The 288,358-nt window shown below is 37.0% G+C and overlaps 2 protein-coding genes and 2 pseudogenes across 4 annotated transcripts; 2 read left to right on the forward strand and 2 right to left on the reverse strand.

Moving 5' to 3' along the window:
* Positions 1-10,320: 10,320 nt before the first annotated feature.
* Positions 10,321-11,405, forward strand: PRPS1L1 (phosphoribosyl pyrophosphate synthetase 1 like 1). Its single transcript, XM_032865838.1, has one exon. The coding sequence runs from the start codon at positions 10,422-10,424 to the stop codon at positions 11,376-11,378; it is 957 nt and encodes a 318-aa protein (XP_032721729.1). The 5' UTR covers positions 10,321-10,421; the 3' UTR covers positions 11,379-11,405.
* A 62,772-nt stretch (positions 11,406-74,177) lies between these two features.
* On the forward strand, positions 74,178-206,843 carry SNX13 (sorting nexin 13). Of its 3 annotated transcripts, none has more exons than XM_032873792.1 (26): positions 74,179-74,416; positions 123,398-123,510; positions 127,252-127,354; positions 128,678-128,767; positions 129,603-129,724; positions 142,553-142,674; positions 142,762-142,863; positions 144,100-144,188; positions 149,085-149,168; positions 152,605-152,743; positions 153,112-153,200; positions 157,401-157,500; positions 158,906-159,099; positions 169,115-169,219; positions 169,840-169,972; positions 174,510-174,547; positions 178,712-178,781; positions 183,226-183,398; positions 188,266-188,373; positions 190,049-190,159; positions 194,332-194,493; positions 196,005-196,076; positions 198,477-198,622; positions 198,866-198,934; positions 200,609-200,721; positions 203,310-206,843. In XM_032873792.1, exons 1-26 carry the CDS (start codon positions 74,405-74,407, stop codon positions 203,555-203,557), a joined length of 2,907 nt encoding a protein of 968 aa, XP_032729683.1. In that variant the 5' UTR covers positions 74,179-74,404; the 3' UTR covers positions 203,558-206,843. The 3 variants fall into 3 exon arrangements, with proteins under 3 accessions (XP_032729702.1, XP_032729683.1, XP_032729692.1); XM_032873801.1 differs by having other exon boundaries at positions 183,259-183,398; XM_032873811.1 differs by lacking the exon at positions 194,332-194,493 and having other exon boundaries at positions 74,178-74,416.
* Positions 159,491-160,866, reverse strand: LOC116877218 (annotated as a pseudogene).
* Positions 206,844-257,154: 50,311 nt separating the features above from the next.
* LOC116878716 lies at positions 257,155-257,825 on the reverse strand (annotated as a pseudogene).
* Between the last annotated feature and the right edge of the window lie 30,533 nt (positions 257,826-288,358).

Genomic DNA, 288,358 nt, shown 5'->3' on the forward strand with positions numbered 1-288,358 from the left:
GTTAAGGCCCAGGGTCTGCCCAAGGAGAGGAGTCTCATAGGAGACCTTATACTCATTAAATTGAGACCCAAAAGTTTTCTATCTTCAGAATAATGGTGAACCAGAAGTAAACCTGCCACCACAGTTCACAGCCGAGAGGATGACTTGTTGTGAGCAGAACAGACAGCAGAGAATACTGTTAGAAAGATGGGGAAAAGGATTCAGAGGAGGGGATCCCTGAGAAGTTGTTATATCCCCTGGCTAGTCCAGGGAAACCTGAGTGCTGCATGTGGTTTCAGGTGGTCCCAGACTAATAGCAGCTCCGTGCAGGAGTCAAAAACAAATTCTTTCTGGAAGAAGAAACTTTCATTCCAGACTCAAGGAATTTCCTCATATAAAATTTCACATGTCAAGAGGGTACATAGTTAAACATAAGCAAGCACCAAATAAAAAAGCCAACATGAGCAAGAAAAATAGACAGCAGATCTAGATTCCAAAAACCTCATGCACTGGAGTTACCAGATACATCTATGACACATCCATTTTACTAGGTTTAAAAAATTAGATTGATACAAGAACAAGTGTGAAGATAGTTTCAAGAACAAAACTCTAAAAACCGCCCCTTTAGAATTGAAAACAAAACTAAACAAATGTTTTCAAAGGAGAAATACAATAACTAAAATTAAACTCAACAGATATACATACCCTTTAGAGTGGCCAAAATTTAGAACACTGGCAATACCAGATGCTGGTGAGGTGGAGCAACAGGAACTTTGATGCATTGATGGTGGGAATGCAAAATGGTACAGCCACTTTCAAAGACAGTTTGGCAGTTTCTTATAAAACTCAACCCACTCGTACCATATGACCCAGAAATCACACTCCCTGGTATTTACTCTAAGGAGTTGAAACTTTATGCCTACACGAAAACCTCCACATGGATGTTTATAGCAGATTTATTCATAATTGCCAAAGCATGGAAGGAACCAAAATGTCCTTCAGTAGATGAATGGATACATAGACTGTGATCTATCCCAGCAATGGAATATTGTTTAACACCAAAAAGAAATGAATTATTTGTGAAGAATTGAGCTATATGTGAAGAAAATCTAAATGCATATTATTAAGTGAAAAAAGTCAATCTAAAAAATCTGTGTACTGTATGATTCGAACAATATGACAATCTGGAAAAGGCGAAACCGTGGAGACACTAAAAAGATCACTGGTCGTCTGTTGCGAGGGAGGAGAAGAGAGACAAATGGGCAAAATACTGAAGATTTGGGGGTAGTGAAAATATTCTTTATGATATTATCATGATGGATATGTGTCATTATGTGTTAGTCCAAGCCTATGGTATGTACAACACCAAGAGTGAATCCTAAGGTAAATTACGAAGTTTGAGTGATGATGTGTCGATATAGGTTCAACCTTCATTTAAAAAAAAAGTGCCATTCTGGTGAGTGGTGTGGATGATCAGGGAGATTAGGCCCACACATCCTCACAATCTCTACCTTCTTCTCATTTTTCTAAATTTAAAACTGCTCTAAAAGAATGTTTTTAAAAATGACTTCCATCTACTGTTTTTATAGCACAATAAACCCAGATTAAAAAAAAAAAAAAGATTAAGTAAGCTGGAAGATAGATCAGAAGAAGGGATTCAGAATCCAGCATAGGAAAACAAAACAAAGCACTTTAAAAAAAAAAAGCAATAAAAGAGAGGTTCATGGAAAATTGAATGAGAGATACATTTTAAATTTCATTAGAGTTTTAGCAGTAAGAGAGAGAATTAGACAGGGTTAATATTTAAAGAAAAGTAAGAAGAATTTTTTTCTACCACCCAGGAAAAACACCAATCCACAGATTCGAGAAAACAAATGGATCTCAAACATGCAACTACTTTAAAAATTTGCATACCTCAACTCATAACAGTGCATCTGCATCAGAAAGGGAAAAAAAAGAAAGAGAGAGAAAAAAAAAAAGAAAAAAGAGAAGGAGAAAAGAAGGAAGGAAGGAAAATCTTAAAAAGTGGCTAGAAGGAAAAAAGGTATTACCTTCAAAGGAGTAACTTCAAAGTAGGCTGAGTTTTAAACACAACAAAATCCAGAAAGGGAAAATGATGGCCTCAATGCACTGAAAGAAAATACCTGACAACATGGAACTGTACACCCAGCAAAAATATCTTTCAAGAATGAGGGTGAATTGAAGATATCACACCAAAGAATAATGAGAATTTTTCACCAGCAGTACCCTGAAAATTTGTAAGGATGTATTTTAGGCAGAAGGCAAGTGATTCCAAATGGAAGCTTAAGATGCAAGAATGAAAGAGGGGCAAAGAGAATAATACGTAGGTAGATATACCTAAATGAACACTGATTATATAAACAACAATAATAATGTGATTGTGGAAGTAAAAAAAAAGGAAGGAAGGAAAATGATAATACCTGGCCATTCTGTGTCAGGAAGTGATAAATCAAATTAAAGGACATGAAGTTCAATGGTATTTATTAGCAACACAACTAATACATGAACATATAGTAAGTCTAAAACTAAAAGGAAAATAAACCAAATACTATTCAAAAGATAGCTAATATAATTATATTACCACAGGACAAAATAGAATTTAAGGCAAAGGTATTACTAAAAAAACAGTTTTACTTTAAAATGGCATCTCAATTCATCAAAAAGTTACAGCAAATTTTTAAGATAACCAATACGCCCCAAAATACAGAAAAATAAAAGATTTATAAAAGACACAGATATATATCAACAATAATTGTTGGAATTTTAAAATATTTCTCTTAGTATTTGATGAAATAGATAAAAAAAAATCAGTAGAGATATAGAAGACATAAATAACATTACAAACAAAACACATCTAGTGTGTGTGTACCTAACCACCCCACAGTACACATGAGCACACATGGAATATTTATGAAAAGTCACCGCTTAGGATCACAAAAATATTTCAGCAAATTGCAAAAGACTTAAATCAACTTAGAGCATGTTTTCTGAGTATAGTGCAATTAAGTGAATTAAGTGAAATGACAATTAAGTGGAAAGCAATAAATAAGATATCAAAATTTCCTATACATTGGTAAGTAAACCCTGCCTAAAGAAGAAATTGCCATTAAAATTGAAAAATTTTTTCCCTGAACATCCATAGGAATACTATGAAAAATTACACACAGAGGCACCTGGCATCAGGACTTCGGGTCATGAGATCCAGCACCCCATTGGGTTCCACACTCAGTGCAGAGTCTGCTTGCCCTTCTCCTTCCCCTACCACTTGTTCTCAAGCATACTCTTTCTCTCTCTTGCAAATGAATATATATATATATATACATATATATATGTATATATATATATATGTATATGTATATATAAAGTTTTGTAAAAAAAATTACACACACATCTTCAGTCAAAATACTGAGAAAAAAATATAACTTTAAATATTAATAATAAGCTAAGCATTCATCTTGTGAAGTTTAAAAAAAGAACAAAATAAACACAAAGAAGGGATGAAATGAAATAATAAAAATAATCCTAAAGTCAACAAAGTTTAAAACAGACAGACAGTGGGGAGTGCATCAACTATTTCAAACATCAGTTTTTTGGAAAGACTGATAAAATTAAAAGCCTTCTGATAGAATTGATCAAAAAGGAAGAGAATAAGTACAAAAACTTGATACTAGAAATGACAAAGGGAATCATATTAAAGCTGCTACAGGTACTAAAAATACAATAAGAGTATATTATGGAAAACATCAAGTCAGTAAATTTGAAAATTAAGATGAAATAGGAAATTTTGTTTAAAAAAACTTAATAAAACTGACAAAAAAAGTAGAAATGCTGACAATAACCAATAACCTATAACCTGAATATAACAGATAACCATTAGAGAAATTGAATAGGTAATCAAAAATATTTTGGCCCAGTTCCACATGTCATAACTTATACAAATCTTCCATATGACAGAAAAAGAAGAAATGCTTTCCAACTCATACATAGCTAGCATAATCTTGTTTTCTCAAGTTAATAAGCAAAGACAAGAAAATTATGGGTCAAATTCTCTCATAAAGATATATGAAAAATTTGAATTAAACTATTAGCTAACTAAATCAAGCAATATATGAAAAAGCTAATATATCATGATTAAATTGGATTTATCCCATGAATGTAAGGTTGGCTTAACATTAGTAAAGAAATCACTGTAATTTATCATATTAAGAAGTTAAACACAAGAAAATCATATTATAATCTCAAAAGATACAGGAAAAGCATTTGGCATAGTTCAGGTCCTTTTCTTGATTAAAGGGAAAAAAAAGAAACTTTCAGCGAACTAATAATAGAAAAGACTTTCTTAATCTAGTATTTTCTGGTAAAATACAACACACAAACATCATTCATAATGGTAAAACATTAAAGATCTTTTCTTTTAAGATTTGGAACAAGGCAAGAATGACCACTGTTACCACTTATAGTCAATCTGACTTCAGAGGATTCTAGCCACCAACAAAAAGCCAGATGAGGGAAAAGTACAAGGAACAGAAAGAAGAACCATATTGCCATTTATTTCCAGGTGATATAATGGCTTATAGAGAAACTGTTAAAATTCACGAATAAATTTTAATAATGGACACAATATTTAGATAATCAAGTATATTCCTATATAACAGGAAAAAACAATTTCAATAAATACCATTCAAATCTTATAAAAATTAAGTATCTGGAAATATCTAAAAAACATATAGAAAAATATTTATAAGGAAAGACTTCTACAAAAATTTATAAAAATTCTGTTTCAGGGGCGCCTGGGTGGCTCAGTGGGTTAAGCCTCTGCCTTCAGCTCGGGTCATGATCCCAGGGTCCTGGGATCGAGTCTGGCATCGGGCTCTCTGCTCAGCAGGGAGCCTGCCTCCCCCTCTCTCTCTGCCTGCCTCTCTGCCTACTTGTGATCTCTGTCTGTCAAATAAATAAATAAAGTCTTTAAAAAAACAAAAACAAAAACGACTGTTTCATTTTAAAGAGTAATTAAATGGAAAGAAATAGTTTGTTCATGGATTGGAAAACTCAGTATTAAAAAGTCAATTTCACCCTTAAATTGATTCATAGATTTAATGCAATTCCAATAAAAATCTAACAAAAATTTTGGTGGAACTTGAAAGCTAATTCTAAAATTTGAGTGCAAGTCCGAAGGGCTGAGAATAGCCAAGATATCCTTGAGGAAAAACAATGTGGAGGCCTTAAGGTTTTGCTCATTCTAACATATATTTGATGGAGATATTATTTTGGTTTTGCTTAAATTTTTAATAAACTGATACACAATGACTTCCTCCCAAAGAGCAACATCAAATCAAACTGGAAAATATTTACCCTATACAATGCTTAGTATCTAATGACAACCAAGTGGTCTTCAGAGTATGACAAAAAGATCTTTCTCAATGGCAAATACTGTAAAAAACTCAAGGAGGGGAATTGTATAATAAATTGGAGAGCCTCTTAGTTTTTGCCCTATTTTTACTAGATAGGTAGAAATTGGTTTTTAGATATTCAAATGCCCAGTGGATTTTTTAATTTCCCAAAATAATAAGAGTTCATATTCTACATGTACTTGTCAAAATATTTCTGGAACATAATACAGGTATTTTAAGTTGAAGTGTGTATGTTTGTAGTTCTTAAAGAATTATGTGATATTTGAAAACCAAATCATACACAGAAAAAAAGGATAAGAAGAGAGAAAAGCTCGAAGCAAAATAAATATGCCACATCACAAGGGCTAGAGAAATGAGTCAAAGAGAAATAAGTCAACTATACCTTTGATTTTCCCAAATGACAAAATAAATGTCAATGAAATAAACCAGTGGCTTTCAAAAGCGGGTCACCAGAAGGGCAGGATTAGCATTATGTGGTATCTTAGTAGAAACACAAAGCCTGTGGCTCTACCCCAGACCTAATGGTCAAGAACTGTGGGAACGTGGCTCAGGAATGTATATTCTGATAATCCCTCCTAGAGATCCTGATGTCCTTCAAGTCTGAGAACCCCTGAACCATTCCAAACCATACCTCACTCATTTTTTTATTTCTGTGAATGGATAATTGGTCTTAATTTTTATTATGAGGATTAAATAACTGAATTAAATAACTGAAAAGAAAAAAATACAATGTCTTTAAAATAGGTTTGAATAGAATATATGGACCTTGTGTTTTGTCAAAATAAAATTAACATGAGTATCTTTTCACTAATTTCATGAAACTGATATTCTACCCAAGAAGAGAAAGATCTATCATCAAAACCTGCTTTAGAAGACTTGAAAATATTTCACATAAATATTAGGGAGATATTTCTCATTTGCAATTACTAATTATGGAACCTCTCCATATACTGCTTCATCTATCATTGCAATTATATATTACTTAACATAAGTAACATCACTTTTATTCCAAGATTATTATTTCATGCTAGGATTTTCAAACTTTCCAGAATTTTTTTAAAATTTGAAAACGTTTCAAAAATATCCTTATGCATCTACAATAATACACTCAGAATTAAAGTGACATTTCTGAATCACAAAATTTTCTCTTTTTCTCCTATTTGTTTCACTCAGCTTTACCTAATCACTATCTTCACATCTATTGTATAAAATGACAGATTTCCAACTAAAAGCTCAGTAAACGCACATAGTAGTCAACTCTAATTGTAAAAAATTACAAAACAAACTTTAAAGCATTTCTACCAATGTAAAGCTCAGTGGGAAATTTTCTCAAAGTATTGCGGATGATTATTATGAGCAAAATAAATGAGGTAAGGTAATGTTACAATAACGATCTGGAACTGTGAGTCAAATGAGTAAGATTAAAGGCACAAAGAAACTCTTCCTAATAAACAAGCAGATAACTGCTGGAAAGAAAAATATGTTCCTTGTTTGAAATTAACTGCCAAACATTCTCAACCTACACAAAGCTGTCATAAAGGACATCTAAATCTGTCCTTGTTTGTAACATGTGTTGTGACAAGATTTGACAGTTTATCAAAGAACTATAATTGCCACCTAAACATCTAGCATTTTGTCAACTGCAAGTATGTTTAGTGAAAGCATTTATTTTACTTAAAATACAACAACTGTTTTTCTCTACTTTCTAAAAGAATTGACTGAATTTCTTTTCTTCTTAGCTGATCAAGCTGCATCAGGGCTCTCTCTTTGAATTATTTATGTCAGAATTGGGAAGGGTAAAAGAATAATCAGTAAAGCAAGAAACTATTTCCAAGGGTATATATATATATATATTTTTTTTTTTTTTTTTCTGGCTATTGACTCAAAACACCTTCAAAATGTAGCCATTCTCACAGATCTGTAGAGATGACATTTAAATACACTTGCCTTGGGATAGGCATTTTCTCTATCCACAATTTATTTATCCAGAGTAATTTATTAAGAGATGAAGTCTTAAATATAGAGAATGTGTTCTTCAATAGGCATTATTCCTACCCATAACTTCTGTTCGAAACAGCCAGTGATAAGATAGATGTCTTTATCAACCTACAGAGACCAAGGTAAACAGGAGCTAAATCCCTTCGCAACAGATTCACATAACAGAAATGTCAGAGTAATAAAGATATTTCCATGACACTGCCAATTGTTCATTTCTTTTCAGAGATAATTTTTTGGAAAATTTTCTAGTCTCAGGTTTGGGGCTTTGTTCTTTTTGTAGTTGTTTAATAATACAAAGTAACGTTTTTAGCAAAAGTTTCTGCCTGACTTTTGAATTTTTCCTTCATTCTCATAAACCTCGAAGAAAAATGATAGATTGAGAAAAACCCTACTTGGAAATTCAGGAATCCCATATTTTAGTGCACACTCTGCCTCTAATTAGCTATTTGATCCCAGACAAGTTGCTTCATTTCTCTGGGTCTCAGCTCTCTGTCTGTGAGTCAGGATGCTGGACTGGAAGGTCTCGAAGGCCATTTCCATCTTTAACATTTTATGATTTCAGACAAATCCCTGGAACTACGAGGTGTTGCAACAGCCAGAACTTGGAGCAAAAATAGCAGCAAGACAAAAATTTCTCCTACTTAACACCTCAAGGAAAATGCAACCAGCTATGTGTTTTTAATGTTTACATTAGCATTCAGTTCTATTTAGGTAATAATAGGTCTATTTAAAAATCTGTTTTGTTTTTCTTTAAAAACTGAAAAATGTGTGACACGTTGAGAACACTAAGAGAAAAATCATTTTAATTGAAGCTGCAAGTACTTTTTAGTGCTGCTAAATTAAGCCACAGAATTTTCTTTAGAAATCACTGTATGTAGTCAGGCTGAGGAAGAGAATTATATAGTATAGATGGCTCTGCTGATTTTATGATAGGAAGGAACATGAATGGAGGGTTGTGGACAGAAATGACCTGGCAGGGGCTCCTGGGTGGCTCAGTGGGTTAAAGCCTCTGCCTTCAGCTCGGGTCATGATCCCGGGGTCCTGGGATTGAGCCCCACATCAGGCTCTCTGCTCTGCAGGGAGCCTGCTTCTTCCTCTCTCTCTGCCTGCCTCTCTGCCTACTTGGGATCTCTGTCTGTCAAATGAATAAATAAAATCTTAAAAAAAAAAAAAAAAAAGAAATGACCTGGCAATGGACTGTCAACCATAAAGTGTCTGAATTAAAAACTGGGCAGATGCTGATCTTGGAGAAAGAGGTGACTAGATCAGCAGCAGGACATTTTAATTTAGTCTTTTTGACATAGCTGTTTACATGGCTTTATAATAATAGCACATTTAATATAAATACACTTTTTTCCCTAGCAAAATATTGTGTTTCACAGACATTGTCAAATCTTCCCATTTCTGTTGCCTACTTCAATTCCTGAGCTTATCCTATTAGCGAAACCAAAACCAGTGGGGGAGCTCAAAAGTAGGGTGTGAAAATATATTCAACAAATTATTTAGGAATTTCAAAATACAAAAAAATGGTTACTTGACTTTAGGCTAAATCAAAATGTTTCAGAAACAAATGTCAGTCACACAACTGGCTGGATAAAAATGTATGATCTATATCTGATGCCTCCATTATTTTTATGACACAGTTTGCTATTGAAATTCCTGGTATCTGTGTCCCTTCCACTTTCCCCATTACTCTAAACCCCAATGCACTTTAGCTAAGTACTTAAGCTATGTACTTAAAATTTGCTAACACTTAATCATCTTATATGTTTTATTAGTGCTTTTTTAATTATAGAAAGTAATGGAAGTTCAAATAGTACATTGATAGATGGCAATAAAATGTGACAGCCCTCTTTTACCCCAAACTCCCACCCACTTACTCCCTCCTTCATCCTAAACTCCCACCCATCTACTCCCCTCTCCAAAGATAATCATAATAAAAAGAACCTCCACAATGATTTGATATTTTTACTATTACTTATTTCTTACTACTTGTTAAATACATAAATTTCATATTATATATATCTTTTTGACTGGGTTTTTTACAGTTAGAAATATCTTAGGGAATATTTCCATATGACTACACATAAATCAGCTTCTTTAATGGCTGCTTATGTGATAATTTACATTATATGATTATACATTATATGTAACTTACCTACTGATGGACATTTATTAGTTTCCACCTATTATAAGTAATTCTAGAGAGACTACTACTTGTCAATCACCATCTTTTATTCTGTAAATGGTACAACACTTGACACACAGAATACTTGAGGAAGTATTGACAGAATGAATTAATACAGCAACAAATAACATTATCAATGTATTTGGGGGATGCCTGTGAATATTCCCATTGAGTAGATTCCTAGAAATAGATACATCCAGTCAAAGGTTATACAAAATTTCCATTGCAAAATTTATATACTTAACACATTCTCTAACAACACAGATGTTATCTAATAGTTTGGGCCCACCTGATGTGTGAAAATGATTGGCATTTTCCTGATTACTACCATTTTTTTCATGTGTTTATAACTTCCTCCCCTACCCATCCCCTAAGCTGTTTATACTACTTCCAAACTATTTTGCTCATCTTTTTCCTTACTCGATCAGAAAGAATACTGCCTAAACTATATTTTAGACTTTTTCTCCAGTCTGTAACTATCCTTTTAAACGTATACATCTTTTACGCTGCAGAAGTTCTACATTTTTATGTGTTTGAATTTGTTTCGCAGCCGCAGGAAACTACTATAGACACCAATAGAAGAAAAAAATCCATGAACTGAAGAAAGACTTGATTTTTTCAGTTTAAAAGTGTGAAGTAGGTGCCAAACAGGAATTTTTTTTCTGAAGACCCAAGGTGCACGTAGAGCGGTTCGTGGCCGGAAGTGGGACTGTAACCGCCCAGTAACAACCGGAAGTCCTTATTTAGCCGGTGGTCGGACTTCGGTTGGGATCCTGGCAGCCGGGGTGATCGCTGGACGGAGAGTGCCTGGAGTGATTGACCGAATGCCAAATATCAAAATCTTCGGTGGCAGCTCCCACCAGGACTTATCCCAGAAAATTGCTGACCGCCTGGGCCTGGAGCTAGGCAAGGTGGTGACCAAGAAATTCAGTAACCAGGAGACGTGTGTGGAAATTGGCGAGAGCGTGAGGGGAGAGGATGTCTACATCGTGCAGAGTGGTTGTGGCGAAATCAACGACAGCCTAATGGAGCTTTTGATCATGATTAATGCCTGCAAGATCGCTTCAGCCAGCCGGGTTACCGCCGTCATCCCATGCTTCCCTTATGCCCGGCAGGATAAGAAGGATAAGAGCCGGGCCCCAATATCCGCCAAGCTTGTTGCGAATATGCTGTCTATAGCAGGTGCAGACCATATCATCACCATGGATTTACATGCTTCTCAAATTCAGGGCTTTTTTGATATCCCAGTAGACAATTTGTATGCGGAGCCAGCTGTCCTGAAGTGGATAAGGGAGAATATCTCTGAGTGGAGGAACTGCATTGTTGTCTCACCGGACGCGGGTGGAGCTAAGCGAGTGACCTCCATCGCAGACAGGTTGAACGTGGACTTCGCCTTGATTCACAAAGAGCGGAAGAAGGCCAATGAAGTGGACCGCATGGTGCTAGTGGGAGACGTGAGGGATCGTGTGGCTATCCTTGTGGATGACATGGCTGATACCTGTGGCACAATCTGTCACGCAGCTGACAAACTCCTCTCAGAGGGAGCCATCAAAGTTTATGCGATCTTGACTCACGGAATCTTTTCCGGGCCGGCCATTGCTCGCATCAACAGTGCATGCTTTGAAGCAGTGGTAGTCACCAATACCATACCTCAGGAGGATAAGATGAAGCAGTGCCCCAGAATACAGGTGATCGACATCTCCATGATCCTTGCAGAAGCCATCAGGAGAACTCACAACGGGGAATCTGTTTCCTACCTATTCAGCCATGTCCCTTTATAACAGAACTCTGTTTTTAAATAAAATAAGATAAAAATCAAAATATACCTTGCTGCTTGTTTGTTTATTTTTTTCCCATTGGAATTTGATGGAAAGTTCAGTAGAAGACCCAGCTTGCCCAGGTGTGACTTTCTACCTCACACATCGGGTATATTAGGGTTTATCTTAAATTGAGGAGAGACAGATTGAGGATAATTGCTGGGATTTTCTCTCTGGGTTGTCTCATTCTGGCTTCTTTGATTATTTTGTGAACCTTGCAACTTTAACTACAGTTCAGCTACTGATTTCAGACTTTGAGGGTGTTGTGTGGAGGTGTTTGAAAGTGATTAGGGAAGTTTAGACTACATGTGAATGCTTCAGGATAAATAGCAACTACAGCCAACCTCAACCACCAACCTCACCACTACCCTTTCCTACCATCCTCTACTCCCTTTTCTCCCCCCTCTTCTGAACTGTTCCTCCTCTCATTTGTCACAAGTTCTTCAAGATGCATGCTAAACCCCTGCAAGACAAGAGTAGCAGCTTTCAGTTTGAAAGCCACTGGGTAGGATCATGAGAGGAAGCTGGAAAGTGCAGCCAATGCTTCTGAAAAGGAAGAAGAGGAATCTGTCACCATGTGTTTGGAGACTATATATCTCAGATTCTCAGGGGAGAGAGTGGAGAGAGAATCTCAAGCAGACTCTCTGCTGAGTGCAGAGCCCCCTGTGGGGCTTGATCTCAGGACACTGAGACCATGACCTGAGCTGAAACCAAGAGTTCAATGTTCAACTGATCTACCCAGGCACCACTGTACCTATAACTTCTAGTTTTACCTCCAACCACCTTGACCTTTTCCAGGACAAATATCCTGTTGGGTCCAAATGATCCAGTCTTCTGGAAAGCAAATCTACTTCCTGCTATGCAATCTCTTAATATTGACATTAGATATTTTTGCTGTAGCTTAATTTGAGCCTACTAACACCATGATTGTAGATTTTAGGTGATGTTATAGTGCCTTTTGATGAAACATTTATCCTTGTATTCAGTTGACATCTCAGGTGACCTCAGATTTATGTTTAAAAATTGGTATTGTCCTCCTTTTGGGGAAACTAATAGAATATCTGGATGTAGGTTAAAAATATATATATATACATCTAGACATATCATGAAATTTCTAATTTCCAAGAAAATGCAGACAGGCCCTAAAAGCTGCTAAAAGATATAATATAAGGTGATTTTAAAGGAACAGTATTCAGAATGCTATTAGATTTTTTCATTTGATCTCTCAGGCAATAAGCAAAATGGAAAAAACTTTTGCATTCTGAAGGACATTATTTTCAACCTAGATTTCTTGCCCAACCAAACTATCATTTAATTTTGAAGGCAGAATTATGGCATTTTAATATATTAAAGGACTCTGAAAATTTGTCCCCGTAAATGCTTTCTGAAAATATCACTTGAGGATACTGAAAATAAAAAAAAATACATATACAACTAAGAGGAACACATGAATTAAAAGAGATAATGGTGAAACTTATATAAAAATAAGTTTTCATGAAGTTATTGTGAAGATTATCATAGTTAAGATAAAATTCATATAAAAATTGAGCCACAATATAAAGCAAATTATTTTAAAATCTATAAATAAAATTCTAGATGATATCCAAAAAGCATGGGAGATTAGGAGATGTTAGGATTGGTCTAAGTTAAAAATTTTATCTAGTTTGGGAAGGAGGTTACTGACACAATTGACATTATAGAAAAAAACTATGTTTATGTTTTCTAAAATTCAAGGACAAGTAAGATAAAAATGGAAAGAATTACTTGAAAATTCCTAGACAGAAAAAAAAATGTGTAATGGCCACTATAATGGCAAAATGAACAAAGTAAAAAAATCCAGTTGAAGATAGGAAATAAATAAGGAAGAAAACATAGCAAATAGAAAATACCAAATATACTTTAAAGTCAACATATTAACTAAAGTCAATACGTTAAATTAACTTTATGAAAGAAATTATTAGATAGGGTGGCAAAATTTTCTAATGATAAGCTGTTTACAGAAGATACACCTAAACAAAAATTTTAATAAAAAGGGATGATGAAAAATATATCAAGTAAATGCTCACAGAGAGAAACTAGAAGGGATTTTTCAGTCAAAGTAAATGTGGAGTATGTTTTGCTGATTAACCCCTCCAATAAGTTACAATCATCAAGAGTCTTTATGCACCTAACAGCTCAACATTGAAATATAAAAAGAAAAACAAGTGAGGGTGTGAGGAGAAATGTATGAACTACATTAATAGAAGGAAATTTCAACAGAACTCTCATAAATAACATATCATTTTAATAACTACATATGGAAACTGAACAGATAATTCACAAATTCCAACATGAGTGAAAACATTTATAATATTAAAAATATTCATAGGTCACCAAAAAGTCTTCATACATTTTTTTAAAGAAATTTACATAGACCATATACAGTGAAGAGGATTTACTACAATTGTCTTGACAATCTTGTGAAAAAATACAACTATCAGTGAAATAGGAATAGAATGAAGTTTGCTTGACCTGATAAAGAAAATCCACCAGAGACTTACAAAGATATAATTAACGATTCCCACTACAATCAGTCAAATATCTAAGCCAGTGAAATAAGGCAAGAAAAAGAAGAGAGCAATATTAGAAAAAAAGGAGTCAAAACCGCCCTTAGTTAAAGATGTCATGATTGTCAACAAGAAATCCAACAACCAAAGAAAATTTATTTGTTCCTACAGAAGGTCAGGAGACTGATTACACCTAAGATAAAGTAATTGCCTCTCCTAAATACCAACAAAACAAAATTTTAAAATATAATTGAAAAAAAAAATTCCACAACCTAGAGCAATAAAATCTGCAAAATAACCAGTAAGAAACTCTAACATTTTAGGACTGGTATGAAAAAAGTTTGCTACAGGATATAGAATGTATGAACCTGGAGAGGAAGAACAATATGAGAGTTTCCTCAAAATCACCTAGTCAGTATAACCCCAATCAAAATCCCAAGAGGATGAAAAAAAAAAAAAAACTTGACAAGTTTTTCTTGAAGTTCATTTGGAAAATAAATAACAAAAATATTCAAGATATTTTTCAAAATGTTTTTGTATTATATTAAGATATTATAAAGCTACAGTAATTAAGACTGTTTTGATGCAGGAATGAACACATAAATCGATATTACAGAATTTAGATTCCTGAAACAGACCTATGTACACTTACAGGAATTTACTATACCCATACCCTTTTTAATGGAGGGGTTGTATTACTGGAAAAAGAAGCATAACTGAATCAATTCTCTAGGAGATTCACTATCGTGAAGTCTCTATGGAGATGCTTTCCTGATATCCTGCCTTGGCAACCACTCCCGCAATCTACTCAGATTCTCTGAAATGGGGATGACACTCCTGCCACAATTTTTTTCCTTAGGTATCTTCATATAATTATCGGTCAATCCAAATGATAGTGATGCTTATAATGGGCTCCTTAATGTAAGTTGACACTGGCCAATATCTAACTTCTTGATGATCTTAACTTTCTGCTTACTTGATTCTATTCTAGAAAGCGCCTCCAGCCTCTTCAAGACTTCTACTTCTTCCATTATAACACTGTTACCTTGTATATATGAAGTGTACCCAATGTTATTTCCACACATTTAACCAGTCATTTTGGACGAACTGTTCTCAGAATACAAAATAAACAGAAGAGAGGCCATAGGATAGTAAATAACTCAGATAGGGGAACATTTTCATCCCATGGTGGGCAAAGTAGCAGATAATATAGCTGAAAGCTATAGTGTGCTTATTATGCTTATTGGTCAAGAACTGTATAATACAGCCCATCACACTGGGTACCAGCTTCTATTAGATGAGAGTTCACAACAGTACCTAAAAGTTGAAGGGGTGAAAATGTATAATGTGTGTATGTGTGTGTGTGTGTGTGTGTGTATACATATACACACAGTTGGCCCTTTAATAAGTTGAGCGGGGTGCTGAACCCCCAACACAATTGAAAACCCTCTTACAACTTTTGACTCCCCCCAAACTTAACCACTAATAGCCTACTGTTGACTGGATGCCTTATCAATAACATAAACACTAAATTAATGCATATTTTGTATATTACACATATTACATACTATATCTGATAATAAAGTAGACTAGAGAAAAGAAAATGTTATTAAGAAAATCATAAGGGGGCACCTGGATGACTCAGTCGTTAAGCACCTGCCTCTGGCTCAGGTCATGTTCCCAGGCTCCTGGGATCAAACCCTGAATCAGGTTCCCCTCCCGGCTGGAAGCCTTCTTCTCCCTCTCCCAGTCCCCTGCTTGTGTTCCCTCTCTGTCTCTCTCTTTCTTTGTTAAATAAATAAATAAAATCTTAAAAAAAAAAAAAGGAAGTCATAAGAAAGCAAAAACACATTTACCATACTGTACTATTTTTATTTAGAAAAATCTACATGTAAGTGGACAAGGAGTTCAAATCTGTGTTGTTCAAGGGTCAACTGTGTATCTATGGGAGTGTGTGTAGTCATATATTTATTTATTTATTTATTTGTATGTATATTACAACTAATTTTGCCAAAGTGGCATTCAGACAAGTACATGACAAAGTTGGCATATCATGTCATTAGATAAATAATGTACTGATCAATCAATAATGATAGATACCTAGTAGTTGGGAAATCTTAAAATATTATTTTTATTACCTTAATGTCATAATAAAATTTTCAATAGTTCCTTTTTATTGTTTACAGCAAACCCCCTCCTTTATATTCAGGCATGACCATCAAAATCTGGCCCACTACTCCCAACTTTCTGCTCTGTTCTTATTGGTTTACTTATTGCTCCAGAAAATACTTGCAAATCTCTGCCATCATTCCTTTACACACATTCTCCTAACTTTCAATTATCTTCATTACCCTCCACTTGACTGAATCTTACTTCAAGGCCCACTTATTTTACAAATATCACAATATCTGATCTCTTTGTGTCTCTCTCCTGCAAACTCCTTTTTCCTGCATCATTTTTTACAATGTTGCCTATTCTTTTTTTAATTTAATTTGTGTGTGTGTGTGTGTGTGTTCCAAAATTCATTGTTTATGCACCGCACCCAGTGCTCCATGCCATACGTGCCCTCCTTAATACCCACCACCAGGCTCACCCAACCTCCCACTCCCCTCCCCTCCAAAACCCTTAGTTTGTTTCTCAGAGTCCACAGTCTCTCATGGTTTGTCTCCCCCTCTGATTTATGAGATGAATTTCGGTAGTCATTAAGGACTGGGAATATTTCATACAGTCGTTGTATCTTCAAGACACCTTATTTAATGTTTATCATGTATCAAGCAGTTAGTTATTATGGTTTGGTGGATATTTTTACATTGATATAAACTTTACCTAATGATGGGTAAACCTAATAGTAGCTAAGTAGATGTCTTAAATAACAACCTAAAGATTCTGTATTCATTTAAAAAGTAAAAGAGAGCCATTGTAGCCTTTAAATGAAAATAGTACTTTTTTAAAAAAATAGTACTTTCTGAAAGACAATACAGCAGCACTGTGCAAAATGAACTGGACTGGAAAGACTCTGCAACTGGAAGATCCAATGTGTCTGGGTGATTTCCATTTTGAGAAATTAGGCCTAAATAATATTTTTTTAAATTTATAGTAAACAAAGAAGTCCTCATTTTCCTAAACCCTAATGTACACAAGGGATGTTCACTGGAATTCAGTCTGAGTATACATTTCTAAATGCAACACTGACAGTATCTCTTATCAAATGACATGATTAATGATGTTTTCTTCAGAGTGGCTTCAGTTCATGTTTATTAAGATGCTTCCCAAATCCTAATGCTCATTCAAAGATACAGTCAGATGATTCTACTCATGAGCATCTTGCAAGAATCAAAAAAGATAAGACTGTGATTGAATGGTTTTAAAGAATACATTTTACCCAGATTTAATTGTTATTCAACTAGTGACTTCTTGTTTTTATATTCACCCTTCTTTATTTTCTAGAAAAAAGCAATTTCTTCACATCTTTGTAGATGCTATGTGATGACTGGCATAACTCATTGCTTAGAGCTATGCCCTCCCTTTTAGAATATTAAAAAGAGTTCAATTGTCATATAAGCAATGAGTCTACTTCACAGACTTAAAATCTTCCTCCTTGTTTACCATTTAGTTTTTACTTAATTGCCCTACCAGTTAAAAGAGGATTAGGGACACTAGTCCTGTGAAAGTCTCCAAGAATGATAGACCATGCAGGGGAACATAAAGGACAAAAACTTTGAGGTGGGAATGTGCACATGTTAGAGAAACAGAAAGATCAGTGTTGCCCAGAGTGGAGTGAACAAGAGGAAAAGCAGAATGAGAATAATCAGTAAATTGGGCAGAGCCAGATTCAGTGGGTAAGCCATCATGTGGGCTGAAAATTCTCTGATCACCAGTCACCATCAAATTGATCTGTTGTTTACCCATGGCTGGTAAGTGCCCAAATCTCTACCAGGAAGATTGGGTCTTAAATTATCACTGCTCAATAACTTCATGTTTGTCCTTCACAGGAGCTTTCTGAATACAAAGGCAACTCTAATAATCCCAAACTTGCCAAAACTTAAAATTCCAGGCCTCCTACTCTTAACTTCCTGTATTTTCCAGATAAGAGGCCTGGGAGACAGTAGTTTTAAACAATTAATCTAGATGATTCCTATGATCAGACCAGCTTAGGAAACACTAAGCCCCAAAAGTGAGAATAATTTTGAGAGAATTAAAGTGAGAGGATTTTGAATGTGGGAGGCAGTTTGGAGCAGTAGCATACCAAATTATATATTACTTTACTAATATTTGTGGCATCTGTAGCCAACACATGGCACATGGCTGCCATTTTCCTCAACCATGACCATGCGCTTCACCTCTTATGGACCCCAAGGCTCCTTCCTGTTGACTTAGACATGACCTCAGATTTCTTCTCCATGCAGAGATCCAGGCAGCAACTACCAATTACTAAGATCTGACAACATATGGAACTTGTATGCCATCCCTCTTGCAGGGTTATCCCTAGACCAGGAGGTCTTCTCAGCGGATTTTTACTTTGAGCAATATTGTATTAGTTTATAGAAAAACGTATTTGTATTTGGGGAGTGAGCTGTAGGGTTAACTTGCTTTATTAACTCAGAAAATATATTGATATAGATTTCATAGCTGCAGCATCTAAAATCAGATTTAGACATTTCTTTTGTAAAAGTTTATGTATACAAACATATTTGTGAAATATTGGGTACTGAAAACAAGAATGAGCTTAAGAATTAAATAGACCTTAATTTTAATTCTGGAATGTATTGTTTACCAGCTATACAACTACCCAGTTAATACATGTCTTTGAATCCCCGGTTCCTCATCTCCATAATGAAGACAAAATATCTCACACGATTACTGTGATTCAATATGAACATGTGTGAAACAGCTAGAACAGTTTTGGTCACATGGTGTGTACATGAAATAAAGCCTAGATTTCCTCTTTTCCTTTGCTTGAAACAGAAATCTTCCTCTATTAATAGACTTGCTCATAGACTTTTTCCTGTGTTCCTCTATTTGGTAACAGAATTTGGATAGTGTAATGTGGAAATCTGAAGAAAAACTCTAAAACATTATTTATTCAAAGCTTGATAACTAATATGTATTCAAACAAGAAAAATCCTCAATTAACCTTGTTTCTGTGTATGGGTATATGTCTAACCTCATAAGGAAACCATGGAACCATAGTTCCTTAGAACTAAATGGGATCCTCCACGTCATTAGTACAAAACCTTGAATTCCTACAGGCAAGTGATAAGAAAATAAGCTCAAATTGGGGTCTCATTTATAAAAATGTTTGTCCTAGAGTTATTAAGGAATTGTCCAAAAGTACACTTTGTGCTTCTTCAGTAAAGAATAATGTCTTTGAATATGGGCAATCTTCAAATTATGTGACTTAAACTACCATGAAAAGTCTGGAAATGTAAGTTAACCTAAGAGAAGTAAATATAGGAAGAATTTATACCCCCCAAAGTTGTCTACATAGCTCAAATAATCAGAAATCTAAATGAATCAGAACACACAATCCTTGTACATGGTATTTCACATTTTACTGAAGTTGTATGTAAATGTCTCTCAAATTCTCCCAACTTCTTTGTTTCCTCTGCCCCTTAGGCATGTAGACTTCTTCAGAACGTACATCAATAGGCTAAAATATCAAAAAAAATAGACTATAGGGTCTTATTACCTATATTATTACATCACTTCCAAGTTCCTCATTTTATATTACCTTCTTTTGCTTCTTCAGCTACTCTCATGGGGAATTGATAGTTTCTGAAACAATTCTAACAAGATCAGAGGTCAAAAGCTTTGAATGTGTAACCTGGTGTAGGTTTAGAATTAATCACCGCAAGGCAACTGCTAATGGTTGGGCTCCCACATGTCCTCTGTTTCTTCTTTACCATCAACATAGCTCAGCCCAGGGCTCCTGGGTGGCTCAGTGGGTTAAAGCCTCTGCCTTCAGTTCAGGTCATGATCTCAGGGTCCTGGGATTGAGCCCCACATCGGGCTTTCTTCTCATCGGGGAGCCTGCTTCCCTTCTTCTCTCTCTCTGCCTGCCTCTCTGCCTTTCTGCTCAGCGGGGAGCCTGCTTCCCTTCTTCTCTCTCTCTCTCTTCCTGCCTCTCTGCCTACTTGTGATCTCTGTCTGTCAAATAAATAAATAAAATCTTAAAAAAAAAAACAAAAACACCACAACATAGCTCAGCCCAAGGCATGCTCTATGGGGACCAAGCTTCAGGTCCCTAGGCATTCCTTGGGTTGGCATATTCTGACACTCCTCTTGTATTAGCTATTAAGCCAGGATTTTCCTTTGATTATCTCTTTTCTCCATAGTCTATCTGCATTGTGTTCTAGTTCCTGTTTGTACTGGGGCCCTACATTGAGCCCCAAGTGATGTCAAGCCTCAAGAAGCTTGCTGGCTCTAGTGTGTACATCCTTTCCTGAGGAGAAGCCTGGAATAGCCTGTCCCACACCTGCTACATTGTCACCTCTGGTCAGCCCTCCTACACCATCACTTCGATTTCCTCTCGCTGTGTTCTGTGCATCAAATCAACTCTTCTGATTCTGGCATTGCCGGTATCATGCCCAAGCATGCCTTGGATGCTGTGCTTTGGAGCTTGCTTCTGACCTCACTGGGGCTACTCTTTCACTTCCTATACCCTTACCTCTGCTAAGCGGGTAAGTAGCTCTCTACCTGGTTTTTGGCTGTGACCCACTCCCTGCTGTGGTCCCTATGTGCTTTTTAACAAGGCCAACCTAACTTACTTCTAGTACTTCTAGTTACTAGTTACTTCTAGTTACTTCTAGTACTGGCTAGAAGTACTAGTACTAGCTAGAAGTACTAGAAGTACTACTTCTAGTACTTCTATCTCCCATGCCACTAATCTTAGCCTACACTCTCTCTTTCATAATGCTGACAGATTCTTCTTCAAAGACATCCCTTTAATGTCATCATTCTGATGTTCGACAGCTCTATAATAGTTTCTTTTTTAAAAAAGATTTTATTTATTTATTTGACAGAGAGAGACACAGCAAGAGAGGGAACACAAGCAGGGGGAGTGGGAGAGGAAGCAGGCTTCCCACCAAGCAGGGAGTCTGATGAAGGGCTCAGTCCCGGGACCCTGAGATCATGACCTGAGCTGAAGGCAGCTGCTTAACAACTGAGCCACCCAGGCACCTCCTATAATAGCTTCTTATTGCCTATTGTGTTTAACAAATTTTTCTTTTGGCTTTTAGAAATCTCCCAGGATCCATCCAAATTCCCCAATCATTCCCATGAGTCAGATATTACTTGCTCATGAGTCAAGTTCTTCACTCACACTGTTGGTCCCACATAAAGTGCCTCCTTCCTCCTTCCTTCATGGCCCAGTGCTAGTCATCACTCAGAGACAAACTCAAGTAGAAATCCCCACACTAAGTCTTCCCTGACCCCTCCAGCTCTTTGGAACATTGACTAGTATTTAACAATTTAGTTCTTAATTCTTTCCAGTTGCTTTATATGTTTCATCGGTACTGACTTTCCCAAAGAAGTCTGGAAGGATTCTGTAAGAGATGACCATTTTCTCTGCTCTTGTATCCCTCCCAGTGCATAGGACAGTAATAGATGGCAGGTGATAGATAAAACACGTTCATTTGGTTTTAAAAAGTGCCCAATAGAGGCACCTGGCTGGCTCCATCCCTAAAGCATGTGACTCTTCATCTTGGGACTCTGAGTGTAAGCCCCACACCGGGTGTAAAGATTACTTAAAAATAAAATCTATAAAATTATAAAAAATAAAAAGTGCCCAATAGACAAATTATTTATTTCCATTAAAACACACTGCTCACTAAGCAGCAGTTTAGTTGTGTTTGATACAGTGGTTCAATTACATGGTGCTTTCCTCTATCAAAGCTATCTACCTGTCAGAGAAGACATAAGGTGACTCCACCTGGGTAAAATAGGAACAGATGTTAAACAATTGTGGAAACCTGTCTAGAGCAGTAACTGGGATGGTACTTGACTCAGCTGAGTTATAAAGCCTAGGAATAACTGTTTCCTGTTTGTTTTACTCAGAGTTTCTGGGATATTTATTTCAAACAGGGCAGAGTGCTAGGAACTATGCTCCCAAGATAAAAAGAGAAAGAAAGAGAGAAGAGGGTGGGGGGATGGAGAGTAGGGGGAGAATGAGTATACATATAAAGACTTCTTCTCTATGAACCAACAAAGAATTAAATCAGAAAAAGCTCTAGAGGGGAGCCATGCCTAGCTACACTTACCTTGCATATAAATAGTGGGGTGCTGGGAAATGTTTAACCACCAGCTCTCTGGAAAACAAAAGTCCTGCTTTGTACTGTTTGCATAGTTCCTTGGAATAAATACTCCCAATTGCCAAATTCAAGCTACCAATGTGCCCTTATTGAATGAGGAATTGGAAATGGGCATAACTGTGTCAAATGAGGAGAGGCTCTAGAAAACCCTGGCGTAAAAGTAGCCAGCCACTACGAGAACTTTCTGAAAATAACGTGAGGGCTTTTAAATTCTTTCATATTATTCAGTTTCCTGAAGTTGCAGGCAGTGAACCCCTTATTGGAAAGTGCCTAACTGCTTTTATCAAAATAAGACTGATGACATAGTGTTCTGGGAAGGCTAAGTTCTATTCTTCAAACAGTCTTTGGAGGCAAACAACCCAATATTGCAGAATATACAGAAACATTTCCCATCACTTTTTCTGTTCTTGAGGCAACCGGTTTTATAGCACATAATATTCTTGTGTAATCCGCAGTTCTTACCGAGAAGAATTTGGCTTTTCACAATAGTAACCTGTCTTAGTCATTTTGGGCTGCTATAACAAGATACCACAGTTTGGGAGGCTTAAACAACAAACATTTATTTCTCACAGTCTGGAGGCTGGCAACTCCGAGATCAGGGTGCTGGCAGATTGGCAGTCTGTTGAGAGCAGCATTTCCACCTTGCGAACTCGGCTGCATCCTCAGTGTGTAGGGAGTATGTGTCTCTTCTTTTTCTAAGGACATCAATCCCATCATGAGGCTCCCACCCTCTGACCCAATCTAAGCCTTATTACCTTCCAAAGACCCCACCTCCTGGTACCTTCACTCCTGGGATTAGTGCTTCAAACAACACGTGAATCTGGGGGGAGGCCCAAACATTCGCTCCCAGCATAACCGTTTTTACATAAGGAATAGGAACAGAACACGGGGTTGTGGCCAGCAGTGGAGGCAGGCAGGAGCCAAAAAAGGGTAAGGTAAAGCAGAAAGCCTGGTGGAGAGCCCTTGTTCAGCTTTGCTGAAAATATCTTTCTTCCTCTTGGGCCAACAGGGACAATAATGTGCTATAGCTGTTTGAGAGAATGAAGGTAGGAAAATGTTTAAGAATTAGTTGACCAAAAAGTAAGTAAACTGATCTAAGCAAAAAGGTTACCAAAAAATAAATTGATATTAGAGTGATCTATACAAAATAAGTTTGGACAAGTTTGATTTATTTAAATGAATAAAAACAAAATGTTAATTTATGGACATAATTCGGGAGGCTAATTAGTCATGCAGTACAGCATTGCCCTTCGACAGTTTATTTCCATCAGCAGAATTAATCACAGCAGAGCAGATGTAGTAGGGACAATCCAAGGTTAAAACAAATGATACAAAATAATGAACTAGAGCACAGGATGATAACCTGGAGAAAGTAATGATTTATTATTCTGCCAGAGCCTTCTGTGGATTGTGCAGCCACTTTATGCAAGCCTGTCTCCCTTTTAACCAGATATCTCTGATTGTAGTGATCTTTTACTTTGCATTAATTTTATCTGCCTTTGAAGGTAATGTAACTGTGATAAGAGCCAATTAGTTTTGCACCATCGAGAAGCACAATGAAATGTGACTTAAGAAAACAAAGATAAAATTAACTGTCTAAATGAGACTACAAGGCAATCTCATCTTCGCTATTTTCTTATAGGGCTAAAGCACCATACGTTCAGCATCATAAACTGAAGGACAACTATAAGGATATTTAAGTTGGTTCAAAGACATGCTGTAACGAACACAATTCTTCCAGAGTAACATTAACCAGTAATTTAATGCTATCTTTCCACAGGACTTCAGATCTATATCTACAGATTACGTTACAGACAAACAGAAATGACAGGGTAGCACTCTGGGGGAACCAAATCCCTTTAAACTTCATGTTTGGGATTTTGATTATGAAATAAAATGAGCAAGAGGGTCTTCCGTTGAACATCATCTGGCTTTATTATGCCATCATCCTTGTTTCCCTGTTGCTTCATTATGCCCAGGACAATTCCAGTGTTTAAGTCACAGACGTATTGTACAAAGGATAAACTTTTGGGGGAGTTAACATTTTGCACATCTTTTACGTTTTTAGCTTCTGGCAAGAAATGGATGCAAATACTCATTTAAATCATATAAACCCATTATATTGTTCTAGGTCTCCTTTATTTATCCAAAAATAAACAGTTTTAGGGTTCATAAAGAGTTTTCTGAGGGTTCAACAAATGGATAATAAATGGTTGTAGTGTTTTTTTAAAAAGTCAAGAAATTGACACATAGATCATTGGAATAGATGAGAGAACCCAGAAATAAACCCACGTATAAATGATCAATTAATTTAATACAAAGGAGGCAAGAATATACAATGGGGAAAGGACAGTCTCTTCAATAAATAGTTTAGGGAAATCTGGAGAGTCTCATGCAAAAGGATGAAACTAAGACTACTGTCCAATCCCATACACAAACATTAACTCAAAGTGGATTAATGATTTGACTATAAGACCTGAAACTACAAAACTCCTAGAAGAAAACATAGGCAGCAAACTCTTTGACATTGGTCTTGGTAATAATTTTTTTTTAATTTGACTCCAAAAGCACAGGGAACAAAATAAAAAATGAAAAGTGGGACTACATCAAACTAAAAAGCTTCTGCATAGCAAAGGCAAAAATGAAAGGGAACCTATTGAATAGGAGAAAATATTTTCAGATCATTTATCTGATAAGGGCTTACCATCCAAAATATATAAAGAAATATATAAAGAACTCAATACCAAAACAAACAAACAAACTGATCTAAAAATGGGCAAAAGATCTGCATAGACATTTTCTAAAGCAGACACACAGGTGAGCAACAGACACATGAAAAGATGCTCAACATTGCTATTCACTATTCATTTGAAATGCAAATCAAAACCACCAAGAGACAGCACCTTAAACCTGTTAAAACAGCGAATATAAAAAAGACAAGAAATAACAAGTGTTGGTGAGAATGTAGAGAAAGGGAAACTCTAGTGGGCTGTTAATGGGACCGTAGTTGGTGCCAACACTGTGGAAAACAGTATGGAGGTTTTTCAAAAGATTAAAAATTGAACTACCACACAATCCAGCAATTCCACATCTGGGTATTCATCAGAGAAAATGAAAACACTAATTCAAAAAGGGATATGCACCCCCCATATTAATTGTACCATTATTTACAATAGCCAAGATATAGAAACAACTTAGGTGTCCTTTGATGGATAAATAGATAAAGATGTGATAGATATGATACACACACACACACACACACACACACACATACACACATGCTGAATACCATGTAACCCTTAAAAAGAATAGAATTTCGCCATTTGCTACAACATGGATGGACCTTGAGGGCATTATGCTAAGTAGAATAAGTCAGGCAGAGAAAGACAAACCCTGCATGATCTCACTTATACAGAATCTAATAACCAAAACCAAACAAGCAAATGAACAAAAAAACCCAAGCTCATAGATATAGAGAACAGATTGGGGGTTGCCAGAGGGATTGAGGTGAGGGATGGGCACAGTGGGTGGAGCTGTCAAAAGGTACAAACTTCCAGTTTTAAATAAGTCAGTCATGGAGATGCCATGTACAGCATGGTGACTATAGTTAATAATACTGTATTGCATATTTGAAAGTTGCTGAGAGAGTAAATCTTAGAAGTCCTCATCACATGAAAAGAAAAAAGAATTCTGTAACTTTGTATGATGACAGATGGTAACTAGACTTATTGTAAGGACCATTTGCAATGTGTACAAATATTAATTCATGTTGTATAGCTTAAACTAATATAATGTTACATATTAATTATGTCTCAATTAAAAAATGTTTAAGAAGAGTGGTATAAAAAATGGAAACAATAAGGGGTTGCTTGGGTGGCTCAGTGGGTTAAAGCCTCTGCCTTCAGCTCAGGTCATGATCTTAGGGTCCTGGGATCAAGCCCCACATTGGGCTCTCTGCTCAGCAGGAAGCCTGCTTCCCCCCGTCCCCCGCCTGGCTCTCTGCCTACTTGTGATTGCTGTCAAATAAATAAATAAAATCTTTTAAAAAATGGAAACAATAAAAAGGATAGAATTATTTGACCTTATGAAAAAAAAGAAACCCTGTATGGCAAGGTAATAAAGAAGGCAGAAAAACCATCTTGAGTATAGGCCCAACATATATGACAAAGATATAGCTATAGCAGGTAAGGACAAAAAAAGAAATCAGAGAAAAGATGATCACCTCGGAGGAACAAAAAAACAAAACAGGTGAACAAAAAAATAGGTAAGAATAATTCTCGGAAGAAATAAAAGGCAAACTAAAATGAGGAGAGAGTAGAAATCAGCATTTCTCAGGTGCCTGAGTGGCTCAGTGGGTTAAAGCCTCTGCCTTCAGCTCAGGTCTGATCTCAGGGTCCTGGGATCAAGCCCCGCTTCAGGCTCTCTGCTCAGCAGGGAGCCTGCTTCCTCCTCTCTCTCTGCCTGCATCTCTGCCTACTTGTGATCTTTCTCTGTCAAATAAATAAATAAATAAATAATCTTAAAAGAAATCAGCATTTCTCATAATGCAAGAAATTAAAATTAAATGTACTATTTTTTACTTCCAAATAAAAAAATCATTCTTAATTAAATAATTAATATTAGCTAGGAATAGGAAAGGACATTCATGTCACACATCATTTGTAAAAGTATAAATTAGTGAATCTTTTTTGTGGGCAGTTTGGAAATGTTCATGCTTTTTGATCCAATGATTCTAGAAGTAGGAATTTGTCCTAAGAAAGTAATCACAGCTGTGCTCAAAACAGCTAACAGGATGCTCTTGTTATTATTGTTTACAGTGATGAAAACAACAACCTTAAAATATATCCAATGACAAAATATTATAAATTACAATGCATCCATTCAAGAACACTGTGCAACCATTAAAGCCTTGGTTCCCAAACTTCCGTGTGTTTCAGAATCATCTGGAGATCTTTAAAAAGTTCCAAAGTCCAGGTCCCTTTCCTGGGTCACCAATTAGACCATAATCTCTGGGAATGAGGCATAGGCTTCATTATTCTTTTAAGCTCCTCACCTGCAATGTGCAATATCCTTAACAAACTATTCCATTAAGGTGACATAAAAAGTATTCATTATCATGAAAAAGTGTTCATGATATATTGCTTTGTCAAAAAAAGTCAAGATGCAAAACAATATTACTGCAGAGAAAGCAGGGTTCTGTAAAACATTAACTTTTGTTCTACCTTGTGGATCATCTTATGAAGGGTTCTCAAGCCCCTCGCCTTAAATGCCTCGCTTTTACCAAATCTGATTGGACCAAAAGTAAGCTCCTGACTTAGAGGCAGTCAGTCTATGAGCTAGCCAGAAGCTCGGGGTAGTTTGGCATCAAAATCTCTGACCGAGTAGAAATTAGCTGGGTCAGTCAGAATTTTGTGATAAGGAAAGTACAATTGTGAATTTTGGGGGGGGGTTGTTTTGTTTTTGAAGATTTATTTATTTATTTGAGTGTGAGAGAGAGACAGAGTCACAAGCAGGGGGAAAGGCAGTGGGAGGGAGAAGCAGACTCCCCGCTGAGCAGGGAGCCCGATGTGGCCCTCGATCCCAGGACCCTGGGATCATGACCTGAGCCGAAGGCAGACGCTTAACTAACTGAGCCACCCAGGCACCCCTAGTTGTGAATTTTGAAGGAATCAGGCAATGAGACTGAAGCTAAAGGGGTGTACAAAGGAAGGATCTTGAGGCAGAGAAGACTCTTGAGGTAGAGAAGGGGTCAAAAGAAAATTACAGTAATGAAGAAGCTGAGAGCATTAGAAAACAAAGGATACGAAGTGGCCAGAAAGACTAATGGGTGAGCAAGCAGCTGGTGATGGGGACAGTTTAAAAAGACATGCAAAATGAGGAGACACCAAGAGAGGACCCAAAATGTGGCATTTATAAAGCTCTGCAAATACTTGTTTAGGCTTTTCTGAGCTTCCTTAGATTCAAAAGACCCACTTGGGTCCAGTTTTCCATGAGGCCCAGTAGAATCCCCAAGAGAATTGTCAAGGTAAGTATTGCACATGGTGAGGGAAATCTGGCCAGTTTCTAGGAGAACAGAAGCTAGCGACTCCAAAGACTGAGAAGGCCAACACCAAAGCAGAAACCAAACAAACAGACCTAAGTAAAAACCGTGAAAAACAAATGGATATGGTGATGACACTAGATTCAGGTTTTGTGAGATCCAGATTAATTTCCTGGCAAAGACTATATTAAGGCTGGACTTTAAAGAACAAATGGGGGGCACCTGGGGGATCAGTCGGTGGAGCATCTGCCTTGGGTTCAGATCATAACCCCAAGTCCTGGGATCAAGCCCCGCATCTGGCTCCCTGCTCAGTGGGGAGTCTGTTTCTCCCTCTCCCTCTGCCTGCTGCTCATGTACTCTCTCTCTTTCTTTCAAATAAATAAATAAAACTTTTAAAAAAAATGGAAGAGAATTTCTTTCCTAAGCACTATGAAAGAAGGCATTTGGTTTCTAATCCTGGTTACACTGCTACCACTAACTATGTAGGCGACATGGGAAGAATCGTCTTCTGTGCATCTCAGCCTTCCATTTTGAACCAGGGACAGGATTCAGCTAGTCTCTGTCAACCGCCAGCTGTTACCATTTGATTATTATATAATGAAATCTAGGACTGTTGGAATTTCCTCTCTCTGAGTATTTTAAAAACAAGGATGTTTTAATATGAATCACTTAATTGGTATATTTAAGCCAAATGTTTTACAGTTGGACACATAGTACACCAATAACATTCAAGACACAGTTCAGTATCTTTGGGGATATTTGGAAGGAATTCCGTATGGAACACATGCAGTGACAGTTTTAAGAAAATCAATTTCCAGATCTTCATTTTTTCAATGACTTTTTTCTTAAACCTGAGTATGTGCCTATGGTCAAAGTGTCATGTCTTTTTTCCTCTTCCACCTTCACTTTTCCTAATGCCCTTGTCCACTTTACCAAAAAAGGCATAAACTCACCCACTCTGAATTGACAAGGTTGCATTTCCCCATGTTGTATAAACACTATGGGATTGCCGAACAAAGGGTAATCCGGAATGTGAGGGTCTGTGAAGACTCCTCCCTTAATTAAGAGTGTGTTTGGGTTTTGTTTCTTTCTTTCTCTCTCTTTTTTTTTCTTTTTTAAGATTTTATTTATTTATTTGACAGAGAGAGATCACAAGCAGGCAGAGAGGCAGGCAGAGAGAGAGGAGGAAGCAGGCTCCCTGCTGAGCAGAGAGCCTGATGCGGGGCTCAATCCCAGGACTCTGAGATCATGACCTGAGCTGAAGGCAGCGGCTTAACCCACTGAGCCACCCAGGCACCCTCTCTCTCTCTTTCTTTCTTTCTTTTTTTTTTTTTTTTTAGCATATGCTCAGACTCATAGCAGATATATTTCCATCAACATTTGCTAAAATATTACCGATGCTATAAATTCACGTTTGTCTTTTCTTTGGGTAGGTCTTCTGCTCACCGTCACATGCCAACTGCTTCTCTATTTTTTCATTCCTATCACATTCTTATTCGATTTAGGCCAACATAAAGATGATGTGCTGTGGATTTTTCTGTAAATAATGCACTTAGAAACACTCCTGAAAAACTTCAGGTAAGCCATACACTTATTTAGTGTCCTCCCAGTAAAACTTGTCTCACTTTGGAAATAAAGTATATTTATCCATGGATACACCCTTTATTGAAAAATGAAAAAACTGCATTCATCATATAAGAATTGCATTTCTGGTAAAATCTTACTTTAATGTTTAATAATAAAAAGCATAATATATTTATGTTTCTTTGACCAATCACTTAATATTAAATACAATCATAACTCAACCCAAAAGAAAAAAACATTTTAAACACTTAGAGCTTTATGGTAACAGACAATAAATGAGTTTTCAAATGTTGTTTTATGTGTATATTTTGCTTCAGAGAGGTATAAAGGAATAATCAATAAATCCTTTCAAAACATAAATATTTCAGGGGCACCTGGGTGGCTCAGTCGGTTAAACTTCTGACTCTTGATTTCGGCGCAGGTCATGGTCTCAGGGTCATGAGATTGAGCCCTGTGTCAGGCTTTGCCCTGGGTGTGGAGCCTGCTGAAAATTCTCTCTCATTCCCTCTGCCCACACTCCCATGTGCTTTCTCTCTCTCTTGCTCTCTCTCTCTCTCTCTCTCTCTCTCACACACACACACACTAAATACTTCAAACAAAAGAGTAGATCATATTAGGACAAAAAAGATCATTGGGGTGAGTGTAATGAAAAGAGGAACATAAGTAGGAAAAAGAACAATGTATACTTTCTGACAAGAAGGGCTTGATACATCTTTTAAATGTATCCTGGTGGTCATCAAATCACTATGATATTAGATTCCATTAGCTACATTTAAGAGTACTATAACAGTTTTAGGGGTGCCTGGGTGGCTCAGTGGGTTAAAGCCTCTGCTTCAGCTCAGGTCATGATCTCAGAGTCCTAGAATCGAGCCCCACATCGGGCTCTCTGCTCAGCGGGGAGCCTGCTTCCCCCTCTCTCTCTGCCTGCCTCTCTGCCTACTTATGATCTCTCTCTCTGTCAAATAAATAAATAAAATCTTTTTTTAAAAAAAGAGCATTTTAACAGTTTTAATTTAAAATGTTAATATTTTAGGGGTGCATGGGTGGCTCAGTCGGTTAAGTATCTGCCTTCAGCTCAGGTCATGATCCCAGGGTCCCGGGATCCAGCCCTGCATCAGGCTCCTTGCTCAGTGGGTAGCCTGCTTCTCCCTCTCCCTCTGAGGCTCCCCCTATTTGTGCTCTCTCCCCCTCTCTCTCTTAAGTAAATAAATAAAATCTTAAAAGAATAAAATAAAATGTTAATATTTAATAATGTGGAAAAGGCATGTTAGTAACTATGAATCCCATGATAAAAATTTAAATATTCACTTAAAATGAGTAATTAAGCTTCTAAATTTTTCAAAACATTTTTAAGAATAAACAAAAAATTTAACATTCATAAATGAGAAACTTTATATTTAGTATTTATGTTTTCTTGCCATTATAAATGGCCTTATTAAGGACATGGAAAATCATTCAAAACATACTGCATTCAAAACATACTGTATGTTCAAAACATACTGCTTACTAAATGACGATCATAATATGGTACATTACAACTTTAAAAATCTAGAAGATGCTAAGATTTTAACACTGTCATATTATGTCTTTTATTTGAAAAACACTTATTAGGTTATAATATTAATATTAAAATCTAAAATAGTAACAATGGCCAGGGTGGTTAAAATAAGAAGAAATTTTTATTTTCCTTTTAGCTTATATTTTTTTTCCTAATTTTTATACCCTAAGCACATCTTACTTACATTGTAAGAAAAAAATAATTAAAACAGTAAAATGTATATTTTGATCTGAACATCAACAGCTCTCCAAGAGAAAACAACAAAAATCCCTGCAGAATGAGGTTTCTTTATTGTAATTCTCAAGCATTAGCCAGGACAAATGCTGAAATAAAACCTTCCCTTTTGATCCTAAATTCTGCTGTTTTTATCCAGGATCTCAGGACATTTATTCTGAACAAGGAGGGCAGAATCAGGCCTCGTAATAGCAACAGTATTATATCACTAAAAATATACTGCCTAACTCTTTGTTAAAAAAAAAAAAAAAAAGCCAATCAGCAGAAAACAACATATTCTATAAAGGCACCTCCTGCATGGTCCTGAATTACAACTTACCTTAACTGAAAAATATAGAAACCAAAGAACACAGAAATAGTAGACAACTTACATTCCACATTAAGTTTGAATTATTATTCTTTAAGGAGTTCTGAGGCCGTTCGGTGTGTATTAAATCTCGAACAAGTTACAGGTTTTTGGAACCAAACAGTAATTGGTTTGTAAAACTGGCTTAAGCATTTCCATCTGCACACACAAAATTTTGATTAATTTTCTTTCTAGCTATGTGGTGAGGCATAGCAATGTATTTTGACATTGAGCTCTTATCCGCATTTGGGGGACTGAAAGGTCATTATGCTTGCACTCTCGGTGAAGACCCGTCTTGAGGGTAATAGACTATCCCCAGACAGTACCAGGTGATACTGGGCTGGCAGTCAGCTGGGTCTCTATGCTATTACAATTTTCACAGGACTCAATTCTACCAACACTGGACTGAACACTTTCAGTGTGTCTATTTCATCTTGTATATTTTGGAAATATTGATCCTGATAACCCTAGGTCAACACACATCTCTTTCCTTATCCTTACCTTTGTCTGCAAAATTTCCCTTTAACTTAAAATAGAGAAAACAGAGTTTTATAGAAAATATAAATAACATGGGGTACCTGGGTGGCTCGGTGGGTTAAAGCCTCTGCCTTCGGCTCAGGTCATGATCAGGGTTCTGGGATGGAGCCCCGTATCCAGCTCTCTCTGCTCAGCAGGGAGTCTGCTTCCTCCTCTCTCTCTCTGCCTGCCTCTCTGCCTACTTGTGATCTCTCTCTGTCAAATAAATAAATAAAATCTTAAAAAAAAAAGAAAATATAAATAACAACAGTCTCATAAGCAAAGATGAAATTGTGCTTAATCCAGCTCCGTGGATTAATGAAATAGAATTTTGGATGCCAAATGGGATAGTAAGGTGAGACCAAATCTTGAATCTACACTTATTTCAAATGTACAGGTCTGGCACTCTAGGGCATGCATCTAAATAGCTAAGGAAGAGAATATATTAAGTTTCAGCTCGAGATAGTGGGACTTGTAAATAAAAGCAGCTTAAGATAAATAGTGATGAGCAATTCCCATGCACTGTTGTTTGACATGAGGGCTCATGGAGACAAGGAGACATACTAAACTCTGAACTGTTCACCAAACCACTCCTCATCTACTAAAATTGATTTTCCATTTTCATGTGATTTATTTTCCAAGATACTGTTGTAAGTTGCTTGTTAATATATAAAATTCCTCTTAAAAGCAGATTTTTGTGCTAGATTTTGCTATTCGTTCTGTTTGTTTCACCCTATAACAGTCCACAGAGCACCCCCTCCAAATTCTTTCTAGTTTGTTTAAATACCAACGGTGACTACCATAATTCCATAATCACTTCTGATGAGATGTGAGAAACAACAGTCCTAAATCTGAACACCAATTCTGATACCGATTGCCTTTTTGACACTTGAGAAGTTACTTGAACATCCGAAATGTTTGTTTCATCGTCATTTAACTGGACACAGTAATATCCACCTCACGTTGCCACAAAAAATAGACAAGGAAAAAATCCTACCATTTTTCCTAACACATAATGGTTGCCCAACAAGTGTTCTGTTACATTTTCTCCTACTGTACCATCTACTGGGTTACATTTATTGAAAATTAACCATGGGACAATTTCTATAGCAAAAACACTAATATATTAATAACTATGTGAAAACAGTATTCTTCTGATCATCAAGGTAGATGGATCAGATTAGAGATAAATCTATGTTAAACTGAATTCCGTGCCATAATTGGTTTGATCACGGTCCATATTAACCATCACAGGCTCTGATGTACTTACCTTATTGGTGCATTTGTTTAATGAATGCCCTTAATAATTCTGTCAATGTCAACACTGTTTACTCTAAGCTTTTTAATTGTCTTTGGACTTCAGTTAGCACAGTGTTGTTACATTAAAATAAGAATATAATTTAAGAACTTAAGTGTTAAACAAATGTGGTTTGATTTGGCTGAAGGTCCAAAAGCAAATGATGAAAAAAGAATTTGCTGCCATGGATAGATTTACTTTTAATGAAGATCAAATTATTGAAGGCTTACTGCAAGGGGAAAGGTATTAATAAAAAATCATCCTGCAAATGTAGGATTAAACACAAAGCAATTAAGGAAAAACGAATGTCACTCATTCGCATATGGAGAAAGTATTAAATAGTCATTTCAATGCTGTTGTGACCTTTGTTTCCCCAGGCAATGACAACTTTGGAAGCAATCAAAGCTTAGGCAAGTAATCGCAGTAGTAATTGGGTCCAGTTACCATTCAGAATTTTTCCATGGGACTCCAAACTCTTTTTTTCCTGGTGGGGCTATTAAAAAAGTTAATAGTGCTAGTCAATTACTTTATGTAATGCTACTCTGGAAATTTCTATAGATGTGTTAAAAGGGCAAGTTAATTAAGATAAACAGAAATACCTACTGGTTTTCTTCATCAATTCCCATCTGTTATTAAGAACTCATCATCACAACATACTTTCACTCATAAGAAGCACAGATATAAATAAGAGGAAAGAGAAGGGAAATACACAATCCCTTTTTCTACTGAAAGGTTCTAGCTCAATTCCCATCTAACTGGTACACTGAGTAGATAAAAGCTCAGTGTAGTAAAATCTCTACTTATGCAGTGCCTCATCTCCATGGAAACGTCTCCCCCTCGGCGAAATAATGAGATGGTAATGAAAACAGCTGCCACAGAATGAACCTAGGCACAAGCAGAGGCCAAGTTACTCATGCCAAAAAGTGAGTGACAGGAGGGTCAAATAGATAGGGGTGGGATGCAAGGTGTAAGAAGAAAGCCCATCAGTGTGTATTATGCGAAGGGGTGGGAAGAACTGCATAGTACACTAATGTTGAGACTCAGAATTTGATTATTGCAAATTTTGGTACCAAATTTGTGGCATTCCCATTTTAGAGATAATTGGGTACAGAATTGAGTTTGAGTATCTGAATGCAACCTAATGTTTCATGTATTCAACACTTCAAATTCAAAACATGTAGCTTGACGATTTAGGGTTCTATATTCTGCTGGGTTCTAAGGAGCATGTGTAAAAAGGGGAATAACACCAGGATTCCAGGGGGACCGTTCCATTTGGGGGGATAAAAGGATATGATGCCTTCCCTTAAAATGTTCCCAGGTTAATAGAAACTATACCTTCCTCTTCAAAGGTGATCTGGGCCTACTCATTTCAAGATTAAGAGTAGAAATAGGTTGGAACTGCTCAGTAGACTTGGATACACAGAGCAAAGAGAGACAAGTGTGGAGCATTCACAATAAAAGCCATGAGTCCAAAAGGCCTGGGCCAAAAGTGAGAAACAAGACATATAACAACATGAAACACACAGACACACAAAGACACATACACACATTTGTATATAATTTACATATAATTAATATTTAACTTAAGTATCATAGTTTATCACTCATATACTTATATTCACATACATTAGCAATTGATGTGAAAATCCCCCTTAAGGAGTGAGCCACTTTTGTTTGATCAGCCACTGGGAGACTGGGTTTTTAAGGTTGTGGCATAGCTGGGCCAAAAAGGGACCAGAACTTTATGAATCCTGTCCTAGCTTTAATCCAGAGATAAAGTGAAAGCCAGACCCAGAGAAACCACTTCAAAAGATGTTTTTATTACTAGACTACATAAGCTACACTGGTTTGATATAAGAGTTTTTCCTGGTAACATGCTGCATATACAGGATAAAGGAAGGGAAGGTATTAGAAAAGGAAAAACAGGTGTGAAGAGGGAAAATAATGAGTTTGATTTCAGATGAAGCAGGACTACCAGAGGTTTTAAAAGCTCGTTGAAGATGGAAATCCTTTTTATCTCTTCCGCACATCCATGTGTCCATTCCTTAATTCTATAAAACATTAACAAATGCCTATTAGTGCTGCACTGTGCTAAGCATGGAGGGTGAGTGGATAGAGCAGTGAACAAGATAGATGTGGTCTCTGTCCTCCTGGGTCTCACAATCTCAGGAGTTGACACTAGAGGTGGAGATTACTTTCGTGAAGCTTGACTTACAGCCAAGGAAAGGAAAAATGAAGTGCCTAGAGGGAATGGCCAAGTTAATGATTTTTTCTTAAGGTGAGAAAGATTGGCAAGATTTCATTCTTTTTGATTGTTAAGTACTATTCTATTATGTATATATACCACATTTTTATTAACCATCTTGCTATTTGCAATGACGTGGATAGAACTAGAGGGTATTATGCTAAGCAAAATAAGTCAGAGAAAGACAAGTATCACATGATTTCACTCATATGTGGAAGTTAAGAAACAAAACTGTTAAACATAGGGGAAGGGAAGGAAAAATAAAATAAGACAAAATCAGAGAGAAAGACAAGCCATAAGAGACTCTTAACGCTAGGAAACAAACCAAGGGTTGCTGGAGGGAAGGTGAGTGGGGGGATGGGGTAACTGGATGATGGGCATTGAGGAGGGCATGTGATGTGATTAGCACTGGGTGTTGTATGGAACTGATGAATCACTAAATTCTAACCCTGAAGCTATATAATACACTCTGTTAATTGAATTTAATTTAAAGAAAAAATTTTTTTAAAAGGTGAGAAAGATTGGACCATGTTCATATCCTGGAACAAAAAGTTAGTATAGAGAGATTAAAATACAGAGAGTGAATAAATGATAAAGTAGACCTAGAAGAAGAAAGGAGGAGCTGGACTAGACCATTCTCGGATGTGGTGGGGGGAAGACGGTGGGAAGTACAGATGGCCCAGGAAGCAGTTTTGGTTGCTCCAGTCAGCCAAAGTCTATGCAGTGAGATAGGAAGAAAAAACAACTGCTAAAAAGAACCAGAAGGCAGAAGTCATAGGGGATTTTAGGAGGAAGTTTAGAATAGCCTGTTGAGAACTATGTGGAGTGACCTAGTGGTTAAAGTGTGCTGTTCTGACACCAGAGAAGAACTAGTTTGAAATCCTGTGACTAGGAGCAATGACTTCATGTGGCCAATCCTAAATTTCTTCAGCTGTAAGACGAGGTCAAGAGTAATACCCGTCAGGGCACCTGGGTGGCTCAGTGAGTTAAAGCCTCTGCCTTTGGCTCAGGTCATAATTCCAGGGTCCTCAGATCGAGCCCCACATCGGGCTCTCTGCTCAACAGGGAGCTTGCTTCCCCATCTCTTTCTGCCTGCCTTTCTGCCTACTTGTGATCTCTGTCTGTCAAATAAATAAATAAAATCTTAAAAAAAAAAAAAAAAGAGTAACACCTGTCATGGAGTGATCGTGAGACTTAAATGAGATCATGCTTACAAAACACCTATCACAGGGAGTGTTCAATAAATATTAGCTATTATTTATATTAACACAGGTTAAAGGGCTGACAAATTACTAGAGCTTTGGAGAGAGTATATATAAATACATGATTTTTTTGGTAAAGATTTTATTTATTTATTTAAGAGAGACAGAGAGAGAGCACAAGTGGCATGAGGGGCAGAAGGAGAAGGAGGCTCTTTGCTGAGCAGGGAGCCTGTTGCAGGACTCAATCCTGGGACTCCAGGATCATAACTGAGCTGAAGGCAGATGCTTAACTGACAGCCACCCAGGTGCCCCAACACATAATATTTTTTAAAAGATTTTATTTATTTATTTGACAGACAGAGATCACAAGAAGGTAGAGAGGCAGGAAGAGAGAGGGGGAAGCAGGCTCCTCGCTGAGCAGAGAGCCCGATGAAGGGCTTGATCCCAGACCCTGAGATCGTGACCTGAGCCGAAGACGGAGGCTTAACCCACTGAACCACCCAGGCACCCCAACACATGATATTTTAAAAAGTATTTTCACATGGCATTAAAGGACCAACTGAGATTGAGTAGTCTATATTTGGAATGGCCCCATTCTTTCCAGTTAGACAGTATTTTATAGCTGCCCTTTGTAGCCTGGATTTAACAGGGAAAAAAATAAATAAATTGTACAATTGTGTTGAGAATTTGCAGGCAGTGTTGACCAAAGAAACTTTAAAGGTTTGTCAGTGATAGATTTGCCATCCCCTGTGAGGTACATTGTCTGTAGAGAAGCAAGCAAAGTGAGAAGAAGCTGAATTAAAGTGAAGATGTTAGGGCATCCAGGTGGCTCAGTCAGCTAAGCGCCCACCTCTTGGTTTTGGCTCAGGTCATGATCTAATGTGTCGTGAGATCAGGCCCTATGGAGGACTCTGCACTCAGCGAGGAATCTTCTTGAAAATTCTCTCCCTCTGCTCCTCACCCTACTTGCATGCACGTGCTCTATCTCTCTCTCATAAACGAATAAATCTTAAGGAAAAAAAAAGTGAAGATGTTACAATAAGACAGATAACCTTGAGTCAAAGAGAAGTAGAGTGAAGCTAGAAAGAGCCATCTAAGAGTTGAAGAAAGTGTTGAGAATAGAGAGTAGCAACTTGAGAGTTCCATGAGAGTTCTGTCCATTGACAACATGCCTTTGCAAGCAGGTAAGGCTGATTGGGAGTTCAGAAGGTGGTCAGCAAAACTCACATCATGAGGACAAGTTCCTGACTGCTCCTGACCAGGTTAGCTTATGTAAACTCCTGTCTCCTGTTCCACTGGAACTCAACTGGCTTCCTCAGATGGTTCCGGGGTCCTTCTCATTGGCCACCTCAAATTAGACCCTGGTGTCTCCCCATTGTGCAGTCCCCTACCATCAGGACTGCTGTGTTTTCTCTCGGGGGACTGCTCTAGTCATTGCTGCGTCAACAAGGTGTGGTCAAACCCTTCATTTCAGACCTTCCTCTGTACCCCTGGCTTGTTCTTGATTAACAGCACCCCACCGATGAGCCTTCCTGCTCTTCCCTGCCTCAGTCAAAGTGCTGACGTGCCCCCAGCTGCTTCAGAAGATCACCTTCAGTGGCTGCTGCAATACCTCCTCCTTCTGACCAGCGTTAGGTCAGGTAGACAGGAAGAATGCCAAGATTTTCATCCTTATGTGTATCAGTCAGTAAACTCCTGCTGATGACAGAAGAGATGATGGAAGACACTAGCCATTAGCAAATTAACCAATTTGGCTGTTGTATTTAGGAGGTTTAAAATGTGCAATCATTACCCAAACATGCAGAAATGATGATGGAAATCTCACACTTCTGCCATTTCAATATCTTTAACTCTCCCTTAAAATGTAATGCCTTTCAGGCAGGTAGTATATAAAAAAAAAAAAAGGGGGCGCCTGGGTGGCTCAGTGGTTAAGCCTCTGCCTTTGGCTCAGGTCATGATCCCAAAATCCTGGGATTGAGCCCCGCATCGGGCTCTCTGCTCAGCGGGGAGTCTGCTTCCCTCTCTCTCTGCCTGCCTCTCTGCCTACTTGTCATCTCTGTCTGTCAAATAAATAAATAAATAAATCTTTAAAAAAAAAAAGTAATTTTCCTTCTTCTCCTCCTCTTCAGTCTTCTGTTCTCTCCCCGAAGTGAACTAAGTTTTCTGAGAATAGGGACTATCTGGTCCAAAAACTGTGCTCTGTCAGCTATGTCCTGTCTCCACCCCGGTCCTCTCCCCTCACCCACTCTGCATCTTCAGGTGTGCTAACTTGGCATTTGCTGTGGTTTAGCTGCCCTCACTAGGCCTTTGGGTATTATGGGTTGCCATCAGCTGCTGATATCCCTGCTGCCTGCGATTGTGCCTGGTCCCAAGATCCCATGCATGTGGACGTTTCTCATCCTAATTTCAGGCCTTTTTCACCTGCCTGCCCAACCCCATCCCCCACTACTTCTCAGCTCTTCTATATAGCTCTGGGGAGCTCAAGGACACTCAGCTGTTTCCCCTTCCTATGATGGAATGTTCTGGGCCTCTGCAAGAGTACCAACAATTTCTGCTGTCCAGATACCTCCTCCAGTCGTGGACATCCAAATACTCTAGCACCAGGCTTCTTGCAGAATTTCTTGAAGGCACCCGTATTCTTTGCTATTTTTCTTGTATTCCTCCTCAACTTGTCTGGGTTTTCTAGCTAAGGCAGGATCTAAATCTTAGTCATCTTCCTCTCGTCTTCTTCTTGACAGCTAGCTAAAATGTTACCTCTTTTCAGAGCGGTGACAAAGATGCCCTGATGTTAAAGAGTAAATTCTTCCTATTTTATGATTTGTAGTATCAACCACAGATTTTCCAGCTATAAACTACAATTAATTAATAAGTTATAAAATCTATTTCTCTTAAACTTAAATAGAACCAGAGTGGAAAACGCTACTCTATCATGTCAGAAGTATAAGTATCGTTTTGTAACACTTCTGTTTGATTTGTGTGTGTGTGTGTGTGTGTGTGTGTCTCCGTGTGTGTTATATACCGGATCAAGATGTAAAAATATTTATTTCTGTGAGTCACTATCAAGAAATGTTTTAAAGATTCTGGTGTGAATTTTGCTCAGTTCTCCAAGCTCTGACTTTTGGGGACCCAGAATATTTTTCTCTTAGGAATTATTTGGCTCTTGCAAATCAAAGCAAGAGCCAAATGGTTTTTGACAGAAATTTTCAGAAATCAGTATTAGCTTTTCATTTCAAATTCTATCATATCTTCCTGTGAGGTAATGGGCAGCACTGGATGATTGGTAAAGATGCTTATGACAAGGAAAAAGGGAAGAAAAAAGAAACCTGGGACTGAAGTCTTCATTTTCTTATTAAATGGGTGAGAATAGAAGGATTCACACAGTTCCGTGCAAATGAAGCCATGGTCATTTTATGCAATAACTATATCGAACATTTATTGAACATCTAATGGGCACACAGAGATGAATAAGCGATGACTGCTCACATCCCAACTGGGTAGACAGATAAAAACAATTAAGAATGTAGTAACTAGGGGCGCCTGGGTGGCTCAGTGGGTTAAACCACTGCCTTCGGCTCAGGTCATGATCTCAGGGTCCTGGGATCGAGTCCCACATCGGGCTCTCTGGTCAGTGGAGAGTCTGCTTCCTCCTCTCTCTCTCTCTGCCTGTCTCTCTGCCTACTTGTGATCTTTCTCTGTCAAATAAATAAATTTAAAAAATTAAAAAAAAAAAAGAATATAGTAACTACCGGTGACATAATTCAATGTAAAGTGCTAAAGATCCGTAGAGGACGAATTTTAGGATGGTTACTTCATCTAACTCTCAAGAACAATAGGTGTTTCCCAGGCCCAAAATGGGAGGAAACGTCCTCTAGGCAGAATGGACAGCAAAAGTGGGAAAAGTACTTGACACACAGTGCATGTTCGGATTTATTGGGGGGAAGGTACAAGGCAGAAGTGTAATGAGATGAGGCTGAAAACAAAGACGGAGGACAGACTGAAGAATGGGAGGTTCTTAACACAGTCCTGGCAATAGCATATATTATTAATTTTATTGTTATGTGCCATGCTTAGAAGTTTGTACTTCCTTTGGTAAAGCAGATGGGAGTCACAAAGTTTTAGGCAAACGTGTGATGTTTCGATGTGTTTTAGAAAGATAAATGCAGTGTAGAAATGTAACAAAGTGAGGAAAGTTGGTAGCAAGCAAAAGAACATGCCAATCTGTTGGAGGTAGGGAACAAGGGCAGCAAGGGCATTTCAAATGTTCCTAGCTGAGCTTAAATGCGTGGATGGTGTTTGTGGTTTGTAAGAGAAAGCGCAGACTTGAGAAGCACAGGAACTTACAGTAGTTTTGCATAAAACTACAACTAGGGGAAGAAATTCTAAAGGTCATCAACAATATTAAGGGAATTTATTCTAGTGTGGGTTTCCAGGGAGGGAGAACTGAAAATAAAATGTGTGTGAATCATAAAGATATTATTTCTCATGGGGTTTGATGAGATCTTCTGGCTGCATCAGAATGGGGCCGAGTAGGAGAATAGGTAGTTGGAATATAATACTGGGGTGGGGTCTGTGCTGAGGTGACAAACCCAGTGGAAGGATGAGAATGTCTGTGTCACCTGGAATTGGATAGAGATAGGCAATATGTGGTAGTAGGGTCCATTACTTTGGTAAGGAAAAAATGTATTATGACATGCTTATCCAATGGGCAACCAAGCATAATGGTTTATAATTCACGAAAGGTAATATCTGGGACTCCCGGTGGGCAGACAACTAGTGCAGGGGAAGTCTGCCAGTGGGTGACCCTTTCACTGGGTGGAACCTTATGAGAGAATTCTAGTGCCTCACAGGGAGATGGACAAGACAAGGTACTATGGATCTATGAAAAATGGAACTCTATGTGGGTGTTAAGTAGGGACCTAGATAGGAAAACAAAAACAGGGATCCAAGTATAAGGCTCTGGGTACAGTTTGGGGAGAGGATCTTGGAAACAAGATGGAAGCCTGTTATCAGCTGATCAGGAAGAACATGAAGAAGAGAGCTGATAGAGAACTGAATTCCAAAGTGTTAGTCAATGCTTCTTCAGCTGGCTAGCACATTACAATCATTGGGGGAAATTGAAACAAATATCTTTGCCTAGTAACCAATCTAAACCAATTAGAGTCAGAATCTGTGAGGATAGAGACTGGACATTGCTATTTAAAACAAAACCTATGCAAGTGTCCTAAACCAAAGTTGAGAAACACAAGTCTAGTGTGTTCTTAACTTTGCTGCCTATTGTAATCACCTGGGTAACAAAAAATCTTGAGGCTGTGTTCTATCCCAGTAGATTCTACTTTAACGAGTCTGGGGTTTGGCTTAGACATCAGGGGTTTTAAAAACGTCCCTAGATGATTCTAGTGTACAGCCAACATGGAGATTTGGGGTCTAGAACTACACCCTCCAATATGGTAGCCACTAGCTACATGTGACTATAAAGCCCATGAAATATCACTAGTCTGAGTTGAAATGTGAAGTATAAAATACACATTGGGTTTCAAAGACTTACTATGAAAATAATAATGTAAAATATTCATCAATAATATTTATATTGATTACATGTCAGAATGCTAATATTTAAGGTATGTTGGGTTAAATAATATATTAGTAAATTTAATTTTGCTTTTTGTTTTACTTTTTACAATGTAGCTACTAGAACATTTAAAATTACATATGTGAGTCATGTTATATTTCTATTGGACAAATGACAGTCTAGCACTTCTTACATGTTTCCAGCCTAAAGTCCAAATTGGTCCTAAGGAACACAACTGAGCTAAGCCTGGGATAGACTAGCTGTGGGAGGAAAAAGGCCTGTGGCCAAAAAGGCCTTTTCTTTATACATTCCTTATTTACTCATAAAATTTAAGTACATCAGGGATAGGGGGAACATTAGAAGTCATCCAATTTAACTCCTTCATTTTATAGTAGGAACTATGTATTTCATTTTACTGTGTTGTCCTAAATGAAATTTTTCCAATTAGCTATTCTAATTAGGTAACAAACATTTTCCGTTAATAATGTAAATAACTTGAGACTAGGGAAACTTACTCATTGACACAAGAGTCAAACAAATTCTTTCCTTATAATACCTAAGGGAAAGCTGTGGAGAGACAAATAGATTGCTTTACTCATAATACCTAAAGAAGGCTGTGGGGGAAGAAATTTGGTTTTGGACTTGGCGAGGGGAGCAAGGTAAGGAAATGGTGAGTACCCTGGAGAATAGAATGGGTCTCAGAGGAGTCCTATAAGGGACACTTAGGACAGGAAGAAGATACCATGAATTTGAGTGGACCAGAAGAAGATAGTGGGGGAAAAAAAAAAAAAAAGATACCAAAGAGAATTGGGAAGCTTTTTATTTCAAAATTTTGCCTGTTTCCAAGGAAACAAGAAAAAGAAAACTAGATTTCCTTTTTTGTAATTCCCATAAGTCTGACTAATATGACAGTATTAAAGTTTAGTGATACTGAAAGTTAAATAGGCTTTTAAAAATTAAGAGTTGCCCATGTAGAACACTGACTATTAAGTGGAAAATTCCTCACAAAACTTAGCTATATACAGTACCTGGATTTTCTAAATGGTAGCACATGGCATAAATCTGGACAATAAGCATATAACACAAACCAGAGGTGTTGCTTTAAAGCTAGACGTTTTTGTCTATTTGATGGCTAACATCCCTGAATTGAATGCTTTGGACAAGAGGGAAGGTGTTCATTTCCTCTTCGTACACCAGAGTCTACTGTGATACAATTTAGAGAATCAAGAATGTTAAAATGGGCCTGGGAATCCAAACTTGATTTGGTAACTTTTTGATAGTCAACGATTATTTTTTTAAATAAATTCCATTTCTTTTGCTTTGAGAAAGAGGTTTCTGTTTCTCCTATCACTTCCTCATGAGAAGGTGATCATTTAAATCCAGTTCTGTCTGTGCAACCTGTAGCAAATGCAAGATTCTTCTTTAAGGTGAGGCATTCTGCTTTTGGGTACAAAACCAGAACCTCAGTAGAGTGGTAAAAAGAAACTCTATCCAAGCGAAGAGGGCATGTGAAGAAAATATTGAGACCAGCCTAAATAATTTTGAATAGATATTCTGCTCTAACTGTGTGATGTTGGCTAACTTACACAAAGAAAACAAAACAAAACCCCTTCCATAATCTTTGTGGGAAAAAATTGACTGAAAATTTTAATGAGGAAAAGAAATTCAAAGATTACAAGATTACAATGTGTTCAGTCAGCATTTTGCGGGTGCTTAGATATTCACTATGTCTTGGAGTCTTTACTCTTCCCAGCTTTGTAAACAAAGGTCCACCTCCCCAAACTTTGAATACCAGGCTGCTGTCTGAGTTCTAGAAATGTCTCCGCATGTAATGCCGTTCATTTAAAACCTGAAGTCCTAAATCTATCTACTTGTCACCGCTCTGCAACAGCGGACGTGTCTGATTCAACTGAATATAGAATCAATTGCCTTTTTTAAAGAAGAAACACTTTATTGCTCCCAAATTATGAGTCTGTGCCTAACCCATTTTTCTTCTCAAATGGAAACTGATTTCTTTCTTGACTCAAAAACAAGTTTATGATTCTCAATGTTTATGAGGGACTAAAGGTGAGGCATAGAGAAGCAGTGGCAAGAGCTAAAGGGGATCTTGTAAACGAGCTTCAGGAAACCCCACAAACGCCTTAGGAAAATGTGGCAGTTACAGAATTGGTTGTGTGCTGAATTCCCAGCAGAGCTTCTGCAGTACCAACCTCAGAGTTTATTACTTTTTTATTTGTATAATGCGTACCAGCCTAACTTATTAGAATAACATTGGACCAAATTGGCCAAACATGATATAATAATCCATAACATTTCTGGTAATTTTTTCGTAAAATAATATTTTACTTTTACTTGTGATTTTTAATGGACTGCCTGTTTTTGAACTGAGTACATGGTCACTCTGAGTAAGGACTACATTCCTCAGCTATCCAGGTAGCTCAGCAAAGATACTAATAAGTTCTATTCAATGGGATAAAAGGGGAAGTGATAAACACAAGTTTAAGGAAGAATATCATTCAATAAAATGAGAGTGCAGATGGTGATGACATTACAATGCATACCTCTCTCTCCATCCACACATATTATAAATATATATGCATATATATACATATATATGTGTGTATATATATGTGTGTATATATATATCTATCCATATACACACTCGCACATACATATATATATATCTCTCAAGAAGAAATGCAGAAACCATTCCAAGTCTTGCCAAATATAATTTTATATTCATTTTTATAAACAATTAGACACATTTTGGAAATTGTTCATTTTCTCACTTCAGTGACTAATATCCTCACCCCCTACACCCATGCCATATGGCTTTTTTTTTTTTTTAATGTTCCTTTTACATATAGAAGAGTGTAGAGATAGGGCTAGACCTGGGACAACCAAAGACCTACATAAAATTTTGTTATGCGCGTTTGTGTCTTTGACATTCTAGTTGATACCATTTAACAAGAAAAAAAAAAAAAGAAGGATCATACAAGGGTGTCTGGCTGACTCAGTGAGATGAGCATGGGCTTCATCTCAAGGTTGTGAGTTCAAGCCCCACACTGGGTGGAGAGATTACAAAAAATTAATAAACTTTAAAAAATAAAATAAAATGGGACCCCTGGGTGGCTCAGTCTGTTAAGCATCTGTCTTCAGCTCAGGTCGTGCTCCCAGGGTCCTGGGATGAAGCCCCACGTTGGGATCCCTGCTCAGTGGGGAGTCTGCTTCTCTGTCTGCTGCTCCCCCTGCTTGTGCTCTCTTGCTCTCTCTCTCTCTGACAAATATATAAATTTTAAAAAATCTTTTAAAAAATAGTAAGAATGAGAATAACTAATATAAACATATGGAATGTGAAGTGCCAGTCACTGTGTATAAACATAATCTCATTTCATGTTCACAACAACACAGAGAAGCAGGTATCATCCCCATTTTAAAGAAAATCTATTTTTAGGATAAAGTTTAAATCCTTATTCATTTTTCTCCTGCTGGAACTAAAAATGAAAGAACTGTGAAGTGTAGCAAGTTATGGGTGGTAAGTGCCTGGAGTTGCTCTGCATATCCCATTGTTAGGGCCCTTACAAATTTAAAAAAAAAGAAAAAAAAAGGCACAAAACACCTCATACAGATGTGTTTTGTGAGTGAGTGGGTTGGGGAAAAGCATTGTTTTTAATCAGACAGCCTGAGTATTTTGGTCCTTGACAACTTAATTAAACTCTAGCTTTGGCTATTTCCGTCAATGAGATGCAAAGAAACATAGATATGAGTCATTTTCCTTTTTTTATAGGATATTTTTCCTTCAGCTAAATCAATATCATTAAACAATCTCAGAAAATCTGGAGCCTTGGACATCCTTGATATTTCTGAAAATCAGTGTATTCAGGAAAAAATTGTTCATACGAAATTGTATTCGGCGTGATAAAAACACAACCTTGACATAGAATTATTGCCATGTTTTGAGGATTATATTCCTCAAAGAAAAAATTGGTTGAAACATTCATCTTTATTCTTTTTTGCTTCATCCCATCAAGTTAATGAACCAAGAATGACAAGCTATAAGGAAAACCTGCATCTCAAGCCATGATTTTATTCCGAAAATCAAATCTATTTTTAACAGCTACTGTGAGCCAGAGACTAATTTTTACACAAAATTATACATTCATGGAAAAACTGTGAATGAATCTACTGCTTGTTAAATGAACATAAGTAAGTGATGGAGTAAGCTGCCACCTAGAGTTGAGATTTTAATTCAGTTCAAAATATGATATAAAAATGATCCTATCAGTCTGAGATTTTCTTTGAAATGTCTCAATATTTAAATGTATACAGAAGTCCTTTACTTCTAAAAGTTAATGTCTGTATAGATCTGGAAATTTTGTCAAAGAAGAAAATGGTAATATCTTTTAAGGAAAACCTAAGACTACTAGAAGTTAAATATGTTGATATTTGTTGGCTAAATATTTTTAAATGAGTCTTTGGGAAAATATATTTAATATATTAACACATGTACGTGCTCCTGAAACAATTTAGAATGTCTTTATATTAGAGTACCTCGTGGCTCAGTCAGTAGTGCATCTGATTCTTGATCTCAGGGTCTTGAGTTCAAGCCCCACATTGGGCATGGAGTCTACTTAAAAAATAGAATGTCATACATTATAAATTTCTGGAACAACAGTCTATTCAGCCCAACTCTTCCATTCATAACCTATTCGATTTCCTAGTTCACTTACAGCCACACTGGAGCCAAAGGTTTCTATGACATGTATATCAGAATCACTATCTGAGTCAACTGGTGTGCCTCATTGCTTAGTTGGAAGAACATGTGACTCTTGCTCTCAGGGTCGTGAGTTTGAGCTCCAGGTTGGGTGTGGACGTAAATAAATAAAACTTAAGAAGAAAAAGAAAAGAAGGATCACCTGGGTGGCTCAGTCAATTGAGCGTCTGCCTTCAGCTAGGGTCATAATTCCAGGGTCCTCAGATGAAGCCCCATGGCCGGCTCCCTACTGGGTGGGGAGTCTGCTTCTCACTCTCCCTCTGCCTGCTACTCCCCTTGCTTGTGCTTTCTCAATCTCTGTCAAATAAATAAAATCTTTGAAAAGAAAAGAAAAGAAAAATCTGGGTCAACCATTCAAATTTAAATATGACAGTGAACTATTCTAAGGTCTGGAAAGCTCATGTTTTCATTTCCTTAAACTAGGCTGGTCTAAAATCATACTCTTGTCAGAACCCCTGAAGTTACTAGATTAGCCATAAGAGAACACACCTAGCTCAATAAATTGTGAACAGCCCATTGTTACCCCAAATTTACACCTACCCACAAGTGTGAAAAGGATTTTTCTGGCCTAACTATTCATACGCAATGTGGGTGGAGCCTTGACTCTGTGTGTATCCACACTCTGTGAGTATAGATTTTCCGGGTCAAAGAGAGCCAGAGAATGTTGATGAGCAAAGGGTTTAGGAATAAGCTACTTCTGACTCTTCACCTGCACAATTCTATGACTGCAGGTTTATCTGCTGACTATACTCATTCTTCACCCCCCCACCATGTACCTGGTTATCTTTCAGTTTCTTGGTGCATGAGAAATAAATTGTTGACTCTTTTCCGCTTCACAGAATGTCCTACTTCTTTCTCCTCCATATTTCTCATTGTTCTCCGCACCCACTTTCACAGCACAAATTTATTGTCTTTACTTTTGTCACAAAATTCTGTTTCGATAATCCACTTTCCCTCATTTTCATCCTCATCTGTGCGACCTCTGTGGCCCAGTCCCCTGTGGGCAAGCGTGTGCTTAATCCTGTTGGTTTGTGACAGCTTTCCTTCAGCTCCTCTCAGATCTCTGATCTCCCTGAGTCCTTTCCTCCCTTACAGCGCCCCCTAGGAAGCTCTTGCCTTCCTGCTTCTGCATTCAGCCAGAAAGGAAGCAAGATGGGTTTCCTTCTCACTCCCTAGCAATGACTGTTTTGTTAAACTGTATTCTTTAACTTGTTGTTTGACATTTACACTGTATTCTTTCTGTCCAACTTGCTTACAAGTCCCCTTGCACCTTCCCTCTTCTCTCCCGCCCTTTAACTAAGCCATTTTTGTCTACTTTAGAACATTTTGATCTTTATTGCCCTCTTGGTTTCTACCCTAAGTCCAACTGTTATATTAGTGTCTTGTCATTTACACCAAAATGTCTTAACAACATGAACTGAACATCTGCTGTACGAAAAGCATTGTTCTGTGTTTTGCACTGGTTATTACTTCACATTTATAAAAAAAAAACAAATTCTGTGAGGTAGGTATTATTATTGCCCTCTTCTTTCAGATGCACACACACCCACAAAACCTAAGTAACTTGCCCAAGGGAACACAGGCAGTAAGTATTAAACCTAGAATTAGAATCCCAAAAGATTAGGCTCCAGAATCCATAGACAAAGTCACAAGGCTCTAGGCTTCCAGGCCTCGGCCCTTTTCTTAACTTTTCTTTCTACTTCCAGGGCACACCATCAGTCTCAAAAGATACTAGAAAACCTAGATTTTGGTTGCTTGGAGAAGGGGCTGGGAAAGTCAGCTCACTTCTAACTGTTGCAGTAGAAAAGCACTGTGGATTCAGGCAGCACTGCTGTAAACAGCAAAATGGAAGAAAGGATTGGGAATCAGACAGACTAGGGTTTGATTTCAGGCTCTATAGCTTGTATGGAAGACTTCGTGTGGTTTTTTGACCTTTTGGGTTCCCTGTGTGTGAAATGGAAATAGGCATCTGTCTTTATGTTACTATTCTAATCCATGTTAGTATTCTAATCCAAAGTTCAGTCTCTTTTTTCCCCCTTTTCTACTGCCAGTCATGTATCTTCCAATTTAATACTGACTTCTGGCTGGTTGCTCTGAACAGAGAAAGGTAACTAATATCTGAGCTGACAAAGATCTGGAGCCCCAGACCCTATCCTTCCCCCTCCACACTCTCCTAATTGTTCACTCTTGTAATTTTTTATTCTTGTCAGCATCTGCTAAATGTCTTTTTGATACAGGCTATAATTTTTTTTCCTATTGAACTCACTGGAAGTAATAAGTAAACTCTAAGAGAACAAAGGGTATTTTCTATAGGAAGTAAGTGAGAAATGGGAAAATTGTTTTGTCAATGCAGGGTGACTATTAGAATTTTCACAGCTTTCATGGGAAGTTAGGCAAATATACACGTACATTCTACCACTTATCAGTTACTATATGAATTAGTATACACATTATATATATATATATATATATATATGGGACAAGATTTTTTTTAAAGATTTTTTTATTTGACAGAGAGAAAGATCACAAGTAGGCAGAGAGTCAGGGGGAAGCTGGCTCCCTGCTGAGCAGAGAGCCCAATGCGGGGCTCAATCCCAGGACCCCAAGATCATGACCTGAGCTGAAGGCAGTGGCTTAATCCACTGAGCCACCCAGGTGTCCCTGGGACAAGATTTTTGAGGGAATATTAGATGAGACAGTGTAAGCCAATGATTAACATAGTGCTAGGTACATAGTAAATGCTCAATAAATATTAACTCTTGTTTTCATTATTGTCCTATAAATGAGTCTATCACTTGACTATTAAAAACCTAACTAGATTCTATGCAAATAAAAATATGCAAATAAAAACTTGAGAAGTGGACACACAACTTTGTTTTCATATTTGTATCTTTTCAATTTGATCTAGTAATTATACTTCTCACATATCACTAACTGTAAATACTTGAATTTTGATTTATATTAGCTTTTTAAATTTTTTTGGGAGGTCTGCTTAGGATTCTCTCTCTCCACCTCCCTCTGCACCTCCCCCTGCCCCCGCCAAAATAAATAAATAGATCTTTAAAAGAAAAAGTGTGAAAACAAAACATATTTTTCTAGGGGATTATTTTGGTGTATGTTATTGCTTAATGTCCTATCTCAGCACAGACCAAAAAAGAAACCTGGTCTGGTCAATAGAACGGGCCTATGGCAGTTTTTTATTCTATCTGAATTCTGAAAAGTGGCATCAAACAAGGGCAGGAGTTTCAGGAGCAGTTGTATACCAAAAAATACATACCCACAGTTGTTCTTGAGAAAAAAATCAGAAATCTCCCATAAAAGTGATAGATGCTGAATTGAGAAAGAGATGGGGCAACTAAGTACCATCAACAAAAGAGATCAGGAAAAAGGCAAATTCAGATTAATTTTTCCACAGAGTTTGCCTTCTAAAATAACCATTTTTTTATTAATCCAGCCATACATATAACATTTTTGACCCAAGTAGGATGATACCTTAAAGATGTTGCTGTACCCATGAGATTTACAGGGAAACTGTGGCCATCATAAGATATATAGAAACAGAGTTGGGATGCACGTTAGTGCTCAAGAATACTGCTAGACCCATAAGCCACCAAGGTTACTGAGTGGCCCTGGCCACATTGGTAAACTCTGTGCCTACATCTTCTTATCTGCAAGATAGGATAGTAATAAAGTAATAGGGGTAAGGTTGTCTAGGGAATTTTAAAATGTAATACGTGGAAAAGTACTTTGAAGAGTTCCAGATCATAGCATTTGCACATTAGATGTTAGTTGTCATCACCGTCACTGTTTGCATTTAAATTTAAAAATGGGTTATCTGAGCGCTTATTCCCCAGAAGCCCCTTCCAGTAATGGTCACTTTGAAAAATTTCTCATCTGCTAGCAATTGTTTCAGCTTTGTCATGGAATGATCATACGTCTACCGCTTTCTTTAGCCTGAGATCATTAAAGACACAGCAATAGAAAGTCCTTTGGTACTAGTGAAAGGGAACCAACGGTTACCTTCTTCACATGTATTCTAGTCTGAAGATTGAAAAACATGTTGTCAGGGCCCCTAGTTGCACGGTCGGTCGAGCTTCCAGCTCTTGGTTTGGCTCAGGTCATGATCTCAGGGTCCACATCTTAGGGTCTGCATGTTCCACACTCAAAGCAGAGTCTGCTTAAGATTCCCTCTCCTACAGTGTGGAGATTCCTCAAGAAATTAAAAATAGAGCTTCCCTATGACCCTGCAATTGCACTACAGGGTATTTACACCAAAAATACAGATGTAGTGAAAAGAAGGGCCTTCTGTACCCCAATGTTTATAGCAGCAATGGCCACAGTCGCCAAACTGTGGAAAGAACAAGATGCCCTTCAACGGATGAATGGATAAGGAAGATGTGGTCCATATACACTATGGAGTATTATGCCTCCATCAGAAAGGATGAATACCCAACTTTTGTAGCAACATGGACGGGACTGGAAGAGATTATGCTGAGTGAAATAAGTCAAGCAGAGAGAGTCAATTATCATATGGTTTCACTTATTTGTGGAGCATAACAAATAGCATGAGGACAAGGGGAGTTAGAGAGGAGAAGGCAGTTGGGGGAAATTGGAAGGGGAGGTGAACCATGAGAGACTATGGACTCTGAAAAACAATCTGAGGGTTTTGAGGGCGTGGGGGGTGGGAGGTTGGGGGAACCAGGTGGTGGAGAGGACACGGATTGCATGGAGTACTGGGTGTGGTGCAAAAACAATGAATACTGTTATGCTGAAAATTAAAAAAAAAATAGTATAACAAAAAAAAAAAAAGATTCCCTCTCCTTCCCCTTCTGCCCCTCCTCCCCCTCAAGTAAATAAATTAATCTTTAAAAAAAAAAATCATAGGAGTGTCTGGGTGGTCAGTTGGTTAAGTGTCTGTCTTGGGCTCAGGTCATACCTGGTTATCAAGCTCTGCATCTGTTTTCCTGCTCAGTGGGGAGTCTGCTTCTCCCTCTTTTCCTCCCCCTGCTCATGGGCTCTCTTGCCCTCTCTATCTCTCTCTCTCTTTCTCAAAAAACAAACAAACAAACAAACAAAAACCATGTTGCCTTTCATTAACACAGATCCCAAAAAAGTTGTACTAGTTCTTCAAGTTTGAGAAGGACTTGATATTTTCAAAGAAACTTCAAATATTAATTAAACAACATCCGCATGAAGCAAGTCAGTAATTTCACCTTTCATGGTAGCTAAACAAAACACAGTGAGGTAGAGTAAAAATTTGCCTTGGGTTATAAACTAGCTCATCATTTGAATTGACTTCCTCTCAAATAACTAGTTTGTGCTTCAATCCAATAGGTGCAGCTACAACAAACAGATTATCAAAATACTAATTTGTATATTGTTATATTTAGTGAGTCATTGTTGTATCCTCTTCCTCATGAATCTGAGCTTTGCATCTCATGTCTCACTGCATGAGATGACCTCTCTTCCCTAGCCCATTTATTTTCTAGTTTTTTTATTTTCATTTTTGTAACTTATATGTAACCTCCTCTAAGAAGCCTTCCCTGACTTGCTGTATGGAAGTTTCCTATTCATTGTTAATAAAACACTTTGGATCCCACAGCCTATTATGGCATAAACTATATTTTATTGGAAAATAGGCCCTCTGGGGAAAAAAATTTCCTCTTTGTCTTTATATTCTCTGGCACATGTCTAGCACATAGTATTTGCTCAACAAATAATTTCAAAGCAAGAATACATAAATGATATGTGTGTTGGTCAGGACAGGAGAGAATCTACCATAATAACATATGCAGGCTAAGTTCATTTCTTATGTTAATAGAAATGTCCAACCCAAGTCTGAAGGAGATTTGGCACCAATCACTGAAGAATACAGTGTGACAAGGCTTTACCATCCTGGGGTGCTAGATTTTCTGAAGCAGTTTGCCAAGGTTTCCAAGCAGGTTTCAGGTCGACAAGACAGGAGAAGAAAATGCTGGTGGATCACACACTGAAAATTAAATTCACCTGTGATAGTAATTTCCTTCCAAAAACCACTGGCCAGAACTGCTCAGCACCTGAAGAAGACAATGCCTATCCCTGGCTCAGCTCCTTAAATCTCCAGGCTGCAGCCATTCAATGGCCAGCACCTGTGGCTCCTCTTCCGCCGCCTGCCTTTGAGCTCCTAAAACTCCTTTGCACAGTCAGAAGTGCTCGGCACTCACACGGATGAAGCCTGGAGTGGTCGTTGATTAATGACTGTCCTGTGCAAGAATATAAGCTCAGTCCCCTTTCCTCAGCTTAGGACAACCCAGAGGCATCTCCTACCCTCCAGACTTCTCCTGTGGGGTCATGCTCAAGCCTACCCTCTGAGAGACTTTGGCCTCAACTTAACACTCTTACTTGGCTTGATTCCATTCCTTCTTTCACTTCCTTTGTTTCTTTACCAGTGTCCCTGGAGAATATTTCCTTACTACATCACTTGCATATGTGTTTTTGTCCTAGAGACTGCATTCTAGGAAATGACCTAAAATAGTACCACCTAATGAAGAGGTGGGCAAAGAAGTATAATGCATGCCGTTTCCAGAAAGAGGAGAGCCGATAGAGGTAAGCACTGCTATTTCTACCACAGCACAGTGAAAAGCGATTTGGTGATTAAGGGCTATGTGATATGGGTTTAGCTATCTCAGTATTAACAAGGACCAAGAAGACGGAAGACAGGATTGCACCAGAATGTGTTCACTAAAAAAGGTGACATCTTTGCCAGGTAAGAAGCTGAAGAAGCCAGGCTGCTAGTCCAAAATATAAAGTTGAAAGAATCACTGGGCTTGGCTCTAACTGGAGTCATTATTTGAGGAGAGTCAATTGTGCAGTAATAATATGGCAGGCAACACAAGAGTCCACGTGACATCACAGTATAAACAGTATATACAGGAAAGCGCAAGTCCTCACTCATTACATTTTCTTTATTTAGCGTTTTCCTAGCTATTCTTGAATGTTTATCTCCCCATATGAACTTTAAAGTCAGCCTATTTTCATCAAAACAAAAACAGAAACAAAAAAAATAACTTCAGAGTATTTTTATTAATAATATTAATAGGGATCAAATTCAATTTGTATATTAACTTGGAGAGAATTCACATCTTCATGATATTGAGTTGTTTTATCAAAAAATAAGGGATGCCTTTCCCTTTCTTCAGGTCTACTTTTTGAATTTAAGAGTATTTCAAGGTTTTCTTTACATAGGCTTAGCTATGTTATGATTATTCTTAAGCATTTATCTCTTTATTGTTATTATAAATATTTTTCATCAAGTATAGATTTTAAAAAATATTTTATTTTATTTTTTTTTAGAGAGAGAGAAAGAGAGAGCACTTGAGCAGCAGAGGGGGATGGAGGAGAGGGAGAGAACCTCAAGGCGACTCCACACTGAAGGTGGAGAGCAACACGGGACACGATCCCATGTCCCTGAGCTCATGACCTGAGCTGAAACCAAGAGTCAACTGCTCAACTGACTGAGTCACCCAGGCACCCCCAATTATTGATTTTAAGTGGTTATGTTTCTATCTGTGAAAGCTATTGGTTTTTATATGTTAATGTAATTTAATATCTGCTACCTTATTAGATGGTTTTTCTTATTTGTGTTAGAACTGATTCTCTTCTATGTTCTAGGTATACATACTATATGTCATTGGATATAGTTTTACTCTTTTTCAATTCTTATACTTCTGCTTATTCTCTCTTATGTAATTGAATTCATTAATACCTCTACTCCAAGATTAACACTAGTGGAGCTATAGATATCCTTGCCTTATTCCTGACTTTGGTGGTTCCCTATATTCTCAACATATTACAGAAAGGTGTATCAATTTGCAGAACTTTTTATTTTTTTTAAATTTTTTAAAAGATATTTTATTTATTTATTTGACAGAGAGAGAGAGATTACAAGTAGGAAGAGGGGGGTGGGGGAAGCAGGCTCCCTGCTGAGCAGAGAGCCTGATGCAGGGCTCAATCCCAGAACCCTGAGATCATGACCTGAGCCAAAGGCAGAGGCTTAACCCACTGAGCCACTCAGGCGCTCCTATTTTTATTTTTTTGTAAAGATTTTATTTATTTATTTGACAAAGAGAGAGAGGGCAGAAAGCGGGGTGGGGGGAGCGACAGGCAGAGGGAGAAGGAGAAGCAGGCTCCCCGTTGAGCAGAGAGCCCAGTGCAGGGCTCCATCCCAGGACCCTGAGATCATAACCTGAGCCAAAGCCAGATGCTTAACTGACTGAACCACCCAAGCACCCCCTTACAGAGCTTTTTCTTTTTTTTTTAAATTTTTTAAATTCTTTAAATTAACATATAATATATTATTAGCCTCAAGGGTACAGGTCTGTGAATCGCCAGGTTTACACACTTCACAGCACTCACCATAGCACATACCTTCCCCAATTCAATGTCTATAACCCCACTTCCCTCTCCCTACACCCCTCCCCCCAGCAACCCTTGGTTTGTTTTGTGAGATTAAGAGTCTTTTATAGTTTGTCTCCCTCCCGATCCCATCTTGTTTCATTTATTCTTTTCCTTCCCTCAAATCCCTCACATTGCCTCTCAACTTTCTCAAATCAGGGAGATCATATGATAATTGTCTTTCTCTGATTGACTTATTTTGCTAAGCATAATGCCCTCTAGTTCCATCCACGTCGTCGTAAATGGCAAGATTTCATTTCTTTTGATGGCTGCATAGTATGCCATTGTATATATATACCACATCTTCTCTATCCCTTCATCTGTTGATGGACATCTAGGTTCTTTGCATAGTTTGGCTTTGGTGGACATTGCTGCTATAAACATTCGGGTGCATGTGCCCCTTCAGGTTACTACGGTTGTATCTTTAGGGTAAATACCCAGTAGTGAGATTGGTCATAGGGTAGCTCTACTTTCAACTTTTTGAGGAACCTCCATGCCGCTTTCCAGAGTGGTTGCACCCCACCAACAGTGTAGGAGGGTTCCTCTCTCTCTGCATCCTTGCCAATATCTGCCATTTCCTGACTTGTTAATTTTAGCCATTCTGACTGGTGTGAGGTGGTATCTCATGTGGTTTTGATTTGTATTTCCTGATGCTGAGTGATGTGGAGCACTTTTTCATGTGTCTGTCGGCCATCTGGATGTCTTCTTTGCAGAAATGTCTGTTGATGTCCTCTGCCCATTTCTTGATTGGATTATTTGTTCATTGGGTGTTGAGTTTGATAAGTTCTTTATAGGTTTTGGATACTAGCCCTTTATCTGATACGTTGTTCCTTACAGAGCTTTTTAAACATCTGTAAGTTTGTGTCTGATTCTTGAACATCTGCTTTATAAAAAGCTTCAAAAATGATTTGAATATAACTCTCATTTGAGCATATGCTCCATAAAAATATAAGGTAAGTAATTAATCAACTGCATAAATATTTGAGTCCCATTTTGTGTAGCGCCCGTGGATACAAAGAGAGTCTTCTTTCCTTCAAGGAGCTTAATTTAGTAGAGGAGAAAGCTCTACAAACCAATGATTGCATACAATATAAGTATTACATTATAAAAAGTGTTCCATCACTGGTATCTTTCCTGACAGTTACCTTTATCTAGAGAGTTAATAGAATATTTACTGTTAAGTTGTATAAAATTACATCCTATAGCGCTATCTATTAATCTTTCCTTTTTAAAATAACTCAAAATTGACTTTTTTCGATAGTGACTGACTGGAAAAACCATGATGACCTACAGAAATTGTAAATTTCCCACCCTTTCTCTTTCTCACCCCACGTCCTATATTCAACCATAGCCATATGGACTATGGCAAGCAATCTAATTCACTTGTCAATTCCTGGTGTTTTCATAATTATTTTATCATCAGAGACCAATCAGCTGTCTAATAAACAAAATTATGCAAAATAAACATTTTTAAGAGTGAAAAAATACTCTTACTTTTGCTAAGGGGTTTACACTAAGATTTTAAATATTCTATACCTACATCAAACCGACTCAGACCCATATTTTTCCTCTCAGCACCTATTGGCTTTATTCTTTTTAATCTCTTAGCTACTTTCAAATTTGGAGGGAGGTATAAAAGATGGTACTAATGTCTGGGGTGAAGCATAGAAGTGAAACTTTTGGAAAAAGAAGGGATGGAATTTTAAACCTGAAATGGACTGTGGAATTTAAAAAAAATAGACATAATGGGTTAAATCTTTGTCATCTTATGTCCTTCAGCTTGAACTGGGGCAATGTTTAGATGATTTGCAGTCTCTCAGTCCATCTCGTTGGTCGGAGGGACAGTCACTTTGGGAATTGCTCATGATTATTGTTTAGTTTGGGATAAGTTACTACTTTCAATATCAGTTTAGGGCATCTTATGGAAGAAATAAATAATATTAATAAGTAGATGATAAAGAATAATGAGTCACATATTTCCTGTCCCCCAAACAGATTGTTTTATGTCTAACTTTGTATTCTTGGAGCTCAACACCTACAGCCATGTGAATTTGCACTTCTTCTATATTGAGTTGTGATGAAAATCTGACTTCCATGGTCAGGAACACCCTGGGGCCAATCCCTTAATCTTATTGTGCCCAAACCTTTCTTTTAGCTGTATATTATAGAGTGACAAAATATTGTTTCTCCTTGGTGATCAGAGCCTTCAAAACTTTCCACATCATGTTTATTTATCAATCTATTTGTACACAAATTTGGGTTAATATTAGAGTCAATAGCATAAGAAATATTTGTGAAGTCAATTTTAGACTCCAAGAACATGAGGTAGCCTTAAAGATCAGACTAGCTCAACTACCCATTAAATAGATATAATGTACTGTAGCCTTAGAACCGAGGATAGAATTTCTTTCTGTGCATTGATTAACCATTCTCAACGGGCAACTTAAGGGTTAATATGATTTAAAGAAGCAACACTAAATTTCAACTGAAAGTAAGGTTTAAATGTAGTAAGATTGTTTCTGGAAGTGGGCCAGTTAATTTGATAGTTTTAGCTCCTGAGCTCTCATTACTAGACTTACCAATTAAACCTGATATCTTGGTCTAGTTGTTTTCAGTATAAGCCTTAAACACGATTCACTTCAGCCTTGACAGGATATTTATATTGTCTACTGACTCTGATGATAAAATGTTTTCAGTTTTTAGAAGCTTCAGTGTACCACATTTTAATTTTCAAACCAAATTTATTTTCAAAGAAATCTTGACTACATTACTTTATTGCATCCACTATATTTTAAGTGAGATTTAAATAATTTCTTTGAGTGCCATAGGTACAATCAACCAAAACTCTTACAAAGGCTGACAGAATATTGCTTCAGTTAGGTGAGTGGGGCCTGCACAGCCTTCTGTGTCATGCTTATCCAAGCAATAAACTACTTTTTTAGACAAAAATCATCCTATGAAATTGCTTTAGCTTTTTCTGAAGTAAAGGTATTGAATGTATAGTATTGGGAACACTTTATTTTGCTTTTTATCAAACACAATTATTTTCCACTTGATAGCTAGCATCACAAGAGAACAAGATGGATTTCTTATATTTTACTATTCTCTCATTTATATTGAGTCCAGTTTTAATTTGAGAAAGAAAGATTCTTTCTGCCCTGTAGCTTAATTTCACTGGCTTCTTAACCCAGAATTCTTTTTGAAAGTAACCTTAAAACATCTGAGATACATTTATCAAATTTGAATTTCATGCACAATATTACTTCCTGGAAAGTTATTTCTAAAAGTAGATAAAAGTCATGTTTAAAGGTTTGTATAGAATATAGATACTGGCTTCTTATTAGATGTTCATCTTCCTTGATGTTTCACACATCAAATGAATAACAAGTGTCTTGCATTTTACTCCCTGGAGAAGTATGCTAACGTTATCACACATATACAAATAGGCTGGTATGTGAAGAAAGTAACAAGGGAGGAATTAAATGAAAAATAAGTGTCTTTGGTTAAAGCTCTTAGAAAGCCTTAAAATCTAGGTTAAAAACATCAGGCAAAGACAGATTCCATTCCATACTCAGGTGAATGTAGCCACCTTGGTGTGATATATTCTGAGCAAATCCTGACAAGCGAGCTATGTGCTCACTTTATTTTGATTCACATTAACTTAAGTGAGCTTTTGTGGGCTTACAGGTCTTTTTTTGAATCTGAGACAAGCTATAAACCCTATTTGGGGTGGGGGGGCGGCGCATGCAAAAGGCATTTAAACACAAATATGATATCTTGCACACAATTTCAGGCAGTTTGCAGACTTACCGAAGTCTGCCCATTTACTGCACAGGGATTTGTATTCATCAGGGTTCTAATATTACAAATGAAGAGAAAACCAGTTTATATTAAGGGAAAGATAAATGTATTGGTTCATGTATCTAGGAAGATACTGAATAATTCACAGAAATGAAGAAATGGCAACAGGAAGTAATGTATCTAGGAAGAACAGGATCTGGAAACTCAGCATCACCGGAATATATTCTTTCTGCTGCTCGCTTCTGCTTGTCTCTACTTCTCTTGACATATTAATGTCATTTTCTTTCTTTTTTTTTTTTTTTAAGATTTGATTTATTTCTTTGACACAGAGAGAGAGCACAAGCAGGGGGAGCAGCAGGCAGAAGGAGAGGGAGAAGGCGGCCTCTCGTTGAGTAGGGAGCCTGATGCAGGGGTCGATCATGACCTGAGCTAAAGGCAGATGCATAACTGACTGAGCCCCCAGGCACCCCTTAATGTCATTTTCTCCTGCTCTGCAGAGTTGCCTTATTATGTGGTAGAGAACATACCCGCCAGCAGATCCTACTTAGCAACCCCAGGAAAAACACCAATCCTGGGCATCCACAGTATCAAAGCCAGAAAGGGACCCTATACCTGCTTATATCACTTGTCAATTCCAAATCACCATTGCTCAAATTAATCAAGTGCAAGTTCCATGTCCACCTCTGTGGCAAGAGAGGCAGAGTCTCCCTTAACCTTAAACACTAAAACCAACATTCCTGGGTCCCAGCATCAAGAATCTGGAGGAGAAGGGGAATAAGCTGACAACCAGTGGGAAAACTGAGACTGTGTGAAGGGGGTCAGAGAGCGTCACTGCTGGACAGTGGCAAGCTGGTAAACTGGTTCTTTGGGGGAAAAACGTATGCATATATTTATAGATGCACATAAATTTATCATGTACTTTACTGATACAAAAATGAGTGGCACACAATTTACTAAAAATGATACAAAGTTTAATATTGTTATTACTTGCTTATAGCCAATTAATTCTCTTCTAAATTTTTTTTTTAATTTTTGTTGAATTCTTATATCCTCACTAAACTGTGATTGCAATCGACAGACAAGTGTTTGGTGAATGAAAACTGGTTGATATTTTCTTTTTCTTTAACAAGTAAGATGTGAGAATTTCATTCATTTGTCAATAGTGTGAGCAACTTCTTTGCTGAATTGGATATAGTTTTGGAATGACAGAGAGTAGTTTCTCAGTTGTGTGTGTGTGTGTGTGATTCACAATGTAACAGTTGGTTGGGGTGCCTGGGTGGCTCAGTGGGTTATGCCTCTGTCTTCAGCTCAGGTCATGATCTCAGGATCCTGGGATTGAGCCCTGCATTGGGCTCTCTGCTCAGCAGGAAGCCTGTTTCCCCTCGCTCTCTACCTGCCTCTCTGCCTATTTGTGTTCTCTCTTTCTGTGTCAAATAAATAAATAAAATCTTTTTAAAAAAATTAAAAAATTTAAAAAAGTAACACAATGTAACAGTTGGTCATCGTACCTTTTAGGTTTAATATGAATTATTAATATGTTTTGATTGCTTCCTTAACTCTAGAAAATGAGCGAAAACAGTAACCCAGGTCTTGATTTTGTAGTATTTTTCAATTTCCTTGGTATAAATATTCCCTCCACAGCTGGTTTTAAGCTATCTCTGGGATGTCAATGAACAAAGAGTTGAGAGATGTAAAGTAGCACACTATTCCATAATAGTTTTGCCACAAAATAAACATAAATGACTTTGAAAACATAGATAATAGTAAGGAGTAGTAAAATAATTAGGAAGTAGAGATTTTTGAGTATTTATGAGCTTTGTGTTATACATAATTTATCCAGTTATAAGTTTACACACTTGAATTTTAAAAAATGATTCTATCTAAAAATTGGCTAGTAAAATTCCAAGAATTTTAACCACTGTCGCTCATGCATGATTCCATTTGAATCAGCTCCAGCATACCATTACTGATGGTTTGCAAGACTTTCATGAAGAAAAGGATAGGTAAGATATACTAACTTGAAGTTACTGTAAAATAGAAGGCTAATGTGTGAAATTAAGATCTGCTTTGGCGTCACTATGATTTCTCTAAAACAATATACTCAATAAATAGAGCAGGGTGAATATTCTGTATTAGACAATCTCAAATTTGAATGGCTTTCTGTTATAGTTTGACAAGTTTTAGATCATTCACCACTTCCGACTTTTAAATTCATTTTCTCTTTTATTTTATTTTTATTATTATTTTTTAAATTTATTTATTGGACAGACAGAGATCACCTGTAGGCAGAGAGGCAGGCAGAGAGAGAGAGGAAAGCAGGCTCCCCGCCGAGCAGAGAGCCCAATGCGGGGCTCGATCCCAGGACCCTGGGACCACAACCAGAGCCGAAGGCGAGGCTTTAACCCACTGAGCCACCCAGGCGCCCCCATTTTCTCTTTTATTAGGGTCAGTGATTGAGTGCTTATTTTATCACACTTTAAAAAAGTGTAATTTCTATAAGATTTAGATTTTATTTAGAAAAGAAAGCCAAAGCAGGTCTCCACAAGCCTTTTCTGTTCCTTCATTGATGTGTGTGATTAAAATTTCAACTTCCATTTATTTCATCACATTATAAACTCGATCAGAATCTTTCATAATCTAATAATCAGCTAAAAAATTATAGTTGACCAACTGGAACAATGAACACTAGGAATACCCTGTTTATCTCAGATCTACTGCTATCTTTCAGAGAATGTAACTTGGACAAAATGTAAGAATGAAGGAAAATAACAATGAGAAACACTTTTGATATTTTACTTTATACATATTTAACATTGGAATGAAAAGCATCTGCTTAGCAGCTCTCTGGCAACTCAAAGCTCTCATGTGCTTTAAATCAATAAATGAAATGGATAAACGAGAGCAATTGCTGAATAAGGGATATTGAAAACTAGATAGTAATTGTGTTATTTAGTAATTATTTTGTCTTTGATGTTGAGTAAAACATGTTACTGTTAAACCTTGTGTTATTGTAAAAACCTACTAGTTTTAGTTAGCAAACATTGTAGTGTCGTTCTTAAAATAAGCAAAGCAAAGCATATGATTAGATGAGATACATGTTCCGATCATGTTTCCAAGGAATTAGTTCAAAAGAAAAGGGGTAATTTATTCCCTAATAAATAAGGGAAAGATAATCTGGAGCTTAGCAGAAATATCAGAAATGACTGAAAATGAACTTTCGGGGCACCTGGGTGGCTCAGTGGGTTAAAGCCTCTGCCTTCGACTCAGGTCATGATCCCTGGGTCTTGGGATCGAGTCCCGCACTGGGCTCTCTGCTCAGTAGGAAGCCTGCTTCTCAATCTCTCTCTGCCTGCTTCTCTGCCTACTTATAATCTCTGTCTGTCAAATAAATAAATAAAATCTTTTATTAAAAAAAGAAAAGAAAAGAAAATGAACTTACGTTTGGCATCCGCACTGTCAAAAATGGGACCTGGCAAACCAACTCTGGACGTATGTTCTCGTAAATGTCCACGTGCTGCAGCAAAGTAGGCCAGCTGCTGAAGGTAATGCACAGTTTGACCCTTGTGTTTGGTTCTTACTGGGGCTTACCTGTTACTGATCACAGGTCTTCCCTTTTAGTTGGAGTGAGGCTCAGGGGAAGCCTGCGACCGTGGACACAGGGCTACTTTAGGGTCTAGGGATCAGCCTAAGGAGAGAGAAGAGTTGTTGATTAATGGTAGACTTACCAATGTCAGATACAGATAAAGGAGAGGGGATGCAACTGGTCTAGGAGAACAGAAAAGCACAGGTCTCTGAGGGTGAGTTATGAAGGAGAACAGAACGGACATAGCTTAAGTCTGGCACTGCACTTAGAAAGGGAGGCAGAGTGAAAGAAATGGACTGGATACTCTCAGGTTACAGCATAAGCACGGTGGGAGGCAGAGGCCAATAGGTATGAGACAGACATAACAATCATAAGTTGTTAATGATAAAGAGGCCTCAAGTGGGCTTGGAGAGATTAGCTGAATGTATAATGCATGTCAATCAATGAGAAAAATTCAATAAAAATATGAAACTCACTTTTACTATCAGGAGAGGTAAAGTGTTTTTACATTAGACTAGAACTATGGTTAGATTTTGACAAGTTAACAGAAGAAATTGGATAAAACTCTATAGGGTTCATACCCTTGTCTCTTTTTATATGAGTGAGGGGGAGTATGCAAACTGGAAAAACAAGTTATTGTTATATTAATTACAGTTTATTTCAAGAAATTCTCATGAGATCTAGACTACAAACAAACAAAGCCAGAAAATAGGGGTGCCTGGGTGGCTCAGGCAGTTAAGTGTCCGTCTTCGGCTCAGGTCATGATCCCATTGGGATCAAGTCCGGCATCATGCTCCTTACTCAATGGGGAGCCTGGTTCTCCCTCTCCCTCTGCCTGCTGTTCCGCCTGCTTGTGCTCTCTATCTCTCTGTCAAAAAAATAAATAAATAAAATCTTATATAAAAAAAACCAAAAAACAAAAAAATTAGAAGTTTCTTGAGAAAAACAGGCAGGTTTTTTTGTTTTGTTTCATTTTCTTTTTGACATTCAAAGCATATATTAACTCCTAGATCTACAGCTGAGTTAGTGGGTGGTATAGTAGAAAAAAGAGTAAATTTCAAATCAGAAAAGTCTAGATTCAAATTGATATGTATTAATAGAGAACTCTGAGGCAAATTCAATCAACTTTTGAGCCTCAATTTCCTCATTTTAAATATGGGGCTAACAATACTTACCATGAAGTTCGAAGGTTACAAGGTACATAAGGCACCTGGCACAGAGGAGGTGTGTAGTAACATTCGTTTCCCTGTTTCTCAGTGAACTTTCAGTGTGGGAGACTCCTGTCAGGGTAAGGAGTGCCTGAAGATATCCCCAGGCAAAACTTGCCCCATAGTCCAAATCACCAAAGTCATTCTTTGATGCAATGCCTGAGCCAAACAGCTGACTGTACCACCTCTTTAGTTTCCAATTTTCCTCATCCTTGGATAAGGGCTACCAAAACTCTCTGGGAAAGGCTCTCAGTATTTTAGGAGCAACCTGTCCTTCATTCTGACTCATGTCTGTCTCTTATTCACTCTTTTCCCTCTTCCATTAACTCCCCTGGTTTTATTTTCTAAGTAGACCAGATGGACCAGCATTTTCAGTCTTCAGCCTGTGCACCTCTCCCAGAAATCTGTGTGTGTGTGTGTGTGTGTGTGTGTGTGTGTGTGTGTGAGAGAGAGAGAGAGAGAGAGAGAGATGCAGCTGTTTAATTATAATACCCAGGTCATGATTTGATGAAGCAGTTCTCCTTAAAACCCAGTGTAACTGTTGAGGATCAACTTAAGCCCTATCCCTTAAAATAGTCCCCTGGTCCTGGAAGCGGGAGGGCAGAAGAGAAGGTGAGGATTTCTCAGGTTAGACAATTTCTACTCTCAGTAAGTAGAGTTAAAAAGTGTTTTATTTGTGACATATATTCCTAGATGTGGTAACAACAACCCACAATAAAAGAACTTGTCACTCATGAAAGTCCTAAGGTTTTTCTTTTTGAATCTAGTAGATGGGTTGTCCTGTATGGTTCTTTCCATCTCAGGAGTCTGTTATCTCCACCAGTAGCATCCAAAGGTCACCTTGGAAAATGGAGAGAGAACAGGATTGCTACATTCCATTGACCTGAGCTAGTTACATGACCCCACCTAGAAAGGCAGGATTTGTAATCTTTCCTAATGCCCAGAGGAAAATGAAATGATTAGGTCAACACATCATCATCTGCCATAGAAGATTTAGAGAGATGTTATGAAATATTCCCTTCTTCCCAAAAGCTGATGGTTCATAGATTAACAACTTGCTTCTAAAGACAAAAATAAAATTTGGAAGATAGAAACTCAATTATATTTTCACATCATAGAGTTTCAGTGTAACCAAAATTTCTGGAAGAACCATGAAGAACACATTTGATGAATTAATCAGACCCAGCTTGAAACAAAGTAAAAACTCTTGCTTAGGGAATCAACAGTCTTTCACTGAGTAGTACAACACAATTAAGATAGTGATAGTATAGAATTTAACTTTGGGGTAACAAAATTACATTAAAAATGATTCTGTAATTCTTAAGCTGAGGACAGCCAGAATGGTCATTTTTTTTTTCATGCAGTTTTAAGCACAGTGTATACTAAAGTAATATTTTGTACGTATTCGCTTGCCTGTGGTATCTCCTCTATCAGTTTCCTGCTCTAAACAGTACAAACAATAATATATAGAGCTGAAGAGCAAGACGGCTTGTATTTTAATTATGTGACCCTAAGACTTGACAGGAAAATCCCATCTTATTTATTTCTTCCCTTACACCTTTTTCTGAGGCTAAATTACACTAGGCAAAAATGTGAAAATGATAAATGTCTTCTTTGTACCTTCCAACCACTGAAAGTTCAGTGGTAATAAATGTCTCGATACAAATTCTATAACCCTGAAACCTTTACTATTTTAATAGACCATTTAAGCTTTACTGAATAAAATAATGTGTAAACAAATAGAAAAATTTCATGATCCTGTTAAAGGATTCTCTGGTAAATAACCAATCATATGCCTTTACCCAGAAGGCAGATATTTCACTTAGAGAAACACAGTTAACAGAAAAAAAAAAAAAAAAAAAAAAAAAAAAAAAAAAAAAAGGATTCCTTCATTCATCCTTCTGCTACTCCTCCCAATAAAAACAAACATTTCCCATTCAAAGCAGAACATTTAGCTCTGTTAGCAACAGAAAGAACACTTCCCCAGCAACAGGAAAACCCAAAAAGGACATCTATTTTTAAAAATCAAATGTGAAGTCCTCTGCATTTTGCTGATTTAGTGAACAGGATAAATCTTACCAACCAAATTAGGTGAATATCCTATAGATTTCAAGAATAAATAGCCTGATTTCACATTCCTTTTATTTGTCTACTCACTTTGTTTATTATAGAGCAGAACTTTTCTTGACATGTTTGCTGATTTCTCTGTTTGTGGATATTTACATGCATGACTGTTATAAGGTAGGAGGTCTCTCATTTTAAGTAGAAAGGTGGTAATTCAAGGATATCATTACCATTCACATAATAGCTCACAGCAGAGTATGCCTCTGCTCTGAAGCAAGGTTTTTTGAAAAAGGTGATGATGAATAAGTTTGTTGAAGGAAAGTGATAGGAAAATGAACTGTAACTTATTTGGTATCATAAGTTTTAACCTTGAAAAAACCTTATAAAGCATTTGATCTTGAACCACAAGACATTGCCCAACATTTCAAATAACACTGGGTACACAGTATATTAGTATATTAGTATTAATCTAGTTATATGTTTAACCTAAGTTTACAGAAGAAGACACTAAACTCGACAAATGATAGATTTTCATTTCCAAAGTTTAATCCTATTTAATAGTAAAGACAGGACCATAGTGTAAATCTTCTCAGGCTATTATTCATTTTCTTCCACCGCCAATATGAAGGGTTATATATCTAATATCTTTTCTACTTAATTGTGTGTATATCTATTACTAACAGGTTTAAATTTGAAAATTTTTAAAATATTTTTAAAAATTTTATTATTTATTTGAGAGAGAGAGCATGAGTACGGTGAGGGGCAGAGACAGAAACAGACTCCCTGCCAAGCAGTGAGCCTGGTGTGAGTCTGATACCAGGAGTCTGAGCCAAAGGCAGATGCTTAACTGACTGAGCCACCTAGGTGCCCTGAAACTTTTAAAAAAGATTTTATTTATTTGAGAGAGAGAGCACAAGCAGGGGGAAGGGTAGAGAGATAGGAAGAATCAGATTCCCCTGACGCTGAGCTCGATCCCAGGGATCATGACCTGAGCCAAAAGCAGACATTTAACCAACCAAGCCACCCAGGTGCCCCATAAATTTGAAATCTTTATTTAAAACAGAAAGATCACCATATATGCAAGAGTGAAGGCAGGTCAAATTAATTTTGTGCCAATAAACGCAATATACTGCCATTTTAAAACAATAATAATTTTTAGGATAATCTTATTTTTTCACCTTACTTGTTAGGTCAGTAAAGTAGGGCACAACATAATAGCAGTCTCTGATTTCACCCTTACTTGTAAAAATGGAACTAGCTGAGGTAAGCCTTAAATATGGGGACATATTAGGTTCTGTCCATGAGCACTGATTCCTTTTCTCATTTCCTCCTTTGGCTGATGGCAAAAACAGGAGGTCAAAGGATAGTTACAGCTCTTATGATTCACGTAAGAAACTGGGGACATGATTATTTAAAATTGTTTAATTTTTAAAGTTAACTAATTTAATATACTTGAAGATACAGTTTATACACACATATAATTCTTAATTACATAACTATATGGGTATACATATATACACACATATATACATACATATGTGTATATATTTAATTTTTTCATTAAATATCAACTTTACTACTAGTTGTACAAACTTGAGCTAAAAAATGTAATTCTCTGGGCCTCAGTTCCATCATTTGTAAAATGTGAATAACATTTTGTTATTTAACTTTATACCATTGTTGTAAAGCACTTAGAACAGAGGCTGGCATATGGCAAAAACTTAATATTAAGTATTACAGAGAATTATATATTTAGTATATGAAATATATATGTGTGTATCTTTTTTAGTATCTCTATATCCAAGTGAAGTTTCTTCTGTAAAATCATCAGTTGTTTGGGTCTATAGATAAAAATGTAAAAGAAATTTCATCATGTATTTTTCTTTTATGTTTTAGGCCTGTGAAGCTATTCTGTATGATATGATGTTAAGTAGTTGTCAAAAAGCACAAAGAGTGAAACTTACTATATCCAAGTGAGAAAAAAATCAAATCATTTGGGAGGTTGGGGGAATCTCAAAAAGAGAGTAGCGAGCTACAAAAGAATCTAAATGTATTACAAATGTGTGAAACTACATCACTGAAGGCAGTAGGGGGAAAGGTAACTGAACTAAGCAACTTTGGAAATAACTGAAATTAGTAAGATTAAAGGCAAGAGGAATTGTGTCTAGACACTGTATTCTAGTTGATCAGGTTGTTGCCAAGGGTTAACAATTCTGATAATGCTGTGCATGTATACTTAGATTAAACAATTAAATAAACGGATGGCAAGCGGTAGGAACTAAGTTTCCCACTGTTGGAGTGGGAATTTACAGATAAGCAAAGGGAGAAGGCTAGAATGATTCACTGTTAATGGGTTAGAGTTAGGAGACATCAGTATGAACTCGTGTTTAGCTTAAATACAGATGGTTACATATAGAAATATGTATAGATGGGTGTATATATGGATTAATGTACACACACATATTTCCTTGCTTTAACAGTTGCAAGGGATGAAAAGAAAGGACACCCTAAGTAGCAAAGAACACACCTGGTACCTAGATCTTGTTTTCTAATCTTCAATAAAGGAATGGAAATTCCTTAGAGAAATGGCTGATTCTAGAACTGGGGTATAATGACCCTGGAGCATTTTATAGTATCTAGAGTATCCTGTAGAAAGAAAGTCCTCAAAAAACAAACAAAAAACTATCCCCCATTGATATGAGTATATTAAGAGGACATAGGGCAACTAAGAATTCCCAAAGCTGGGACAATTCCCACAAAATACAAAAGTGTTGGATTTAACCCAGAGTACAAAATAAATATCTATGAGTCCAAACTCATATAAATAAATGATTGAATTGATAAAAAATGGAGAAGAGACACATTTCCCATGCAAAATAATTCCAAATAACTTAAGTAGATATTCCCCCCTCAACGAGAAGGAGCTCAATTCTGGGCTCCTTGTGTGGGGTGGTGCTAACAGTGACTTCCTTCCAAGGAGTGTAATGGTATGGAAAGGGGAAAAAATAGTAACTTTGTAGCAGAGAAATCTGACAAATGCTGTCTCAGCCAGGTTGACTGAAGTCAACATCAACAGTGATAAATGATGTTGATAGTTTATACCTTTGACTGGTGACTTGGGGCCACTCATTAAATTTGTCATGGCCTCAAAGGGTAATAAGATCTACTATGATAGCCTTCTTCAATTGTTAAGCATAGTATCTACAAAATACCTCCCATAGCACCTGGCTTGTATTCATAACTGAGAATTAAGTGTTTGAAAAGTGCCATAGGTGTAATTTTTGTGGTGAAAAAATATTTGTTTCAATAAATATTGACTGACGTTGCCAGTGATCTCTTCATACTTCTGAAATGTGAACATTATTATTCTGCTACGGCTGCATCTATTGTTAGCAAAGCTTCATGTTATCTCTGTTTCAGTTTCTTAGGCTTGAGTTGCCTAAGTATTTCCTCAAAAAATACTATGTAAGAGAAAAAAGCACAAGCTGGGCTATTTGAAGCTAGACTTCAGATCACTCTTAAATGCCCTGCGATTTCTGCTTACTGTGGCCCGACCAAAGCTGTAACAAAGAATCAGGATATCCTGCTGTTGTCTGTTCTTACAATGTGTCTCCTCTGTTGGCAATGCATTACTTCAATACTGATTCGCTGGCTTTGAGATTGGGCATTATTAATGAATGCATAGTGTTCAGTAGCAGTGGTAGTTGACACTGATGATAATGGTATTATGAAGAAACTGGAGTTAATGAAACGGCTTAAGAAACCAAAAGATTAAAATATAACAACTGTGTGATAGATGTGCTTGCTTGGAAGGTTGATGCTGTATGTTCCCAGTTTCTCAAAAGGAATTTTAGCTAATTTGTAACAATCTGAATATGTAGGAGAGTTTTTTAAATCTGTTTTTAAAACGAAAAAGTAGGCAAACTAGGTATTCCAAATTGCTGCTTGGAGGTTGAGAGATCACTGGCATTGGCCTATTTAAAAGGGTCACGCACTTGATTTTTGCCTCTGACCTCTTTTCGTCATCCCTTCCTGTGTTAATTGGACAGACTGGACACTGCTGTTGGGGAATCAAACCTTGTGCAAGAACAGCCATGTAAATATCCTTATCATGTGTTTCTTAAGACGGATTGTTTTGTTTTGAATTTCTGATTGATAGCCAAAGCAGCCGGCATCTCAGATCAGCTGGTTCCAGGTTTCCTTTGTAACAACTGATAGGGTATTTTCAAGACGTGGAATGCAACTGTAATCTGTACCAAATTAGGTGCTTATTTTTAACATTGTTTCTCGACTATATAATTCCTCAATTTCCATAACTCACTGAAATGGCATACCATATTCAGTTTGTTGCTTCTCTTGCCAGCATGTTAATTTTAACTCATGCCCAAGATAAATGTAACATTTGTTTTTAACATTTTTTATCCTTATCACCCCATTACCACCATTAAAAATAAAGGCGTAGCTCACATTTTTGTCATAAACTTTTCTTCAGCAGTCTAGTGACAATAAAAGTAATTCTCCCCATAGCTGCAAGGTAAGAACACGCAATGGCTGATTTTTTAAAAAGTTACCTTCCAACACCAAAGATTTTGTTTTTAAATTGATTTTAATTAAGGTTTTTCCTTTTGAGGTCTTTCAGAAAATGATTTACCCATTCACTTAAGAAATACTTACTGAGTGTCTACTATGTTCCAGGCAATATTCTTAGTATTCTTGGTGCTGAGGAAACATCACAACAGAACAAAAACCAGAACAGAACAAAAAAAATTCCTGACCTTGTGGAGGTTATTATTATTTTTTTTTAAATTTCCATGTCATTTAATGTATTTTTTTTAATTTTATTTTTTATAAACATATATTTTTTTCCCCAGGGGTACAGGTCTGTGTATCTCCAGGTTTACACACTTCACAGCACTGACCATGGCACATACCCTCCCCAATGTCCATAACCCCACCTCCCCCTCCAAACCCCCCTCCCCCCAGCAACCCTCAGTTTGTTTTGTGAGATTAAGAGTCACTTATGGTTTGTCTCCCTCCCAATCCCATCTTGCTTCATTTACTCTTCTCCTACCCCCTTAACCCCCCATGTTGCATCTCCTCTCCCTCATATCAGGGAGATCATATGATAGTTGTCTTTCTCCGATTGACTTATTTCGCTAAGCATGATACCCTCTAGTTCCATCCACGTCGTCGCAAATGGCAAGATTTCATTTCTGTGGAGGTTATGTTCTAATGGAGAGCAGACAGACAGTAAGAAAGAAAACAGTAATTACGTTAGAAGGCTTAAGAGTTATGAAGAAAACTGAAGCAAGGGAGGGGGGATGGGGATAGGCAACATTTTAAATGGGACGGTCAGAGTAGGTTTCTTTGAAAAAGGTGACATTTGAGCAAAGATGGGACAGTGGTGAGGGATCTAGCCACGCAAGTATTTGGTGGAAAGATCTTTCTAAATGGAGTATGGTCAGTGCAAAGACCCCAAGACAAGAACATGCCTTGCTGTTATAGGAGCAGGAAAGTGGGAACAAAGTGCTTCGTAGAAATGAGGTCATTGAGGTGGATGTGAGGAGGGACTTGAGATGCTAGCTAGCATAAAGTTTTTTAGGTCACAGAAAGGAACCTGGCTAAGAAAACTAGGAGCTAATGATTTTGGCTTGCTCCTAGGTCTACAGATAAACTCTTAAATGTTAAAAGCACGTTCAGGTCACATTACAGGTTTGTTGTACCAACAAACCTCACGTTATGTCTACACTTACTTTACCACCTTTAGAACAGGTGAAAATAGGTGAAAATGTATCGCTCCTGGAATGGGAAAATATGTGCAAAAAGTTAAATAAATACTCAAGGCTAAACGCCTAAATTACAATTTTAATTCACCAGCTGGTATCTTAAATATTAATAAGTCTCCTTCTCTGTTTTCTTACTTACAGGTTGGAACAGTATCTTTTTCCAGCTTCCTTGTTGTCTCTAGTATCTTAGTTTCCCTTAACATCTTAGTCCAGATATTATTTTCCAATAGTATTTCCTATTCATGGCTTAATCTGTCAATACCAGTAACACATTTTATTGTGTTGCAGAGGTCAGAATTCTGCCCAGCCAATAATATGGAAATTATGTATCAGATGGAGATCAAAACAAAACTGCTTTGCCTCCATTAGCTGAATTCAGTAAAATGAGTGTTTTTCTATCTAAATGAACAATTTTGTTTTCTTGGTGAGGACACAACAGAATAGTAGTAACACAAGTCTGTAATGCCTTCACTTAATATTTCGAGAATATAACAGTAATGTGTTAAGTAAACTTCATTTTATAAAATAGTAACATTGTTAAGGAGTAGAGGTGTGGGGAATGAGATTCTGGAAAGGGGAATGAACTATTGGCGTTAGTTTCCCCCAATTGTACCCCTTTGTACCTGTGTAAAAAAGAGATGGAAGGGTTCTGCACTTCAAATATGAAAATCTTCAAATTTTCTTGTAAACTAGTTTCTAACACACAACAAAATAACACACTATGACAGCAGGTTCAGGTAAACTACTTTCACTCAAATTCAGGTAGAAGTGGCTGCCTCCAATTCCACACATGGCAACCCATCTAGTGGTAGGTTCAGAATGGTGTCAGTCGCAGGGGCTCCTATGCGCAGAGTGCCAGAGTTCAGTTCCATCTTAAGATGGCACTACTTATACGGACAGCTGCTGAAATCTGCACACCCTGATACAGAAACATAATATATCAAGAAGCCAGGAGAGCTGTAGAGATGGCAGTTAAGAAGCAAAAGCGGCTTTCCTTTTTTTCCCTTTTTCCAGGTCTCTTAGAAGCAGCGAAACGAAGCCCTCATTGTTATGCAGGTGGTGGCCAATCACCTAATCTGCGACAGTCCGAACGGCTAGGATCGTGGGTAAAGCTGATATGCAGGTATCAATTCTACAACCTGTCGCGCACCCCAGAAAAGGGTTCGCTGACGACTGGTAAGGACAAAGGAAAGTTTCTGTCAAAGTTCCGGAAGACAGGGACTGCGTGGGGAGCAGTTTCAGATCACATTTAACCCCATTCGCGGAGGGGGCCGACCCTGCTCTTCGGTCGCCGGTGGGCAAAGGAAATGCGAGAGGGAAGTTTTTCTACAGGACATCGGCCGCCTTGTCCCCGGGAGGCGCGAGGTGCGCAGCGCCAACAGTCGAAGGCTCGGTCTCTGCCGGTCTCTCTCCACCCCAGAGGCGGCCTACCCCGGCGTGCGGTGGAGGACGAGCGAGCTCCGCTGGCGCGCGCGCCGCCTCCCGTACTGGCCCTGCGCTGGGCCCGCTCTCCACTCCCGGCAGTCCCAGGTGGGTTTGGGAACCCAGCTTTGGAGGCCTCACCACCGTGTCGGAGTGGGCCCCGCGGCTTCCGCCTTCACTACCCCACGCGCCGGCGCCATGGAGACGGTCACGAGTGGCCGGCGGCTCCTGCGCCCACCAATGGGAGCGCACGTCGCAGAGAGACGCGGACGTCGCTCTTCCAAGATGGCGGCGCGTCCGTCGCGAGCAGCCGGGCCGGGGGGAAGCCAGCGAAGCCGAGTAAAGCCGCCGCCCGGGAGAAGACTGAAGGAGCTGTTCCGGCCGTTGGCGGCGGCTTGGGCAGTTTTCGTTGCTGCTACGGCCGTTGCCATGCGGCGAGGCTAGGGAGGAGCTCACTTCCGTGGGGTGTAATAATGTTAACAGAGGTAAGCGGCGACGGCGGCCAGTGTTTACCTGTGAAATGGGGAAGGGGCCGGCGCCAGCTCTTCCGAGAACATCATTTCTTCCGCCCGCGGGCCTGACCCTCTGTAGAAGGTCCCGGGGCCGGAGGAGCAGCGGGGATCCTACAAGTGCCCCCTGAATAGGAGCTGTGCTGACTCAACAGAGTCCCACCACCTCCAGCTGCTGTTCCTCCTCTTTCGCAGTTGCCACTTGCCTGTCGCCCGTGGCACTGGTCACCCTCCTGCTGTCGCTACCTAACTCATCGCTTCCTTCGTGGTGTCCCCTTACACGCTGCTCTGTGGCAGCGTTGGTCTCTCTGCGTTGCTGCTGGTTTCTGTTCCCCTACGGTTTGCCCGAGTTCTCCCTTCTCCGGTCCCTGGCCTCCAGGGCCCTCCACTTCCAACCTCGGTCAGCATCCTGGGTTTGTCACTTGGCCAGACCGGTTTTTACCCACCCCCTACTTTGCCTACTTAGTGAAGTGGACCTCCTTTCTCAAGCGACACTTGAATAGCCCAGTTATATCACCGTCCTCCCTCCCCCCTCACACCCTGTCACCTTTTTAAGTCGTAGGAATCGGGAAGTTCAGTTTAGCACCTACACTCTTGATTTGCTTAAGGCTCCCTTGGTACCCTTTGTGGAACAGTTTTGTTTTGTTTTGTTTTGTTTTTAAACTTGGACCTGAAATGGAAGTAGGGCAGCTATGACTAGCCAATCAGTTTCCCTTTTCCAGTGCTTCATGTCCATTGCAAAAAAAGTAGACTTTTTGAAGAAGTAGAGTTTGCCTTTACTAGCAGTACTTTAAGGGGAAGAACTAAATTGGTCTAATTAAATGCTTGACCCAAGTTAACACAGTTATGTGTACTGGTATATGCTCGTGTAGGCGTCACTGAAGATAAATTCTGCAGCTTGTGAATTTGAAGAAATATCTTAGAAATTACTCGCTTGAAGGCCTTTGAAGGTTCAGATGTCAGCTGTCAGGGACTAGTTTGGGTATCTTTGTGGGCTGAGTTAAGGATAGGAAACAATTTTAATGGGCAACAGGAAGTATTCCTACCTGGGCCAAAAGAAAATAAAAACATTTGTAGATGAGTGGCTTTTGTTGTGTTAAAAAGTGATAAAAAAGGATTTACTTGCCTTTCCAATTTGTTGAACCTCTGAGGAAGTTCACATTTTGGTATTTGCACTTGATCTGCTCACAGAGCTTTGGAATATGATTTATCTGGTAAATACTGGTTGATATTCATGAAATCCTTATTTTTTGTAGTTTGTAGTTCACTTAATATTTCTAAATCCCACATATTTTTCATTCCTGGAGTTTAATTTTTGGAAATTATGATGTATCTTAAGTTTCAGTTGTCATTAGCATAAAAAAAAGTCCTAAGTAGCAGAAGTTCTATTTTTACCTTCAGTGTGATATTTTGGTGAGAATAATTAGCCTTATAATAAGTTTCAGTGGAGTCTTTAATGTCTGATATTTTATGACATGATCTTCTGATGAAACTTGACTTATGTTAGCATGGTTTAAAGGGTTCTAATGCTATCACATGAGCTCAGTGTCTGCTACTAAAATGCTAGTGTCTTGATTTGGCAGGACTGTACCTTTTAAGCCTCTGTATTGTAAAGTGGTTTTGTGTTTCAGTGAAATATTTTAAACAGTACGTCATTGATGGTAGTAAGATGTACTTTAGTGCTTTGTGTGTGTTGATTGGTGCACAGCTTGTAAGTGGCTGAGCCAGGTTTCCCACCTTGGCAGTCAGTCCTTGCCGAGTCCATTCTGTTAACTACTACAGTCGATTGCCTTCCCGAAGGAAGGCCCAGATTAAAGGCCTAGATTAAATGGTACTTGGATTTTATCTTTGGTTTTTAGTAGTTATTTTATAGATGAGAAAACTGAAGCCCAGAGACTGGTCCAAGGTCAACATTTATTAGTGGCAAATGTGAAACTTGAATCCCATCTCCTGACCTAGTATTTCTGACTGTATAGCTTTCAGTGAGTAATTTTCACCTCTCTTAATAGATTTTATAATACATTACTTTTTGCCCGAATATTGTCAGTAAATAAACTGAGAATTATTACTTGAGAAAGACTTTTTGTTTTACCTTTAGCCTTTTGTTTTTAAGGCTCAGAAATAGTCTGTTTGGAAATACATTAGATCTGTTTGGAAATACATTAGATATAAAATTTTACTCAGTATTGGTTACTCAAAAATTAGTAGTGTGGGACTCCGTTTGACTGCTTCTCTTTGTTCCAACATAGATCAGGAGATATTAGGGGAAGTGATTTAATTCATGTTAGACCTTAAAATATATAATGATGAACTGTGTGCAAAAGAATCTCTGTTCAATGAGGAGACTTTGTGCTCAGAAAGTGGTGAGTGGTACTGTCTGCTTGGTTCTTTGATATCTCAGCATTGAGGTGGGAGATACTGTCTTCAATAGCCCGATGAGAAGACTGAGAGTTAAAATAGTTGGCTTAAAATTATGTAACAGGTGGTGGAACCAAGAGTCACACCTAGGTCCTTTCATTCCAGATTGTGTGCTGTTTTTGTGACTTGGTATGGAATGAATGCATCACTAATTTTCTTTTGTACCTGATAATCATCAGTAAACTATTTTTAGGTTTATTTATTTTTTTTAACCAGGATGAGGATGCCAGGTATATAGATACATAATAGTAACAGTAGTGATAAACATTCATATGAAACTTCAGTTTTGCATTTTGTCAAAATAGATCTTTGAAACCTTTCAGAACTTATGCCGGTGGCCAATTAAGGGCCATCTCAAGTTAATGGAAAAAATTACCTAGTTGAGCAAATTGATATGTATGTTGAACTTTGAAACCTGTGATGGTAGATTAGTGTGAATTGAAAGTACAGCTCCAGTATGTCGTCTTGCTTTTTGCTTTTTTTTTTTTTTTTTTAAGATTTTATTTAGTTATTTGACAGAGACCACAAGTAGGCAGAGAGGCAGGGGGAAGCAGGCTCCCCACTGAGCAGAGAGCCCAAGGCAGGGCTCGATCCCAGGACCCTGGGATCATGACCTGAGTGGAAGGCAGAGGCTTAACCCACTGAGCCATCCAGGCGCCCCTTGCTTTTTTCTTTGGTTTGTTTCCCTAAAGGGAGTTAACAGTTTTCGATTTAAACTTTTTGGCTTCAATTTGTATTATATTCATTATCAGTACAAATGACATATTTAGAAGACTTGCTAGCCATATCTGTGTGTCTTTTGCATTTTCCAAATAAGTATGACTGGTTTGTCTGTTTTAAATGTCTAGTTAATCTTTTTCTCCTTCTACTGTCTTTGCCCCTGTTAGGGCTTCTGCGATTTTTTTTTTTTTTTAAAGATTTGATTTATTTATTTGACAGAGATCACAAGTAGGCAGAGAGGCAGGTGGGATGGGTGGGGAGGGAGCAGGCTCCCTACAGAGCAGAGAGCCCAATGTGGGGCTCGATCCCAGGACCCTGAAATCATGACCAGATCGGAAGGCAGAGGCTTAACCCACTGAGCCACCCAGGTGCCCCAGGACTTCTTGCTCTTAATGTTACTCCTATTTGTCATAGTGTACTTGAAAATTATTTGTTTAATACCTATTTGCCCTCTATTCCTTTCTTTTAAAAAAAGCATAAATTTACATATATCAGAATTAGGGTATGGGATGTTTACTTGAGGCTTTGTTTCAGTTAATCTGAATTTTCGAAGCATTAGAATGTAGTGAAATACGTTAGGATATAAAGAGGTATTTAACAATAAATTGTCATTAACCACATTTTTAAACTTTTTTTCAAAAGCTTTTAGGGTTATGAGTCTGAACATTTATTATTACAGAGTACTAAAGGTATAGAAGATATAGGATAATATGTTGAATTTAAACCTGAGCTGTGGTATACTCTGGAGGTGGTTATTTGCTAATAACCAGTTACTAGCCTGTTGACATTGGTCTTGTGCTTTTTTAAAAATACGGAGTAAAACATTGTAGCTGTTTAAGCTTAGTAGTTTGGGTTGTGCACAGATGTGAGGTGTTAGATAAAAATGGTTTATATTTGTCACTGCCACCCAGATTTATTGGTTTTTATATACTAACGCTAATTGTAGCTTTCGTGGTTAACAAATAAGATACAGGTGGGAAAAGTTGCACTCCATAGCGCTTTTAGAAGTCCCAGGTTAATAGTTGTTGAGGGAATAAAATTTTGTTTTTCAAATACTTTCTGAAGATATTTGCACAAAGGAAGTCAATAGGTTTTTTCTTTCGGGATTTTATAGTTTTTGATAGGTGATTTGCTCTTAAAGGTGATAGAGTTTGCATTATAGTACAGTGTTGTTTAATCATGTGATGGTAATTTTATTTGTCAGTTTAACTGGTCATGGGGTGCCCAGATTAAACAGTTATTTCTCGGTGTGTCTGTTAGAGTGTCTCTGGATCAGGCTGAGATTAACATTTGAATCAGTGCACTTTCTAAAGTAGATTGCTCTTCCTGTTATGGGTGGGCACTCTCTAATCCCTTGAGGGCCGGAATAGAGCAATAGGTGGAGGAAGGAGGAATTCGCCCCCCCCCCCTCGCCCTGCTAGAGCTGGAACATCCCGTCTCATTTTATCTCTTTTCCTTGGGTTGGGATTTAAATCTTTGGTCCCTGGTTCTTAGGCCTTTGGACTGAATTACCACTAATTTTACTGGGTCTCTAGCTTTTGGATGGCAGATTGTGGGACTTCTCAGCCCCCATAATCGTGTGAACCAGTACTTCATAATAAATCTCTTTAAAAAAATCCATACTCCTATTGGTTCTGTTTCTCTCCAAGAACTCTAATATAGAGACTCTGGTGTTTGGATGGATTGTTTCAAAGTTTGTTGACCACTTTTCCATAGACATTGATAAAAAATTGCTTTCTTAGCTAGTCTACTGTATGTTTATAATTAAAAGTGCTATACTGGGCGCCTGAGTGGCTCAGTTGGGTTAGCGGCTGCCTTCAGCTCAGCTCAGGATCCCAGGGTCCTCAGATGGAGTTCCACCTTGGGCTCCTTGCTCAGCGGGGACCCTGCTTACTTCTGCTCTCCCCCTGCTTGTGTGTGTGCTCACTTGCTCTCTCTCTCTCTCTATGACAAATAAGTAAAATCTTAAAAAAAAAAAAAAAAGATTAAAGGTATTGGTTGTATGTCATAAGGCCACTGGAAAATGTATTTGCTTTTGACCTTTTCATGTGGTAATTGCCAACATATATGTAGCTTTTCGCAGATGACATGGGATTTTTTATGTATTAATCTAGTCTTGTTAGATGTGCTCATTCTTAGCTACATTTAGTCTCTTTTCTAGTGTTACTGTGGAATGAAGAGAAATCTAAAGGGAGAAGAAAAAGGGTATGAGAGGATGTTTGCTTCAGGTGGAATCAACCAGGCTGTGTTAGCTGAGTAATAATGGAAAAGGAGGGAACATGAGCTTTTGAAAGAGGAAGAAAATAGGTTCTATCATGGGGAAGTTTTCAGCGCTGGTCACTAAGTAGCTAGCCATTTGGTGGTGAAGCTAAGTGACTTTATGGCATTCCTGAGAGAGGTTCTTAGGGTATGGCTTTTTAAACGTGTTTTGAAATTTTGTGGTTTTACAGACCATTAAGTGTCCTCTCTATCGATGGTAATCTAAAATTGACTTTCTGTTTCTCAGGTTTAATTCTGATACTACAGCACTTTAAATATTTGGAAGGAGAGAGAGAACTTTGAATTAAAGCAAGTGGACAGCTTTAAAATAGTAAACTATTTGACCATTAAAAAAGGGTTTAAAATTGAGTGAATAAACAGGCTGGACTCATGGTGGTGATGCATCCTCATGTCTGTCAACAAATTACATGTACCACAGTAGTGTGGCAACAGACAATAACCTGTTGTTAAGTGGTATAGGGATGAGTCCCAACTTCACTTATTTATGATGTGACATTAGGGAAGTTGTTTGAAATTTTTGAGTCTTAGTTCCCTTCTTTGTAAAATTGGATAGTAGTAGCACTTCTAGCTGCTCTCATATTGTTGTGAAGATCAGATAAAATGATAGAGAGTACAACTCTTTAAATTTTCAATCATTATACAAATATTTGTGGTTAATACATCAGGTTGTTTTTTTACCTCCCCACCCCCCACCCCCCCCGTATGCCTTGCATTGATATGAATCCAAGTCCTAGGCTCCATCTAGCTTTATGGCTCATTTGCTTCTTAGTGGGTGGATGGATGGCTGGATGGATGGATTCCCAGAGAAAGATGGTGCCCCTGGCTATTGGTGTAGATATTGGGGAGGCCGAGAATAGGTTAAAAGAAGTGAAAAGAAGAAAAAAAAAGTTGACGGAGAGCATGTCTTGCAAACTAGTAATGAGATTAGTTTCCTATGTAGTTGGTAAACTGATTCCAAAGAATTTTTGAAAGAGAAAATATTTTGAAAAAGTTCACTTATTTGAGGGTTAGCAGTTATTTCTACATGTCCTTAAATATTTGTGGGAAGGTAAATCTTTTAATCAACCCTGATAAATTCTTGAAAGGAAAAGGTGTTGTTTAGGATAATTTTTATAAAGCTTTGGTTGTAACTTGTATCAGAGATTAATTTTTGCAGTTTAATTTGTTCACCAAACATAAATACATCTACTGTGTGGTAGGCACCTGAGAAGTTCTGGTGCTCAAGGAGTGAGTCAGATCTGAAACCTGCCCTCTAAAAATTCACTATCAGAGCTACCTTGTGCCAGTTTGGCATTCATTCACCTGAAGCCTTGAGGTCTTTTGTCAAAATAAAACAGATAACATAATTAAAGGATGAAAAATTAAGCGGAAGAAAAGTTTGGAGTATGTAATTAAAAGATAATTACTTGCATTAGCTTTATAACTAGGTTATAACTACCAGTTTGGATGAGATGGTAGCTGTTAAAATGAGTTTCTCTTTGTTATTGAAGAGTCAGCCCATCTCTTCTGTCTGTATTTGCTCCAAGCTAATTCATAATAAATTTTTTAAAAAATGAGAAAAGAGAGGTAAAAAAAATTTGTGAATTTGTCATGTTCTTTTTTTGTTTTGTTTGTTTGTTTTTGGAAAAGACTCTTTAAATCTCCTTAAGGGGTCTACCATAGTCTACTGAAGGATCCAGCTGAATTCCATTACCCTGATAAAAGTAATGCTTAGCTCCACCCTCATCTATTATATATTCATTTATATGTTTATTTTGTGTTTCTTCCCAGCTGAATGTGAACTCCTGAAGATGGGGCTCACAGTTGTGTTCCCAGGACCTGGAATAGAGCTTAACATCTAATGTCCTCACTAAATATCTGTTGAGGGGATGAATGTTAAATATTCTTTACAGTAAGATTAACATACAAGTGAAAAATAGTTAAGACAAAAATTGTCTACCATAAATTTATGCCAGCACATTAATTACCTTTCAAGGATTGGTTATTATCAGTGTCCATTAGATATTTTTTAATAGGACACCGTGGTTGAATATTGTGTTTGGGATCACAAAACACAAGTTTGACCAAAAAAAGTTGAACACCAGTCTTTTTGTTAGAATGTGTTTTGTCTTAATTTTTCTTACAGGTAAATATCTGGTTAGATTGATGTCATTTTCATATGACCAATTACAAATGCAAGAACAACTTAGATTTTATCTTGTATCTCTTAATACTTGATTTTTATTATGATTTTATGTGTACTACTTAAAATTTGTATTCTTGTACTAGGTAAAGTGTTTCTAGCAGTACAATAATGCTGATTTTTTGGTGTTTTGTTGAGTGTTTCGCAGTTTGTATAACCTTTAATGCTACCTCTTTTTTTTTTTTTTTTAAGATTTTATTTATTTATTTGACAGACAGAGATTACAAGTAGGCAGAGAGGCAGGCAGAGAGAGAGGGGAAGCAGGCTCCCCGCCAGCAGAGAGCCTGATGTGGGCTTGATCCCAGGACCCTGAGATCATGACCCAAGCTGAAGGCAGAGGCTCAACCCACTGATCCCTCCAGGTGCCCTCTTTAATGCTATCTTGAAACTTTGCGAGTATGACTAAAAATTTGGTTATGGATTTCAGAAAGTTGGAAATTTGGGATACATTTTCAAGGAGGGCAGCTGCTACCTTACTCTCTTGGTGTCATTGTTAGAGACAGAACATTGTTAGATCGTTTCAGCCATCTACAATTCCATTATAAATTCAGAAATGATACGTACCACAAAGTTCAGTGAAACAAATCTATGTTCTGCTGTGAAAATTAAACTCGTTTATGATCTTTAAGTTAGTACCAGACACTTCATGTACATTAACTGGAATAATTTACTGTTCTTGGTTTATTGCGTTGTTTTCTCCCAGTTTCCCAGAGGAATCTTTTTATTCTTATGCATATGTGAAACCCACAGGGTGTATCCTGGTTTTGCTTTTCACCATAGATCTGCATGATTGGAGGGGAGTCCTTGGATGTTACTGTGCTTAAACCTGAATTGGTTTTGCTCCTGGAACCCTGGAGCTATTTTTATTTTTAGCCTGGCTATGGTTTGGCACTGTAGAGAGAGTGTGATTCTTTGCATTGTGACTTTTAAGGCTAGAGTTGTGTGACAGCATGGATGTGTGGAGAAAGGCTTTTGGATGCACCATCATTTGAAGCTTGGAAATTATAAAACTGATTGAAGTTGTGCAGTGTTAATAGAGGAGTTAAACATCTCATTTTATTACTACATAAATTTTGGGAAGTAACTGGTCTGATTTTAAGATATGTATTATCCAGTGTTTAAGTCATAATATTGTACTTCACATTTGTTCTTGTTGTCTCTTCTCGAGTTTATTTGAGATGGCATATTTTTCTCAGGGTACTTAATCAGACTGCAGTTATTAATATAATCAGCTATTTTTATACCCGATGTTAATCACTAATATCTGACACATTTTCTTGAGTAGCACCTAAATGCTCAACACCTAACCCTGTGGAATAGTCTAATCCTGGTAAAGGGTAGCAGAATAAGAGAAAATGGGGTAGGGGGAGGTTGGAGGCAGCTTGTAGGGTTTAACAACAAAGAGAAAAAACATGTGAAATAACCTTTTTTAAAAGAGTGGGTGTGTTGATTACATAAAAATTTTAGAAAACTCATTTAGGCTTGAGAGTATTTTATAATTTATTAAAATTGTGTTTTATGAGCTGAAGTTCAGCAAATTAATGTCTGATAACTCAGAATAGTCAATCAAGTAAAGGCACTAATGCGAAACTTTAGTGTGATTGTCTTTGTTCTGGGGCGCAAAGTGCTAATCATCTCTCTTTTCTACCTATGCATAAATCTTTTATACATGCCTATTCGTATTTTCTAATCACAATTGAACATTTCCAATTTCTGAGGAATGTATGCTGATATTAAGAGCAATGGGTGGTGTCAGATTATTTGGATTTGAATCAGAGTTTTGTCACTTTAGAGCATTTTGATTTTGGAAAGTTATTAACCTTTTTGAACCTTAGTTTTCTCATCTGCGTGACTGAAAATTAATGGTATTTACGCCATAGTGTTGTTATAAGTATTAAGTGAAACGACACATTAAATCCTGTGAATAATGTTTCCCACAGTAATACTCAGTAAATACTAGGTTTTATTCTAATTTTTTCAGATGTAAATAGCAAGTAGTTTATTTTTATAGCTTAGAATTTAGTGTTTGAAGTTGTTTTCCATGTTCTTTGTTTCATGGTAGAGATTTTAAAATGTCAAATTGGGGACGCCTGGGTGGCTCAGTCTGTTAAGCGTTTGCTTTTAGCTCAGGTCATGATCCCAGGGTTCTGGGATTGAATCCCCATCTTGGGCTTTTGGGAGTCTGCTTCTCCCTCTGCCAGCTCTGCCTGCTGCTCCCTCCCTCTGCTTGTGCTTCCTCTCTCTCTGATAAGTAAATAAATAAAATCTTAAAAAAATAAAAGCAAAGAAATTCTCTTTGACCCAGGTGATCTAATTTTTCCCTGTCTGAGTTTTTACTAACTTTCTAGTGTATGTATTACATTGAGAACTAGATTTAGACAATTTCAGGAGGAAATTGAGAGGTGATACCTGTGTGATAGAATTGGTCATAACTAGAACTTTTGACTAATTTATCTCTTCTATATTAAAGCTTTTACCGTAGGTGAGTGAAATGAAAAAGTTGTAGTACGGTTTCATATTGTGCTTTAAAAATGCCAGTGTTAATGTAGTTTTCGGTTATGGAAGTATTATGATTCTTGTCAGTTTGATAAAGTTTTATGTAAAGTAACTTTGAATTTATAGAAGTTCTTCTGTTAGTTTGTTCCTTTAATAGGGAACAAGGATAGGCAAGGAATGTAAAAATCCTTTGTTTAAAAAATAGACATAGTGGCACGATTAGTAGTAGTAGTATCGTGCAGTGAGTTAAGAAAAGGACTGAGGGCTGTGTTACTACAAATAAAATTTGTACTTAGAAGTTTAAATGTGGATATTAAGCATATAAATTACTTCAGTCCCTCCATATGACAGCTGCCTTTCTGCGTTCATGCAATAATAAAACTGTTATACACAAGGAGGGGGTGTTCCTATTATAAAACCATTTTACTTAGCTGGAGATTATGCCATCAAAGTCCTTTGTGGGTGAATCTGTATCTGTCTTTATTTTCCTTTCTATACTTATTTTTTCCTTTTGTTGGTGAGGCTTTGTAGATGTGTTGGTTATTTTCCCTTACCTCTTTTATTATTCTCCTCTCTCTAAGCTTGCAGCTTGCTCTCTCAGGGCTTTTCCCCCAACCTTACCCTTTCTTCCCTCTTGCAAAGAAATTAAATAGGCGATGATAGAGTATTTAACTTTCATTTTTACACACCACGAATGGGTATAAAAATATTTTTCTGTTGTTAATTTAAGAGGTGAACAAATAAAACAGCATGTATATATTTAAAGCAATATAGTGCAGTATGATTTTTTTTATGTTGGTATGCCTCTTGTCTGAATTTATCTTATTAAAAAGACTCATGATCTCTGAGTTAGTGAACACCGTTGGGCTTTTTTTTTTTTTTTTTTTTTATTGTGAGTTAAAAGGATCTTGTAGTACTTTCAGGGTCATTGTTTTGATATTGAGTTGTTACTGTACAGCCGTCAGGAATGTGAAGGAAATTTATGTGTATCTGTGCCAACTCTAGAACATACCCTAAAAGTTACCTGAATACTATTACTTAGAAAATCTACATCAGAGTTTTAGAGTACCATGGGATTTAAGATGTTAGTGTCAGTTTAGTTACTTCAGGTTTTTCTGACAAATTGAATTTTTGAATCTCAGTAAATCACTTTTATTTGATTTTTCAGATATTGTGTGTATAATCTTGCCCATCCCCTCCCGACTTTCTTTTTTAAAAAGTCTGTTTGAGAGTCAGTATAAAATAATGGTTCAAAACATGCTTGAATTTTAAATAAACCAAGCTCAGTTCATGGCCCAGTTCTATGATTTTTAGCTGTTTCCTCATCTGTAGAATAGCATTAGTAATATAACATGTCAGAGTTGTTGTGAGAATTAAATACATATAAAGTGGTTAGCAAAGGTCCTAGCCAATACTAAGCACTTAGTAAATGGTGGCTCCTACTATTGTTTTCGAGGATGCTCCTTTTTATAAGAAAAAAAAAAGGTAGAAGGTTGGTGATAATTCATTGCTAGGCTTTGCATTGAAGATCTAAGTCTCTCTACTGTGATAGGCTTGTGTTGTTTTGATTTATCCTGGGATGATGTATGATGGGGAAAAGCAAAAGTTGAGTTTGAATATTGAAACTTTTTTCTTGTTATAGTCATGTATGAATGAGGGAGAAGAGGAGCCATTTATGAATATGGCCTGTTTTGTCTTGCTGTTGCACCTGTGAACTGCTGTGGTAAAAGTTTTGTGAACTTTAGTAGAGGAACACTTTTGTAAATGGAAATCTTCAGGCATATTAAGTAAATTCATTCTTTATAATTCACTTTTGTTAAGGGCACTTAATATGCCTTTATATTGCCATGTAACTAAGCTTATTTTTTCAGAATGAGGTAATGATAGAGAATGGTCTTGAATTTTTTTTTTTTTAAGATTTTATTTATTTATTTATTTATTTATTTATTTATTTATTTAGAGAGCATGCATGTGCTCATGCCCGGGCCAGGGCAGGGGCAGAGGGAGAGAGAGTATCTCCTGTAAGATCCAGGCTGAGCAGGGTAGGGCTCAATCTCAAGACCCTGAGATCATGACCTGAGCCAAAATCAAGAGTTCCACGCTCCACACACTGAGCCACCCAGGTGCCCCAGGGAATGGTCTTGATGTTTGAGGATCTTTATGTAGTATAATGTGGCCCCAAAAGAGTAGGTGAACAGTGCCTAATTGTTGGGTTAGAAGTGCCAAGTGCAGGGGCGCCTGGGTGGCTCAGCGGTTTAAAGCCTCTGCCTTCGGCTGGGGTCATGATCCCAGAGTCCTGGGATCTTGGAATTCGGGCTCTCTGCTCATCAGGGAGCCTGCTTCCCCTGCCCCTCTCTCTGCCTGCCTCTCTGCCTACTTGTGATCTCTGTCAAACAAATAAATAAAATCTTAAAAAAAAAGAAATGCCAAGTGCAGTACTGTCTAATATTAGAACAATACATTTTATTTTAGTGTTACAGTTACAAGATCTAAAGAGAACAAGGTATTTATGGAATAGGAAGAAAATTACTGAGAAACCTGGACATTCAAGATTTTATTTATTTATTTTTTTTTGATGTTTTCTTTCTGGTCTTGAAGAATATAGTGGGATAATGCCCTCTTTCCCATTAAAACATTTTCATTGTTGTTGCAAGAAATGTAATGAATAAAAAACACTCTCCATTATTCAGAAAGAACCTTTTTAAAATAAACTATTTACAGAAATACATAAACTATATAATTTTAATCAGTTTTTTAAAGTGTAATTTTTCAAACATACTGGAACCTTGAAAAATACTGCCTTTAACACCCATATACTAAGTACCTGTATTAACATTTTTCATATTTCTTCATTTCTGACTCTGTGTTATTTTTGTTGCATTGTAGCTGAATCATTTTAAAGTAAACTGCAGATATTAGGTCATTTCTCAGAATACTCTCACAATCTCCCAAGGGTATGGATTTTTTTTTTTTTTAGCTTTCAGGTTTTTATTTTAATTCCAATATAGTTAGCACACAGTGTTATATCAATTTCAGATGTACAATATGGTGATTCAACAGTTCCATACATTACTTGGTACTCATCACTATAAGTGTACTCCTTAGGCCCTATCACGTATTTAACCCATCTCCCTACCCACCTCGCCTTTGTAGCCATCAGTTCTTTATAATTGAGAGTCTCTGTTTCTTGATGTCAACCCCCGTTTCCCCTTTGTTTTTTTCTTAAATAACACATATGAGTGAAATCATACAGTATTTGTCTTTCTCTGACTTATTTCACTTAGCATAATACTCTCTAGTGCCATCCATGTCATTGCAAATGGCAAGATTTCATGTCTGGATAGTATTCCATGTATTATATATGCACACACACCACATCTTTGTCCATTAACAGTCAGTGGACACTTGGGGTGCTTTCATATTGTGGCTATTGTAAATAATGCGATAAATGTAGGGATGCAGGTATCCCTTTAAATTAGTGTTCTTGTATTCTTTGGGTAAATACCCAGTAGTGTGATCACTGGGCTATAGGGGAGTTCTGTTTTTAACTTTTTGAGGAACCTCCATACTATTTTTCAGAGTGGCTACACCACTTTGCATTCCCACTTGCAGTGTACAAGGATTCCTTTTTCTACACATCCTCTCCAACACATGTTTCTTATGTTGTTGATTTTAGCTATTCTGACAGGTGTGAGGTGATAGCTCATTGTAGTTTTGATTTGCATTTCCCTGATGGTAAGTGATGATGAACATCCCTTCCTGTGTCTGTTGGCTATCTGGATGTCTTCTTTGGTGAAATATCTGTACGTGTTTTCTGCCCACTTTTAGATTTGATTATTTGTTTTTTGGGTGTTGAGTTATGTAAATCTTCTTCTTTTTTTTTTTTTAAGATTTTATTTATTTATTTGAGAGAGTGATTGAGAGAAAGCATGAGTGGGACGAGGAGCAGAGGGAGAGGGAGAAGCAGACTCCCCATTAGCTGGGAGCCTGCCTCGGCTCCATCCAGGAACTCCTGGATCATGACCTGAGTAGAATCTATCAATCAACTAAGCCACCCAGGCTCCAAGCACCAAGTTGTGTAAATTCTTTGTGTATTTTGCGTACTAACCTTTTATCAGCAATGTCATTTGCGGATATCTTCTCCCATCCTATAGGTTGCATTTTAGTTTTGTTGATTGTTTCCTTCTCTGTGCAGAAGCTTTTTATTTCGATGTAGTCCCAGTAGTTTATTTTTGCTTTTGTTTCCCATGCCTCAGGAGACATAACTAGAAAAAAATTGCCACGACCAATGTCAAAGAGATTACTTCTTTTTTTCTCTTATAGGATTTTGATGGTTTCCTGTCTCACATTTAGGTCTTTCATCCATTTTGAGTTTTTTTTGTGCATGATGTAAGAGTGGTCCAGTTTCTTTCTTTTACCTGTTACTGTGCAGTTTTCCCAACACAGTTTGTTGAAGAGACCATCTTTTTCCCATTGGATATTCTTTCTTGCTTTGTCGAAGATTAATTGACCATATAGTTGTGGGCTTATATCTGGGTTTTCTGTTTGGTTCTGTTGATCTATATGTCTGTTTCTGTTTTGATTACTACAGCTTTGTAATATAACTTGCAGTCCAGAATTGTGATGCCTGCAGCTTTGCTTTTGTTTTTGAAGATTGCTTTGGCTATTTAGGGTCTTTTGTGGTTCCATACAAATTTTAGAATTGTTTGTTCTAGTTCTGTTAAAAAATGTTGTATTTTGATTAGGATTTCATTAAATGAGAATTTTAAAAAGTATAACCGCAGCATTATTGTCACACCTAATAAAATTACAAGTAATTTTGTATTACCATTGAATATTCATTATATTAAAATTTCCCCAGTTTGAACCAGAATCTGTTCCACCAGTATCATTGTTAGTATCTTTAATCCAGAATAGGTAATCTCTTCATCTTCTTTTCCTTCTCCTCTTTTTCCTCTTTCTCATCCTTTTTTCCCTCATTGTTGTACGAGTGGTTGGCTTGTGCATTAGGATGCTGTGAGGGTACACACAACATCCTTGGCCTCTGTGATAGTAGTGCCTGCTCCTCTTACCCACTCCCCACCCCTCACCCCAAACACACCTTTTGATAACCAAAAATGGCTCCATATGTTGTTAAAGTTTTCCTGGGGAGAAAAGTTGTCCCTGGCTGAGAGCCACTGCATTAAAGGTAGTACCCTTTCTTCACTGTAATTTTTTAGATACCTATTCCTTAGAATTTTTTTGTTGTTGTTGTTCTGAATTGATTATGTTCCATTTTCCTGTGTGTCTGGCCTGCTTTGCTTATTTATTTCCTCTTTTTTGTTGTTTAGCTAGCAAGTGGTAGTTTTAAAAATAGTTTTATTGAGATATTATTATTCACATACTACACAGTTCACCCAAAGGGTCTAATTCAGTGACTTCTAATACAGAGAATTATGCCTGCATTGCTGCAATAAGTTGTAGAACTCATTACTCCCAAATAGAAAAACCCTCACCCTTTGGCCATCATTCTCAAATCTTCTCTTCTTTTATCACAAATACCTTGCTATGGATTTGCCTATTCTGGACATTTTATATGAATGGAATCAGAATATGTAGGCTTTGTGACTGGCTTCTTTCATTCAGCATGTTTTCACGTTCGTACATGTCATAGCATATATCAGTACTTCAAATTTTTTGTATTGCCTAATAATATTGTATAGGTACACCACATTTTATGTAGCCTTTCATTTGTTGGTAGACATGGGGTTATTTCCATTTTTGTACTATTCTGAATACTGCTGGTATGAACACTTGTGTACAAGTTTTTGTGTAGGCATAATATTTAATTTCTCTTGGGATGTATAGTAGGAGTGGAATTGCTGGATCATATGGTAACTGTGTTTAACCTTTTGAGGAACTGTGGACTGTTTTCTAAAGTGCCTACACCATTTGACATTCCCATCAGCAGTACAGGAAGTTTCTAGTTTGTTATTGTTATATCTCTTTTTGATAAATTGAAATCTATCTGATTTGATATTGATTGATCTTGATATTGTTATATCTCTTTTTGATTATAGCTGTCTGGTGGGTGAGAAGTGTTATCTCATAGTGGTTTTGATTTGTATTTCCCTTATGCTTAATGATATTGAACATCTTTTCATGTGCTTTTCATGACCATTTATCTGCATTGGAGAAAATGTGTATTTGAAATCTCATGCTCATTTAAAAATTGGGTTGTCTACTTCTTACTCAGTTCTAATGGTTCTTTGTGTATTATACGTAGAGGTTTGTTATCACATATTTTAATTTGCAAATATTTTCTCCCGTTCTGTGCTTTGGCTTTTTTCGTTTTCTTGAAGGTAATCATTTGAGTGCAAAATTTTCTGATTTTGATGTAGGCCAGTTTATCTACTTTTCTTTGGTTGATTGTGCATTTGATGTCACAAGGTATTTAAATTTTGCTGTGCATTTTTTTGTTGTTATCTTTAGGAGATAGTATTACTCATAATGCATAAGTAAGACCAAATAGATAATAGAGCTGAAATTAAGTCATTGCAGTTTTCTCCAACTTGAATTAAAAATTTTTTTTTTGTGAAATCAGTATCACATGTAGATGGTGTATATACATTTATAGAAGACTTTACTGAGATTTGAGGGTGATGAAGAGTGGGGTTTATGTTGTGCAGTGTTGGAGAATTAACCACTGTGCTCTTTAGTGGGGAAGCTAACTACAGTGACCTGAAATTCTGCTGTGTTCCTGTCTTCAGTTGCTCTGCTGTGAGTGTTCTTCATGGTTTGTCACACCCCTGGAGTGACGGAATCCTCCTGAAGCAGAGACACCCTGTATTTCCAGCCTTGCCCTCCTTGCCCCTGTAATCTGCTTACTTCCCCTCACTAAATTCCTGGCTGTATTACCTCGTGATAATTACGGTGCTTATCTTTTTTTTTTTCTTCTAGCACATTTTGAGTGTCTAGGTCTTAACTTTGGAGATCCTTTATAAGACTGGCTAGTTGTTTCAGCATCACTTTAAGTCCAGGATTCTTAACTTTGTGTTACTCTTGAGGATCATCTCTGTTAATGGTCCTGCTGCCTCTTTACAGTTACTTGCAGCAATGTCTGCCTTCATCACCTCCACCTTCCTAATGACATACTTCCTACTAAGTGTTTTTAAATTCCTAATAAATACTTAATTAGGCCTTGGCAATATACCAATACCATTTTTTTTTAAAGATTTCCCACATCAAATCTGTTTTAACGGACATGTGTGTGTTAAGCTAGGTCCTCATTATTACCATAATTTGACCAACTATTATGCCTTGCATCTTAAGGATGTTTCATATTTTTTGCTTAGAGGAGTACAAATGTTTATGATAGCCTTTAGATCAGATCTTGCTAGAAATAAATGTTATTAGTAGTGTATTTTAATATTTTAAGTGAATTGTTAATTGAATGCTAATAAAATCAATGAAGAATATGATGTATCTTTTGTAGGAAAAGTGGTAAGTGCAATCTAAAAATATTGAAGTATTATTTGCACTATAACATGATTTTTGAAAAGCAAACCAGTGCAGAAGCATATTTAGTAAGTGAAAGTCTTGTTTGCCTTTTCTATTAAAAAAAAAAGTATTTACTTCTATACCTTTCTCTATATTTAAACATGTGAGAGAATTTTCAATAAATTTGTAAAAACAAGTGTCAAGGTAGTGATGTGAATTACCTTTTCCTGCTTTGGTAAGTTTCTAAATTGTTTATCTAATTTTTTCAGTGATTTTTCTTTGTTAGTATACTTTATACTGTTATCTTTTCTCTACCCTATAGATAGCAGTTGGTTAGTGAAATTGATTTGACACAGAAACCGAGGATAAGTGGAACCTAAGTATTAAGATACCAGTGATGATCAGAAAGGAAGATAAATGTTGAAGATTATTACTGATTATAAAATCTTGTATAAACTATAAATCTTGATTTATCTAACACTGATTTGATGATTGATCAGGGTACTCTGTGTTCAATATATACTCTCGAGAGCATACTGCGTGTGCCAAATGTTACATTTGGCACCAAGAATATATCAGTGAACAAAACATACACAGTTTATGTCCTCATGAGACTTATAGCATATGTTATATATCAGAAAATAAACAAGCAATTTCATCATAATGTGATAAATGAGGATATTGGCAAGAGAGTAGTTGAGATGGTGAGCTGTAGAGTCCAATCTAGATAGGGAAGTGGATACAGAAGTGGGCTAAATAAGGAAAACAGAGGAATCAAGTGTCTGGAACTCTGAATGACAAAAATAGATAAGTTGGTATAACTAATTTAGAGCTGGAAGATTGTAGTCAGAGAATAAGATAATTAATTTTCACATTTGCCGTTCAGAGAAGACAAGATGATGATGAACTCTAGAGTTTGGTCTTAGAGTGGCTAAAGTGGAGTTGCACTAAAAGTTGGCAAAGGTGAAATATTAATGATCTTAAAAGTAGACTGATGGATGGATTATCCATATGTATGTTAAATGATTCAAGGTTATGTAGTACTTGGGATAGAGAAGAATGTTGTGTACCATGTATGTGGAGTTTTGAATGAACAGTTAAGAGTGCCATGGAGATTAGTAGTTCCTACCTGTGACCATGTTGAAATCACTTGGGGAACTTAACATACTGCTAATGCTCTTCCTTAATTTGCTATACCTCGGAAATCCAAATAGCTAGCTCTCATTCCCCAGCTGTTGTGATTTAATTCGTAGGTGGTGTAACCTGGTCAGTGGGCCTTTAAAATCCCCCCCCCCCCAGGTAATTCCAAGGTACAGGAACTGTACAGGAACAGAAGTTCTTACAGGAAAATGACTGGGAGTTATGATTGGGACCATGACCCTGCATCAAAAAGTTGGAGTAAGTAAGTGATAAATGAAAAAATAGGCAGCCTTTGAGAGGGTCACTGGAGAAGCAGCTTTTACTTAAAGCAAACAGTGAAGTTTTTGAGGATGTAGGTGTGTTTGTTTGTTTTACCATGGAACGCAGTAAACCTAGAGGAAAGCTTTGGGTAGGAGGAAAGCAATGGGAAGTTGGATAATGGAGGAAAAAGCAAGAACAATATAGTGGTTAATAGTGTACAGGAGAGTACTGATAACTGAATACATTTATCTTGGTAGTGACCAAAAACAACAGAGCATAGTGGGCTCAGGCTTGATGTGGAAAATACATTCATCAGTTCCGCAGTGGGTGACAGTTGGTAATTGGGTAAATGGTTCTTAGGCGTCAGTTTCGACCTTGATGGGTTGAACATCATAGGAAACACTAGCTTTGTACCCTTCTCTTTGTTACGGGGTTTGGATTAATTGAATATGATCCGTGGAGGGACCCAGAGTACTGGGCTGTTGTTCCACAGGTTTCCTGGGTAGTCGTTACAGGCCTGGTCTGTTTGTTCTGACACTGGCAGGTGGCAGCTTTGGAGTGTCATGGCTACGTCCTTTCTGCGTAGCATAGTTCTGTGCACTCACTCTGCTGCTCATGTGCGTTTGGCACTCTGCTGTACCTGACACTTACTCTTTCTTTTACTCTTGATGCTTTTTAGGAACAATTGTAATTGTCCAGTTTCAGATTTGGGAGCAGCTCTTGATGGGTTTTATTTTTTATCCACTGTATAAGAATTGGAGTAGACTTAGAAGTAGTGAAAAAGAACTTTATATATTACATTGACAAACTTCCCTTATTTATACATTAGAATTTTAAGTACAGAGAGTCAAGGTCGAAGTGAGCTTCATGAAGAAACCTTACTCAGTTTAGATTAAGGTATAATGGACCTAGAAATTTAAAGTTGTTAAACTGATTCAAATTTGTTACAAGAATAAATGGGTTAATTGCAGCTCATTTTATTAATTTGACATGTATCTTGATTTTCTTGCATGGTTAAACTTGGAAAATGTGATCATCAGACCTCCCTGTCAACAGAGTGCAGCAGATTTATTCTTTTAAAATTAAAGCTTTTCAAAGTATAATACTTGCAGTATGAAAGAGCCACCCTAGTTATGCATATGTACTATGAAATTAGTTTTGAATGAAAAGTTCATTCAAAACATTCTAAAAATTTTCAGCATATTTTTGGTCAAAATAAGGTAAGTAGTTACGTAGTAAATTTAATAACAGCTTGATGTAGAGATAAGAAAATTGTATGCTAAGTGGAAAACAAGACTTTTTGCGTAATTATAGTGTATCATGTTAACTAGTGATTAAAACCCATGCGCTTTTACTAAGCGAAATATATGTCATGATTAAAGCTTTTATGCTTTGTTTAATTAGATGATTTTGCATACAGTGACCTTATTTTGTCTGTGTTTAAATTAGGAAACTAAAAGTAATTTTTTGAGGCTATGACATGAAGTAGATGAAGCCTGTGATAGGTCATGGGGCTTAGGGTACGTCAAAAGGGTGCTTGTAACAGCTGGGTTATGACATGCATTTTTATTTCTTTTGTATTCATAGTTTTCAGACATACTTAGCAAGGTGAAAATTAAGGCACAATTATGCTAAAGAGTGCTCCTTTTCCTTTCTCTTTTTGGATTTCATTCTTTGACTTTCCTGATGTTAAGGTGGGTATGAATGGTACCCATTTTCCTAAAAGTCAGTTGTTATTTATTTAAAAACTACACAACAAGTCACTTGTCTCAGTCATCTGTGGTTATATCTCACAGTTTAGTTTTAACAAGAGATTCAGATGATTCATAGGAATGTTAAGATTTTTCTTTGGCTATGACAGCTGACATCTTTTGGCTTAAAATTTCTAAGCTAAAATTATTTCTACTCTACTGTATGGTGGGAACTAATGGTAACTCAGGTCAACATTTGTTATGTTGGAATGTATCCAGAGTTGCTTCCTTTTTTTTTTTTTTTTAAAGATTTTCATTTATTTATTCCTCTGAGAGAGAGAGAATACAGAGCCTGATGTGGGGCTCCATCCCAGGACCCTGGGGCCATGACCTGAGCCAAAGGCAGATGCTTAACCGATTGAGCCACCCAGGTGTCCTCCAGAGCTGCTTCCTGAGGAAACCTTTGGCTTTGCTTTTTTGTGCCACCTTATAAAAATAGGGTTAAGAACACTAGTCTCTTTAATTTTTATGGCTTATTTGATTTATAGTGTATGTGAATTGAGTCTAAATCAGAAATACAGAAAACCAACACAAAGTGTTCTCAGGTTTTATGGTACTCAGTACCTCCTTTGCAAAGCCCAAAAAAATTGATACTCTTTGATTTAGAGTTAAATTTGGAGTTAATTTAATCCAACCTGTCTTCTAGATTATCTTTCACCTATTTTTTATTTGTTTATAATTGTGGTTAGATTGTCTAGTTTCTGCCGTTGGATATAGTTTGACTGCTAGAAAACTAATCTTAGAACACATTAGTTTTACTCTTTGCAGAATTGCCTTCATTGAATTGACTTTTAATGTTTATGTCCACTTCCGTTTAAAGTCATTATGAGAAGCAGTTTTGTTAAACTTTCTAATGACTTTGCTGCACAACTGTTGTTGAGAACATTAACAAGTACTTCATGCTTTGTTTTTCAGGTAAATTCCTATATGATACAATTCTTTAAAAATTCAGAGCTGCAGATATAGAGCACGAGTTAAATGAGAGGAACCTTGGATATCATCTGTTTCCATCCTGTTTACAGATGAAGAAATTGAGGCTCAGAGAGGTCAGCTATAAGTAGTTGGCCTAGAACCCGGGTCTAGAAATTGTATCTTCTAACAACTGACCCAGGTTTTTTTTTTTTTTTAAGTTTTAAAAAAATTGAGGTGAAATTGAAATTGACATAATAGATTAACCATTTTTAAAGTGAACAATCCATTGGCATTTAGTACAATCACAATCTTGTGCAACCACCACCTCTGTCTAGTTCCAAAACATTTTCATCACCTCCAGAAGAAGACTGTATTCATTATAGTTGCTCCCCATTTTCTTCCTGTTCCCTCACTTCCCAGAGGTTGGCATCTGTCATTCTGTCTCTATGGATTTCTCTATTCTGGATATTTCATATAAATGGAATCATACAATATTTGACCTTGTGTGTCTGGCTTCTTTCATTTAGCACAGTGTTCCCATGTTGTAGCATGTAGCAGTACCTCATTCCTTTCTTATGGCAGAATACTACTGTATTGCATGTGGATACTATAATTTGTTTATCCTTTCATTTGTTGATGGACATTTGGGCCACTTCCATCTTTTGGCTTTTATGAATAATGGCACTATGAAAATATATGTGCATGTATTTGAGTTTTCAGTCCTTTGGGGGTATATATATCTAGAAGTGAAATTTCTGGATCATATGATAACTGTTTCATGTCGGGCCTTACCATTTTACCTATCCCCTAGTTCTGTTTATTTGTTCTTTGCTTCCCCTCTGCTCCACTGTGGTAAGATCATGGTGGTTTGAAAAAGAAAATGAGCGAAAGATGAGTTATTTATTTATTTATTTTTTAAAGGCATGAGCTCTCACTTGATATGTCTTATGCAATAGATTTTAAACCATTTTATCTGTCCCCAGTGGTTTATTGAATTTGATTTTGGTTTGTTCTTTTCATTCAAACTGAGTTGAAATTGTACTTCTTCATTTCTTTTCCCTTATAATATTTATGTTCTTAGAACCTATGAGAATGATTTTAGAAGTCTAAAGTAAATGTCAATTTATTTATTATCATTTATTTATCAGAACGACATGAAAATAATCAAATAGAAGACATAGCAACACAAATAGTCTTGGGTACTTTCAAGAAGTTATTTATAGGTTTTAATGGATTGAAATGCAGGTCAAATTTCTGTGTATTCCACTTGTGTTTTTGGGATCAATTGGCAGGGCTTTGCAGTTTGTTTTTTCTTTTATCTCAAAACTTTGGGACCATCCCATCACTTTGTCTTTATTAAAACAGAATCTTGTATTACTTGGCAGATGAATTTTAAGTAAATGCTTAAAATAGGTTAAATAGTCATCAAATCTAGATTTTTGAGGTAAGACTGATTTTGATTTAGCTGGACTAAAAAATGACCCTCTCTGATTATTGAAGTCTGTCGGTTTTTTCCAATATTTCATTTTTTATTTGGTTTTAATCATCATAAAATGGTCCTCAGTAAATTCTTTTTCAAGAAAGAAAAAAAAAGTTAAGCTAATGTCAACTCTGGAAGAAGACCTAATTGAGTATTCCTGTTAACAGAAAACTTCTTACCACAAATAAGAGTATAAACCTATATTTATAGTCCTTGAGGAAAGAATCTGAAGGTGGTGGTGGTGGTTGTTATTAGTATTACTATTATTGCTTTAGTTTTAGAAGCTAGAGATCTACTAAGAGGTACACAGAATGCATTTATTTAGCTTTATGGAAAGTATTAGGTATGTTAGGCTTTTTTTTTTTGTTTTTTTTTTGTTTGTTTGTTTGTTTTTTTGTTAACATGCAAAGCACAGAGGGATTCTGGAATTACCTTAGGTGACAAGAATTGAATTACAAAGATACCTGATGAGATCAATAAAATAAGAGCTTTATTAGATATCCATGCTTCACAATAGAACAGACATGGCTGCCCTGCCTGGTTAGCTACCTGGTTATCTTGTGACCATCATTAGCATTAGACTCCTATTTTGTTAATCCCTGTGCTAGTGCTTTGCTATTACAGTTGACTTTCTGTTACTGTTTTACTACTGCTTTTATCCCTCTTAGCACCAACTGACAGTCTCAAGAGAAGATCTTATTTGTCAGATGAGAGTTATCATTTTCTCTAAGTTATCTGTGTTGCCATGCTAAGTTATCTGCCAGGCCATGTCCCAGAACATTAAACCAGCTATAGAAATCCACCTAGCTGTGGATTTCTAATCTGTCTAGCTGTCTGTGGTCTGACATGGTAGGGGTCATTTATTTGAATTAGAGCATGGTACTCTTTTCTTAAGGAATCCCTCAGAAGACCATTTAAGGTATGGTAGGCAGGCATTTTTGAGCAAAGTCCAAGAAGGAAAGCAGTGTATCAGGTGAGTACCTTGCTTGTCTTGAAAGGAAGTTTCATAATTAGACATAGTTACTACGTTTGTGCTAGGTGCTGCTTTATGGATTTCTGGGATCTTAGGAGAAAGCCATTTTATACTCCCAAGTTTAGATCTTTCATAGATAGAAAAATTCACAAGAGACTTTCAAAGGGGTGCTCTAAGTGTATATATCTTTGAATTTGTTGTATGTGTCCACATGAACACACCCCTCACACAATCATCGTAAGTTAATTTTTAAGCCATTCTTGTATAGGAGGTCTGTAATACAGTTCTGTTTTTGAAGTGAGTAAACAAAAGTTGAGAGACATTTTGATTGCCCAGATTTGCATGATGTCTTAGAGCAGAGCTATGATGAGAAGCCAGAATTCCTAACTACTTCTGTGTTAAAGTGTGTAGTGCCTATTTAGTGACTTAGAAAAACAAAAAGGGCTTCTTGTGTTCCTGGCATTTTTCTAATCTTATTTGGGACTTTCCAGTTGGGAATCTTGATTGTAAGGAACAGAATTATACTTCCATTACCTCAAAAAGGAGAATTCAGGGAAGTAAAATGGAATGCACCTGGTCCTATTGGAACTAAAAAGCTGATTAAGGTCTCAACTCTGTTTCTCTTCTTCTCTTCCTTCCCTCCCTCCCTCCTTCTCTCCAGCCCCCTTTCTCCCTCCCTCCCTCCCACTTTCTCTCTTACAAGTAACTACAAAGTCTCTCATCTCAGCTTTTCAAAATGTATTTGTGTCATTTTCAGTTTTTCTCTCAGTTGGCTTCCATGCTTGCTTACTGACCTCTTGTCCCTTAAAATGGCCACCCCAGCCCTAGAATGTATGTGTTCTTTTTCAGGTTCATTGCCCACCATTGGTTGGCTACAGTTTGTACATTTTCAAGTTACTGAGAGAGATCCTAGCTCAGATCATTGATGGAGTCAGGTCTCACAAGGTATACATTGTCTGTTAAAGTAAATTGGCTTCCTTTGTGTTAGGTGTACATACGCCTGGTCTAGACCAGGGTGAGTTTGGGGGAGGTAGAAGTAGATAGGATAGTTTGATTCTTGGGGGTGTGGATGGATAGGATAAGCAGATGAAACCTGCATTTTACAGATGTAACAATGACTGGTTTTATATTTCAAAGAAAAACTAGTTTTATAAACTCCTAAATAGGTCTTATATTTGGATGACAAAGACTGAACAGATCTTAGCATGGGACACCATACCCTATACATTCGTGCATTGCTAAGTTCATTAATTGTAAATAATCTTTGAAGTTATAACTCTTTTTAAGTTTTCACTTCAAGATACATACTTCTAGGGGATATTTCTTTTTACCCCCCCACCCCTTTATTTTTCAGCTTGTTTATTATATTACAAAAGGGATCGCCTCCTGAATTCATTCATGTAGTCATGCATATCACAGACTCTTAGTTGTATTACATTCCAGGAATTTTGCTAGCTGTGGGGAGATGAAGTTGAACATGGTACATTCCCTGCCCTAAGAGAAACTTTAAATTTTGGAAACAACTGTCCCTCTTGCAATTACATAGAGGTTCAGCTCTCTTTGTACCTTTGATCCTGTCATCTACTGCTCATTGAGTCACATTTATCTCACCTGAACTCTTTTTACTATATCTTTCCCTAGAGTCTGACATACCTACAAATCTCTTCCCATTCATTGCTAAACCTACTGCAGTAGGGTTCTGTGCTACTACTCTGTTGATGCTGCTCTCAGTAAAATCATTAGTTACCTTCTAGTTGTCATGTCCCCTGGATGTTTACTAGTTTTTATGTTACTGAACTATTCTCTAGCTTTTGGGTACTGATGATTCCATCTTTATTAGGGAGATACTGTTCTTATAGCTTCTGGGACTCTACCCATTCCTGATTCTGTACCTTTCTAAGCATGCCTTCTCAGTTGTCTTCCTGGACTTTTTCTTTTTCTGCCCCTTAAAATATTTCAGTACGTCATTCTTGACTTGCTGATCTTTTCTTGATCTGATTTATTCCATTTTGTAAGATGACTCTTTGTAACTGCAAATTCTGTATCTCTAGCCAGAGTAATCCCTTGAAAATAACTATATTACTATATCCAGTTGCTTGCTGGCTACCTTCACTGGATAGATGTCTTGTATATTACCCTTAACATGCCCCTTAGTGAACTTGACTCCTTCATCCACAAAACAAAACAATAAACACACTGTCCCCCACTCTTGTTCTCCCATGTGTTGTTTGGGGTGATGAGCTTGTTCAGTCACTTATTACTCAAGCTTAAAAAGCTATGATGATGGCTTTTTCTCATGCTCCATGCAGTTAATCACAACGTCTATTGGTTGAGTCATTAGATACTTCTCCAGTTTATAGACTTTGTCCATGCCCATTACCTTTGCCCTAGTTCTGGCTTTTAGATAATATGACATAATTGCCCTTCTTAGGTTTTTCTGCCTCCAGGTTTGCCTGTTTCAACTTGTGTAGGTAGTTGATAGGATGGTTTAAACTTGTATATCCCATATGCTTCTCACAATCTGCTTTTTAAAAATGACCTTTACTGGCTTTCCCATGGAAGTGTTTTCTTCAGTGTCTACTCCTGTTGTCTTCTCTTTATCAGTTTCTCTGTTCTTCATCTGGCTATGTCCTGTTACTCTCTGAGACTGGTCTTAGGTATCACTTTTCTGGGCTTCTCTGATTTGCTGTCTTTTCTCACCTTCTTGGTGGGTCAGATCATATGTTCCTTCTTAATGCCTTGTAATAACTGATGGTTGCCTATCATTTTATTTATTGTTGTATATTTTTATATATATGTGATTCTATTCCACAAGACAGTGAGCTTCTTGAGGCCCTGAACCATGCTTATCTTTTAAATCACAGAGCCTGGCTATGGTGGGCATATGATAGACCTCGGTAAAATTTCTTTTAAAGATTTTATTTATTTATCTGAGAGAGAGTGAGCAATGAGAGGGAGAGAGCACAAGTTTGGGGTGGGTAAAGTGCAGAGTGAAGGGGAGAAGCAGACTCTTCCACTGATCAGGGAGCCTGACACAGGGCTCGATCTCAGGACCCTGGGATCATGACCTGAGCCTAAGGCAGATGTGTAACCAACTGAGCCACCTAGGCGTCCCTTCAGTAAATGTTTGATCAATGAATGAAGGAAGCTTCCAGTCTAGAAAAGGCAGATATACATAAATAACTCTGTAGAATTTTAAATAGTGCTGTGGAGACAGAGAATGCAAGGACTGAACTTTTTCTTTTCTTTTCTTTTTCTTTTAAAGAGCTTATTTATTTGACAGAGAGACACAGCGAGAGAGGGAACACAAGCAGGGGAAATGGGAGAGGGAGAAACAGGCTTCCCACTGAGCAGGGAGCTCTATGCGGGGCGTGATCCCAGGTCACTGGAATCATGACCTGAGCTGAAGGCAGCTGCTTAAGGACTGAGCCACCCGCTTAAGGACTGAGCCACCCAGGCGCCCCCAAAGACTGAACTTTCTATCTGCTGAGAGGACTTACTTGGTGGAATATATAAGTTTGAGCTGGTTTTGAAGGAAACTTGATAGAGATTCTTGCTGAAGAGGAAAGGTAACTGTACTAGAGTATAGACACAAGAGAACAAGTTATAACTAGGGTTAACTAAGTATTTCAGAATCTTTTCAAAGGTCCTTTTGGTAGTAAGAAGGATAGAATAGAGGGGAGGCAGGAATTGTAGTTTTGTAGGCTATAATAAAGGTTTTGTCTAAGACTTTAGTGGTGAAGAGGGGAAGGCCTCAAGAGATATTTAGGATATAAAACATAATTAGTTGGATGTGATAGTTCCAAGAGGGGACAGCTCAAGATAATTTTGAGATTTATCTTTTCAGTTAGTGGATAGACACTAATGTTCTTTTTAAGTAGGGGAATATAGGAGATACTTAGGGTATGTAATGAGTTTATTTTTGGACATGATTAATTTGAGTTACCCATGAGAAATTTAGGCAGAAGTGTTAAGTATGCAGTTCAGTGTAGGTTTTAGAAACTCAAGATCCCCCCCACCAAAGATAATCAAGGGTGTACTTGCAAAGCAGTATTAATTTTCCTTGATCTCTTATTTATTTATTTATTTGTTTATTAAAGATTTTATTTATTTGTCTCAGAGAGAGAGAGTGAACATAGACAGAGTGGCAGGCAGAGACAGAGAGAAGCAGGCTCCCTGCCGAGCAAGGAGCCCGAGGTGGGACTCGATCCCAGGATGCTGGGATCATGACTTGAGCCACCCAGGCGTCCCTTCCTTGATCTCTTTTATTTCCTTTTATTATTAACCACTTTATCAGCTTTCAGAGATTTGGGTGTCTGCGTGGCTCAGTCGTTAAGCGTCTGCCTTCAGCTCAGATCATGATTCCAGGGTCCTGAGATGGAGCCCTGCATCAGGCTCCCCACTTAGCGGGAAGCCTGCTTCTCCCTCACCCACTGGCCCTGCTTATATTCCCTCTCTCGCTGTGTCTCTCTCTCTGTCATATAAATAAATAAATAAAATCTTAAACCCCACAAAAACAGATTTCAGAGATTCCTCATTGCAGTCCCTATTTGTGCTTTCTTAATTTTCTTCCTTCCCTTCTTCATCCATTGGATTCTTCTTGACGCTGTTAGTTTATTCTTTTTTCAAGTGTTTGTTGTCAGACTAAACTAGGGAAAAAGAAAGGCCTAACTCAGGTGTGTGAATTTAGATCCCTTCATGAAGTAAGCATCATATATTATATGTATGTCTTTATACCTTTGCTTCAAGTAAGTAATAGGCTATCTGCTATTTTTAAAACACATTCTTGGTTTATCTTTTGTTTTCCCACTTTTGATAGTGACATAGTTGTAGACCAGTATTTTGCATCTTTAAAACAGCTGTGAAGTTATGATGATGAAATATCTTGGACTTAGAATCAAATAAACCTTTTAGCAACTGTAGGTACTGTGGCAGTACTGAACTCCTGTTTCTGCTCATTTTCACGGTGGTTGTTGCCATTCACTTTTATCTCATTGTTGCCTTGCAGGAATATAATCCCACTGATTCCAGATTTTTCATTTTTTTAAAAAGATTTTATTTATTTATTGGGCAGAGAGAGAGTGCCAGAGAATACAAGCAGGAGGAGCAGCAGAGGGAGGAGAAAAGCGGCTCCCCGCTGAGCAGAGAGCCTGCTGCTGGGCGGATCCCAGGACCCCAGGATCTTGACCAGAGCTGGAGGCAGATATCTAACCAACTGAGCCACCCAGGCACCCCAAATTTTTCTTTAAAAAAAAAATTATTTATTTATTTATTTATTTGACAGAAGAATCACAAGTAGGCAGAGAGGCAGGCAGAGAGAGACAGGGAAGCAGGCTCCCTGCTGAGCAGAGAGCCCGATGCCAGCCTCCATTAGAGGACCCTGAGACCGTGACCTGAGCCAAAGGCAGAGACTTAACCCACTGAGCCACCCAGGCACCCAAAGTTTTCATTTTTTAAGAAAAGCCAGAAATCGTGATATGTATGTGATGTTTTAAATATTTACTCAGAATTAAAAAAAGAAATACTATGTTGGCCAAATAAAACACCCCAGTTTTTTATCCCTTTCTCAAAACTTAAATTCTTTCTAGAGAAGATCAACCAGCATCACCTACTGAGATATTTGAGATGTGTTTAGTTCTATTGCATATGAGGGTGAGAAAGGAAACTTGAGTGGAAGTCACAGAAGACAGTAGTGGCAAAAGAGACAGGCTCAATCCCTTGGTTTGGAAGATTGAGTAATAATTGGGTCATGAAGTCAAATGGGCTGAGATTTACACAATCTGCAATTAAGTATCCTGACAGTGACTTCTTCTTCTTTTTTTTTTTTTTTTAAGATTTTATTTATTTCTTTGACAGAGAGATGGCGAGAGAGGCATTACAATCAGGGGAAGGGAGTGAGGGAGAAGCAGGCTTCCCAAGGAGCAGGGAGCCTGATGTGGGGCTCCATCCCAGAACGCTGGATCGTGACCTGAGCTGAAGGCAGACGCTTAACCACTGAGCCATCCAGGCACCCCTGACAGTGAATTCTTGTACCTTCAGTTCCTTATTTGCTGAGATCTTGATTCTGAGCACCATGATCAGTTAGGGAACATATTTTTCTTATTATTTTATCCTGCATATTTAAGTACCGAATTAAAACACCCTCCCTCTTCTCTCTCACTGTCTCTTTCTTTTTCACCCTCCCCTACCCCTCCCCTACTCTGCTTTGTTGTTTTGCCCAAAGAATGCAACCCATATAAATAATGTTTCTGTCAGTTTCAAGTTTAGAACACCTGATTTACTAAATTAACCGAGTGTAATTTGTTAGGGCTTACTGTATTATCTTGATTTATTTGTTTTTATTGAGTCAAAGTAAAGAATTTTTATAGGAAGTCTTCTAATTCCATGGGAAAATCAGAGATTTATTGGAACTGACCTTTGGCTTTTCTGTTTGTTCTTTGTGGGAGGGAGGCCTAAGGATTCTTAAAAGTAGAAGTTTGGGAGTTTTGACTATGCATGTTTTAGCAACAGCTTTCACTTGTAAATAAACTACACTTGCATAAAAACTAGACTTTACAATTAAAATTGTATTTAAAAAATTATGAAATTCATGAAATGATTCTAAAAGGTTAATTTTAATACCATATAAAATAATTTTATGGTCTTTTTTTTTACATTTTATTAAAAGGTAAATGAATTTTGAGCTGCTTGACATTTAGCATTCTTTTGGGCATTCTTAAGGTTGACTGTCAGTTTATTATAGTTCATGACTGGTGCCAACTTGTTATAATTTTCTCCCTTTGTAAAATCTTTTTGTACTTGTGATTATTTGTATGTGGTTTTTAAAAGACTTTGGGGATCAGTTTTCAATTACCACAAAATTTAGAGGAACATACGGAGATTTTCCATTTATCCTCTCCTCCCATATATGCTTAGTCTCCCTTCTGTATCCGCTACAGAAATGGTAGATTTTTTTTTGTCGAGGCTAAACTTATATTGACACATGATGGGTTCTCCATGTCTTTTCATGGCTAGATAGCTCATTTCTTTTTAGTGCTGAATAATCCATTTTCTGGATGTGCCGTAGTTTATTTATACACTCACCTACTTTAGGCCATCTTAGTTGCCTCTAAGTTTAGGCAGTTTTGAATAAACTCCTATAAACATCTATGTGTTGGTTTTTGTGTGGAGATGTTTTCAGTCCCTTTGGGTAAATGTTAAAGAGAGTGATTACTGGATCATATGGTAAGAGTATATTTAGTTTTAAAAGAAATTACAAAATTGTCTTCCAGAATGCCATTTTATTTATTTCCACCAGCATTGTATGAGAATTCCTGTTGTTCCACATCCTTGTCAGTATTCTGGATATTGGCCGTTCTAATAGATGTGTAGTGGTATCTCACTGTGGATTTTTTTTTTTTTTTTTGAGATTTTCTTTATTTATTTGAGAGAGAGAGAGAGAGAGCATGAGAGGGGAGAAGATCAGAGGGAGAAGCAGACTCTCCATGGAGCTGGGAGCCCAATGTAGGACTCCATCCCAAGACTCTGGGATTATGACCTGAGCTGAAGGCAGTTGCCTTTTTTTTTTTTTTTTAAAGATTTAATTTATTTATTTGACAAACAGAGATCACAATTAGGCAGAGAGGCAGGCAGAGAGAGGAGGAAGCAGGCTCCCTGCTGAGCAGAGAACCCGATATGGGGCTCGATCCCAGGAACCTGGGATCATGACCTGAGCTGAAGGCAGAGACTTTAACCCACTGAGCTACCCAGGTGCCCCTGAAGGCAGTTGCTTAACTGACTGAGCCACCCAGGCGCCCTCATTGTGGTTTTCATTTACATCTCCCTAATGACATGTGGAATATCTTCTCCTAGGCTTATTTGCTCTCAGTATATCTTCTTCAGTGAGGTGTCTGTTAAAATCTTTAAATTAGGATTGTTTGTTTTCTTACCTTTGAGTTTCAAGAGTTCTTTGAATATTTTGGATAACTCCTTTATCAGATGTGTCTTGTGCAATTATTTTCTCCTAGTCTGTGGCTGATCTTTTACTTATTGTGATAATGTCTTTCTTTGAGTAAGAGTTTTTAATTTTAATGAAGTGCAACTTAAATAACTCAATTAGTTATTTAATGGATGGCCCAATGCAGGGCTCCATCTCACAATCCTGAGATCATGAGCTGAGCCAAAATCAAGAGTCAGATGCTTAACCAGTTGAGCCACCCAGGCACCCCAGTAGCTTTTTTTTTTTTTTTAAATAAATTAGTAGAGCTTTCCCAGGACCCTTCTTCTTCCTTCCTCACTCACCCTTCTATTACTCTGTAGTGGTGGTGTTGTACCTAAAAAGGCATTACTCTACTCAAGGTCTTATAGTTTGTCTCCTGTGTGTTATCTTTATGGAGTATTAAAGTTTTGTCTTTTATTTTCGTCTGTAATCTATTTTGAATTAATTCTTAGGACAGTTGTAGATCTGTTGTCTTAGATTCACTTTTTTTGCATGTGGATGTTTGTTTCTTTTCCAGTACCATTTGTTGAAAAGAATGTCTTTGATAACATGTAGTTTTTTTGGAAATTCTTTTTTTTTTTTTTCAATTTTTCAATTTTTTTTTTTTTAAGATTTTATTTATTTATTTGAGAGAAAGAGAGAGCATGAGAGGAGAGAGGTCAGTGGGAGAAGCAGAGTCCCCGCCGAGCAGGCAGCCCAATGTGGGATTCCATCCCAGGACTCCAGGACCATAACCTGAGCTGAAGGCAGTCACTCAACTAACTGAGCCACCCACGTGCCCTGGAAATTCTTAAATAATGCATTTATCCCTCATAGCTTACTTTGTTGCCATTTATAAGTGGAATCTTTAAATATATTTAGATGTAAAAATATAAATAGCCTTGAGCATTGGGCTTAAGTTCAGTAAACAAATGATATTCTCTGTCCTACTTTTAAATCAAACAGTACTTTCTCTGTGGCACACTCTTGAATAGTCTTAGCATTTGTGAATCTTTGTTCACTTGGAGTTTTTATTATTGGAAATTACCAGGACTTTAATACATAAAGTTTATAATCAGTTTTGGAGAGTACCATTTTGATGGAAAAAAGTAAGTAACTGTAAAGAAAAGAGATTGATTTCCTTAACTGCACAAGTGTTTATGAAAGACACTTTCAAAGGAGTTTGAATATGTTTATAAGCTCTGGAGGCTTTATCTTTTCTGCATTCCTAAACATTTTGTAAATCTTTTAAATCTTTTTATTGTGACACTTATGACATTTTTATGTATCATTACATGTAATTTTACTTCTTTAGTTTGTGAGCATGTTGAGGGCAGAAACTGACTCATTTTTGTGTAATTAAGACCCAATACATAGCTATTTAATAGTTATAGAATCATATGAAACCCCCCCAAAATAATTATTTTGAAGAACAGTAGTTCTTACATAAAATGTGCATATAACCACACACAAAGTAAGATATTAGAACTCATTACTTACTTAACCTGTCTCTTGGTTGCTTTTTTTTTTTTAAGATTTTATTTGTTTATTTGTCAGAGAGAGTGAGAGTATGTGAGCGCTAATGGGGAGTGGCAGGCAGAGGGAGAAGCAGACTGCTGAGCAGGGATCCTGATGAGGTTCCCCATCCCAGGACCCTGGGATTATGACCCAAGCTTAAGGCAGACGCTTAACCAACTAAGCCACCCAGGTGTCCCGATTATTATATATATTTAAACAGTTTTTTAAAGCATTTCAAACATTAAAAGTAGAAAGATTAATATAATGAATTTCCTCTCCTCATGCACAGCTTAGACATATATCAGCTCATGGCCACTTGTATTTCATCTACATCCTTTTTTACTTTTCCCCCACTCTCTACTTGCAGAATTATTTTTGAAGTATATTCTAGATACATGATTTAATCTGTAAATAATTCATTATGTGTCTGTAAAACATAAAGATTCTCTTTGTTAAAACATAATCATAATATTATTTTACTGCAAAAAAATAAGCAATAACTTAATGTCATTAAGTATCCAGAAAATATTAAGAACTACCAATTTGGGGCACCTGCATAGCTCAGTCGTAGCTCAGTCGGTTAAGCTTCTGCCTTAGGCTTGGATCATGATACCAGGGACCTGGGATGGAGCCCCGCATCGGGTTCCTTGCTCAGTGGGGAGTGCCCTCTGCCCCTCCTCCCCCTCTCCCTCTGCCCCTCCTCCCACTTGTGCCTGCTCTTTCTCTCAGAAAAATAAAAAATAAATAATAAATAAATAAATAATTTTTACAAAACTACCAGTTTGTCTCCTTTTCCTTCTTTCTCTTTTCATTCCTCTTCTTTCTCCTTTCCTACTGTATTTCTGTGAAAATTAAGTAGGATAAGCTCTACATATTGTAGTTGTAACCTGTAATTTTTCCCAAACCCTCCTTCTCCCTCCCTTGTCCCCCTTTTCTTACTCTGTTTTTCCCTGGCCTTTGATTTGTTGAAGGAACTGGGTATTTTTTGCCCTTTAGTGTTTCTCACAGTCTCTCTTTCTCCCTCTCTCTCTCTATATTTTTTTTTAAATTCATCTCCCTAGTATATTGTAACAGTTCATCTTCCTGGTATATTGTAACCGTTTCCCAGTCTTCTGCGTTTCTTAAAATCAGATTCAGGTTTGATTACCTCCTCTCCCCGCCCCCCATGCCACCGCCCTCCCACCCAAGACTCTTTCATGGATGGTGGTGTATATTTTTGTTTGAAGAGGTGTATAATGTCTGGTTTGTTCTTCCTTCCTCCCTCCCTCCTCTGCTAGATCTCTGACATAAGGATTGCAATATGGTACTATTCTAGTTCTATCATTTCTTCTTTATTATATGGAATATTTCCATAAAGAGAGACTTAATTTTCATAAACTTTCCGATTACCCTGATAAATGCTTAATTCTCTACCACTCTTCAAACACAGTTGCACCCTTTAAAGGTGATTAAAAAAGAAAACAAGTCTTCATGATTTCATGAATTCAAGTATTTGAAATGCTCCAGTCCACTGTAGTTCTTATTTTTAGTGATTCCATCTTTAGACAGTTGAATCCTTTTCAGGTTGTTTGCTGAGTCCTTTTGACTTATCCTCAGTAGCCTTCAGTAGCTTTCTGGTATGTCAGGTTGCTGCAGGCCCATTTTTAAACTCATTTCCTTGAAATCAGCCATTGCTCCAATATCCCTGGTTCACTTCAGTGGAACTGTCAACATTATTTTTTACAGAAGTAACACTATTTTTTGTTGTGATTGTTTTTAGAATATATACCACTAATGAGCCACAGTTAAATTACTATATTTTAAAATGACTTAAAATAGTTTCTTTGTGTGGTTATTCCACATTCTTAGTATATAGTTAGATTTGTTTTACTTTGCTTTTCATTTTTAGAGAATGCTTTTTAAATTCTTTTTTTTTTTTTTTTAAGATTTTATGTATTTATTTGAGAGAGAGCATGAGAGGGGAGAAGGTCAGAGGGAGAAGCAGACTCCCTGCAGAGCTAGGTAGGAGCCTGATGTGGGACTCAATCCAGGGACTCTGGGATCAAGACCTGAGCTGAAGGCAGTGGCCCAACCAACTGAGCCACCCAGGTGCCCCTTAAATTCTTTTAATATGTAAAATATTTATACTATCACAAAATCAGATCTACACAACAAGGTGTTTTCAGATGTCTAATTCTTATCCCTGTCTCCTCTATCCCCATTTTCTTCATTCCTCATTGATCAGTTTAAAAAAGTTTCCCTAGGGGCGCCTGGATGGCTCAGTGGTTGGGCGTCTGCCTTCGTATTAGGTGGTGATCCCAGAGTCCTGGGATCCAGCCCTGCACTGGGCTCCCTGCTCAGCCAGAAGCCTGCTTCTCCCTCTCCCATGCCCCCTGCTTGTGTTCCCTCTCTCGCTGTCTCTCTCTGTCAAATAAATAAAATATTTTAAAAAAGCTTTCCTATATCCTTACAGTAAAAAAAATAAATAAATGTGTGCATATTTATAATTCTGTCCCTTTCTTAGCTGAATGATAGCTATACATACTTTTACTAGTATGTAATTAAATTTTAAAAATAATTACGGGTAAATATGTTGATACAAAAAATATAATTTTTAAAATACGCAAGATTGGTATTTTCTGTTCTGATATCTCGAAGGATTCTAATAGCATGTAATTAGAAATTTAACTGTTACTCTTTGGTAGCTTTAAAATTTTTGCTTTAATCAGTTATTTTTAAGGGAATATTTTTCCTTTTTGTGTCATATATATATAAACAAATATTTATATATGTGTCATATGTATATGTATATAGACACATATATATCAGTCTCATTCATAAACAAAGATATACACATATATCAGTATCATTCATAAACAAAGATAGACTTTCATTTCATATATATCAGTCTCATTCATAAACAAAAATAGATTTTCCCATTTCAAATGGGAACATTAGGAAAAGAATCTATTTTCTTTCTTTTTGATGGAGAGTGGAGGCTTATTTATTATTTAAAAGACATCTTTAATTTATTGAGTTATTTATTATATATGTAGACTCCAAAACAATTTGTATAGCTAGAAATATGTTGTCTCTGAAAAGCTCTTTTGGTTAATTTAATTCAGCCTTGTGTATCTACTAGACCTTTTATTAGAAATTCAGGAAACCTTGGTAAAACAGTTTTTCAATTTGAGGCTTTGTGTATTTATTGGAAGCCTGTCAGGACTGTTCTTTGCTATACTGTCCCATCCACATTTTAGATACTTTTATGATTTTTCCTGTATAAGAGAAAATGTTGAATAAATACCATCTTCCTCCTCCCTCCCGCCCCCAGTACAGTAGTAGTTCCTTCAAGCCCCAATTCAGTGATTCCCAGTGTACGGGCTGTGGGAATAAAAAAGAGGTTGGCAGCCCAGCTTAGTTTGTATCCTGAATAAATAAATACAAATTATGAAATGTTCCTGCTATTGTTTTCAAACTGGGTATAGGTATTTTGCAACTGATAGAATCTAGTTTAAAAAACACTAATTTATTGTAGCTTATATTTGTCATTAGATGCTAAGAGTCCTAATTGTGTGTACTTCTGTAGTAGTCTGTGACCTTTTATAACTACCGCTCTAATAAAAAGGGAAGGGTTTGTACAGGTGGTCATCTCTATATGTGTACATAATTCATTCTTCAAAATATATGACAGTTGAACAATACTTCTTTTGTAAAGAGGGTTTATTATCAAAGAACTAAAAATATACACCCCCAGTTGGGAGAGGTAGGAGAGACTCTTTAGGTATCTAGTGGCTGTTATTTTTGCCAGCTGGGCGGTTAGCCATCTTGGAAACTAGGGTCATTGACTGCGGTATCTACCCTTTCCACAGGCTCTCTTATCTTTCCTGGCTCAAGAACTGAATTGAAAACTCCCTATCACACTAGTCTTTAATCATCCTCATAAGAACATGCTAGGTATCTTAAATAGGAGTGAGTAGAAGAGGATCTTTATTCCCTTGTCCTTAGAGTATGAAAAGAGGGATTTGGGACAAGTTGCCCCAGCAAATGTACTGATGATCCCTGTGTGGCTGCTTTTCTGTGGCCTCCTCCCCATAAAGGAAGTAATGGATGTGGGTTGCTGTCGGCATATGTTGAGACAGCCAAAAGAACGGTTTTTTTGGTCCATCAGTCTCATGGAAGAACAAGGTCCAGTTTTTTGGGTTTCTTTTTTTTGTTGTTTTTGGGTGGGAATTTGGTGTGAGTTGTACTGGAAGGAAGGTATAACTCTGACTAAATCCATAAGGTGTGGGGTAGAGGAACATTTCAAATTAGGGTCCTTTCCTTTTTCACTTTTCCTAGACCTTTTCCTTGTCTTGCAATTTCCCCTTTCCCTGTCCTCTCCTTTTCTCCCCTCCCTTGTCTTTCATTCCCTCCATTTCATTACTCTGGTTAGTATATTAAATATTTCCATTTTTGTGAGCAGTTTCTTTGTACCAGGCTTTGGTTAAATTATATAATGTTGAATGAGAGGTTCCATGTCAGGAATGCATGCCATTGAAATTACTTGGAGCAGAACTACCAACATATTTTAAGTAGAATAAAGTGGGAGGGAAACAATTTATAGTTGCAGTAAGGCCACTCTTCTTTTGAGTGCTTATTTTTGTTGTTTAACTCGTATGATTTTTGTGACCCAAGTTGGCACTGAAGTAATATCGGTTTGAAGATTCTTAGCCCTATCTGTCTGGCTGCCCTATGCCACATAATGTTTTCACATACACCAGGTCATTATAACTCTTGCGTATGGTTGACCCATTCTGTTGAGACATCAGAGTCCAATGTTCATTTTGTGGGAGCTCTGACAATGTGTTTTTTATGAGATCTAAAATACCTGTTTCCGCTTAGCTCCATTCTCCACCTGCACCCTGGAGACTCTCAGTCTGGCTTTGCATCAAAATAGCTGTGTCATTATGAGGACAGTTACTTAACCAATCTGCTACAGCTAGACCTGACTTGAGAGCCTGCTCAATGGGAATTCTGGATCAATGAGTGATTTTGCAGTTACACAATGTTAGTGGCAAACTGGAACCTATAATTTCTAACTTTTTATTTTTAGTACCGTATTATGCTACCTTCCCAATCATAAAAGTGTGTGGTGAGAGTCAAGTAAGATAAATGTCAGTAGCACTTGATAGGCATAAAATATTACAAGGTAAATTATTTCCACTTGGTTTCTTTTATCAGGAGGTATATATGATCCTTTGTATTATCCTTTTTTCGTTCTTAAGCATCTTGGCAGCAGGGATCATTTTTTATTTCTCTGTGTCCCTATGCTCAAGGCCAAACTGACACATATAGGTGTCAGGACATCCTAATAAATTTATACCCTTTGAAAGTGAAATTCTTTCCATTGATTATGTAGGGTATACGATGGTTAAATTGATTATCTAATAATAAAAATTACATACTTCATATTCATGCCAGGGATTATTACATTCATTACAAGTCATTTTCTGAAACATATTAAACAACTGAATAATATTTGATTTTAAAATGATTTTAGCTTTTTTTTTTTCTTAATGTGATTTAACTTCAGGTTGTTGTCGGTGACAAATTCTAAGGTTTAATAAGGAGTTGGGATTTGCCTAGGATCAAATCCCAATCTTATCTTACTAGCTTGCATAACCTCAGGCAGTTTTTTTTTTTTAAGCTTCTCTGTGTCTTAGTTTCTCTGTTGCTACACTAAGAATGAGAGTGAGAGTGACCACTAGACATTGCATTTATTTACTCCCCACAACAAACACATGAAATAGGTGAGGAAATGAAGGTGTGTAGTGGTTATCCATCTAATAAAGAGTAAAGGTAAGATTTGTACTCAGTCTAACTCCAGAATCCATATTGTTTGGGCACTATGCTGTCCTAACTTCTTGATTACTTAAATAAGTTGTTCAGGGAAATAAATGGAGTTTGTAGAATGTTTTGTACAGATTTGGTTCTCAAAACTTTTTAGGTTTTGGAGTTTGTGAATAAGGTTTTGTGGACCTGGAGATTAAGGGGAATTATAAACATATAGTTGTTTTAAGTTCTGAACAGTTTTGATAACTTGTTGGAAATGAAAGAATCTCAGACATAATGGATCAGCATCTTAAGAGTTTTTTAAGAGTCTGGTTTTTAAGAGTCTGCATTTAAGATCCTTGAAGTTGAGGGAGGAGTCAAGATGGCAGAGAAGTAGCAGGCTGAGACTACTTCAGGTAGCAGGAGATCAGCTAGATAGCTTATCTAAAGATTGTAAACACCTACAAATCCAACGGGAGATCGAAGAGAAGAAGAACAGCAATTCTAGAAACAGAATATCAACCACTTTTTGAAAGGTAGGACTGGCGGAGAAGTGAATCCAAAGAGACGGGAAAATAGACCACGCGGGGAGGGGCCGGCTCCCAGCAAACGGCGGAGCAATGGAGCACAAAATCAGGACTTTTAAAATTCTGTTCCACTGAGGGACATCGCTCCATAGGCTAAACTGGGGTAAAGCCCACGCGGGGTCAGCGTGGCCTCAGGTCCCGCAGGGTCACAGAAGGATTGGGGGTGCCTGAGTGTCGCAGAGCTTACAGTATTAGAACGGGGAAGCCGGCTACAGAGACAGAGCTGAGGAGTGAGCTCTAAGCTCGGGGTTACCTTGAACCAGTCGCAGGCTCGGTGAGCTCGGAGCGCGGCCAGAGGCAGGGTGACAGGAGTAATTGGGCGCTGTTGTCTGAGGGCGCACTGAGGAGTGGGGCCCCCGGCTCTCGGCTCATCTGGGCCAGAGACTGGGAGGCCGCCATCTTCATTCCCGTCCTCCAGAACGCTACGGAAAGCTCTCAGGGAACAAAAGCTCCCGAAAGCAAACCCGAGCAGATTACTCAGCCTGGGCCCTGGTAAGGGTGGTGCAACTCCGCAGGGGGCAAAGACACTTGAGAATCACTACAACAGGCCCCTCCCCCAGAAGATCAACAAGAAATCCAGCCAGGACCAAGTTCACCTACCATGGAGTGCAGTTTCAAAACCAAGGAAAGCAGCGGAATTCCAGAGGAGGAGAAAGCAAAGCACGGAGCTCATGGATTTCTCCCCATGATTCTTTAGCCTTGCAGTTAATTTAATTTTTTTTTCTTTTTCAATTTTTTTTCTCTCCTTCTGCTAAATTTTTTTAACTTTTACTCTTTTCTTTTTTAATGTTTTTTAACTAGTTTATCTACATATATTTTTTTCCTTTTTATATTTTTTCTTTATTCGTATTCTTCTTTTGTTTTATTTATTTATTTATTTATTTATTTATTTATTTATTTTCTTTCTGAACCTCTTTTTGTCCCCTTTCTCCCCCCCTCATGATTTGGGATCTCTTCTGGTTTGGTTAAAGCATATTTTCCTGGGGTTGTTGCCACCCTCTTAGTATTTTACTGGTTCCTTCATATACTCTTATCTGGACAAAATGACAAGGCGGAAAAATTCACCACACAAAAAAGAACAAGAGGCAGTACCAAAGGCTAGGCACCTAATCAATACAGACATTGGTAATATGTCAGATCTAGAGTTCAGAATGACGATTCTCAAGGTTCTAGCCGGGCTCGAAAAAGGCATGGAAGATACTAGAGAAACCCTCTCAGGAGATAGAAGAGCCCTTTCTGGAGAAATAAAAGAACTAAAATCTAACCAAGTTGAAATAAAAAAAGCTATTAATGAGGTGCAATCAAAAATGGAGGCTCTCACTACTAGGATAACTAAGGCAGAAGAAAGAATTAGTGATATAGAAGACCAAATGACAGAGAATAAAGAAGCTGAGCAAAAGAGGGACAAACAGCTACTGGACCACGAGGGGAGAATTCGAGAGATAAGTGACACCATAAGACGAAACAACATTAGAATAATTGGGATTCCAGAAGAAGAAGAAAGAGAGAGGGGAGCAGAAGGTATATTGGAGAGAATTATTGGAGAGAATTTTCCCAATATGGCAAAGGGAACAAGCATTAAAATCCAGGAGGTTCAGAGAACCCCCCTCAAAATCAATAAGAATAGGTCCACACCCCATCACCTAATAGTAAAATTTACAAGTCTTAGTGACGAAGAGAAAATCCTGAAAGCAGCCCGGGAAAAGAAGTCTGTAACATACAATGGTAAAAATATTAGATTGGCGGCAGACTTATCCACAGAGACCTGGCAGGCCAGAAAGAGCTGGCATGATATATTCAGAGCACTAAATGAGAAAAATATGCAGCCAAGAATACTATATCCAGCTAGGCTATCATTGAAAATAGAAAGGAGAGATTAAAAGCTTCCAGGACAAAAACTGAGAGAATTTGCAAACACCAAACCAGCTCTACAGGAAATATTGAAAGGGGTCCTCTAAGCAAAGAGAGACCCTAAAACTAGTAGATCAAAAAGGAACAGAGACAATATACAATAACAGTCACCTTACAGGCAATACAATGGCACTAAATTCATATCTCTCAATAGTTACCCTGAATGTTAATGGGCTAAATGCCCCTATCAAAAGACACAAGGTATCAGAATGGATAAAAAAACAAAACCCATCTATATGTTGCCTACAAGAAACTCATTTTAAACCTGAAGACACCTTCGGATTTAAAGTGAGGGGGTGGAAAAGAATTTACCATGCTAATGGACGTCAGAAGAAAGCAGGAGTGGCAATCATTAGATCAGATCAATTAGATTTTAAGCCAAAGACTATAATAAGAGATGAGGAAGGACACTATATCATACTCAAAGGATCTGTCCAACAATAAGATCTAACAATTTTAAATATCTATGCCCTAACGTGGGAGCAGCCAACTATATAAACCAATTAATAACAAAATCAAAGAAACACATCAATAATAATACAATAATCATAGGGGACTTTAACACTCCCCTCACTGAAATGGACAGATCATCCAAGCAAAATATCAACAAGGAAATAAGGCCTTAAATGATACACTGGACCAGATGGACATCACAGATATATTCAGAACATTTCATCCCAAAGCAACAGAATACACATTCTTCTCTAGTGCACATGGAACATTCTCCAGAATAGATCACATCCTGGGTCCTAAATCAGGTCTCAACCAGTATCAAAAGATTGGGATCATTCCCTGCATATTTTCAGACCACAATGCTCTGAAGCTAGAACTCAATCACAAGAGGAAATTTGGAGAGAACCCAAATACATGGAGACTAAACAGCATCCTTCTAAAGAATGAATGGGTCAACCAGGAAATTAAAGAAGAATTGAAAAAATTCATGGAAACAAATGATAATGAAAACACAACGGTTCAAAATCTTTGGGACACAACAAAGGCAGTCCTGAGAGGAAAATATATAGCGGTACAAGCCTTTCTCAAGAAACAAGAAAGGTCTCAGGTACACAACCTAACCCTACACCTAAAGGAGCTGGAGAAAGAACAAGAAAGAAACCCTAAACCCAGCAGGAGAAGAGAAATCATAAAGATCAGAGCAGAAATCAATGAAATAGAAACCAAAAAAAACACAATAGAACACATCAACGAAACTAAGAGCTGGTTCTTTGAAAGAATTAATAAGATTGATAAGCCCCTGGCCAGACTTATCAAAAAGAAAAGAGAAAGGACCCCAATAAAAATCATGAATGAAAGAGGAGAGATCACAACTAATACCAAAGGAATACAGACAATTATAAGAACATACTATGAGCAACTCTACGCCAACAAATTTGACAATCTGGAAGAAATGGATGCATTCCTAGAGACATATAAACTACCACAACTGAACCAGGAAGAAATAGAAAGCCTGAACAGACCCATAACCAGTAAGGAGATTGAAACAGTCATCAAAAATCTCCAAACAAACAAAAGCCCAGGGCCAGACGGCTTCCCGGGGGAATTCTACCAAACATTTAAAGAAGAATGAATTCCTATTCTCCTGAAACTGTTCCAAAAAATAGAAATGGAAGGAAAACTTCCAAACTCATTTTATGAGGCCAGCATCACCTTGATCCCAAAACCAGACAAGGATCCCATCAAAAAAGAGAACTACAGACCAATATCCTTGATGAACACAGATGCAAAAATTCTCACCAAAATACTGACCAATAGGATTCAACAGTACATTAAAAGGATTATTCACCACGACCAAGTGGGATTTATTCCAGGGCTGCAAGGTTGGTTCAACATCTGCAAATCAATCAATGTGATACAACACATTAATAAAAGAAAGAACAAGAACCATATGATACTCTCCATAGATGCTGAAAAAGCATTTGACAAAGTACAGCATCCCTTCCTGATCAAAACTCTTCAAAGTATAGGGATAGAGGGCACATACCTCAATATTATCAAAGCCATCTATGAAAAACCCACCACAAATATCATTCTCAATGGAAAAAAACTGAAAGCTTTTCTGCTAAGGTCAGGAACTTGGCAGGGATGTCCATTATCACCACTGCTATTCAACACAGTACTAGAAGTCCTAGCCTCAGCAATCAGACAACAAAAGGAAATTAAAGGCATCCATATCGGCAAAGACGAAGTCAAACTATCACTCTTTGCAGATGATATGATACTATATGTGGAAAACCCAAAAGACTCCACTCCAAAACTGCTAGAACTCGTACAGGAATTCAGTAAAGTGTCAGGATATAAAATCAATGCACAGAAATCAGTTGCATTTCTCTACACCAACAACAAGACAGAAGAAAGAGAAATTAAGGAGTCCATCCCATTTACAATTGCACCCCAAACTATAAGATACCTAGGAATAAACCTAACCAAAGAGGCTAAGAATCTATACTCAGAAAACTGTAAAGTACTCATGAAAGAAATTGAGGAAGACACAAAGAAATGGAAAAATGTTCCATGCTCCTGGATTGGAAGAATAAATATTGTGAAAATGTCTATGCTACCTAAAGCAATCTACACATTTAATGCAATTCCTATCAAAGTACCATCCATTTTTTTCAAAGAAATGGAACAAATAATCCTAAAATTTATATGGAACCAGAAAAGACCGCGAATAGCCAAAGGAATATTGAAAAAGCCACAGTTGGTGGCGTTACAATCCCGGACTTCAAGCTGTATTACAAAGCTGTCATCATCAAGACAGCATGGTACTGGCACAAAAACAGACACATAGATCAATGGAACAGAGTAGAGAGCCCAGAAATAGACCCTCAACTCTATGGTCAACTAATCTTCGACAAAGCAGGAAAGAATGTCCAATGGAAAAAAGATAGCCTCTTCAATAAATGGTGTTGGGAAAATTGGACAGCCACATGCAGAAAAATGAAATTGGATCATTTCCTTACACCACACACGAAAATAGACTCAAAATGGATAAAGGACCTCAATGTGAGAAAGGAATCCATCAAAATCCTTGAGGAGAACACAGGCAGCAACCTCTTGGACCTCAGCCACAGCAACATCTTCGTAGGAACATCGCCAAATGCAACGGAAGCAAGGGCAGAATGAACTATTGGGACTTCATCAAGATCAAAAGCTTTTGCACAGCAAAGGAAACAGTTAACAAAACCAAAAGACAACTGACAGAATGGGAGAAGATATTTGCAAATGACATATCAGATAAAGGGCTAGTGTCCAAAATCTATAAAGAACTTAGCAAATTCAACACCCAAAGAATAAATAATCCAATCAAGAAATGGGCAGAGGACATGAACAGACATTTCTGCAAAGAAGACATCCAGATGGCCAACAGACACATGAAAAAGTGCTCCATATCACTGGGCATCAGGGAAATACAAATCAAAACCACAATGAGATATCACCTCAAACCAGTCAGAATGGCTACAATTAACAAGTCCGGAAATGACAGATGCTGGCGAGGATGCGGAGATAGGGGAACCCTCTTACACTGTTGGTGGGAATGCAAGCTGGTGCAACCACTCTGGAAAACAGCATGGAGGTTCCTCAAAATGTTGAAAATAGAACTACCCTATGACCCAGCAATTGCACTATTGGGTATTTATCCTAAGGATACAAACGTAGTAATCCAGAGGGGCACGTGCACCCAAATGTTTATAGCAGCAATGTCTACAATAGCCAAACTATGGAAAGAACCTAGATGTCCATCAACAGATGAATGGATAAAGATGTGGTATATATACACAATGGAATACTATGCAGCCATCAAAAGAAATGAAATCTTGCCATTTGCGACGACTTGGATGGAACTAGAGGGTATCATGCTTAGTGAAATAAGTCAATCGGAGAAAGACAACTATCATATGATCTTCCTGATATGAGGGAGAGAAGATGCAACATGGGGGGTTAAGGGGGTAGGAGAAGAGTAAATGAATCAAGATGGGATTGGGAGGGAGACAAACTATAAGTGACTTTTAATCTCACAAAAGAAACTTAAGGTTGCTGGGGGGAGGGGGGTCGGGGGGGTGGGGTTATGGACATTGGGGAGGTTATGTGCTATGGTGAGTGCTGTGAAATGTGTAAACGTGGCGATTCACAGACCTGTACCCCTGGGGATAAAAATATATGTTTAAAAAAAATAAAATTAATAAAAAAAAAGAGAAAAATAAAAAGATCCTGGAGTATGATCTTGAAGCTTTCTTCCAGTTCCCGTTGGTGAGTCAGTGGTTCTAGGGAATCAGATAGGGTATTTTAGCACTGATTATTGTATTTAGAGAAGAAAATGGTAATATATCAAGTATTATTTTAATGTAAATCACTGTAATAGAGATTTATTTCTATTTTTTTGCTTCTGTGTTAGGTCAGCTCTTGAGGTAATTAATACCTGTTTGAATTTGTAGAAAGTTTCTGATATGGTCCCAAATGATCCTGAATTTTATCATCTTGTATCATCTTAGGAAATAATTAGAACTCAATTTTTATATGGTTTTAAGTTCAATTGTATTCTTTAATTTCATCATATAATAAGCCAATTTTGTGTGTGTGTGTGTGTGTGTGTGTGTCTGTAAACACTGAAACTTTCTAGTTTTGTACAATTCACTATTCTGGTATTTCAATGAACAGTTTAAAATTTGAAGTTAACTATTGTAAAAAATTAACTGCAAAGCAAATGAACCCCTGACTTACTTAATTGAATCTGTGTAATTTTATTAGTCTATAGAAAATAAAAATTCCTCTCAAAATTAAAGGATCTTTTGTAGATTTTTTTTAATAGACAGTAATGTCTGTCTTGTTCATTGTAGTAGGTATTGACAAGTATTTATTAAATGAATGAATAAAAATTTGTGTTTTGATCATTTTTGCTACCATTTTCAAATGAGAGGCAATAAGATTGTGAAAACTTGCATTTTAGACATTTGAGCATCTCCCCATGTTAACTAATTGCTGCATTTAATAATCTTCCCCATATTAACTAATTGTGATTCTTCTCTGAAAATTGTGAGAGGTATGATTCAAACAGGAGAAGAAATATTACATTTATTATCCTCCCTTCCTTTATGTACAGTGGTAGCTGCTTGGTTTCATTTTTAAGACCTCTTAATGTATCTAAATACATCTACGTTGTTTAGCTTTGAAAAACTGGCTAGCAAGTATAAATCTAACTTTGTAGAGAAAGAATAATATTGCAAATATTAGGTCAGACCTCATTCAAGAAAGTAGTTTGAATAAAATATCTGGGTCATAGTCTGGTTTCACTTTCCCTGAGAGTTTATGAGAACTCTTTGTAAGGAAGTCAGTGGATAAGGTTTTGAGGGAATCTTGAGAAATAGGATCTGCTTTCCATAGTTGGGCATCTGGCAGGGCTGTAATATGGATCTAGGTACATGGGTGTTCAGCTGAAGTATTATCAGAGGGATTGGACTGCACTGTATTTTATTCTAAATCCCCTTGCTTACTTTCAGCTCTTAGAAGTCAGAGACCACTTCTGTAGATGAAATAGTATCCCCAGCTGATTCAGGGAGGAGATCATGAGGGCAAAGCAGAAACTTAATCAGCGGGGCATTCTGTCCTCTGGTTAAAAAGTGGCCAGGATAAGGAAAAAGGATAATAAAAATACAAATGAACAAAAATTGCACCAGCCTTAAATAAAAGAAGAAATTTTAAAAAGCTTCCCCAGAGTGACATAAAAGAGAATATGAATAAATGGAAAAATAATACTTGGGGTAGGAAGACTCATTATTATAAATTCTCCTTAAATAAATTCTAAGATTTCTGTTCATATGTCATCTAGTTGAAAGCTTCTTATATAGTCATATATATATATATATATATATATGCACATAGCAACCATATATATTTAATTTTTCTCCATAGCACTTACCTCATCTGATATAACTATATAAATTTATTATTTTTTCCCCTGGAATGTAAACTTAACAGAAGGCCATACATTTATCAGAGTGTGCCTATCTTTCTCTCCTTACTAGAATGTAGCCTTATGAGGATATGTTTTTTTCCTTGTGGTTTCCCCAGCACCTTGAGCTTATAGCACATAGAAAACAGTTGATGACTGGAGAATGAGTGAATAAATAAAACTCTCCTTTCTCTCTTAATCCATAGAACTTATTGTCTATTCCATAGTTTTGTGGTCATTAATTTTGTTCACTTTAACATCTTATAATGCTTTCTATTATTTTCTTTTGGTTCTGTGTCTAATTGTTTCATTCCTATAAGACATTCTTCTCTGTGCTCCTTGATGGCCGGAATGGGACAAATACTTCCTTTGTGGACCTCACAGTACAAGGCAAATGGTTGTAGGAACTTGTGAATTGAATATGTTTATTTATTCATAATTACTTAAATTGCTAAAATCTAGTTTGCTTTCAACAAAAGGAGTATTTTAAATAAATAATACAATATAATTCTAAACAAAATAGGGCTTTTTGTGTATTTTTAAGGACAGAATTTTTGGAGATGTTTCTTGAGCTCATGGTATATTTTAGTAATTGAAAGTTGGAAGTTTGCAATTATTATTTTACAAATTACTGCACACAATTTGAGTAAAAGAAACAATTTTCACTGAGATGTGGATTTCTTACCTTAAAATTTTAATTTTTAAAAACGTCTTGTTATGCTGCAGTTATATTGGGACTTAGTTTTAAAATGAAATATTCTAAGCAAGTACAACTTTGTAGTCTACATAAATGTTTTTATAAATACTTTTTTTTTAACCATTTCTTATCCCAGCATATCATTCAACGATTTGTGTAATGATCGCTTGCTGTGCATTTCATTGTCACTATGTTTTTAAAAAATTGTTGCTGATGTACTTAAAGCCCTTTCTTCATATAGATTTTGTATATTGTTTCTTGGAGATAAATCTCTAAGATTGTAGTTAACATTTTCAAAAGTAAATACGTAACAATTACTGAAACAGTAACCGTATATGTTTAAAAGGAGAAATGTAAAATTATGTAACGGTTTTGTTGGTTCTTTTCTAATGTATATGGACATATTTAAAAAAATTTTTTTCTTTGCTTTATTTCAGACCAGTCTCTCCATATGGGGATGGGGAAGCCTTGGCATTGTCCTTTCTCTAATAACCTTTGGACCCTTTGTAATATTTTATTTGGCCTTTTATATCCTCTGCTTTGTGGGCGGGTAAGTATTCTCAATGACAATCTTACAATTCAAATGTTATACTTTTGTTAGAAATTGAAACAAATGACCATGAGACCTCAATAAGTAAGAAAAAAATCACCATGAGAAATGGTAGTATAATTTATTTGTGAGTGCTATTTTTGCAAATTGTTTTTTTATCAAAGTTAAGTAAAATAAGATATCCAGTAAAATAAAACTGGTGGCGATTGTGATTTGTACCAGGAATATGGATAGGCATCTTCAAAAAATTTTCAGTTTTTGATTATATAAAACTTTTTTGTATAATTTGAAAGGTTTTAAAGTTTTTTTTTATTCCTTTTGGCATTGGTACCTTTTAAGGCTGAAAATTTTTATTTATTACAATATTAACAGGATAATTGGTTGGTTTAATTGAGATGATTCATCAGGTTTTACATAGTAAAAATTAGAAGATACTGTTTCATTGACTAGACTTCATACAATAATATTAATTATTTCCCTTAGTGAATGCTGTCATGTTTTTATGGAAAATTCAAACACCTGATTTTGCCATTTTCCTCTTCATTATTTGATTATGTTTTACATTGAGTTGATAAACCTTTGCAAGAGAAGTTTCAGTCATGATTTAGTATAACTTCCTGTGCAGAGCATTTGGTATCAGATATGAATCATAGCTAAGAAAAATAGAGAAAAGAGAGTTAGAGGATTGTTACTTACTCAAACCAAGTACCTTAACTGAGCTGAGTATTTTGTTGTTACTATTTATATATATGCGTGTGTCTGTGTGCATGTATGTATGTATATATAAGATATGTTTACATAATTATTTTTGGAATGAATACCTTTGAATTCTATTTAAAAAATCTTTTGAGGCCCCAAATATTTGGAGGAGTTATTTGAACCTATAGGTTTAGAGAACAACTTAGCTAAATTGAATCGAATGTAAAAACTGTGGCCTGAAAGACTGTGTAAGATATTCAAGGAGTGATTTCTCAATGTACCTACCACCTCCCACCTCTTTCATGATAGAGTTTGGAAGTTCTGTGTGGCCATTTTAGAAGGACTACACCCACTATTTGTGGGACAAATGAGAATCAAATCAAGCTCTACTCAAGTACTATTCCTAAAACTGCATATAATTTATATTTAACACTTTCATAATAATTGCTTAGGTATGGTATGGTATTAGGTGTGTATTGTATGTAAGTAAGTAGGTATTGGGTATGGTATTGCATACTGAAACAATTAGAAATAAGCCATAGGAATCAGATAAATGGAATTTTGAGTATCTTTATTGACTATGAAGATGATTGAAGACTATAGATCTGCAGCCCCCTGGGCTTTCTAAATTACACTCCTTTGTCACAAATGAAGACTGGAGCAGAATGATTGCATAGCTGTGTGCTTGCACTTCTTCCCCACGGAGTCATGGCTGCTTTCATTGACTGGAAAGGAGACTGTTTTTTGGAGATGTTTCTCTGAAAATGAGAGATTTCTTCTCTTTGATGAATTGAATAAGCTCTTGGCAAAAGTGAAGGCGAATGATTTCAGACTATTTGCCAGTATTTCAGAGAGGGAGGAAATTGTAGCTTTCTTTGTCAGTAGGAGCCCTAGGAAGCCCTGGAGACTGGAGGGTGGAGAGTCATCTCTCATACACTGAAGTGCTCCGCATCAGGTTTTGGAAGAGGGAAGAGTGCTGAGTCCATGTACTTCAAAGTCATGGCAACCTTTCCTGCTCCTTTTCTGAGTGTGCAGGTGTACCAAGGAGTAAGCACAATCGTTTTCAGATAACTTTTAAAGTTCTGTACAAGTTTTTAAATAAGGCGGGGTATGGATGGTGTGCTAGGGTCACTAAAAACTCTTCAGATAATATTAAGAGTCATATGATAGGGTCTGAAATTCCAGTTTGATGTTGTATCATAAATGTTCTGATCTGATGTTCTGTTCCAGATTGTAAATCTCAGTGAAATTCACTGCCATAGTAAGGGGACTTCAATTTAAGTTCTAGAAAGCCTCCCAGAATTATCTTCAATAATCAAGGGATTAATTAATCATTTCTAGATTACTCAGTTGTGGTCAATGAGTATCTAGTTCCTGAATCAAATCTTTCCTATTTGGGCTGTAATTAGAAAGCATGATTGTTTTTTCTTTAATATAACTTACAGTTAATGCCTTATGAATTTGAAGAACAATGCAGGCTTTTAAATAGCAATCTCAAGTAAAATAATTGCATTTCATAAAATCATTTCTTGGTTTTAATGTGTTTTATTGTCTGAAGTTTTAAGATACTTTTTTTTAACTTCTATAAAATGCAAGTTTGAGAGGAATTAATACATTTTCTTATGGAAGCCACCTTTTAAAAAAATTCTGCAGTTAACCATCTGTAATGTTGATAATATATATGTTTTGCTGATAAAGCTAATTCCATGTTTTCTAGTATAAAGATAACTTTTGGAAGGAAAATCACTTAGAGATTTTTGTATTATGTGTTTTTTTGTTTTTTGGATGCATACTTTTGATACTGTTTTATGGGTTATTTAATGGCATTCTGTTACGTTGGGTGATGCAGTCATTTGTAGCACCTGTTTTTACTTAAACCTCAAGGCTAAAACAGGTGCTAAGTTTAGACTGTTAGCTTACTTTCCTACTATCATTCTTTGGACAAAGGTTAATACTTTATCAGGCTTTCTCATGATAATAACAAGCATTTACTTTATGTCTGTAAATCTGCTTATCACTAGATAAAACTGAAATATGGGGCCATCTTGAGTCTTAGTAATAGTATCAGATGCAAGACAGGTGAAATTTATTGACAGTTCTGAGGCCAGCTTTTTAAAAAAGAAACAAAAACAAAATTGATGACATGGGCTAATTTGACTTGTTTTCTCAACTCATCTCTCAGCTTTTGTGGTGCTTGTACTAAAGAGCATCGGATAGCCACAAAAAACAGAGGACTTTGAGAATCTTCCTTTTAGTAGTTGAGGCTGACCCATATTTAATTTTTCATAGTTCCCTTCTTGTTATGACAGCAGTTGAATTATTGTAGGATTTTTATAAGATTATTATAAAGTTAGAATTTGATGTTTTTCTATGATGGATTTCCTATCTACTTAGTGGTGCTTAGATTTAATTGGTAAATTTTGAATATATAAAATATTGATAGCATTTAGTCAATACTTAGAGTTAAACAGTTCTAAGCCAGTTTTTATCTTACCTCAACTCTGTAATTGTTTTAAAAATAATCAGCCTTTGGGATGTATTTATATGTATTTTTAAATTCCAGTCTAATTGTCAGCTATATTTTTTTTTTCTTCTTTGGCCTTTATTTATTTTCTTTCCATAATCCAAATTACATTACTATCTGACATTAATTAGTTAATAGAACTATAGAAATGTGTGATTTTAGCTATAGATTTAGATCTCATTTGTCTTTATCGTTGGTTAGTGAACCTACTTATTTAGCGAGGGCTGATTTTTTTGCCTGGGGTTCTTTATGATATATATGAAATATGAAATATGTGGAATATATTTATATAAAAACTTTGAAAGGCATTCTTGTATAAATTCACAAAATGCTTATAGTTGTTTTAAACTTCAGAACATAACAAACTGTCAATTAATTGCCTTGGCAAAGGAAAAACTGATATTTTTAGTGAGTGATAAACCATCTATTAAATCTGAAAAATATCTTTGGTTAATAGATATGTTAAGTTATAACAGAATTTTGTTTTTGTTTCTGTAATTGAGTTTTTTCTTCCCCAGGGGCTTTGTGGTTACTCTCCTCTTTGGAAAAACAAACTCAGAGAAGTACCTAGAACAGTGTGAACACTCATTTCTTCCTCCAACATCAACTGGGATTCCTAAGGTAAATAGGGTAAAGGAAGGTAAAACCTCAAGTCTTGTTCTGTGAAATGATGGTAATGTGATCATCTGTATATAGCTTGGCATATGTTCCTACATCACTAATGCTCACTATAAACTTATGGGACACTTTCTAATCATGTTTAGAAAATGTATCTTAGAAGATTACTTTGGAAACTTCTGTAGTGTTAGATGTTCAGAGTGGAAGTGCAAATTTTAGATAAAGATAGAAATTTGGGGCCTCTTCCTACTATTGTGACATAGGATTTCAAAATATGGAATGAAATAAATTGCATAGAAACCAGAGAAAAGAAAATGGGTATTATTTTTTAACTGACTTGAAAGATACAGCTTTCAGTTAGGCTATTCAGTATCTATAATTTTAATAATTTAGGCCCAATTATATTTATATCATCTTGAGTGTTGGTATTTTTTCCATTTTTTAATATCATAATCTGTAAAATTGGAATTTCGTACTGTAGGTAGGCTTCAGATTTGCATTGTCTTCAGTTCTTGTGGTATGGGGATGGTTTGTTTCATCTTGTGTGAAGAGAGACAAAGTGATCGGGAGTTGATGCCGGTATCTTAACTTTACAGTTAATAACTTGTTCATTATGTGCTAAGATGTAGGAGATGCAGAGATAGAAATATATAGTATAGCTTTATATTGCTGAAATAAAAGAATTTCACCTTATCCTTGGAAGTTGCATGTTATAATTTGAAGGGTATGTTTTATATATGTATTCGTGCTTTGTTTTTTTGTTTTATTTTTGTTTTTTGTTTGTTTGTATTTTTAATTGAAGAATGTCCCACTACTTCTCACATTATTTCTAGGCCACTGAACTTACTGAACACTACAGAGAAATAGAGAAATTCATTTTCTTTTGTTGCTAAAAATTGTCCTTAAATAAAATTAATTAAAATATATTTATTTGGCACTTTGTATACTGTTTTGGGCTGGGAGGGGGAAGAGAGAAGAGGAGGAGAGTTTAATAAAGACAATTATTAATTTGATTCACCTGAACCACTAATTTATGGTTTTAAAGTTTCACTGAAATACAGCAACAGTGTATCCTACATTTTTTGTTTCTTCACATTCTAAATGATATTGCCGATTTTACAAAATTTTTGAGGATAACAATAGGCTTTTTTTTTTTTTTCTGGGTGTCTAGCTGCGTTAACTTGAGAAAGTGTTTGGTTTGTACAGAGCCTTGAGAAATAAGGTTAGTGACTGACTTGAAGATGGCAGGGAAGTTGCAAGTTAGAAGTAACTATACAGACTTTAAATCAGAGAACTATGCAGTAAAATGTTGTGATTTCCTTTAAGTGCTTAGAAGAAATGAAACGAGAAGCCAGGACTATAAAGATTGATAGAAGATTGACAGGTGCCAATATAATTGATGAACCTCTCCAGCAAGTGAGTTTTCCTGTGTGGTATTTGAATTCCTTATCTTGTGTTGTAAGGTGTATTTCTTTTGAAAATACTAGGAAATAATTTTTGCTATTTATGTAATATGCTGGAAAGTCATTATAATGCTGTTCTTGGATTCTGTACTTAAGCTGCCTTATTTATGAAATAATTTATAATGAAGTGGTTTATATAGTATTAAAGCCTTTTGTTTGAACTTGCATTTAATAGAAAGTTTTCTCTGACATATTTGATAATGTTTCTAATTATTTTAAAGTTAAAATGCTCTTTAGCTGATGAATAGGCTTAGTGTTTTGGCAAATCAGACAATTGGTACTATAGTTTTTTAAATGGTTATACCTGATTTGATTCAAAAAATATTAAAAAATTAGAATTAAAAAAATTACTCTCTCCAGATATTTTTCATTGATGTTTGATTATATGATTATTATAATGTGTTCTTTAAAATTCTAACATTTCTTTTATAGTTAAACCCAAACTTAGTTTAACTGATTTTCAAAAATAATATACATCAAGTTGTATCATTTGCTGAATTGACTGATTGTATTAAATCAATGTTGTTGATACTATTGGTAGTATCAAAGGTATTAGATTTAAGTGAACTTGGGTAGTGGGTGACATGGGACACCAAAATAATTTAAGATTTTTTGAAATCGTTTTTTAGCATATTGATCCTTTTGTAATAAAGGTAGTTTTTTGGTACCACAATTTAGTATGTAGAGAGTATATATAAATTGGTAAATAATTCTTTTAGGTTTTAGTTTGCTGCTCATACTTTTTAAATCCTAAAAAGTTGTGTCTTCTCCCAATATTTTTGTTTTAGGTTATCCAGTTTTCCTTGAGGGATTATGTCCAGTATTGGTATTATACACTAAGTGATGATGAATCTTTTCTTCTTGAAATTAGGCAGACTCTTCAAAATGCACTCATTCAGTTTGCTACTAGGTAAGGTCATTGATGCAGAAAAAGTTAAATAATATTGTTTATACCAGTAAGGAAAATGACTTTTAAGTTGGAGGGGGAAATTATTAATTAGTAATAATTACTAAAGGTGAGTAGAACAGTAGGTGATTGTGAGATAACAGATTATAGAACTAGAGCTCTAAAAACCTGTACTTCTTTAAATTTAACCTTTACATTTACAGAATGTTTATCTTTATTAAACCCTTTCTCTCAGTCTGAATGTCAGTGTCTTCCTCAGGGTCCAGTCATGTGACTTTCAACTCACTTATTGAGAATACTTTTTTTTTTAACCTCTTACCCAGATACTCTGTTTTATTTGAGTGCCATGGAAATAGTTTCAGTAAAATTACTCTTTTACTTTGAGCACATACCTTATAGAAGTCTCAGTGGAGAGGAAACCAAAGGAGCATAAATCACTGGAGAATATTCAGCTTATTTATTTTCAGAAGGGAGTGTATTTTTATGAGTTTGCTTTAAGAAATTTTTGTGAGATATACTAAAATTCTTACTTTAAAAAACCCATTAAAAAACCCCACTTACAGGGTGCCTGGGTGGCTCATGGTTTAAAGCCTCTGCCTTCGGCTCAGGTCATGATCTGAGGGTCCTGGAATCAAGTCCCGCATTGGGCTCTCTGCTCAGTGGGGAGCCTGCTTCCTCCTCTCTCTGCCTGCCTCTCTGCTTACTTGTGATCTGTCTCTGTCAAAGAAATAAATAAAATTAAAAAAAAAAACCCACTTACGTACTGCCTCCTCTATGACAAAAATATTTTGGTCTATATCATTGTATTTAAACTACTTGATTTTTTTTGGGTGGCCATTTCATATACAGAAGTGACTTATTTTTGAAAGAAAAGATTTTATGTTTAGTTGAATTTGATTTTTTTTTTTTTTTAATTAAAAGATTTTCTTACTAGCCTATAGCCTCAAGGCAGGAAGCTGCATGCCATGGCCATGAGAACATTTTTAAATCTGACTGTGTTATTTTTCAGCCAAGCCTCTTTTCTTCCCTACTTAGGTTTTTGAAATACAATCTTGTACTTTTGAGAATCTTGGAGAATAGAGCTTTGCCCTGGGGCTTTTACTGCATTTTTATCTCTGTGCACATAGATGTTTCCAGCTCAGGCTGCCCTGTCAGGACTTTTCATCTGTAACTTAGTTAATCCTAAGCTTTGGAGTAGTTCCTCAACCTCAGGTCATTGCGGAGGCCTGCAGTAATGTTTATGGTTTGAATAATAACCTTACTTGTAGGGGTAGATTTGAGCACCTTCTCCCTTAGTATTAACAGCAGATGTTTATGGAGTAGCCAGCCTTAATTACAAGTGTAGAGTCGCTGTGGAACACAGAAAATAAAGAATAATCAAACTTCAAAAATAGGACTTTATCTCCTTTATTTCATATATATAACATTATTGAGTATAGGTATTCATTCAGTCAAATCTTCTGAGTCAGTCATTCGCTACTTTTTATAGTAACATCATCCTAATGACTGTTTTTTCCCCCTTTGGGAAGATGGGAATAGGGGTTCATTATAGATGTGTTTGACTGCCTAAGTATATATTGAAATACAACAGATTTTAAACCTGGAAAGAACTTTGAACTAGTAATTGGGAGACTTCAGTTTGCATCCTGCTCTACTACTTAGCTATGGAACTATGAGCATGTATTTTGAACTTTTTGAATCTTGGTTTTGCTCATATGTGATATAAGCATAGTAATATCTGCCCTGTTCTGTGTTCCTCACAGGGTTATTGTTGGTATCAGATTGATCTATCCATTCAACTAATGTTTTATGCTTCCTTTGTACCAACCAGATGCTGCAGATACTCCAGTGAAAAAAACAAAATCTCTGATCACTGGAATGTAATGAAAATAATAATTGTGAAAATGTTCTGAAAACTGTGAGGGAATTTAGAAATTTAAGTTGTTAATGTCCTCTGACATTTATAATTTCACAAGAGATGAGGAAGCTAAGGTCCAGAAAGATTAAATGGTCAGTGCAAAATTATCCGGTGAATTGGGGCAGAGTAAGAATTAGAATCAGATTGTTCTTAGCAGTCTAGTGTTCTTCCCTCCATTCCATACCAGATATATTATGATCTGATTTTTCACCTTAGTTTCCCCACTTTTTTTTTTTAACCTTTCATAGCAGTAGCTTTCCCTGTTTTTGATTCCCCCAAATCACTTTTTCTTTACACTTCATGTAGTAAATTGTTTTGTTTTTGTTTTTTACCGTTTTGTAATATTGTATGCTATCAGGCAGAATATTTAGGTGACTGCAGGAAGAGTCGAGTTTCTTCCGTCCTGAACTGAACTGAATTTATCTTTGCTTTCTCATTTGCCTTAAGATTTTGGACAAATTAATCAGCTTCTTTTGAGCCTTAGTTTACTCATTCATAGAGGTTGATAACAAAGTTGATTTTGAGGCTGTTTTCAGGCTGAAAATGATAATGAGGAAACAATCACAGAGTATCAGCATAAAATGAAATGCTAATTTTGAGACATAACAAGAGAGAAGGATATACTTAGAGTCTGAAGTCCTCACTTTTGAGCTTTAGTGCTTTTATTTATTAAGCTGTATGGTCTTGAATGGGCAAAACACGTAAATTCTTAAGAGTCTGGTGATAACCCATATCTACTTATCAGATTATCAGGGTTAAATGACATCACATGTCAGAGAATACTTTATAATGATAACACCTTGTGTTAACATTAGTACCTGTTACTCTAGTAGCAATTTGGGGATGGAAACCTTCATAGAGCACTTTTGACTTCCCTGTGGTAGAGCCTGGCTGTGAACTAGGCTGGAGCTTTAGGGATTGAATCTGAGATAACCTGTGTATTTTCTTTCTCCTTCAAATAAGATATTATGTACAAGACTGAGTCCTGGGAGATTGTATTATAACTCTACCTGTACCATTGAGTTACATTATATTTAAAATTTCTTAATAATAATAGTAATACTTGTAGCAAACTTGTGAGAGTTAAATGAGATGATGTCCAAAAAGCATTTCCTGAAGTATTTGTTAACCAGTAAGTGGTATATTGAGCGAGTTACTTGTCTTTCTGTGTCTCAGTCTCTCCATCAGTAAAATGGGATAATTCTTCCATTGGGCTCTTGTAATGTTAATCTAGAGGAGTAGTGCATGTCTAACACTACAGGATCTAGTATATAGCAAATGAGTGAGTGTTAACTTGGTTGTTACTGTTAATTTTGTTATTTATTACCTTCCTAGTATATATACACACAGTTTCTTTGACCTTGTCTTAGTTTGTTCTGTTTTGTCGGGGAAGGAGCAGGTAGAGACAATGTTAAAGCACATACAGTGGAGAGAAAGTAGACATTTGTGTGGTACTGAGAGCGGTTTTTATCTAGAGGTAGAATGAACCAGAGTAACTGATGAAGACCTCATGTGGATTGAGGTTAAAACTGGTCTTCAAGAATGAATAGTGGGACAGACAGAGGAATGAAGGATATGTTAGCAAAGAACAAAGTTCTGAGAAGGGGAACAAGGTTAGTGTGGTAGAAGCAGTAAGGAGATACTAGTGATCAAGGAACCTTATTGCTTTAAGAGGTGTGAAATGTGGCAGCTGTGTTGCTCTCTGTTCCCCTTAACCCCAAGATTAGCAGAAAGTAGATATATTCTAATGCCACTGTGTTCTTCCTAAAGGGTTTTCCCATGGCAGGAGGAGGTATGGGTAGGTAGATTCCAGGATTCAGTGGTTGTAATACTAATGATAGTATTCTTTCTGGAACAAGCGGGGGATATGTTTTGAAAATTTAACCATTTTCCTCACTAACCATTTTGCTGTAGAACTAATTGATCATGTGTTTAGACTTGTCCAAAAGGCAGGCACGACTCAAATAATGGATATTTGCAACAGTAAAGCTCTTTTGCCATTTTACATTCTTTGCCTTTTGAAAACTTAGCTTAAAACTGACTTTAACTAGAAAGGTAATTATTGTCATATTTACTACAATTAGCAAAAATAATTAGGAACCATTAAGTATTTAAAAGAAGGGGCAGTAAGTTAATGTTTTTGCAGGTGTGGAATAGATCAGGGGTTGTTAATTGTATAGTTATATAATTTATATAGCACACAGTTTACCCACTTAAAGTTAGTGGCTTTTAATATATTTATAGAGTTGTGCACCCTTCATCACAATCAATTTAAGAACATTTTAATGATTCCACAAGAAACCTTGTATCCACTTTCATTCACTTCATTCCCCCCAAAGTTTCTAGCTCTCGTCAACCACTTATCTACTTTATTTCTCTCTGGTTTTGCCCATTTTGGACATTTTATATGAGGGGAATAATACCGTCTGTGTTCTTTTATGACTGGCATCTTTCACTTAGTACAATGTTTTCAACGTTTATCCATGTTGTAGCAAATGTTATTACTTATTCTTTCCTAATGCTGAATAATATTTCACTGTATGGGCATAAACTACATTTTGTTTATCCATGGACATGTGGACGTAGGGATTGTTTCTACTTTCTGGATATTATGAAGAATGCTACTATGAACATTCATATACAAGTTTTTCTGTGGACGTGTGTTTTCATTTCTCTTGGGTATATGGGAGTAGAATTTCTGTGTCATGTGGTAACTCTTTAACCTTTGAGGAACTGCAAATTGTTTTCCAAAGTGGCTGCATATTCTCACCAGCACTGTATGAGGGTTCCATTTTCTCCATATCCTTGCTTATACTTGCTTTTGCCTGTTGTTTTTTTCTTCAAGTTTTATTTATTTAAGTACTCTCTGTAACCCATGTGGGGCTTGAACTCACGACTTTGAGATTGAGAGTCATACGTTCTACTGACTAAACCAGCCAGGTGCCCATGATTTTGTCTGTCTTTTAGATTACAGCATCCTAGTAGGTGTGAAGTGATATTTCATTATGGTTTTGATTTGCATCTTCCTGATAGGTAATGATATCGAGCATCTTTTCATATGCTTACAAGTCATTTGTATAGCTTCTTTAGAGAATGTGTATTCAGATCTTTTCCCCATTTTTAAATTAGGTTATTTGTAATTTTATTATTTAAATGGAGTGTGCTATAGTCAGGTTTTGAAAATACAATTTTATTGGATAGTCACACTGATTTGTTTGCATTTTGTCCATGGCTGCTTTTGTACTACAGCAGTAGAATGGACTAGTTGTGACCCCGGACAGTGTTGTCTGCAAAGCCTGAAATAGTTGCTCTTTGGCCCATTAGAGAGAAGTTTTCTGAACCCTGAAATAGTTTTGTAGTTATTAAAATATTTAGGAAATGTTGTTGGGGCGCCTGGGTAGCTCAGTGGGTTAAAGCCTCTGCCTTCGACTCAGGTCATGGTCCCAGGGTCCTGGGATTGGCCCCGCATCAGGCTCTCTGCTCAGCAGGGAGCCTGCTTCCCCCTCTCTCTCTCTGCCTGCCTCTCTGCCTACTTGTGATCTCTGCCTGTCAAATAAATAAATTTAAAAAAAAAATCTTAAAAAAAAAGATATTTAGGTAGTGTTGTTAAACAAATAGGAAATATTTTAGAATAAAAATCATGTAATATAGTATATGATTTTGGCTGTGGAAAAAACCGTCAGTATGCATTCATAGCAAAGAGACCGATAGGAAATACACTAAAATATTAACTGATCTTTAGATTGTGGATTTATGGCTGATTATAACTGATGCTGAAAATCAAAAGAAGGAGATTACACTTCACGAAATGAGAATGTATTACTTTTAGAGCCACAGATAGACAGAAACATTTGCTAATGAGCAGTAAAGATCTCTAGGATGGCTTTTTTTAAAACTAAATTTTCCTGTTTCTCCATTTTTTATGTTCTTAGGAACATATAAGAATAATTTTTTTTACAACTATAGATGATGTGTTTTGTATAGGCAGTCACTGTCCCTTTATTTCTTCAGAAAGTGATCTGGAAAATAATGCTTAATATAGTGTTTTGTACATGACGAGTTAGTGAGTAGTCAATAAATTCTTGTTAATTGAGTTCCTGTTTATGATTTACATGTTACTTTTTTCCTACAGAATTTTAATATATTTCACTACTAAATCTAGGAATGTTTCATTTGTCAGGTACATTTTACTAGAAATCTTGTTTATTAAAATAGTTAACAGCATTACTTTAATTTTTTTCATACTTATCATTATACCTAGGAAGATGCACACCTAGCCCCAGGTTATTTATTTTTTTCCTTTCCTGTTTAAGACTTCCAGCTCTATGTTCTTTACACTTAACCTCTAAAATAGGTGAGTGTGCTTCACAGGTGTTTCTCCAAGTTCTTCATTATATTCAGAGATCCACATCCTTTAGAATGTCTGAATCTTTAACATCTTTGAAGCCTTGGAGCATAGGATGTAGAACTAGACTTCTTATGTAGTGATACATTTCACTAAATGCCATTTCCTTTAATGTGGTTATATAAAACTGCATACCTAAGATTCTTCTCCATTTCTTCCAATTTGTTTGTAACTTTAAGAGTCAGGAAGTTTTGTGTTCTTATTAAGGTAAAGAAAACACTGAATTGAAAATTAAGAACCCTGATTTATTTTTTTAAACAAAACCTTGATTTCACTAGCTATATAATCTAGAATAAGTAATTTAAGTCTGGAGCTGTAATGATAACAACTTGTAATTATTTCAAATCCGTTGAAGTTCTAAAATACTAAGACTCCCTGGTGAGGTCAGTACTAATCTTGGTTTGTTTTTATTTTGCCAGTCATACCCTGTCCTCAAAACATGGGCTTATATACTCCGTAAAACCTTACAATTTGAATACCATTTGGGGGGTTATTTTTTATAGTGTCTAATGTTGGTAATTAGATTTAATTTACTTAGGAATTAAAGTACTTTTCTAGTCTATTATTTTACCAGTAGGAAGTCTTAGAATAGGATCATAATAAAGTTTTTATACCTCTTTATATTTCTATGTGGTCAGAAAGAATGCTTAGTTTCAGACATAAAGGACATTTAGTAGACTAATCTTATTTTGATGGTTAAGTCTTCTATCAGTGAAAACTTAGAAATTTTTATTTGATTATCCAGATGACTGCTTTTCTTTACAGAATGTGGAAAACAATATATTTGTAGTTTTAGAAGTCTACTTTAAATTTTCCCACCATGGTTGATTTTAAGCTATTGTCAGGAAGTCACTGAAGGTGGAACTAGAAAAGAGATGTGTACATTTTGCTGTCCCACTTTTTTTTTCCCTCCAACTGTGAAGAGGTGCAGCCAGTGAAGGGAGCAGCAATGAGACTTGTTTCTTTGTGTGGTTGCTAATTTAGTTCTTGTAAAAGAGGAATTTTCTACATATATTTGAGGATTATGGTAGAGAGTAACAATAAATTTCATGTAAGTTCAGGAATGTTGTGAAAAAAATGTTACCTTCTTTTATACTTAACCTTATAATTTGATTTTTTAAAGTAATTTTAAAAGGGAAACAGGTGCTGTAGTGAAGTGGTTATGGTAACATGTATTATGAATAAATTGAGATTGGAAGAAGGGCAATTCTTTTAATGTGTTTAGAAGCAAGTTTACAATTGTGTGCCTTAAGAATCTGCTCAAAATTGAATTTCAGGCTGAAGTTTTTGACATGATAGCAAAGTATTCCTTCAAGGGCTCCTGAAGGATGGAAACAAGTAAAGGTTTATGTATTATAAAGAGTATATCCTTTCTAAAAGGGAATTATGAGAGGTAAGTTACTGCCTGATTTGGTGGCTCAAGGAAGAAGGGATTCTTCTTTAGGACAGACACCACCTGCTTTCAGCAAAAAATATCTGTGGATCAGTTGATCAAAAGCCCTCTACTGGAATAAAACTCTCCTTAAAATCTTCTCAAAGATGCTTGCTTGTTAAAATCTATACAGAAAAACTAGGAATTATACTACAGTAAAGTTTTTTTTTTTAAATTGCCAATTTTTTTTTTTTTACATAGAAAAATATACACACTTATACACACTATGCAATTTATAGTCCCCTTTTTACTGTTTTCAAATAAGGTCTTAGTAGTCATTTCTGAGAAAAAATAGTGTGGCATCAGGAACATAACATTTATTATAGGATTGTTCCTGTGGGAAAATCATTTTTTATTTGTTTCATTTTGATAGAAAAGACCTTTTCCAGGAAAGTATTCTGCCAAGAATGTGAAGATTACATTTATTGCCAAATCCAACTACCCACTTCTCTAGTCAGGCAAGTCTACTCATGGTGACCCTTGCATATACCATGCTCATTTCCTCCTTTTGCTCATTCCTAAATCCTTTCTTTCTCCCATTTCAGAGACATTCATTAAGATTTGTTTTAAGTGTAGCTGCCTTATTTAATACTTTTAAATTCTAACATATCACTTAATTAACTTCTCCTTTGTGTCTGGTTATCATGAACAAAATTTTAAGTTGTTTTTGGCACGGTCCCAATTCTGGACTACTGTAGTAGCAATTTTCTTAACTTACTTTAGCCAGAATTCTCCATTCCTTTTCGAAGACATACTGACCCATGCCCGTAGCATTAAAGCTAGGCGAGGACACCACTTTCTAGTACTTCTGTCCACTTCTGTGCCTGGGTCCTGTCCCTAGAAAATCTGATGCACTTGGTCCCTAGTGTGAGCTGAACATGTGTGATTTAGAAGAAATAAGTAATCAAGCATGTTAAAAAAAAATTGTATTTGTTTCTGAACCCATGTATCCCAGTTTTACTTTTTTATTATAGTCATCACTTAATTTACTCCTATGTGGTTGGAGGAAGTGTGAGAATGACAAGGTCGTTTCTGTAAAAACTAAGGCATTTGCTTCAGAATTTTACTCAAGCTAGTTGAGAGATAGATTGCAGTTGATTCAGGTTTGCAGGAGACAACTAATGAAATATTGGTAGAAAGTCTTAAAGGACTCTGCATTCAGATTTATTCAGAAGTGTCATTAGTTGTCATGCCATTTAAAAGAAACTGGATACTATAACTGTTGCAGTGTTGTAATGTTTTATTAAAGACAAAAGCCACATTAATATCTATTGGCAAAACCTTAGTGAAATAAAAGGTCTTAGTCTTATATTGAAAGATTTATATAATTTAAGTTAAAATGAAATATATTCATGACTCTTTTGATCAAATATTTTGATTTACTCACCAGTTACCAATTTCCCACGTACTCTGTGTGTGTGTGTATATGTGTGTGTATTACACATGCTTAGATGGGTGTTCAGGTACTATAATCATGGATACTTAAAGTTCTAAGTGTCCTTAAAGAGAACAAACCCTGGGAAGTGAGGTGATTTGCTGAATTTCACAACAAATGAAATGGTGAATGTTTTACTTGAATTAGAGACATATATATGCCAATCCAGTGCTCTTTTACAGAAATCCTTAATTGATTTTGGTGTATTTTTTGCATTACTGGTGATGAGTTGTACATTGCTTACAAAGATGGAACCAGTGAAGCAATTTATATACTCTCATTGTCAGCCCATGTGTATGGAATATTCATTGGATTTTTTTGGTTATTAGCATTATATAGTTTAAGGATTTAGAAAGGCAAAAGGAGCTCCTCACTTTATGCTCTATTTCAGAACTTTAAGGAGTAAAGAGTCTGTCATAAGCACCTCATGTTGCCTTTCTCCAGGAGGCACCTATTAACAGTGTTTTGACCCTGAAAGAGGAATCAGTAAGTCACTATGTATCAAGTGTCTCCAATGTTCAATACATTATTTAGCCACAGGAGATACCACTGTGAATAAAATGAGCACAGAATAAAACTAAGTCTCTCGCTTCCTGAGATTTTTATCAGCAGTTGAGTAGTTGAATTTATCTCACCAGTTAAATTATTTAACTGTAGGTTGAAAGTGCTGTGAAATGTGACAAATTTGGTGCCATGAGAATGTATAACTGGAGATCCATACCTAGTCTGAAGGAATATGGCAGAGAGACAGAAAGCCGAGGGGCATTGAAGGCTGCCACGTGGAATAGATATTCTAGATGAACTCTGAAGTAAGTGGGAATTGTCAAGTCAATGTTGGGGAGAGCAGGGAAGTATGTGAAGAGTGGGCCGGGGTGAGCAAACTTGGCAGAGGGATTAGGCTGTCCAAAGGCTCTGAGATAAGGGATATATTTGAGAAATGGAATTAAAGCCTATAAGTCAGTAGAACAGAAAGGAAAGAAGAAGGTGGAAGAGATGGTGATGCGGAAGTAAGCATGGACTTCCTGGGTATGCAAGATCTTAGAGAAAGTAGTCATGCTTAGCCTGAAGATCGATGGGGAGTTATTGAACAGTTTTTGAATTTCTTATTTTGTACTATCATATTTGTATATTTAAAAAATCACTCTGGCTGCTCTATGGAAAACAGAATGGAGAGGAGACAAAGGTGGATGTCGGAGACCATTTAAAGTAAAAGGCCAAGAATAGAATGCTGGCATTAGGGATTGAGATAAAGGCATGGAAATATATGTTCAGAGAGGTGTACTTGTTTGGTTTTTGCTCTTGTACTTTAAGAAAACTTCCTTACTTGTTTGCATCCGTAGTTAACTTCTGTAATTCTTGAAACTGTTCTATCAAGATACATAAGCTTCAGGGGCCTACTATGAATTTTAGGTTTTCAAGGTAGGGTTGAATATTTTACTGATTCTCTTGGTCATATAGGAAATAATGTTCTCCTATATTTAAGTTCAGGAAAGGAAATCTTATAATAGTAGTAATATGAAAGTGTAGGTAATAATCTAGGTGCTTTTATTAGAATAGGAATCATGTGGGGGAATACTTTAAACAAAGTGAAAAAGAGCCTTGACCATAAGGGTACTTGGATGGCTCAGTTAGTTGAGCGTCCCCACTCTTGATTTCGGCTCAGGTCATGAGAGTGGGCCCCGCCTTTAGCTCTGTGCTGGATGTGGAGGCTGGTTTTGATTCTCTCTCCCCCTCTTCCTTCCCCTTACCCCACTCTAGTGCTAGCATGTTCTCTTTCTCTCGCTCTCAAATAAATAAATAAATAAATAAATAAATCTTTAAAAAAAAAAGTCTTGACTATAGGCATAATTTAAGAATAATTGATACTGAGAGCTCTACTAGAAAACTACATATGGATCAATAGAAGAAAGTGTGGCTATTATGTAAATTGAATGACTTTTTAATTGTTTTTTATATTCATGTTCCATTTAGTATGTATTTATCAGTACACTCTAATTTTAGAAAGTACTTCACTGTCATGAGAATATTTTCAAATTTTGTTAAGACAAATACTACTAGAAATTGTTAGATGTTTTCCTGATTTACAAAGGGAAGCAATGTACTACTGTTGTTCTTACCTTCCTAACCTAAAAAAGTTCCTTTGAGTTGAGACTTATATTAAATTTGTACATAATAAGTGAAAGTGAGTCAAGCAAAGGGAAAATGATGATCTTAGGTGGAGATACAGAATACTGCTCCTGGTTTTTTCCACCCTCAAACATATTTGTGTATTGAAAGTAGAAATCCCTATTTTAAATATAAAATAAATTTTATGTATTTTCATTGCTTATTTATTTTCACTTTTTGTCAATGTTATATCCTTTCTAATGAGTTGCGATGGGTTTAAAATGCCTTCTAAAATTAGTAAATTTTATTTTGTTTGAAAACTTCAATAAATTGTATAAATAACATTGTACCATGAAACAAAACAGATATATTTTGAGAGATTATATATTCAGCTTTCTTCTAAATTTGTTGGAATGACCCTTTTATGGATAAAATGAGCAATGGCCTGTACCAACTGAATTCTGTTATAAAATTCTTAGATGTGGATGATTTTTTACCAATAATTCATGTAAAAACTTTTGAAAGATGCTTATACAGATTGTGGTTTTTTGTTTTTTGTTTTTAATAAGTGAAAAGGAGACTCTAGAGACTGCTAGGTTTAAATTTTCTTTTTGGTTTTATATTGACTCCAAGTATTGTTACCAAAGTTAATATATGCTTATGTATGATGGCTCTTGTAGTATTTTAAGTAATGTTAACCCCTTCTCAGATCCCTGAATACAGGTTACCTCTTTAATGTTAATTTTTGTGTTCATGTACTTAATAATTTACTCTTTCTTCCCACATGTGTAACAAAATTATAGTTGTGTATTTAAAAAAAGATGAGTGTTAATAACTTGTGTTTTTGAAAATAGGCATCTGTTATATTCCTCAAAGCCATTAACACCTTTACGTTTTCTCTCAAAATGAGACAGTAATCAAGTTAATTTCTTCACAGGCTTCTTTATTATATATATTTGGTTAAATAACAGTGAATTATAGTATACTTTTTCTTTGCTCCTCTGCTGCCCAGCATCTTCATGAATAAATAGATTCTTTTATTCTATTTGGTATGTTCCTAAAAAGGTAAATTAATTTGAGTGCTAATTTAAGGAAAATTCACCAAAAAAACCCACTTATTTAAAAATATCAATCCAAGGAGAGGTGTAAACTGCTTTTGGCTTACTGTTTTATTTGTTACTATTTCACTGATGCACTAAATTAGCAGTGTTTCTTGAGGTTTGTTACTTTTAAGGTAGAGTAATAGGTAACTTAATAAAATTAATAATCACGTTTTTCATGAGTATTGTGGTATTTTGTATCATTCTTTAAGACCTATTATTCCAAATGGTCAAGTGTTCAAGTGCTAGTATCTGCAAACAGAAACCACTTAGACTGATACCAAAGGTATTTGGTTCAGAATTGGGCTGTATAACTAAGAAGAATGTAGAGAATTCAGAAAGGGTTGTTTAATTAGTCGTTAAAATTAACTTACTTTAACTTTTTGATAAAAAAAACATTTATATAATGCTTTTATCTAATGTGTTTTTTATAAGGTCAAAAGAAATAGACTGGCAACCTTATTTTACTACACGTATTGTAGATGATTTTGGCACACACCTACGAGTATTCAGAAAGGCTCAACAGAAGATAACAGAGAAAGATGATCAAGCAAAAGGTAATACCTTTATTCCCTTTGAAAATTAGGACTTTATTTAAAATATGTCTTTATCATTCTTTATGTCTTATTCTTTTCTTTGTGCAGGTACAGCAGAAGATCTGGTGGATACTTTCTTTGAAGTTGAAGTTGAAATGGAGAAGGATGTTTGCCGTGATCTAGTGTGCACTTCTCCCAAAGATGAAGAAGGTTTTCTTCTCAGTTTAACTCTTTGGAGAATAGTAACCGTTCATATTGGTTAGAGACAAGTTAGCAGAGCCAGGGAACAAAATACGGGTAAAGGGTGAAATTATTCTTACAGGATGGGTAGCATAGTATAGGCACTATTCATCTTATTTTTTAACTCTTAAAAGTAGTTTTCAGATTTTTTTCTCTTTTTTTAAAAGTCATCTTTAAAATTTAAAGATGGTAATTAAAGATTACTTCTCTTCTTTTAAGATAGAGCAGGCACAAACAATTTATAACTGTAAATTTACTTTTTAGGATATATAGTAATTTATCTTCTCCTTGAATTTATCAATTCTACTTCAAGAGTATACCTATTACCCTAAAATATTTTCTAAGAGAATGAGTATAATGATTTCAAATACATTTTATGGAGTAGAATGGACTTGTCTTTTCTTTGTGAGAGGTTAAACTGGGTAAGCTTTCACTGAGGAGGTTATCTTTTCCTAGTTTTGTAGCCTCTCAGAAAGAGTCTTTGCTACTTGGCGCATTTTGGATTAACAGGATCAGCTATATAATTCTATTCCCAGGAAGTGTCAGCGTATGAACTACAAAGAGGTTGTTCTAGTTGTGGAAATTGTTTTCTTCAATTTTTAAATTGTGCTCTTCCTCTCCTTTTTCTTCTTTTCTTTATATTTACACTACAGTTGAATTTTTAATTGTCATTTCATTAACACTGGCATGAAATAATAGCTAAGTCTAAGAAATAGTTACAGTGATTTGTAGTACTTTCATGTAAATTGAGGAAGTAGTAAAGTAGAAGAGCATATTCTTTTTCTTTTCTTAATTACCTACCGGTATAGTGGAGGTTCTTTCTTGAAAGAAGAATTACAGGTATATTTTAAAATACGTAAATAGCTTGTAAGTATGCAAAGATAATGTGTAGTAGAAGCGTAGAATATGTGGTACAACCATAACTGTTTTGGGGCAAAACACTTTGATAATTGAAGTTTCTCAGTGATTCAAAAACACAGTAAAACTGAGCAGAATAAAAAAAATATTAGTTTGATTAATGAATCGTTACTGTTTAGAAAATAATGAAAAAATTTAATCAATACTGATTTGTACTAATTAATTATTAAAATAATAAGCTGCTATAATTGGGAAACTACTTATTTATGCCTTTATGTGTTTTTTTAATCATAAATCGGTGGAGATTTTATTTTCTAATGTTATTATAGCTAGCTTTTTCATTTTTAGGATTCCTAAGGGATTTGTGTGAGGTCTTATTATATTTATTGCTACCTCCTGGAGATTTCCAGAACAAGATCATGCGATACTTTGTCAGGGTAAGCTTAAACTCATATCAAATAAATGGCTATAAAGAAACTTTGTATCGTAATTCTCAAAATATTTGGTTTCAGGACCCCGTTAAATTCTTAAAAATTATTGAGGACCTCAAAGTGCTTTTGTTCACATGGGCTTTATCAACATTTACTGTATTATAAGTTAAAACTAAGAAATTTTGAAACACAAGACTATACAGGCACACATTCCATTACTTGATTTCTATCATCACACCATCATGTTCCTTTTTGAAAATATCACTCTGTGCTTGTCTCCTTCCATCCCCAAGAGATCCCTGGACAATACTTTGAGAACTGTTTGAGTTAGAATTTGGTACGGGGATTTTGGGTTATAGCAAAGATACGTTTTAAATTTTGTTTAATATAGCTTTACCTATAAACTTACTGGAATTAGGTTAATTAAAATAACACTTTTGGATAGAAACTTAAAAAAAAAACTAAGCACCTATGATTCTGCTTCTTATGATTAGAAAATGAGTTAAAGTAGATGAGAACAGTAGTCTTGGACTTTTTATTCCCCCGATATAAACATCAGAGTAAAATTCTATATACAGGGGCACCTTGGTGGCTCAGTCAGTTAAGCGGCTGCCTTCAGCTCAGGTCATGATCTCAGGGTCCTGGGATCAAGTCCTGCACAAGGCTCTCTGCTCAATAGGGAGCCTGCTTCTCCCTCTCCCTCTGCTTGTACTCTCTCTTTGTGTCAAATAAATAAATAAATAAACAAACAAATCTTTTAAAAAAAATTCCATGTACAGATGTAAAGGAATAACACTCTTATTTTGATTGCTGGTTGTGACTGAGAAATGCTTGCTAGCTAGGTACAACCCTTATGCTGGTTGAATGGGTAAGTGTCTAATTTATATGAAAATGAAAGCTTAGGATCTTTTTGTCTACCATCCAGCTAAATAGATGCCAATTCCTGAGGTGTGCTTTTATACTCGTATGTTATTATTTAAGCAATACCAACAATTTCTTAGTACCTACCTAACTTGAGTTCAGTACACTTCTTAAGTAGGGTGGTGGTGCTGTGAATTGAGTAGTAAACGCTTGGTTTTGATGGGAAATATCTGATAAATGATGTATTGTTAAGACCAATTATTTGGGCCAGTCATTATTAAGGGCGGTAAATACCTGACACGTATATCACTAGATTCACATCTGCCACTGAAGGAGACACTGCTGATCAGTTACAGTACTCATTTGTGTTGAGTATTTGTTCGGCAGCAGAATCTTTATCTACCCGGTTCACTAGACAGTCGCTACTGGGCAGTGTCTCCGCAACTTTCACATGGCTGGCAAACTTTTCCCTCTTGAAATTTTGTCTTTGCTTGGGTTCCATGTCATTGCTGTCCTGATTTTTCTCTTCCTTTGGTCTCCTTTTTAGTCATTTTTACATGTTTTAACTCCTCTTGTATTTAACTTTCAAATTTACAAGTTCTTTAGGCCTGAGCCCTCTTTTTGCTCACCCATTCCTGTGGCTTTAAATACCTTCCAAGTGCTAGTGACTTCCCAATTTATATCTGTCCTACAGACTTTCCTTCTGAACTTTAGGTGCCTCTGACTAGCTGCTCACTGAAATTGCCATTCGATTAGCTCACAGTCCTTTTAAACTTTAAATGTTTAAAATGGAAATCTTACTCTTGTTTCCATGTCCTGTCTTGCCTTTTAGTCTCCTCTCCATCCTAGTAAAGGCTGTGACCATCCAGCAAATATTTCCCATCTCGAGTTCTTCCAGAGGTTTACAAGGACTTTGTTTACCTTTCTGGTCTCTGTGCCATGCTGTCACTGTATTCCAACTATGCTGTCTTCTCCAAAAGTGCCATTTTCTCCCTATGTAGGGCCCACCTCATACTCTTTTTTTTTTTTCCTGGTCAAAATGATTCCCCATATTCTCTTGGCTAAGGTGTATTCACCCCTCATATCCCACTTCTTCAGAAATGCCTACCCTGACCACCCAATCTAAAGTGCCCTCATAATTCCCTATTGCTGTAGGTAAGTACACAATTTTTTTTTCCTTCAAAGCATATACCATATTTCAGTATTATAATTTACTTACTTGATGCCTTCCCCCTCCCTGGTGGTACTGTAAGGCCCACTAAGACACAGGCCCTATCTGTATCATCATCATGTACCTTGTGGTTATCACAGTGCCTGGCACATAGCACATACCCCGTCAGAGAATTGGTTTTAATGAGGGGAAACTTTTTGCCCTCCTTGCTGAAGGTGCACATATTGCTGCAGCTCCCGAAGATGAAGCTGACTCTTAGGAGACATGAATGAAGATCTGCCTTGTTACATGAGATTATCATTTAAAGCAAGTAGGGTTATTTAAAGAGCAAATATGTTTTGCTGTAGATTGGTCTGTCTTTATGGTTGAATCTGATTGTGTGTAGTTACAGAGTCCTGCATTCAGCAAATCAGGTTTTTCTCTTTTAACTTGGTAATTCTTTATCAGTTTTCTTTTGTTGGTAATTTAAGTTTTCCTAAAGATGGTTTTGTTCAGTTTAAATAACAGGTTAAAGAGTTCTTACTTCTTTCCTTTATATGGGTCTTTTATAGGAATTGTACAAATCATAGCATTTGACTACAGTAATTGCTATTTAATTGTCTTGCTTTCTGTCCATTATCACGCTTTATTTATTTAAAGATTCATGGCCTCAGGGACTTTGTAGCTTTTCAGCCTTCCTATTTGACAGCTGGTGCTTTTCTTAAGGTAGAAATTACATGGAAATGGCTACTTATTTTGGAATATTTAGAGCTCTCACTAGAACCTGTATAGAAATTGTTGAGTCATATGATTACATCTTGACTAACCAAACCCTTTCATGAGGCAAATTAGAAGATCAATGTAATTTTCTAAGACAGACTGACTAATTGCATTGACTAATGAGAAGCACTAAATTTATTCACAGTTATTACCCACGTGCTTTTTTTTTCTTACTTTGAAAAGAAACTTTCAAGAAACATAGTTTTGTTTATGAATTTTCTCCTTACAAAGCACACTTTAAAATTTGAACATATGTGGCCAGAGAGAATTTGAAGGAAAGAATTATGTAAATAATATAATTTTTGAGAAGTTGGAGACTAAAACTAATCTTAAAAGAATAAACAATTCCTCCTCCTCCTCCTTTTAAAAAAGATTTTATTTATTTACTTGAAGAGAGAGACAGTGAGAGAGGGAATACAAGCAGGAGGAGTGGGAGAATGAGAAGCAGGCTTCCCACTGGGCAGGCAGCCTGATGCCGGGCTTGATCCCAGGACCTTCAGATCATCGGATCATGACCTGAGCTGAAGGCAGATGGCTGACAATTGAGCCACCCAGGCACCCCTAAACAATTCCTTATAATTTGAGATTGTAAGATGTCTCAAAAGATACTTCTAAAACTTAATGGAACCATCCCACATTAGATGTAGAGATTACTGAAAAAATTAATTAGTAAAAATAAAAAATAAGTAAGAGGTACCTGGCACCTCTTGGTAAAACATGCTACTCTTAATCTGGGGTTGTGAGGTTGAGCCCCACATTGGGTGTAGAGATTATTTAAAAGATATGAAGAAAAGAAAGTAATTAAATAATTTAAAAAAAAGTTACTGGAACCTTCATGAGTGCCTTTTGGAAATGTTAATTCATCATTGGTAATAGTTTTCAGAGACTTACACAGCTTACAAAAGTAGAGTTTATATAAAATATCTCTCTAAAGGAAATTAAATGAAGGCTGCCTTTTATGAGATTATATCAGAAAATGGACCAGATAAGTTAGAGATCTTGATAAAAGGAATAAATTGGCCCTTTAACTAGAAAAGTAAAATATCCTGTAAAAGTTACAGTTACTTAGTCTTTCCAGTTTTCTTTAGAAATGGTATTTCATAGATTTATGTTTCAGCATTCATAAAAGAATAAAGATTAATAATGGGTGAAGTTGTGGTATTAATAGAATCAGCACTAAACTCTTCATTTCCATCCCTTTACTATTTATGTAATGCCTGCCATGTTGAGGAATATGACCTTGAGTAAATAGTTTTGAAGATTGACAAATTAGTAGATCACTTGACAGGTGTCATTCATATGCAGAACATTACTAGATAGTGGTAGCGTTCTAGAGAAGTAGAAAACAGACAATTACATAGAGGATGATAAGTGACAAATCCCATAAATTCAGGGCATGGGTATATTTTAAAAATGAAAATACAAAAATACTCAGCTGAAATGATCGAGGCTTATTTGGTTGGAGATTTTATTCTGTAGTCAGTCCTGGGAGGAAGAGCAGGATTTTAGTAGGTAGGAGCATAAACAGCTATAAAAAATGGGAGGATCTATTCTAGAGAAAGATGAATAATTAACATACTGTTTTATTTTCTATTAGGAAAGATTTCAAACACAGACAAGTATAGAGAATAATACAGTAGACATTTATGTACCAACTACCCAAATTTAACCAATGTTAATGTTTTACTATAGTAGCTCTGTTCCTCTCTTGAAGGTAACTACTGTTCTAAAATTGGTGTGTATCTTTTCCTTTTGTTTTTTATTTTTATATTTCTAATATAGACGTAAGGATTCATAAATACATATGGTGCCATGTTTTGCCTTTTTAAAAATTGGTGTAAATGCTAACATACTAGAGCTACCCTTTTGTTTTTTTCCACTCAACTCTAGATGCCATTGTGGAGATATATCCAGGTTGGTATAGGTAGCTTCATCTCACTTATTTTAACTGAGGTGTATTTGTTCATCTTTTTATAAGAGTGTGTTGACTTTCGGGTTTTACGTGTATCATACCTTTCTTAAGTAACAGCATTGTGTTATTTACATTATGCTAGTGATTTGATAAATATATTAGGTTAAATTTGTTTTTGTTTTTTACAATTTTTGTCCAGGAAATTCTTGCACGAGGAATTCTTCTTCCATTAATAAATCAACTCAGTGATCCTGATTATATTAATCAATATATCATATGGATGGTATGTACTTTCTAAAATTATGACTGTTTTTAAAACAGTTTTTTTGATATTTAGAAACAGTACTTGGGGAGCAGGATGATCAAGAAATAATTTATTCAAGAAATTAGGTAAAAATATGTTTAAAGATAATCTTTGTATTTCTAGTATTTCTGTTTGCTAATATGTTGAACATGCAGCCAAATTCTTTTAAGAAGTTTGTTAATAAGATAATCCTGTTACAATTTTGGTGTTGTTACTACTTATTTAAATTAAAAAGAAAAGGATATTTTACTGCCTGAATGGATAGATGATGAGTATTTTAAAAAGTTGCTGTTTGCTTTTAAACAGAGCTTGTGGTCTGAACTACTAAAATAGCCTGTACTTTACATTTTTATACCGTATAATGGAGGAAAGTATAGTAAAAGGAACACTGGACTAAGAATGGGAGGAAGTGTGTTCTAGACTTGTTTCTGTAAGTTGCTTAGTGTGTGTGTGAGTAGCTAGTTTTCTGTAAGTCATAGCTTTCTCATCTGTCAGACGTATTAGAGGGTTAGTGATTACTAAGTTTACTGGGTCTAATTATTTTTGTGATTGATTATATATGCTTTTCCTCAATAAACTCATAGTTAAGAAAGAGTTGTAAATGGGCTATTGCTGAGAGTTCTTTGATATATGCTTCTAGATCTTTGATTCATTTTCTTCACCACAGTTGTCTTCTATTAACTCAGTCTAGCTTTCTTAGGAAAGAATTTATTGTTCTTTGTTTCTAGTAGCCATTATCAAACTGGACATTGTTTGGTGTTGTTGCTGCAGCAGTTTTTCTCTCTCCCACCAGGTTGTGGGTTACCTGCAGGCAGAAATTGTTTTGTTAGCTTTGTATTCCTAGAGCCTTTTTTGGAGGCCATACAACTGGTTCTTCATTTCCTTTGTCAATTTTTTTAGTGTCCTGTTGGGCTCTGTGAAAGCTTTAAAAACATGCATATCTGCCTAGTTAAAATTTTTGAAAATGCATATCCTTTGGTTAGGAGTTGTACTCATGAAATTTATTCTTAAGTAATAATAAGTTTGAAACAATTTATATTTAAGGACATTAATGGCAACATTGCTTTTAAAACTAAAAAATTGAAAGCAATTTAAGTGTTCTGCATGGAGGATTAGTTTAATAAGTTATGGCATATTGATAAAATAGAATACATGAAGCCATTAAAAAGAATGATGGTAGTGTATCTTGAATAATGAAAAAATGCTCATATATATATATATATATATATATATATATATTTAAAGATTTATTTACTTGAGAGAGGGAGTGTGTGAGAGAGCAAGATCATAAGTGGGGAGAAGGGGCAGAGGGAGTAGCAGACTCCCTACTAAGCAGAGAGCCTGTTGTGGGGCTTGATCCGAGGACCCCAGGATCATAGGATCATGCCCTGACAGAAGGCACTTAACCACCCAGGCACCCAAGAGGTTTATATTTTTTATATGAAAAGGATAACCAGAGGTGATGTGTGTGTAGAGAATGCTTTTTAAAAAACAAATATATAAGTAATTATATTCTTATTAATGACTGTATAATTCTGATAGTATATATACTGTTTGAAGTCTTAAGATTATGTAGGATTATGAAAGATTATGAATGTTTTAATTTTTTCTCTTGTGTATATATTGTACTTTATAGGGAGTATTAGTTATATAATAAAAAAATAATTTTTTAAAAACTAGGTAAAGAGGTAAAATTCAAAAACATTTCAGTAATGAAATAAGGGTAAATGGTATTAGGAAATGTTTTTTTAGAACACAATAAAATGGATGTTTTATACTAAACTTAATCAAGATATAGTACTGTATAATCTTATTTGTGGTACTTAATTCCCGGTACTCCCGGGATTAGGAATAATTTTTTTCCTATATATTTTTCTTCAGCTTTCAGTTTTTCTTTTGCTGAATTTATATTAACTATATAATTAAGTACATGGTGTAAACATTTGAGGGGGTGGAATTTAAAATATGCTCTAAAAGAAATTCAAACCACCATGTCTTTACTTGTTCTCCCTAGAGTTGGATTAATACTACTATTGTGTATGTGTATGATGCTTGGGTCTTTTTTCTCATTAATGAACAGGAATTGGTCCTTATTTCATTTTGCAGTATAGAATTAGAAAATATATTTAAAAGAGCAAAGTTTATCAATAAAGGATCTTTAGCCTACTTTGTTGTCTGGTTTAGTATTTTGACATTAATTATGTGGAAAACCTTGTATCCATAGGTATTATAAATATTAAAATGAGCTCAGTTCTTATTCTTAGTTCAGTTACATTAATATCTAACCATATAGTTCATTTCTATTTGAACGACAGTCTAGTAGTAACATATCTTCCTTCTATAATATGTTAGTGTTATCCAACGATAGTTTTTAAGTCATTTCTAAAGATAGTATGGATGGATTTGCATTATTCATCTCTAAATGTGTCTTTTTTTAAAAATACGAACTAATTAAGAATGAGTCTTCTCTCTTACTGTGGAATAAATTACCTCATATTGTTATTTTCAACTAGAGCAGATAAATGGACAGCTGTTTAATTGTTTCTTAATGTGTTCTTAGAAAAATCATGTCTTTAATAACCTACCTTTTTTTTTAATCATTGAAATAAAACTTGCATAAAGTGAAAGAAATTGCCGAGTAGTCTTCTGAAGTTTTGTTCTGATTTTGCACTTCCCTAGCACCAGTTGAGATCCCCCATCTCTCTGCATTCTGATGAGCATTTGTTTGGCATTGCTGTTTTGTTGTGGTTAACTTAAATATGCATGATGACTCAATGATATTGAGCATCTTTTTGTGTGCTTATTAGCTAGTTTTTTCCCAGTTCTGGACTTCTATAGTCCCCAGTTCTTCGACTCCTTATAGAGAATGTACAGTATCCCAAGTCTGCTGCCTTTTCATCGCTTCCCTTACCCCTTTAAGTTTTGTTGGCAGTCACAGCAGCTAGTCACTTTATAATATCCTCGAGTACTTTTTGTGTCTCACTTTGTTATATTTTTGATGAAGCCACACTCTGGTTAAATTCAACTCAACTCTCAACTCCCATTCCTGTTCTTAAACAGCACGTGGCTAGGGGAAAAAAACATTTAATTATGTCATCACATTGATTCTGTTCAGTTTAGGTCAGAGAACACCAGTCTTCTGTTTAAAACCCTCCAATAACTTTTCATTCCACTCAGAATGGAAGCTACCACATGTACTGTACCCTACCAGATTGGCCTTTCACTGCCACTAATCTCATCTTCTACTCCTTTACCTTTCTTTGGGACCATGAGTACAGAGGTTTTCATTTTGTGTTCTTAAAAGCACTGGGTAAACACTTGATATAAGATTCTTCCTACCTAGCATGTGGTAGACCCTGAAGATTCTTTTTTTCCTGAGTCCTTCTCCCACCTGTTTTTTAAACTTTATTTTCAGATCCGTGATTCTAATTGCAACTATGAGGCCTTTATGAACATTATTAAATTGAGTGACAATATTGGAGAGCTAGAAGCAGTCAGAGATAAGGCAGCAGAAGAATTACAGTATCTTCGATCTCTAGATACAGTTGGTGATGGTAAGTAATTCATTTAAGTACAGAAATGTGTACTTCTTTAATCATTATTCTATCTTTAAACAAAACTTTACCCAAAAGTCACTTTATGCTATTATTTATTTTCACCTTATCTAAGTCTAAATCTTACTATGTTAATATGTGTTAAGAATAAAAGTATTATAATTTTCTGAATGTGAGGCTGTTGATACTGTAATTACCTCTAAAGTAAAAATAATAGGCATGGTTTAATTTTAATTAAATAATTTCACTATAAAATTTCAGATTTTTTTTATTGTTTGTTCTGTTCATGTTAAATTACGTATATACATGTTTAAAGTATTTCATAAATAACATTAGCACTAGCTCATAATCAATTTGTTTGTATTTAGATATCAACACTATCAAGAATCAAATAAATAGCTTACTATTTGTAAAGAAAGTATGTGACTCAAGAATACAGCGATTGCAGTCAGGCAAAGTAAGTAAAGTACTTTAAAATTAATGTTTAGTTATAAATACTTTATATTCACTTAAATATCTAGCAAATGACAAGATGTGAAATATTAACTAGTGTGGCCCTCCACAAAAGGATTTGCAGAAAAAAGTATTTGTTAAAACTAAAGAGATTAAAATATTTCCTGAAAAATGCTACAGCAATTAAAGATTTTATTTATTGGTTTATTTATTCATCTTTTCATTTTTTATTAAAAATTCAACACTTACATAGTTTTATACATTGAGCGCCATTTTAGATGGACCTAATAGGCAAAAGCTCTCTCTTCATAGAACTTATGTTTTAGTTGAAGAGTCAAAAAATAAACCAATAAATAAATTATTATATAATGTTAAAAAACATGTTAAAAATAAGTAAATATAAAAAATAACAAGTAAAGCAAAGTAGAGAGATAGAGAACGTCTAGGAATGTTTTAGATAGATGCTGAGTGATTTGGTTACATTTGAGCTTAGAGAAATCTGATAGAATAATGAGAAAGTGTTGAGATTTTTTTTTTTTTTTTTAAAGAATCTTTCAGGCAGAGGTGAAATCATACGCAGAGGTCCTGAGATAGGAAGATGTTTGGTGAGTTAGAGTAGGTCAGCATGGCTGGTACAGAATGAATGAGAAAGGATGGTAGTAGTAATAAAATTGGAGAGGAACCTTAGGGATTATATCATATATGGTTTTATCTACCATAGTAAGATTTTTTAAAAATTCTTTTTTTTTTTTAAAGATTTTATTTATTTATTTGACAGAGAGAGAGATCACAAGTAGTCAGAGAGTCAGGCAGAGAGAGGGGGAAGCAGGCTCCCTCCTGAGCAGAGAGCTGGATGCGGGGCTCAATCCTAGGACCCTGAGATCATGACCTGAGCTGAAGGCAGAGGCTTAACTCACTGAGCCACCCAGGTGCCCTGATTTTTAAAAAATTCTAATTGTGATGGGAATCCGTTGGAGATTTGTGCTGGCAAGTGACATGACCTGACTTATGAGGTAAAATAATCACTTGGGGTCTTTGTGATGTTTAGATACTGTGGTAGAGTTGGCGGGAATAAGAATGGAGACTAAAAGATCATTTAGGAGACAATTGGTTTAGTCCACTGTGAGATGTCTGCAGAGGTTGTGGGAAGTAATTAGAAATTGGATGTAGTACTAACAGATTTGCTAATAGATTAAATATGGAGTGGGAGGGGGGAAGGACTCAGGGAGGATTCCTAGAATTTCTGGCCTGACTGCATGAACAGTGTTGCTATTTACTAGAATAGATAACACAGTAAAGAGGAGATTGAGAAGCGACAATCAAATTTTGGATGTTTTAGTTTGAAATCCTTATTTGACAATCATAAAGACCTGCTAGCTGGTAAGCACTGTAGTTCAAGGGGAAGGTTGGTGATGGACCTAAACTTTGAGGGTCCTTAGGATTATTAGATCTTTATTTAAAGTAAAGACACTGGATGGAGTTACCTAAGACAGTGAGTTTATGTAAGAAGATAATCAAGAACTTAGTCCAGAGGCAGTATAGTTACTAGAGTTTTAAGACAAAGTTGAAGATCTACCTAAAGAAACAGAGTAAGTGACTGGTGAAATTGAAGGAAAACCTGGGAGTGTGATATTCCAGAAGCCAATTATAGAAAGTTTTTAAGGAAGTAAGAGATCAGGTATGTCTCAGGCTGCTAATAAGTTGAGTAAGATGAAGATTTAGAATTGACCATTTGATTTGCCACCAGGAGAATATTGGTGATCTGATAATAGCATTTTGGAGTAGCAGAGAGAAACCCTTATTGGAACTGGTCCAGGAGAAAATGGAGAGAGATGAATTAGAAACAGTAATTATAGGTAGCTGTTTGGAGAAGAGCAGAGATTTGGGCCTTGGAAACAGAAAAGAGCTTTTTTTACTACCTTAGATTTCAGTATAGTCAATTTTTTTTTCTGGCTTTCTCTTTTGGAAATTTATTGTGACTCTCTGGGCTTGTAATTTAAAATGTATTTAAATTTTAAATTTCTTAAGGAATAGAAGACTGATTTTTATCAATACTGAGTTTAGTTGCTGAATTAATTACAACTCATTACTTGAGGCCTGCATTTGTCTAATACCTGAGTTTATGTGTATGTCTGTCTTTGTTTCAGTTAACTGTATTTTAAAATTATATACTCCTGCACATTCAGTATAGAAGAATATTTATTTTGAGAGCAAGAGAGCACATGAGTGGGAGCGGGTGGGGGTGTTGCTGAGAGAGAGAGAGGGAGAGAGAGAAAGAATCTTCAAGCAGACTCCCCAGAGTGTGGAGCCCAATGCAAGGCTTGCTTCTAGGACCCAGAGTAAATGTCTTGAGCTGAAATCAAGAGTTGGATGCTCAACTGATTGAGCCACCCAGGTGCCCCAATGTTCAGGAATCTTTTGATAGCAGAGCCCTTTAAAATTTAGATACCTTGTTTTGAAGCCCGTCAATTCTTTTTTGAGTCTCAAGCTTTACCTTTTTAATTAGTTCACTTGGGAAGAAAAGTCAGAATCTCCACAGAGATAAAGTTTTTTAACCGTGCCACTCATCTTGAAATCTTAGAAGGCTGTTTATCTTTTTTATTACAATAATAAAGTTACGATGAATACTCTTCTACATCTCATATGTGGAGCTGCTTCTGGGAAAGAAAGAGGTGGTAAGTTTGAAGAAAGAAGACTTAGGAGAAAACATGTGCTGGCACCAGGTTGCTTTATGCCAGACATTTTAAGTCAGTTATCTATTTATACAGTATTTATATGAAGGGAAATACTAATTAGAGAGGAAGTTTTCCCCTTTTCTCAAGTTCTTTTTCTTCTCCATTATGTATTAACTACATCTAATTTAGTATCTGCCCCTAATTAAGGCACCCTAACTTTCAGAAGAACCTTCTGATCTTTCTTCTTCTTCCTTTTTTTTTTTTTTTCTAAGATTTTATTAATTTATTTGACAGAGAACAGAGCAAGAGGGAGATGGAGCACATGAGTGGGGTTCAGGGGAGCAGAGGTAGAGGGAGAAGCAGGCTCCCCACTGAGCAAGGAGCCCAACAGGGGACTCAATCCCAGGACCCTGGAATCATGACTTGAGCTGAAGGGAAACCTTAACCGACTGAGCCACCCAGGCACCTCTGATCTTTATTTTTTAAATAGAGGATTGTGAGATAGGGATTTAGGAATACAGAGAAACTGGTGACACAGAAACATTCGGGTTTTATGGAAGAGGCTGCAGGCTTTGAAAACACTGAGTCATTCTTGGCAGCTCTGTAATCATAGGCAGTCTTTCTGATTTCAGCTTTTTTATCTCTTAAGTGAGGTGGGTGATATTTATCCAATAGGATTGTTGTGGAGAATAATGTGTAGAAAGTACATAGCACAGTGCTTGACATGTGGATTCTCTATAAATTTTTTTTGAAGATTTTATTTATTTATTTGTCAGAGAGAGAGGAGAGAGCACAAGTAGGAGGAGTGACAGGCAGAGGGAGAAGCAGGCTCCTTACTGAGCAGGGAGCCCAATGCGGGGCTCGACCCCAGGACCCTGGGATTATGATTTGAACTGTAGGCAGATGCTTAACTGACTGAGCCACCCAGGCATCTAGACTGTCTAAATTTCGAACCCATGTTTTGTTTTGTTTTTCTGTGTTTTTTCATGTGTAGGTAGTTACCTTGCTTTTTGACTTTGAAAACTAAATTTAATTTACTGTTTACGTTGTCTGAGAAGAAGCATATTTTTAATGAAAGATGGTAGAGTTTTTACTCTCTCAGGAGAAAAATTACTCTTTTGGGATATTTTCTGTTTTCTCAGTGAATAGGCTTCAGTCTGTACTTGAACATGTTGGGATTTATTTATTCTTGGACATTGTAAGCATTCCAGACATCCCCTTTAGCTCCTAAAATGTTCATTTTCATTTGGAATATGTAGAAATAGAGAATATTCGAAATTCTAGTAATTCAGAATTATTTTATAATGAAAGAAGTAAATGCTTATCATACTTTTAATGCGTATTTACTAAGCAGCTATTAATTAGGAAATTCTCTAGGCTGGGACTGTTGGGAACCCACATGAAGGAGGAAGAAAAGAAAAAACTTTATTTTTATTCCATTTTAGTTTAACATTTTTATATCTATGAAAAGATCTTTAACCTAGTGCATGAGTAGATGAAATATTGACCTGCATTTACTTTTCTCTTAGGAAATAAATACTGTGAAACTGGCAGCAAACTTTGGGAAACTTTGCACAGTCCCTTTGGACAGCATTCTTGTAGACAATGTTGCACTACAATTTTTTATGGGTAGGTAAATCTGTTTTATGAAAATAAAACAGCCCTCGAAATTTTTAATAATTGTAAATATTAATAAACTTTAAATATCTGATATTAAACATACCAAATATATCTTTCCTCCACTGTCCATTCTCTGAAGTGTTCCCTTTTTTGGAAATCATAGAGGTAGAGATTTATTTTGTTTAGAAGGAAAGAAATGCTTATTATAACTTAAATGTGCATTTGTTAAATAACTCATTTAAATTCTAGCAGATTCTATGAATTTAAATTATCTGAGAAATAGTTCTTTATCAGCAACAGACATTGTTTGTTTGTTTGTTTGTTTTAAGATTTTATTTATTTATTTGACAGAGAGAGAGAGAGAGAGAGATCACAAGTAGGCAGAGAGGCAGGCAGAGAGAGGGGGAAGCAGGCTTACCGCCAAGCAGAGAGCCCTATGCAGGGCTCGATCCCAGGACCCTGAGATCATGACCTGAGCTGAAGGCAGAGGCTTAAACCACTGAGCCACCCAGGCGCCCCCAGACATTGTTTTTAACGTTTGTATCATTTTGTGCATGAATAGGTCTTTGTTTTTATATCATTTTAATACATATAAATATTTACTAATTTTGTTAATATTATATCTGACCTTTGAACAACATGGATTTGAACTGTGCAGATTCACTTATTTATACAGATTATATTCGATAAATACAGTATAGTAATACAAATGTATTTTCCTTTGATTCTCTTAACATTTTCTTCTCTAGCTTACTTTAAGAATATAGTACATACAGAATGTTGTATGTGTTAAATGTTTATATAATTGGAAGGCTTCCAGTCAATAGTAGACTATTAGTAGTTACGGTTTTGGGAAGTCAGGAATTATACATGGATTTTTGAGTCCATGGTGAGTTGTGCCCCTGATCTAACCCGCATTGTTCAGGGGTCAACTATACATCAAAACTGCTTTTTATCTGGAGGACATTTTCAGTTAACCTCCCTGATTCTTCATTTTCATGACCAAAAATATAAATGCATGGCTTATTGAAGATCCTAATCCTTACTTTTAATATTTGTAAGAATATTAATATTATAATCAGTAATCTTTATTGAGAACAGAAGCCAAATGTTCCTGAAGTAGTTTCTTTCTGATGAAGCCTTCTGTAGTAATTTTATCTCCTAGAAATTTTATCATGAAAAATGAGATTTAAAAAAAAAATGTGTGCATCCATTTGTGTTTTCTACATAACTGTGGTCTTTTTAACCTAACCAATTTGTGATGTAAGCATTCTTCATCTTAAACATTTCTTAACAGTTTGAAAATGTAGAGTTTTAAGTCTTTGAAACTTTAATCCTTCTTAACTTGCATGGCTACATGCATCCAAAAATATGTGACATTAATATCTATGTTGTTATGGATTTTGTTTGTTAGATTACATGCAGCAAACTGGAGGTCAAGCACATCTCTTCTTCTGGATGACAGTGGAAGGATACCGAGTTACAGCCCAACAGCAACTTGAAGTTTTATTAAGTCGTCAGAAAGATGGAAAACATCAAACCAACCAAACCAAAGGTCTCTTAAGAGCAGCTGCTGTTGGAATATATGAACAGTATTTATCAGAAAAGGTGAGTCTCTGTTTTGATTAGTTTTTTTATCTTCTTTGGTAGTAACATTAGTAATATATTTTTTAAGGACACATTTATTCAGCATGATCAGACTATTACATTTAGCAATCAACAGCAAGGATGCAAAAAAAAACTACATTAAAACCCTTTGTTGGAATGCTTTATACTTTCCACAGAACAGAAACTATGATAACCTGTTATATAATTAGTCACAAATACAGTCCTTGAACTTTTTGTACATACACATGAGTATTGTCTAAAACATGTCTACTTTGAAGCAGCTAGGCCCTGCTACCCCTGTGTTTGGCTCAGTTCACAAATCTTTATAACCTGTAGTTTCCCTGTCAGCTCTCTGGCCCTCCTCTCCTGCTAAGCTGTTTCCTGGCAGTAATTAAAACCTTCTGCCACTGCTGTAGCTATTTCTGCTGCTGGAACCACCATAGCTACCTTGGCTTCGTGGTTTAGCAAAGTATTGGCCTCTACCACCATAGGGGCTAGAACTTCTGCCTCCAAAATTTGCTCCTTTCATGTGTCCAAAATTTGAGGATTGATTATTGTAATTGCCAAAATCATTACAGCATCTGCAACCTCCAAAGTTGCTTCCATCATTACCAAATCTGTGATAGCCATCCCAACTGCCACCCTATCCACCACAGCCTCGACTGCCACCAAAAACCACCTTGACCACTGAAGTTCCCTCCATCACCAAAGTTGTCATTCCCACCAAAACCACCTCCATGACCACCAGCAGTTTCCAGAACCACTTAGACCTCTTCGTGTGGATGAAGCACTAGCTATCTCTTGCTTAGATAGGGTTTTCCGTTCTTCACAGTTGTGGCCATTCAAAGTATGGTATTTTTGAATGACAGTCTTGTCTACAGAGTCATAGTCATCAAATGTTACAAAGCAGAACTCCTCTTTTTGCCACTGCTGCTGTTTTCCAATGACCACTTGCCACTTTCCAAATGCACGCGGGAGAAGAATGGGGCATGAACAAGTCAGCTTCAAGGGAATGGGAGCAAGGGTCGGCAATTGAGAAGACTGCATCCCAAAACAACTCCTCAGTCCCATACTTATTAGATACAGATAACAATCAACAAGCAAGCAAGATATGCCTGATCAAGCAGTATAGGATCTGTGGTTGAGTAAACACATTTAAAGGAATCATCTAATTAACTACAGATGATCTCTAGAGAAGGGGAGGTAACAGAAAAAAGAATCAGGCTGGGTGTTCCCAGCTGCTCGGGCTTCAAGGATGTATATCATCCTCTCCCACAGAGGCCTATTGCTGGTACATGTTCAAGTGTGTTTGGTCAGTACATTGTTCTGAGGGATGGTTACACACTGCCTCAGTCAGTCATGATCTCAGTTTCTTTGATTTTCCCCTACTGTTCAAATGTAATCTCTTAGATGATATTCTTTTGTGTCGTCTTTGATATTACCAACAAAAATCTTTTTCACAGTTAAGTGGGCACCAGGTTTTTGAGAATCTTCTCTTGAGACAGCCCTCTTTGGTTCCACAACTCTTCCATCCACCTTGTGTAGCCTTGCATTCACGGCTGCATCCACCTCCTCCACAGGGGCATATGTGACAAACCCAAAGCCTCTGGAGCCCTTGGTGTTTGGATCTCTCATTACCACACATTCCGTAAGTGTTCTGCATTGCTCAGAATGGCTCCTCAGACTCTCATCGGTTTCAAAGATCAGACCTCCAATAAAGAGCTTCTGCATCTGTTCACGCTCTTTGGGAGACCCTGACTTAGACATGATGGTGGTGGGATTGGAGACTTGAACGAAGCTTACTCAGCAGCATCCATGGGCAGAAAGGAATAATCTAACGAATGTTTCTCAGTAATAATTTTTGTAATACTTCTGAATATTCATTACTCATATTAGGCAGAACTACTTGCAAACCTTGTCTCATTTAATCTTGATAACAATCTTTTTGTATATTACTATTCTTGTGTTATAGGTAAAGAAGCTCATGTTTAGAAAATTGAATTAACTTTGCCAAGGTCATGCAAATACTGGTGACAAAGTCAAGACTCAAAGTCACACATACTCTAGATTCAAGGATACAAAAGATCGAAAGTATAAGAATGGAAAAAGATAAACGATGCATACAGTAACCAAAACAGAGCTGGAGTAGCTATCTAATATTAGACAATAGATTTTAAAATAAAAATTATTAATAGAAAAAACATTTTATAATGATAAAAAGGTCAATGGATCCTTGATTTACCATTAAAAAAACAGTTATAAACAACAAAACCTCCACATACATAGGACAAAACCTGACAGAATTGAAGAGAGAAATAGACAATTCAACAACAGGTGGCTATTAAAGACTTCAGTAGTGATAGAACATTAGATAGAATATGACCAAAGATACAGTAAATGAAGAGCACTATAGAACACTATAAACCACTATAAACCACTATAGAACACTATAAACCACTATCAAACCTGCACATCTATAGAATACTTTCCCTAAGAACAGCAGAGAATACACATTATTTTCAAGCTTACATGAAACATTGTCTGGATTAGATAGACCCTTTGCTAGGCCATAAAACTCTGAATTTAAAAGTGTTTTGGGCTCTCTGCTCCGCGGGGAGCCTGCTTTCTCCTCTCTCTCTCTGCCTGCCTCTCTGCCTACTTGTGATCTCTGTCTGTCAAATAAATAAATAAAATCTTTAAAAAAAAAAAAATAAAAAAAATAAAAGTGTTGAAATCATACAAAAGTATGTCCTTTTATCATAGTAGAATTAATTAGTAATTAACAGAAGGAATTTTGAGAAAATATAAATTCTTAAAAATTAACACATTTCGAAATAGTCTCTGGGTCAAAAGAAATCAGAAGGAAATTAGGAGGTGTTTTGAATTGAATGGAAACGAGAACACAGTGTATCAAAATTTATGGGATGCAATTACCACAGTGCTTATAGAGAAATATGTAACTTTAAATGCCTAGTTAGAAAGAAGAAAGATCTTGAAACAGAAATTTACATTTTCACCTAAAACTAGAAGAGGAATAGCTAAATAAATTCAAGGAAAACTGAAGGAAGGAAGTGGGAAAGATCAGAATGGATATCCATGAAATGGAAAACAGAAAAACAGTAATGAAAATCAATACAACCAAAAGTTGATTCTTTAAAATTGATAAACCTTTAGCCAGCTTGGCCAAGAAAAAAAAAAAAAAGAAAGTCACAGATACCAAAATCATGAATCAAACAGAAGGTATCATCACCAACCCTATGGAAATCAAAAAGACTAAATGCAAATATAAACAACTTTACACTACAAATTAGACAACTTAAATGATATGAGCAAATGTCTTGAAAGACACAGATTGAGAAACTCATTCTTTTTTTTGTTTTGGCTTTCTGGTTTTTTTTTTTTTAAATTTTTAAATTTTTTAATTAACATATAATGTATTATTAGCCCCAGGGGTACAGATCTGTGAATCGCCAGGTATACACACTTCACAGCACTAACCATAGCACATACTCTCCCCAATGTCCATAATCCCACCACCCTCTCCCTACCCCCTGGCAACCCTCAGTTTGTTTTGTGACATTAAGAGTCTCTTATGGTTTGTCTCCCTCCTGATCCCATCTTGTTTCATTTATTCTTTTCCTACCCCCAAACCCCCCACGTTGCATCTCCCCTTCCTCATATCAGGGAGATCATATGGTAGTTGTCTTTCTCTGATTGACTTATTTCGCTCAGCGTAATACCCTCTAGTTCCATCCACGTCGTCGCAAATGGCAAGATGAAACTGTCATTCTGATACCAACACCAGACAGAGACGTCATGGAGACTACAGACCAGTATTGCTCATGAATATGGACACAACAGTCCTCAAGATTCCTCATACTCGAGTATTTGTAACGGCTATGCTATTTAGTACCTTCGAATTTATACATACTAGCACAAAAATTGTATTTGAACTTTAAAAAAAAAGATTAGAGAGAGAGAGAAAGCAAGAGAGATAGTGAAAGACAACGTGAACAGGGAGGAAAGGGAGAAGCACATTCCCCACTGAGCAGGCAGCCTGGTGTGGGACTCAGTCCCAGGAACCTGCCATCATGACCTGAGCCGTAGGCAGATACTTCACTGGCTAAGCTACCCAGGTGCCCTTGTATTTGAATTTTAAGTGTGAATTTTATTTGAAAACTGCTCATTAGTCCATTTGCTATTTTTGCCAAATGAAATATATCATACTTTTAAAAGAGTGCATATTCTAAAGAATGTAACAGACACATTTGTATATCCCATCTGGCTAAAGAAAAAGAACATGTACTGTGCTTTTGAAGATCCTTAGTATATTCTTCACCTGTTTCACCTGTCTTGTTTGTCTGTTTTCCTATTTCTGGATGAACTCAGCTTTCTATAATTATTCACTTGCTTTCCCATACCATTTTACTATACATATATATTCTAAAGCAGTATCTTGCTTAGCTTTTTTTTAACCCTTCTATAAATGGAATGGACTATATGCCTTGCTTTTATTCCCTTCATTATTATATTGAATTTTATACATGTTGATTTATGTAAGTGTAATTCATTTGCACTGAAGTCCAAGAGTTTATTTACTTTCAAAAATATTTTTTTAAAGATTTTATTTATTTATTTGACAGAGCTCACAACTAGGCAGAGAGACAGGCAGAGACAGAGAGGGGGAAGCAAGCTCCCTGCTGAGCAGAGAGCCCAATATGGGGTTCGATCTCAGGACCCTGGGATAATGACCTGAACCGCAGGCAGAGGCTTTAACCCAATGAGCCACCCAGGCACCCCTACCTTCAAAAATATTTATGAGCAGTTTGGTTTGTTTCCCCTTCTTTTCTGTTGTATTTTTGCTCTGAATATTGCTGTTCATATTTCTACCTGAACACATTCAAGAGTTTCTGCTGTTTAAAAACACAGCTATAGTGTGTATATCTAAGTCTTTCTATGTTAATTTTTAAAGTAGGCTGTAGAGTCAGCTCTGTTATATGTAGTCCAGTTGAATGGATTACAGTTAATACTGGAAAAATAAAATAATAGTTATTAAGTCAGGTTTTTTTTCAGCATTTTAAAGATAGTATTTCATTGTTTTCTGGCTTTCATTATTTCCAGTGAGAAATTAACTGTGAGTTTGTTATGTTTTTGAAGTTAATATTTTTTTAAAGCTTTGAAAAATATCCTAAGTCTTGGGAAACCCTTCTCCAAGATACTGTAAGTCCAACATTTTAGCAGTGGGTGGAGAAGATTGAGAAAAAATGCAAAATCCATACGTCATTCCAGAATTCAGTGCTAAAGGCAGTATTTTAGTGTCAGATGACTGTGGCGTGGATTTCTCTCCTTCGGTAGTCATTGCTGTCTTTTTCCCTTACCTTCTACTATTGGCAGTCATTATTTACTCTTCACAGTAATGAATTCTCCATCGTGTAGCACTCCATGTACGGCTTAAGTGCATTGTTACCATGAATGTTAACTATTCATCTTTTTGCTTTTCCTGTCCTGTGCTTTGTATTGTGATGGGACTTTTAAATTTTTAACATTATGAATATTGTAACCATGTTTTCTAAAAGTTCTGATAATGAAAATGAGAATGATTATGGTACCAACATGAGCATTACCCAGACATTGCCAATAGAAGATGCTGAAGGACTAAATCATTTTAATGACAGATGGAAGGACTCTTACACCTGGGTTAGGGAGAGTAAATAACCAAAATAAAGCATACTGATTGCATGATGTGCAAAAAATGTTTTGGGATTGATCTTGGTGGAGAAGGGGGTATAAAAGCAAATTTGGAAACTGAATTTTGCAAATAATTTTAAGTCAGTAAAGTTTTTTTCATCTCCCCAAAAGACCTCACTGGTCAGTTAAAAGTAGTGGCTATTAAGTGAATTAGCTTGGGCATACTACACAAGTGAACACACCTTAGCCTGTCCCTTTTTTTTTTTTTTTTTAAGATTTTGTTTACTTATTTGTCAGAGAGAGAGAGAGAGCAGGGGTGAGTGGCTGGCAGAGGGAGAAGCAGGCTGCCCACTGAGCAAGGAGCCTGACTGGGACTCCATCCCAGGACTGGGATCATGACCTGAACCAAAGGAAGACATTGAAGGACTGAGCTACCCAGGCACCCCACTTGCTTGCTTTTTAAAACTAGAATTAATTTTGGGTGCCTTTGGTAAGAAGTTTATGGACTGAAAGGAATTGGTGGCCCTTTGAAATTTAGACCTTACTCTGGTAGATCTTACTAGCAATCTTGCTTTCTGTAGTATATCGTGTTACATCAGATTGTGGCAATGAGAGTGTATTTTCCATTGGTGTTTGGTACTTTGATTTGAAAAAAATGGGAGCTTTAGATATCTTCTTGATTTCTAAGATTTTAATAAATTGCAGAAAAAAATAAACTTTGCTCATATATTTGTATATTTAGCAAACAGTGCATTTGATCTTAGCCAAAAGGCCCAGAAGCTATAGCACACAGTACAAATGTAAATTTTAACAAATTCTTTTCAGTCCATAAAGTTCGTACCAAAGAAAATGAAAAGATCTTACCTGCTAAATATCATATATTCCTTCTATACAATACTGCTAAAATAGGGTATCACTTGCTTACCTGTGATACTGAGGTTTTCATAATAAAGTTTTTTGGTCAATTTTTAGTTTCTTCAAAACATTAGAAACAATGAGGTTTTTTTTTTTTTTTTTTTTTTTTTAAGAGTCATTTATTTATTTGACAGCACAAGCAGGGGGAGCAACAGAGGCAGAGAGAGGAGCAGACTCTGTGCTGATCAGGGAGACCAATTCAGGGCTTGATCCTAGGACCCTGAGATCTTGACCAGAACCGAAGTCAGCCACTCAACCAACTGAGCCACCCAAGTGCCCCAACAGTGAGATTTTTGACATTATAAAAATGTCACAAAATAACTTCCTTAGACACTTGCTTCAACATGGCTGTGATTGTTGCCAGCCATAGAAAAGATGCTAAAATACTGACATACAGTGAAGTCATATTTTCAAAGAATGTGGTAAGAATAGTGTCCCCTAATTTGAAAATACTTTAAAAACAGATATGGAAAAGAATTACAGTAAATAGAAATTTATAAATAAATTTATAAATAAATTACTCTCAACTAATCTTTGAAGAGGTTAAAAGGAACCTTGAAAAGGATAGATTGTCCTGAGTTGTGTATGTATAGGCTACAAAGAAACCTCAATTTGTCAAAGAAGGACAAATTTTTTTTTTTTTGAAATGAGATTGTTGAGAACTCAAAAAAATACCATAAGAAGGAGATAGTTAGCTTAACAGGATTTTCTTAGTTTCTTTACTAAAACTATAATTTATTTGGAATTCACCTTTGGTCTCACAAGTTTAAATGACCTCTGTGTTTTAAAACCCATTTTCCTTGAGAAAGAGAGGTAATAACTTTTAGTGATATCCATTATGTTTGAAATGTTTAAAAAGGGCATTTTAGATACAAATAGTCTATATGTAAATTTATAGATGCAGTTCTTAGTAAGTAAAATATAATTATTCTGTGCCTAAATAGTTTTACTGAAAAGACATTAATTTAACTTGACATCATCACATTGAGCTGATAACAGAAGTAAGTGTGACGTAGACTTAAGAGCAGACCTGAAAGTCAAAGTGAATTTTGTATTTGATTGTATTCATTTATACCACTTGGTTTACCAAAAAAAAAAAAAAAAAAAGTGATGTCTTAAAATCTGCAAGCAGATCAGAGAAGTATTGTTAAAAAAGGAGACTCAAAAAAGTAAAATACCTATGGAATCATGGAATAAAAAGAAAGTAATTTTTTGATTAAGTATAGATAGTCTGTTTAGTCTTATTGTAGGTGTATAACTTTTTTTTTCAAAGATTTTATTTATTTAACAGACAGACACAGTGAGAGAAGGAACACAAGCAGGGGGAGTGGGAGGGTGAGACGCAGGCTTCCCACTGAGCAGGGAGCCCGATGCTAGGCTGTACCCCAGGACCCTGAGATCATGACCCGAGCCAAAGGCAGATGTTTAATGACTGAGCCACCAACGTGCCTCTGTGTATAACTTTTTTCGAGGTCTTATATTTATGCATTTTAACAATACACAATAATATAGCCTACAATATTTAAATATCTTTTAAAAAAGCTTAAAAAGTTACATAGTGTATTAGAGGGTAAAACCTAGTATGTTTCTCTCAAATATTATTTGTTTAATTAGTCTTATTAATTACTAATTGCTGCTGTTAACTAGTCCTCTTGTTTTATTTAAATAACCACATTTGTGTGAAAAGTACAGAATACAGATTAATAGATAATTTTCGAAAAACACATTTTTGCATTTTTATATTAAAGTGGTAAAAAATATACATAAATATTTTTTCTGTACTTATTTTTTTTAAGTAGGTAGATCTGGCTGCTTGTGTCCCATGAAAGCTCTTTAAAAGTATTGGTCACGTTATACCAAGGATGAGTCCTAACCCAGTTGTGTATATTTGAGACTATAGGAAAAAGTAAACTAAATAAATGTAAAATGTTACGATTTTTAAGTATGCCTCTTATATCCTAGAAACTGAGTTTCGTGAGCTTAGAGGGCAACTGACAGGACAAAATAAGCTAAAATCAGTCCCTCTCTAATTTTTATCACATACTTGAAGTTGTTCAATTCTTTTTTTGTTTCAGGGGAAACCACACACACACCACCACCACCACCACATCCTCCTCTACACACACAAACAACAAATAAGCACTCCTTCCTTCCTCCTGCAAAAAACCCTAACCACCTACTTGGGTTTACTAACTAGAATGTAGAGTGAACCAGGGAGCATTACACATTGTGTAGGCCTTTTCCTACACATTTATACCCTGTTGTTTACTTACTCTTGAAACCTTTTCTCCTTTTCTGTATTTATCCAATCTTTTCCTTGGATATTCTGTTGGGTAGAAAAATTATTTAAACAATGCATTCTTGTGCAAGTTTCTTTAGAATTTCCCATCCTGATCGTTCATTTATTCTCCAGAGCCTTCAGAGTTAGAAATTCAAAAGCTGGCATGCCAAAGATGACCATATTTCTAGCTTTTCAGCATTTTTTCTTTCTTTAAAGAAATTTTTCACATTGAACATCAAATTTTATATTTGTGTGGCATATCTGTCATATTATGCTCTTTAAAATGGAAGTTGTTGGAAAAATCAACATTTTATATTTTTTGACCTCCCGTATCACACTGGAACTTTGCTGCAGCATTTTAAGCCAAATTTAGGAGAACAGTAATCTCTTAAAGACTATTTAAAAAGATTGTCTCTAGTGTTAAATAAGTAACAAATGACTTACTCTTTTGGCAGTCATATTAAATACACATCCAGGACTACTTGATACTCAGCACTAACTCCTCATGACAGTATTCCTATGTGCCAGACACTGGTTGTATGCCTTAGAAATCTCTTTTTTTTTTTAATATTTTTTTTTTTTTAAGATTTTATTTACTTGAGGTAGACAGAGGGAGGGAGAACATGAGCAGGGGAACAGGCAGAGAGAGGGAGATAAGCTGACTCTCTGCTGAGCAAGTAGCTGACTCAGGGCTCAGTCCCAGGACTCTGGGATCATGACCTGAGCCGATGGCAGCTGCTTAACCTACTGAGCCACTTAGGTGCCCAGATAAATCTCTTTTAATATGGCGAAATATTTATATGGTTATATAATAACCATAGGAAGTATTATCTCCATTTTACAGATTGAGGAAATGAATCCTATTGAGAGGTAACTAATTCAGCTAATGTCAAGATTTAAATCCATGTTTGTCTCCCAGTGTACTTTATACTACATGATGACAAGAAGGTTTTTTGTTTTGTTTCAGCCTTCTTAAATGTCAAGGTGTTGTTTACAAACCAAGGATTTTTTTTTTTTTTTTACCAATTACTTTCAATAATATGGTTCCATCCATTATATAATTCTTATACTCTAATAATTAAGTTGTATTTAGAAACTCAAAAAGGTCATTATTTTATTTTTCTCTGTTAGGCATCTCCAAGAGTTACTGTTGATGATTATTTGGTAGCAAAATTAGCAGATACTTTGAATCATGAAGATCCAACCCCTGAAATCTTTGATGACATTCAAAGGAAGGTATTATATATAACATTTGTCATTATATGTTTCTTATGAAAATGTGTTTTTATATGCATGTAATTGATTTTTTAAAAGGTTATTGAAACATAGAAGTATAATGGTAACTAAAAAGATAAGTTAACTAACACTTCTCATTAAAAAAAAAAAAAGTAGGCCAGTCTTTTGTTTGTTTATTTAAATGACAAATGAGGAAAATCCTTATTTGGGTTGTTATTTAAATTTGACTAAAGGGCCAGATATATAGTCATAGAATTTCATGAGTTAATGATGATGTATAAGTGGCCTGACATAAATTTATTTTACTGTGTTCCTGGAGCCTATATGTAGACTTGTTTCTTAGAGAACACTAGTTCCTGGAACATTACCTATAACCTGTCATGTGACTTGCCTTGCACTGGGACCATTTTCAATGCACTTAGGTACTAGAGGGATTGTTAATTTTGAAATTAGTTGAGAAATCATTAGTTGTGATGTAGGCTTATTGCTGGCACCTTATAAATTTGGAACCTGTGATTGATTATAACAAGACCTCATTCTAGCTTTTGTTGAGATCTTATTAGTGAAAATTAGTACATTATCTGTATTAATGGTGAAATATCTTGATTTATTTCAACAAGGTTTATGAATTGATGCTACGAGATGAAAGATTTTATCCTTCCTTCAGACAGAATGCACTTTATGTGCGCATGTTAGCTGAGCTGGATATGTTAAAAGATCCTAGTTTCAGAGGATCAGATGATGGTGATGGAGGTAAGGTGGCACATGTGCACGTGTGTGTGTATGTGTGTGTGTGTGTGTGTGTGCGCGCGCACGCGCGCACGCACGTATACGTAGATCTATTCCTAAATACTGTTGACCAAAAGACAATGTTTCAAGCAAGGTAAAAAATGGCTTGAAGCCCAATATAAATTGTAAAATATTTAAAACTCCATAAATGACAAAATTTAGTTACTACACTAAATTAAAAGGCTGAAAATTTAATAACACATTAAAACATAACTATAAAAACCTTGAAGTCTTAAGAAGAATGTTTTCTTGAGTTTTGTCACCCAAATATTTTTTATTATATTTTCCATTTTGCTAGTAACTAATAATATTCAAGAATAACAGCGGGATTATTGAGAAGATTAAATGAGATAACAAGCCATGATCCTGAGAATGTACCATAAACTATATAAAGCATTATTTAAAAAAAAATAATTTTTTTCTCTTTTGTAATACTGTTTTCCAAATCCTGCATTGTATAAGGTGGAAGAAACTAGTGAGTGGCTTATTCCAATCTTTCAGTTGTTTTCAAATGAGGATATTATCAGTATGACATAATAAAGAAAGCAGGCTTTGAGAATCAAAATATTTAGATTTTACTGCCGTTCTACTACTTAGTACCATGGTGTTGACCAAACACTTAATTTAAGTCTAGTTTTTCGCAGTTGTAAATTTAGAATAATAATTTTGTCATAGTAATATCTTACCTCAGAGTTGTTGTTACAGCATTGTTGGATTTAAAGGAAATTATGTATAGGTGAATGATTTATAAACTAAAACATCCATTTTTATTAGTAGTATAAAAGCAGTTATTTAAAAATAGTGGGAGAGGCAGCCTTTAGAGCACAGGCGTGCATATTATGAAGTCCAATGACCATTTTACTGGTGATCCAATTCAGAAGTACTTATAAAACTAATAGAATATGTAAGGTGTGATAAGCTTCCTGGTATGTTCAAATAAGCAATGGAAATAAAAAGTAAGTGGGCAAGAGTTCACTAATTATTTTGAGAGTAATTTTAACCATTTATGAATAGGCTCTATGGGCAGGACTACTTCAAGTTGGAGATACAATACATCTGTTAAATAGTTAGCATTGCTTTATTTTTATCCATCTATCTACCTATCTATCTATTTATTTGATAGAGGGAGACACGGTGAGAGAGGGAACACGAGCAGGGGAAGTGGGAGAGGGGGAAGCAGGCTTTCCGCTGAGCAGGGACCGCAATGTGGGGCTCCATCCCAGGACCCTGGGATCATGACCTGAGCTGAAGGCAGACACTTAACAACTGAGACACCCAGGCGCCCCAGTTAGCATTGCTTTAAAAAATAATCTCTGTTACAGCAGGTTCTTACTCTTCTCATCCCCTCTCCCTCCTCCTTCTTTTCTTGGTCTGTATTAGTAAGAGTTTACTTTTTAAATAATCTAAGAAATCCAGTTACAGGAGTTTGCATTTGAGTTTTAATAATTCTATATTGGCTGTTGATCTAATATTTTGAGTTTTTAAATTAATACTTTTTCTGGTTTAATTTATAAACCTGGAATAATGTTCCATTAACTGGATTTGATTGCATAATTAAGGAAGTTTGGGTTTTTTTTTAAGAGTGCTTCTGTGGGAGCTGAGTAAAATTCAGTGTAACTCAAATTTATCATACAGTGTTATCTGTACTTACTGTTTCTATTGAAAAATCTTTTACAGAGCTGCTATGAAATTTGCAAGTAGCAGCGCACTATATATAAAAAATATATAAATAAATATATAAATATTTTTATTTTCATTTCATCTAGAGATTCCTTAGTCTAGAGATTTCTTAGTATTATATAGGATTTGCTATATGACCCAGAATGAGCGGAGATAAGTTAAATCATAATCAGCCAATTGTTTGAGCTTCTAAGTAATCTATAATTTAAAATGATGATAGTAGTGTTACATTCTGTGGCAGTATAAGAACTATTGTATAAGAACTCTACTAAAAGTCTTGTAAATTGACTTTAACTTTTATTCATACCTTTCTAGGCAATCTACTTAGTTGTCTTCTGTGCAACTAATGGAACCAATTTTTTTATCAGAAACTTCCCAAAACTTACTTAAAGCATAAAGTACATTAAAAATTTTTTTCTGCAACTTGTCTTGATCGGAAGTAAATGTACTTCTCTTATGTATCAGCCACAGAGTCATCCTTCACATTGGAATTATTGATTGAACTTTGGAATCATATACATTAATGTATCTTTTGTCTTTCTAAGACATTGCTTTTTAATATTTTTTGTCCTTTTTGGTGACCTTTTATAATCTTTATAACTAAGAAATTGTCTAACTCCTTTTCTTGAAACCATTTGAAAAAAGTATGTAGAATGATGGGTATAAATAAATGTCAGATTTATTGTCTTTGCTGGTGTTTAGGTTTTAGGCAGTTGCTGGGATTTTTTCAAATAGTAATGCTTATGATTTTCTTGTTATTATAAGATTATTTAATCAAAAATAGGCCTTCCCCACATTTTTTGTTATAAAATCAGTTTTTATCTTTAAAATTAAGTTTCTTGAGGTGCCTGGGTCACTCATTCTGTTAAGCATCTGCCTTTGGCTCAGGTCATGATCCCAGGGTCCTGGGATCAAGCCTTGTGTGGGGCTCCCTGCTCAGTGGAGAGCCTGCTTCTCCCTCTCCTTCTGTGCCCCACCCCCGCTCATTTTCTCTTTCTCTCTCTCTCTCAAATAAATAAAATTAAAAAAAATATTCTTGACAGTTTATTTTTTAGACATTTTAAAAATGATTCTCTAATCTAGTTTTTAACTGTATAGATAATTTTTTTAAAAATGGAGGCTACAGGTGAGCCTAAAATGAATGGGCCAAGTCTTATTATGTGTGATTGTATCCTTCAGTGGGTTGGTTTTTTTTCCCCTTCTGGGGAAGGAATTTCATTCCTATTTAATCAAACTTCAGTAGGTAGGTAGGTAGCTGAATGGCTATTGTAATTATGTGTGTTCTTTCTCCTCCCCTTTTTTCCTTCTCTTTCTCTTTGTATTGCTTTTTTAAGTTAGTTCAGCCTTAAAATACTTTTAAAGTTGATATTTCTCATTCATTAGAACATTAAAACCATATTAATTGATTAACCATATTAATACATTTAATGATTAAATATTAAAAATATCTAATGCTCTGTTTTAATTTTACTCACAGTTTTCTTGCCATATGAAATCATACTTTCTTTTGTTTTCTAATGTTCATAGGCAGTTATCAAATTCTTGACTAAATGTGGGCCTTGATTGATTTTAGACTCTATTTCTGGATCTTCTTATTGTTGATCACAAAAATAAATTACACCTTGTTTTCCTTCTGATTGCTCTTTTAATTTGATTTGTCTTTGGTAGAAAGATTGAAGAGGTGGGCAGACTACAGAAGGAAGTAGGAGGTATATAATTGAATAAGGTGGATAGAGAACTGTTTGCTCATTTTAGTTATCACTTTGCTGTTAACGAGGGGGTAATCCTGGGTGGAATTTCCTGTTTACTTTTTGTGACCATAGGTCTGAGGGACCAAGAAATGTTCTTGGGCATTTAGAGTTGTTGAAGCTGGAAAGCAACACGAACTGCTTCTTTCTAAAAGTTATAGAAAGTGGTTTTGAAGACCTGTTTAGATACCTAGATTCATAAATAATCTCTTAAGTTCTGGAAGCCATACATTAACTTTAAGCTGTTTATGTTTACTGCTTCAGCATATATTCATTTCTGTTTTTAAGTGAGAGACATCTTAATTGGTAACTCTATGTGCTTATATATAGAATAAAACACCAAAGGAAAAGACATTAATTTTAATAATGTGTAATTGACTTGGCTCTCTAACATTACTTTCTAAAACAATTTTTAGCTTTTTAATTAAATGGCAGTACATATGGAGTTTATATATCTTTTTCTATTGGTTATATATTGATCTACGAATCTAGGGTTGTAATGTTTTTGAGCCAAATCTACCAAGAATAAGTGGACATAATAGGTATATATACAAACTAATCTATTTATTCTTCACATGAAAGAAAAATTTTATTTGTATTATTTCTTAATCCAGTAAGACAGAACTAACAAAAAAACCTTGACATTTCCTAATGAACTTCACTCTACAGTGTTTTCTTCATGTTTATGTTTTATCAGAAAACTTTATGTGATACAATAAGAATAAAATATTTAATAATTGCTCTCCTATACATGAATGTCTATTTTTGGTGTGTGTTTTATAGGGGCAACTCAGGTGTGTATGTGTGTGTGTGTGTATGTGTGTGTGTGTGTGTGTGTGTGTGTGTGTGTGTGTATGTATATATATATATATTGTTTTCCTCTGAAATATGTGGCTTGCAAAAACATGAGGCTTAAGGGAGCAGGTGTTTGAGGAGTAGTATACCACAGTTTCCTTTGCTGTTTCATTATGTCTTTGCTTGGGTGACTTTCATTCTTGGTGTTTGAATCTTAGGTAAAAGAACTCTTTCAAAAGTTTTCTTCTATGTACTAACTTGAATTTCTCCTCTCACAGAGTCTTTTAATGGATCTCCTACTGGAAGCATAAATTTGGTAAGTATTATTATGGGCACTTAATTATCACAGTGACTTAAAAATATAAAAGTAAATACACCTAAGTAAATATTAGAAGCTCTCAGATCATCCTTTAATATAATAAGTTATTTACTTTAAATGTTAAATTCACATAATAAGCGTCTCTGAAATTTATTTTTATTTTTAAAAAATGGGCTTATGTTACACCTGCATAATTCAGTTGTATTTGGTAAAAAAGGTGACTTCATTATTTTCACTCCCAATATGTAGTATTTTGAAATGACTTTTTGGTTAGTGCTATGTTGGATAGTAAACTTGTGATATACAAATGTTTACATTGAAATTAGGTTTCTCTTTTTGTGTGTAGAAAAGAAATATAAAATTAGGATGTCTGAAAACTCCCAGATATTTCTTAACGTGTGCACTACAACCAGTTCTGGTTGTTGTAAAAAATTTTTTTAAGCTTAAGGCCTTAGAGTAAATTAAGCAACATTATTTTATGATTACAAATTTAAGGGTGATATATTTTTAGCACATAAGCTGTCATTGGCATTTTATACATTCACAGGGAAGTGTGAAATAGTGAACATTTCAGTTCTTTTGTATATCCATCCTTGTAATGAATAAGTTATTTCATAAAATGCTGCTAGGAAGAAATATGTTCTATGAAAGTTTCAGTCTAGAGTTTATAGGGGATTAGGGAGAGATTGTTTGCTTTGTTCTTATTCTATTCACATTACTTTTTCTTTCACTTTTTGTAAAAGCTAAATGGTCTATAGGTCCATTATCTTATGTTGTATTCTGTATAACTATATTTCAAAAAATAACCTTATTGAGTGTTTTATTACTCTACAAAGTACAGCCTGTAACAAAACACTGAAGCAGTCAGCCATAGTGTTGTGTCAGATATGTTGTAACATTTGAAATATTTTCCTAAATCCTAAATTTGGTATCATTATCATTTATTCTTTATATTTTGTAACCTTATAACAAAAAGGAGTAACTCCTAGAGCATGAAGAAAGTATTAGCAATAATGTTCGTTTATAATGAAAGTTTTCAATTGTGATGAAGCTTCATTCATTTGAAATTTCAAGTAGTCACACTTGTAGTGCTTGTACAAGTGTTTGAACACTAGTAACAAATACTTTTTTTTTCTTTATTCCATATCTGGAATAAGTGCTTTTTCAAATAAGAGTGATTCCTTTGTCACATAGAAATATAAACCACATAGTCTCTCTCGATCGACAAAGGTCACACTTGAGGTCAGTGATTTGCAGTATTTTGTTACTCACATGAATCTATTATATTCAAGGTTTTAAGTAGCTAGAGTCTTTTGAATTCTTTCTTTTTAAATATATAGACAAATTTTAGTGGATAGCTACATTTAAAAAATAGTTTTAAGATTGTAAAATAGATCATTATAGTTTTTTCCAATATAGTAAGCAAAGAAAATATTTAATGTGGGGATTTATTCATTTTTTATTTGGGACTGGCGGGTAAATTTCAGGCATTTCTAGCAGTGCCGTCATTGTTATATGGATTATCACAGTAAATCTGAACTTTCCTTTTTTGTCTCAGAATGATGTTAAAAAAAAATTCTTTTTTTGCAAGCAGTCCAAGAATCTTAACTGAAGGATTACTTTACAAAAATTATATTTTATTTCAGGACAGCATTAGTCTACTTGTTTTGAAATAACATTTTTCTTTTATTAAATAATACTTACTCTAAATCAGAATGTAGTTGGTATTATTTCACTAATTGTAATTTTATAGTCTACTTGATAATTACATTTGCCTTATATCTGTGACTAATGTTTAAGAGATGTTTCATTGGATTTTTTCATCATATTAAATGGAAATAATATTGTTTAAGTGTGCTAAAAAGACATACAGGTACAAAGTTTTCTAACAATTTCTGTGTTGCATAGCATAAGATGGTAACGTTTAAAGCAGTAAGTACTGTTTTGCTGCTGAAATGTTACTACAAAGGAGGGTTAATAATAACAAAAATACTTCTTGAAAATTGTTTTATATTCTCTGTGATCGCTTATAATTAGAAGATCATAATCGATAACAATCTAAATTTTGTAGAATATTCTATTTTCTTGAGGCTTCTATCTTTCACATAAAAGTAGTATTAAAACAAAGATTGTGTTTCTATCAAGATGTTTTATTACAGGTCATATGACCACTTAAAAATAAGTGCACTCTCTTTTCAGAGCATTATAATTCATTCTGTAAACTGACAAAGTTGTAGAGCAAGTATTATACTGTTGTACTATTGAGAAAATTGAAGTACAAGAAAGAGTTGATTTGGCTAAAGTCTCTTAGGGTGTCACTGGTGAAGCCTGGACTAGACCCATTTTAATTTAATGATTCATCCACTTGACTTGACCAGGGAAATATTGGATTATCTGTATGTTGTTACCATATTTTGCTTCTCCTAATGAACAGTCTTAAGTAGTAACCTTTTGGCTTTCTTTTGAGAATGTAGTTGCCTTAATTTAAATGGCTTTATGTCATATATGGCTGCATTTAAGTCATTTAAAAGACTCTTCTAGTAATATCGACAATATCATGTTAGGTCCCAAAGTTCATTCAGATCCTGTGGTTTTTAGAGTGTAAGAAACGTGTGAATCATATAATGTCTGTGTGTCAGAGGTCCTCAAGACCATTTTGATGTTCAGTGATTATTAGAGGACTCATAGGCCTTAGCATAGTCTGACTCCTATGGAAAGGATTTATTAGAGAAAAAGAATAGAAAGCAAAATCAGCACAGGGAAAAGGCCATGCAGCAAAGTCCAGAGGAAACCAAGTACAAGTATCCAAGAATCCTCTCCCATGAAAGTTACATTAGGCAAACTTAATTCCTCCAGAAATGAATGTGACAACACATGTGAAATGTTGCTACCAGGAAAGCTCATCTGAGACTAAGTGACAAGGATTTTCATTGAAGGCAGGTCACGTAGACAAATCTCTAGTTAGTACATACTAAAATTCCAGACTCGCAGAAGGAAAGCAGGTGTTCAGCATAAACAGTTATTAGGTACAGTGAACTCTTTGCAGTTAAGGAATGGTGGGAACCTTCCCTAATTCTGAATTCCCACATGTCATCCAAGGGCCAGGCTTGCAAGCATTCCTTTCTATGGAGAGCAATTTCAAATGAACTCTTTTTTGTTGTTGTTTATTTTTTTCTAGCTATATTGAGATATAATTGACAAAACATTACATAAGTTGAAGAGGTACAACATATTGGTTTGATACTACAAAATGGTTACCACTTTAGGGTTAGCTAACCCCTCCATCACATCACATAATTAATTACCATTTCTTTTTGTATTGAGAATATTTAAGATTTACCCTCTTAGTGATTCCAAGTATATAATATTGTGTTGTTATTATTATTATTTGAAATATATTTGACTCATTAACTCTTTCTGTACAGCATTATGTGATTATATGCCCTTCTAGGTATGTGTGGGTGTGTGAATATGGGGCAAAAAAGTCTTAAATTTAAACCCAAAGGCCATAGTTGAATATAGATTCATTTTGGGTCACTCTAATAATTTTTTGTCTGTGGAACTGTTTTTGAAAATTATTTAAAATCTGTTTTAGACTCTGGAATCACTTCATGGAATAAGAAATCATAACAGGCAACATATTTTTTGTGTTAGGTAGTCTTACTAAATATTTTACATGTCTTTTTATTTAATCCTTATATAACCCTGTGATGTGTAGGTACTCATTTTATAGATAAGAAATCTAAAATCATTTCCAAATTAACTGAAATGTTAAATAATACAGAATTGACTCTAGTATAGGTCAACATTAAAAAAATTAAAATGTTAACTTAAGAACATGTCTAATTATTTTTATCCATATTTTTTTCCTTGCCATGTATTGAATATAATTGAGAAGTAACAAATGTCGGTATATGGATAAGCAATGAAGGAGGAAATAATCGACTAAGTTCATTTCTGAAATACTTTGTAGTTTTTTAATTCTGTATTTTCTCTCTCCTGTTAGTATAAATAGAGAGGATTTTTGTTGGGGGAGGAATGCAAACAATATAAAGTTTATGTGGGGCAAGATGAGTAAGGCATATATGATACAAGATGCTTTAACACTTTTTTCCTTATAAAATTAAACGTTTTTTTTTTTCTTTTTTTTTCTTTTCCAAGTCTTTAGATGACCTTTCAAATGTATCTTCTGATGACTCAGTACAACTTCATGCTTACATTTCAGACACTGGTAAGAGACTTTGTGGTATAATTATTACTCAAAAATTATTAATTATTGTTACCCTTGGATTATTTTCCACATTTATAAACAATTTTTCTCATCTATAGTCATTTTTAAGTTACTTTTTTTTCTGCAGCATGTTTTTCATTAAATTCTGTTATTTTTATTTGTGTATATGGCTTGATACATACTCTTTATTGTGTTCAGTGATACTTTGTGTATATGTTATGATGTACTTGTGTATCTTCTTTCTCTAAGGTTGTTACTGTTAACATTTGAAAAACTTAAACTCTAAGCATTTTGTCATTGCTAATAAACTCTTGAAACCTAATCTTTTCTTCTTGTTTGCGTCTTGCTGATAATTATCTGCATAATTCTTATTAAATTGCTTGGGGCAGGTTTAGGTCTACCTTTTTTACACATGCAAAGTCAAACTAGGTAAGTGGGTTAATGAAATGTTGGTGTAGGAGTTCACAGAAGCTTAAGAAATGCTTGGATGAGGTAAGAAACCTCTAAAATTTTGTGACTCAGTCAGCATACATGCAAAATGTTTAGTCAAGTAAGAAAAAAATCAATTTCCATCATTGCCATTGGGTTATTAGATAATGCCATGAGTAGTAATTAATGATGGTTTACTTATCCTGCCTCTCACTATTACTAGATTATAGGAATGTGTCTGTCAGATTACATTTGGAATATTACCGTATTGAGGTATCTCAGGTCAGTTTCGTGCTTACATTTGAGGTAACTAAAAGGAGATTTTATAGTGGAAGTACAGTGTAAAAGATAATTTGCATTTTTTAAAAAGATCTCTGTTTTCTTTTGCTTCCCACTGGTGCTGGAGTCTCATTTTGCATTGTGTTCCCTGCCGTATTCTGAAATAAGTTATTTATAATTGCTGTCTAAGTTGTTTTTTTATTCTTTACAGTTAGTTGGTGCATACATTACTCTGCTTGTAAAGGTCATTAGATAGCAACTTTCTCAATAAAACCAGAGGTTTTGTTGCTTTTCTTTCTAGCTTTTGTTAAAGTTGTTTCACTTTTCCTTCATGAAATTTTAAAATTCTTTTTAAGAATCTCTCTTTTCTTTGTTGGTTTGTCTTCCAAACATTAAAAGTCTTTGTTAAACCGCAAATGTTTAATATTTGTCCTTACATTTCTTTCTTAAAGACCTTAAACTTTGTCTCAAGGAAGAAACTCATGTCCATATTTCTTACGTAGATCTTTCTTTTCTCCGATTTTTCTAGCTGCTTTGTCCATTGATTCAACAAATATTTATTACCTTGTTAAAATGTGTGAAAGCACTGTACTAAGCATTTTTAATAAATTATTATTTCTGTCAGACAAACTTACGTATAAATACTAAGAGGCAGCATAATAGGGTTTTAAGAGCATCACTTTTGTCCATTTCTGGGGGTTCAGACCCCAGCTCTGCCACTTAAGGTTGGGTGAACTTGGGCAAGTTCCTTAACTTTTCTGTACTTCAATTTCCTTATCCATAAAATGTAATAATAATATTTATCTCATAGGGTTGTCATGGGACTCATTAATTACATTAGTAATTACATATGAGTCGACATTATATATGTTTGTTCAATAAATAGTTTACCAGTTGGACTCCAGAGAGTCTAGATTTTATATTCTTAGCATCTTTATTACAGGGAGTAGAACTTAGAGTCTAGTGAAGGGCTTCTCAAGGAGTGGCCCTTGGACTAGTGCATACTGCTTCTGTTCTTTGTGAAATCTTGCTTTAAAAAATACTAGCTAAATTAAGCAATGTTCTTAGTAAAAGTTTGATTTATATTCGGGGCCTCTTCCTTATCCGAGTATGGATTAGTGACAAATAGTTTATATCACCTGCTATGAGTAACATAGCATAACATAGTCCTAATGAAAACAGAATATTTCCACAATAATATCTCACCATCACCTCATAATCAGTATATGCAACCTCATTATCTATTTTAAAAAATTACCTTTTTATCTTCTGCACAACCTCTTTATGCTTCCTGTTTTGTGTGTACCCTAGTCATGAGCTCTTCTGCCTATTGATTTGTGATAGATATAGCTGATAATTTTTTTTCAGAAAGCTTTCTTACATTCTTCCCCACATTTCTCTCTATTCTTCTTGTTCTTGTTAGCTTCTGATTGGTTATGATTTGCTGCCTAATTGGCTTCTGCTTTCTATTTTCTTTCTCCAAACCTTTCTTGAACCCAACAGATAAAACTATTCCCTTGTCACGCTAACTGTGTTGAGTGGCGGTGGTTCTCTAACATGATGAAAGGTTTATGCAGCGTGTTCTGCATCGGTCTCTGAGAGAAGGATGACTGGAAGAAGTGAATTGAACAGTGAATATTAAATAGTCTTACCTATAGTTACAGCCTCAGAGCCAGGTGACCAAAGTCTGTCCCTAGTGTTCTGTTTTGTCGAATCAGGCACACTGATATTAAACGGGAATGAAGGACAATTTTGAGTAGAAAGCACAAATTTTAAAATAATTTTGATGAAAGCTTCAAAGAGGCTTCTGTCTCAATTGCATTTGCCAGTATAGATTTTTAGCCTTTTTATTTTAGCTTTTATGTTACTAAAATAATTTACTAAGATTGCTATATGCAAACCCTTCTTTGCCTACTTATATACGAAACACAAAATATTTAGCTCCAGAACTTGGCCATTTTCCCTACCACAATTATGGATCAGTGTAATCTATTATTAGAAGAGCAATATATTGGGGCGCCTGGGTGGCTCAGTGGGTTTAAGCCTCTGCCTTCGGCTCAGGTTATGATCTCAGGGTCCTGGGATCGAGCCCGGCATCAGGCTCTCTGCTCAGTGGGGAGCCTGTTTCCCCACCTCTCTCTCTGCCTGCCTCTCTGCCTACTTTTGATTTCTGTCTGTCAGATAAATAAAATCTTAAACAAAACAAGACAAGAGAGAAGAGCAATTTATGCTTGTGGTCAGAATGGTAGTCTAAAATGTGCTATGGTAAACCCTGCCTTCCGCACATAGAAAGGGTGAAAACAGTAAAATAAAAACAGCTAAAGGGAGAAAGCTACAGTTGCCAGAACAAGAGGAAAAGTAAATTTAGGGAAGTGAAGTGGAGTTGAGGCCAAGGAGCTCACAGGAGCGTAAACACTGCTGTTTTGATTTTGATGGCATTTTCATGTCCCTCAAGTTCCGAAGAGGCAGTATGGACTAAGGCCATAGGAAGTTGGAACCCAGCCCCTCACATGAAACCCAGATTAACAAAGCGTATTTGATATGAAAGAGGAATGAGAAAAACAGCCTAGTGTCTGGGGAAAAAAGAAAGAATGTCAAGATCATGTCTGGAAAAGGTATCTGTCATCCACAAGAAATTGAAAGCCTATCTAGAGTCAGCCATCTTCAAGTGATTTGTACCACAGGGTCTCCTAGCCTGAGAGGATGCCAAAAGTAGTCATAGGATAAAACCTAAGGCAAGAATGCAACACTATGAAAAAAACCAAATGCAGTCATAGAAAAAAATACTGTGAAATTGAGGTCAGTGGTTAGATTAAGAAATAGACCAGATGTAGATGAGTTGGAGACTCAGTAAACTGCTAGAGACCTGAAGAAATGATCTAGAATAGAATACAACACTAGAAGGAGGTAAGAAAATGGAAAAAGAGAAAAGGAAATGAAAATTATTCAAAGTATATCTCTTTACTTAATACACAATGGGAACAGGTTTAGATTTTAAAGGCATTTTCCTATGGACTTGTCACACTTGAATGGTTTGTGACAAGTCCATAGGAAAATGCCTTAAAAAAATATCTCCAGGGGGTGCCTGGGTAGCTCAGTGGGTTAAAGCCTCTGCCTTTGGCGCAGGTCATGATCTCAGGGTCCTGGGATAGAGTCCCGCATCTGCTCAGCCTGACTCTCTGCCTACTTGTGATCTCTCTTTCTCTGTAGAATTTAAAAAAAAAAAAAAAAAAAAATCTCCAGAATGAATTACACTTGTAAGTTTTTGAATATTATAAACAATGAAGGGACTTGCCAAAAGACTACATAAAATCTTATTCCTTGGCTTTTGTTTTCTGTTTAGTTGAAGAGATTTTAATTGAAATTCAGCTGAATGGTGAAGGCTACTATGAAAGATTATTTTGTTTCTGTTACTTTTCCTCTATTTAAAGAATAATACATAGCTGGCAGTGCGGTATCGTAACTAAGAATAGGTACAAGCTCTTGAGGAAGAGAGTCTAAATTAGATATCACTGTGTGCTTGGTAGTGTCATCATAAACTTATGATGGAGTTATTGTGTATAAAATCTTATCAATGTGAGTACAGAGGATGGGAATCTATCCTTTGGTGACATCCTTTTGTCTCAGTCTGTCATTTCAAATTCTTCTTCATTTCATGTTCTTTTGTTTGTTTTTGTTCTTCATCTTCCTCCTTTTTGTGTGTTTTGTTCCTCTTCATTTTGTTTTAAATGACTAGTATATGCTGACTATGACCCATATGCTGTGGCAGGCGTTTGTAATGATCATGGCAAGACATATGCATTATATGCTATCACTGTACACCGACGCAATCTTAACAGTGAGGAGATGTGGAAAACCTATCGTCGTTATAGTGACTTTCATGACTTCCATATGAGGATCACTGAACAGGTAATGAGGTTTTTAAAGTTTGTGTGCTTTACATTGTTTCCTGATTTGATGTTTGATTCTAAATAGTTCTGAGGATACTGACCAAAACAAAAGAAAGGTAAGCATTTTTGTATAATCAGCATAATGCCAGAACTATTACGAGCATTTAACCAATAAATCAATCTTTAACCATTCCTAAACATTGTAGACCAGTGACAAAATATCAGTGGTCTACCTTGGAAAATTAAAATGAATGTATATTTCTGAGTGTGTGTGTGTGTGTGTGTTGTTCTGCCGATGTGTTTGGGTTTGGTTTAAAATAGGGAGGATCACTGTAGGGCACTTTGTGTTTTCAGCAATATAATTCAGAGCTCTAGTTATTATAAATGGCATCCTTATCCCCACAGTGTAACAGTTAATTCCTTGATCCATCAAGTTGTTTTATAAACCACAACCTAAATTAAGTTTAACATTAACCAAATAATGTTTTTAATTCTTACTAAATACAACCCTTTTGTTTTATAGAAGTATATAGACCCTTAAAGATAACATATGCAAACAAATTATTTTACTTTTTTATTAAATACTTTTTTTCTTTAACTTTGAAAATGTAGATCATCACCAGATGAATTGGAATATGTGATCTGTAAAATTTATTTTAACTTTTGAAAATCTTTTATTTCATTCAAGGTCTTTAAATATGCAACTGTATTAAACCAGTAAAAATAATAATAGTGACATTTGAATGGAAAAGCTCTGAAATGACATTATATTATTTGACTAATCAGAAAATATCTTTTTCAGTTAAGATAGTGGAAAAAATATGGTTGATACCATGATAATCTTATTGAAGTCTTCTGTGAATAGAGTGAGATAAACGATTAATGGCTTAAATGTGATTAAAAACAGATTAGTATTGGCTCCAGAAGCCCATATGAAAAAGTCTATTTTGAGGGCACCTGGATGGCTCAGTTGGTTAAGCAACTGCCTTTGGCTCAGGTCATGATCCCACAGTCCTGGGATTGAGGCTCACATCAGGCTCCCAGCTCCATGGGGAGTCTGCTTCTCCCTCTGACCTTCTCCCATCTCACGCTCTCTCTGTCTCTCTCTCTCTCTCTCTCAAATAAATAAAAAATAAAATCTTAAAAAAAAAAAAAAGGAAAAGACTTTTCTGAATTATATTCACAAGGAAATAAATAAGTTTGGACATGCCTGTTCTGTTTTTGTTGTTGAATAGATCAGCATGTTTTTTGATTTGTTTCTTCATGTTTAGCTTGATTTTTTGCAGAGGTGAAAGGATTTTCTGTGCTACATTGAAGAAATAACTGCTTGAATTTTTTAAATATTGCATGTTTTATATGCTAAAATCTCATAGCTTGTGTATCTTTCTCCCCATCCTCACACTTTAACCAAAAAAAGACAAATTTTAAGATAATTTGAATTGCTAAGAAGTAGTTTTATTTACTTCCAAATCAATGGAAAGTTGGTATAATGTGAAATTGTCTAGGAAAGTAAATACCATGTTTACATATTGACAAATATAAGTGAAGAACGTACCTTAAAAAATACTTTATTAATAGAAGAGTCAGAGAGAGATTTTGTTTTGAATATAGCATCAAAAATTAAATGAAATTAATAAAGTGAATTCATTTTTGAGAGGGCTCAGTACAGGCAAAGTGCTTTTGACTTTGTGTTTCCTATCAAGTTCTGTAGCTTGTGATTACTTAAGTGTTTAGATTGCTCACAGAGCTTATGAATTTAAAGAAGAAAAGTTTGTGAGTGAAAATGTAGCTTTAAGCAAAATACTAAGTAAGCATTTGTAAATAAGACTCAGGCTGTTTGCCTTTTAGCTCTGCTTTACCTGTATTTTAAAATTTAGATCTTATAAAATAGCAGAAGAAAAATGCAGTGACTCAATAGTAATGCATTGGTTGGTAATAGTACAACTGTTGGCACAAGTGAATTTTACCTCCATAGAGCTCTTGAAGTGTTAACATTTTTTAAAAACAGGTTTTGTTTATTTAACTTTGTTATGTAAACTTTTTCCAGTCTAAATATATGAAATCATTTCTACTCTTTAAAGATTTTTTAGCATTTGATATTTTATGGATAAAGATTTATAAAATTGAAAGAAAATAATTAAAAAATTAAATGCGACATTATTTTAGAAATCACCTGAACTACGCATTTATTTAACAGATACGTATGAAGTTTTTTCTGTGGCTTGGTACTGTTCTCATGCTGGGGATATAACAGTGAATAGGACAGACCCAAGTCCTTGCCTCCAGGAGCTTACATTCTGGTAGACACTGTATATTACTGTTATATTGGGTCAATTGTATATTAGCACTGATAAAATAGTAGTGATTTAGAAAATATAAAGTATGTGTTAAGGTAACTGAGTAAAAGTATTTATGTGCCTGGCTCTAAACCAATTTTGAATCCTTCTAACATAAAATTTCAGGCATGCCTTTTGAATTTTCCAGTAGTGCATTAGGAATCTAAACCTGACATATTCAGTGTAGAAAGATAAAATCTTTGAGTTTGGAATGTCTATGATTTATATATAATATTTGAGTTATTTGTGAACATGAAATACTCTTTGCTTTAATTTATCTGAGTTCTTATGTTCAGGCAAATTTCTAATTTTTTTTTACATGCTTTTAAAAATTTCTGGAGCTTTTGGCAGAGGAAATTATATTATCCTTTCAGGGAATAGGCTATCTTTTACTTGTACTTATAAAATCTTTAAAATACCAAACTTGTAATGAGTTTAATATAGAGTATAAATTTCACCATTTTTTCCTTTCATAATAACAGTATTTGAGAAAACTGTTAGTCATTTATGCTTCTGTTCTAGATAATTTTAAAAGGAGTTTGATAATCTAGGCTGTAAGAAAATAACTTTTTTGGCACTTAAATTTTTTTTTTTGACACTTAAATTTTTTAAATTAACAAGGTTTAATATTTTAAAGTTTCTGAAATAAATTGTTGGTTTTATTACAAACTGCTATTTTCCTTTGATGTATTAATTTGCTAGGGCTACCATAACAAAATATCACAGACTAAGTGGCTTAAAGAATAAAAATAATTTTCTTTCAGTTCAGGAACATTTAAGTCCAAGATCAAGGTATTGGTGAATTTGGTTCCTCCTGAGCCATCTCTGCTTAGCTTTCCCTGTGGACACCCTTCTCTCTTTGGCTTCACATGGCCTTTTCTTTGTGTGCTCACATCCTTGGGTGTCTCTTTGTGTGTTCAGATTTCCTCCTCTTATAAGGACACCAGTCAGATTAGATAAGGGCCCACCCTGGGGGCTTTTGTTTTAATTAATCCCCTCTCTAAAGGATATATCTGCAAATACTTCCACATTCTGAAGTACTAGAGATTAAGGATTCAACATATGATGTTGGAGCAATACCTTTCTGATGTTGGAGCAATACCTTTCAGTCCATGACATCTTTGTATTAGCAGAATAAAGTATGTATTCTGTAAAGTTAAGTCAGGAGTTTAAGATGATGTAGAAAAGTAATATTCCAACAAATTAAATACCTTGAAAAAATTAATTTATTTCCATAAGGTATGATTCTTTTTTAATTAATTCATAAAACCAGGAACTCTCCACTGGACATTTGATATTCAATGAAGGCCCATTCTAATACTTTTGTGAGCAACCAAATTTGTGAGTATCGCTGCAGCATAACATTTTCCCTGTAAATTGCAACTATCCTTTTTTGTTTTTCTTGCCTTTGCTGAGGCAAAAGAACTGCCTTTACCTTTCATGTATAACATACATTGAATTTATTCACATTACAGCTCCAGGCAACCATTGGATTTGCTATTCTGTTTAATAATTTTACAGAATCTTCCAGTTTGGAGATGAAAATTAACCTACGCCTTTTCATTCATTTCCTCTTTAATTTGTGCACCGGGAATGAGTTTTCTTTACAGAGCCATTATTGTTGATGTTTTTAAACACAGGATGGTTTTAGAAAGCTTGTTTCAGTTTAGGATGTGTATCACATGGGAAAAACAGGAAGGCTGCTTGAAGTTTCAGTTACTAGGCTTTCCGCCGCCAGCTACAGTCACTAGCTAAATGACTTGGGTCTCATGCTGTGTTAGTAGCTGGTGTAGTTAAAATCTGTGTTTTAGCAGGGTACAGCACATTACTATATATGTGGACCTCTGAAGGTGCATCCAAATGTTAAGTCTATAAATACTAGACTTAGAGCATGTAGACTTACTTGGTGTTTGTGGCCTTACAAGGATGCAAAATATACTAATGGCTTTTAGGGTTTTTTCCCTTAATAATCTCTGAGTTTATTTTTCTTATGTTTGGTGGGGGAAGAAGTGTCAATGTTGTACTATATTGTTTATATGCAGAGTTGTAATAAAACTGTAATCTCTATTTTGAAATTTGCTTTTTCTGTTTTTAATAATTAGCTGTTACAATGATTATTGACAGTCATCAATATTAAAAAAGATTTCCTTTTTAGATTTCTTAAGCCAGGAACTCATGGGCCTTTGATCATTAAAAATATATTTGCTAATACTTTATTCACAAGTCAAAGTGTTAAGGAAAATATTTTAAAGCCTTTTACTGTTGATAAGTTTGAACAAAATTAAGAGTATTAAAATGAAACCCCATGTGGACATCATCCCTGTTTATCAGTTATACATGTTTGTCATTCTTGATTGAAAACACTCCTTTATAAATAAACAGCATTAGAACTGTGTTTGGAAATACTTTCTGATTTTTGCTTAATATAATAAAATATACTACAAAATAATCTAGTAACAATGCTTTTGATATATAGAGGAATTATTTCTTGGAAAATGCTTTTCTATTTTTGTAAAAAACTAAAATTATTGAATGTATTTTATCTTCTAGTTTGAAAATTTATCAAACATATTGAAGCTTCCTGGTAAAAAGACTTTTAATAATATGGATAGAGATTTTTTAGAAAAAAGAAAAAAGGATTTAAATGCATATTTGCAGGTAAATCCATGTTTGTTATTACCCATAGATTTTCATTTTAATATATCATACAGATATAGTAGATTTCTTTATTAAAGAATGTTTTAATATAATAGTGGGATAGTAACCATACTTCGTTAGCATGTCACATCTATTCAGTAATTTATCAGTATTCTCTGTTTATTGACTAACTTAAAGGGACACTGAGTGCTAGGGATTTTGTCACTTTAGGTTTAGATGAAAACACACACACAGGTACACATATCACAGGTACACATATCTCTTCCACATCACATAAAGTCTAGGTGTTTTATGGTACACTAAACAGATAAATGTTTCCCAATTCAGTAGGTAGTAGCTCTTCACGGTGTATCCAAAGCTAGTAGATTTTCATTCCTGATAAAGGCCTCCTATAGGCCACAATGAGTCTAAGACTTCTAAAATTACAGGATAATTCAAAAGAAGAATAGATCCAAGGGACTATTTCTTACACGTAGTATCCTAGGTATGTAGATTTCTGCTGTGGAATAACAAAACTTGACCCACAAGTTAATTATTCCAGGAAAAACTTTGTTTTAGACCGGCGTACCCAGATGCCAGATATAATAATAATATCAGTTCATAGTTTTTTATACTAATGAATGATTTGTAAAGGTTTTTCATCTCATAGACCTGGCTTTAGCCCAGGTATATAATGTTCCATTATTTAGCCCCCCACCCCCACTCTACCCTCTAGAATAGGGGTCAGCAAATTGCAGAGTGCAGACCAAATTTAGTTCACCATATGTTTTATTGAGTTTTGGAACACAGCCATCCATTTAGTTTATTAGTACCTAGTATAGCTTTTACATTTTGCTACAGCACAGTTGAGTAGTTTCAGCAAAGACTCAGTGGACTACAAAACTTTAAGAGTTAGGATGTGAATTAACATAACAGTTGAGTGGATCTTCATAAGCTATAAAACCTGAAAATGGACTACAGTAGTCTTCCCCTTATCTTTGGTTTTGCTTTCTGTGGTTTTACTTACCCACAGTCAGCCATGGCCATGGTCCAGAAGCAAATGATTGTCCTTCTGATAAATTGTCAGGTCAGTAGTAGTCTGTTGCTGTGTCACAATGCATATGTCATTCACCTCACCTCATCTAATTACGTAGGCATTTTATCATCTGTTATCACAAGAAGGGTGAATACAGAACAGTAAGATATTTTGAGAGAGAGAACACATTCACAGTATATTGCATGTACTTTTATTATAGCATATTGTTATAATTGTTCTATTGTTATTGTTGTTAATCCCTTACATCCCTAATTTATAAATTAAACTTCAGCACAGGTATGTATGTATATAAGAAAAACCAGTATAGGTAGTGTTCTATACTATCTTTGGTTTCAGGAATCCATTGGGGAGGGGGTTGGAATATATCCCCCCAGAAAGGGGACTACTGTAGCAAAAACATTTGGACAACTGTCACATTAGATGCACTCAAAGTCAGAAAAGCAGCTGGGAAAAATACACACCAAACTGTTAATGGTTGTAGAATTATTGATGACTTTATTTATAAACTGTGTAATTGGTTTTTTTAAATATAAAATTAAAATTCTGTACATGCTTAATTTTCTAGCAGATAAAATTACAGATGGGAGTGAATTTCCAATACCATATCTATGTAAGGTATCTTTTTTTTCCCCCCATTAGTTACTTTTAACTCCTGAAATGATGAAAGCATCACCAGCTTTGGCTCACTATGTGTATGATTTCCTTGAGAACAAAGCCTACAGTAAAGGAAAAGGAGATTTTGCTCGCAAGGTAAGCAGACCATTGCATTGGTTTTCTTTATAGGTCTGTTTTCGTACATTTTTTGGGAAAGATTTTACTTACTTGAGAGTGAGAATGTGTATGAGAGAGAGAATAGAGGAAGAGGGAGAAGCAGACTGCCTACTGAACAGGGAGCCTGACATGGTACTCCATCCCAGGACCCCAAGATTATGACTTGAGCCAAAGGCAGCTACTTGACTGACTAAGCCACCCAGATGCCCCTTCAGACATTTTTTTAAATAAAAGAAAATAAATTTATATTTGTATGTTTTAAAACCAGAAAAGTTTATTAAATGCTTCTTGGCTTGTTTCTCTTCTATAGTTTATTAAGTCTAGTATTGATAGGCATATCCAAAAAGTATAAACTCCTACTATTTTTACGTGTAGATTAAAATCTAACAGGAGCTTAAAAGAAAGGAAAAAGAATTTTTGAAATAATGCAGTGAGGAAGATTTGCCTAAGATAGGTCACAAGCTTTCCAATAACTTGAGAAGGAGCTATTTCTTACTGGGAGGAAAGGTCTTTTACTTGAAGTGTGGATAAGAAAAATGTTAAATAGATTATGTTCCTGAAAGTATTTATGCCCCTTGAGTGAAATCTTTGTTATTTAAAAATTTCTTTAGGGATATAGGTCGTAAACTTGGAATTAGATGGTAGATTAAGAAAATAAAGGACAGAGTGCTCAAATTGGACAGGATAGTTTAATGAGTGAGAACACAGACTTTGGAATTAGTCTTTGGTTTAAATCCGCTCTGCCATTTACTAGGTGTGACCTGCAACATGTTACTTCATCTTTTGGTCCTTTAGTTTTCCCAAGAAATGAAGATATTAATCCTCATTTTACAGCATTGTACAAATTAAATGTCGTAGTCCATGTATGACAGCACCTGGTACTTCCATTAACTCAGAATAAATGTTGCCTCTTAGTAGTAGTGGCAGTAATAGCAGGAGCAGTAACAGCAGTTGGGAGGGCTGGGTGGATAGTGTGTAGGAACTCTATATATTTTTGTAACTTTTCAAAAGTCTAAGATTATTTCAAAATGAAAATTAAGTACAAAAAGTGACTTCCCTGCCACTCCCCTGCAAAAAGACTAATTAAAAAAAAGATTAAGGAATTGGTATAAAATAAGTAAGGATTAATTTACTGGTACAGAGTAAGAATGAACTAAACATAAGAGCTTTGTATGATTACTCTAAGGGTTTAGGTTTTAACATCCAAGTTAACATGTTTAGGTGGAGGGTTTTAATAACAAGTTCCATATTATGTGCCTCATAACGGTGGGGGGACAGTGTGGTGGTATTTTCTTTGTATTCCATGATTGAAATGATTGAGCTTAAATTTCAACTCTAAATGGTTTATCAATAGAGATGCCTTCTAGTGTTCCGTCTTTTTGATATTTACTTTGTGTTCTCGCAAGATTTTATCAATTTTAAGATAAACTAATAAATCAGTAACAACTTTTTTGAGGTAAATGTACTTCGAATGTAGTTTCTTTTTGTCAACTATAGTAGTTGTGTGTGTGTAAAGTACATATATGCCTTATGTATCCAAACAGTTGTATATTGCTTTTTAAAAATACTACCACTGGAATCTAAATTTCCTTCTGAATCTTTCTGGATGTGCATAATAACATATGTTTTTAATAAATCATATTGGTTATTACCAAGGTCATCTTCACCTCTTTTAGATTGGCAAGATAACTTCTATGCACATCAAGAATTTTCAGCTACATTTCCTTTTTGGCTAAATTATAATTTAATATTTTTTCTTAATTATGTTTCACTGGATATTAAATAGGTATTAGAGAAATCATCTGCAAACATTTTATCAGTGGCTATCAGAGCTTGAGAAATAATACTTTATAATATAATATATTAACCTGGTCACATGATTTGTCTAGCCTTTCAAAATATGTGGGCAATTCCTGGGAAGAGTTACTAACAAACAGTCTTCCTTTATTCACAATTTCTTTCTATCCAATTTTATATCATGATGTGAGGCATTTTTTTAAGCTATACTTAGGACCTAAATTTAAGTTAAAATTACTTTGTGTTATTACTGATACACATAATTAAAGTGATGATGAGGGGAAAACATCTTTGGTAAGTCAGGGCAAGTTTACACTTATGCTGGTGATCCATAATTCATTCCTCTGCTTGGTAATTTTACAAATTTTTGTTTGTTTTAAACACATGTTTTTTTTTTTTAAGTTTTTTTTTTTTTTTAAGATTTTTATTTATTTATTTGTCAGAGAGAGAGGAGCGAGAGTGAGCACAGGCAGACAGAGTGGCAGGCCGAGGCAGAGGGAGAAGCAGGCTCCCTGCCAAGCAAGGAGCCCGATGTGGGACTCGATCCCAGGATGCCGGGATCATGACCCGAGCTGAAGGCAGCTGCTTAACCAACTGAGCCACCCAGGCATCCCTGTTTTAAGCACATGTTTTAAGAAAAATCTTGTTTATGGAAATCTTGTCATATAGTTATGGACTCTGTTTTTATGCTTCTGAAATTCTCCTTTTTTTAGGATTAGGCAGCAGAATCACCTGTGGAGGTTTTTTCATCCCTCTAGTTCACCCATTCCCTGTCCCTAGTACATATGCTTGGGCTTTACCCTCAGAAATGGAAAAGCAAACAAAAAACAAGAAGGAAAAGGAAAAGAAACGGATTCTAGGGTCTAGGATAGTGCACAGGCAACTATTTATAATTATTAACCAATTAATGATACAGATTAGGTTCTGTTATTTTAAAAGATCAGTGGTAGTTTAGCCCCATGTCTGTTTTGAGGCTACACACACACACACACACACACACACACACACGTAATTTTACACACAAGTGCACATGCACACACGGAGATAGCTTCATCTTTTTAACCTTTTTATCTCCTTCATCTTTTTAACCTTTTTATCTCCGTATCTGTACCAGTGGCAGTTTTTCAGACCCTTCATCATCCTTGTTTTTGTCCTTTGGATCTCCTTTGAATTCTTCTGTTGTGACAATGTCCCTTCTAAATGTTGCATATTCCATCAAGGATACCTAGAGCACTATTGACTCAGCTTAATCAAAGAGTAACTAAAACTCCCAGTTATTTTACAGCTATCTTCAAATTCACTTGTTTTTTATTATAGTACTTATTTAACCTTATTTCTAGTTTTTGTAAATGGAAACCATTTAACCATATTAGAGTGAAGTTTTATCTTCTTGCTACCATCTCTTAACATTATGTTATGTTTCTGAAGTAGTGGAGTTCAGTTTCTTTTACTTTTTTGTTGTTGTTGTTTTTGGGCAGGGAACATAATTTGTTTCTGCATTAGTTCTTATGAGACTCATACTTTCTGGAAAATATTCTTGTAGTTTTTTATGACTTTGATTTTGTGTTCCTTTTTTTCTTTGTTTCTGTCTATTAAAATTCTCAGAGTTCCATATGCAGACTATTTTGATTTATAGATGTTTCTCCCTTTCTTAATTGAAATTATCTGACATTTGTGCAGTCAGAATGTCAAATTTAATGCTTCCTATCCCTCTGGAGATTATTCCTTTTTATATTTCTGATCATATTTCTTTTTATAGTTTTTCTGTTCTTACTAAAGGATTCCACAGTCCTTCTGTAGATTCTGAGCATGTAATGTAAGCAAAAAGTTATGTAAAACAATAAGTTTTAGTTACTTGTTAGTTACTTGAGATTTCTGCTTATTTTATCTGCTTGTTTATTTTTCAGTGTCTTCTCAAAATACTTATGTTATTATTGCCTTGAATTGTAGCAGAAGTATGTTACGGCTAATTCCATTTGCACCAATTTATGTTTTAGAAAATGTTTTGTTTTTTAAATCTTATTTATTTATTTAGCTTATTTCTTCAGTAAGGCAGGCAAACCTTATAATTGCTAGCAGTGTATTTTATATTTTTATATAAGCTAAAGGTTATATTTTCTAGCAATAGCCTTATTAACTCAGTTTTTTAATCATCCGTTTATGTGTGAAAATACAATTTTAAGACAATACATTTTGAAAACTGTAGTTGTGTACTTTCAAAATGCAATGAGGTATTATAGACTAGAAAATTACTTCATTTTTCATGTGTGTTGCACTCTGTATTTTCCCAGGCTTCTCAGTTAAATAACAGGTCTGATACATTGAAGTCATGGTGTAATATCTTTTCCCCTTAGATGGACACTTTTGTAAATCCACTTCGAAATTCTATGAGGAATGTTTCAAATGCAGTTAAATCCCTTCCTGATAGCTTGGCAGAGGGAATGACTAAAATGTCAGACAACATGGGCAAAATGTCAGAAAGATTAGGTCAAGACATAAAGCAATCATTTTTCAAGGTAAGAAGATGTTTTCAGTAATATCTACAGCAAACTATTTTTAAGTCAACGAAGATTTACTGAGCTTCTGCTTAGATTTATCTTACTTCTTTTTAGAAGTCCAAAGCTCTCTAGACACAGTCTTATAAAGAATAAAAAAACTAAAGAGAATGAATTCTTAACAGAAATGGATCCTGTAAAATTGAGTCACTTCTCAGGCTTTGCTGTGGTAGAATTTTGAAAGCCAGTTAACATAACAAACATCCTTTGTACTGTTATATTCTGTTACGCCATTTTTATTTTATCATGCCACTTAATTTTAAAACAAAAGCAAGTGCTGTTGGGCAAATTTGCTATACTAGTATTCATCAGGAAACATAAAAACTATTACCTCCTGCTTCACCTGACCAAGTGGCTAGGAGATCAAAGGGAGGAAAAGTCACAGTCATCCGCCTCTCGGGCCATCCTTTACTTGGATACACAAGTGAGTGATATAGAAGAGTTTTCATAGGAAACTTTTTCATTACATTGGCAAATACAGGTAGCAGACCAAGTAGTTTGTTACTTTCTGATTTATACTTTTTATAATTTTGACCTACTTGTTTAAAATTATAATCAAGACTATAAAAGAAAACCTGTACTGTTAGAGTTTTCTATGTTAGGTCATGTTTGAAGAGGAAATGTAATATGTGTGTGTGTGTGTATATATATATATTGAATATAAGTTACATATATAACATAATATAAATATATAAAAATACACACACACAGAATTTCCATAAGAGACAACTCCTAAAATAATGTGTGTATAATCCATACTTCTCTACTTATTCTCATTCTTTCTCTGATGCTTTATCTTTGATTCTAATCAGGGGGAGTACATTAACACTGAAAGTGAGGATTTTGCAATATGCCAGTTCTGCCGATAATCATTCATATGTCTTTGTACAGAAGCCGCTGAGCTTTTCCCGGTTCCTTTTTCCTTAACAGCAACATGACGGGGTTATAATAGGTGATCTTGATGGTCGCTGCTGTGCTTTCATATGATTATCAGCTAACACTGGTCTCTCCATTTTCCTCATAACTTACATTATCTAAAACAGGTTAATTAGTATCTCAAGTCTATTAACTTACTGTCAAGCTCCTTATGGTAAAATAAAGAAGATTGGAATTCTGTTCTCTGGCTGTGCTACTATCTTTTGGTTTTTAAATCATTTAACTTTTCTTAGATTTAAGTTCTTCTAAAAAGTATAGGGGTTTGACTAATCTCCCCTTCCAACTCAAAAGTCCATTGTTTTTTAAGGAAAAAAATCTTTTGGTAATGAGGTAATCACACTTTAACATTGGGTTTCTAATTGTAGATTGTTAATACTTTTTAATACTATATAAACTTTGTGTCATTCTAAACATCAAATTAAATGCTATCATTATGCTTTTTATTCATTTTGATTTATTATTATATTGTGTTCTTTCACTGTCTGCTATAGTGTGTTTATTTTGTTCTGTTTTTTGTTTTTTTTTTTAAATGTTAGGTGCCTCCTTTAATTCCGAAGACTGACTCAGATCCTGAACATTGTCGGGTCTCAGCTCAGCTTGACGATACTGTGAGTTAATTTTGTTTTTGGTAGTATTCAACTGTAATTGAAATCATACTTGGTAGAGCTTTTTAACTGTTTAATGAAGTATAATATGTATACCTATTATTATATACCTATGTGTATATATGTGTTAAGTTTGATGAATTCTTACAAAGTGTCCATGTAATCAGCACTCGTAGCAAGAAACAGAATGTAACCAATACCCCAGAAAGCCCCTAATGCTCTCTTCCTGTCACTATCCTCTCCCCCACCAAGGATAATCACTATCCTGACTTCTACCCTGCTTTTATACTTTATATAAATCAAACTGTAAGGTATGTATTCCTTTAAATCTGGCTTTTTTTTTTTTTTTTTTTGCTGAACATTGTGATATTTTTCCATGTTGTTTTGTGTGATTGTAGTTTCTTCATTCTTGTGGACTTACAGTATTCTGTTTTGTAAATATAGTATAATTTATTAGTTTTAATATGAATAGTACTGTGATTCTGGTACATGTCTTTTGATTAAAAAACTAAGTATACGTTTCTGTTGGGTCTGTACCCAGGAATGGAATTTCTTGGTTAGAAGGTATTCTTCATAAATTCAGTTTTAAGAGATACTATCAAATAGTTTTCCAAAGTGTTTGTGCTGCTTACACTGCTGCCAGCAATGCATGAGAATTTCAATGCTCCATAGCCTGCCAATAGTTAATATGTTATGTCTTTTAAATTTTAGCCAGTCTGGTTGTATCTCATGTGGATTTCCTTTTCTCTGATGACTGTGGAAATGTTGAACCTCTTTGCATATGTTTGTCGGCCATTGGGTGTCTTGTCTTGTGTCTCTAGCTCTTTCCTCTATTTTTCTGTTGGCTTGGCTGTCTTTGTCTTTTTTAATTAACAAGAGTGCTTTTATATAATCTGAATAGTGGTTCTTTGTCAGATAAAAGTATTTGTGCATTGTGAATATCTTCTAGTTGGTGTGCTTTTGTGCAAAGTATATATATAATCTGTGCCTACTACAAGGTCACAAAGATCACCTGTGATTTTCTTTAAAAATCTTTTTTATCTTGCCAAAATTTGGATTTTCCATTCATCTAGGATTGATTTTTGTGTATGGAGTGAAGGCAGTTGACCCAAGTACCATTTACTGAGAAGGCCCCCTTTTCCCGAGTGTACTGTTTTTCCCTTGTCACAAATTAGATTATCATATTTGGGTCTGGGCTTTGTATACTGTTCCATTAGGCAGGTTTTTTAAAGTTATAATTATCTCCCTTCAGTTTTTCATTGACTTTCTTATAATAAACTATTAAATAAAAATAATATTTTATTTCCTTTTTAAGGAATATTTTAGAATGTTTTATTATGAGTTATGCTGGTATAACATCCATAACATCATAATTATCGTGTTACACCAAACTAATGAATATACTTGGTCATAAAATTGAGCAGTATTTATTTTGCCTCTGGAGGGAACTTGATCTCTGCCCTGCCGTGCCAGACTCCTCACCAACCCCAGCCACTCCTTGTTTGGTTTAGGTGTGAGTTTTCAATATGTGAAAGGGAAGGTACACTAAGAAAATCAGTTTACAGTATGACAATGAAAAATAAAGAACTCAGGCTGTTTTCTCAAGATTTAAATTACAACATGGATGAAGAAATGATTGGAAAGAATAGCTTATTGATGAAAGAATTATAAAATTACTGGCAATTATATGCAGTTTTATTGTATTTCTAAATCTGTTTTGCTTTATATATATATTTTTTTTACATCAAAGCTTTCTAGTTGTCTTTTTTTGTCATCTTTTATCTTATTTTTTATATTATTAATTGAATATTCCCTTATAAAAGTGTACACATTTTTACTTGTTAAAAGTTAAAGGAAAATTTTAAAAGTATAGTGAAATATCCCCTTTGTAATAACTTAGCTATATACTGGATTTTATTTTAGCTTCTTTTTTTTCTGAAAATACCTGAGTATGTACAATGCAGTAACCAAGCAAAACATGTTATTCTGTGTAGATTGTGTTTTGTTCTATTAAGTAAGGAGAAATGTTGAGAATATTTTGTTCTTTTCAAAAAAGATGCTCCAGAAAATCAGCAAAGGGGGCCAGCATTTGCCTTATCAAAGCAGTACAGACTCTACTAAAAGTAAAAGAGCCAAATTATTTTTTCCTAAAACATCATAGATCCAGTTTGAGAAGTTTTTTCACTACTACTTTGGAACTGTGTGGGTTGTGAAATTCTGCGTTCTTGCAGAATGACTGTTAAAAACATATGTTTTTAAAATTAGAATGGAATGTTAGGTTATGAAGACTATAGTATAATTTGTTCTCTGATCTCTGAAATTGAGTACCAATCATTTTGTGAAAGCCACTCATAGTAGATAAATAACTCAAATGTAATTTCATTTCTTTCCATACTTTTTCAGGTGGATGACAATATTCCACTTAGGGTAATGCTGCTTCTTATGGATGAAGTATTCGACTTAAAAGAGAGAAATCAGTGGTTGCGAAGGAATATCAAAAACCTACTTCAACAGCTTATTAGAGCCACATATGGTGATACTATTAATAGGTACCAATTCTTTTTTCATCCCTTAGAGCTGTTCTTGCTTAGCTTTTAAACGTTTCTTTCTAGAAGTAGATTGTTCAACTTTTATAGGAGAATTTTCTTCTCTGGGCCTTTTAAGATCATTAAAACAGTCTGTTGCTTTTATAGAAAATTTGCATACAGATTAAGTTCCTTCATGAAAGGAGTGCTTATTTTACACACCTTCTAAAATTTTGATCCTACTTATTTAAATTTCTTTACTTTCAGAAAAATAGTTGACCATGTTGATTGGATGACCTCACCTGAGCAAGTAGCCGACTTAGTGAAACGTTTCAGGTATATCTTAAGACACAGTCACTTCTTTCAGGTAGTACAGAGTTTAGCATTGTTATCATTAATTAACCTTGACTGCTTTTCTTTTCCTCCTGACCATAAAGTTGGTTTGAATCATCGTTGATGAGCAAAAAGACCTGTAAGAATTACAAAAAACATTTGTTCCATGGACGTTTTGATCTTTTTTTCTTTAAAACCAGAATAGAAAAGTATAAAAGTATAATCTTTAAGATGTTGTTTACATTTTACTACAGTAATGTGGCTTTAAAGTTATTGAAATCCTTGATTTTAAATGAAAATTAAATATGTCTCTGCCTATGGACTAATTATTATAACTGTTTGAACCTCTGAAAAGAATACAAATTAAGAGCAGTGATACTCCAATTCATATGTTCATCCTACAAAAATATTCTGAACTCCTTCTCTGTGTATAGTATTTTGCCAATCACCAGAGACTGAGATAAAATGCAGTCCCTTCAAGGAAAGCACAGCATAGTCAAGAAATAAACCTCTTTTCTAAAAGTGAAAGATAAGCAAGGCTTAAATATTCATGGCATCATGTACTTTGAAGTAACGGAAGCAAGAAAGGAGCTATTGATATTGAACATTATTTGCTTGGCACTGTGCCAACTACTTTATGCATACTTTCTGATCTTACCCTATTTTATAAGATAGGGATTGGTCTCCATTTTGTTATGTGGAAACTGAGGATTGAGAAGTTGAGTGGCTTGTCCAACAAAACCTCACATGCTGGAAAGTGAGGAACAACAGTTTTCTCTAATCTGAAGCTGAGTTTCTCTCCATTATGCAGTACGATTGCCAAAAGTCAGACCACCTGTCCTGGCATGTACATTCTATTTCAGGGCCAGTGAATGATGTTTGGTTTACTGTGGAGTAGTGATTCTCAGTCTTGGCTGCATGTTGGAATCACTTGGGGAGCTTTAAAAAGTACTGATGCTTGGGTCCCATCCCAACAGTCTGACTTAATCAGTAGAAGGCCTGAACATGAAGATTTTTTAAAACTCCTAGGTTTTTCTAATGTTCAGTCAAAGTTAAGAACAACTGCTCTGGGAAGTCTCTCTCCCTCAGACCAAATCCCCAGGTGGAACCTTAGTGTGTTCTGTTCTTGCCTTTGACCTGTGAATTGGAGAACTGGAATCAAGCAAGCTGTGCGAGTGAAGGAGAATAGGATATATATGTGAGAGGAATGTTGTAATCAGTCTAATTGGAAGTTGCGGGTGCAGGATTTGTTTTGTATTGGCTTAATTATAAGGGAACCGAGGAAGATTAACTCTAAGATATCCAAATTCAGGATATTATGGGATTGTATTTGGATCAGATGTTCAATCTCATTGAGATCAGAGGCATACTTGAGTTTAAATGGCTGTGATGTAATCATCTATATATGCCATTTTGCTATCTTGTTCATTTGTTAGTGTTTGTAAGGTATTCCAGGGCAGAATTCATCTGTTACTTTTATTATGTATATCCTTTCATACCTAAAATTGAATCCTGCTCTTAGTTACTCTGTGGAATGTCATACCTCTATAAAATTTCAGAAATGTTTCCGCTTTCTATTTACATTTGTGTTTTCTATAGAAAATTGGAACAATTTTACTGACTTACATCATTAGAAAATGTAAATTTTTACAAAATTTATTTAATTTTCTTAAATAGAGATGCCTTTTGGCCAAATGGCATTTTAGCAGAGACTGTTCCATGCAGAGATAAAGCTATTCGAATGAGAACAAGAGTTGCAGGAAAAACTAAATTACTTTCCATTATGCCAGGTGAGTGAACAGGTTTGGTAAAAATCTTATTACTTTGTAGTTCTTCAGAATTTTTGGCATTGAGCATGCTGGTTTAGCTGCTACTGATTTTAGTAATTACCATTTAATGGCTTACCATGTATCAGGCATTGTTGCTATGCATTTCTCATCTCATAACAGTATTAAGAACTTACGCGCTGTTAACATGACAGCTTTGTATGTGAGCAAATAGAAGCTCAAAGAGGTTAAGTAAGCTACCCCAAGTTTCAAGCTAGGAAGTGACTGTTGGGCTTCTGCTCCATGCTGAGCTACTTGAAAGCCACTGCTTTCAATCATGAAAAGAAAGTGGTGCTTTTAACCACTTCATTTGCTACCTTGAACCATTTTGAGAATAAAGTTGATGATAAAATATGTGACAGAAGAATAAAAGAACAAGGAAGTGTCAGGTTTTTAGGAAGTATATTTGTTCTACTTCAGAGAACATACTCTTTCAAAGAATCCCTTTATGTAGAAACAACTAATTGGTCCATTATTAATCTCAATTGAGACATGATTCCAAAGAAAATACACTTAGATGGCATTCTTTTGGTCTAATTTGAATTATTTCTTGAGAAGACTGCTATCTTAGACTCACTTTGTGTCCCCCTTTCAACTTCTCTCAATAAGAGATCCTCTATAATATGAAAAGCAATTTTGTGTGACTGGGTAGTTTTTTGGTCCCTTCTTTAGTTATGAATATCTTTGAAAATACTTAGATATCTCTTTTCCACATTTTAATTATGAATATATAGTAGAAAAGGAATATTTAGGAAGTTCGTTAATGTCATTTAGTATCTATTTCTTTTCCTATAATTTTTTCTTAGAACTCTATTTTCCTCATAGATTTTAAAATCTCTCTTCTCTCAGTTAAGTTGGGAATTTGCCACATGGCTATCAGTTCTGTCCTACAGACTATACTACTGCATTTGGTGAAAAAAATCATAGAAATATCATTTTAGAAAAATAAAAACAAATGACAACTTAAGATTAAGTATTATTTAATATACTGTTAGCATAAACCAGATGGTGCTGTAGACTGATTTACATAGCTGAAAGAAACTAATGCATTTATTCAGTAAATATTTACTGAGAGTGTGTCATGTGCAGGACACTTTCTTTGCACTAATCTTTGCCTTCTTGGAGCTTACATTCTATTAGGGAAACACAGAAGGCAGACAAATAAATAAAGGTCAGTATGTTAGCTTTTGCAGGAAGAGGGAGGTATCGGGTGAGGTGTAGTTGTGTGAGAAGGGGACACTTGTGTGAAGACTTAAAGGAAATGAGGCTAAATATAAAGGTATATATGTTTATATATGCATAATCCCTTTCCTGCTTTGAGTAAATTCATAAACCATTTGCTTTAAATTAACGTAGTACTCCTAGGTAGAAACAAATCTTTTGGAAGTTGCGTGTTTTGGGTTTTTTTTTTTTTTAAAGATTTTAATTTATTTATTTGAGAGATAGAGATCACAAGTAGGCAGAGAGGCAGGCAGAGAGAGGGGGAAGCAGGCTCCCTGCTAAGCAGAGAGCTCAATGGGGGGCTCGATCCCAGGACCCTGGGATTATGACCTGAGCCACCCAGGCACCCCGCATGTTTCTTTTAAAAGCAGTTAAATAGTATCTACTGCTGGTGGAGCCCTGATTATAAATAATTAAGGATAGTCCTGCATGTTCGCCTATTCAAAGATCTGTAACAACTTCATGTCACCTAGGAGTAAACTCCACACTTGGGCTCACTCTGATAGCCATAGCACTTGTTTCCATTCTTCTCTCTACTTTCTTTTAAAATAATCTTAAAATTTAAAGCCAATTTCTAGTGCCCCCTGTTTTGAACCTGCTTTGTTTTTCCCACTAGTTCTTATTTGCTTGTTGTTCTCTCCCCCAAAGCGAATCTGTCATCTGTTGGTGCCTGTCAAACTCCTGCCTAGGTAGCAAAGTCTCCTTCATTCATCTCTTCCTTGAAGGGAACCTGTCTTGATTATATACCGTGTGGAATTCTCCTCTCTAAACATCTTTATACTTGGGGTGTTTGAGTGGCACTGTTACTATTGCAAGCTTTTTGAGATCATTAGTCACCTTTCATACATCATTTCCTTACAGTATTTCTCACTGAGCGTTAGACACATAAGACTATTTGTATAATGTTTTAGCCTTTGCAGATTCCTTTTCACATTTGTTCATTAAAGCTTTCCAAATTCTTAGTTATAAGCACTTGGTAATTATAAATCCCCATTTTACATATAAGGAAACAAACTTAGGATGGGTAAATATCATATAGGTATTGAGGGACAGGATTGTAACTCTAATTTGGGGTTTCATAGTCTAGCTCCTGCTTCTTTTTCCTGTGCTATCTCATCCCCAGTATCTGTTACTACATAAGTGGATGGATGCATGCAGACATGGACATTTTAATCTCAGTTAGAATGCATAGGTGAGACAAATGAACTGAGTATCTCCTATTTGCTCCCCTGCTGTGTACTTCCCATACTTTAAACTTAGAGCATAGTTTAGGCCTTGTGTTTCCTTTATATGAGTAATGAATGATATTTATTTGTCCCCTCTTCATTTAGATGAACTGAAGCACATTATCGGGGCTGAGACAACACGGAAAGGTATTCTTCGTGTTTTTGAAATGTTTCAGCACAACCAGTTAAATAGGAGAATGGTTTATGTCTTCTTGGAAGGCTTTTTGGAAACCTTATTTCCACAGTATAAATTTCGTGAACTTTTCAACAAACTGCATTCACGGTCAAAGCAGATACAGAAATATAAACAGAAACTTCAAACTACTCAAGCGCCTTCTTTACAGAAAAGGTGACACTCCAGTCTCTGAAGCTGGTGTTCATTTTGTCCAGGACTAATAATATGGACAGATCTTCTGGGGCTTAACTCATACACTGTCATGTTGCACCAGTCTTTTACTGTCTCAAAATAGATTATTAATACATCCATTAGACTGTGGTTCTTCTCATCTTCATCTATAATCCAGCCACTACCAAGAGAGATTTCTGTGTCTTAAATGATTTGGTGCATATCTTTGCAACATTGAGATGATACTGCCCCTTCTCAAGCAAGAATGATGTTGGTCTCTTCCATTTCAAACTAATCAGCATTCTCCAGCAATGACAAAGTGCCAGAGTGTATACGTGAGAGCTGAGGAAAGCACAAAACAGTGGTTCACAGATAAACTGGCTAATTTGTTTGGGAGATTGAGCGATGTATGATTTGGAGGGATTTTTTTTTTTGCATAATAATTTTATAGATTTTTATCAGAATTTTGATATAATGTGGATTAGCCAGGTAAATGATCTTTGGAACATCTGCGTCAGGTCTGGGGAAAGTGACAGGATGCCCTTAAAGTATGAAGTAACCTTTCATCCTAATTACAGTTTTGTGACATAAAATAAAACCAATCAAAAACAGAATTTGATTGGATTTGTTATTCATTCGTATAAAACAAATTTTAATTGATTCTTATGCGCTTTGGGCTCTATTTTGCTCTTATGGTACTCAATCATAAGTTTTCTTTTGGTATTCTGTGTGCAAAAAGAAGTATATAGTGGCGATCTCACTTAAGTTTCAAAATTATTACTGTTTTCTTTATCTTTAGGAGATTACTGATTATACAGTAGGGAGTATAATCTCGAAAGAACTGCCAAATACATTCTGTTATTTTAAAAACATGGAAATTTTAAAACAGCACTATTGAAAGTTGCAATGTGACCATTTTAAATTGTGTGATCTAGACATACCTTAGGTGATTGCAAAAGTAGCAAATCAAAGGATTAAATGAGCTTATTAGTCATATGTAAACAGACAAATTCCTAACTCTATTACTGTGTATATATATGAAAATAAATAATGAAAACAGAACTATAATATTTTTTAAAATATGCTTTTATTTATATTTTGCATAATGTAAAATTCTACTAAATAAAGTTGGCAAAACCCCTGGGTGTATACATTTAAGTCCCTGAAATAATTTTATACCAACAATAACAAATTACCTTTTCCAGTTCTGGAGCCTCTGCATTTCTTATAGTTTTCTCATTCTCTGTTTGTCCATCTTGGAAGTCTTCATATCCCTTGTATGCAGGATTTCTGCATAGTTTTAAATACTTACAGTGACTAAGGGTTTGAGTATGTCAGCATTTTTTGTTTTAAAAATATTTAACACTACAACCTTAAAATAGTGAAGCTACTTATCAGACCACTGAGCCAAGACCCTGGTATTAAAAGAACGTCTGGGTGCTTAAGATAAAGGGACAGAGGATAGCTATCCCAGTTATTTGGGAGCTTTAAGATTGGAACAAGATGTTACTGTCTTGTTTTCACTGAGATCCTGCTTAGAAAGTGAAGCCTCATAACAGAATAAAGCCTTCCTTTAAAGCTTTATAGTAATAATCGTATTTATTAATAATGCTGTTGTGCATACTCAGAGTACGCGCCTTTCAGTACATGTTGCATGTCTAAAGAATTACAAAAATGAACCCCATGATTTCATTGCAACCTGCAAATGAGAAAATATCCTTATTGACTCTGGTGGAAGAAATAATATTTTTTCTTTCCAGTGTGTCTCCCTGCCATGGTCCCTCCCCAAGCCCCAGGCTATAAAGGTGAGGATTTGTGAAACGTCTGTAGGAAGCATCAGCATGGCCATAAGTGCAATGATTTTCAAATATACCCTTGCCCATTTCAAGTATATTTTTGACATAAATAAGTCTAAGAATAAACAAGAATTCATTTAAGAGCCTAGTGTGTACATATGAAAAGCATTTCCAGATAATGTGAGGAATGCTGGCCATCAACCAGGGAAAGAAAGGTCCTGCAAAATAGCAACTTTTATAACAGAGCCCTGCAAGATAACTGCAATCATACCAAAAACTATATGAGTAAATGGGTTTTTAAAATAATTTTTGTTTAAAGAGTTTATATTTCAAAAGCAGGAAATATCAAATGGTAGTCTATGTAAACAGTTGTGCATCTTCTCTGCACATCTGTGTTTTACATCAGAGAGAGCCGTGGTTATGCTAAAATTAGAGATACTTTTTGAATGACTTGGTTAAGCTGTGTGTAAAATATTTAATTCATAAGTCAAGTACGGTGTACTATGTTTAATAAAGTTATTACATTTAATGCATTCATTGCATATATAAATACATACCTGAAGAGGCTTTAAGTCTTCTGATATTTGATTTTTTGAATGTGTTTTTAAGTCAGTGGTGCCTTCAGGCAAGAACCTTCAAAATTAATCATTCTTTGGGTTTTCTGATTTTTTCAGGTAACATATAAACTATTTAGAAACCATTACTACTAACAACAGTTCATTCACCTAAAAATTGATTGTATGATTTAAATATAGTGTTTAGCTGGGCATTTCCTCTAATTAGGGTATTCTGAATAGTTGCTGAAAAAATTGTGCCATTGACCAATGGATGCACTTGGTTAGCCTTAATTTTTTTTAAAGAAAAAAAAAAAACTTTCTTGAGTATTTCTGTTAGCTCAGTTTAAGTTTGTGCTGCTGGTGTTTGGAAAAAATCAGTTAAGTGCTACCAGAAAGTGTATCAATTTTTTAAAAAATGAACAATATAAATTTCACAATCTAAAATTTTAATTTTGTGCAATATTTTCATTTAATGCATGTATATTTGAGTAATTGTAAAATAAATGAATTTTTAATGTTTTGAGATCTAGTTTAAACTGTCTTCTTAACCCAACAACTTACATTCCGTTGTTGCTGCATCCTTTTATTTAAGGACTTGTTTTAAAAGTCTTTTTTTGTCACTCCTTGTAAAATTCTTTTGTTAATAGTAAATTTTGCTTATAGGAGCATGTCTCCTGTATTACAAGGGAAAAATATAAAGAGCACATCTTAGAATTATAGTTGTTAAAAGATAACTTGTGCGTATCATTGTACAGTAAATGTCAACTGTGTGCCTAACTATTCTATCAATACTTTCCTTTAACAAAGAAGAAACAACAATCAGAATGTCAGTTATTTTTATTGAACTAAAAAGAAGATTAAAATTTTTATTTGGTTTGCGTTATGTTCTGTTCATTAGAAAATACTAATAAAGTATTAACAAACCTTTTTGTTGAATTTATTTAGTAGTGATGTATTCTTATTACTTTAAAAAGTGCTTGCTCAATGGTCTTATTTTTAGTATCTGTATGTATTTTCCTTTCTTTTCATTTTAGAAATCAAGCAATTTAAGTTCCATATCAATAGAAGACCTGTTGAATGATTACTGACAACTTATTGAATTTAATTTTTCTATTTATGGGGCAAGTAATGTACGACCACAATGTTATAGAAACTTCATACTTACCTATCACACAAAATTATGAAGTCATTTTCCCGTAGAGGGAAAGAGCTGTAATAAATAGTCCATTAACAGTTTTTATTTGATGCTATTTTTAATTCATAGTCTGCCTGATATTTTAGATGTTTTAGTTCTAAAGGCAGTAGGTTTAGTACTCACAGTGTGGCTGTGTCTGGTTGGTCATAGTATTTTCAGTCTTGCATTTGTATCCATAGACTTCTCAGACTTCAGCTGTGAATACTTTTACCCTACTATGGACAGGTGTAGTATTTGTCAAAGTGCATCCTGTAAAATATTGGTTCCTTTAAGATGTTTCTGGGTAGTCATTTTATACTTCTATGTAACTTATGCAAATCTATGTACTATTCCAAACCCTAAAATATTCCTTTACAATCCAAATGATACTATCAAAATTTCTGAAAAGTTCTGTAATAAGTAAGTTCTGTTGAATTTTGTTTACCTAACTTCCCAGACCACAGAATTTTTTTGTCATCAACACCTATTAATAGCTTGATGATAATGTTCCCAAGGAACATGATTTGAAAACTCTTAGCTGGGGGAAAAATAGGTGAAACATTTTTAATTAGGGAATAAACTCTAGATAGAATATAAAACAATGGATTTGGGATTTGAAGTTTTATTTTTAGCCTGTCATTCCAATGGAAAGTTGAGTCTTTGAAAGAAAAAGGAGAACATGAAAAATTAACAGATGGCTGTATAGCAGATATTAGAATTGAATTTGGACCTGCGTACCAGAATAATGAACTCAGTAAGGGTGATATAGTATGTCCCATGAGGAGTGGGAAAGATACTTGCTGAGGATCTTGCTAGTGTGGTTAAGAGGATATTAACTAGGAAGTGCAGAAGGGAGAGAGAAATGTGATATAGTTCAGTTATTCAGTTTTTAAAATGTGTGCCAGACATTGACCCATATGTACTGGCAGATACCATTTGGCCTAGAAAAAAATGGAGCAGCTGAGAACCTAGTACTTCACAAGAAATAAATTTAATGGAATGAAAATTAACTCATTTATCTATGGTGTATGAGAAATGTATGAAATGTGATATTTTAAGTGGGTAAATAATGACCTTTTACATAGCATCAGGTGGAAGAAAAAACAGGATTTTTGTATCGGAAGTCCGCAGGACCGCCGCCTGGTGATTCCCTAGGAGAGCTAACAGACTCAGCCTGAAGTCCTACTCACAGCTAAAAAAGATAAAAAGGGGAAGATCAAAGGGGAAGGATTCATGGGGCAAAGTCTGAGGGAAACCTCCTGAGCTTCCAAGTTAACCTCCCCGTGGACCCTTACAGGAGACACTTATATTCTGCCCTAAGCAAAGGGCACTTAATCCTACCCCACGTGTACTGTTGGCAACCAGGGCAACTGCTTCAAGACTGATTTTTGTTGGGGGTGGGGAGAGGTCCTCCAGGCACCCTTTGCCTGGTATATACCAAAATTCTGGACTCTCCAAAGGAAAGCATGTGTTCTGCATAAGTCGTGCATTTTGTACAAACAATTTAGGCATAGTGAGCCCCCCCCCTTTTTTTTATGAGTTTGGGGAATGGTAGGAATGCTTCTGAAATTAAGTTCTCAGATGCCTGAGATCAAGGGCTAACCTTGTAAGGAGGCCTTTTAAGGGACAGCAGTCCTACCCACTATGTTAACTCTTTTTTCCTCAACTATATACCTTGATCCCAAGAAATGGCTAGTAGTAATAGAGATTTGCACTGAAAGTAAGATTTATTCTTATGTAGAAGCCTCTACATCTAGAGGTGGAAACAGCGGGGAGAATTTAGATGTAGATAAAAGGGAAAAAAGATCAAGTGATATTGATATGGATGTATCGTGCAATCCAAGAAGCTGGAGGAATAGATTTGTGTATTTCCAGTGAAGATTCCCATAACCGTTATTTAGTAATACTCCAAACAGCTTCTTGAGGTATCGATACTGTTCTCCAGTGGATAGATGGGAGAATTCAGGCATAGAGTGATTGAGTCTTTTATCCAGTTTCACAACGGTTAAGTGCACAGGATGAAATCTCAACCGTGGTGGTCTGATTCTGGTCTGTGCCGTACCTTCTCAGGAGTGCTATTGACATTTTAGGCTGCATAATATGTTGTGAGAGCTGTCCTCTGCATGATGGGATGGTTAGCAGCACCCTTGGGTTCTACCCATTAGGTAATTTCTGTAGCACTACGCTTCAGCCCCAGTTATGATAACTAAGAATGTCACAAGACAGTGATATCTGGGGAAAGATTGCCACCAGTTGAGAACCACTGATTTATGCTCATTCATGAAGACAGTGTGTTTTCTTTCTAAGCAAACATGTAACCAATCTGTGGCTTGCCTTGTACGGAGAATGTGAAGGGAATGCCTAACTCTGCCTTAAAAGGAGGGGAAAGTAGGGTGGGAGGGGCAGCAAAACCAAATATTTAACCTTGTCTTATTTAAGGAAGCATCCCATAGTTGAGGGGAGGGAGAGGGAAGAAAGGGATTTTGCAACCTGAAAGTTTTAGAAAAACAAGGTTTTTCTTAAAGATGTAAGATGAACGATTGTATGAGAAAATTGCCATGACCAGGCTATTAACTTGCTAACATGGATACCGTGGGATCTTTTTCTTTCAAATAACTGTTGTCCCTTTTTATTTTGTGAGCTAGCCCTTCTAGAACCTGAAAATTCCCTTTGCAATCTTTGCAAGTCAGTGCCTTCCCCAGACACTCTTTTCCTTTGACAGGTGAGGACCACACTGGGATGCCCAGGTGACTCATCTGACTTTGCTCTCAGGGATAAACCTCGTTCCACAATTAGAGCTTCTGCCCCTGCTGACTGTTTTCTCTTTCTTCTGGTTATTTTTCTGGGTCTTGGTCAAGTCAGTTCTGGTTTTAAGTGCACAGCAGCTTCATTTCTCCATTGATAGAAGCAATGTTGGGAAGCTGGTTTTTGCTTTTTGATCTGATTATCAAGCAGTCATCTGTCTTTTTTGTTTGTCTGCCTGTCTTGGGGATTCTTGATGTCTTTTTTTTTTTTTAAGATTTTTTTATTTATTTGATGGAGAGAGAGATCACAAGTAGGCAGAGAGGCAGGCCGGGGGGGGGGGGGTCGGGAAGCAGGCTCCCCGCTGAGCAGAGAGCCCCATGCGGGGCTCGATCCCAGGACCTTGAGACTGACCTGAGCTGAAGGCAGAGGCTTAACCCACTGAGCCACCCAGGTGACCCAGGATTCTTGATATCTTACTGGCATTTCAGAAATAGGTTTTAGTCAGGCCAATAGCTGGTCCCACCTGTGGGATTAAGATATGCACGTTCCAGCCTACAGGTGTTCCTTCTTCTAGTAGAATCCTCCATGTTGTTTGTCTTATTCATACAGTACTACAAGCTAAAAAAAGTTTCAAGAGAAAAGTTTTCATGCCTGTTGGAAAGAAAGCGGCTTCTTGCAGTCCTTGTCTCTGAACTCCCTCCTTACAATGCTGTTAACAATGAATTGGTAAGTTTTGTTCCTTATTTGTGATTCAGGTTGTAAAAAGTTGTAAAAGTGAGCCTGTTGTGTTTATGCGTGTAAATGGAAACGAAAAAAGTCTTTTACAAATTGTCTGCTGTAATACTGTATTTGTGGCTGGCATTCACCCACTTCATTGCCTCAACTTCTGGAAATTAATTGGGCCTAAAAATTGATCATTTAGAAGTACTATTGGGGGGCGCCTGGGTGGCTCAGTGGGTTAAGCCTCTGCCTTTGGCTCAGGTCATGGTCTCAGGGTCCTGGAATTGAGTCCCACATCAGGCTCTCTGCTCAGCGGGGAGTCTGCTTCCCCCTCTCCCTCTGCCTGCCTCTCTGCCTGCTTGTGATCTCTCTCTCTCTCTCAAATAAATAAATAAAATCTTTAAAATAAAATAAAAAAAAGAAATACCATTGGGATATCTAATATAAAAATACAGCTTAACCATCATATAGGGGAGAATGCATAAAAAGAGCTAAAAAAATTAAAATTAATATCACTTGGTGTTATGGTAAGAGTTGAAACTTAGAATTTTCCTTTTTTTTTTTTTCTTGTAACTTATATTATTGACTATGCATGTTTGATAGAATGGGACTGCAGATTGAAAGATTACTTTTGTCTTGTCAGGAGCTTCATGACTTCTTATGCAACCTGAAGGATGTTGAGTACTCTAATTTTTTTCCTTCTTTCTTTAAGAACAAACAAACCCGTAATGAACGAGACGAAGATATGAAAAAGACCTTTGTATCAAAAACTGAATACACATATGTACTAAAATGGGAAGAAATCTAGCATTAAACTCCTCCAGAGTTTCCTAGATTGCTCAAGAGTTGGATAAAATTCTTTTACTACATGAGTATGAAATATTTTCCAAATGTGTTTGCTGGTAGACTTATGTACCTTTGCTTATCTCCGTAATTGATAAATTAGGTTATAAATTCTTAAATTTACTGAAGGTCCTATCCTGATTGCATAAATAGACTAGGACTTAATATATAAACTTAAAATAAAAGAACCAAATAAGTATCAGAGTCAAAGTAAAAAAAGAAAATCCAGTGGATAAGTTTGCTAGTTTTCTAAGGAAACTCAAATGCTTGCTGAAGGAGGTGGAGTAGAAAAAGTCATTCTCTAAATTAATGGTCTAGATTGCTGGGATGCAAGATAAAAAACAAAAGCATGCATAAGTTATCATATAAAAGAAGAACAGTACTAAGATCTTGTTTTAATAATTAGGTTGGCTAGAGTTGAATTAATTTTATTAGAACTACTTTTGGCTTCATTGATATTCTCTGTTGCTTTTCTGTTTTCAATTTTTTTTCATGTTTTTATCTTTATGTCTGCCCTTTTTCTTGATTTTAGTTTATTTCCTCTTCTTTTGTAGTTCCTTAACATAGAAGCTTAGATGATTTCCTAATATATTCATTTCATACTATAAATTTCCCTCTAAATATGCTTTAGTTGCATCCCATAAATTTGGGACTGCTTTCTATTTATTTCATTAAGTTCAAAAGATACCTCTATTTGATTCCTTCATTGATCCATAGGTTGCTTAGAAGTACATTCAATTTCTAAACATTTTGGGATTTCCCATAGATAGGCTATTGCTCTCTAGTCTCTTTCCATTTAGGTTAGAGAACACACTTTATATACTTTCTGTTCTTTTTAACTTCGCTGGGATTTGTTTTGTGACCAGCATGTGACCTATCTTGGTGGATCTTTCATGTGTGCTTGAAAAAAATGTGTATTCTGTTGTTACGGGGTAGTAGAATATTCAATCTTTGTTGGCTACATCAAATTCTTTGTGGTGTTCAGGCTTTTATCTTTACTGGTTTTTTTTTTTCTTTTCCTGCATTGTCTTTCAATTACTGAGAAAGAAGTGTTGAAGTCTCCAGTTACAGTTGTGACTCTATGTTTCCTTTTAATTCTGTTGGGTTTTGCTTCATGTTATTGAGATTTGTTCGTACATATTTCAGATATTTATGTCTATGTGATGAACTGACCGACTTATCATTGCCTAATGCTTCTCTTTATCCCTCCTGATATTCTTTGTTCTGATGTCAACTTTGATATTAACAAGGATGGCCTTAAAAGAAAACAAACAACATACTCCAGGCTAGACTTAGCCCATGAGCCATAGCATATTGACTTCTGTTTTAGGAGGTTTCTTGTTCACCAGGCATAGTTGACTCTTTTGTTGCTGGTTGGTTGATTTGTATTTTTATCTCTGCCATTTAATCTGGGTGTTTAAACCATTTAAATTTACTTTAATTATTAATATTGTTGAATTTAAATTTATTATCTTGCTAGTTTTCTATTTTTTTCCCCATTTATTCTCTATTCCCCCTTTCCTCTTCTTTTGGTTTGAGTATTTTTTGTGAATCCATTTGATCTTTCCTAGTGACTTTCAGACTTACCTCTCTAGATAATTAATGTTTTAAAGTTTAAAATATATAACTTTAAATTGTCACAACTGTGTTAAAATGATATATTACTTTGTTTAGTCTATAGGAATCATACAGTATTTTTCTAATTCCTCCTTTCTTGTTGTTTTGCTATACATTTTTTTACATATATTATAAGCCCTACAATTAAACTCTTAATTACTTTACCCTGTCATATATCTCCTAATTTATTAAAAACAAGGAAAAATATCTTTTATACTTAGGTTCATTTTTACCATTTACAGTGCTTTTCATTTATGCAATCCAACTTTTTATCTAGTAATAAAACTTACTCCTGAAAATTTTTGATTTAACATTCGTGATGGCACACATCTTTTGCCCTTGAGTTCTCTCAGTTTTTGTTGTATACAAAAGTCATAACTTCACCTCAATTTTTGAACAGTTATTTTCACTATGCATAGTACTGTGTGTTGACTGTGCTTTTTTCCCTGCCAGTACTTTAAATATGCTCCATGACTCTGAAAAGATCAGTGGTTGTCAGGGGTTTGGGAGGTGAAACAAAGGGAATTTTTAGGGTGGCAAAACTATTCTTAATAAAACAAATGGTGGATACTTGTCATTAGGCTTGTGTCAATACAACACAAAGAGTTAACCTTAATGAAAAGTATGGACTACATGCATGTAGTCCATAGTTTACATTATTAATACATATTGATAATGTACATTATGTAATAATTGTAACTACATTAATTATTATATTACAGTAAGCATTTGTAACAGTTACTTAACACTAATGCAAGATATGTGTTAATAATAGGGAAAACTGGGTGCAGACTTGAAGGGTGAAGTGGAGTGCGGTGGGTATATGGAGTGCTACGTACTACTTCTTAATTGTGTAAATCTAAAACTACTAACAAAAATAAAGTATGCCTCACTCTGTTGCTGGTCTTGCATGGTATTGGGTGAGAAGTCTGATGCAATTCTTTGTTTTTTACATATTTTGCATTTTTTTTCTTTTTGCCTTCGAGATTATTTTCTTTGCTTTAGAGCAGTTTAACTGTGTTGTGTCTAGATTTTTGTGTGTGCATATGCCTGTGTGCATGCATTTCATTTTTATTTTATTTTAATTTTTTCTTGCTTACTTACAACACTTACCGGAACTTCTTGAATCTGTGGTTTTATGTATTTCGTTATTTTTGGAAAACTGTCTTCATATATTCTTATTTCTTGTTCTTTTGCTTTTTCTCGGACTCCAGTTAACCTATATGTTAGTTTGACTGATGGTATCCTACATTTTTGGATTTATTCCTATTCTTTTTTTAATTTGTGTTCAATCCAGGAGAGAGGATTTGATTGATTCATCCAATCAACAACCAGCTCAGGGCATTCCTAATGGGTGTAGACTTTAGGACAAACCATATCAGAAGTCGGCATTGGTCAAGAGCCATTCTTTAGGTCCATTCGTCTTTGGCAGTGCTTTATGGTATCGAGCATGGCTGCCTACATCCAATCCTCTTAGCAGGCATCAGGGGCAAGACATCTGAGAGAGGTCATAGGTATGACCAGCATCCCTAGTATGGCAGATGCCAGTCCAATACAGTTTACGAGGAAAAGCAAAGCAGAAAAAATAAAATCATACTTTGGGAAAGGGAAATCAAGATATTTTCATGCTCTTGTCCTAAAGCACAGAAATACTGTACAGAAGCTCATTCATCCCCTGGGTGTCCGTATAGGAGACAGTTAACTTCCATTTTACTTAAAATTTATATGAAGGATCAGTGTTACCTCCAAGGAGGCAAAGGAAAATTTAAATGACAACTATAGTCAAGTACTTAATAATATTATGAGGATTAGAGACCAGGTCTAGGTTCCTATTACAACAGTATCACACATTGCACCAAAACTACACTTGTTTGAAGTTGGCACATAGAAAACAGTTTTTAAGAATATACTAATTAATCTCCTCTGCTGAAGAGTAATTATGGGGAAAGACAATCCTTTATTAACTGTAGTGAGCCTTGTCCCTTCCTCATTACTGCTACTACTTGTGATTGACTTGCACTATTTCATGGACTGAGGCAATATTCACTGAGGGGAGAAGAAAATGAAAAAGGACAATGGAATAAGACTTCCATGGCTAAAGTTAGTCATTCTCTAACCCACCAGCTCTGTGGCCCTGTCATGGACAAAATCATTCTGAGGCATGGACCAGCTGGAGCCTCAGCTCTGCTCATTCTTGAATTCATGTGCTTTCGGGTACATAATGGATGTATGGAAAGGCCCTCCAAACCCTCCGGAAGAGAATGTTTCCCAGGGGAAGAGGGAGTCTGGGTTAGAAACTTGCTCAGATAACATTGCCCCAGTGATCTGAAAGGAACAGCAATGCTGAGGGCAGCATCTCAAAGAGAGGTCTTCCCAAAACTTCTATAAAACTGTAGTGTCACAGGGCGATTATTTAGGCCTCATGTAAGCGAGAGCGTGGAGCTCAGAGAGGGAGCCGAGATAAATTCTCCTCACTTGCCCAGAAAAGCTTTGGCATACCATGGGCTCTGAAGAACAGAGCACATCTAGGGCACCTGTAAACCGCGACCCCCCCCACCCAACAGAGGCAAGCATAGCTCATCATGGACAAGGCCCAGCAGTGCCCTGAGCCCTGGCTCTTCCTTTGGGCATTCTTTTGGGAATTATTTCCTGTTAACCTTCATTTGTTAGTCAATTATTTTTCTTTTGAGACTTGGCACCTGTTAGGAGATAGGCTTTGTAAAAGATGTCTACACTTTCTTTGGCAGAGCCATTTCTATTTCTTGAGTTATTGTGGAGCTTACAAACTGCTTTGGGGGATTTTTTTTTTTTTTAAATATATGGCTAGAGCAGCATGTCATAGGACGTGGTAGAGAAATGAATGATTCTGTTCCTTCAGCTGGTTCTTAGAGCCATCCTCTCATGTTGGTGCTATGAAGGGATAGAACTTCAACCACTGGAGTTTAATTTATTTCATTTATTTCTATTGAGCTATAGTCATGGAGATAAAGTTACCAAGAACCAGTTTACAAATTATAGGGAATAACTCGGTACTTTTTACATCTTGTAATTCTGCATTTCAGAGTGGCCCTTAAGAGTTTGATTCATGAGACTGTTAAGTATTCACTAAAGGCATGCCTTTTTCTGAATAGTAATAATCCTAGCTAGCGTTTAGCTAGTGCTTAACATAGCTTGTCTCAGGTAATCGTGAACAGTCCCCACGAGGTATTATTATTATCCCCATTCTATAGCAGCAGCGCCTCAGCTACAGGGGAAGGTACATGATCTGTACATGGTTGCACTGTTAACACTGGGTTGAGCCAGAATTCCAAGTTGCTCTCCATCTCTCTGCCATCTTGCCTTCACATAATGAAGAACTTGCCACTGGATGGAAAGCCAAGCTTGAAAGCAAAGAGACTGAATCGTGAATCACAGTGGGGATGAATGGCCAGGACAAGGAAACCCATGGCCCATGAGGTTTAAACATATGAGGCTGACTGATTCATGCATCTGGGAGCCCCGGATATATAACACTGTGAAGAGGATGACTCCTGGAAAACTGGGCTGCACACAGGAAAGGAAAGACATTATTAATGTTGCATATCAGTTAGTAGGCCTGTGTCTTTGAAGTGACAGTTGTGGATGCAGACCATTTCCTTTGAATTTTTACTTTTTTTTTTTTTTTAAGTAGGGCCCATGCCCAGCATGGAGCCCAATGTAGAGTTTGAACTCACAACCCTGAGATCAACACCTAAGCTGAGATCAAGTGTCGGACGCTTAACCGACTGAGCTACCCAGGTGCCCTTGAATTCTTATTCTTTTTTTTTTTTTTTAAGATTCTATTTATTTATTTGACAGACAGAGATCACAAGTAGGCAGAGCAGCAGGCAGAGAGAGAGAGGAAGGGAAGCAGGGTCCCTGCTAAACAGAGAGCCCGATGTGGGGCTCAATCCCAGGACCCCGGGACCATGAACTGAGCTGAAGGCAGAGGCTTTAACCCACTGAGCCACCCAGGCACCCCTTGAATTCTTAATCTTATCAATTCTTGTCCCTGTCCAATAATTTGGAAGGAAATCTGGATATACAGACTGATGTACAACCATAGGATCGTAAATTCAGAATGCCAATTTCATGAAGAAATAAGATTTCCCAAGTTTGTTTAGGTCAGTGTTGCTTTAATTTCATATCAGAAAGCCTACCTAAGTTTGTCTTGGGTCTTAGACATGCCTAAGGGACTGGTAGAGCAGACTGGCTGGGCTCACCTGGCAGGAAAAACTGAGACGCCTTTTGAGAGGAAAGGTTCTTAGACCCTTTTCTAAGGACAGAGGGTTCAAGAATGATAGGCCTTAAGGGAAGAGTAGGATGTCTGTCTGCATCTAGATGGTCAAGTCCTATTTCTGCTTCGAGTTTGAAGGTAAAAACTATAATGAGGTCAGCTCAAAAATGAATCAAGCCAGGATCCTGGGTGCCAGCATGAGAGACAGTTCCTCAGCATGGAGCACAGGGTTTATAATCTTCGCCCAGAGATGTGACAGTGAGGGCCTTACTGGCCATGTGTTACTTTAAAAAGACATTAACCAGCATGACACAATGAGCCAGAACTTAGAGGTAGTCAAGAAGACCAGGACGAGGAGCACATGAGATGCCTTCTAGAACATTTCAAGGGGGACTCTGAGGGCTTTATAGGTTCCCTGGCAAATGTGAGTGGGGCCCCAGGACCGTCACTAGTGACTGTATTGCCACCCAGTGTTTCCCTGCAGGCTGGGCTCACTGTGCGAAGGGGTCGTGTGGCTGTTCTCTAGGAGTGTTGCTCTTTGGTTGTCCTCGTTAGAATTCATCATCATTAGGGGCACTGAGAGAGACTTTGGACTCTGAGGAACCAGTCAGTACTATAGTGAGGTGAGTTTGCATCTTCCTGAAGTCTAATAAAAAAACTTCAGGCTTAAGAAGAGATAATCCTCAGAAAATAAACTGAAAAATTACAATAAAGGGACAGTTTTACTGTTCAATTAGTCCTGGAAGAGGCTGGTTTCTAAAGGACACAATCTTTAAATACAGTGCAGTAGAGGAGCACTTGAGATTACTAGAGAACAGAGTCTACTCTCTTGGAAAATCTTTCAGCAACAGGTGTTTCTTCTTTTTCTCTTCGGGACATCAAAACGTCAGAGAAGCATGAAATTTTTCCCTAATGCAGCTTAGCGGCTAATCATACACAAAGAAATGAAATTTTGATGGAGTTGTGAACAAATGCCTTTTGGCACCTGTTTTTGCCATCTTGGTTTGTTTCTCTTCCCACAGCATTTTACACCTCCTAATTTAATTTGTGACTGGCCCCCTTCCTCCCAGCTGTTCAGGCCTAGAAAGCACACACACAAATTCATACGAGGTCCTGGAGCTTAACACAGTGCAGAGACTGAGCCAAGAGCACTGGCCAAGTACTACGCAGGTCCTGGGGCTCAGTGCTCCTGCTGCCTTTATTGCACTATGTGCTTGTAACTTGAGACTAGAAGTCTGATATGGAGTCTGAGAAGTTCAAAAACGTTTAGAAAGTCTATCCCATCCAAACAGGGCTTTCTAGAGGATTAAAGGGATCTGGGGGGTCACAGAGTGGCCTATGCAGGAGCTTTGTGATGTGAAAAGTGACATTGGCCGGAAGAACCCCTGGGGGATTCTCACCAGCTGCCGCAGTCAAGGTGCCCTTGGTGTCCTGGCTTCTGGGGAACACGTACAGATCCTGAAAGCCGACAGCAGATGCACACACCAAGTCGGGTCTAGAGAATTGGAATGTTTGACTGTGGTCCTGCACTTGTACGCATTGCCAAGGAGATGTGAATAGACGGGGTAATATACTTTCTCTCAGGGGCTGCAGACAGTTTGAATTTAATCCCAGTCCTCATGCCTGCTCTTTTCCAAAGAGTACCTGTAGAGTGGAGCAGACGGAATGCTAGGAATTCAAAAATAGCGTCAGGGGAGTGTCACAATATCTTAATCAACAGGGACTGTGTTTCTCTAGGTGCGGCTGCTTCTGAAGCCTCATTGTAAACCACCGTTTGCTGCTTCTGTAACTTCCCCAGGACAGTGAGGGATGTTGGCAATGGCACGGTACATTAAAAGGCCATAAATTTATCTGTGGGACTGAAATAATATTCGAGTACAAAGGCAAAGCCTCTAGCTGCCTTGTAAATCAAGAACATGATCCCAAAGGGACAAAAATAATCCTGAAAAAGTTCAAAATACATAAGAAAATTCAATTTGTGATCAAGAGGACATCTCGTATCGGAAGAGCAAAGAAGGCAGTTTAATAATGGAAAATAGTGAGTTCATTCTTACCTCCACCTATATATCATGATAAACAGAAAATTGGTGAAAAATCTGGTATATAAAAAGAGACCGAAGGCACCAGAAGAAAACACTGGGAGTATTTCTTTGGATCCTCGAAATGGGAAAGGTCTTTCTAATGATGATTCAAAATGCAAACACTATAAAATGAAAAATTAATTCAGGTATAGAAGATAAAAACAACACCAGAAGTATATAAAAAATCAAATGACAAACTGAGAAAAAAATCCCCAACAACCGAAGGCTAAACTCCAGAAGCACAAAGCTCTCCCCCAAATCAATTTGATAAAAACATTTATTTTTAACTAGAGGCAGCACATTATACACATTGTATATCTTGTCTTTCAGCTCAGTGACAGCTTCTTTATGCTTTTTCACCACTGTGTTTAATGGTTTGAGGAATTTCTTCACCCAGTCAGTCCCCTATTGATGTACATATGTATGGGGTTCCCCCTCCCAAATTTTTTGCTTTAAATGATTTTTCGGTGCACCTGGGTGGCTCAGTCCTTAAGCATCTGCCTTTGGCTCAGGTTGTGATCCCAGGGTCCGGGGATTGAGCCCTGTGTAGGGCTCCCTGCTCAGTGGGAAGCCTGCTTCTCTCTCTCCCACTGCCCCCCCACCCCTGCTTGTGTGCCCACTCTTACTGTCTCTCTCCAACAAATTAAATAAGTAAGTAAGTAAATAAACATAAATGGTTTTTCACAAAAAAAGAATTTCAGTGTTTAAGAGCGTACATAGTCTGTGAAGTCAGGTTGCCTGTGGTTTCCAGTTTTGGCTATCATCAATTTCAAGTTACATGACTTTGGGCCTCTGTTTCCTCATCTGTGTAGTGGGTTTGCAGTTAGTAGTATCAGCAGCATGAGACTGTTGTGAGGATTCAGTCTGTTCCTCTGTAGGTGGAGGATGTGGAGACATACCGGGCCCATCATCGCTGCCCCGGAGATGTTCATCCTCGTGTGCCCAAGAATACACACGTTACTGGCTTCATAACCCTCTGGTTTTATGTTTAGGACTCGTAGAGAGCGCTTCAGGAAAAGGTGCTGTATTTTAAAGTGAAAATGTGGGATCGCACGGTGAGAGAGTAAGTCTATTACTTGCTGTTTCTTACTTTCTGGTGAAGAGCTGCTTAGAAAGGCAGCACGGCAGGCACCGGGCGTGCGTGCGTGTCAGGGTACAGACATGCAGTGGGATCTCTGCTTGCGCACGCGTGCTGGGGGATTCTGCCGCAGGCGGTGCCTGGCAACTTTAAATAAATAAATAAATGAATGAATGAATGAACGAATGAACGAACGAAAAACACTTTTAGAAGTAGATTTTATTTTCTGCACTTTAAATGTAAAGAGATTGAAACCTAGAGAAAGCAAGTTCACAGCCTGCCAGTTAGGAAATGTTACTGACAGGATTTGAACTTGAGTCTTTGTGGTTTGCCGCAATGAGTCTTAACTCCATCAAAATCCGTCCTTCCTTCCTCCCTCCCTTCCTTCCTTTTTTTTTTTTTTTTTGTAATTAAGAGACTTTATCTTTTAGAACATTTTTAAATTTACAGAAAAATTGAGCAGAGTAAAGGAAGTTTCCACAGTGCTCCCACCTTGTTTCTGTTATTTACCTTCATGCATTTTTGTGGTATATTTGTTAAAACCAGTGAACCAATATTAATACGGTCACTTCAGTACATGGTTTACAGGTGATCTGGGGGCAGTCAAGCAATTCTGCACCATACTGTTACAGTGGACACAAGTTCTTATGTTTGTCAAGACACATGGAATGTACAACACAAGAAGTGAACCTTGTAAACTGTGTATGTCAATGGGGTTATTTAGTTACTATAAATCACAGCATTTCGAGAAAGTACTGCTAACTGTCCCCTGGTTGGATATTTGAATTGTAAGCACAGTGACTTAAGTATGTGGATCAGGCTCAAGTTTCTTAAAAGTTAAGCCAATGTTTAACCTTCACAAACATCACACACCAGTTCAGAGGGAAAATGCTGACTTCATGGAGGCATTCTTCCTACCTGACTTCGGGGTATGGACCTTGCTTGCTTGTGTCTTGCATTCTCATTTATATTGTAAGTCTTTGGAACCAGTGAACTTGATTTCAGTTCTTTTCAATGTCTTCCAAGTCCTGGACATATTCTCTTAGCACATTCTTGTTCATATTTTAATGCTGTTTAAAGCTAATAATGAAAGAAGGAAGTTCTAATTCTGCTTCAACATTTCTTGTTACCCTGGAAGATTGAGCTTTGGTGGCATGAAAGAAAGAACACAGTCGGTTCAAATCTCAGCTCATCAATTACTATGTTGAGAAATGCTGGAGAAGTTCCTAAACTGCTCTAGCTCTTTTGTCAAATCTGGATGCAAACACTTCCCGCCCACAGTTATTCCAGTGAAAAGAGAATATAAGGAGGAAGCTACGCAGCCGGTGTTTAGTCAATGGTAGATGTTAGATGTGATTAGAATGGATTTTTCCAGGGGATTCTCTTCTGGTTGTCTGATGCCCCATCATGGACAGTCTAGAACCTGGATTAAGCAAGAGTCTGACTCAAATTAAGTGTTATATGAGGTTTCCAGAAGCAATGTATCAGGAAGAGTATGAAATCAAAGCCAGATAACTAATACAACTGAGAAGAAAACCCAGGAAAGAAGCACTGAGTAGAAACCAGAGAAACAAGGTAAGAGTAGAAGGAGGGACCCAGAATTCTCTAAATGAAAATATTAATTATGATAATTACTTTCTGTTGAGAATTACACGTTCAGAATTTGTATACATTTTCTCGGTTAATCTTCATTGAAATCCCATAGTACATAGGAGTAAATCTTCATGACCTTGGATTAGGCAGCAGTACCCCAAACACAAGGAACCAAAGGGAAAAAAATTGATGAATTGGGCTTCATCAAAATTAAAAGTGTTTTCTTATGTGTGGAATCTAAAAAAAAAAAACAAAAAACAAAAAAAACAATAAAAAAATCCAAACTCAAAGAAAAAGAGATCAGAAGTGTGATTACCCAAGGCCAAATAAGGGGGAGGGGGAAATGGAGGAAGGTGGTCAAGAGATACAAACTTCCAGTTATCAGATGAGGAAGTATTACGGACATAATGACTGTAGCTAACACTGCTATACATAGAGTTCTCATCACAAGGAGAGTTCCTTTTTCCTTTTTTCTTCTCTTCTCTCCTTTCTTTTTATTGTATCAGTGAGAAGATGGATATTGGCTGAACCTATTGTGGTAATCATTTCACAGGATCTGTAAATCCAGCTATCACGCTATATACCTTAAACTGATGCAGTGATGTAGGCCAATTATTTTTCAACAAAACTGGAAAAAATAGAAGTATTTTGTTTTAAAGAACACAATCAAGAGAGTGAAAAGACAACCCACAGGGAGAAAATATTTGCAAATCATATATCTGATAAGAGACTTGTATCCAGAATATATAAAGAATCTTTATAACTCACTTAAAAAAAAAAAAAGTTAAACATGAGCAAAGGATCTGAAGAGACATTCTTCCTAAGAAGATATAGAAGTAGCCGACAGCACATGAAAAGATAATCTACATTATTATTTGCCATTAGGAAAATACAAATCCAAACCACAGTGGGATGCTGCTTTATATTCACAGAAATGACTTTAACAAAAAATACAAACCAGGATGTGAAGAAATTCAAACCCTGATCCACTGCTGTGGGAATGTAAAATGGTGCAGTCACTTCGGAAAGCAATTTGGCGGTTCCTCAGAATGTTAAACATAGAGTTACCATATGATCCAGCGATTCTCCTCCTAGGTATGTACCCAAGAGAGATGAAACCATAGGTCCACAGAAGCTTTTGCTCACAAATGTTTATATGGCAGCACTGTTCATGATAGCCCGAAGCTGGAAACAACACAAATGTCCATTACCTGATGAATGGATAAACAAAATGTGGCATATTTATACAATGCACTATTATTTGGCAATAACAAGGAGTAAGTATTGGTACATGCCATAACACAGATAAACCTTAAAAACACACTAAATGTAAGAAAATAGACACAAAAGTCCACATGATGTATGATTCCATTTACATGTAATGTTCCCAGCAAGGAAAGCTACAGAAATAGCAAATAGATTAGTGTGATCAGGGGTGAGGGGAAGACAAGAAGAGGAGTGACGACTAATGGGTATGGAGTTCCTTTTTGGGGTGATGAAAATGTCCTGAAATCAGAGGTGATGGTTCCACAACGCTGGAAATATATTCAAAAGCATGGAATTGTGTTCTTTAAATGTGTGAATTGTATCCTATGTGAATTAAATCCCAATAAAGCTGTTAATAAATGTCGATTCAAAAAAATTTTAGAAAGTTAGTATTATTTCCATTTAATAGATAAAGTAACTGAGGTTTGCAGAAAGCCAAATGGACCAGTGATAGAGCCACAGTTCAAAAGCAGTCTGTCAACTCCACAACCTGGATTCTTGGCCAGAATATTCTGATTCTCTAAGGCGAGCTAGAAAGAGACCCTGAAATAACTTTTCTAAGGGACCTCTGGTCTGAGACCTGCCAGAGGAGGAGCCCTTGCTTACTGGTGGGGCTTGGTTTCTCAGGCTGATTGTCCTGACCCGGTTCTGGCTCCTGACTTCATGGAGGAGTGATCTCAGGAGGCTGAAGTCACTCGTTGGTTGCTAAGATTTTGACACACCCCATTGAGGTGCAGGGCGCAGAAGGCTTTGTTCCATTGCACAGAACATCACTGGGATACGCTGAGTTTGTGTTTGAGAATACAAAAATGGAGGCTCTACCCCAGACAGACTGAGTTAAAAAGTGAACATCACTGCCTGGTGTGTGTTGGTCGCTGGGGGAGAGAAGTACAGAAAATCTGGCCACAACAGATAGGTTCTTGTAAGTCGGTTTCGCTTAGTAAAAAGCTCTAGAGGGGGTTGTTGCAATTCTGGTCCCAGAGGTGCTGTTGGGGAGCAGAGAGCTCCTAGGAGCTGGAAGCTGACCCCCACAGAGTCCCGAGGAGAAAAACTTTCCTTTTCAGAGATCTAATACATGTTTCAACTATATTGAGAAAAAATTATTTGTCTTCTTTTAAAAGCTATTCAAATAATCAAGGAGAATGTGAAGTTTTGAGTGGAATTCATCCCACACTTTGTACCAAGAAAACCATTTTATTTTTTTATTAACATATAATGTATTATTAGCCCCAGGGGTACAGGTCTGTGAATCACCAGAAGAAAACCATTGTTTTATATATATATATGAAATTGTTATATATATATGTATATATATATATATATATACACATATATATATACACTTTTAAAAGATTTTATTTATTTATTTGACAGACAGAGATCGCAAGTAGGTAGAAAGGCAGGCAGAGAGAGAGAGGGGGAAGCAGGCTCCCTGCTGAGCAGAGAGCCCGACTCGGGGCTCGATTCCAGGACCCTGGGATCATGACCAGAGCTGAAGGCAGAGGCTTTAACCCACTGAGCCACCAGGTGCCGTTGTTTTATATTTTGATGAACACCTTCCCAGAGACTATATGACTCTGAGCTACCTACAGGAAGACAGAGTCATTTACAATTTTACGGGATAACATAGTCAATTGGTGAGATCTTATAAATCTGGTATCAGTATTTTGGGGACCTCCATGTTTTAGGGGAAAAGACTTCATTTTTAATGAAAGAAAAACAGTTTGGGTTTGGTTTGATTTCTACAGTTTTTTTTTTTTAAATATATTTTTTAAAGATTTTATTTATTTATTTGACAGAGAGCACAAGCAGGCAGAGGGGGGTAGGCAGAGGCAGAAGCAGGCTCTCTGCTGAGCTGGGAGCTGGACTCAGGGCTCAGTGCTAGGCCTGGGATCAAGACCGAAGCTGAAAGCAGACACTTAACCTTCTGAGCCACCCAGGCGCCCCTGATTTCTACAATTTAAAAACAGTCACTGTTTTATTTGAAGAAAACAGTCCTAATCCTAAAGTACATATCCTGAATCAACAGATCACAAATTTTTTTATTGCTATTTATGTCATTATCTTTTTTCTTTGTGAATTGCAAAGCTAATAAGGAAATAGATGAACATAAACAGTTGGTTTCTTCCACAAATTTTTAGCAGTGCAGGAAACATGATTGTCAAAACATTTTATAAGTGTTTTCTGGATGCTTGCATGCATCCAGATCCTTGGAAACAAAAGTTGTGGTATTTGAGAATTTATAACTTTTAAGTTAATTCTTTCATTTATAGAAAAACTATTAGTTTTTTGTCACTGTGTCTTTGCAAAGAATTTTAGTGGGGCAAGAATCAATTTACAAGCTATTCCATAAGCCTCATTATACTTTGTAATAAACACACACTGAAAATGTCCCAACAAACATTCACTGACAGGAATACTAAAAGTTTTCAAAACGAAACTGTATGTTTCAATAATTACTTTCCTGTTCTCGAGGGATTCAAGAGAATATTTTCAGCTTATATTCTGGGAGAGGTCTCCATGATACTGGAATTCTCAATTCTAACCCAGAGCGAGAGGTAAATTAATCTAGAAAATAAATTAGGTGGAAGAAATTTTATTTTCAAACATTTTGGTTTTTATTTCCTATGGCATGAGAGCTGGTCCTGAAAATATGAGCTGTTTCTCAAGAGAAATGTTCAGCTAGATCTACAGAAATAATGAGAGCAAACCTTTTTTAAAAATGTTTGTTTAAAATTATTTTTTTAAATTCCAGTATAATTAACATACAGTGTGATATTTGTTTCAGGTGTACAATGTAGTGATTCAACAGTTCTATACATTGTTCAGTGCTCACCATAAGTGTGGTCTTAGTCCCCTTCACTTGATTTACCCATCCCCCGCACCTCCATTACGGTAAGCCCCAGTTTGTTCTCTATATTTAGGAGTCTGGTTTTTTGGTCTCTTTTTTCCTTTGTTCATTTGTTTTGTGTCTTAAAGTCCACACAAGAGTGAAATCATATGGTGGGAAAGAGCAAATCTTTTTTATTCACAGCTAAATGGACCCTTACTAAGGATTAAGGAGACACCTGGAACAAACTGACAGAAATCTCCTGCTAAATGATAGCACATTTAAATATAAAGATGTGTATTTGACACTTTTTTCTCCACATATATCTGCCTTCACCCACTGTTGAGATGAATCCATATTCTTTTTTTAGAGCTATATTCCTCCCTCTAGAAAATAAAATTCTCTCGGGATATCCATAAATAAGCAAAAAATTCTTTTAATTTCAAGGGATTTTGTGCATAATATAACTTTTCAGCTTATTACCACTTCTATCTTTGTAATTGGACAGCTTGATAAAAGTGAAAATTAAACTTTTTCAGAAAAGCATACACATACCAGTCACTTATTAGAACCTTTTCCTTTTTATATGCCCGAAGGGACTATTTGGGCTTTCAGAGTCTGCTGACTCAGAGCATACAGGATCCATTTTTTTTTTTTTTCTTTTCTGAACCTGATGGCGATGCCTGGGTTGGGACAAGAAGCGGGAATAAGCACTTCCTAGGTTTTGAAGGGCTAATGCTAGGAGTTCAACTATCTATTTGATCACTTGCTTTTAGCAATTTCAGTGACTAACAAATTATCACTTGGAGGTAGTGACACAGCGAAGAAACCATAGAGAGAAAACACTGAAAAATCAAAGTGTTAAGTGGCATTAACAGTGCTGGGCATGTTCTACTTTCCTTCCAAAGCACAGCGTCAGGGAAGGGGCGCCTGGGTGGCTCAATGGTTAAGCGTCCTTCAGCTCAGGTCATGATCCCAGGGTCCTGGGATCAAGCCCCGCATCGGTCTCCCTGCTCAGTGGAGAACTGATTTCTCCCTCTGCCTGCCACTCTCCTGCTTGTGCTCTCTCTATCTCTCTGACTGATAAATTAAAAAGATCTTAAAAAAAAAAAATGCTGCTGCTTATATCTTAAAAAAAAAAAAAGTGGTGTGAGGATGAACTTCAGAGGGCCTTTTTAGACTGACACACACATGTGGACATCCCAGCTGGACAGAAGCTGCTTATGGTGAAAGGATTCTTGGGGTTTTCCTTTGAACGTTGCATCTCTGTGTACCAGACACTGAGCCTCCACAAGCTTGCCACTTGACTGCCCTTCACATGGATGGGAATGTTGAGATACATGAATTGGAAGCCCAGCTGGGGGTATTCAGTTTTTAGGGTTGCCCACTTTTTTAGAGAGAGATTCTTGCTCTTTAAGAAAAATGCCAGGCTAAGTTCATGGGATCCTTGGTAAAGGCACCTGCTTAGGTCATTGAATTGCACTCAAAAGGAGTCGGGGGGCATCTGGGTGGCTCAGTGGGTTAAGGCCTCTGTCTTCAGCTCGGGACATGGTTCCAGGGTCCTGGGATTGAGCCCCGCATCAGGCTCTCTGCCCAGTGGGAAGCCTGCTTCCCCCTCTCTCTGCCTGCCTCTTTGCCTACTTGTGATCTCGGTCTGTCAAATAAATAAATAAAATCTTAAAAAAGAAAAAAGAAAAAAGGAGTCGGGAGCACCAAGACTAGTTCATATTGCCTTGCTGGGGACTTGACTTCCATCTGAGACTCTGGCCAAAGGCAGCTGACTCACCTAAGGGTGGGGCCCTCCTGAGAGAAAATACAGAAGAGCCCTGGGAGACTGAAGCTATGTGAATAGGACCCTGCACTTTCCCCTTGTCTGGGCCTGAGTGACCATACCACCAGAGAAGCAGAAGCCTAAGCAGGAGCCGTGGTCATTTACCCTTTAACAGATTAATGTAAAAGTAGATAAGAATACAATTTCAAATTACAAATAATATTATTGTCATCAACATTGTGATAGCCCTATTAACCTGAGACAATAGAATCTTTGCTATCGTTCAGGCTTCCTGAAGTATTGATTATTATATGTTCTTATCACATGGCAAATGGGATCTTGAATTTGACCCTGAGTGGAAATACCTTTATTAGATCACCGTTAAAGCTTGAGATCCTGAACCTCAGTTTAAAGGATGAGAGTCAAAAAGACAATGATACCCTGAGAGAAACAGGCAGAGCTGAGGAAGCCCTCTGTGAAGAAGCGTATCTGTGGGTCCTGGTGGACATTACTGTTAGAGTAGAAAAAGTTACGACTCTATCCCAAAGCTTTCTGAGCTAACCTGGAGAAGCTAAAACAACAGGACTGATCCTTGGCTTCTGACAATAATAGAGTAGTTAACTGGAACCCTCCCCTTGAGTATATCTACACATGCAAGACAAAAGAAACAAACATTGGTTTTAAGACATTACGTTACTACTGAAGCAATTGGAAATTGAGGCACAAAAGTCCCGGAGAGAAGGGAAGTGCACTGAAGTGTGTACCTTCCTCCACAAAACATTTGGTGACACCAATGGTAGGTGACACCAAACCAAGAACTTTTGAAGTCAAGCAGCTGCTGCTAAAAAAAAAATCTGGGTAGAAGTTTGAGCTATCTCACAAGGGTGGAGAGAAAAAGAAAGGATTTCAGGGTCCACCAGAGAGTGGGAACACTGAAACACCCACACTTCCAGTAGGGTCAGAAGGGCCTATACCCTGGGAGAAAGGGCAAATTACAAAAAATATCAGCCTTTATGAAGACTGAAACCCAGTTTTGAAACAGTTAAAGCCCAGATTAGATTAAGGCGATCTACCAATACTCTAAGTACATATCTCTCCTCCCCTCAGCCAAAAGTAAAATAAATCCTCTCTGGAGGAATAAAACATCCATCAGAGACTCAAATTATCTCTAGATTCTGCCATTGCATTCATTCTTTTTTTTTTTTTAAGATTTTATTTATTTATTTGACAGAGATCACAAGTAGGCAGAGAGGAAGGCAGAGAGAGAGAGGAGAAAGCAGGCTCCCTGCTGAGCAGAGAGCCCGACGTGGGGCTCCATCCCAGGACCCTGAGATCATGACCTGAGCCGAAGGCAGAGGCTTTAACCCACTGAGCCACCCAGGTGCCCCAACGTTCATTCATTTTACTATGCAGGAAAATACAAACAGATAACTAAAAACAAAAAGAAAGGATGTATTAGAAATCAATAGGCCACTCAGTTACTGCAGTTTTCCAATACAGGCTTTAAAAGTACTATAAATATTATTCAATAAAATAGATAAAATGAAGAATTTCATCAAACACTAAAATTTCTAGAACATAAAATAAAAATTCAGGTACTGAAAAATAACTCTATGGCTGAGTTTAACAGATTAGATATCTCACAGGATTTGTGAACAGAAAGATAAATTAGAAGAAAATATACAGATGAAGAGGAAAAAAAAAAAAAGGAAGATACATGACCCAGTGAAAACGTCTAATATACTCGTAGCAGTAGTCTCCAAAATAGAGACTAGAATAGGACAAAGCAAATATTGGAAAATATTTGAAATATGCTGAGAATTCTCTGAGACAGATAAAAGACATCAAGCCATATACTGAAAATCTCTATAAACCTCAAGTAGGATAAATATAAAGAAATCATACCTCAGCACATTCTAGTAAAACTGTTAAAAACCACAGATGAAGAGAAAACATTTAAAGAAGCCAGCAGAAAAAAATACATTACCTTCACAGGAGACAAATTCTCATAGAAATAATAGAAGTCAGAAAAATGATAACAGCTTTAAAGTCCTAAAAGAAAGCAATACTGGCACCCGGGTAGCTCAGTGGGTTAAGCCTCTGCCTTCGGCTCAGGTCACGGGATGGAGCCCTACATCGGGCTCTCTGCTCAGCGTGGAGCCTGCTTCCCGCCACCCCCCTCCCCCGCCGCCTCTCTGCCTACTTGTGATCTTCCTCTCTGTGTCAAATAAATGAATAGAATCTTTAAAAAGAAAAGAAAAGAAAGCAATACCAACCTAGAACTATAAATCCAGTGGATAGGTCTTTCAAAAATGAAGATATTTGCAAAATAAAACAAAGAGAATTTGTTTACAAACCTATGCATATATGGTCAATTAGTCTTCAACAAAGGAGACAAGAATACTCAATGGGGAAAAGACAGTCTCTTCAATAAATAATGCTTGAAAAACTGGTTAGCCACATGTAAAAGAATGAAACTGGGCCATTTTCTTACATCATGTGCAAAAATAAACTCAAAATGGATTGAAGACCTAAATCTGAGATCTGCAACCATAAAATTTCTAGAAGAAAACATAGGCAATAATTTCTTTGACATCGGTCATAGAAACATTTTTCTAGGGGCACTTGGGTGGCTCAGTCTTTAAGCAGCTGCCTTTGGCTCAGGTCATGATCCCAGGATCCTGGGATCGAGCCCCACGTCAGGCTCCCCGCTCAGCGGGAAGCCTGCTTCTCCTTCTCCCTCTCCCCATCTTGTGCTTCCTTTCTTGCTGTTTCTCTCTCTGTCAAATAAATAAATAAAACCTTAAAAAAAAAAAAGAACCATTTTTCTAGATATGTCTCATCAAAGAGAGGAAACAAAAGCAAATATAAACTATAGGATTACACCAAAATAAGAAGCTTTTACACAGTGAAAGAAACAATCATCAAAACAAAAAGACAATCTACTGAATGGGAGAGACTCACAAGTGATCCATCTGATAAGGGGCTGATGCCCAAAATAATATAAATAATTTATACCACTCAATACCCAGAAAACAAATAAGCCAATTAAAATGGGCAGAGGATTTGAATAGGCATTTTTCTAGGGATGACATACAGATGGCCAACAGACACATGAAAAGATGCTCAACACCACTTACCATCAGGAAATGTAAATCAAAACCACTGTGAGATAGCACCTGACACCTGTCAGAATGATTAAAATCAACAACACAAGAGAGAAGTGTTGGCGAGGATGTGGAGAAAAAGGAATCCTCATGCCTTGTGGGTGGGAATGCAAACTGGTACAGCCACTGTAGAAAACAGTAGGGAGTTTCTTTAAAAAATTAAAAGTAGAATTATCACATGATTCCGTATTCCACTACTGGGTGTTTACCCAAAAAAAATGAAAACACGTATTCGAAAAGATATGTGCACCCTTATATTTATTGCAGCATCAGTTATAATAGCCAAATATGGAAGCAACCCAAGTGTCCATCCATAGATGAACACATAAAGAAAATGCATAAAAGGGGTGCCGGGGAGGCTCAGTTGGTTAAACATCTCACTTCAGTTCAGGTCATGATATCAGGGTCCTGGCATGGAGACCGTGTCAGGGAGGCTCCCTGCTGCTTGTCCCTTTCCTTCTCCCTTTGCCCCCACCCCTGCTCGTGCTCTCTTTAGCTCTCTCAAATGAATAAATAAAATCTCCGGGGGGAAAAAAAAAGAAAGAAAATGCATTAACAGCAATGAGATCTTGTCTTTTGGAAGAGCATGGATGGACCCAGTGAGTATAACGCTGAGTGAAATAAATCGGTCAAGGAAAAACAAATGCCATTTGATTTCACTCATCTGTCAAACTTAAGAAGCAGAACAGAAACGAACAAAAAGAGACCCACTCTAAAGCCAGGCTCTAAAACACAGAGAACAAACTGGTGGTTGCCAGAGGGGAGGTGAGTGGGCTTTCAGTGAAACCGATAAAGAGGATCAGGCACAGTTATCTGGCTGAGCACTGAACAATGTATAGAAATGCTGAATCATTATATTGCACACCTGAAATTAATATAATACGGCATGTCAATTATGCTTCAATAAAAAAAGGGGAAAAAAACTAAACTCTGTTCTAAAGAGTAAAAGAAAAACAAGACAAATGTATGTGCAATGAAACAAAGAGAATTTGCCACTACCACTAGACTCGTGCTAGAAGAAAATGCTAAACGGAATTTTCAGAAAGAAAAATCATCTCAGGTGAATGCATGGAAGATTGGCGAGTTATGGCTAACACATGGGTAAATCTAAATAATTAGTTACAGCATGAAAGAGTAACGTTGTGAGGGCTCAAAGAAGGAAGAATGAAAACACATGAGGATTATAGCACGAAAGACAGGAAGGTGAATGAATAATAATGGAGTCACAGTGTTGTCAGTTTCCTGAACTGTCTGGGAACTGATGAAAGCAATGTCCGTGAGACATGTTACAATCTCTGATAACTGGTAAGAACAGAGTCAATAATATATAATAAAATAAGAGACGGGAAAATGAATGAGAAAAATATTTGACAAATACAAAGGAAGGCAGAAAGGAAGAAAGGCAACATATAAGACAAATGGACCAAATAGGAAACTAAGAAAAAATCAAACTTAACTACACAAGTTATTTTAAATATAGATGGAATCCAAGTAAAAGCCAAGGATTGTCAGACTAGATCGAAAAATAAAACATTTTACTACATTCAAGAAATACAAAGAAAAAGGAAGAATTAAAGTAAACAGATGAAAAAGATATACCATGCCAACTTGAGCCAAGAGAAAACTAAGGCTGATCTATGCTTAGATCAGATCAAGTGGCCTTTGGTAAATAAAAGTATTTTTTGAAATAGAGAGGAACACTTCAGTACAATGTTTAATTTGTATGCATCTAATAGCCCAAGCTTCAAATACATGAAGCCAAATTGACAAGATGGATGACAAAAGTAGACAAATGCACAATTCTAGTTGGGGATTGGAATAGACCTCTCTCAATAACCATAGAACAAGGGTAAAAAATAAACCCAGAGCACTATAGAAGAATATTTGCATAACAAAGCTATCAAATTTGACCAAATGCCATAGCCCAGTTTCACATGTGATAATGGGGTATAGGTCATATTTTTTAGATGTATTTATCTGTGAGAGAAACACATGGGGGGGGAGGATAAAAGGCCCTGAAGACAATGACCTTAGACGAGTTATGGGGGTTAGAGGAGGCACTGGAAAGGAAATAGAGGTACTAGAAGCTTTGGGGAAACAGCGGGACCCAGACTTCCGGCCCTGATATCAGAGCAAGACCAAGATACAACAGACAACACAAGCACCAATAATGGCAAAATATAACTTTCACAGCTTAGGTGCTTATCATTATTGCTTCAGAAATTATAAAGAATATCACAATAGCATAAAACATTCTGAAAACAGTCAGCAATAAAAGTCACTGATATCCCAGCATTTTCTGTATGTCTGTTAATTTAATATTTTTAAAGGCTTATTTATTTATTTATTTATTTGACAGAGAGAGAGAGAGAGAGAGAGAGAGAGCGAGAGAGGGAACATAAGCAGGGGGAGTGTGAGAGGGAGAGAAGCAGGCCTCCCACTGAGCAGGGAGTCCAAAGCAGGGCTTGATTCTAGGACCCTGGGATCATGACCCCAGTGGAAGGTAGATGCTTAATGACTGAGCCGTTGACTTTAACGACCCAAGCGCCCCTGCTAATTGAGTATTTTGTTGTAACTCTATAAAAAATGGAGTATATTTTCTCTTCTGTTATAAACTAGGTGTTGCTTTGATATTTTGCAACAGCTTCACTTGATCAGAGAATCCTTTTTTGACCAAATATGTACTTAGAAATGCTATAAATAATTTAGATGTTTCCAGAGAAATAAATATAAAAGTTTTAATGGATCTAATTCTTTTGTGGTTACTTTAGTTAAATTATGCTTTACTCTCCAAGTCAATTTTTGGTTCAGTGAATTCTTTCTGGCAATACTGGAGAACATATTCCGTTTCTTTTCTTAAATGGGTAAATCACAGAAAATGGTATCATGAAGGTTATAAGACTTTTCAATTTCATTATCAAATCTTTTTAACAGCATCCAGTTGGATGTCTAGTTTCAAATCAATGGTTTAAACCAATCATTTTCTAGTTGCTGCAAAAAAAGAAGCTCTAGAAATTCTGTGGGCAGGCTTATGTTAAAATTATTTAAATTGTCTGTTAACTCATTAAGTTTTCTTTTACTTTAATGATCTCATTTCCTTCCATTTTAAGAAGGACTTTACTTAAGCTTTTCAGTATCTTTTAGAGGGGTTCATATAATTTTATATTTTCATTTTTATTGCTTAATATCTCATTTGATAAAATAAAAATCAAAAGATAGTATTCAACAGTGCCACCAAATATTAAGCCAAAAAAAAAAAAAAAAAACTCCAAAACAAAACAACCCAAATAATGTGTTTTGGAGGGTCAACTTACTTCCTTTTGTAGGATAAAATACACAAATTCTTCTTCATATCACTGAACATACTACAAAATAACCTGTCATTTAAAGGGTCACTATTTTATAAATAGACCAAGTAGCATCTATTGATCTAGCAAGTCTCTTACTACAGTAAGTCAATTGTCAAGGAATAATATAATGAATTGCTGAAGTATTTGTTGCCCCTTCTTTTAAACTGACTGTAAACCTATTTTGCTAAAAAAAGAAGATACAGGCCCGAAATGAAGTTGCTTAGGCTAAGCCCCACGTCACCTAATTGAGACTTACCAATAGTTTCAGGACTCTCAGAAATAGAATCTTAAAGCAGTCTATCAAGAATCACCTGATCAGCACCAGTTCGGTGGTCTGCCCAAGAGACAGCCACTTTCCCCAAGAGGAAAGTAACTGGTAATCAACCAGTTTTTTGCTTCATAGAACTTCCTTCTTCCTGCTCCCTTCTGCCTATAAACATTTTTTATTTTGTACAGCTCCTTGGAGCTCCTTTCTTCAGCGAGATTGGAGGCTGCCTGATTCAAATGGATTTTTTCCTCAAACTCTTAAAATTTTTAATATGCCTCAGTTTCTCTTTTAATACCATATCGCTAAGCAGTTATAGTTGCAACTTTACCCTTTACATACATTCCTGTATTGGGAAAAGTAATACTTTCCCTATTAAATAGTTGTAAAGACTTCAAACATCGACAACTCTTTTATATCCATGGTCAGGAATTTTAAAAAGTTGATTACTTTTTCTCAATTACTTTTTGTCCTTAATACTCTTACCCAAGTGTAAGACCTCATTGTCACACGGGATACATGTTCATTTGACTCTTGTTTGTTACACCACTGAATTTTGCCATCTTTCACTTTTATTGCTTATTCTTAAACCAGTATCGTTCTTTTTTTTTCTTCTTTTTTTTTAGAGAGAGAGAGAAGGCATGCACACTCACGTGTACACAAGAGTGGGGCGAGGTGGGGGAAGGCGGAGGGGGAGGGAGAGAGAGGATCTCAAGCAGGCCCCATGCCCAGTGCTGAGCCTGACCTGGGGCTCCATCATGACCCTGAGATCATGACCCGAGCTGAAATCAAGAGTCAGACTCTGAACTGACTGAGCCACCCAGGTGTCCCTATACCAGTATCATTCCTAAATGGAAGGCAATACATTATTTTGTCTAGATTTTTTTCCCTTTGTCACATACCTGGGAAGATCACCTTTCTCCAACATGGGGTGCCTTACCCCCATTGTGATAATTTATGATGATCTTTCTGATTAGAAGGTTTCAAAGAACTTGAAGTGCCAATATTATTGTTCCAAACTTTTCTCTTAACTCTTTTTACAAAGAGTTCTCTTCTTACTCTATTTTGCCAGCTCTATTATTGCGCATCTTGTAAAATGTTCCGTTAATCTTTTCTTAAAAAGATTTTATTTATTTATTTGACACAGAGAGAAATCACAAGTAGGCAGAGAGGCAGGCAGAGAGAGAGAGAGGGAGAAGCTGGCTCCCCGCTGAGCAGAGAGCTCGATGTGGGGCTTGATCCCAGGACCCCAGGATCATGACCTGAGCCGAAGGCAGAGGCTTTAACCCACTAAGCCACCCAGGTGCCCCAAATGTTCAGTTAATCTTGATGACTTATTGTCTCCTCAATTAAAAAAAAAAGTACACAGGCTCATTTGCAGGGCTGATGGATGGTTGTCTCAATATAGACCAATTAGTTGCTAAAATAGTGAAATATCACCCTTCCAGTTGGTAAATAAGCTCTGTTCTGAGTCTCTGGGTTTTCAAAGCAGTATGTTCATAGGTATTTTGTGTTTATATCTAAAATAGCCATAAGGTCTAGGCTCAGATGTTTGTGAGCAGGAATAACATATGTTTTTCTCATCTACTTCAGTGTCTGGATAAGTATTTTAATATTTGGAGGAATATGGGACAATTTTTCATAGTGCCGGACTTCCAGAATCCCTGGTCTCACGTTAAATAGCCATAGTTCCTCAGCTATTGGGACAACCAAAAATGTGTCTACAGGTTTCCAAAATTTTCCACGTCCCTATTGAGAAACACTACATTTGCTTACATTATTAAGTACTAGTATAGCCCCTGCTTTGGCCCCTCAAGAAGACTTGAGTCCAAACATTTAGCTTTAGTTGCTCTCTTTGAAAAACAAGAAAAGAATGATCTGACTTAGTTCCATATAAATAGAGAATGTGAGGCAAATGACACCAAAACTATACAGTGAGGACCAGGAGAGAGTAAAAATAAGGACATTCTCTGAAATAAAAGATTGTGATTTTCCACAACAATAATGATAACATAATTGTAATTTATTGAAGAATTACTTTGTGCCAGGCTCTGTGATTATTGTTTTACATGTTTGAATTTTATTTAATCCTCCCAATAGCCTGATCTGGAATAGGAGTTGTTATGCACTTTAGAGGAAAGGTGTATTCTCCAGAAACTTGCCAGCTCTGTGCTCTGAGCCCGATGCCTAGTTTCTAAGCAGGCAGGCTCTGAGGATGGGGTTTGTGGCTGGGGTTTATGGATCACCACTTTGTTCAGACCCAGGGAAATATACAGAGTGAGTGGTTGGGAGCACAGCCAACCTCATCTGGGGGGTTTTTCTGCCCCTCTGTATCCCAGGATCCCGATTATTTAAACATTTTTATGTGCAGCTTCTATTTTATAAAAGTCTCTTCCTCTCAATTTTTAAAACTGAAACATTAACTTGAGCCAATCATTTTTGAAAAAAGCATTTTGTCATACCACGCCTTGAATTCTTGGACTGATTACCAGAGTTTTGTTTTCTTATAGAAGTAATTAAACTCTTTCTGTATCTGATTATTTTCTGTAAAGAGATGGAAATTGCTATTTAGAGATAACGGATTTCTAGCAGAAACTTGGAGCATCAACATATTGGCTAGAAAGAAGCCATTTGGTCCAAATATTTGTTGGAAAAAACAATGTCTTTGTTAATCCCTGACATTCAAGAATGCGATGTTGATTCTTCCTCTAAATTCAAATCTGCTGACATATCACTGATGGTGATATTTGGGCTCAGAAACATGGAAGGTGAGGCAAAAATGGCATACTACTTGGGTTTCAGTCAGATACATCCTGATTGCCCACTGGCTCTGGGAAATTGTGCACTGGCAGAAGGACCACTGGAACCTCATGGACACAAACTTTGGCCCAGAAAGTCTTTTCCACACTAACTGATGTGCTTCCAGTATGGAAAATCTCTCTCTCTCTCATTTTTAAAACATTGATTTATTGAAGAGACTGTCTTTTTTCCACTGTATATTTTTTCCTGCTTTGTCGAAGATACAGATGTAGTGAAAAGAAGGGCCATCTGTACCCCAAGTTCATAGCAGCAGTGGCCACGGTCACCAAACTGTGGAAAGAACCAAGATGCCCTTCAGTGGACGAATGGATAAGGAAGATGTGGTCCATATACACATGGAGTATTATGCCTCCATCAGAAAGGATGAATACCCAACTTTTGTATCAACATGGATGGGACTGGAAGAGATTATGCTGAGTGAAATAAGTCAAGCAGATAGAGTCAATTATCATTTGGTTTCACTTATTTGTGGAGCATAAGAAATAACATGGAGGACATGGGGAGATGGAGAGGAAAAGGGAATTGAGAGAAACTGGAGGGGGAGATGAACCATGAGAGACTATGGACTCTGAAAAACAATCTGAGGTTTTGAAGGAGTGGGGGGGTGGGAGGTTGGTGGACCCTGGTGGCGCGTATTATGGAGGGCATGTATTGCATGGAGCACTGGGTGTGGTGCATAAACAATGAATTCTGTTACACTGAAAAGAAATTAAAAAAAAAAAAGAAAAAACCATTGATCTATTTAAGTAATCTCTACACCCACCATGGGGCTTGAACTCATAACCCTGAGATCAAGCGTCTCAAACTTTTTTAACTGAACCAGCCAGGCATCCCAGAAAACCTCTTCTCTCTTTTATGATTGTATTTATTTATTTAAGTATGAGTGGGTGGAGGGGCAGAGAGAGGAAGAGAGAGAATCTTAAGCAGACTCAGTGCTGAGCGTGGAGCCCCACGCAGGGCTCTATCCAATGACCCTGAGACCATCGCCTGAGCCAAAATCAAGATTTTCACCCTTAACAAGCCACCCAGGTGCCCGTGGAAAATCTCTTTTAAACATAAGTGATTTTATCTTAACTCTGACTTTGCCTCTCCTAAGGACAGGAGGTGGCTACATTAAAACACAAAGGACAATAAACTTTAGTCACTTCCTTTTTTCTCATCGATACTCTTGGGAAAATAGAAGTTACTGAGGAGAGAAAGTGATAGTTGAGGCACTTACAGATGTGTTACCTGAACTATCAGAAAAGATTAAGAAGTTCTAGAACACCTGGTGTCCTTCAGTGATTAAATCTGTCACTATAAGTCTAATTCAAACTGAATTTATATTTACTCAAGAAAAATATGTTTGTCAGGATGTGGGTTCCAAAGGCCAATATTAATTTCGAAGGTCAGAGTCTTTCACTGGGTGGGAGTTGGGGAGATATCAGAACTCTTAAGGGAAATCCGTCAAAATACTTGTGTATGCAAGACTGGAAAAGAAGTTTTATGAAGAGTAAAGAGCTTTTCAAGAGTTGGTAACACATGTACAAAGTCTTCATGTGGCTAATGGGTATGTGGGGCACAGTGTTATAAGGGGGTCACCAAGGCTTCACGTGGGGAGTGTTGGCAGACAAAGTGCCTCTCTGGGGATCTAGACCCAAACAAATAGCATGTTGGTTCCCAGGCTGTCCCCTAAATTATTTGATAGATGTAAACCTTCAACATAAAGCTGACAGATACAACCTGAGTACAATGTAGTGACATTTTAAACTTAGGGGCCAATTAGGGGCCAAAGCTGAGATCTAAGAGGGTAATTGGAGAAAAGGGATTATTTTAAAATATTGGGTGTATTTTAACCCAGATTCTGTGGAAAATGGAGCCGGCAGAAGCTTCTGTTTGAATTCATCATTTGAGAGTTCAAATCCAAGGAAGCGGGAAATGAGCCCGAGAGAGAGAGAGGGTGCACTCAGGGAGGGCATCCCAGGGCTGGTCGTGCTGGTTATCCAGAGCACCTGACTGCTCCCCCTCATGGGGCCATTTTCTCAGAGGCCATGTGAACTACTGCATTTTAGGAAAGTCTGAGGGAGGGAGAAAAGAAAAGTTTATCTGACAGCACCCATTTCCCATCAGCTAAAGATGTACCCCCCAAGATATGAATTCTTCATGGGATATTTACTCCATGCACCCAGGGTGCACACGACTGATCCTTAAGAAGTTCCCCGGCTTCTTGTGCTTCAGCCGCAGTAGAGAATCTGGCAATAGTGAAGCACCATGTGCCGCAGGCGTGAGGCAAGTCACTGCTGGCTTCTGCCAGGGAAGCTAATGACAAACTAGTGGCCTGTGAATGCCTGGCCTCTCAACATGAATCAAGATAATATTAATTAATTTAAAAATATTTTATCTATTTATTTGAGAGAGAGAGAGAGAGAGAGAGAGAGAGCGAGAGCATGCAGAAGTGGGGGAGAGGGAAAGGGAGAAGCAGACTCCCTGCTGAGCAGGGAGCCCAGTGAGGGACTTGATCCCAGGACCCTGAGATCACAACCCAAGCAGAGACAGCTGCTCAACTGACTGAACCGCTCAGATGCTCCAAATCAAGATAAAATTTAGTTAACTCTCTGTGTCTAGAGAGAGCCACCTGTAAGAGAGGCTTTCATTGGTCCCACTGTAGGCAACAGGACACAGAGCACGTGCTTGCTCTCCTACAGAGCGGATGAGGCCCAGCTTGTCTGGGTGCACCATTAAGATGGATTTGATGGAAAGTAGCTGACAACTCAAGCTGGCATAACATTAAGGAAGTGTATTAACTCCGATAAGAGGAAGTCCAGAATTTGGTGAATTCAACAGTTGAATCACGTTCAAGCTCTCTGCTTTCAAATAGGCTACCATCTGCCCAGATTTCTTCCTTTCCTTTCCTTTTTTTTTTTTCTTGAGAAATAGTCCTATGTAATATGTTCCAATATCATACATTTTTCCTAGTTCTCTTTATACAACAGCCTTGGCACCACAAGATATAAAATTTGACTGTTTTGTCAGCTGCTACACAACTTCACAAGAAAAGTTGCCAATTTCCCAGCTAGGAAAAGGAGCTGGGCTCTCATTTATTTCTTCCCTGTATTTTCCACTCACACAAATCCACGTTTCACATTCCCTTATTTGCTATACCTCCTCTTCCGGGATCATATTTTGTACTTTTAGGATTCTTGGTTGCAAACAATGATGAAAGCGTGGCTAACTTAAACAGAAATGGAATCTGTTAAAAGGATATCTAGGCTGACAGCATCTATGGGAAAGCTGGAAAAACAACTTGGGCAGAAACCATGACAGGTAAAGCACAGCCAAAATTCTGCCACAGGACGGTCTGCTTAGACTGTCGCTGCTGGGAGCACTGCCACCCCACACCTGCCCTGCGCAGCTGGACCCGTGGTCCCTGCCAAGCCCCTCCCCGAGTCACACCACCTCACCCACCTACAGGGTAATGCTTTCTCATTATTCTGATTTTCTTTGCTAAGAATCATACCAAGTGAATAGTGCTTGCGTTTCAGAAGTAGAGAACTTTGTAATCGAATTGATTTTTTTCCGGTCCCTGTTATCTCTAAAGATCTGGTTTTTCAAATAATGAGTCTTAAACATTATCCAGGAGCTACCTTTATTATTATGTGAGCTCTTTCCCTGTTGGGGTTTCACTACACATGATCGATGTGTTCTCTGTATTGGTTTTACTTCAGTTTTAATAAAATATAATCAGGTAATTTGAATTTTCTGCCAGAGTGCTTTGCTTGTTTTCTGGCAACTCAATGGATAAATTTATTGAGCATGCATAGCTTGAAATTTTCTGGTGATAGTGTTTTATTGATTTGCTCTTTTGTAATTAAATCAAATAAGCTCACATTTCTAGGTACCCAAGCAGAGAGAACATGACTTAAACTTTTATCCACGTGGATTTGTTATTTTGCGCAATTGTGCTGATGGACACACGGAACCATGGAGGATGAGATATGAAATGTAATAAAACCCACATATTATCCAGAGCAAAGTCTACTTTTATCCAAGCTGTCCAGATGTCCAGATTTTTTAGCACAAGCTGAGTGATGTAAGCACATTACCCATACAAGTGTGATTACAGCTAGAAAAAAAAAAAAAAAAACGGATTCTTTTTAGCCTAGAGGGTCTTTCCTCCAAGGAGACTCAAAACTGTGACTGCATTTTGCAGATGTTTTCAATGTATTTAATTAAAGACAGTAGAAGTCAATAAAAAAATGTAATTTTAGAAATAGGATCTATAAGACATACATGAACACAACACCTAACTGACTTTTTAATCTTTCAGCCCGCATTTAAGGTAACTTACACTGGTCAATATTTTTCATAAATAGTGTGGATCTCCCTGAGACTGATTTGGGGTTAGGGTCTTTCAAAAGGAAGAAATCAGAACACAGAGGGCCATCAAGAATTGTCTCTATTAACAAAGTGAATTAACAGAATCAATGACTTGATCATTTTGCCTTTGATCATGTGTAAGGAAACACTCCCCACCAGGCTCATTGCCATAACGGCAGAGTTGCATAAGATAGGCTGTTCACAGACTTGATTCTGCTAAAATCGCATATGGGAAATTCAATCTAAATAAACCTAGAAACATGGTCTCTCTCTCTCTCTCTCTCTTTAAACCAAGAAAAAAGATCAGGCTTTAAAGAGTGAGGTACTGAAGCTGGATTATAAATATACATATTTATATATACACAAGAAATACTTAAAAATGGTATCACTGCATGATTGTGACCTTGTCCTAGGGCAAAATGGCAGGAGGTTGTCCCCTCTCTACCAGGATGGCAACGCTGGAGGAAAACATGGGGCCAATCTGGAGAGCATTCATCACTCTTTATGAGCATTGCTAAATGAGCCCTTCTGGAAAGGCTGTTTAGCTCCTGGAGATACTTCAAAAGAGCCGGTGGAAGCCTGTGAAAAGCAGGTTGCCTCCAAAACTTTAAAGGGCTTTGGGAACTACCTGAGTTTCTTGTGCGGGAATGTATTCCGTATCAGGCAGTCATTAAACTAGCTGATTGAGATCCGTTAGGGACTCACTCAGTCTGCTGCTCCTGACCTTTTTAAGATCCGGCACTCCCTTTCAAATGCCTGACATCATAACCTCAGTTGAGAGGTAGAGATTGGGAGGGACCTGTGATTGTCAGGTTTCCTTTTGATTTTCCAGCCCCCACTCCCTTCCAGAGCAGTAACTGTCCCTGGACGTTCCCTGGAGATCCGCCCATCTGCTCACCAACAGCCCTTTGAAGTGACGGATTTCATTTTATATGGTGCCGCCATCCCTCATCCTCCTACTCCCCCAGGCCCTCCCAGTCCCGGGAAACAGGCCACGCACGCACGCACGCATGTACTCCCATGCACTGCACGGAGCTTCTAGCTCCAACTATGGAAACTGATGTGATCTCTCTCCATTTTGACCTCCCAGGGAAAGGTAGACCATGGTTTTTAATGATTTTGTTGTAGGTGATTGGAATGATACCGGTAAGCAGATATCACTCAGTGCCATTATTCGATTTCTTCTGTGTTCTATGTGGTGACCTGCGGGTAATTCCTAAGTACAAACAGCTGCGCACTATGATCCAGGCCAGAAAATTTCTCGCCACTACTCATTTAAGCTTAAGTTATAGGAAAGCTGTCGTGGAGTTCATATGGACCCACCCATAATTTTCAAGTTAGTTAAATCATTTATTAGGTCATTGAATCATTTATCAAAAGGCCAGCAGTATACCTATTGTTCTGAGTGTGTCCTTTTCTGGACAATGATAATGATTGCTTACTTGATTTATGTATTTATTAGCGATTGTTTAACAGCAAAACAAAATATCAGTTTCTCCACTTCTTGGTGGCAACTGGAAAATAAAAGAACAAATCAATTTTTTTTTACAGAAAGACCTATCTCCTGAATTTAGTCAGTATCAGTACACAGAAGGCAGAGTCTAGAATAATGTTGATGATCTTTTTATCCTGAGGATCTTGAGGCCTCCAACTTTACATTTTAAAGCATATTCCGATTAAAGGGATAACAGGATGGAGACTCCCTTCATTTTGTCAGCTTGGGACAGGTTTCTTAATTTCTAAGAGCCTCAATTTCCTCGTCTGTAAAGTGAGAATAACGAATGGTTCCTCCCTCCCTCCCTGATCATAGGGTTGAATTAGAATAGTACTTGAAAGTATGAAACCTGATTTATAAGCAGGATTCCTGAAACATTGTGTGTGGAAGACTGGCAGGCAGCTGACCCATGTTGACTTTCTCTTCCCGGGGATTAAGTGAAAGGCTATGACCATCTCTTTTCTACAGTAACTTCCCATCTTCCAGGCTCCCCTCTGTTTTCTCCCAAATTGATTTCTTACTCATTGCCTGGCCATAGTCATCTGACCTAGCAATTCCGTTTCCCCAAGGCACAGATTTTTAAAAGATAGCATTTGCCACATCCCCAGGATAAGTTTATAATATTTCTTCCCCACCAAGCATGTTGACCAAACTAGTATGTTCATGTTTGGAGGCCTCCCCACCCCCAATTTGACAATGAAGTTGTCTTAGCAAATGGTTGATGACTTCATTTTAATGGAACTGGACCAACATTGAAGACTTTTACAAACATTTTCAGTTACATTATTTGATCAAATTTTTTTTATTTAGCATACTGAAACCCTTGCTGATTTTTCTTACTATTTTTCTTTTATTAAATCATATTCACTAGGATCAGTTCTCTTCTATGGAAAGTTTATAATAAAAATTTGATTTATTCATCATTTTGTTTTAACCCAGGTCTATTATTATATTTTTTTAACCCATTGTCATTATAGGTTTTTTTTGGGGGGGGTGGGGATTCCATTTCTTTCTTCTTTCTTTTTTATGAAAATGTTTTTACCCACAGAAAAGTTGTAGGAAGAGTAAAACAAATGCTCTTATACTCCTTTCATAAGCTCATTAAATTTTGCCACAGTTCTAGATCTTTCACACATTTTCCTTTCCCCAAATCACTAAGAGTAGCATGCAAAATTTCAGTACTTCACCCCTAAGTGTTTATCTGTCCTGAGAACCTTATTCTACAAAAACCAACACCTTAGTTGAATTGGGCTTATAGTTAAGAAGGGGGAAGTGAAGGTGCCTGGGTGGCTCAGTGGGTTAAGCCTCTGCCTTCGGCTCGGGTCCTGGGATGGAGTTCCGCATCAGGCTCTCTGCTCTGCAGGGAGCCTGCTTCCTCCTCTCTCTCTCTCTGCTTGCCTCTCTGCCTACTTGTGATCTCTGTCAGATAAATAAATAAAATCTTAAAAAAAAAAAAAAAGAAGGGGGAAGTGATTTGATCAACATGAATTCAATGGTGTCAATTAACATAAAGTTCATACTGAATTTTTTCAGATCATCCCCAACTGGTTCTTTGTAGTTTTTTTTTTGTTTGTTTTGTTTTTGTTTTTGTTTTCCATTTTTTGGTCTGAGTTTCAATCAGCTTCAAGAGTGGATACTCTTCTACTGTTATACCTCACATACGCCGTCACAGGAGGAAAAGCACTTTGTACTCTGGGATAGACAAAAGTAACTAGGTCACCCCTATATGTTTCTGGCCCTAAAAAAAAACAAAGTAAATTTGGACATTTGCCATAGGCCTAACATCCCTAGCAAAGGTAAATGTATCCTCAACTTTCACAGTGCTAACATTGGAATATATTTCACAACCTTTGTTAGTATATTAATTATAAAAAAAATGCTGTATTTCCACCATGAAAAGACTAGTGTCAAGTTGGTAATCTTGAGAAGTTTTATGTTTTTTCCTTTCATGCATTTGTGGTTTTATGTTTGTTTGTTTGTTTTTATGGTGGGCTGATTCCTCTGTGCCTTAAATACTTGCCTCTCTAAGTCTTCTTTGGGTCATTCTGCGTCTTTCTCAATCTAGAACAATCTCCCTGCCTCCCTCTTTTCTTGATGACACTGACTCCTTTCAAGAGCCCAGGAGTGTCATCAGAACTGCTCTGTTCAATGTTTTAAAATCCTGACCATCATGACTTTTAGACGCCGACATTGTTCCCAGTTTATTTAGCCAGTGTGTGCCCCTTCAACAGCCAGTATCCTATTAAAGTTTGAGAGCTTCCTTGCTGGAGTCGTTCCAGGCTCATCCCAGCCCTGGAATCAGTTATGTCTCCAAACGGTCCCGGCTTCCCTTTTCCTGGAGAATGTATGCAGAAATCAAGATCTAGGCCTTTTCAATGGATAGAGCCAGGATTTAAAATAATAATAATAATAATAATTTGTATTGTTATTTCCAATTTAATTCAGCAACATATGAGTTTTCCTTGCTTTGTCCCATTCTATTTTATATTTCCTCTCTCTCACAGTGAAACTACTGGTTCCTAACAACAACGCTATGTTTACTCCTTTACTCCAACCTGCAATATTTCAGAATTACAACACCAATAGTGACAAAACTACTAAGTGGTTTGAGATTACTTTGGGTATTTTTTGTTTCCAGAATATATCCCACAATACTGTTTTCTAATACATGAATTACTTATTTTCTGTTATGATTATGTTATTAATTACATATACACTTAGGATTATTAGTTTCTCATTATATTTAATTTTAGAGTTTACTTTTTCTATCATTTCTGATTTAATTATATTCATTGGATATGTAAAACGTTTATTGGTATAAAAGTCAGACTAAAAAAATAATTTACCCGCGGCATAGTTTTGCTCTTTTCGTATCTCCCTGTGGGGTAGAGCGTAATGGGGAGTCCTACCTATTGCTACTGGTAACTACCTTTGTTAACTGATTTACTTTTCCTGTGTCTCATATAAGCAAAAACTAGATATTTTCTTTTTTTCTTGTTTTTTTAAAAAATTATTTGAGAGAGAGAGAGTGAGAGAGAGAGAAGGAGCAGAGCAAATAGCAGAGGGAGAGGGAGAAGCAGACTCCCCAATGAGCAAGGCACCAGATGTGGGACTCGATCTCAGAACCCTGAGCTTATGACCTGAGCCAGAGGCAGACACTTGACTGACTGAGCCACCCAGGTACTCCATCCATAAAAATCTAGATATTTTCTTATTCTTTGTATTGTCTTACAAATAGGTAGGATTCTACATATACTCTTTTGGACTTTACCTTTTTTTTAACTTAACAGTATAACCTGGGAATGACTCCTAGAACTTTCTTCTTTATGGCCATTATCTCTATAAAATTCAACTCTCTCATCCTAAGTGGATTTTTCTATCAATTGTAAGTCAATAAATTTACTGTGTGCAGCCAATGTCAATTTTGTTTTTATGTTTCTCAGGTCAGTTTAAAAATATATATATATTTCATTGTCACAAAGATATTATTGTTCTGTCAGGTTTTCATAAAAAACAAATTTTCTGTTTGTTTTCACAGTGCTTTTTAAAATCTCAACAGCAAATCCAGCATTTTTAAAATAGTGTGATTATTCCTTTTAGAAATATTTATTAATAATTTGATAATTAACTTGCGATTTGTATTTCTTTCTCTTCTAATCTATGAGAAGATTTTAAACAGTATCCTTCAGGATTATTCTATTGTTCAGGATTAGATGACAAATTGATTTGTCAATTTCACATTCTTTACATCCCTTTGGTGATGGTAGTCACTGACCACATGGCTGACTAAGCAAAGAGTAAGTGTTAAGGTAAAAACTGGTTTAAAGTTCCCTGGTTTAAAATGGCAGAGTTAAGTAGTGGGGACAATCTGACCCACTTATCATCAGGACATGTGGATGGAGAGTCTATGCTGTTGCATTAAGCAGGTTTTTCAGCTTGGTAGCACGTACAATTCATCCAGACTGGTTTCTCACATTGTATCAGATGGCAAGAGCTTCTGTTATCATTACAAATTAGAGTTTTCTAGTAAATTATTAAAGAAAACTACTAGAAGAATTTGATGACTTGGTCTTGCTCAAGTCTACAAGTCTCAAAACAAATTGCCCCCCCCCCATGTTATTTGCTTGTGTTTGCACTAGTTCTCATATGGCCTGTTACTACAGTTGCTTTAATTCTGAAAGTTGCTGTTCTTCAGCAACGAGGACTTACTGGTCAGATCTCAATGACTTCTTGAGGAGAACCCTAAGCTCATACCTTTGTTGAAATTCTTCCACCGACTTCATTCTCTGTGATGCTCATAGATATGCCTCAGGCCTTGCGTCTGTGAGGGATAGCTGGGACAAACTGTCAGTGATGGAAATGAGCTGGCCAAGGTGGGTGGGAAATGGAAGGTTGAGAGGAGTGGAATAATCTGGGGATCCATTTGCCTTTCCTCACGTTTCCCATTGAGGCATTGTCATAATTTTACAGGGTTCAAGAGAGCCCTCGCTGTGCTGCTCATCAGCCATTTTCCCTCAGACTCTGTGGCTGAACAGCTTTCATCTGTAAAATGGAGGTGATGGTATTTACCCTCTGGACTTGACAATGGTTGCTGTGAACCTCTAAATTAAACTGTGCCTATCCACACACTGTCTGAATAAGCGTAAGGCATTTTTATTATTGCTGTAGCAAGAGAGCAATATGACCCAGTTTGCCAACATAAGCATTTCCTATACCTTCTCCATCGTACTATTTTTACTCTGGTGGCTGTTGGAGTTTGCCAAGCAGCAGTGAGAAATGAGTACGAGCTTCAGAGTTTGATGTGATGTAATATGGTGACTCTTCCAAGTCTTTTGTTTATTTAAGAACTGGAAAGCGTGGAAGGGTTCACTTTCTTTTCTCCGTGGCTAGCAGATACGTCACTACGAGTATCAAGCCATGCTGACAATGTATTTTGAATTCTAGAGCAACTCTAGACACACATCCCTACAGATCAGAGACCGCCAGCCTACGGTAGGGAAGTAGAGTGGAGATCCAAGTTTGAGCCTTAGCTTGTTTCTCCTTGGCTTTCGACATGTCTGGAGATGCTTAATGTTGTGGCAGCAGGTTTCTGAAGTGCTTATTTGCAGGAGAAAAAAGGTACTCGTCCTAACTAATGAGAGACTCAAGACTCAGGCCTGGTCTTAAACAAGGCTCAGGCTTTGGAGTGGAGGGTGGAACTGAGGAGACCATGACAACTGTCCTTTGGAGTCTCCTCTGGCCCAGCCCATGGAGCTGAGCTCCTGAGAAGGGGCTTTGAGCAGAGCGGAAGGGAGGACCTTCGCAAGAGTCTCACTGAGCCGCTAGGGTCTTGAAAGTGCGGTGTTTGGGGAACTGTGTGACAGGAGGAAGGAACATTGTGGCGTTGCTTTGGTGGATTGAAACTCTGCTACCAGCGGTTCCAGCACTGACAGAACACAGAACAAGTGGCAACCATACCGTCGGGTACTTCTCTGGGACTCCAGAAATCATTATGTAGTGGGGCGCGTGCGTGTGCGTGCATGCGTGCGTTTGAGGGGAAATGGGTAGGGGAAGGCATTCCAAGGGTTCTATTAATCCTAGGATGATGGGCAGAGATAGAGCCAGAGACACCATCTTTCACAATTATTGGGACCCTCTCTTTGGTCCTGGATTAGTGCAGTAGTTTGCTTAACAAGTGAGGAATAAATGGAGGCAGGGAGGCCCAATAGTGTAACTTATTTAATGCCTATGAACTACACACTTCACAACAGCTAAGATGGGAAATTTTATGTGTATTTTGCCACAATTTAAATTAAAAAAAAAAAGTGGGGTGGGGAGGAGGGAAATGCAGGTACTTTTTTTTAAGGAAAAGTAGGTACTATTTTCTAATTTAATTTAATAACTTGAACAACATGGGACAAAGGCTAGCCTCAGAGGAATTTCTGCCAGTTAGGCTGAATAGTACTGCACTCTGGTTGAGTCATTAGCCCTCCTATCTGGTCATCAATCCCTGTACCTTGAGAAGAGACGAGCACCTACTGCAATCCTTCAATCCCCTTTCCAACAGGATACCCAAATTACACTCACGCCCCTGAACCTTTCCCAGACCAGATGTTGGAAGACTTTTCCGTCCTCTGGATGAAAACTGTCTTTCATCTTCTTGATGGATGACAGTGTTTCATTTGATGATCAAACAGAGCCACTAATAATTCTGTTCTAGATGTCTTAGAAGGTCCTTAGCGGAATATTTATGTCCAGTAGGCTGTTGGCCTTCAGTCCTCCTTTCCTCTCTCAGAGGCACAGGCCTCAGTGCCCTGCGCACTCTCTTCCACGTTGGAATTTTATTAACATGACTGTTCTCTCCTCTCAGTGCTTTGAAGATCACGCCTCTGTAGGGGGATGCTTGAAATGGCACTCAGTGGGGTGAAAGGCGGCCAGGACTACAGGAAGCCACTCCTGTCACTTGACCCTGTGAGGCCTTTGCGAGTCCATCGTCACACACACCGTGTGTCATAAAAGGTTTTCTCTTTTACCTACTCAACCCACTAAGGAGGTTGGGAAATAGAATTCTTGTGTGGTGAGAAATAAAGTGGGTGTTATGTCAGTATCTGCATTTTCTTTTAGAAGCAACGCAGTGAAAGCAACATCTTAAGAATGAGAAAAATTATTAGAGCCCTCAACAGTAAGACTGAAGTGGTTGGAGCTTTCAGAGAGAGGCACAGTTAGAAATAGAACTTGCTATTTCTACTTGATTTCCCCCCCCTTGGCTGTAAGAATAGCACCTCACAAAGCAGTCGAGAAGTCTAATCACGTTAGTCTTCTTAGACACTAAATCACACGGCTCATGCGGCAATTGATTGGAAAACTGTTGGTTTGATTCTGGTAAGACCACAGACCGCTAAGTATTTATTCTTACCTGTAGGAAAAAAAGGTGATTACAGTACCAGTGAGTATAAAGACAAATACGTGCAATTTTGAGGGCGCAAGGAAACCTACACTCTCTCCGGAAGAGCTTTCTTATTCATTGTTAGGTGCCTGAAATTATGTTATTGTGACTTTTTCTCCTCTGTAGTTTAAGACCCTTATGTGTAAATGTCTCTGCAAGGAGTTAAGCCACTTTTTCTAAGTGTGGGAGTATCTGTTTTAAAGTCACCTAGGGTCCTCGTTAAAATGCAGATTTGTACCAAGACCATCTGAATCAGAATTTTGGGGATTTACATTTCAATCAGCCCCCGGGTGATTGTTTCCCACCAAAGACCCGTATCACTGCTTAAATCTCTGGCAGTCTTTTTATGTAATTGAGCTATTTTACTGAGGGTATATGTTGGTGGGGAGGAGAGATCTAGGGAGTCCTCAGAAGAGGGACGGGGAAGACAAGAAACTCTCAAAGGAAGAAAAAAAGGAGGAAAAGACGGACAGAAAGTAGGCTGGAAGGAAAGATACACATCCTGTTTCACAGTTTTGATTTTTGGAATTTGACACTGGAAAGAGTTAGGGGCTGTTTCAGAACTTGCAGTACGGGAGAACAAAAGAAGAAAATACACACTCAGACCATAGGCAAACTGAAGGTACAGAGCAGACATCGTCCTCAACAATGGGGGAATTATAGCTTGAAACTCCTGGAAATACTACAAGAAATTGCAAATTGGAAGAGGACTTAAAATTTCATAAAACCATATTTTTATATCCCCAAACCAAAGAACATGAATGCAAATGACAAAAAGATCAAAATATAAGCACACACCAAAAACATGACAGAAAATTATGGAAGGAATCCTATATGTATTACAAACCTACTGTTTGCCAGGAACTTGCACATACTTGTCTAATTTAATCCTTACAACTGTCCTATAAGGTCCTTATCTTTATGGCCAGATTTGAAGAATGAAAAAAAAAAAAAAGTCTCAGACTCAGAAAGTTTAAGTACCTTGCTTGATATGATAGTCAGATGGGGGTCTGACTTCAGAGTCCACATTCTTAACGCTGGGCCCAGTAGGTTCCACACTGTGGCCCCTGACTGCTGGTTGCTCCCCACAATCCGTGTTATCTTCGCTTTCCTAAGTACACAGCTGCGCTGCATTTCCCAGAACCTCTGACTGAGTTGACCAAATGATGAGTTTACCAAATGGATTGAGGGTGGAGATAAGAGCTCCGTTTCCAGGCTGGGCCTAAAACAGTTCTTCCATGAACATTCCTCTCTTTCTTTCTTCTTGCTTGACTGGGATGGGGATATGTCCCAGGGCAACTTTTGGAGTTTACAGAGCAAAGATAGCAGACTCTCTGCAGCCTGGGTTCCTGGCAATTGTACAGAGGCGGACCCGCATACGAAAGCATGGTTCCTCACAGTCTTGAACCAGGACGCATTTATACCTATTGATTACAGTGATGATCCTGTCAGAACTAATGTTGAAGTGAAAAAATCCTATTACACTTCTGAAACTCCAGGGACAAATGGGCAAATGATACATAAACAATGTATTTAATAGGAAGCATACCCAATAAATAAATATACAGAGCCACAGTCTACCTAGAGAACAAACAATCATAAATTAAAATGTGAAATGTGTGGATAACACTGTGGGAACCAATATAACATTTATACAATACTGAAGCATTATATATTGGTACAATGTTTTTTGGTTGGAGATTAGAAAATATTTATTAAGAAACACTATAACTTTTATCCCTTTGAATTGAAACATAGTCCTAGATATTAATACTAAATAATGCCTTGAGAGAAAATGATCAGTATTGAATTGTATTTAAGATGGCAAACAAACCCCAAATACAAAACCAGTGTATTAGTGTTCTCCAGAGAAATAGAACCCAAGATGTGTGTGTGTGTGTGTGTGTGTGTGCGCGTGCGCGCGTATAAGGAGAGATTTATTTTAAGAGATTGGCTCACTTTGCTCACGTGACTGGGTTTCAAGTCAAAATTCTGCAGACTAGGTCTAGAGAAAATTTGCAGTTTGAGTCCAGAGGTAGTCTGCTGGCAGAATTCTTTCCTTTTCTGGGAAGGTTTTTGTTGTTGTTGTTGTTTGTTTTTTTTTTTGTTTTTGTTTTTGTTTTTAAATTAAGGCTGTCTATGGATGGGATGAAGCCCACCCCACATATGGAGAGCAACGGGCTTTACTCAAAGTCTACTGATTTAAATGTTGATATCATCTAAAAAATACTCTCACATAGGGGCGCCTTGGTGGCTCAGTTGGTTAAGTGTCTGCCTTCAGCTGGCCTTCAGTCATGATCCCAGGGTCCTGGGATCAAGTTCCGCATCAGGCTCCTTACTTAGTGAAGAGCTTAATTCTCCCTCTGCCTGCCCCTCCCCCCTGCTTGTGCTCTTGCTCTCTGTCAAAAGAATAAATGAATTCTTAAAAAAATTTTTCTCACATAAATATTGAGAATAATATTTGACCAAATATCTGGGAACTGTAGCCTAGTCAAGTTGACACATAAAATTAACCATTACAACTAGTATAGCTAAATATCCAAAATTATGAATATGAAAACTATAGAAACATGGAATGTCGCTTTCTCATTTCACGGAAGCTTATTGAATGCCCTCATTGCCAAGTTGTGTGGGTGGTGATGGATAAGCTGTATCTTTTCATCTTGAAATGTTCACAGCCCGATGAGGCAGGCATCCGGGGAGACAGTGTGTGTGTGCAGGGGGGTGGGTAGGGGGGACAGGCTTTGCTCGTGGAAGGTGGGGATTTGTGACGGATGAAGCTGAGTGAATGGGCAAAGATCAGCCCACGAAGGGCTAAAAGATCAATGTATTACTGAGCATTTGGGCTTTACCCTGCAGCAATGGGCAGCCTCCAGTGTCTTTTTTTTTTTTTTTTTAAGAGAGGAGTGTGGGTGAAGGGGTGGGGAAGGGGCCAAGGGAGGGGGAGAGAGAGAATCTCAAGCAGGCTGCGCACTCAGCACAGAGCCTGACTTGGGCCTTGCTCTCGCGACCCAGAGATCATGACCTGAGGTGAAATTAAGAGTCAGACACTTAACTGACTGAGCCAGCCAGGAGCCCCTGAAATGTTTAAGAGGGCAGTTTTGCCTCTCTGGAAGATGATTTTGGTAGCAGGATAGGGATCGGGGTGTAGGGAGGCTGCAGGCTAGGAGACTAGTTAAATGGGCTTGGTGAGAAATGACTCAAGCTTGAATTAAAGTGGTGGCAGGGAAACTGGAAAGGAGGGAAGAAAATCCCAGGGAAATACATAAGGGTCAGAAGCAATGGAACTTAAAAAAATAAATAAATGGCAAAAGAAAAAGAAAAATATTTATTCATTATTTGAGAGAGAGAGAGAGAGAGAGAGATCACGCATGCACATGGTGGGCAGGAGCAGAGGAAGAGGGAGAGAGAGAATTTCAAGCCGACTCCACCCTGAGCCTGGAGCCCCACACGGAGCTTCATCTCATGACTCTGAGATCATGACTGAAATCAAGAGTCAGATATTTAACTGGCAGGAATCATGTAATTTGTTAGCAGATTGACTATAGAGGCTAAAGGAGAGAGAGGGAGGAAAAATTAGGAAAAATCTCCTAGATTTTTGACTTGGTTGCTTCTCCATCAAGATATAGGACAGAGGAGGAAAAGCGATTTGGAGGAGAGGGGAAAATGAGATTTTGTGTCCACTTTTGAATATGTTTCACTTCTTTGTTCCATGTGCTTTGGGACAACTACAGGCAGAATGGAGTCAGAAGACAAACCAAACCAATGATGTTAGCAGAAAGTAATGAATATAAGGTATATTTAAGCAAGAGGAAGCTAAAAAAGGACACTTAGGAAACATAGAGCTGGTAACTGCAGGAAGCAGGCTCCTGGGGCTAAGAGGACAAGGGAAGAGATTGGGGTTTTAGTCCAGGACGTTTGGAAGCGGTCCTCTGTGGAGTCAGGAAGAGCTGAGGAATGATGAGGAGGCTGGACTGACCCCCCAAGTGCTGCGGGGAGGAAGGGCTATTGCCAGGTGATGCTTCAGGACTGGGGGAGGGGCAGGAGAGAGCCACGCCCTTCTTCCTCCACCCTGCTACCCCCTATTTGCAGTTTTGCCCACAGGTGAAGGAGAAATCTTGTATGCTCAGTAAAATTCCCAGCATCACAGAGCACAGGGGACAGAAGGATGGTTTCAAAGATGAAAAGAAAAACTTAACTTAGAAAACAAAGTTCAAAAAGAAGGCTGAAAATCAATGATCAAAGCATCCATCTCGAAAGTTAGGAAAAGACACCCAACTCAAGCAAGGAGAAGAAAACAGAACTAAGGAGCAGTAATTAATGAAATTGAAAAGCAATGTATAATAGAGACTATCAACAAAGCCAAAAGTTTTTTTGTTTTTTGTTTTTTAAATGAGCAAAGTGGATAAACTTACATCATGGATAAAAGAGGGAACTTGGCAAAATTCACCAGTATCTTGGCTGGAGAAAGGATATTACTACATATTCTATCAGCATTAAAGAGAGAAAGAAGACATTTGGAACGACGTGACCCAGTGTATTGAAATCCCTTGAAACTAAAGACGAGAGGAAATGTGTCTTTGAAGCACCAACCTTGGAGGCCAAAGCCTGCTAGGGCAGTGCTACTTCCTTCTGGTGATTTCAGAAGGAGCCCTCTCTGATTTTCAAAAGTCTAGGTCAGCTCAAGCACCTTCAGTTCTTCCAAAGTGAGCAAATGCTCAGACGAGGAAGACATTCATTGTAGTTCATTCATTCAGTGACAGACCAACTTGGCATGCAGAAGAACGGGGTGAATCTCACTAATGTAATGTGGAGAAAAAGAAGCAGACACATACGAGTGTGTAGGACTCCGCCTAACCTTCAAAGGAAGGCAAAATGGACAGCTCACGGTAGAAACTAGAACTGTGGTTGCCTTTGGAGGAGAATTAGTAATGGAAGAGGCATGAAAGAGGCTTGTGGGGTGTTGGAAAAGCATGTGGTCATGTGGTATATTTGATTTGAGAAAATGCACCAAGACTACTTGCATAACTTGCTTACTTTTCCATATGCATGCTATGCCTTAATTAAAAAAAACATTAAACTTCATTTAGGATAGAGACTAAGAGAGGGATTCCAGCTTGCTTTATTCTTATTCCTTCCCCAGTCTTACTGGACCCTGCATTGTCTTCAAATTTGCTTCCATGCTTCCCTTTCAACCAGGCCAAAACTTCTTTAATCAGGAAGGCCTGGAGGTCTGGTTCCTGATGGGTGGAGATGTTGAAAGGCAGAAACACCTTTTGGTTTTCATTAGGAAGATGTCATCGGCCGGAATTCATCTGTACCTGCTGTTTGTGCTGGTCCCTGCTACTTTCAGGGTTATCAGTCAGGGAACTGTGGGAAGAGGGACTCTCTGCCAGGGCCCTTGACAACACTGCTTCTTCCAAATGCTGGACATATAGAGATGTGATCAACCTGTCCAGTTTTACACAGAGAAAAAGATACCTCTGGGCTGGGCATCCCCCAGAAGTCCTTTCCCCTGTGCTGTTTCCTAGTGTGTATGTAAGACATACGTCTTGCTAGATTTGTTATTGACTTTTTTTTTTTTAAGTTAAAAATGCTTCCTTTAGTACTTAACGCCAATACTATACTTCTAAGTTCCACTGTGTGCATCTCTATGTTGTTCAACGTGTTATGCCTGTGATGTTAAAGACAATCACTTCCAAGTGTCACCAAGTGGTGGCTTCCTGGGGGTGTCAACCATTATCCCTGCTCCCCATTCCACATACCACCCACAACCTGCTCTAGGAAACTAAGAATTCTCCCAGGCCCCAGAGTAAACAAATATTTAACATCCTTCCTCTTCCACACCTTATTGTAACAGAAGCAACACAATTCTGGAGGAGACACAATTAAAGCTGTCATAGGTGTCCCAGCTTGTCAATATACCATGTTATTGATTTCATTAACAAAGTATAATGCCATGGAGCCCTAATATGCATTATTATTAGTTGTTACAAGGTATTATGCATTCTCCTGAGGACACTCCATAATTTTATTTCTAAGAGGACACACCATAATTTTATTTCTCACTCTCAGAACAATCTCTCAACTAGCGAGTGAAGAACTCGCAGCATCTGCCGTGATCTGCTTCCTGAGCTCCAACTTGGAAACAGTGCTTTGCAAAATCGATGCTGGTTAGAAGTGTGCACAATTCTTTTCTTTTCTTTTCTTTTCTTTTCTTTTCTTTTCTTTTCTTTTCTTTTCTTTTCTTTTCTTTTTTCTTTTCTTTTCTTTTCTTTTCTTTTCTTTTTAATGTCTCAAGTTTATATTTTAGGTTCTAGTTAGTTGACATATAGTGTGATACTGGTTTCAGGAGTAGAATTTAGCGATTCATTACTTACAGATAACACCCAGTGCTCATCCCAACAAGTACCCTCTTTGATGAGAAGCACGTGCCATTCTGAGGCAGTCTCCGTCACACACTCACTGGAATTCAAAGCCAGCCTGAGTTTATCTTACTGTAGTTAGTGTATTTGTGCTGCTACATGTGGTGAGGAGATTTAATTCCACTGTACAGGTTAGCTCAAGAGAGAATGAAGAATAAAGAGAATAAAATATTATAACAAGATTATGACTCATTCTCTAAGCAAAATAAAGTTTCTGCTGAGGTGAAAAAGATGCAGTAATTCTCTTCATACGGCCTTGTGCTGGGTTGTGAATTGCATTTTTAAAAATCATGCGTTTAACAAAAATCCTACAAGCCAACTCATCAAAACAGGCATTCGGCCAGTAAGAATGTAATTTCACACCAATACCTCTTCAGATTTTAGATTTATTTAGGACCACTTGCCACTATTTATAGACTGTTTAGTTTACTCTAACACATGACCAGACAGGGAGGCCCTTCAGGGAGATCCTGGCCTAAACATATTGTTTTACTTCTTCAGGAAAAAGATAACACTGGACATGGAAGCTTTCAGTTTGTGGCACTGAACGATGGTCTATAGGGCACACTTCAAAAGCTACAGTGGAGGGACCACCTGGCTTTTTGGCAACACAAGCCTGACTGAGGTCTTCTGGCCCATTTTTTGGACATTTGTGTTTTATGCCTTGAAATTTCTTTTTGATTGTCTCCTTGGAGCTCGCATAGATCACTTTGCTTTTCAGAGGAGCTAGTTCTGGTGCCCTGGTCTGCCCCTCCCACCAGGAACAGAGCAGTCTCTGTGTCTCTCAGACTCTTATTTCTCTCAACTCAAAGGTCCAAGGATGGAGGCAGGGCCATGACTGCCACTTCAGGTCTGGAAATTGAGCACATGCCAAAAAACACCCACCAACTGCTCTTTTCCGGATTCCTTGGTTTCAAAGCTTGCATCATACAAAGTATAGTGACATCTTTTTCAAGAAGCTTTCCCAAATAATGCTTGAAAGGATCAGTTATGGATACACCAACATCTCTGACTAAGATTTCTTTCCCTTCTCATACATTGATACACTTTTGGTCTGCTCTGACACAAAAAAATGACAGCCTTCTTTCTTTTCTCGATTTCTTCTGGTGTGGAGAACATCCCGACTCTCATGTCATAAAAAATGTGATATACTTCATCTCCAACTTGCTTTCCTGAGGCCTGTCTCCCCCATTAGAATGTATATACTTCATAAGGACAGGGAATTTGTCTTGTATATTGAAATCTCCAAATGCTACCACAGTATCTGGTTCCTCCTGGAGACAGGGGATGGGGTCCCCCTCTCACCAGTTAGGGTCTGTGGGGTGGGTCCTCCTTCAACTATTGGTGATGTTAGAAGGCTGAGCTCAGGCTGTCACCGGCTGGCAGAGGGATGGGCAAAGGATCAAATGGGGTAGGGGACCCTTATTCCCTTCACCCCTGGGGGGTGAAGTCATGCGGCACCCCACCCCGTTATTGTTTTTTAAAAAATTATTATTATAGCCATCTTAATGGTCTGAAGTGTATCTTGTTGTGGTTTTGATTTTCATTTCCCTAATGACTAATCATGTTGGGCATTTTTTCATGTACTTATTGGTCATTTGTATATATTTTTTAGAGGAATCTCCATTCAAAACCTTTGCCCATTCAAAATTTGGATTGCTTCTCTTTTAATTGTTGAGTTCTAAGAGCACTTTATGTATTATGGACATTAGATCCTTATCAGATATCTTATATATGAATTGTTCTCCTGTGGGTTGCTCTCTCACTCTCTTGATAGTTCCCTTTGAAGCACAAACTTCTAAAAATTTTATTGTCTACTTATGCATCTTTTTTTTTTTTTGCTTTCATGCCTTGCCTTATGCTGCTTTGATGTTATATCTTAGAAACCATTGTCTAAAAAAAAAAAAGAAAAGAAACCATTGCCTAACTCAAGGTCACAGAGATGTATACCTATGTTTCCTTTTAGCATGTGTACTGTTCTCTTACATTTTAATCAATTTTTAATTAATTTTGTATATGATGTGAAATAGGGTCCAAATTCATTATTTTGAATGTGGATAACTGTTGTCCAAGCACCATTTGTTGAAAACATTTTTCTTCCCTCATTGAATTTCCTTAGGACCCTTGTCAAAAATCAGTTGATCATAATGTATGGGTATACTTCTGGGTTCTCAATTTTGTTCTATTAATCTATATGTCTATCCTTATGCCAAAATCACACAGTCCAGATTACTGTAGCTTTGTAGTAAGTTTCAAAATCAAGTAGTGTGAGACCTCCAACTTTGTTCTTTTTCAAGTTTGCTTTGGCGATTCTGGATCCCTTGCATGTCTATATGAATTTTAGTATGAGCCTGTCAATTTCTGCAAAAAAGCCAGCTGAGTTTTTTATAGGAACTGTGGTGAATCTGAAGATGAATTTGTGGAGTTTTGCCATCTTAACAAATTCAGAAGATCTTAATATCTTCTGATCCATGAACTTGGGACATTTTTTATTTAGTAAAGTCTTTTTCAATTTCTGGTAATATTTTGCAGTTTTGGTGTATAAGCCTTGCGATTTTTTAAAAAAATTCTTTTGTTAAATATATTCCTAAATATTTTGTTTTTGATTCTATTATAAATGGAGTTGTTTTCTCTTTTCTTTCTTTTAAAAGAAAAAAAAAAGATTTATTTATTTGTTTAAGTAATCTGTATACCCAACATGGCGCTTGAACTCATTGCCCTGAGATCCAGAGTTGCATGTTTCTCTGACTGAGCTAGCCAGGTGCCCCTGGAGTTGTTTTCTTAGTTTAACTTATATTTTGGATTGTTAATTGCTAGTGAGCACATTCTCTTCTGTTCAAGAATGAACTTTCAATTTGACTGAAATAACTCTCAGAAATTTACTCTCAAATTTGGTTTAACAGAAAATATGATTATTGTGACAAGAAGAATTTAGAGGGAACATTAAGACCACATAGGCAATTTTTTGATGACTGTTCCAGATTTGATCTCGTAGTTCTGAAATTATGTTTAATCTCATTAGAAGAGGCAGAACACACACATACACAAACACATCTTTGTAGTAAGTTATGGGTGAGAAATTCTTGGCTGGTGCGTATTAATAGAGGCACACTGAAGCATTCACTTCCAAAAAGAGCATTTTGGAAAACATCTTATTCTTCAGACTTCAGTCACTATAATCATGAAGCTTAATTAGTAATTTCTCTTGGTCCACATAGTCAGGTTTATAAGATTTATATGATTTAAAATAAATTAGCTCCATAAAATATGGTTCTGTTAAATATATCTTAGCTAACCCCTGAGGATAGGTTCCGTGTCTCAAGGCTACTGAGTGCACTTATGTGTCTCTCATGAACTTTTCCAACCTCCAAAAAGTGCCAGTAAAGTGCAGGTCATCAAAAGAGATTCACTAAGCAAGAGAATATGTGGCTATTTATTATTTCAGGATCACTCTGTCAATTTCTGGGAAGATAAAAGGTAACTTTTGCTAAAATTTTCCTTATAATGCGGCCCGGAATACAACAAAAATCTTTAGTTATACCTAAGTTGGGATAAACATTGGGGGTCTGCTGCCAGTCTGCCCCCCGCCTTTCCGGGGCAGAGGCTACAACTCTTAAGCAGCACTGCCCTCTTGTGAGGAAACTCGAAAAGTGACTCGCTTCCCCAAGTCCCCTCCCTGCATTTGCGTCTCTCTGTTTATAAGAAAACTGAAGCTTAGTTGGAACCTAAACTTTATGAACCACCAATTTCTGCCAGAGGCTTCCATCGCAGGCCCACAGAGCCCCTCATACTCAATTTTTATCCTAAAAGAACATTTCCATTTGTAATAAGTTTCAAAATCAAGTAGTGTGAGACCTCCAACTTTGTTGTTCTTTTTCAAGTTTGCTTTGGTGATTCTGGATCCTTGTGATCCAATAATTGTGATCCTCCTTGCCCCACCCCATAAGGAACTGAATGTGTCTTGGATGACTAAAACCTCACCACGTGTCAGCCAGTGAATGTAGTTAAACAACAGCAAGTTGGGTTCTTCCTCAGTAATGGATGCTTCATGACAGCAGGAAATTGACCAGATGGCCAAAAGCAAGGAAGTCGATATAGACTGTTTCTTTCAGATATACTGCCCCTTCTTTTTGTGGTGAGAAGCCAGAGGTCCAGAGAAACACGGGATATTATCAGAGCATGTGATTTGAAGTCCTTGTCTCTTATGCCTTGTTCCAGCCCGGTTATTGCTGACATGACAGGATGTCATTTTTTTTTCTTTTTAAAGATTTTATTTATTTGACAGAGAGAGAGTGAAAGAGAGAGAGAGCAGGAGCAGCAAGGAGAGGGAGAGACAGGCTCCCCGCTGAGCAGAGAGCCCGATGTGGGGCTCAATCCCAGGACCCGGAGATCATGACCTGAGCCGAAGGCAGAGGCTTAACCCACTGAGCCACCCAAGTGCCCCGGGGATGTCATTCCTTAAAGGCAGCAGCTGTTGATAGTGACAGTTCTGTCAACTTGGTAGATGGGCACTGTGGTGGACATTGAACATGGAGATACTCTCACCCATCCAATCTGACTCTCATTTCTAGTATCTCTTCCCTGAACCTTATCCTCCCTCCCCTGGAAAATGCTGATGTTTGGGAGGAAGAAGCTGTAGGAAGGTGGGAAGAGGGAAGTAAGGAACTAGCGAGGCATTCCGCAGTGGTTTGTTCCTTACTCCAAGAAGAAAATGGGAATGAAAACTATGCAATAGACAGGAGTGTTTCTCCCTCTTCTGCTTCCTCATTTTTCTGCCCCATGTCTTTCCTTGTCTCCGCCCATCCCCTCTATTTTTAGGTAGCTTATGGTAATGTGTTCTTAAAATTACCAAGTGATCTGATTATGTTGTTGTTCCCCTAACCTGACGGTATTTGTTTCCTTTACCCCATTTTCCCTGTCTATCTCCCAGTGTCCAGTCTGGTAAAAAGACACACATTGCAAGCCCTGGTTGAAATTTATGTGTGACTAGATCAGAAATTGGGGTTTGGTTCGATGATCTTTCATGAGGGGTGAAAGTTTTTATGCTTAGTCCCCTCCTGAGCTTCATTTGACTTATTTATTCACTCAGTGGTATGAACTGAGAATCAGTACTAGAGCCTCATGCTTCTGTGAGGTGAATTCTCTACAACTTGGCAGCCCCAAATACAATACAACATTTGTTCCCATAGACTTTACAGGCTAGTACAAGGAGATCATATCTGATGGACATATGATCGTATTATATGATGGTCATATTATATTCTCTTTGGATGTCTTGGTCACTGTGTTAAGTCTAGATTCAGTAGCTTGTACTCAGAAATCCAAGCTAGGGACTCAGAGTTATGCTAGGCAGCTTGGTCTCCTGCAGTCTTTCAGGTACGCAATCCCATTATTCTCTCTCTTACCGTCATCACTGTCCATACATCACTGTGGTCTGCATTCTGTGCCAGGATGCCTGGGCAAGAGGGCCAGTGGGGCTGCAACCAGGACTCAGCCCTGCACCTGGCACAAGTCGGCCTCTTGTGGGAGGAAGGGCAATCTTTCTTGTCACAAAGGGGCTCTTTCTCAAGCCATGTGTCTGCAGGGCTGTGTTGCTCAGAGAAGTCCTTTTCTTCTAATTCCTCTACCAACGGTGACTCAGTGACTATTTAAAAATTGGTACAAAGTTTTCTTAAAGAGTAGTAGCCAACTCTCCACTAAGATAGTTTAGTGACATCCTAACTGTTTTCCTTGCTTACTTCTCTCTTCTGAGCTATCCTCACAGGCACCTGGTCAGGATGATTTCTGTAAAACTCAAAAGTGGCTGTGTTGTGCCTTGCCTCAAGTTCTTCTTTTGTTGGCTATTCCTCTCAGAAAAAATAAAAATTGCTGTGAAAGTGTTGAGGACAACTCCTAAGCTCCATTTTATACCCTGCTGTTGAGTCTTGTGGGTCTCTTTTCAGTCCCTCAATGTTCTGTGTTTTCTCCGTCTCCATCCCTGTTACCGACTGATGTTTGCTTTCCCTCCAAATTCTAATGTTGAAGGCCTAATCCCCAGTGTGATAATGGTAGGATGTTGGGCCTTGGGGAGGTAATTTAAGTTTAGATGAGGTCATGAGGGTTTGAATCCCTCTGATGGGATTAGTGACTTTAGAATTAGAGACCTGAGAAAGATCCCTCTTTCTCTCCACCCTCTGAAGATACAGCAGGCAGACAGCCATCTACAAGCCAGGAAGAGGGCTCCTACTAGGACCTGAGCTGGGCTGTACCTTCATCTTGGACTTGCCAGTCTTCAGAACTGTGAGAAAAAAAAAAATGCCATTCTTTAAGCCACCTAGACTATGGCATTTTGTTATAGCTGCTTGAACAGACTAATACAGTCCCTTGAAGGTACTTTTCTCTACATCTTGAATAGTCACATGCCTTGTTCACAAAGCTCACTTCTTGTCTTTCATGTCCTTGTCCACATGTGGCTTTGTCCCAAGCATTAATTATCCTTGTAAATGTGGTTGAGTTCCTGTGTTCTCCTTGGAGTGCTCAAGAAGTGTGTCTTAAATGAATACATTGATTCTATATTTAAAATGTTAGAAAAACCTACTCCTGCTTCTTCACAGTTCCTTCAAGAGAGAGAAGATCACATTAAACATGATCGTCCCAAAGGAAAAACTTGTGATACAAATAACCCAAACCAAATAAGTGAAAAATGTTTGGTGGGTACACGGGTGGGATGGAGGCAGGGATAAAATCCCCAAGAGACACACTGAGCATGTGCTTAGATCACCAGCAGATAGAGACACAGACAAATAGAAAAAAATAATGATGTTTCAGGAAATGCACTGCAGTATTATCATAGTAAGAGTCTGAGATTTGCTGAAATTCCTTTTTCTTCCAGGTTTAGACCTTTAAAAAAAAGTGATAATGCATATGGTATGGGGGGGCAGTGTGGGAAGCATTATCTTTAATGCTCAGGACTTCTGAAGATCTTCATCAAGCCCTGGGAGTGTGTTGCCTCGGATATTGGTCAGAGTTTAATTTCCTGGCTTTATAATAAATCTTCTGTCAGTTTCTGAGTACATATGACAGGGCAAAATTGCATTATTCTGGAATGAAGCTTGAAGGTGTTAGAGCTTGAGAGGACAGGTGGTACGTACCCTTACATTAAAGCAGAACACTTGCTTCAAGCGCTAGGCTTTGCTGGTCTTTGGGAGCACTCAGAGGTAGAGTCCCTGTGGAGAGGAAGGGAAGGAAAGTCTTCCCCAGAATGAATGGTCACCTCCATTCATTCCTTCTGCCACTATGCAGGCCGATGAGATTGGCCTTCCTTTTCCCATACACCTCTCGGGCAGCAAGTTGCCCTTCCTGACTCACTGTCTTTAATCAAGACTGCTCTGGAGGTATATTCTAACCTGATTTTATCTTTGTAAGGAATTTAATGGGTGACCCTCCAGTAAGATTTACTAAGGCCCAGAAATCTCTGAAGACAGCCTTCACCAAAAGGATTTCTATTCTTTGTGAGAGGAATAAAATGACCAAATTAAGACAAGAAGTGAGGGGCGCCTGGGTGGCTCAGTGGGTTAAGCCTCTGCCTTCAGCTCAGGTCATGATCCCAGGGTCCTGGGATAGAGCCCTACATCAGGCTCTCTGCTCAGCAGGGAGCCTGCTTCCCCCTCCACCGTCTGGCTCTCTGCCTACTTGTGATCTCTCTCTCTCTGTCAAATAAATAAATAAGATCTTAAAAAAAAAAAAGAAGTGAGATGTGAAATCAGAGGAAAATAATAGGAAGAGTTAACAGACTCAGTTATGACATACATTAAAAATGGAGATGTTTAACTTACATAATGGAGGGAAAGTTCAACCACATGGACAGAAAGAAACATGGAAAGACAGCTTGTTGAATTACATTTGGTGCTGTTTATCAACTCGAATATCTTCATCTTCTCCTTTATTGACACAGATTTCTCTCCGGTGAAATCATTTCAGTGACTAAGAAATGTTTCACCTGCTGGCCACCCACTGTCTGGGATGAGGGCTCTCTGGGACACCCATCATTGTTTGCACTGCTTGGTTCGAGTGACGCAAGACCCAAGCAGCAACCTGTGCTGGTGTTGGCCTCTCTCAGTGCCTCGGGCCTTGTTCTAGACAATATTTCTTTTTAAGCTAAGGGGTGGCAGGCTGCCCACACTGCTTTGTTCCCAGTACCAAATGAAACCTCCCTTAAGTGTTACTACATGTTAATAAACATAGTCAGTGAAACCCACTTAAAAAGAATGACCTGTTTATGAAAGAAACCTTTTGAAAGACAGAATATTTCCCCCTGTGGGCCAAAGCTTAGGCAGAAAAACAAAGAGCTCTTTCAAAGTCTTAAAACATGATGGAGGATAGATTCTGACTTTCTAACTACAAAAGTAATGATACTTTTAGCTCCAACCTGCCTTGCTCCAGGGAGCTGTAAATACACTTTATAGGCCCAGGTTGAGCTTTTCCAACTTTTTACCTCAGATGCTATTTGGATGTGTTAAGGGTGTGCAATGTTAGCCCAAATTTATATACAGAGAAACTGAGGCAATAGAAATTGAAGTGATTTGTCCAATGCCACCAAACAATGTAGAGGTGAAGTTCAGAAGAGAACAAGATGACACCGAACACTTCTGGGACACTTGAACGTTGCCTAACATCAGACTAGCTGCCTTCATTTCCCTTCCTTATCTTTTCTCTTTCCTCTTTGTCTTCCATTTTGTGTTTCATTGCTAATTAGCTGGGCCTAGCATGAGTGTTGGCACTTCCATCAGAAAGCCAGAGTTGGTCCAGGAGGCAAAGGACCTACAGCTGGTACTAGCAGACTTGTCCAGCTTGTTGTTGTTCCTATGAACAATAAAATATAATTGGCAAAAGTGATCTTTTATTTTTTTTTAAAGAGAGTTTTCTTTCTTCCTTTGATTCTTTCTTTCTTTTTAAATTTTATTTGTTTATTTGACAGAGAGAGACACAAGAGAAGGAACAGAAGCAGGGGGACTGTGAAAGGGAGAAGCAGGCCTCCCATCAAGCAGGGAGCCCGATGTGGGGCTCGATCCCAGAATGCTGGGATCATGACCCGAGCCTAAGGCAAACTCTTAATGACTGAGCCATCCAGGTGCCCCCAGAACTGATCTGGAAAACAACAAAATTCTTTCATCCCGAATATTTGTCTTTTAAGAAATACTACTCTAGAATACACAATTTTACAATTTTAAAATCTCCAGTGTTGGATTGATATTTTTTTAAAGAAATGTTGCCTAAGTAGTTTTTAATCCCCCCTAGCTATTAAAAGTCCATTTATTCACTCATTCATTAATGTTTTTATTTTACAATTATTTATTTTGAACTTACTTTTGGCTCAGTACTGGGCTGTGTAATGGTTATTGTAGAGCAGATCAAAAATAATTTTTTAAAAATGTTTTCTTGAGAAGTCTATTTAAAACATAGAGTTGGCATCTGGTTAGTTAATTTCCCCAAAATAGAGAATTGAAAGTTAGCTTAATGGAAATAAGTGTCACTTTGAGTGACCATTAATAAGTATAGTCTAAAACCCTGTTGAAATACATCAATACACTTCTCTTATGCATGCCTACATGGTACCAAGTACCTCATTGTCCTGGGAAGGTTAGGTTTCTAGAGATGCTTAAGAATAAGAAAAAAAAAATCAATGCTGAGACTTGATACATAGTAGAACCAAAATAATCGTAGAGACAATATAATGTAAGAGCTAAACCCTTCTATTTAGGGGTAGCTGGGTGGGCTCAGTTGGTTAAGGGTCTGTCCAACTTTTTGTTTCAACTCAGATCATGATCTCAGGGTCCTGTGAGTGAGCTGGGCATGGGGCTCTGCACTCAGCATGAAGTCTGCTTGAGATTCTTTCCCTCTCTGTCTGCGCCTTCCCTGGCTCACACACTCTCTCTTTAAAATAAATAAATAAAATCTTAAAAAGAAAATAAAGGCTTCCATTTGAAAGAATTTTCAAATTAAGGTGTTAATTTCAAATTAGGTATTAATCTCAACTTTCAAATTGAGGGCATTAAAAAAATATTTTGTAAACAAAAGCCAAATCAAAAAACATTTATTTTTATTTTTTTTAAAGATTTTATTTATTTATCTGATAGAGAGAGACACAGAGAGGGAGGGAACACAAGCAGGGGGAGTGGGAGAGGGAGAAGCAGGCCTCCCGCTGACCAGGGAACCCCATGTGGGGCTCGATCCCAGGACCCTGGGATCATGACCTGAGCTGAAGGCAGATGCTTAACAACTGAGCCACCCAAGCGCCCCAGAAAACATTTATTTACATAAAAGCTTATACATGAGTATTCATAACAGCATTATTTATCTTAGCCAAAATGTGGAACCAACTCAAATATCCACTAATGGTTGAATGGATAAACAAAATATGGTGTATCTATATCACAGAGTGATATAACCATATATCACATTAATTAACCATAAAAGCGAATAAAGTACTGATCCTGATATTAGAGTATGGGTGAACTTTGGAAACATTATGCTCATAAATGAAAGAAGCCAGACATAAAAGGCCACATATTGCATTATTCTATTCATATGAAATGCCCAGAATAGGTAAATCCATAAAGACAGGCAATGAACTGTTTTTTCACCAGGGGATAGGAGAAGCGACTGCTAATGGATAAGAGATTACTATCAGGGTAATGAAAAATTCTAGGACTAGAGAATGAAGAAGGTTGCACAATCTTCTTCATATTAAATATATTATATTTATATATTAAATATATTAAAATATATTAAAATATATCATATATTAAATATATTAAAATATATTATATATATTAAATATATTAAAATATATTATATAATATATTAAAATATATTATATATATATTAAAAAATCACTTAGTTGGGTACTTTAAAATGGTGAACTTTAATGACAGGTGAATTATATTTGAATAACAACAACTACAATAATAATACCACCACCAAGCAGCATGAACTGCCACAACAAACTCTAAAAGCGAATGGATGAGAAGCTAAGTGAGGGGACTCGAGGGCCTCCTGGACCTGGCAGGAGCCTCACACCCCACCCTTGGAGAAAGGGATCAGCTCCGAGAGATTGCTGGGCACGAAGGAGCCTGGTGGAATGCAAGCTGACTTCAGTGGAGGGTTTGTCCTTGTGAGGGAGAATGTGAGGCCCCTCAGTGACATCCACCTGCAAATCTCACTTGTATCTTCCAAGGGGAAAAATTGCTGTTTACTCCTCAAGACTTTGCTCAGTCCATCCTGTGACCCCTAACTGCCTTTCACAGATCAGAATACTTGAAGGTGACTCCCTCGGAATGACAGACAAATGAAATTAACCAAATAAAGTCTGTGGGACTGTAGACACCCAGAAAGATTGAAGTAGTGTGGATAGGGAAGTCCTAGTTGTTCATGGACTTAATATAATCTGCTTGATATCCTCTCTCTACCCTAAGGCATGAGAGTGATGAAATCTACCTCAGGTTGCGACCGTCTGGTATCTGCTGCAGGACCACGTCTCTGGACGCTGTGATGCTTCTGACGTTGATGTGATTGGTGCTATGAGCCATATCGTTTGTAAGGGGCTCAGCTTTTCATCTTCCTTGCCAATTCTTCTGTTACTATTTCTTCCAAGACTGTCACTCTTTTGACCTTAACCTTCATCCTCAGTAACTTTGTGGCATGATGTTGCGGTGGAAAGGATGGGATTAGAAATCAGAATCACTGATTGTAAAATTACCTCTTATTACCTGTGGGACCTAAAATGGAGCTTCCCAACCCCAGTGCTTGATGAGTTGCAAGAAGTGCTTCAAATTATTGATCTATCCCATCCTTGGGTTCGCTCAGGGTGTGGGTAGCTGAAGCCACGAGGCAGGGCAACTTTGGCTGTTAGCAGGCTTGTTCAGGCCATCACAGAGGGCAGACCTGCCAGAGTCTACAGTATCCCAGGATGTGAGCACAGGCAGCTATATCAGCACTCGTGGCTCCCCATAAAATATCTGTAGACTGTCAATAGGGGCTCTGTCACCAGGACTTCTGCAGTGACCAGGATAGGCAAAATCATCTCCATATTGGACAAGTGGCCCATGGCCTATGGGAGGAGATAATTTATGTTCCAAATATCCAAATATGTGCAGAGCTCATTCCAATGTGTGGATGGTTATGGTGAGGAGTATGGGGGTGGAATGGGTATTCTAAGTAGGACTCCTGAGGGCACCGGTCCTCATCAGACCCTAACTGCTCTTTTCATGTTTGTGATACTTTTGTCCCTTTTTGGCTGGGCCATCTTGTAGGAGTCAAGCCCATGGATTCTTCTAACAGTGCACACACTTTTGCAAATTAGAGCTTTATCTGGAAATACATAATGTAAGAATATTCTACTGGATCCAACGTCAATTTGCGTTATTATGAAGAAATTTAATATTACTTTGTCAATGATAAAAGCAAGAACTGTGCCAAAGTGACCAATTTCTGTGTATGCCTTGATGTATAGAGAGGGATATGAAGAAAGAAAAAGTTCTAGACTTTCTCAGCTTCAGTTTTCTCATTTGCAAAATAATAAAATAGCTTATAACTAATTTAGGCCAAAGCTTAAATGTGACTCTCTTCTTGCCAGGCCCTAAATTAATTAGTAGGTTCTTTTTATAAGACATGAGTAAAAGTTTTGGAATTCCAAAAGATGCCCATCAGGTAGAAGGGTTGTTTTTTCTTTCTTTTTTTTTTTTTTAAACAAAGTCCCTTTTATACTCACAAACATTAATTAGTATCAGTCATTGCCCATACAGTTTTCTCAGCCTTTTGTTGATGAAGTTTTTTCTTCCTTGTTTCACTTATGGAGTAGTGAAGATCTTCCCTTCACCCACTGATCTTGGGCAGTAGACATGGACAGAGTCACCCACAGTGAAGTTCCAGGTACACAGTCTGCTTAACTCCCTCTTCCCAGGGTAAAGTGACTGCGTCCTTCCTTTGTACTCAGGCTGGAATCCTGTTATAAATCCTTTCCCTTTCATTTGGGTCTCTGAGATGTGGGTTTGGAAACACTCTCATGACCCATGGCAAAACAAAGACTGAAGCAATTGCATACTTTCCACCTCTCCCTTCTTTTATTTTATATAAATTACTGCATGTGAATAGAATGTCCCACGCCTTGGGTTATTATACATTCTGATGATGTCAAGTGCATCCTTTGTCCTCACAAAGGGAGGAATGTCTCATGCCAAATAGCTAGGGAGCCTTGGCATACAAGAACATAGGCATATAAGAATTTTGTGATAGACACTATCACAGGAAACAATATTATAGGGCTGTTGCGAGGATCAATGTGGTTATATGTGTGGGAGAAGTTTGTAAAATCAAGCCCTATGTATGTATGCTTTATTGTTATTGTTTTGGATGGAAGATGACTGCCAGTCTTTCCTCTTCTCTTAAGATCCTGGACTGGTCTGGAATGAGAATATTTGGACGTGTGACTAGATGTCATGTAATGAAGGGTAGTAGGCTAGAATTTGTGGGGGAGGTGGGAGAGACTTGCCTTTTCCTTGTGCATCATAACTTTTCCCCATCAACCCAGAGGAGAGAGGTGCTTTTAGATCACGAGAAGAATCTTGTTTTTCTACCTTAAAACACTTCCCTTTTTGAGGACTACTCAGGAAGGCTAGCTTCTTTAATGAGAAATAAGGACCTCACAGTGCAGAGTCTGACATGTTAGATCAACCATTCCAGACTTGTCTGAGTGTATAGGATGAGAAAAGCCAGAGAGATTCTACCATGAACATCCACCATACCAGTGGTGCTTAGTGCCAAGAATAATACTAGAAATGACTTTCTAAACCACACTCCCTATGCTATTTTCCTACCCCACAAATGCTTTCATCAACTCTAGAAATTTACAGAGGACCCAGGAGTGAGAGCTGTGGGGGAATGTCTTTCAATGGAGTTAAATGAGAGCTTTCTAAAATAAAAGTATTCCAGGTTAAGGTATTGGAGTTACATCCCAACCGAGATCACCTTAAAACATACCTATACATCTTTTTTTTTTTTTTAAGATTTTATTTATTTATTTGACAGAGATCACAAGCAGACAGAGAGGCAGGTAGAGAGAGAGAAAGAGAGGGAAGCAGGCTCCTGCTGAGCAGAGAGCCCGATGCGGGGCTCGATCCCAGGACCCTGAGATCATGACCTGAGCAGAAGGCAGAGGCTTTAACCCACTGAGCCACCCAGGTGCCCCAACATACCTATACATCTTAAGCAAACAGGATTTACTCTAACACACATATTTCTCCAAAAGAGGGAATTCTTTTTATGTGTAGCCATTGTTCCAAATCAACCAGGAGCTGAATCTGTAATCAGTATTTCACTATGAAAAAACAGACAATGATAGTCCTAGCAACTGATCAAGACTTATCTTCTTGAAGATTGAAATCATATCAAGATTGAAATCATATAAATCATTTCTGACCACAATGGTATGAAACTAGAAATCAATTAAAGAATAAAACTGGAAAATTCACAAATATGAGAGATTAAATAACATGTTCTTGAACAATTGATGGGTTAATGAAGAAATAAAAAGAGAAAAATATACCTTGAGACAAATACAAATGAAAATACAGGGGCGCCTGGATGGCCCAGTAGGTTAAAGCCTCTGCCTTCGGCTCAGGTCATGATCCCAGGGTTCTGGAATCGAGCCCTGCATTGGGCTCTCTGCTCAGCAGGGAGTCTGCTTCCCTTCTTCTCTCTTTCTGCCTGCCTCTCTGCCTACTCGTTACCTCTGTCTGTCAAATAAATAAATAAAATCTTAAAAAAAAAAAAAAAAGAAAAGACGACATACCCAAACTTATGGGATGCAATAAAAGCAGTTCTAAGAGGGAAGTTCATAGCCATAAGCGCCTATCCCAAGAAACAAGAATAATCTCAAATAAAGAACCCAATTTTACATCTCAAAGAACTAGAAAAAGAACAGGCAAAGCTCAAAGTTAAAAGGAAGGATCTTTGTTATTATAAAGATCAGAGCAGAATTAAATAGAGACTAAACAGGTATTAGAAAAGATCAATAAAACTAAGAACTGGGTCTTTGAACAGATAAATGAAATTGACAAACCTTTACCTAGACTCACCAACAAAAAAAGAGAAAGGATTCAAATAAATAAAATCAGAAATCAATAATATACCACAGTGAACAATTACATGCCAATAAATTGAACAACCTAGAAGAAATAAATGAATTCCTAGAAACACACACCCTTCCAAGACTGAATCATGAAGAAATAGAAAACCTAACAGACCAGTTACTAATAAGGAGATTGAATCAATAATCAAAAACTAACAAAAGTCCAGGACTACATGGCTTCACTGATGAATCCTACCAAACACTCAAGAATAAATAACAATCCTTCTACCGGCATTAACCTGATATGACAACCAGACAAGGACACCACAAGAAAAGTTAATTATAGGCCAAGAACCCTGATGGAAATAGATGCAAAAATCTTCAATAAAATATTAGCAAACCAAATTCAGCAATGCAGTAGAAGGACCACACATCATGGGATTTCTTCCAGGGATGCAAGGATGGTTCAACATCTGCAAATGAATCAACATGATACATAACATTTACAAAATGAAGGATAAAAATCAGGACCATCTCAAAAGATGAGAACGTTCATTTGATAAAATTCAGTATTCATTTATGATAAAAACTCTTAACAAAGAAGGCATAGAGGGTATTATAATGACCTTTATCATGTTGAGGTATGTTTAGAACATACCTCAACATGATAAAGGTCATTTATGATGAGCCCCAAGCTAACATCTTACTCAATAATGAACAGCTAAAAGTTTTTCCTCTGAAATAAGGAGCAAAATAAGTATGCCCACTCTTACATTTTTATTCAGCATAATATTGGAAGTACTACTTAGAGCAATTAGGCAAGTAAAAGAAAGAAAAACGAAAAAGCATCCAAACTGGAAAAGAAGAAGTAAAATTGTCACTATTTGAAGATGACACAGTATTTCTAATACATATGGACAGCCATAAAGACCACAGCAAAAGACTTTTAGAACCAATAAATCCAGTGAAGTTGCAGAATACAAAATCAATATACACAAATTTGTTGCATTACTATATACTAATAACAAACTATCAGAAAGAGAAAGCAATCCCATGTACAATTGCATAAAAATAATAAAATGCACGGGAATAAATTTAATAAAGGAGGTTAAGAATATGTATGCTAGAAACTGTAAGACATAGATAAAAGAAGTTAAAGAGGGCACAAATAAATGGAAAGATATTCTCTGTTCATGGATTGGAAGAATTAATATTATTAAAATGTTTGTACTACTCAAAACAATCTATAGATTCAATACAATCTTTATCAAAATTCCAATAGCATTTTTCACAGAAATATGACAAACAATCCTAACATCTGTATAAAATCACTGAAGACCCGGCATAGCCAAAGCAATCCTGAGAAGGAAGAACAAAACTGGACATATCCTGTTCCCTGATTTTGAACTATATTACAAAGCTATACTAACCAAAACAGTATGGTATTGGCATAAAACAGGCACATAGATTAATGGGCAGAATAGAGAGGCCAGAGATTAACCCCATATAAGGCCAATTAATCTTTGACAAAGGAGCCAAGAATATTCAATGGGAAAGAACAGTCTTTTCAATAAATGGTGTTGGGAAAACACGACAGCCACAGGCAAAGGAATGAAACTGGGCCACTATCTTACACCATACACAAAAATAAACTCAAAATGGATAAAGACTTTAATGTGAGGCCTAAAACCATGAAACTTCTAGGAGAAAACATAGGTAGTAAGCTCTTTGACATCTGTTTTGGCAATAATTTTTTAAATTTGAGGCAAAGGGAACAAAAGTCAAAAGGGAACCAAAGGCAAAGGGAACAAAAGCAAAAGTATGCAAACTAAAAAGCTTCTGCACAAAAAAAAACCATCAACAAAATGAAAAGGCAACTACTGAATGGGAGAAAATATTTGGGAATCATATCTGGAAGGGGTTACTATCCAAAATTTATAGAGAATTCATATAAATCAATAACACCCCCTCCCAAATAATCCAAATAAAAAATGGGCAGAGGATTTGAAATAGACATTTTTCCAAAGAAGATATACCGATGGCCAACAGGTACAGGAAAAGATGCTCAACATAACTAATCATCAGAGAAATGCAGATAAAACACAGGATATCACCTCATAACAGTCAGAATGGCTATTATCAAAAAGATAAGAAATAAGTGTTGTCAAGAATGTGGAAAAAAAGGAACTTTGTGCATTCTTTCTGGGAATGTAAATTGGTGCAGCCACTGTAGACAACAGTGTGGAGGTTTCTCAAAAAATTAAAAATAGAACTATTATATGATTAGCAATTCCACTTCTGCATGTTTATCCAAAGAAAATGACAACAGTAATTAAAAAAGATATATACATCCTCATGTTTACTACAGCATTACGTACAATAGCCAAAACATGGAAACAACCTAAGTGTCCAACAACAGATGAACGGATAAAAAAGATATGATATCTATGTATCTATGTTTATATCTGTTTATATAGTTATACATGATAGAATACTACTCAGCCATGAAAAATAATATAATCTTGCCATTTGCGACAACATGAAGAAACTTGAGGTCACTATAATAAATGAGATAAGTCAGAGAAAGACAAATGCTATACGATCTTACTTATATAAAATCTAATAAAACAAAAACAAAAACAAAAAAATAAGCTCATGGATACCAAGAACAGATTGGTGGTTTCTACAGGTGCAAGAGGGGCGAGGAATGAGTGAAGAGAGTCAAAAGGTACTAACTTCCAGTTATAAAATAAATAAGTCCTGGGGATGTAATGTAAAACATGGGGACCATGGTTAATAATACTGTACTGTATATTTGAAACTTGCTAAGAGAGTAGATCATAAAAGTACTTACTGTAAGAAGTAATAATTCTATAACTACGTATAAGGACAGATGTTAACTAGAGTTGCTGTAGTGATCATTTCTCAAAATACACAAATATCAAAGGGGAATGCTATAAACTTAAAATTAATATCATGTATGCCAATTATACTTTAATTAAAAAGAAGAAGACTCATCTTCTTGAGTTTTGATGATCGACAGAAGCTTCATCATTCATGTAATCACTACTACACAATGAGGAAGGAGCGTGGGCTAACTCTATTATAATTTAAGTGCCATGCCCTTGACCACTCCTTGAATGAACCAATGTCAACAATAACTCTTTTCTTTATGGACTTGGTCCCGTTGAAAGTTTTCCCTTTTAATGATGAATGACAGCATTTGGTTGTCCCAAGTATTAGTTCACCTCTGTGTATTTCTTAAGGACTGTGGAATCATTATACCATAGGGGCTGAAGGATCACTGTTGCATTCTCTTATATATAAAAGGAAGGGGGTATTAATTTCACTCCATAATTCAAGGTGTAAGAAATGTCATGCTTCTCTTTGTTTAAATAAAATTTAACCTACATTCCTATACTTTAAGGTAGGTGGGGACTTCAATGTCTGTCATTTGGAATCTACTTTACCTTGACCCCAGAGTCATATGAAGACCCTAGATAACTTTATTGTCTAGAGCATTTCACGAAGTCTCATGGTTTCTTAAGTTTAAAGTATTCACGGCTGATGTTTTGATTATCTTGCCCAATTTGTTTCCTTGATGGCAAGTAACTTGACTGCCTTTTAGCCAAGCCTGGGCATGGGTTTTGACAGGACAAGGAGTCTTACTAAGCTACTGCAGAGAACAGGAAAGCCTCACCCCTTTCTCGATCTTGAAATGAAACCACCCACATCTTATGGTTCGTTCTGACATGTCCACATCTTCAACTCCAAGCCCACCCTTCCATCCCCTCTACTTTTCAGACTCCCTGGCATAATTCTCCTCAATGAGTGAAGTTTTCCATAAATAAATATCCAAGGCCAGCAGGGGTGAGGTAGGGTGATAGACGGGATGTTGACGTGGGGATATGGGGCAACGCTGGTTTGAGCCCTGCAACAGGAAATCTCTGAGGGACAAAAAGGACTGGAAAGCCTTGAGTATCCTCTTAAAATAAGAAAAAGACTCCCTATGCAGTGAGAGCAAAATAACTTTTCCTGTCAGTTAACCTGTCGTAGCGTAAACGCCCCACCTACTCCATACTCGCCGAGCCCAGAAACCAGACGCTGCCAAGGAGCAGGAATTGGGAGGCGAGAGGAACATACTGAGTTCCAGTGACACACCAGAGGCTGGCCCATCCAGGGGTTTGGCATTTCATTTAACCAATGTAACAGACCCAGGAAAGTGCCATTATTGCCACTTTCAGAGAAGGAAGTAGAGGCCCAGAAAGATTAAGTAACTTGGTGTGACAGACGTCATCATCCATTGCTAGTCCCTCACACACCCCCACTTTCTCTGCTCTGTCTCCACTGTGGAGCCTGGAAGAGCTTTAATCACTTGGTCAGCCTCCCTTATGGCAGGGGTGGCCCCAGGACACAGTATTTGGCTATGAGACATGTGGGAAGAGGGAATGGAACTTCTGGGGGGAGACCTTTGTCACCTTTTTCTTTTTTTCTGCCTGTCTTAGGATGCCTGCTTGCCTTCAGGCAACTCGCATACCTGTGACACTGAGGAGTTTTTTCTCCCAAAGTCCTAAACACCTCTCTGGTGATGTTCATCGGCTCATGTCATGTATTCTGTCTGGAGTGGCCTTTACTCTACCCCCAACCCTACCACCATGTCCAAACCCTGCTCAGACTTCTGGGTTCAACGCAGCTATTACTTCTTTCTTTGAATCCTTCTCTGGTCCTCCTGAATAGAGTGATTATTCCATCTCTTTTATTTTCCCAACGTGATATCTGCACTTCCTTTATGGCTCTTACCGTAACCATTCTGTGAAGTTCTCTGTCTCTGTGTTTGCTCTGCTCTGTCGTATAAGACCTTTTAGATAGGACTTATGTGTGTGTTTGTTCCAGAAAGTCCCAGCATAGTGACTTCAGTATAGTAGCCTTCAAGCAATATTTTTTTTTAGCTATGAAAAGAGAATCTAAGGCCAGAATTGATTATGAGTACCACAAGGAAGAGGCCCAAAGAATCATAGGCGCACATGAGATAAGTTACTATCTTTTGCTTACGCCATTATTCGTTGGGTATTGTGCGACTTAGAGCTCAAAGCAGTCCACCTTTTTTCTGATATTCTTTTAAGGTCATAGAAACAAAGGGCAGAGCCATCTGACCTTAAAATCCAGCAAACCACCCAAACAACACAAGTGAGCCAATAAACCTTCAGCCAGTGCTGAACTACTTATATGTAAGCAGAGAAATACGCCCTCTTTGAAAAAGGCCGGAGAATAAATTAAGTAGGTATTAAGGTATAATTAAAGAGAAGTGAAGTTGCCAAGTCAGCCCCAAACCTGAGCATGGCATGAATGCAATGAAAGGTTGGAAGATGTGGCTTTTTCTTGCTTCAACAAGAAAATAATTTCAATTGATTGAATTTATGGGGGCAGGGTAGCATGGACATCTGAGGACTGGCTGCAGTGATCGCCATTGTCAACAAAATTTCACTGAGTTTGAACGGTTTATTTGTAATCTAGGAAGAAATGGGAAATCTCCATGTGTTTCTGAACGTCATGGCTGCCCATGACACAGAAGTGTTGGGGAACACGGCCAGTTCGTTCACACCTGGAAGGCACATAGAATCCCCGTCGATTTACAGCTCTTTCGAGAGCATTTAGAGACCCATGGCTCCAAGCACAATAGTTCTCTCCACCTACATTCACTTTATCCAAGTGGATAAAAAGTAAACTGGAAAATGTACTCAGATTCATTTGGGCAGGTGGTGGATAATCATGGGTGTGTTGAAAGGCAGGCAGGGTCCTTGAGAAAGTAAAGCAGGGCTATAATGTCAGGAGCTCTGGGTTGAAATGTGTCCCCTAAAAATCTGTATGTTGAAGTCCTACCCCAGACGCCCGTGACCGTGTTAGAGATAGAGCCTTTAAAGAGGTAACAGAGGTCAAATGAGGTCATAAATGTGGATCCTAATCCAGCAGGATTGGTGACTTGATGAGAAAAGGAGAGATAGAGATCTCTTGCTCTGTATGCACCCACCAAGGAAAGGCCATGTGAGGACACATTGAGAAGCTGGCTGTCTGTGAGGTACGAAGACAGCTTTCTCTAGAACGCACCGTGCTGGCTTCTGATCTCAGACTTCTAGCCTCCAGAGCTGTGAGAAAAAAAAAAAAGTTTCTTTTGTATCAGCCACCCAGTCTATAGTATTTGTTTAAAATATTTTATTTATTTATTTGACAGAGAGAGAGACAGTGAAAGAAGGAACACAAGCAGGGGGAGTGGGAGAGGGAGAGGGAGAAGCAGGCTTCCCGCTGAGCAGGGAGCCCGATGCGGGGCTGGATCCCAGGACCCTGGGATCATGACCTGAGCTGAAGATAGACACTTAACAACTGAGCCACCCAGGCACCCCCAGTCTATAGTTTTTTATTAACTGACTAATACACAGGGTGTTCTCATAAGAAGACCAATGAAGGGCTTTCATTTTGAGGAATTTTTGGTGGCATTGTCAGTGGACGGTTGGTTTATGCAGCAGCATTTGTTTCTAACAAAAAAAAAATGCTCTCCACAGTCCTCAGTTGGAATCCCTGTTTTCAGTAGTCTGCATCTCAGTAGGAGATGAAACGACCACTTCCAACGATTGCTTTAGGGCATGTCTGATACCCTCAGAGGTGTCAAAGATCTGATGAACAGAGGTGTGGAACAGCTGGCATCTGATAGGATGGTCCTACTAATATCTACTTAATATTTTCTTTAGGTTGGCTCGTCTTTTGAAACTATACATATTTTTAAAAATTTATGAATTATTGGGCCTGATGAGCTATATTGTTTTCATTATATGCTAAAATAAATATTTAGCTACTAAAATAAAGATATAGTTACTTTTAGAGTGACATTATGAAAGTTCTGATTCATGGCAATGTTACCATAAGAAAGTCAGAACTAAGGGTGCCTGGGTGACTCAGTCGGTTAAGCCTCTGCCTTTGGCTCAGGTCATGATCCCAGGGTCCTGGGATGGAGCCCCGCATCGGGCTCTCTGCTCAGCAGGGGCCTGCTTCCCCCTCTGCCTGCCACTCCTCCTGTTTGTGTTCTTATTCTCTCACATGAATAAAAATCTTTTTTTAAGAAAAAGAAAGTCACGACTAGTTCATTTGACTTGATGTTTAAAGAAATACATTACATCTGTGATCCTTTAGAATGCAAGGAGGTTTTAACTACTGATACTTTTTTTTTATGTTATCATGGCCCTGATTAAATGCCTTTTGTGTGTGTGTGTGTGTCTGTGTGTGAGAGAGAGAGAGGAATTGCAGTCTTGGGTTTGCTTGCTCGTATGAATCACTTAGACTGTTTGCATGAATTTTTTTTCATCTAAAAATAGGTATGGTGAATTGAATGACTTTTTTGTCTATCTCAAGGGAAATTATCAATTGAACTTTAAAAAAAAAGATTTATTCATTTATTTATTTTAGAGAGAGAGTGCATGCGTGCAAGCAAGCAGTGGGAAGGGACAGAGGGAGAGGGAAACTGAAGCAGACTCTGTGCACTGAACAAGAAGCCCAACGTGGGGCTTGCTCTCATGACCCTGAGATCATGACCTGAGCCTAAACCAAGAGTCAGAGGCTTAACGGACTGTGATACCCAGGTACCTCCAGTTGAGCTCTTGATTTAATCTTGTATCTGGATTATTATTTATTTGAGAGAGAGAGAGAGAGAGAGAGAATGAGCAATGGGGAAGGGCAGAGGGAGAGAGAGAAGCAGACTCCCTGCTGAGCAGGAAGCCCGATGAGGTACTTGATCCCAGAACGTGGAGATCATGACCTGAGCCGAAGGCAGATGCTTAACCGACTGAGCCACCCAGGTGCCCCGAATCTGGATTATTTTTTAAAAGTAGCTAGCTCCCAACTAGCTCCACGTCCTTCTCGCCTGCCATGGGTCCTTCCTGTACCACTGCTCAGGTAGTATTCCTTAGTTCCTCAGTTCCCTGCTTTAAAACTTTTAGTCACTCCCTTACCCTGGTATTGAAAGGCCTTCCAACACTTCTCTACCTAATTTATCTGCAGGTGTCTTCACCCCAGAAATAATGAGCTGCATATTTTTCTTATACACTTGATGATTTTTTGTTTTTCAACTCATGTTTACCCTTCAAAATGGCCTTTGCCTCTTCGCCTGGGTCCCAATTAGACCCATTTTTTTAAAGGTCCATCCTGGCTATCACATCTTTTCTTGAAATCGTCTCTTATCCCCCTGGGCTAAAAACATCATTTCATCATCCAAATTCCATCTTTCTTTGCAACCCCCCACCCCCAACCCACCCCGCCCATGGCTTTCATTGCAAGCTTGCACTGTGGTTACCTGTGTAACTACAAGTGTGAACATGGTTGTCTTCTCCGATGTCATATAAAGCTTTTTGGGAAGGGCCTATATGTATGTTAATTTCCTCTAGAAAAACCTAGCACAGTGTGTGGCATATAAAACATTAAGTAAATATTTTCTTTAGTTAATAAATGAATACCTGTGTGTGTGTGTGTGTGTGTGTGTGCGCATGCGTGTGTGTGTGTGTGTGTGTGTGTGTGTGTATGAATTAGAAGAGTACCCAAGGTTTAGGATCCACCAGATACAGATGGAATACCTTTGCAATACACTGAAAGTAAATTAACTCTCTGTGAGCAGTCTTTAGGATTTTAGAAAGTTTCCAGAAATTGTTACAGCAAAGACTGTGGCAATTCTAGCCTCCATGAAGTTTCAGAGTCTCTCAGACTTGCCTAGAACTATGGTCCTTAAAGTGTGGTCTCGGGGCCAGCAGCATCGGCATTCCTGGAGCTTGTTAGAAATGCAAACTCCTGGGCCCTATCCCAGTCCTCCTACATCAGAAACTCTAGGAGTTGAAGCCCCGCCATCTGTGTTCCAACTACCCTCCACATACATTGACGTACATGTAAGTGTGAGAACCGCTGGATTAGAGAATGTTCCAGCAGGGCTTCTGTTCAGTCCTAATACTTCTCAGCTCAGCTGGGGCGGGGGGGGAGAGTTTTTATAATCACAGTCTGATGGAATGTAATTTTATAAGTGAATAATGCTTGCTCAGTCTTTGTGCATGAAACCACAGATGATAAATTAGGAGCCTGTCTTTCGCCTCCCACCCTTATTTGGTTCTTTGTGAGAAACTGCTGCTCAGAGTAGCTTGACAAGTGGACAATGACACATATACCTCCAAGTAAGCTGATGCAGAGAAGGTGATGTGAGAAGGAATAGGGGCCACGAGCTTTCTATCCACTGACCGGTGAAAACCATGGTGAGACTTTATACTCTATGTGAAAGGAGTCTTCTTTGACTCTGAGTTGCCTGGAAGTCCTTGTTTTCTGATCTCTCGCATTTCCCAAACACATGAATATTCTAGTGTCCAGTTACACTCCCTTGATATGGCCGTCTGTGCTGGTTGACTGGCCCAAGATGCACTTTCCATTTCTTACCTGCTGGCAGTACCCTAATTTTTTTTCTCCAGTGCCCATGCCTCCTCCATGTGAGTCAGATTCTGATTCGTAAAAGTCAGCTATGGTGTTTCTATTCCCTCAACAGTGACTCATAGAGGATTAGGCAGGAGACCCAATTCTGGTGAGCAGATTGTGAAGGCAAATCTGCTGGTGGGTTTCTGTGAAGGTGGTGTTCATATCTGGTAAGAGCTGTGCAGGGGAAACCTAGGCTTTTGGACTTTGGTTTGTGATGCTGCAGTGTCTGGGGCTGAGACAGCTTTCTTGGTACCACAAAGATATCTTAACCAACATGGGGGACAAGGGGAGACACAGAGTAGAGAAAGTGAAGGGAACTTCCCCAACTCCCCCTGATAGTGTTGCTGAGTCATCAAATCAACTACCTGCAGAGCCACCCATGTCAGAAACTTTATTATGAGAAAATAAATCCACATCTGCCTGAAATTTGTGGAATAGTAAGATTACTGGCACTCTCCCCTTACTTTCTCTTGAAAAATGGAAAGGACTGATGTAATGACACCTCTGAATTACTTCTAGTGCCAATAGTCAATGATTCTTTGCTCGTAACATCTTGTATGGAGTTTTAAGGTGAGGCAAGATTTGGCAGGAGTGGGATGTGGAGAGGGTGCGAGCGTTGTCTGAGATAGGGTCAGGTTTTTCTAAGGCCCAGGAGACGGCATGCAGGCGAGGCTGCGAGGTCAGTAGCACAGATTCCTAGAGGAGAACCGAGGTCCTAAGTCCTAGGGCACAGCAAAGAGAGGAGTCCACAGGAAAAGCCAGGCATTGAAGACAGTAGACTAAGAATCACGTATAGGGCAAGTCAGAAAAATTCTGACGAGTGATTTGCTTGCCTGCAGTAGGAGCTCATGGTCTGTGTTTCCCCTGGGCCCTCTCAGGGTATCAGATAAGGGGAAAATATTAGCATTCAGTACTACAGGATGATCTCCATGGGGCATTAGCAAGATCAAGAATCCTTCTGTTGTCTGAGCTCAGTGAATTCCTGGGCCTGGCCGGCTAGATGACCTCATGCAGCCCCTTTGTTTTTTCCTCCAGTTGTTTCTGCATTAATGATTTTCCAAGTCCACACGTTTCAGTTCTTGGTCTTCACGGCATAAATGCAATTTCTAACTTTTTCAGATGTTCTAACTGTTGAAAGACAAATTTAAACCAGCGGGGATATACAGTGCAGAGCTTTACGTTGTTTCTATCATTTTTGGGTCAACATTGCCACCTAGTGGTGAAATAATCCTGAAGCCCATGTCCACCTTGAAACTACTTCCATTGTGATGGGATACTTTATTTCAAGATCTTCAAATGGTCATATTATGAGCAAGAGGAGATGGTGATTATGACTCAGCTTAAATGTATCACTTTGAACCTGAGAAAATGCGGACCAGGGGAAAATCCTTTAGAGGCACTGAACTGATTATTGGGTTGATAGCCTTTGGTTCCTGATTCACAGAAATCCCTATGTTTTTCCTATCTTAAGATTTTGGTTGCTTATTCAGTTTTGCTCCTGAACCTTTTAAGAAATCCTTACCTATTTGGCCACTTTTTAGTAGTAACCATAAAACAAAATAAAACAAGACTAAAACAAATTAACAAAAATCAATCTCAGATGAACCAAGGCTATATTACTTTCCCCTCTTTGACATGTTTTTGTTTGTTTTTTCTTCCTTCCTCAAGTCTTTCTCAAAGGCTTAACAGTTTATGAGTATTTCTTCCTCTCCTGTGTCTGTTTTAACGCAGTAAGAATTTCCATACATTCTGTGCCGTCTAGCTAGGTTTAGAGTTTGGGGCCGGTCTGGGGTGGGGTCTTCGATTCTGAGTTTCTACTAAGCCTCCCGAAGATGCCCGTCCTGTTCGTAGGGGGCCGCGCTCTAAATGGTAAGGCTTTCTAGAACAGTGACCACCTTCTCGACAACGCAAAACCTCTCTTCGGAATGGATCGGAAACTGTGTTCTGCTGGGGAGAGCTCGTTTGTCCGTAGCAGCACCCGCGGAAGTGTCTGTTCCTTTCCTGAAGTCCTGTGCCAGGTAGAAGTGCGGCCGCTGGCACTGCTGACCGCGGGGTCGGATGTCTCCCTGCACTGTCCGGGACCACCGGCCTCCTCTGGGGAGTCTGGGCTAACGGAGTCTGGCAGCTATCCTCCTCGCCGTGCTTCTAGGCCACACAGGTGCATTAAAGTTCTAAATTTGGTTGCACGTTGGAATCCCCCGAGAGCTGAGACACGACCTGCCAGTCGGGTCCTCTTTCTGGACAAGTTTTAAAAGGCTCGCTAGGTGCAGCACGCCTGAGAACCGCTATGGACCCGAAGGTAAGTCACAGGCCGAAATGATGGTCCCCTTCTCTCCTGGTCACCAGCTCAGTGGGAAACAAAGTCTCGGGGAAGCCTTCTGCTGGGCGGGGGGTGGGGATTCGGCCTGCAGCCGCCCTGGCCGGCCCTCATTCTCTCAGGCTTCACTCCCTCTCTGCACCCCAAATGGGGGCCTGTGTTTTCCGGCGAGTCTGGTTCTTCCCCAGTGTCCCTCGGGCTTGGTGAACTCTGTTACATTTTAGTATCTACCCTCCTCCCCCCCAACCCCGTCCGCTCCAGGGCAGCTGAAGTCACGTGATATGCATTCTGAGAAAAGAGTTTTGGCTTTTGCAAAGGACAAGTGCTGGATTGGTCATATCTTCTGGGAGTTATGAATCAGACGCTCTGAATGCTGGCCTTGGGAGGCTTGTGGAGCCAAGGAATGTTATCCAGGTTTTTCCTTCAGAATTTTTTGTCTGGGATCCTGGAAGCACTGACCAAGAACTAAAATGGCTCTTGACTTTGAACATAGATTAATTAGGATTAATTGTTTTAGGCTGCTTCTGCCCCTTCTGTGTGTGTGTGTGTGTGTGTGTTACACATATTTGTGGGTGGATGTCTATTTGTGAAATATAGTAATACCTAGGCTGGAACTTTAATGAGAAGTAGAACAAATTTTCTAGTGAAGAAATTGTTGGTTCTTTGGCATTATGGTTAAAGGAAAAAAAATGCCTTGCTTCTCCAGTTTTGTCTTTTTTCATTAGATTTTTTACAGAGAGAGAGAGAAAGAGAAGGAGAGGTTATAGGAACAGAACATTTTCTCTCCTTCCCCTCTGGGCTCTTCTGTATTCTTGATCTTGAGACGGTTTCCCTTCTGGCTTTTACGGCATCAAAGCCTCCTGGTTCTCTTTCCATTGCTCTTGATGCTCTTCTGTTTCCTCTTCTTCCTCACATGAAGACGGTCCCGGGAATCCATCCTTGGCTTTCTTTTCACTCTCATGTCTCCCCTTGGGGGGGTCCCACTCAGTACGCACCCTTCTCAGCTCTGGTCTTTGCCATGCTGGTGACTCCACCACTGCTGGCTGGAGTCCAGCTTTTCCTTCTGAACCGCAGATTCCTATTTTCTTTTCTCACTGAACTGCCAGTAAGTCCTGTAGGTGGTCCTGCAGAAACCTAAAATTCAACATTTCTCAAACTGAACTTGTCATTTGAGTTTGTGCCCGACTGTGTCAGACACATCGGGCTCCAGACATTCAGGAGTGAACAACACAAATACTGTTCCTCCTTTCATGGAACTTGCATTTTTGTGGTGGAGGACAGCACCTTTTGAAGAAAAATAAAGCAGTGTGAGGGGATGGGAGATGATGGGGTTCACATTTTAGATGAAGTCAGGGAAGTCTTTTCTGAAGAGGTTCCTTGGAGCCCAGACTTGAGCCAAGTGAGAGAGTCATGGGTTCTTTGCAGGCAGAGCATTCTAGGCAGAGGATTTTCTACGTATTTGTCCCCGTTTCCCATCCTCTCAGTGGCTCAAGCAGGAAACTTCGCTGTCCTTGTGTATCCCTTTCCTCCCTTTGTGTCCCCCAAATTCAAAAGACCTATCATTTTGAGGACCTAACCATGGAATTTCGAAGACAACCACAACTGGTGACCATCATCAGAATTGTTTCAGGGGACCTGACACAGAAAGATTCAATGTCAGTTGATAATCCCTGACGTCTAAGAACTTCCAGAGATTTCTGTTGAGTAGTGGATTATATGGAACATCAAAACCCCCTCTTTTGGTTGTGATTGTCTGTGGCCTTTCATCTAGCGTGAGCACCTCTCAGTGTGTCATGTATTCTGTGGCTACTATTTAAATAGTTGTGTCCCTGAGTGAGATACCAAACCTGTATTTGGAGGAAAAGTCAGAGAGCTGAGGGTTCTGGAACTTGGAACTACAGACTAGAGTCAGAATGTTCATGGCATCTCTTTATCTTGGTTCTCTGTCCTCTTTAGCCTCCATCTATGATCTGTGCAACTGCAGTGGTATTCCTATTATCTTTTAGGACAGGTGATGGAAGGTTTATCTAGTGTTTTATTTTGTAAGCGTATTTTTCTAGCATTCTTATAGTTTTTCTTAAATGGGCTGCATTTATTTTTCACCAAAGAAAGGAACGTTTCATATGTTCATTTACTGAATGCTACTATGGGACAGTTACGGATGATGCAAAGAACAAGACAGCATTCCTCCCTTCCAAGAACTTGAGAGTGTGGTGAAGGCATCCAGCACCTCGGAGTTGGTTGTAAACCAGATGGACAGGGCATTGGTCTCTGTTGACACTGTAGAACTGCAAGACCAGCCACACCACTGACTTTCTCCAGCATTCTTGTTCTCTGAGGTTATCGTGGTAATAATTTCCCAATTGTTTCAGCTACTTTTAGTCAGCCGTTAATTACTGGCACCTGAAAAAGTCCCAATTGATAGGTATTTCATTAAAGTCAGGTACAAATCCTTAAAGAAACACAGCATTCAGGGAGGTATTTTGGCCAGAGGAAATCAAGGTGGGTTTCCTACATGAGGTAAAAATTAAGTTGCCCTTTATTTATTTTTTTAAATTAAAAAAAAAAATATTCACTGGAGAGAGAGAGAGAACACAAGAGAGTACCAGTAGGGTGAAGGGCAGAGGGAGAAGCAGATTCCCTGCGAGCAGGGAGTCCCATCTGGGGCTTACTCTGGAGACTCCGGGATCATGACCTGAAAGCAGATGCTTAATGGATTGAGCCATCCAGGTGCCCCTTAAATTGGCCTTTAAAGAACAAGTGGAAATCCACCAGGTGGAACACACAGGAAGGAACATCCAGGTGGAGGGGGGCTACCAAGACCTTTCAAACTCATTGGTATTTTTGAGGTATCTGGAGTACTTTATAGATCTCAGTAGAATAGATCCTTGGCATTTGTGGATTTAACATTCATTTACATGTGCTTTTTAAAGGTTTTAATTAAGCATGCAATCCGAAATGTACAGTAACCTGGAATTTATCCAAGACTTGAATCAAAATCTTGGTGGCCTTCTGTCTTGAAAGTAGACTTGTGTGGGCAATGAGCCAGTCTGGCTGAGGGAAGAGCCCCCAGTGTAGCCTCCCCAGTTTTTTGCCTGTAACTCAGGAATTTTGAAGAAACAGTTAAAATTCTCTTTGTTAGTCCTGTTTGAGAAGCAGAAGCCAGGGTGCGATTAAACATTCTAGGATTTTTATTAGGTAGCCACCTCAGGAGAGAAATGGGGAGGGAGCTGGATGAGGTCTGAGATTGAGAAGCAGTTGTCCTGCAGAGAGAAGGAGAGAGGGAGGGAAGGTCCATGGAAGGGCCCAGAGACCGTGCCATCTAAGGAAAGTTCTGGAAGGCCACAGGGGAAGTACTACCACCAAAGTCGCTGTCAGAGCAGTTCCATGTCTCCCAGAAGCAGGGCCTGCCTCAGTATCCTTGCCTCGGTGAAAGCAGCCAGTGGGAGGCGCCATCTTGGCACCCAGGTGACTGGATTTCCCCGCACAGCAGCTGGAGCCATCGTGTACTGTAGTTACAGCATGGCAGGGATATTCTGCTTCTTTTCACAACTTGTCTTAAAAAGACTACTAAGACTGGTAATGGAAGTAAAAAAGAAAAGGTAAAATATTGTTTAATTTTACAAGCAGAGTTCTTAACCCTTTCTAACACACGTGCATATTGATTTTAGTGTTGCAAATCAATCTGAGCCAGTAGGCAAATCTACAAATAGGGAAATCACGAATAAGGAAGATTGACTATACAAGGTCAAAAAAATATTTAATGTACAAAAGGCATGAAGTGAAGAGTATGTCTCCTTTTCTCCTCTATCCTCATACACCCTCGTTCTCCAGGTTCCCTGCTCCCCAGTCCTAAGGGAACTGCTGTGATCAGCCTATTATTTATCTTTTTCAGCGGTATTCTTCTTAAATAGCATTTTGAACAAAAATGGTGGCTCATGATAGGGGATTTGAATGTGAAGAGATAAGTCGTCAGAAAACAAGCAAACTTGGGCAAGCAATTTACGCACACTCTAGGCTCCTCAGCTCTAAAATGGAGGGGATTACTTTGCCTACCGGGCTGCCTGAGAGGATTAGTGGTTTCTTGTGCTTGTAGGGCCTGTCACAGTCATGTGGGGCCTGTCACAGTGAAGGGTGCCTGTGACACTCCTGAGCTTCACCTACAAGCACTCGTCTGACTTTCCCTGTCCCACTGCCTGTGACTGACCCACCTGGTCCCAGCCTTGGGCGCAGTTTCACAGTGAAGGGTCTAGCTGGGGAAAGGGAGCAGTTAGCTAACTGTGTCTCTTCTGTGTATCTCAAACCACACCCACTTCTAGTTTGTTCGATGATTTATGGAAAGAGTCATAAAGTTTTTTTTTTTTTTTTTTTTTTTTTTAAAGAACTGGTATAAATCAGGGTTTAGCTTCCATGACAGCCAGACCCCGAGAGAGGAGACAGAAAGATACAGGCTAAAGGAGAGAAGGGGATATTTCTTGATTGAAATAAACTGGAAAGTGTTGCTTCGCTTAGTGTAAATACCCACCAATGCATGAGTGTTTCTTCCTTCGTTCAAGTGGCGGTCTGTCCTTCTTAAGGTGAGAATCCGTTTCCTCCCAGGAAAACTAAGCCCTCTGCCATTCTGAATGAATTTTAGGCATTGATCCTGCTTGCAATGATCTATGTGAAATTGATTCTCTTGGGAGAATCAGACAGCTTTTTTACCCTAGAAATGATACTTATTTTTCAATTACACATATCTTTTCACTTACTAGAGGTGCCACT

The sequence above is a fragment of the Lontra canadensis genome, unplaced genomic scaffold (genome assembly GCF_010015895.1).
Source record: "Lontra canadensis isolate GAN:19392208 unplaced genomic scaffold, GSC_riverotter_1.0 scaffold2, whole genome shotgun sequence".
Lineage (NCBI taxonomy): Eukaryota > Metazoa > Chordata > Mammalia > Carnivora > Mustelidae > Lontra > Lontra canadensis.

Coding starts and splice junctions, on each gene's coding strand:
- PRPS1L1 (XM_032865838.1), top strand. CDS start 10,422: ATGCCAAATATCAAAATCTTCGGTGGCAGCTCCCACCAGGACTTATCC.
- SNX13 (XM_032873792.1), top strand. Junction 157,501..158,905: donor TGCACTACAATTTTTTATGG/GTAGGTAAATCT, acceptor TTTGTTTGTTAG/ATTACATGCAGCAAACTGGA. Junction 178,782..183,225: donor TGCTTACATTTCAGACACTG/GTAAGAGACTTT, acceptor TTAAATGACTAG/TATATGCTGACTATGACCCA.